Below are 255,953 nucleotides of genomic sequence, written 5' to 3' on the forward strand. Positions count from 1 at the left end.
AGAAGTAGAGGCCAGAATACTAGTGGAGTACAAAATGGGATGGGAGGCAGAAACGGGGTGGGAGGCCGGAGGGAAGTAGAGGCCAGAATACTAGTGGAGTACAAAATGGGATGGGAGGCAGAAACGGGGTGGGAGGCCGGAGGGAAGTAGAGGCCAGAGAAAAGTGGAGGCCAAAATGGGGTGGGAGGATGAAACAGGGTGGGAGGCTGGAGGGAAGTAGAGGCCAGAAAAAAGTGGAGGCCAAAATGGGGTGCGAGGCTGAAATGGGATGGGAGGCTGGAGGGAAGTACAGGCCAGAAAAAAGTGGACGCTGAAATGGGGTGGGAGGCTGAAACGGGGTGGGAGGCCGGAGGCAAGTAGAGGCCAGAAGAAAGTGGAGTCCATAATGGGGTGGGAGGCTGAAACGGGGAGGGCGGCCGGAGGGAAGTAGAGGCCAGAAGAAAGTGGAAGCCAAAATGGGGTGGGAGGCTGAAACAGGGTGAGAGGATGGAGGGAAGTAGAGGCCCGAAAAAAGTGGAGGCCAAAATGGGCTGGGAGGATTGAGGGAAGTAGAGGCTGGAGAAAAAAGTGGAGGCCGAAATGGGGTGGGAGGCTGAAACGGGGTGGGAGGCCAGAGGGACGTAGAGGTCATAAGAAAGTGGAGGCCATAATGAGGCGGGAGGATCACAAGGGGTGAGAGTCTGGAGGGAAGTAGAGGCCAGAAAAAAGTGGAGGCCGAAAAGGGACGGAAAGCTGAAATGGGGTGAGAGGCCGGAGGGAAGTAGAGACCAGAGAAAAGTGGAGTTCGAAAAGAGGTGCCAAGCTGAAACAGGGTGGCAGGCCGGAGGGAACTAGAGGCCAGAAAAGAGTGGACGGCAAAATTGGGGGGGAGGCTGAAACAGGGTGGGAGGCTGGAGGGAAATAGAGGCCAAAAAAAAGTGGCGGCCAAAACGGGGTGGGAGGCTGAAATGGGGTGGGAGGCCGGAGGGAAGTAGAGGCCAGAGAAAAGTGGAGGCCAAAATTCTGTGGGAGGATCACAAGGGGTGACAGTCTGTAGGGAAGAAGAGGCCAGAAAAAAGTGGAGGCCGAAAAGGGGTGGGAAGCCGAAAGGGGGTGGGAGGCTGAAACGGGGTGGGAGGCCAGAGGGAAGTAGAGGCCAGAAAAAAGTGGAGGCCAAAAGGGGGTGGGAGTATCACAAGGGGTGAGAGGCTGGAGGGAATTAGAGGCCAGAATACAGTGAAGGCCGAAATGGGGTGGGAGGCTGGAGGGAAGTAGAGGCGGGAGAAAAAAGTGGAGGACAAAATGGGGTGGGAGGCTGGAGGGAAGTAGAGGCAATAAAAAAGTAAAGGCCAAAACGGCATGGAAGGCTAAAACGGGGTGGGAGGCTGGAGGGAATTAGAGGCCAGAAAAAAGTGGAGGCTGAAATGGGGTGGGAGGATCACAAGAGGTGAGAGGCTGTAGGGAAGAAGAGGCCAGAAAAAAGTGGACGCCGAAAAGGGGTGGGAGGCCGAAAGGGGGTGGGGGGCTTGAGAGAAATAGAGGCCAGATAAAAGTGGAGGCTAAAATTGGGTGGGAGGCTGAAACGGGGTGGGATGACGGAGGGAAGTAGAGGCCAGAAAAAAGTGTAGGCCAAAATGGCATGGGAGGGTCACAAGGGGTGGGAGGCTGGAGAGAAGGAGAGGCCAGGAAAAAAGTGGAGTCTGAAATGCGGTGGGAGGCTGAAACAGGGTGGGAGGCTGGAGGGAAGTAGAGGCCAGAAAAAAGTGTAGGCCGAAATGGGGTGGGAGGCTGAAATGGGGTGGGAGGCCGGAGGGAAGTAGAGGCCAGAGAAAAGTGGAGGCCAAAATGGGGTGGGAGGCTGAAACGGGGTGGGAACGGGAGGGAAGTAGAGGCGGGAGAAAAAAGTGGAGGCCATAACGGGGTGGGAGGCTGAAACGGGGTGGGAGGCCAGAGGGAAGTAGAGGCCAGAAGAAAATGGAGGACAAAATGGGGTGGGAGGCTGAAACGGGGTGAGAGGCCAGAGGGAAGTAGAGGCTGGAGAAAAAAGTGGAGGCCGAAACGGGGTGGGAGGGCAGAGGGAAGTAGAGGCCAGAAAAAAGTGGAGGGCAAAAGGGGGTGGGAGTATCACAAGGGGTGAGAGGCTGGAGGGAAGTAGAGGCCAGAGAAAAGTGGAGGCCAAAATGGGGTGGGAGGCTGAAACGGGGTGAGAGGCCAGAGGAAAGTAGAGGCTGGAGAAAAAAGTGGAGGCTGAAACGGGGTGGGAGGCCACAGGGAAGTAGAGGCCAAAAAAAAGTGGCAGCCAAAATGGGGTGGGAGGCTGAAACGGGGCGGGATGACGGAGGGAAGTAGAGGCCAGAAAAAAGTGGAGGTCAAAATGGGATGGGAGGATCACAAGGGATGGGAGGCTGGAGAGAAGGAGAGGCCAGGAAAACAGTGGAGTCTGAAATGCGGTGGGAGGCTGAAACAGGGTGGGAGGCTGGAGGGAATTAGAGATGGGAGAAAAAAGTGGAGGCCGAAATGGGGTGGGAGGATGAAATGGGGTGGGAGGCTGGAGGGAAGTAGAGGCAATAAAAAAGTGAAGACCGAAATGGGGTGGGAGGCTGAAACGAGGTGGGAGGCCGGAGGGAAGTAGAGGCCAGAAGAAAGTGGAGGCCAAAATGGGGTGGGAGGATGAAACAGGGTGGGACGCCGGAGGGAAGCAGAGGCCAGAAAAAAGTGGCGGCCAAAATGGGGTGGGAGGCTGAAACGGGGTGGGAGACCTGAGGGAAGTAGAGGGCAAAAAAAAGTGGAGGTCAAAATGGGATGGGAGGATCACAAGGGATGGGAGGCTGGAGAGAAGCAGAGGCCAGGAAAAAAGTGGAGTCTGAAATGCGGTGGGAGGCTGAAACGGGGTGGGAGGCTGGAGGGAAGTAGAGGCCAGAAAAAAATTGTAGGCCAAAATGGGGTGGGAGGCTGAAACGGGGTGAGAGGCAGGAGGGAAGTAGAGGCTGGAGAGAAAAGTGGAGGCCGAAATGGGATGGGAGGCTGAAACGGGGTGGGAGGCCAGAGGGAAGTAGAGGCCAGAAAAAAGTGGAGGCCAAAAGGGGGTGGGAGTATCACAAGGGGTGAGAGGCTGGAGGGAAGTAGAGGCCAGAATACAGTGAAGGCCGACATGGGGTGGGAGGCTGGAGGGAAGTAGAGGCCAGAAAAAAGTGTAGGCCAAAATGGGGTGGGAGGCTGAAACGGGGTGGGAGGCCGGAGGGAAGTAGAGGCCAGAAGAAAATGGAGGACAAAATGGGGTGGGAGGCTGAAACGGGGTGAGAGGCCAGAGGGAAGTAGAGGCTGGAGAAAAAAGTGGAGGCCGAAATGGGGTGGGAGGCTGAAACGGGGTGGGAGGCCAGAGGGAAGTAGAGGCCAGAAAAAAGTGGAGGCCAAAAGGGGGTGGGAGTATCGCAAGGGGTGAGAGGCTGGAGGGAAATAGAGGCCAGAATACAGTGAAGGCCGAAACGGGGTGGGAGGCCACAGGGAAGTAGAGGCGGGAGAAAAAAGTGGAGGCCAAAATGGGGTGGGAGGCTAAAATGGGGTGGGATGCCGGAGGGAAGTAGAGGCCAGAAGTAGAGGACAAAATGGGGTGGGAGGATCACAAGAGGTGAGAGGCTGTAGGGAAGAAGAGGCCAGAAAAAAGTGAAGACCAAAATGGGGTGGGAGGCTGAAACGAGGTGGGAGGCCGGAGGGAAGTAGAGGTGGGAGAAAAAAGTGGAGGCCAAAATGGGGTGGGAGGCTGGAGGGAAGTAGAGGCAATAAAAAAGTAAAGGCCAAAACGGCATGGGAGGCTAAAACGGGGTGGGATGCCGGAGGGAAGTAGAGGCCAGAAGAAGTGGAGGACAAAATGGGGTGGGAGGATCACAAGAGGTGAGAGGCTGTAGGGAAGAAAAGGCCAGAAAAAAGTGAAGACCGAAATGGGGTGGGAGGCTGAAACGAGGTGGGAGGCCGGAGGGAAGTAGAGGCCAGAAGAAAGTGGAGGCCAAAATGGGGTGGGAGGATGAAACGGGGTGGGAGCCCTGAGGGAAATAGAGGGCAAAAAAAAGTGGAGGTCAAAATGGGATGGGAGGATCACAAGGGATGGGAGGCTGGAGAGAAGCAGAGGCCAGGAAAAAAGTGGAGTCTGAAATGCGGTGGGAGGCTGAAACGGGGTGGGAGGCTGGAGGGAAGTAGAGGCCAGAAAAAAATTGTAGGCCAAAATGGGGTGGGAGGCTGAAACGGGGTGAGAGGCAGGAGGGAAGTAGAGGCTGGAGAAAAAAGTGGAGGCCGAAATGGGATGGGAGGCTGAAACGGGGTGGGAGGCCAGAGGGAAGTAGAGGCCAGAAAAAAGTGGAGGCCAAAAGGGGGTGGGAGTATCACAAGGGGTGAGAGGCTGGAGGGAAGAAGAGGCCAGAATACAGTGAAGGCCGAAATGGGGTGGGAGGCTGGAGGGAAGTAGAGGTGGGAGAAAAAAGTGGAGGCCAAAATGGGGTGGGAGGCTGGAGGGAAGTAGAGGCAATAAAAAAGTAAAGGCCAAAACGGCATGGGAGGCTAAAACGGGGTGGGATGCCGGAGGGAAGTAGAGGCCAGAAGAAGTGGAGGACAAAATGGGGTGGGAGGATCACAAGAGGTGAGAGGCTGTAGGGAAGAAGAGGCCAGAAAAAAGTGAAGACCGAAATGGGGTGGGAGGCTGAAACGAGGTGGGAGGCCGGAGGGAAGTAGAGGCCAGAAGAAAGTGGAGGCCAAAATGGGGTGGGAGGATGAAACAGGGTGGGACGCCGGAAGGAAGCAGAGGCCAGAAAAAAGTGGCGGCCAAAATGGGGTGGGAGGCTGAAACGGGGTGGGAGCCCTGAGGGAAATAGAGGGCAAAAAAAAGTGGAGGTCAAAATGGGATGGGAGGATCACAAGGGATGGGAGGCTGGAGAGAAGCAGAGGCCAGGAAAAAAGTGGAGTCTGAAATGCGGTGGGAGGCTGAAACGGGGTGGGAGGCTGGAGGGAAGTAGAGGCCAGAAAAAAGTGGAGGCCAAAATGGGCTGGGAGGCTGAAACGGGGTGAGAGGCAGGAGGGAAGTAGAGGCTGGAGAGAAAAGTGGAGGCCGAAATGGGATGGGAGGCTGAAACGGGGTGGGAGGCCAGAGGGAAGTAGAGGCCAGAAGAAAATGGAGGACAAAATGGGGTGGGAGGCTGAAACGGGGTGAGAGGCCAGAGGGAAGTAGAGGCTAGAGAAAAAAGTGGAAGCCGAAATGGGGTGGGAGGCTGAAACGGGGTGGGAGGCCAGAGGGAAGTAGAGGCCAGAAAAAAGTGTAGGCCAAAAGGGGGTGGGAGTATCACAAGGGGTGAGAGGCTGGAGGGAATTAGAGGCCAGAATACAGTGAAGGCCGAAATGGGGTGGGAGGCCGGAGGGAAGTAGAGGCCAGAAGAAAGTGGAGGCCAAAATGGGGTGGGAGGATGAAACAGGGTGGGACGCCGGACGGAAGCAGAGGCCAGAAAAAAGTGGAGGCTGAAACGGGGTGGGAGGCTGAAACGGGGTGGGAGCCCTGAGGGAAATAGAGGGCAAAAAAAAGTGGAGGTCAAAATGGGATGGGAGGATCACAAGGGATGGGAGGCTGGAGAGAAGCAGAGGCCAGGAAAAAAGTGGAGTCTGAAATGCGGTGGGAGGCTGAAACGGGGTGGGAGGCTGGAGGGAAGTAGAGGCCAGAAAAAAGTGGAGGCCAAAATGGGGTGGGAGGCTGAAACGGGGTGAGAGGCAGGAGGGAAGTAGAGGCTGGAGAAAAAAGTGGAAGCCGAAATGGAGTGGGAGGCTGAAACGGGGTGGGAGGCCAGAAGAAAATGGAGGACAAAATGGGGTGGGAGGCTGAAACGGGGTGAGAGGCCAGAGGGAAGTAGAGGCTGGAGAAAAAAGTGGAAGCCGAAATGGAGTGGGAGGCTGAAACGGGGTGGGAGGCCAGAGGGAAGTAGAGGCCAGAAAAAAGTGGAGGCCAAAAGGGGGTGGGAGTATCACAAGGGGTGGGAGGCTGGAGGGAATTAGAGGCCAGAATACAGTGAAGGCCGAAATGGGGTGGGAGGCCGGAGGGAAGTAGAGGCGGGAGAAAAAAGTGGAGGCCAAAATGGGGTGGGAGGCTGGAGGGAAGTAGAGGCAATAAAAAAGTAAAGGCCAAAACGGCATGGAAGGCTAAAACGGGGTGGGAGGCTGGAGGGAATTAGAGGCCAGAAAAAAGTGGAGGCTGAAATGGGGTGGGAGGATCACAAGAGGTGAGAGGCTGTAGGGAAGAAGAGGCCAGAAAAAAGTGGACGCCGAAAAGGGGTGGGAGGCCGAAAGGGGGTGGGGGGCTTGAGAGAAATAGAGGCCAGATAAAAGTGGAGGCTAAAATTGGGTGGGAGGCTGAAACGGGGTGGGAGGCCACAGGGAAGTAGAGACCAAAAAAAAGTGGCGGCCAAAACAGGGTGGGAGGCTGAAACGGGGCGGGATGACGGAGGGAAGTAGAGGCCAGAAAAAAGTGTAGGCCAAAATGGGATGGGAGGATCACAAGGGGTGGGAGGCTGGAGAGAAGGAGAGGCCAGGAAAAAAGTGGAGTCTGAAATGCGGTGGGAGGCTGAAACAGGGTGGGAGGCTGGAGGGAAGTAGAGGCCAGAAAAAAGTGTAGGCCGAAATGGGGTGGGAGGCTGAAATGGGGTGGGAGGCCGGAGGGAAGTAGAGGCCAGAGAAAAGTGGAGGCCAAAATGGGGTGGGAGGCTGAAACGGGGTGGGAACGGGAGGGAAGTAGAGGCGGGAGAAAAAAGTGGAGGCCATAACGGGGTGGGAGGCTGAAACGGGGTGGGAGGCCAGAGGGAAGTAGAGGCCAGAAGAAAATGGAGGACAAAATGGGGTGGGAGGCTGAAACGGGGTGAGAGGCAGGAGGGAAGTAGAGGCTGGAGAAAAAAGTGGAGGCCGAAATGGGGTGGGAGGCTGAAACGGGGTGGGAGGGCAGAGGGAAGTAGAGGCCAGAAAAAAGTGGAGGCCAAAAGGGGGTGGGAGTATCACAAGGGGTGAGAGGCTGGAGGGAAGTAGAGGCCAGAATACAGTGAAGGCCGAAATGGGGTGGGAGGCCGGAGGGAAGTAGAGGCGGGAGAGAAAAGTGTAGGCCAAAATGGGGTGGGAGGCTGGAGGGAAGTAGAGGCAATAAAAAAGTAAAGGCCAAAACGGCATGGAAGGCTAAAACGGGGTGGGAGGCTGGAGGGAATTAGAGGCCAGAAAAAAGTGGAGGCTGAAACGGGGTGGGAGGCCGGAGGGAAGTAGAGGCCAAAAAAAAGTGGCGGCCAAAACGGGGTGGGAGGCTGAAACGGGGCGGGATGACGGAGGGAAGTAGAGGCCAGAAAAAAGTGGAGGTCAAAATGGGATGGGAAGATCACAAGGGGTGGGAGGCTGGAGAGAAGGAGAAGCCAGGAAAAAAGTGGAGTCTGAAATGCGGTGGGAGGCTGAAACAGGGTGGGAGGCTGGAGGGAAGTAGAGGCAAGTAAAGGCCAAAACGGCATGGGAGGCTAAAACGGGGTGGGATGCCGGAGGGAAGTAGAGGCCAGAAGAAGTGGAGGACAAAATGGGGTGGGAGGATCACAAGAGGTGAGAGGCTGTAGGGAAGAAAAGGCCAGAAAAAAGTGAAGACCGAAATGGGGTGGGAGGCTGAAACGAGGTGGGAGGCCGGAGGGAAGTAGAGGCCAGAAGAAAGTGGAGGCCAAAATGGGGTGGGAGGATGAAACAGGGTGGGACGCCGGAGGGAAGCAGAGGCCAGAAAAAAGTGGCGGCTAAAATTGGGTGGGAGGCTGAAACGGGGTGGGAGCCCTGAGGGAAATAGAGGGCAAAAAAAAGTGGAGGTCAAAATGGGATGGGAGGATCACAAGGGATGGGAGGCTGGAGAGAAGCAGAGGCCAGGAAAAAAGTGGAGTCTGAAATGCGGTGGGAGGCTGAAACGGGGTGGGAGGCTGGAGGGAAGTAGAGGCCAGAAAAAAGTGGAGGCCAAAATGGGCTGGGAGGCTGAAACGGGGTGAGAGGCAGGAGGGAAGTAGAGGCTGGAGAAAAAAGTGGAGGCCGAAATGGGATGGGAGGCTGAAACGGGGTGGGAGGCCAGAGGGAAGTAGAGGCCAGAAGAAAATGGAGGACAAAATGGGGTGGGAGGCTGAAACGGGGTGAGAGGCCAGAGGGAAGTAGAGGCTGGAGAAAAAAGTGGAAGCCGAAATGGGGTGGGAGGCTGAAACGGGGTGGGAGGCCAGAGGGAAGTAGAGGCCAGAAAAAAGTGGAGGCCAAAAGGGGGTGGGAGTATCACAAGGGGTGGGAGGCTGGAGGGAATTAGAGGCCAGAATACAGTGAAGGCCGAAATGGGGTGGGAGGCCAGAGGGAAGTAGAGGCGGGAGAAAAAAGTGGAGGCCAAAATGGGGTGGGAGGCTGGAGGGAAGTAGAGGCAATAAAAAAGTAAAGGCCAAAACGGCATGGAAGGCTAAAACGGGGTGGGAGGCTGGAGGGAATTAGAGGCCAGAAAAAAGTGGAGGCTGAAATGGGGTGGGAGGATCACAAGAGGTGAGAGGCTGTAGGGAAGAAGAGGCCAGAAAAAAGTGGACGCCGAAAAGGGGTGGGAGGCCGAAAGGGGGTGGGGGGCTTGAGAGAAATAGAGGCCAGATAAAAGTGGAGGCTAAAATTGGGTGGGAGGCTGAAACGGGGTGGGAGGCCACAGGGAAGTAGAGACCAAAAAAAAGTGGCGGCCAAAACAGGGTGGGAGGCTGAAACGGGGCGGGATGACGGAGGGAAGTAGAGGCCAGAAAAAAGTGTAGGCCAAAATGGGATGGGAGGATCACAAGGGGTGGGAGGCTGGAGAGAAGGAGAGGCCAGGAAAAAAGTGGAGTCTGAAATGCGGTGGGAGGCTGAAACAGGGTGGGAGGCTGGAGGGAAGTAGAGGCCAGAAAAAAGTGTAGGCCGAAATGGGGTGGGAGGCTGAAATGGGGTGGGAGGCCGGAGGGAAGTAGAGGCCAGAGAAAAGTGGAGGCCAAAATGGGGTGGGAGGCTGAAACGGGGTGGGAACGGGAGGGAAGTAGAGGCGGGAGAAAAAAGTGGAGGCCATAACGGGGTGGGAGGCTGAAACGGGGTGGGAGGCCAGAGGGAAGTAGAGGCCAGAAGAAAATGGAGGACAAAATGGGGTGGGAGGCTGAAACGGGGTGAGAGGCAGGAGGGAAGTAGAGGCTGGAGAAAAAAGTGGAGGCCGAAATGGGGTGGGAGGCTGAAACGGGGTGGGAGGGCAGAGGGAAGTAGAGGCCAGAAAAAAGTGGAGGCCAAAAGGGGGTGGGAGTATCACAAGGGGTGAGAGGCTGGAGGGAAGTAGAGGCCAGAATACAGTGAAGGCCGAAATGGGGTGGGAGGCCGGAGGGAAGTAGAGGCGGGAGAGAAAAGTGTAGGCCAAAATGGGGTGGGAGGCTGGAGGGAAGTAGAGGCAATAAAAAAGTAAAGGCCAAAACGGCATGGAAGGCTAAAACGGGGTGGGAGGCTGGAGGGAATTAGAGGCCAGAAAAAAGTGGAGGCTGAAACGGGGTGGGAGGCCGGAGGGAAGTAGAGGCCAAAAAAAAGTGGCGGCCAAAACGGGGTGGGAGGCTGAAACGGGGCGGGATGACGGAGGGAAGTAGAGGCCAGAAAAAAGTGGAGGTCAAAATGGGATGGGAAGATCACAAGGGGTGGGAGGCTGGAGAGAAGGAGAGGCCAGGAAAAAAGTGGAGTCTGAAATGCGGTGGGAGGCTGAAACAGGGTGGGAGGCTGGAGGGAAGTAGAGGCAAGTAAAGGCCAAAACGGCATGGGAGGCTAAAACGGGGTGGGATGCCGGAGGGAAGTAGAGGCCAGAAGAAGTGGAGGACAAAATGGGGTGGGAGGATCACAAGAGGTGAGAGGCTGTAGGGAAGAAAAGGCCAGAAAAAAGTGAAGACCGAAATGGGGTGGGAGGCTGAAACGAGGTGGGAGGCCGGAGGGAAGTAGAGGCCAGAAGAAAGTGGAGGCCAAAATGGGGTGGGAGGATGAAACAGGGTGGGACGCCGGAGGGAAGCAGAGGCCAGAAAAAAGTGGCGGCTAAAATTGGGTGGGAGGCTGAAACGGGGTGGGAGCCCTGAGGGAAATAGAGGGCAAAAAAAAGTGGAGGTCAAAATGGGATGGGAGGATCACAAGGGATGGGAGGCTGGAGAGAAGCAGAGGCCAGGAAAAAAGTGGAGTCTGAAATGCGGTGGGAGGCTGAAACGGGGTGGGAGGCTGGAGGGAAGTAGAGGCCAGAAAAAAGTGGAGGCCAAAATGGGCTGGGAGGCTGAAACGGGGTGAGAGGCAGGAGGGAAGTAGAGGCTGGAGAAAAAAGTGGAGGCCGAAATGGGATGGGAGGCTGAAACGGGGTGGGAGGCCAGAGGGAAGTAGAGGCCAGAAGAAAATGGAGGACAAAATGGGGTGGGAGGCTGAAACGGGGTGAGAGGCCAGAGGGAAGTAGAGGCTGGAGAAAAAAGTGGAAGCCGAAATGGGGTGGGAGGCTGAAACGGGGTGGGAGGCCAGAGGGAAGTAGAGGCCAGAAAAAAGTGGAGGCCAAAAGGGGGTGGGAGTATCACAAGGGGTGGGAGGCTGGAGGGAATTAGAGGCCAGAATACAGTGAAGGCCGAAATGGGGTGGGAGGCCAGAGGGAAGTAGAGGCGGGAGAAAAAAGTGGAGGCCAAAATGGGGTGGGAGGCTGGAGGGAAGTAGAGGCAATAAAAAAGTAAAGGCCAAAACGGCATGGAAGGCTAAAACGGGGTGGGAGGCTGGAGGGAATTAGAGGCCAGAAAAAAGTGGAGGCTGAAATGGGGTGGGAGGATCACAAGAGGTGAGAGGCTGTAGGGAAGAAGAGGCCAGAAAAAAGTGGACGCCGAAAAGGGGTGGGAGGCCGAAAGGGGGTGGGGGGCTTGAGAGAAATAGAGGCCAGATAAAAGTGGAGGCTAAAATTGGGTGGGAGGCTGAAACGGGGTGGGAGGCCACAGGGAAGTAGAGACCAAAAAAAAGTGGCGGCCAAAACAGGGTGGGAGGCTGAAACGGGGCGGGATGACGGAGGGAAGTAGAGGCCAGAAAAAAGTGTAGGCCAAAATGGGATGGGAGGATCACAAGGGGTGGGAGGCTGGAGAGAAGGAGAGGCCAGGAAAAAAGTGGAGTCTGAAATGCGGTGGGAGGCTGAAACAGGGTGGGAGGCTGGAGGGAAGTAGAGGCCAGAAAAAAGTGTAGGCCGAAATGGGGTGGGAGGCTGAAATGGGGTGGGAGGCCGGAGGGAAGTAGAGGCCAGAGAAAAGTGGAGGCCAAAATGGGGTGGGAGGCTGAAACGGGGTGGGAACGGGAGGGAAGTAGAGGCGGGAGAAAAAAGTGGAGGCCATAACGGGGTGGGAGGCTGAAACGGGGTGGGAGGCCAGAGGGAAGTAGAGGCCAGAAGAAAATGGAGGACAAAATGGGGTGGGAGGCTGAAACGGGGTGAGAGGCCAGAGGGAAGTAGAGGCTGGAGAAAAAAGTGGAGGCCGAAATGGGGTGGGAGGCTGAAACGGGGTGGGAGGGCAGAGGGAAGTAGAGGCCAGAAAAAAGTGGAGGCCAAAAGGGGGTGGGAGTATCACAAGGGGTGAGAGGCTGGAGGGAAGTAGAGGCCAGAATACAGTGAAGGCCGAAATGGGGTGGGAGGCCGGAGGGAAGTAGAGGTGGGAGAGAAAAGTGTAGGCCAAAATGGGGTCGGAGGCTGGAGGGAAGTAGAGGCAATAAAAAAGTAAAGGCCAAAACGGCATGGAAGGCTAAAACGGGGTGGGAGGCTGGAGGGAATTAGAGGCCAGAAAAAAGTGGAGGCTGAAACGGGGTGGGAGGCCGGAGGGAAGTAGAGGCCAAAAAAAAGTGGCGGCCAAAACGGGGTGGGAGGCTGAAACGGGGCGGGATGACGGAGGGAAGTAGAGGCCAGAAAAAAGTGGAGGTCAAAATGGGATGGGAGGATCACAAGGGGTGGGAGGCTGGAGAGAAGGAGAGGCCAGGAAAAAAGTGGAGTCTGAAATGCGGTGGGAGGCTGAAACAGGGTGGGAGGCTGGAGGGAAGTAGAGGCCAGAAAAAAGTGTAGGCCAAAATGGGGTGGGAGGCTGAAACGGGGTGGGAGGCCGGAGGGAAGTAGAGGCCAGAAGAAAATGGAGGACAAAATGGGGTGGGAGGCTGAAACGGGGTGAGAGGCCAGAGGGAAGTAGAGGCTGGAGAAAAAAGTGGAGGCCGAAATGGGGTGGGAGGCTGAAACGGGGTGAGAGGCAGGAGGGAAGTAGAGGCCAGAAAAAAGTGGAGGCCAAAAGGGGGTGGGAGTATCACAAGGGGTGAGAGGCTGGAGGGAAGTAGAGGCCAGAAGAAAATGGAGGACAAAATGGGGTGGGAGGCCACAGGGAAGTAGAGGCGGGAGAAAAAAGTGTAGGCCAAAATGGGGTGGGAGGCTGAAACGAGGTGGGAGGCCGGAGGGAAGTAGAGGTGGGAGAAAAAAGTGGAGGCCAAAATGGGGTGGGAGGCTGGAGGGAAGTAGAGGCAATAAAAAAGTAAAGGCCAAAACGGCATGGAAGGCTAAAACGGGGTGGGATGCCGGAGGGAAGTAGAGGCCAGAAGAAGTGGAGGACAAAATGGGGTGGGAGGATCACAAGAGGTGAGAGGCTGTAGGGAAGAAAAGGCCAGAAAAAAGTGAAGACCGAAATGGGGTGGGAGGCTGAAACGAGGTGGGAGGCCGGAGGGAAGTAGAGGCCAGAAGAAAGTGGAGGCCAAAATGGGGTGGGAGGATGAAACAGGGTGGGACGCCGGAGGGAAGCAGAGGCCAGAAAAAAGTGGCGGCTAAAATTGGGTGGGAGGCTGAAACGGGGTGGGAGCCCTGAGGGAAATAGAGGGCAAAAAAAAGTGGAGGTCAAAATGGGATGGGAGGATCACAAGGGATGGGAGGCTGGAGAGAAGCAGAGGCCAGGAAAAAAGTGGAGTCTGAAATGCGGTGGGAGGCTGAAACGGGGTGGGAGGCTGGAGGGAAGTAGAGGCCAGAAAAAAGTGGAGGCCAAAATGGGGTGGGAGGCTGAAACGGGGTGAGAGGCAGGAGGGAATTAGAGGCTGGAGAAAAAAGTGGAGGCCAAAATGGGATGGGAGGCTGAAACGGGGTGGGAGGCCAGAGGGAAGTAGAGGCCAGAAAAAAGTGGAGGCCAAAAGGGGGTGGGAGTATCACAAGGGGTGAGAGGCTGGAGGGAAGTAGAGGCCAGAATACAGTGAAGGCCGAAATGGGGTGGGAGGCTGGAGGGAAGTAGAGGCCAGAAAAAAGTGTAGGCCAAAATGGGGTGGGACGCTGAAACGGGGTGGGAGGCCGGAGGGAAGTAGAGGCCAGAAGAAAATGGAGGACAAAATGGGGTGGGAGGCTGAAACAGGGTGAGAGGCGAGAGGGAAGTAGAGGCTGGAGAAAAAAGTGGAGGCCGAAATGGGGTGGGAGGATCACAAGGGATGGGAGGCTGGAGAGAAGGAGAGGCCAGGAAAAAAGTGGAGTCTGAAATGCGGTGGGAGGCTGAAACGGGGTGGGAGGCTGGAGGGAAGTAGAGGCCAGAAGAAGTGGAGGCCAAAATGGGGTGGGAGGCTGAAACGGGGTGGGAACGGGAGGGAAGTAGAGGCGGGAGAAAAAAGTGGAGGCCATAACGGGGTGGGAGGCTGAAACGGGGTGAGAGGCCGGAGGGAAGTAGAGGCCAGAGGAAAGTGGAGGCCAAAATGGGGTGGGAGGATCACAAGGGGTGGGGGGCCGGAGGGAAGTAGAGGCCAGAAAAAAGTGAAGGCCGAAATGGGATGGGAGGCTGAAACGAGGTGGGAGGCTGGAGGGAAGTAGAGGGCAGAATAAAGTCGAGGCCAAAATGGGGTGGGAGGCTGAAATGGGTGGGAAGCCAGAGGGAAGTAGAGGTGGGAGAAAAAAGTGGAGGCTGAAATGGGGTGGGAGGCTGAAACGGGGTGAGAGGCCGGAAGGAAGAAGAGGCCAGAGAAAAGTGGAGGCCAAAATGGGGTGGGAGGATCACAAGGGGTGGGAGGCTGGAGGGAAGTAGAGGCCAGAAAAAAGTGGAGGCTGAAATGGGGTGGGAGGATCACAAGAGGTGAGAGGCTGTAGGGAAGAAGAGGCCAGAAAAAAGTGGAGCCCGAAAAGGGGTGGGAGGCCGGAGAGAAATAGAGGCCAGATAAAAGTGGAGGCTAAAATTGGGTGGGAGGCTGAAACGGGGTGGGAGGCCACAGGGAAGTAGAGGCCAAAAAAATGTGGCGGCCAAAACGGGGTGGGAGGCTGAAACGGGGCGGGATGACGGAGGGAAGTAGAGGCCAGAAAAAAGTGGAGGTCAAAATGGGATGGGAGGATCACAAGGGGTGGGAGGCTGGAGAGAAGGAGAGGCCAGGAAAAAAGTGGAGTCTGAAATGCGGTGGGAGGCTGAAACAGGGTGGGAGGCTGGAGGGAAGTAGAGGCCAGAAAAAAGTGGACGCCGAAATGGGGTGGGAGGCTGAAATGGGGTGGGAGGCCGGAGGGAAGTAGAGGCCAGAGAAAAGTGGAGGCCAAAATGGGGTGGGAGGCTGAAACGGGGTGGGAACGGGAGGGAAGTAGAGGCGGGAGAAAAAAGTGGAGGCCATAACGGGGTGGGAGGCTGAAACGGGGTGAGAGGCCGGAGGGAAGTAGAGGCCAGAGGAAAGTGGAGGCCAAAATGGGGTGGGAGGATCACAAGGGGTGGGGGGCCGGATTGAAGTAGAGGCCAGAAAATAGTGGAGGCCAAAATGGGGTGGGAGGCTGGAGGTAATTAGAGGCCAGAAAAAAGTGAATTCCGAAACAGTGTGCAAGGCGTAGAAGTGGTGGGCAAAAGTCCGGCAAATACCCAAAGACCCGAGCCCTGCTTACAGGGAGGTCACCTGGCACAACGCCGGCCAGGGCACCAAAGGTCCTGGCGACACCCTTGCGTGACCGCAGCCCCGGTGACAGGGAGGTCCCGTTGCCCAGAGTGCCCTTCTCTTGCCTCCACTTGTTGCCCAGACTTCCTCCGCTCCTACCCCCACTCTTACCTTTGCAGGTCCTTTCGCACGTGGTGTTTGTCTCTTCCTTTTTCTCCACCACCAGCTGCTGCAAGGCCAGGACGCCACCATTGGGTCTGAGAGGGACGCCGGCCCCCGGACAGAGCTCGCCACAGCACCACCCGAATCCTGGCTGCCCTCCCACCCGCAACCCCCTATACCCTAACACCCCCCAACCCCCTCCCAGCAAAAAATCTCACAGATCTGCTTTTCTCATCCAGTTGGTGCTCCGGGGCTGCCACACGTGCAGTCCCAGCCGGCACTGGAGCTGGGCTCAGAGTCAGGCACTCTGGACAAATGGGAGCTGGGCACACAAAGCGGCAGCCAAAGAAGCTGCACCCCTGCTTACAGGGGGCTCGAGCCGCTGCTGGCACTGCAGAGTGCCCTGGCCTGCAGGTCACTGGCCAGCCCCAGACCTACAGGGCAGCCCCAGACTTATAGGGTAGCCCCTGCTGGCTGCCTACAGCAGCCTGCCCAGCCCTGATTACAGGGCAGCCCAGCTTCTCCTGGGGACAGAGGGCTCCACGGCTCGTGGCACTCGCCCCGAGTACAGGGCGGGCATGCTGGCAGGTCACCAGCAGGACAGGCGGCCACCCAGGCAGAGACCCGGGCCCTGACTACAGGCGGGTCGCACGTTGGCCATGCTACGGCCACGCGGCTTCGCTCTGTCCTTGGAAAGGAGGGGCAAGCCAGGACTCACCCTCCGCTCGCGGGCTCAGAGGGGACCGACCCCCTGTTGCTGCACAGAGTCCTTCTTTCCCTCCTGGGAAGTTTAAGCTAAGTACGCTGCAGTGATTTCAACAGGGGCCTAAACGAGAAGCTCATTCACTCGCTCACTTGCACCGACGCAGACACAGGCAGGCACACACACACAGACACACACAGGGACAAACAAAACTTCCCAGAAGAGAGAGCGAGCTCTGTGCAGCCAGTGTCTGGGGAGCCATCCCTTCCCACAAGCAGGAGAGCAGAGCCCCAGACCTGCCCCCCAGGATGCACGGAGGCCACAGGGACTCAACGTGCCGCGGGCCTTCACGGCTGGCCAAGGGACAAATGCCGTGACACGCCCCGACTCCAGGGGGTCACGCTGGCCAGGCCGCCAGCAGCCAGAAAGCCGCCAGGGCTGGGTAAACAGCCCTCCCCTGCTTACAGGGTGGGCGTGGGGTCTGGAGAGCCCCATTTCCCTCTCAGCACGGAGACAGCGCCGCTCACTCTCCTGACAGGGACGCCCTTCTCTCCGGGCAGCCAAACCGTGGGGCAAGGTGGCAAAAGGCCAGAGACCCGAGCCCTGCTTACAGGGAGGTCACCCAGTGCAGTGCCGGCCAGGGCACCAAAGGTGCCAGCAATGGTCTTGTGTGACCACAGCCCCGGTAGCGGGGAAGTCCCTTTGCCCAGAGCTCCCTTCTCTTGCCCCGCTCCTCCCTTCAGCCCGCCACTCCTCATGATGCCTCGTCTTTCTTCTCCAGGAGCTGCTGCTCAGAAGGAGGGTGCAGTCAGGCAGCAGCTCCCCCACCCAGAGCACAGAAGGAAGCCGGCCCCTGGAGGGAGGTCCCCACAGCACTCCGTGCCCCCCCCCATACCCCCCCCCCCGCCCCAGCCGAAAAAACCTCACAGATCAGCTTTTCTCACCTAGTTCGTGCTTCAGTGCTTCCTGCAGGGACGACTGTGATGGGCACTCGTCTGCTCCGGGCTCCTGGCTGCGTCCAGCGGGGCCTTGGACCCTCCTCAGCCCCTGAGGCGATGGCGCTCCCCCCCCAGGCAGCTCCAGTCCACCCCCACCCTGCCTCACGGTGACGGCGCTCCCCCCCGCCCGCAGGCGGCGACGGTGCTCCCCTTCCCCTCAGGTGGCCGCTCCGCCCCTCACAGTGCTGCTTTGCCCAGAGCACCCTTCTCTTTCCTCCACTTGTTGCCTAGACTTCCTCCACTCTTCCTGCCACTCTCTCTTGCCTTGCGGGTCCTTCCGCACGCCATGTTTGTCTCTTCTTTCTTCTCCACCACCAGCTGTTGCAAGGGCAGAAGGACGCCATTGGGTCTGAGAGGGACGCCGTTGGGTCTGAGAAGGACGCCGGCCCGTGGACAGAGCTCACCACAGCACCACCCAAATCCCGGCCGCGCTGCCCACCCCCCCACCCCCCCCCCCGAAAAAACCTCACAGATCAGCTTTTCCCACCCAGTTGGTGCTCCAGTGCTTCCCGCAGGGACGACTGCAACGGGCATTCATCTGCTTTGGGCTCCTGGCTGCATCTGGCAGGGCTGGACCCGTCCCCTTCCCCTCAGGCAGCCGCTCCGCCCCTCACAGCGACTTTCCCGCCCTTCGCCCTTCCCACAGGCAGGTCCCGCCCCCTTCCCCTCAGGTGGCTGCTCTGCCCCTCACAGCGACTTTCCCGCCCTTCGCCCTTCCCACAGGCAGGTCCCGCCCCCTTCCCCTCAGGCGGCCGCTCCGCCCCTCACAGCGACTTTCCCGCCCTTCGCCCTTCCCACAGGCAAGTCCCGCCCCCTTCCCCTCAGGCGGCCGCTCCGCCCCTCATCGTGACTTTCCCGCCCTTTGCCCTTCCCACAGGCAGGTCCCCCCCCCTTCCCCTCAGGCGGCCGCTCCGCCCCTCACTGCGACTTTCCCGCCCTTCCCTCTTCCCACAGGCAGGTCCCGCCCCCTTCCCCTCAGGCGGCCGCTCCGCCCCTCACAGCGACTTTCCCGCCCTTCGCCCTTCCCACAAGCAGGTCCCGCCCCCTTCCCCTCAGGCGGCCGCTCCGCCCCTCACAGCGACTTTCCTGCCCTTCCCTCTTCCCACAAGCAGGTCCCGCCCCCTTCCCCTCAGGCGGCTGCTCCGCCCCCCACAGCCACTTTCCCGCCCTCACAATCTATTACCTGGGTTACAGTACTTCATTTCTTGTGGCTCTTCTGAGATGTAAGCAGTATGTGTCAGGCATCTTTTTAGAGCCAAGGCACCTTCACACACACCAATAGCGAGCAAAACTCCAGGAGATGAGAAATTTAGAGCAATGCAGGTTAAGGAGATAAGAGAGAACATTATTACATAGCCGCGACTGTTGCGAGTGCAGTGGAAATCATATGTCAAAGAGTGAGCCAAAGTCAGACAAGTAGCATAATGACAGCTGGGAAAAGCCCTGCAAAAGACACCGAGGACGAGATGATTGCTTTATCTCCACAGATCGGTGTATAGCTCGGGGGAATGTGGGTGGAATCACACCTAGCACCAAGAAGCCCAACAAGGAGGAGCGGGGAGGGGTAAGAATTGCACCACCACAATCCACCCCGTGACTAAAGTCAATTTATCTTGTCCATAGACTGGCAGTGTGGTTGCCTCTTGCCTCTATGCCTATAAACAGATGATGCCATAATCCAATTATAATTGAAGGGAATTTTGTGTTTTATTAGCTTCTATTAAAAAAAAATATTTTAGGGAAGTATACACACAGGGATACTTTTGTAACTGAGTGATCTGTTTAACCATCCTCCAAACCTTAATATACAATACTATTAGAAGTACTAAACATATTAAAGTTGGAATTAGGAAAATCAGACCGAGTGAAACATGGAATTAAACAGTCCTGTTGGTGGTGGTGACCATCCAAATAAGCTTTCCCACCATCGATGTTCTTCAAGGAAAGAAAAGAAAACTGTTTTGGGGGGGGGGGGCGGGGGGGGGGGGGAAGACTTATTTACTTGTAGAAAACTGCTTAGCAACTTATTTCCTTACTTCTAGCAAGTTATAGTATTACTTATAGTATTTTTTAATATTGCTAAGAATCCTGCTTGCCCGGACTGTTCTGTGGAATTTTACCAAGGACTGCTGTGTTCATCAAAACAAAGCAGTTTACTGTCAAAATCTACCAAGAACTGCAGTGTTCAGCAAAACATCATGGCTTTGTCCTTGAGGATCAGGTGTGCTCTAACTAGTTCGGCCTCAGTAATGAGTAAAGATAGCCATATACGGATGGCAGAAGTTTCATTGCTTCCCTTAAATAAGATAGCATGAGTAAACCAGCTGAAAAACATTTCTGTTGTTCAAGAAATTGGCTAAGAGAATCTGCGCATGCTTCGGGGAAAACACAAGGTGAGAAAGACTACGAGCCTTCCTCCCAAAGACCCCGAAGACGCCCCCCAGGAGGCAATGCGCAGGTGCAAAGATAACATAAACTGCTGGCACCAGCCTCTAGAACTAACCCAGCCTTACTCATGCATATGCATGTTTGTGTTATGTAATCCAGTGAATATGTATATCCACACTCTGTAAGTTTTTGGTAAAATGTGCTGGTGGTGTGCAAGCTTTGTGGAGAAATCCCCTTGCACCCCGGCTGGAGTAAAACATACCTGCTTTATAACTCCATTTCGAGTTGTAGAGTCTTTTTCCGTGAATCAAAGGCCACTGCAGATCCATTGCAAGCAGCAGGGAAAACGACAGTACAGTGAGGCCTGTGCTGGTCATTATCAGCATCCCGTGGTGCTGACGGCTGCAGTCTCTGTTGTGGCATAACTTCGTCAGCCAGAGCTTTCTGGGGGGAGGCAGAGTAAAGTCCACGACCCCCACGGCTCCCGCAATGCCGACACAGCAGCTGAGGTACTGGCACCCACGGGCACACCGCCCCCCAGCCCGGGGCAGTCCCTTGCCAGCTCTAACCCGCCGCTTTCCTGCCTCCCTCCACCCTGCAAGGGCATTTCAGACACCTTCTCAGACTGTCCCTTCAAACCACCCAACCACGCAACCCACTGAGCACGACCACTGAGCCCTAAAAGCCCTGACCACTGCAAAATTATCTTCTCCTCTTCTTCAGGAGCGCTGCGGCCGGAGTAAAGCAGCAGGCGCTCGGGATGGCCTTGAAGCCTGGGGCAACTTTCTCACACCTGTGGTAGCTCACGGCCCTGGATGTGACAGTTGTGACTCCCGAACTGCAGAACGGTTTGAGGTGGGAAGGGAACTCTTGCAGGTCATCTGGTCCAACCATGCCCTGGAACTAAAAAGTAGCCACAGCGAACAAAAGAGGGGACGATTTAAAAAGACAGAGAGGGCATTAAGGAAAGAGAATAACTCATTAAAAAGACACTGAAGGGAAAAAGAACATTTTAAAAGCAACAGGCATTGGTGAAATCAAGGAAAAAATGATCACACATGGACACCGAACTAGAACAGAGGTAGAAAAAAGAAAATTTAAAAAGTGACGGCCCTAAGGAAACACGAAATAGCAACAGCAAACTAAAAGACGTAGAATGAAAACTTAAAAAGTGACGGCACTAAGCGCAGAGACAGAAGATGAAAAAAAGGAGGGAGAGGCAGGACAAAAGCGCAGAGAGAAATGAGAAAAGGGAGCAGTAGGACAAGAGAGAGAAAGTGAGAAAGGAAGGACGGAGGAGCAGGACAGAAGAATAAAGGAGAGGTATAGGAAAGGGGTGGGGGGGGGGCAGAAATAACAGCAGCATGGAAAAGAGAGAGGTGCAGGAGAGGGGCAGGAAGGGACCGGGACGCACAAGACGGGTGACAGGGCCCCGAAGGCCCAGGACTCACCGCAGCTCTCGCTCTCGGCACTGCCGGGAGAATTTGACGGGTCAGATACTTCTTTCTCCTTCCTTCCTCCTGCCCCTCTTCTTCTTCTGAAAATCCAGTCGCCTGGCTGTCCTCCCCCTCAAAGAATACGCGGGTGTCTCTCACCTCTTACAAGACCAGGCTTCCGACACACACAGCCTCACTCGCTCCCACACTACGCGGCCGTACTGCGCTTGGGGTGACGCACGCAGACCCTGGGTGCACGCTGGCGGCCTGGCCTGCTGCGGACTGTGAAGAGGGCTCCTTCCTCACCCACAGAGGCAAGCTCTCTCTTCCTGCACTGGGAGGCGGGTGCTGCCCACATAGCCTTGATTTTCTCCTTCTTTCCCTTTCTCTGGCCTCTCCAGCTTCAGCAGCTCCTGGCCACGGTCCACAGCCGGGAAGGGCTCCGCCTGTCCCTTTTTGCCCCCATGCTTGAGAAGCACAAGGCCAGGCAGAGACACCCCACACAAGCCCGAGGTGGGTGCAGTGAACAGCATCCCCAGGACGGGAACAGACCAGCGCGGCCTCAGCACGGTCTCTGGAAGAGGGAAAGAAGCAGCACTGACCATTACTACCTTAGATCGCCCCCGGCCGGAGCCCCACCTTCCACAGGGGCTTCTGCAGACGCACCGAGGGCCAGCCTGCTGCCCTCACCACAGGGCTTGGCAGTGGCCTGGGGCTACGGGACAGGCTTCAGGGCAGGTGCTGGAGCTCGAGGCAGCTGCACTGGGTGAGCGGGGCCAGAGCCGGCTCAGGGGGAGCTCTGGCGAGTTGCGGAGGCGCCCGGCAACTGCCCCTCTTCTCCTCTACCAGCTCTCGGGGAACTGCCCGGGGCTGCCCCGGCCCGCCTCACCTCCAGCGGAACGGGACCCTGCCGCAGCGGCGGAGTGAAGCTTCCCGTCCCGCCCCCGCCAGGCGGCCGGCGGGCAGCAGACACCCCCGCCCCACCACTCCCCTCGGCCCTCACCCGCCGCCAGCAATCTCGCCCCTCCAGCCGCCATATTGCAGCGGCAGCGCCGGGGCACCACTGCGCATGCGCACTGCTGGCGCACGGGCACACCGGTCCTCGGGGAGCCGCGGGGAGCCGCGGGCAGCCCGCGGGAAACCGCACGAACCCGCCACAAAACCGCCCCTCGCGCTGCGCCGCGGGGCCGCGCCGGTAGCGAGGACTGTGCCGTGTCGCGCGCGCCCGGCAGCGACGCAGCTGCCGGGCAGCAGAGTGCGCGAAAACTACAGCTCCCGCCGTGCCCCGGGGAGACAACATGGCCGACCGGAAGCCCCGATCACGTGACTACAGCACCCACCCCACCCCCGCCACAGGCGGCCGTCCCGCCTTTCTGACCCTGCGGGGACACCGTCCTTCCCACCCCCCCCCCCCCCCACCCCCCCCCCCCATCGCCCACGCACCCAGAAGCCCGGCCGAGCGCGGCCCCCGTGCGGCTCCGGGAAGCGCCGCTGCCGCCCAGCCCCGACCCGGAGCGGCTTCTGCCGCCGGTCCCGCCGCACCGCGCGGCCCCCCCGTCGCGGCTTTCCCCAGCAGCCGCCAGGCGAACGACCGCGCGGCTCCGCTCACCTTCTCTCTGCTGCTCCCTCGGCTCGCACCGGCTCCTCCTCCAGCACCGCCCCGGACAGGGAGGGGCCACTGCCCGCAGCCTCACTGCCCTCCCCGGGGGCTCCTCCAGCCCGGCCCACGCTCCCCCCCCCTCCCTCCCCCCCCACGGTAACTATAGCGACCAGCACCGGGATTAACCGCGGCAGCTGGCAAGTGCAAAGCGCTTGGTAGCAATTCCCCCCCGAGAGGCTTACCCTGTTGTAAACAACGCAAGGCTCACACCGTTCTTTTCTAGGTTTTTTGTCTCCAAAGCGCCATACGCTGAATTAAGCAACAAGTTCCAATCATCAAGAACTGACGCTCAATACCATCTAACGGAAGCGCTCATAAACTTCCGAAGACTTCAATCTCCAACTCTGATGTCCATCCTTAGCACAGGTTAAATTCTCTGTACAAACAGGTTAATACGGCTATTCTCCCCACACTTGTAAGGATACAAACCAGAGATATTCCTTGTGTACAACCTAGATGAACCAATGTTTCAGCAGCATTGCAGGTGCGATTCGTTAACTGCATCTTAAAGTTAATTTCCAAGGTCCCTTAGGTACAGACGCCCCAGCCCAGGAGGTGTTTCCTTTACCCTCGTGTCATGGACCCAGGGTTCCGCTCGTCCCAGCTTCACAGCAGCGCTCGCGGTTAGCAACACTCGATAGGGTCCCTTCCGCTGTTCATCAAGGGGATCGTCCTTCCACGTCCGTAGGCAGACCTGATCTCTGGCACAGAAAGAGTGTGCCAGGAAATCAAGGGGTACAGGTGCTCTTAAAAGGACACATTTGTGGATGGACCTCAATAACGTATTCGGTTCATACCTTTTCCCCTACGAGATGCAAGCGTTGGGGCCTCCCTGTCAGACTGACGTTAGAAGGTTTGCCGTATAGACTTTCACATGGGCTTATCCTTCCTCTAGTTCTAGGAGTCACTCTAATCCTCAGCAGGGCAAGGGGCAAAGCTTCAACCCATTTTCCTTGGACTTCCTGGCATAATTTAGCAATTTGTCAGTTTCGTGTTTGATTCATTCTTTCTACCTGTCCACTGGATTGGGGCCCCCAGGGGGTGTGTCGGTTCCACTCCATCCCTAGTATTTTGCTCATACTCTTGACAACCTCAGCTATAAAATGTGGACCTCTGTCAGAGGACATTCGTAAAGGAACCCCAAACCTTGGAATAATTTCTTTTAGTAAATCCTTTGTTACCTTGCTGGTTTGACATGGGAAAGCTTCAGGCCAACTGGAGAAGGCATCCACCAGTACCAATAAACATCAGTACTGGTTACACCTTGGCAATTCTGAAAAATCTATTTGCCAATACTCACCAGGACTTATGCCTTTTCTTACCTCTCCCGGAGGGCGTCAGGCTTGTATCTTTGGATCGTTCCTAAAACAAATTTCACAGGGGTTACTCACACTTTTGGCAGTGAGCAACATTTTGACCCCGACTGCATAACGTCTTCCTGATCCGACCGCTGCTTCTGCTCCCACATGCGTTTCTTCACGGGTTTTAGTCGTTAACCTTTTCATGTTTTCAGGAGTCACTACACATTGCCCGTGTGGGGTAATCTACCACCCTCCACCGTGCTTTTGTGCTTTAGTAACTCAGCCAATTTATTTTCTTTCTCTTTAGACCTCGGGGATTCTACTTGCATTTCCCTTGATGGAATTAGAACACAAGGAGCACTGAGCGTCACTGGTTTTGCAGCTTCATCTGCCCTCCGATTTCCTTGGATTACATCCGCATTTCCTCTCTGATGTGCTTTACAATGTATCACGGTGACTCCGGCTTCTGTACTGCTTCCAGCAAGTTTAAAATCTCTGCTCTGTGCTTTATAGGTGTGCCACTGACAGATCAAAGTCGTCATTCTTTCCAAATAGCGCCATGGGCATGAACAACCCCAAAAGCATATTTAGAGTCTGTATAGATACTGACTCTTTTTCCTTTGGCTAATACCAAAGGCCTGGTTGAGGCAATTATTTCAGCCTTTTGTGCAGAGGTATTTGGAGACAATGCTTTAGCTTCCCAATCCTCAGTTAGTGTCACCACAGCACAACCAGCCTTTCTTATTCCTTTCAAAACGCAACTGCTTCCGTCAGTATATACAGTTCCTCAGTTAGAGTTTGGAGGGGAGCATCTCTCGGGTCTGGTCTGCTGGCATACGCCTGTTCAATCACTTGTAAACAATCAAGGTTAGAGTCATTTTTCTTCTCTGTCAGCATTAAAGATGCAGGATTTAGTACCGTACTTTTTTCTAAGGTGATGTTGTCTTGCTCCAATAACAGGGCTTGATACTGTAACAAACGACTCAGCGCAAGCCAGTAACGTCCTTTGTGTTCCAGTGCAGTAAGTACAGCATGAGGGACGTGCATTGTTATCTTCTGCACCATAGTTAATTTTCTGGCTTCTTGCATAATGAGAACAGCAGCTGGGACTGCCCACAGACAGCCCGGCCATCCTGAACTCACCTGATCTAATCAGCTCCACATACAACACACCCTGGCAAGGCCAGAGCAATTTCAACTCCTCAAATCACCAGCAAGGCCAATCGATACGATCCCGAGCACATTCTGCCCATAAAAGCAAACGCTCTTGGTGGTGTTGGAATGTCTCATCCCGTCCTTACAGCAGGGCTGCAGGGAGGGAACCCTGCGAGGCTGCAGGATGAGGTCGTACCGTCATCACAACCTACAGCTGACGGATCCGCCGCGACAGCCGCAGCCCTTGCGCTGCTGCTGCTGCACATCCTGCTTGCTGGGTCAATAAAATCAGAAGTGAAGTGTAAAACTTTAAAGAGCAAAACAAACAATAAAGCTCAGTCCTTCACTCTTTAGTATAAAGGTGGGCATACGCTTATAGAAGTGTTTTTATTAGATGTGTAAGTATTTGATTTTCGTTTTGCATTCCCTGAACTCGCCCAGCTGTGAGCTGATACCATTAGACTGTCTATCTCCAAAATACACCAGTACAACTTGACGAGGGGGGGGGGGGTGTTTGGTGTGTTCGATAATTAGCAGGGATGTCGGGCCAGCTGCACCGCCCAAGAGTACTACTGCCAAATACATCATCTCTGAAGATCCACTCTGATGGAGAGTTCATAAAATGAAACTTCCTTGAGAAAGGTTTCCATTTTGTAAAGTCTCTTTCTAACTGAAGTCAAGATTAGACACTGTAGGGCAGCGGTCCCTCATCCCTCAACTCAGCTTTCAGAGGGCTGGGGGTCTGAATCCATCCTCAACAAAAACCACATCAGCTAACCGGGACATTCCTGCAGCTGCCAGGTTCCTCTTCATCATCTGCAAAAAAAACCAGTGCCAGCAGTCAGCATCACGTCAGCTGACACACCTCTGCCACAACACCCTCCACCTCAACAGCCACGGGGCTTTCCGCTCAGCTGCTCTGCGCAGAGTCCAGTGTTGGACGCTGCGGCCAGCGTGGCCCGTGGCACCTACGATACCAAAAGACACAGAGCTACCACTGTGCTTGCGAGAAATCACCAGCCCCGTGCTCCTGCTCTCTAACACCCAGCTCACCTCAAACGCTCATCCGATTCCAAAGGCAGCCTGCCCAGCTCCTGCAAAACCAAAGAGAAATGCTTCATTGAGCTGCCACATGATTCTCTGCACAAAAACCCTGACCCAGCCGACAACCGCCTCATTGTCCTGGACTGCTCAGCGGCACGCGGCTTCGCCCCTCCCAGCCTACATGTGGCACCTGCAAAAACCAAAGCGAGAGGCACAAGCTGAACCTGCAGCCTGCCCACACCGACTGCCATCTCCTGCCCCGTTACCTTGGCCACTCACCCACCCTGCCTCTGACATTTACCGGTCGCCACGTCGAGGCCTGGGTACCACCTGTAAGACACAGACAACAGGAGATGCTTCTAGCTTCACCAACAGTACGACACATGAAAAATAACTGAAAAATAACTCAGCTCACTCATCTCACCTTGCCCGAGTCACCTCTGGTGCCGATATCCTGCTTTGCACCTTCAAAACAAAAAAACCCCCAAACCGATAAGCCAGTCATGTAGCAACCAGTCATGTCTTCTCCTCCGACACCACACGCTGACCCACCTTCTTACAGTGCCCTGCTCGCTGCCTCTGTCACTCCTTGGTGCATATATTGTCCCTCTGGATCTGAAAAAAACTTTTAAGCAAGTCACCTGGATGCTGAGTGACAGCTTAACAATTCCAGAGTTCTTGACTCCATGTAGGAACACCGTCTAGGGTGTCATTACAGCCTGCCATTAAAAAAAACCATAAAAATAAAACAGCATTAAGCCCTACACACAAGGAGCCTTAACACCTTTGAGATTCCATCTGTTCAACTACCACTCCCGCAGCCTCTCCCAGATAGCTCCGGTCATCCCCGTGACATCCTTGCCTGCTGCTGAGGGCTGCTTGCTGCGAGGGGGCTGTACGGGCTGTACCTAAACAGTCCAGGCAAATCAACATTAACTACAGACTCTTAGTGCTATTCTTCCCCTGACTGACATCGCTGTGCCCCCAGGCAGGGCAGTTCCAACCCACATACGTGTGCAGGCTGACACGCCAGAGAGTAAGAGAAGAGTGCTCTGAACAGCGCCAAAAAACAAAATCCAAAGGGAGCTGAAGTGCCACAAGAGCGCGGTGGAGTACGCAAAAGGACTCGGAAGACACTGTTATACAGAGTAGAGGAGTTAGGAGGAAGCACGGTAAGAAAAGAAGCCTTGCAGACACAGCGAGGGCCCTGGAGTCTCAGGAGGGCATCTGGGCAAACTACAGATGACTGAGAGAACAACCAAACGGAGACACCCTCGATGGCAGAGAGAAAGAAAAAGGAGCGCTGCACAGCAAAGAAAGGAGGGAGGCTCTGACAGAACGAGAGAGAGAGAAAAGGAGATCGAGTGCCTCAAGGGGTTGCAGAGATCGAGGGAGGTCTCAGCAGGCACTGCGACTGTGAGGAGAGGGATCGTGGGGGCGGGGCTGATGGATAAACGAAGGCTGAGGGAGAACCAGGAGGAACTCAGGTGATCACCTGAGCAGAGTACAGATGGTCTTGGGTAGCTGGGAACTAAACATGGGAATCCTGGCTAGCACAGAGGAACAAATGAGTTCGTGTGCGGCTCAAAGACGGCCCCACCTAAAGTGCTACAGGATGGAACCGGACCACAAGGAAGGTCTTGGGAGGCATCGTGACTGGGAGGAGAACTGTCCCGAGGGAGCCAGAGAGACAGAAAAAGGACTGGGGACATGACGATTAAATCCCGAGGGGATCTGAACCAAGTAAATACGTCATCAGAGGGCCAGGGAACGAACAGAGGCACGGCTAGAGGGAAGGGAGGACAGACTGACTGGGCTGGGTCACAGATAGCAGGAACACTCGGGAAGCCCTCTGAGGGAATGAGATGGCTGCGAGGTCTGCTACAAAGCTAGAAGTCTGCTAGGGGCATCCTTGAAGGCATCGATAGGCATCATGACACCCTTAGAGAGGTCCTGATTGGGCCAAAGACGCCAAAGAAGGCTCAGGGACATGAGAAAGGAAGTCTGGAGGGGATTTGAACAGTACAGATGTCGTCGGGAGGCCGGGACCAAATGGAGACACCCTAGATGGCACAGAGGATGATTAAGAGTGCTCTGAGGTACAAACACACCTGACGATGGGTTTCTGAGGGCATGAGAGAGAATCCAAGCCCGCTACAGAGCTAAAACAGGGCTGTGGTACACAAAGAAGGTCTCAGGAGGCATCCTAGGTGGCATAAAGAAGAAAAAGAATGCTCTTTTTTGGGAACAGAGATCTTAGGAGAAGTGCTATTGCGACAAAACAAGTCCAAAGGAGACTTACAGGGCTAAAAGTGTGCTGCAGGGATCATCTAAGACCTCGGGAGGCATCGTGACAGCAGCAGAGGAGGACACCCAAAAGAATGCTCAAGGACATGACGAAGAAGTCCGGAGGGGATTTGAAGAAACTGCAGGTGTCCTCAGGGGACCAGGTAGGTATCCTAGCTAGCACAGACGACAACGTGAGCGTTCTGCAGATGAAAGGTGGCATCAGGAAAGGGTCTCAGGGAGGAAGGAGGGTGCAGAGTGCGCCACGGTGCCAAAAGAGGGCTGCGGGGCACGAGGTTGGCCTCAGTAGGCATGGTGACAGCAGGAGCAGGGCGCTGAGACTGAAAGAGAGACAGAAGGCGGCTCTGGGACACGGTGCAAAAGTCAAGGCGTTCCAGCAATGTACAGATGTCCCCAGGGGATAAGCGACTGAATGGAGACATCCAAGACAGCAGTGAAGACTGTGAGAGAGCTCAGGGGCACAGAGAAAGCCTGAGGAAGGGTTCTGTCTGAGTAAGAGAGACACCGAACCCCCAGCTGGGCTTCTTTTTAAACACAATTTTAAAAAAACATTTACTATCTCAACATTAAATATAACCTGAAATGAAAAAACCTTCACACGCACAAGGTTAGACACATTCAGAAACTGACGCTCATTCAACAGCCACTCGATCCACCCCTCACTCCAAACATCCGTTCCACTGCCCACCTGCCACAGTGGCAGATCACCCCCATTCTAAACCCACCCCTGGAACTGTCTCACCATGCGCCTCGGCAGCGTCACTGCTCCACACGCCCCCACGGTGTCAGCCTTCCTAACCGGGAGCCAAGGAAGATGTTTCGCAACGGGCCCCGCTCCCACTCCTCCTTCGCTTGCGTTTGTACGCTCTGGCAAACCTCGCTCGAGGATTTGCTCTGGGGATCCAGATGGCCCTGTGTCACCTGCAGAACACAAAGCCCTGCAAAGCAAGGCGTAGTCAAAACCGACAGCGAGTGCTGCAGTGCAATAGACAACCAGAACAACCGACGTGGGAGGAGCCGAGCTTTAAGGCCGAGGACCACAAGGACACGGCGGGTGAAGTGCTGTAGGGGAGGGACCTCTATGGAAACAGAACTCTGAAGAGCAGAGCTGTCATTCTGGCCCAGATCTCCTCCACAAAGGCAACCCTCCACAAACACCTGTGATGCAAAAGACGCCGTAAGCTCCACTCACGAGACGGGGAGTGCTCAACGGGCTCTTTTCCAAAGCAGCAAGGCATCCGAGACCCTATGGACGCCTACCAAGGTGCATGCCCCGTGCAGAGAGCCCACGGGGTACCACAGAAACGTGGGGAAGGCACCGCATACAAGACAGAACACAGACACCACAAATGACACGAGGACACAGACACAGGCCAGAACATGCACATCCTGCGGGACAGACCCTGCTCTCTTCCCCCAGACTTAAGGAAGCCTAAATAGCCCTCTCCACAGCCCTGATGGTAGAGCCTCTGCTGGCCCCACCCTACCCACGGCTTTTGCCCCTTGACTTACCTTTCAGAGAGCACGCTCCAGAATCCATCCTCATCAGGAGCACATCATCTCACTGGGATGCTCCCGCATTCACCAGGTTCCTCTCCATCACCTGCAAGACAGAGCGCCCCCAGTCACTGACATGCCAGCCAGCACTGACCTCTACCGCAACAGCACCCTCCTGGGAAGTGCTGTGCTGCCCCCAAAAAGCAGGTGTTGCAGCCATCATCTCCCATGGAAGCCAGAAAACCAGAGAGGTAAAGCATCCGTTGTACTCAGAAGCAATCACTTGCTCTGTGGCTCCTGCCCGACTGCTCCTCTCTCTCCCACCAACTCACCTCAAATCCTGCGCTCTTTGAGGAGCCTCCGCCGTCGAGCCAAGGGGTGCTGCAGCCAGTCGACAGTCCGGCTGCAGCTCCTGCTCCTCAGAGCTGCAGAGAATCGTGGCTCTGGCTAATGCCGGCTCCAGACAGCGGACACCCTGTCTCATTCCAGCTCCTGCTGGCTACAGGTCTGGCTCGGTGACGCTTCAACTCTGCACTGAAACTCCGCTTCATTTCAGCTCTTTCTCCTCACAGGCTCCAGCTACCGGCAACAGCCTGGGCTTTTGACAAGGCTGTAAATCAATCACTGTCAGAGCTTGAGTATTAGGAGTAAACATCCACCTTGTACGTTCTCTAAGCATTCATTACTTTGTATTATTAATCAGGTCATAATTATTCTAAGCAGCGTACAAATAATTGCTGAACTCAAAGAGGGCACGTAGGGTCTGAAAAGCGCGTTTCCCCCCCGAGACCACCTCAGACATGGAGCTTGGCCTGGTGCACGCCGGCCTCCCAAGCTTCGGGGTCCCATGCCACCCCAAACCCCACCCCCTCCTTTCCCCCGCAGCCCCCAGGGCCCTCCCACACCCCTCCACCTCTCACCTGCCTGCAAAACCAGCCAAACTGCATTCTGCTTTTGACCACCAAACCAGCTGCCTTAGTGCCTCTTTCTGAGCCCAAAAACCTGCCTGCTGAGCCACTTCTCAAGTCCCAAAAATTCACGACTTGACCTTTGTTTCTGAGCCAAAAGCCACACAACTCCGTCTGTTTCTGAGCCCCTCAATCAGCCACACGCGTCTGTTCTCAAGTCCCAGGAAGGCAAAACGTTGCCTCCATTTCTGGCCCACAGCACAGCTCACCCCGTCTGCTCTCTGACCCCCTCCGCAGTCCCCACGGGCGATGCCGAGGGTTGGGGGGGTGGGGTGAATGCAGCCACCCCACAGCCCTGCACTCCCAGAGCCCCAAGGGCAGGTTTGGGGAGCGCTTGGGGATTGCAGCACTTCCGGGGGCCGCCACCGCGCATGCGCACTGCCGGGGCACGGGCACACCGGTCCTGGGAGAGCCGCGGGCAGCCCGCGGGAAACCGCACGAACCCGCCACAAAACCGCCCCTCGCGCTACACCACGGGGCCGCGCCGGTAGCGAGGACTGTGCCGTGTCGCGCGCGCCCCCGGGAGCGACGCAGCTGCCGGGCAGCCGAGTGCACAAAAACTACAGCTCCCGGCGTGCCCCGGGGAGCAAACATGGCCGACCGGAAGACCCGCTCACGTGACTACAGCACCTCCCACACCGCCACAGCCGGCCGCCCCGCCTTTCTGACCCTACGGGGACACCATTCTTCCCCCCCCCACCCCGTCGCCCATGCACCCAGAAGCCCGGCCGAACGCAGCGCCGCGCGGCTCCGGGAAGCGCCGCTGCCGCCCGGCCCCGACCCGGAGCGGCTTCTGCCGCCGGTCCCGCCGCAACGCGCGGCCCCCCCCCGTTGCGGCTTTCCCCGGCAGCCGCCAGGCGACCGACCGCGCGGCCCCGCTCACCTTATCTCTGCTGCTCCCTCGGCTCGTACCGGCTCCTCCTCCAGCACCACCCCGGACAGGGAGGGGCCACTGCCCGCAGCCTCACTGCCCGTCCCGGGGGCTCCTCCAGCCCGGCCCACGCTTCCCCCCCCCCCCCCCCCCCCCGGTAACTATAGCGACCAGCACCGGGATTAAGGCTGTTATAGACTATCTTGCCAAAATTATGCAAGTTAGGACAAATTAAATTTCAATTATTTATTTTAGCAAGCGGCAATAAGCAAAACAGCGCTGGGCGGCCGGGGAGTCCCTGCTCCACCAACGGCGCGCACTCACTTCCCGAGGGTCCGTCTTTTTTATATCCTCCGCCTTCCGGTATCGGGTCTCTCTGAGAGGTGTATCCTGCGTCTGCGCACTTTGCAGCTAGGGGGTCGCTCCATCCGGGTCTTCCTCACGTCACCAGCTTCTCGTATTTCCTACTTTCCTTAGAGTGGCTCACAAAGCCTTTGTTTATATCTTACAGAATGTAGACACTACCCCCTTTTTTTTCTTCTTCTTCTCCCCTTTGTCTTTCTCCCCTTTGTCCTTCTTCCCTTTCTCCCTCTTTTCAGTCTTTTGCCTAGTAGGAGTCCTTGCTTCAGCATTTCAACTTAGATAAGCACTTACAGTCAGTCGTTACACAGTGTAATAGTTAAGATTAAGCTTAGGCCTACATAGTTTATGGAATAACATGTCACGAGCTCCCAGTATCTTCAATGGAATTTGATGAACAGTTTACTGTCTATCACAAAGGCCAGGCAGCGTGTCCTCAGTGCAGCCTCTGGAAGAGGGCAAGAGGCAGAAGCACTGACCGTTATTTCCGTAGATCGGCACCGGCGCTGCCGTTCCGCGCTTTGCGCCCCGAGCACCCGCCGACAGCGCGCACGGCGAGGGGGGGGGGGGGGGGCGGCACTTCCCGAGCATGACCATCGGCACGGCCGTGCGCGGGGAAGGTGCAATCCCGAATAGGGTCCGGGCGGGAACAGTGACCCGCGGCAAGGTGCAACCCCGAATAGGGTCCGGGCGGGAACAGTGCCCCGCGGCAAGGTGCAACCCCGAATAGGGTCCGGGCGGGAACAGTGACCCGCGGCAAGGTGCAACCCCGAATAGGGTCCGGGCGGGAACAGGGACCCGCGGCAAGGTGCAACCCCGAATAGGGTCCGGGCGGGAACAGGGACCCGCGGCAAGGTGCAACCCCGAATAGGGTCCCGGCGGAAACAGGGACCCGCGGCAAGGTGCAACCCCGAATAGGGTCCCGGCGGAAACAGGGACCCGCGGCAAGGTGCAACCCCGAATAGGGTCCCGGCGGAAACAGGGACCCGCGGCAAGGTGCAACCCCGAATAGGGTCCGGGCGGGAACAGTGCCCCGCGGCAAGGTGCAACCCCGAATAGGGTCCGGGCGGGAACAGTGACCCGCGGCAAGGTGCAACCCCGAATAGGGTCCGGGCGGGAACAGGGACCCGCGGCAAGGTGCAACCCCGAATAGGGTCCGGGCGGGAACAGGGACCCGCGGCAAGGTGCAACCCCGAATAGGGTCCCGGCGGAAACAGGGACCCGCGGCAAGGTGCAACCCCGAATAGGGTCCCGGCGGAAACAGGGACCCGCGGCAAGGTGCAACCCCGAATAGGGTCCCGGCGGAAACAGGGACCCGCGGCAAGGTGCAACCCCGAATAGGGTCCGGGCGGAAACAGGGACTTGGGGGAGATAGTGTGGGAGGGGTGGGCATAACTGCTGTGGTGGAGTCGTGCTTGGGCTGTGAGTTTTCAGCTGTGAAGGGAGGTGAAGTTTTGTAGAGGGGGTGTGTTTGGGGGTGGTTCAGTGTGTAGTGGTGCAAGAGTTGTGTATGGAAAAGAATCAAAAATAGTAAGTCCAGAGCCATGGCCAAAAGGCCTAGGACTAATCAGTTTTATTTTTTAAAACCAAAATTTTATTTATTTCATTACTCCCAGGCAACAACCATGTTCCAGTGCTGCTAATTCCCTCTTAACTAAATAGACTGAGACAGACAGAGAGGGACTGAGGGAGGCAGACAGACAGAGAGGGACTGAGGGAGGCAGACAGACAGAGAGGGACTGAGGGTCAAAGCGAGACAGAGATACAAATACAGACAAACACACTGACTCTCTGCCTTAGCCTTTGTCTAAGTCAGAGAGACTCTAAGACAAGAGTCAGACCTAGACAGAGAGAGAGTCAAACTCAGGCAAAGAGGGGCAAAGTCAGACAAGGAGAAAGACAGAGGAGCAGAGTCAGACACAGGTAGAGAGAGAGACCAAGTCACACATCCAAAAAAACCACACTGGAGCCAACCCCACCAACTACACCTTTTTTAAAGCTACATTACAAAACAGCTTTTACTTCTTTCTTAGAGTTCGAACCAAGAGCACATACACTTTCATTGAGCTTACATTGCTCAAAACCCTTTATTTACTTTGGAAACCTTACAAGCACTGCAAGCACCTTTGCTACATGCACATTACAAACCACCTTTTACATACTTATTGAACCTTGGAACCAACAGCAAATACACCTTTATTGAACCTACCTTACACAAAAACTTACGGACTTCAAAACCCCTACAACCATGATGAGTGCTTTACCTACCACTATTACCTCTCACAGCATTTATGGTCATTTCACACATGACCATTAGCATCATGTCTTTACTCACGAGATTCATAACTATTTAGAGACTACTATGACATACGTGACTCCAGGAACACCATTCTCAAGGACCACAGAAAAATCACCCTGCCTGCAAAAACGCCATCCCTAGACTGCTCCATGTCAAAACATGGGCAACAACTGTCACCTCGCTGAGTGGCTAGGACCCGGGTGAAAAATAAAATCCCCCAGTTAGGGTATTTTACTTTTTTCCTTAACTACTCAAAAAAACACCACCTGCAACAAAAAAACCCACATTACATTACGCAGTCATGCACAGGCAAACACATTCTAAACACACCATGCATTCAGCTACCCCACTAACCCCCCCCTGCTCTCAGCAAACCCATCCCCCTCCCTGACCGCCACAACACGCCCTCACCCCGTGGCTCCATGGCTCCTCAGGAATGCCGTTTCCAGGGGCCTCCAAAACCGCCCTGCCTGCAAAAACCCCATCCCTACACCGCTCTGCATCCAAACATTGGCGACGATCGTCACCTTGCAGAGTGGCCAGGACCGGGGAAAAAAAACCCAGCCAGGGGAAAAAAAAAAAATCCCCCAGCTGGGGTTTTTTTATTCTGTTTTTTTGTTTTCTACCTACTCAAAAAACAACATCTGCAACAAAAAAACCCCCAGTTACATTAAACAGTCATGCACAGGCAGACACATTCTAAACACACCATGCATTCAGCTACCCCACTAACCACCCCCTGCTCTCAACAAACCCACCCAGCCATCTGACCCCCACAACACTTCCCTGCCCCATTGCTGCGGCACTCCTCAGAACTTGCTTCCTGAAGGCCTCCAAAATCACCCTGCCTGTGAACACCACGGCCTGAGCCTAACCTCCACCCAAACACTGGCCATGAACATCACCTGACAGAGCAGCCAGGACTAAGTGACAATAAACCAGGTCAGGGAGATAAAGAAGTCCCCCTGCTCAACAGTTTCTTCACTGTTTTTAAAAGACACATTAACTCTCACTACATTCAATATACCCTGAAATGAAAAACATCCTCACATACAAGGATAGACACCTTCTGAAACTAACACTCATTTAACATCTACTTTATCTAACCATCACCTGTCAGTGGGGCAGATCACCCCAATACCATAACCATGCCTGGAACTGCACCATCATACACCTCAAGCCATCACGACCACTTCATGTGATTCCACACCACAGGCCCTCATAGTTGGAAGAAGAGGAATATGTTTCCCTCTGTGTACCCCTCCCGGTCCTTCTTTGCTTTATTTTGTACACTGCGGCAAACTTCATGGAAGGATTTGCTTCTGGAATCCCAGTGGCCCTATTGTACCTGCAAAAGACAAAAGAGGGAACTCTAGAGCCTGCTTACTGATAACTACTGGCTATCTCCAAAACCAACCTACACCACCTCCACCCCAACAGGCCACATTCACCAGCACATTATCATCCCCTTCTGGGACCTTTCCACCCCATCGAGAATGGCTACAAACACACAAATCAGCACCACCTCAAACACACACATCTACATGCTCACAAACATGGCCTAAGGATGCAACAGTATCACACAGGGTAGACTTAATGCCAGTCCAAAAGACACAGCCTGACACAACGATGCCAAGGTGACGTGACACAGACACCCCCGTGTGGCCTGCCGTGTGAGAATGCCAGAACACTGAATGATATATGGGCGATAACCCCCCAATGAGCAGTTGAGACAAAATGCTGTGAAACACTAAAGACTACAAAGACACAGGGAAGATTCCCTTGGAAGACCTCACAAGAAAGAGTCACAGAGATGAGACCTGGTGGTTTAGTCTGAGACTAAGTTACATGAAAGACCAACCAAATACATCTACAATGCTGAACTGGATCATTAACATTGAGCTTCTATATCACACTGACTACCAAGACAGAATGGGCACTGTGCCAATAACTCAAGGCTGCAAAATGCAATGGATGGTGACTGCACGCAGAGTAAGATGTGAGTATGCCAGAGGGTCCTCAACAGCGAAGGTCAAGACAAACATTGACACATCACATAACTAAGGCACACTAGGCATACTACACAACTCTACCAACTCATCTCAGAGCTGCTTTGCCAGTATCACTCACCATTTCTAGTTTCTTGCCACAAGGTGCCTGCAAGAAAAATATGAAAGCTATTGCTGATGTACAGGCTTCCCTCGTGCTACCTCACAATTCAGTTGAGATCTTCTCAGCTCCCACTCACATGAACACTGGCTTGACAAGGTCACACAATACAGATATAGAGCTACGCAAAGCTCTTGCCACTTTAATGCCATACAGCGTAACACTCACATCAGACAAAACCAAACAGAACGCCCAGAGACGCACGCACTGCCATACACAGGCCCCAGGCCCACTATCTGCCCCCAATTTAACAAAACCTCAAGAGCCCTCCCACTGACCCTGATGTCATACCCCCTCTTCTCGCCCCACCCCACCCACTGAAAGGTAAGTCAAGGGACCAAAGCAGAGAGCACAGTCCATAATTCATCCTCATCGGGAGCACATTATCTAACTGGGGTTTCCCAGCATTCACCAGGTTCATCACCTGCAAGACAGAGCACCACGCGTCACCAACACGCTGACCTGTATCAACCTCTACCGCAATGACACCCTCCTCAGAAGAGCCACACCGCTCCCAATAACTGTATGCTGCACCCCCCCCATCTCTCATGGAAGCCACAGAACTGGAGAAATGCTGCCACCATCCTACTCAGAAGCAATTGCCCACTCAGCATCTCCGAGCCTGCTGCTCCTCTCTTCCACCAACTCACCTCAAATCCTCTGCTGTTTGAGCAGATGCATGTGTCGCGGATGAAAGTATTGACACGGTAATATTTAGTAAGAAATCTAGGTTTATTAATAACTAACAGCAATTTATTATTATAAAATAATTCAGAGATACTAAGAGAAAGAAAAGCGACTTATTCAGATTCTAAAATGACAAGATTCACACTAACTTACTTAACGGTACCTATATATACATATATACACATGCATGCACATAACAAAATGGACAAACATACAGAAACAAAGGTGTTTGGATTCAGTAGAATGGACACAGAACAGACATACACACACAGAAACAAGGGTACGTACCCACACACACACACAGAGTAAAGAGAAGCTAGCTCAAAGAAAATTTCCCTCTTGAGTTTAGAGCAAATACTCACAATGCCTTGGCATTCCTCAACGGGCGATAATTGAGACTCAAGCGGGGGACTTCGCCCTGGCCTTCCGTCTGGAGCAGACGACACCTTAAGGGTTTGGTACCTGAGAGGCGTCCCAGCTCAGGGGAGATGCTGGTCACAGGCCCACTGCGATCCAGGAGAGCTCAAAGGGTCTCCCTGGTGGTCGCCATTTATAGGGTCCAAGATAATTGACTTTTGTCAAATGCCTTCTGGTGCCTTCCAGCAGTTACAAAAGAATTTGATTAATGTGCGACTCTGTTATTGTTCCCATTTGACCACATCCCAGGCACAGGTGTGCCAGGCCCTTAGGAGTTGATGGGCCATTTTAACCATTTCCGAGCAATTGGGAGGGGCAGGAGCCAGGCTCGTTAACATTGTCAGTCCTTATCTCCACAGACTGGTGTATAGCTCGGGGGATGTGGGTGGAATCGCACCTAGCACCAAGCAGCCCAACAAAGAGGGGCGGGGGGGGTAAGGATTGCACCACCACAGCATGCAAAAGCAAAGAAATGGTCATTCCAATTGCCACGTGATCCTCAGCAATTCAGGTCTGATCAGACCGATTAACAACTCTCTCACCTTTTCTGAAACTGCCCTTGACTCTGCAACGTCAACGCTCTGGGAACGAGAGTGGCACCTGCAAAATAAACAGACGAAAAAGCATGGAGTGAGATGCGGCCCGAATCCTCAGCTGGCTCACGGTGCTTCCTCTCCCCTGCTCATTTACCTCAGCCGCTCAGAGATGGATTCTTCCATCTGCTGTGCCAAGGCCTGATCACCATCGAAAGAACTAAAACAGGATATGATTTTAGCTACAACAATATTATGACACCTCAAAGAACTGCTGCATCAGCACACAGGTCATCACTCACCTTGCCGAAGTCCAAGGGTGCAGGTATCCCACTTCGCACATTGATTCACACCTAGAAAATAAAACCAGAGTAAGCCCATCAGAGCCACCGGTCACACAGATGCTCTGATATCTTCCATCACCCTTCAGGAAGCAGCTTCTCGCTTTGCGCCTAAACAACCCAAACGACATAAGGCAAGCCACCTCGTTGTTAACCAAGACTTTTATGAGACCAAAGGTTTGTCCTCCATTTCTGTCTCCCTTCTAACTACTACCAAAATACCCAAAACCCTAAATATTGAGCCCCACATACAAGCTAAGAGTCATTCAATGTTCAACCCACTCAACTACTGCACAAACTGCCACTCCCAGCAAGTCCACCCTCCGGCACCTGCCAAACACAAGGAGATTAACTCTGTGGCAGCTGTCTACAGCTACTTGCCCGGAGATGGACTGTATGATCTTTGCCAAAAGCATCTGGGCAGATCCAGGTTATTACTACACAACTACAAACCTACACTCCCCTCATCTTTACTACAGCTAAACTCCTGGGCAGGACAGCTGCACCCCTGGCACAGACCTACACCACACACAGACACCACAAGTGAAGCGACTGTGAGACACAAGAAGACCACAAGCGAGAAGAACGATGACCGTAGGGAAGATGCTGCCGGCAGAGAAGCCCTACAGCACCACGATGGCACAGACGCATTGAAGCGGCCCCAAAATGAGAGTCGACCGCTGCAGCCTGTGAGACAAAGCTACCATTGAAACCAGAACAACGGATACAGGAGAAGCCGGGCTTCAAGGCCTAAGATATGGGGATGAAATCCCAGAAGACTACCACGTGCCAAAAAACTCTCAAAAACACAGCTGCAGATGCCATCTAGCTCGCCCACGCTAGAGACCACTGCTCAAGAACATCCTCGATGCAACACGCACCTGATGAATCCACGCTTTGAGTTACAATTGCAAGACAAGAAAGGCTCGACGGGCACTAAGCTGATGAGTTGATGCACGTGAGACTCTTGGGAGGGCTATTGAGATGCCAACTGATCATAAAGAGCTACACAGACATCAAGACCTGAGGACTGCATGGTATAAGATACATAATACACAACACAGACACAGGCTGGAACTGCCCTGCCCAGCACACAGTATTCTGGTGCTGAGAATTAACTCGCTCCCTTTGTGGGCACAAAGGGCACTGCTCCTGCACAGTCCTCTCCCCTACGCTAACATGAGAAGGCCTCCCTGCAATTCCCAACCCTGTCCCTTCCACCCAGACCCTTCCCAGCCCTGGACCCTCAACTCAGCTTTCAGAGGACCAGGGGCCAGAGTCGTCTTCCACAATAACCACATGGGCTAACTGGGATGTTCCTGAGCCACCAGGTTCCTCTGCGTCATCTGCAGGACACCCACAAAGAGTGCGACCAGTCAGCGTCGTGCCAGCCGATGGCAACCTCTTTCATACCACCCTCCTCAGGAGCGCCACTCGCCTCCTCATTCCAGAGTCAGACACTGCGGCCATCGTTGCTTGTGGTACCTAAGATACCAAGAGACACAAAATCACCGTTGCACTTCTGACAAGTCACCCGCCCCTGCTCCTCCTTGTTACCGCCCCACCTCACCTCAAATGCTCATCCAACTCCAAAGGCTGCCTGCACAGCACCTGCAAAACCAAAGAGAAACATTTTGCTTAGATGTCGTGGGACGCTTTGCTCTTAAACGCAGACCCGGCCAATGCCGCCTCACCTTCTCAGACCGCTCGTCGAGCATGCGGCTTCACCCTTCCAAGGCTACAAATGTCACCTGCAAAAACCAAAGTAACACTTGGTGGGATACTGCCCAAAACTACAGCCCACCCACACCAATAACTCTCTCCCACTCCTTCACCTTGTGTGCTCACCCACCCCACCTCTGCCCGTCACAGGTTCTCATGTGGAGACTTGGATACCGCCTGTAAGACACAAACAACAGGGGATGCTTCTTACTTCACCAACAATACGATGCCTGAAAAATAACTGATATTTGACCACACTGGTCATACCACACCTCATTCGACTCGCCTCTGGTGCCACTGTCTTTCTTCATACCTTCAAAACAAGACATGCTTATAGCCTACTCACATAGACACTGGTCACGTCGTCCCTCTGACGCCACACGTCGACCTACCTTCTCACAGTGCTCCGCTCACCTCCTCTGTCACCCTTTGTCCCATGGGTCACCCCTCTGCACCTGAAAAAATAGCATTGAACAAGTCACCTGGATGCCGAGTGACGGCTTAACAATTCCAGAGGTCTCCTTTAGGTATGCCATCTAGATTGTCATTGCAGCCTGCCATTAAACACAACCTGGTCATCCCCAGCATCTCTGCATAACACTACAGAGAAAAGTTTTACGCCTGCTGCATATATGGCTACTTGCTCTGAAACAGACTGCACACCTTGGCCTACAAAAATCTAGGCTTATCACCCTATTAACTATAGATTCTTATTGCTATTCTTTTGTTGGCTATCACTGCTGTGCCCCCAGGCAGAGCAGCTCCAACCCAGACATAAACAGGCACAGACCAACACTGCACACATATAAGACAAATGCTGTGACCGACACATTAAAACAAGCTCTCTAAGAATGACCCCTCGGCCACAGACAGTGCCAGATGAGAAGACCTAGGGGGCCAAGAGGAAGAATCCATGGCAGGCTGAGAAGAGCCAAACACTGTGGCCCAAGACAAAAACAGACAGGAGCAACTGGGATGAGTCATATGCAAGACAGCTTACTTCAAGACCTAAGCATAGAAAGATGCAGGGAAGAACATCCAGAAAAGGTCTTTGCAATGATGGACCGCTCGAGATCAAAGATGTTAATGCAGCCTAGAACAATGCTACAAAAGCAGACCGACCTGAAACTTCCGAGACCTATCCATGCTTTAGGCTTGTAACGCAATAAAAGAAGCACCCGACCGGCATTCTGCCAATGACTCCGGGCATTCTAGACCCTAGGGATGGTGCCTGAAGCGCACGCTGCGCTACTTCGGCACAAAGAGCAACAAGGATGTCGTGACCTGAGGAAGCTCTAGGACACATAAAACAGAAAACACAAACTACACAACAACATAGCCATAGGCTAGAACTGCCCTGCCTGGCACATGGCAGTCTTGGGCAGAAAGTTAACCTGCTCCCTTTCCCTGCCCAAAAGGCACTGTTCCTGGACGGTCCTCTCCCCTATGTTAACTTGAAAACCCCTCCCTCCCATTCCCAACCTTGGCTCGCCCCAGAGCCCTCTCCCAAACACCAGTCTCTCAACTTATCTGGGGGCTGGGGGTCTGAAGCCATCTTCAACAGCAACTGCATCCGCTAACCCAGATATTCCTATAGACCCCAGGTTCCTCTTCATCAGCTGCACAAAAACAGCACCAGGAGCCAACATCGTGTCGGCTCACCTGCTCCATGCCAGTTTGGGTGTTGGACACTACGGCCATCATCACTTGTGACACCTATGACACCAAAAGACCAAACAGTGTAGTTGTGTTTCTGTGAAAACGCCTGGCCCTCCTCTCTGCTATCCTGACTCACCTCAAACACTCATCCTATTCCAAAGGCTGCCCAGACAGCACCTGCAAAACAATACGTTGCTCTGTGGACAATCAGGAAAACACTATGAGCCATCCCATATCCTGAAAGACACTGTGCCTTACATCCATGCTACTTTCTTAAGCAATGCTAAAACCCTATATACAGATACATACAAGATGCTCACTCTAACCCTTGCTCCATCACCTCAACATTAGTCCTATTTAGACAGATAATATCAACGACTTCCAATGTATCCAGTAATACTAGGGAAAAAAACAAGATCCCATCTTCATTAAAGACAGAAAAAGCCAGGAAAATGCATTGCCTCTAGAAGGAAAAGAAAAACTATAAGTGTACACTATTAAACCATTTTACCCACCCCACCCAGTCAATACAAAAGTACTTACCTGAAAATAGACCTCTACAGACCAGTGTATTTCATATTATATACATTGCTGAACCTTAACTGATCCTGAAACTCTTACCTGAGGGACATCTCTTTCTGTGATGATCAAAACACACCTACCTAAAGAGCTTCAACACCTCAAGATCTGCCACTAACTTAAGGAACACCAGAGCACTGACCTCAGAGATGCCCAAAAGCAGAATGACCTCGCTGAGTAGAGGCTGTGGCTCATATATGCCAGGCCCCACCCACCACCCTGACCACAATCACCTGGGAAAGGGGAGGGGTGAACCACCAGAAGACATAAAAGCAGCCAGGGGAGCAGCAGCAAGTTTTCTCACCTGCCTTAAGTTTACAACCTGCAAAATACTGATTGAAGAAAGCAACCTTTATTGGAAACAACATCTGCTCTTTCACTACATCTATTGCATCAGTCATGTGACTACAGCGCCCGCCACGCCGTCACAGGCGGCCATCCCACCTTTCTGACCCTGCAGGGACACCATCCTCCACCATCACCCCCCCACACCCCCACACCCCCCCCCCCGTTCAACCCCCACACCCCTCCGCCTCTCACCTGCCTGCAAAACCAGCCAAACTGCATTCTGCTTTTGGCCCCCAAACCAGCCACCTTAGTGCCTCTTTCTGAGCCCAAAAACCTGCCTGCTGAGTCTCTTCTCAAGTCCCAAAAATGCACGACTTGACCTCTGTTTCTGAGCCCAAAGCCACACAACTCCGTCTGTTTCTGAGCCCCTCAATCAGCCACACGCGTCTGTTCTCAAGCCCCAGGAACACAAAACATTGCCTCCATTTCTGGCCCACAGCACAGCTCACCCCGTCTGCTCTCTGACCCCCTCTGCAGTCCCCACGGGCAATGCCCAGGGGTGTGTGTGGGGGAATGCTGCCACCCAACAGCCCTGCACCCCCAGAGACCCACGTGCAGGTTTGGGGAGCGCTTGAGAATTGCAGAGGGCCCAGCCCCACCTCTCTGCGGGGCAGCACCAGCACAGGCACGGCATCACTTCCTTAGTACCGCTTCAGGTTTTCTTTCTCCAGCGCTGTCAGCACCGCACCCCAAACCCCCCAGGCTGAAGGACTCCCGTGGGGAGCCATGCCTGGCCACGTCCCCTCCAAGCACAGCACAGCCCAGCCCCTCTCCACGGCCATTTTCCCAGGGCCACGTTTCCATTTTTCCCACAGGCCGAGTCTCCCCTCGGTGCGCGGTCACCCCCGTTCCCTGCACAGTACAGCCCCCAACATGCAATCCCCCTACTCACGCAGCCTCACTCACTCACTCACTACGCAGCCGCACCGCGCTGGAAGAGGGAAAGAGGCGGCAGCAGCACCGGCCATTGTTGCCGCAGATGGCACGCAACCGGAGCCCCACCGGCCACCTCCCACCGCGCATGCGCACTGCCGGGGCACGGGCACACCGGTCCCGGGAGAGCCGCGGGAAACCGCACGAACCCGCCACAAAACCGCCCCTCGTGCTGCGCCGCGGGGCCGCGCCGGTAGCGAGGTCTGTGCCGTGCCGCGCGCGCCCGGCAGCGACGCACCTGCCGGGCAGCCGAGTGCACGAAAACTACAGCTCCCGCCGTGCCCCGGGGAGCCAACATGGCCGACCGGAAGCCCCGCTCACGTGACTACAGTGCCCGCCCGTCGCCCACGGACCCGGAAGCCCGGCCCCGCGCGGCTCCGGGAAGCGCCGCCGCCCGGCCCCGACCTGGAGCGGCTTCTGCCGCCGGTCCCGCCGCACCGCGCGGCTTTCCCCAGCAGCCACCAGGCGACCGACCGCGCGGCCCTGCTCCCCTTCTCTCTGCTGCTCCCTCGGCTCGCACCGGCTCCTCCTCCAGCACCGCCCCGGACAGGGAGGGGCCGCTGCCCGCAGCCTCACTGCCCACCCCTGGCGCTCCTCCAGCCCGGCCCACGCTCCTCCCCCCCCCCCGTGGTAACTATAGCTACCAGCACCGGGATTAACCGCCTGACATGCCTCTCAGGCCCCCGAATTTGCGCTCTATGAGCTGCCAGTCCTCCAGTCCCGGGACTGCCACCGCGCATGCGCGGGGGGGGGGGGGGGGGGGGGGGGGGGGACGGGGCGGCGACGACGACGGGTGTGTGTGTGGCCAGCCGCAGCAAACAGGCGGAGGCGTGGCCAGCAGCCACGAATGCGCGGTGAGCGGGGACGAGGGTCTCCCCGCCAAGAGTCAGCCAGTCGCTCCGGACACGGCGTTACAGCCGTCCCATCTGGGTCGCCAAAAAACTGTTATCCCAAAACAGGATTCCTGCCCGGCGTGCAATAAACCCATCTAAACACGCTCAGGAGAGATACCATATTTATTCAGGCCTGGCTGCTTGGGGGACTTTTCCACAAATCACGTACACCAACAGCAGGTTTTCATGCTTCTTTTACACACAAAAATCAGATCTTAGTGCTTTTCCAAACACACCTATTAGATATTGATGGCTAGTGATTAACATGCATTTAGAATATGGCTTACGTAATGCTTCTATGACTACACATGCTCAGGGAAAGGGTCTTAACCTGGGCAGAGTTTTCATTCTTATAAGGAAGGTAGTTCACTGTCAGGACGCTCAAAAATTAGTTTCATTGTCAAGTTAATTAATTGATTAGTCCGTTTGCCAGGTTGTCAAATAACTCATCCTCAAAAGTGCAGACAGAAAAAGAAAAGGGAACACCAGGATGAGAGAGAGAAAGTGAGAGAGTAAGGGGGAGCAGGACAGAATAATAGAAAGAAAAGCTATAGAGAAGAAAAAAAAAAAATCACAGAATGGGGAAGAGAGGGGCAGGAAGGGACTGGGACATATAAGGGGGGCGACAGGGTCCCAAGGGCCTGGGACTCACTGCAGCTCTCGCTCTCAGCAGTGCCCGGAGAATTGGACAGGTCAGACGCTTCTTTCTCCTTCCTTCCTCCTGCCCCTCTTCTTCTCTCGAAACTCCAGTCGCCTGGCTGTCCTCCCCCTAAAAGAATAGGCGCACGATAGCAGACAACAGCGTGTGCTGCAGCCCGTTATTGGCGCATGTGCACTGGCGCCGCCGATTTTTGCTCGCTTCTGCCGCCGTCTGGCCAGAAGCCGGTACTGCAGCCCACGATTCGCACAAGCGCCAATCGCGGGCTGCAGTACCGGCTTTTGGCCACTTATCGGCAACAACGACCATGGAAGCGGCGGCGACACTGCACATGCGCCAATAACGGGCTGCAGTACCCGTCTTTGGCCACAGGGCAGCAGCAACGAGCACGAAAGCGACGGCACTAGTGCGCATGGGCCAATAACGGGCTGCAGTACCCGCTTTTAACCACAGGGCGGCAGCAACGATCACGAAAGCGACGGCGCCAGTACGCATGGGCCAATAACGGGCTGCAGTATCCCTCTTTGGCCACAGGGCGGCAGCAACGAGCACGAAAGCGGCGGCGAGACTCCACATGCGCCAATAACGGGCTGCTGTACCTCCTTTTGGCCGCCCTGTGGTCAAAAGCAGGTACTGCAGCCCGTTATTGAGCATGCGCACAGGCGCCGCCGCTTTCGTGCTCGTTGCTGCCGCCCTGTGGCAAGAATCGGGTACTGCAGCCCGTGATTGGCGCATGCGACCTGGCGCCGCCGCATTCGTGCTCGCTGCTGTCGCCCTGTGGCCAGAATCGGGTACTACAGCCCGTGATTGGCGCATGCGCATTGGCGCCGCTGCTTTCTTGCTCGTTGCTGCCGCCCTGTGGCCAGGATCGGGTACTGCAGTCTGTGATTGGCACATGCGCACTGGCGCCACCGCTTTCGTGCTCGTTGCTGCCGCGCTGTGGCCAAAACGGGTACTGCAGCCCATCTTTAGCGCATGCGCACTAACGCAGCCGCTTTCGTGTTCGCTGCTTCCACCCTGTGGCCAGAATCGGGTACTGCAGCCCGTTTCTCGCGCATGCGCAGTAGCGCCGCCGCGTTCATGCTCGTTGCTGCCCCCCAGTGGCCAAAAGCGTGTACTACAAGCCGTCTTTCGCGCATGCGCACTGGCGCTGCCGCTTTCGTGCTCGCTGCTTCCACCCTGTGGCCAGAATCGGGTACTGCAGCCCGTTATTGGCGCATGCGCACTAGCGCCGCCGCTTGCATGCTCGTTGCTGCCGCCCTGTGCCCAGAAGCGGGTACTGCAGCCCGTTATTGGCGCATGCGCACTACCGCCGCCGCTTTCTTGCTCGTTGCTGCCGCCATATGGCCAGAAGCGGGTACTGCAGCCCATCTTTAGCACATGCGCACTAGCGCCGCCGCTCTCGTGCTCGCTGCTTCCACCCTGTGGCCAGAATCTGGTACTGCAGCCCGTTCTTCGCGCATGCGCAGTAGCGCCGCCGCTTTCTTGCTCGTTGCTGCCGCCCTGTGGCCAGAAGCGTGTACTACAACCCGTTTTTCGCGCATGCGCACTGGCGCCGCCGCTTTCTTGCTCGCTTCTGCCGCCGTCAGGCCAGAAGCCGCTAGTGCAGCCCGCGATTCGCACAAGCGCCAATCGCGGGCTGCAGTACCCGCTTTTGGCCACTTATCGGCAGCAACGAGCACGGAAGCTGCGGCGACACTGCACATGCGCCAATAACGGGCTGCAGTACCCGCTTTTAACCACAGGGCGGCAGCAACGAGCACGAAAGCGAAGGCTCCAGTGCACATGCGCCAATAGCGGGCTGCAGTACCTCCCTTTGGCCACAGGGCGGCAGCAGCGAGCACGAAAGCAGCGACGCCAGCGCGCATGGGCCAATAACAGGCTGCAGTACACGCTTCTGGCCACAGGGCGGCAGCAGCGAGCACGAAAGCGGCGGCATTAATGCGCATGAAGCCATAGCGGGCCGCAGTACACGCTTTTGACCACAGGGCGGCAGCAGCAAGGAGCACGAAAGCGGCGGCGAGATTGCACATGCGCCAATAACGAGCTGCTGTACCTGCTTTTGGCCATAAGGCGGCAGCAACGAGCAGGAAAGCGGCGACGCCAGTGCGCATGGGCCAACAACTGGCTGCAGTATCCCTCTTTGGCCACAGGGCGGCAGCAGCGAGCACGAAAGCGGCGACGCCAGTGCGCATGGGCCAATAACGGGCTGCAGTACGCACTTTTAACCACAGGGCGACAGCAGCGAGCACGAAAGCGGCGACGCCAGTGCGCATTGTCCAATAACGGGATGCAGTAGCCGATACTGGCCAAAGGGCAGCAGCAACAAGCACGAAAGCGACGGCGCCAGTGCACATGCGCCAATAACGGGCTGCAGTACCCCTCTTTGGCTACAGGGCGGCAGCAACGAGCACGAAAGCGACGGCACTAGTGCGCATGGGCCAATAACGAGCTGCAGTACCCGCTTTTAACCACAGGGCGGGAGCAACGAGCAAGAAAGCGACGGCGCCAGTGCACATGCGCCAATAGCGGGCTGCAGTACCTCCCTTTGGCCACAGGGCGGCAGCAGCGAGCACGAAAGCGGCAACGCCAGTGCGCATGGGCCAATAACAGGCTGCAGTACACGCTTTTGGCCACAGGGCGGCAGCAGCGAGCACGAAAGCGGCGGCATTAATGCGCATGAAGCCATAGCGGGCCGCAGTACACGCTTTTGACCACAGGGCGGCAGCAGCAAGGAGCACGAAAGCGGCGGCGAGACTGCACATGCGCCAATAACGAGCTGCTGTACCTCCTTTTGGCCACAGGGCGGCAGCAACGAGCACGAAACCGACGGTACTTGTGCGCATGGGCCAATAACGGGCTGCAGTACCAACTTTTAACCACAGGGCGGCAGCAGCGAGCAAGAAAGCGGCGGCGCTACTCCCCATGTGCCAATAACGGGCTGCTGTACATCCTTTTGGCCACAGGGCGGCAGCAGCGAGCACGAAAGCGGCGACGCCAGTGCGCATGGGCCAATAACGGGCTGCAGTACCCGAGACTGGCCACAGGGCTGCACCAACGAGCACGAAAGTGACGGCACGAAAGCGCATGGGCCAATAACAGGCTGCAGTTGCCGCGTCTGGCCAGATAGCAGCAGCAACGAGCACGAAAGCGGCGGCGCCAATGCGCATGGGCCAATAACGGGCTGCAGTACCTGCTTTTGGCCACAGGGCGGCAGTAACGAGCACGAAAGCTGCGGCGCTCCTCCCCATGTGCCAATAACGGGTTGCAGTACCTGCTTTTGGCCGCAGGGCGGCAGCAGCGAGCACGAAAGGGGCGGCGCTAATGCGCATGCACCAATAACTGACTGCAGTACCCCTTTTGGCCACACGGTGGCAGCAACGAGCACGACATTGCCGCCGCCAGTGCGCATGCGACAATAACGGTCTGCAATAAGCCATTTTAACCACTCACCTGGGACAACCCCAACAGATGATCCACTCTGGAGAACTGACCCTCACCGCATAATTCACACCAGAGAACCCCCAGCAATGCCCCTCAAACAGCCACCGTCTACACCCCAGATTTTCCCTAAATTGGGTCTCTCTTTTTTATTTCTGTAATAGAAACTGGAGGTTTTTGCTTTTCCAAAATACTCCACTTCGGTTTTTTTGAGCACTTCTCCACAACATCAAAATTGGTGATTTTTGGTTTTGTGCATGAAAAGGGTGGGTTTTCTGCTCTCCAGCTGCACCACTCCAGGAAGGTTTGGCTTTACCAGGAGCCCCAAATTGAAGTTTTTTTCCCCAAAAATCCTGTATTTTTTCCATCCCATTGCAGACCCTGAATCAGGGTGCTTGGGGTATTTTTGTGCCGTGGCAGCGACACAGGGCTGGCCCCATGGTCAGGGGGTTAACGGCCACCAGGCAAACCTGGCCTGGGGGGACCTGTCGAGCATCAGAAGATGCTGACAACAACACACCTGAAAAACAAAAACCCCAAATCCTATTCCGGCATCTTGAAAAACTAACACAGAAGAAAGTTCCGTCAGAACAAGGGACAGGATAGCAGTGGAGCTCGGGGAGGACTCTGCGTGAACAGGTCAGCTCCACATACAACACACCCTGGCAAGGCCGGAGCGATTTCAACTCCTCAAATCACCAGCAAGGCCGATCGATACGATCCCGAGCACATTCTGCCCATAAAAGCAAACGCTCTTGCTGGTGTCGGAATGTCTCATCCCGTCCTTACAACAGGGCTGCAGGGAGGGAACCCTGCGAGGCTGCAGGACGAGGTCGTACCGTCATCACAACCTACGGCTGACGGATCCGCTGCGGCCCTTGCGCTGCTGCTGCTGCTGCGCATCCTGGTTGCTGGGTCAATAAAATCAGAAGTGAAGTGTAAAACTTTAAAGGGTAAAACAAAGAATAAAGAATAAAGCTCAGTCCTTCACTCTTTAGTATAAAGGTGGGCATACACTTATAGAAGCGTTTTTATTAGATGTGTAAGAATTTGATATTCCTTTTGCATTCCCTGAACTTGCCCAGCTGTGAGCTGATACCATTAGACTATCTCCAAAATACACACAGAAAACTTGACGAGAGGGGCGTTTGGTGTGTTCCATAATTACCAGGGACATCGGGCCAGCTGCACCACCCAAGAGTACTACTGCCAAATACATCATCTCTGAAGATCCACTCTGATGGAGAGTTCATAAAATGAAACTTCCTTGAGAAAGGTTTCCGTTTTGTAAAGTCTCTTTCTAACTGAAGTCAAGATTAGACACCGTAGGGCAGCGGTCCCTCATCCCTCAACTCAGCTTTCAGAGGGCCAGGGGTCTGAATCCATCCTCAACAAAAACCACATCAGCTAACCGGGACATTCCTGCAGCTGCCAGGTTCCTCTTCATCATCTGCAAAAAAAACAACAGTGCCAGCAGTCAGCATCACGTCAGCTGACACACCTCTGCCACAACACCCTCCACCTCAACAGCCACGGGGCTTTCCGCTCAGCTGCTCTGTGCAGAGTCCAGTGTCGGACGCTGTGGCCAGCGTGGCCCGTGGCACCTACGATACCAAAAGACACAGAGCTACCACTGTGCTTGCGAGAAATCACCAGCCCCGTGCTCCTGCTCTCTAACACCCAGCTCACCTCAAACGCTCATCCGATTCCAAAGGCAGCCTGCCCGGCTCCTGCAAAACCAAAGAGAAATGCTTCATCGAGCTGCCACGTGACTCTCTGCACAGAAACCCTGACCCAGCCGACAACCGCCTCGCTGTCCTGGACTGCTCAGCGGCACGCGGCTTCGCCCCTCCCAGCCTACATGTGGCACCTGCAAAAACCAAAGCGAGAGGCACAAGCTGAACCTGCAGCCTGCCCACACCGACTGCCATCTCCTGCCCCGTTACCTTGGCCGCTCACCCACCCTGCCTCTGACATTTACCAGTCGCCACGTCGAGGCCTGGGTACCACCTGTAAGACACAGACAACAGGAGATGCTTCTAGCTTCACCAACAGTACGACACATGAAAAATAACTGCTACTTCAGCCCACTCGTCTCACCTTGCCCGAGTCACCTCTGGTGCCGATATCCTGCTTTGCACCTTCAAAACAAAAAAAACCCCAAACCGATAAGCCAGTCATGTAGCAACCAGTCATGTCTTCTCCTCCGACACCACACGCTGACCCACCTTCTTACAGTGCCCTGCTCGCTGCCTCTGTCACTCCTTGGTGCATATATTGTCCCTCTGGATCTGAAAAAAATTTTTAAGCAAGTCACCTGGATGCTGAGTGACAGCTTAACAATTCCAGAGTTCTTGACTCCATGTAGGAACACTGTCTAGGGTCTCATTACAGCCTGCCATTAAAAAAAACCATAAAACCAAAACAGCATTAAGCCCTACACACACAAGCCTTAACGCCTTTGAGATTCCATCTGTTCAACTACCACTCCCGCAGCCTCTCCCAGATAGCTCCGGTCATCCCCGTGACATCCTTGCCTGCTGCTGAGGGCTGCTTGCTCCAAGGGGGCTGTACGGGCTGTACCTAAACAGTCCAGGCAAATCAACATTAACTACAGACTCTTAGTGCTATTCTTCCCCTGACCGACATCGCTGTGCCCCCAGGCAGGGCATTTCCAACTCACATACGTGTGCAGGCTGACACACCAGAGAGTAAGAGAAGAGTGCTCTGAACAGCGCCAAAAACCAAAATCCAAAGGGAGCTGAAGTGACAGAAGAGTGGGGTGGAGTACGCAAAAGGACTCGAAAGACATCGTTGTAGAGAACAGAGGAGTTAGGAGGGTAAGAAAAGAAGCCTTGCAGACACAGCGAGGGCCCTGGAGTCTCAGGAGGGCATCTGGGCAAACTACAGATGACTGAGAGAACAACCAAGCAGAGACACCCTCGATGGCAGAGAGAAAGAAAAAGGAGCGCTGCACAGCAAAGAAAGGAGGGAGGCTCTGACAGAACGAGAGAGAGAGAAAGGGAGATCGAGTGCCTCAAGGTGCTGTGGAGATCGAGGGAGGTCTCAGCAGGCACTGTGACTGTGAGGAGAGGGATCGTGGGGGCGGGGTTGATGGATAAACGAAGGCTGAGGGACAACCAGGAGGAACTCGGGTGATCACCTGAGCAGAGTACAGATGGTCTTGGGTGGCTGGGAACTAAACACGGGAATCCTGGCTAGCACAGAGGAACAAATGAGTTCGTGTGCGGCTCAAAGACGGACCCACCTAAAGTGCTACAGGATGGAACCGGACCACAAGGAAGGTCTTGGGAGGCATCGTGACTGGGAGGAGAACTGTCCCGAGGGACCCCGAGAGACAGAAAAAGGACTGGGGACATGACGATTAAATCCCGAGGGGATCTGAACCAAGGAAACACGTCATCAGAGGGCCAGGGAACGAACAGAGGCACGGCTAGAGGGAAGGGAGGACAGACTGACTGGGCTGGGTCACAGATAGCAGGAACACTCAGGAAGCCCTCTGAGGGAATGAGATGGCTGCGAGGTCTGCTACAAAGCTAGAAGTCTGCTAGGGGCATCCTTGAAGGCATCGATAGGCATCATGACACCCTTAGAGAGATCCTGATCGGGCCAAAGGCACCAAAGAAGGCTCAGGGACATGAGAAGGAAGTCTGGAGGGGATTTGAACAGTACAGATGTCATCGGGTGGCGGGGACCAAATGGAGACACCCTAGATGGCACAAAGGATGATTAAGAGTGCTCTGAGATACAAACACACCTGACGATGGGTTTCTGAGGGCATGAGAGAGAGTCCAAGTCCGCTACAGAGCTAAAACAGGGCTGTGGTACACAAAGAAGGTCTCAGGAGGCATCCTAGGTGGCATAAAGAAGAAAAAGAATGCTCTTTTTTGGGAACAGAGATCTTAGGAGAAGTGCTATTGCGACAAAACAAGTCCAAAGGAGACTTACAGGGCTAAAAGTGTGCTGCAGGGATCACCCAAGACCTCGGGAGGCATCGTGACAGCAGCAGAGGAGGACAGCCAAAAGAATGCTCAAGGACATGACGAAGTTCAGAGGGGATTTGAAGAAACTGCAGGTGTCCTCAGGGGACCAGGTAGGTATCCTAGCTAGCACAGAGGACAACGCGAGCGTTCTGCAGATGAAAGGTGGCATCAGGAAAGGGTCTCAGGGAGGAAGGAGGGTGCAGAGTGCGCCACGGTGCCAAAAGAGGGCTGCGGGGCACGAGGTTGGCCTCAGTAGGCGTGGTGACAGCAGGAGCAGGGTGCTGAGACTGAAAGAGAGACAGAAGGCGGCTCTAGGACACAATGCAAAAGTCAAGGCGTTCCAGCAATGTACAGATGTCCTCAGGGGATGAGCGACTGAATGGAGACATCCAAGACAGCAGTGAAGACTGTGAGAGAGCTCAGGGGCACAGAGAAAGCCTGAGGAAGGGTTCTGTCTGAGTAAGAGAGACACCGAACCCCCAGCTAGGCTTTTATTTTAAACACAATTTTAAAAAAACATTTACTATCTCAACATTAAATACAACCTGAAATGAAAAAAACTTCACACACACAAGGTTAGACACATTCAGAAACTGACGCTCATTCAACAGCCACTCGATCCACCCCTCACTCCAAACATCCGTTCCAATGCCCACCTGCCACAGTGGCAGATCACCCCCATTCTAAACCCACCCCTGGAACTGCCTCACCGTGCGCCTCGACAGCGTCACTGCTCCACACGCCCCCACGGTGTCAGCCTTCCTAACCGGGAGCCAAGGAAGATGTTTCGCAACGGGCCCCGCTCCCGCTCCTCCTTCGCTTGCGTTTGTACGCTCCGGCAAACCTCGCTCGAGGATTTGCTCTGGGGATCCAGATGGCCCTGTGTCACCTGAACAACCAACGTGGGAGGAGCCGGGCTTTAAGGCCAAGGCCCACAAGCACACGGGGGGTGAAGTGCTGTAGGGGAGGGACCTCTATGGAAACAGAACTCTGAAGAGCAGAGCTGTCATTCTGGCCCAGATCTCCTCCACAAAGGCAACCCTCCACAAACATCTGTGATGCAAAAGACGCCGTAAGCTCCACTCACGAGACGGGGAGTGCTCAACGGGCTCTTTTCCAAAGCAGCAAGGCATCCGAGACCCTATGGACACCTACCAAGGTGCACGCGCCGTGCAGAGAGCCCATGGGGCACCACAGAGACGTGGGGAAGGCACCGCATACAAGACAGAACACAGACACCACAAATGACACGAGGACACAGACACAGGCCAGAACATGCACATCCTGTGGGACAGACCCTGCTCTCTTCCCACAGACTTAAGGAAGCCTAAATAGCCCTCTCCACAGCCCTGATGGTAGAGCCTCTGCTGGCCCCACCCTACCCACGGCTTTTGCCCCTTGACTTACCTTTCAGAGAGCACGCTCCAGAATCCATCCTCATCAGGAGCACATCATCTCACTGGGATGCTCCCGCATTCAACAGGTTCCTCTCCATCACCTGCAAGACAGAGCGCCGCCAGTCACCGCAGACGTGGAGTTTGGCCTGGTGCACGCCGGCCTCCCAAGCTTCACGGTCCCACGCCACCCCGACACCCACCCCCTCCTTTCCCCCGCAGCCCCCAGGGCCCTCCGCCTCTCACCTGCCTGCAAAACCAGCCAAACTGCATTCTGCTTTTGGCCGCCAAACCAGCTGCCTTAGTGCCTCTTTCTGAGCCCAAAAACCAGCCTGCTGAGCCTCTTCTCAAGTCCCAAAAATTCACGACTTGACCTCTGTTTCTGAGCCCAAAGCCACACAACTCCGTCTGTTTCTGAGCCCCTCAATCAGCCACACGCGTCTGTTCTCAAGTCCCAGGAAGGCAAAACGTTGCCTCCATTTCTGGCCCACAGCACAGATCACCCCCTCTGCTCTCTGACCCCCTCCGCAGTCCCCACGGGCGATGCCGAGGGGTGGGGGGGGTGGGGTGAATGCAGCCACCCCACAGCCCTGCACTCCCAGAGCCCCACGGGCAGGTTTGGGGAGCGCTTGGGGATTGCACCACTTCCGGGGGCCGCCACCGCGCATGTGCACCGCCGGGGCACGGGCACACCGGTCCTGGGGGAGCCGCGGGCAGGCCGCGGGAAACCGCACGAACCCGCCACAAAACCGCTCCTCGCGCTGCGCCGCGGGGCCGCGCCGGTAGCAAGGACTGTGCCGTGCCGCGCGCGCCCGGGAGCGAGGCAGCTGCCGGGCAGCCGAATGCGCGAAAACTACAGCTCCCGGCGTGCCCCGGGGAGACAACATGGCCGACAGGAAGCCCCGCTCACGTGACTACAGCGCCTCCCACACTGGCACAGGCGGCCGTCCCGGCTTTCTGACCCTACGGGGACACCGTCCTTTCCCACCCCCCCGTCACCCATGCACCCAGAAGCCCGGCCGAGCGCAGCCCCGCGCGTCTCCGGGAAGCGCCGCTGCCCCGCCCGGCCCCGACCCGGAGCGGCTTCTGCCGCGGGTCCCGGCACACCGCGCGGCACCCCCCGTTGCGGCTTTTCCCGGCAGCCGCCAGGCGACCGTCCGCGCGGCCCCGCTCACCTTCTCTGCTGCTCCCTCGGCTCGCACCGGCTCCTCCTCCAGCACCGTCCCGGACAGGGAGGGGCCACTGCCCGCAGCCTCACTGCCCGCCCCTGCGGCTCCTCCAGCCTGGCCCACGCTCCTCCGCCCCCCCGCGGTAACTCTAGCGACCAGCACCGGGATTAAGGCCAGGCAGCGTGTGCTCAGTGTCCTCAGTGCAGCCTCTGGAAGAGGGCAAGAGGCAGAAGCACTGACCGTTATTGCCGTAGATCGGCACCGGCGCTGCCGTTCCGCGCTATGCGCCCCGAGCACCCGCCGACAGCGCGGGGGGGGGGGGGGGGGAACTTCCCGAGCATGACCATCGGTACGGCCGTGCGCGGGGCAGGTGCAACACCGAATAGGGTCCGGGCGGGAACAGTGACCCGCGGCAAGGTGCAATCCCGAATACGGTCCGGGAGGAAACAGTGACCAGCGGGAACGTGCAACCTGGAATAGCGTCCGGGCGAAAACAGTGACCCGCGGCAAGGTGCAGTCCCGGAATAGGGTCCGGGCGGTGACAGTGACTTGGGGGAGATAATGGGGGGGGGGGGGTGTAAGAGGTGTGTTTGGGTTGTGATTTTTGAGCTGTGATGACAGATGAAGGTCACCTTCACACCACCCCCCCCTCCGTCGCACACGCACCCGGAAGCCCGGCCAAGCACGGCCCGGGGAAGCGACGCCGCCGACCGGCCCCGACCCGGAGCGGCTTCTGCCGTCGGTCCCGCCGCACCGCGCGGCACCCACCCCGTTGCAGCTTTACCCGGCAGCCGCCGGGCGACCGACCACGCGGCCCTGCTCACCTTCTCTCTGCTGCTCCCTCGGCTCGCACCGGCTCCTCCTCCAGCACCTCCCCGGACAGGGAGGGGCCGCTGCCCACAGCCTCACTGCCCGCCCCTGGCGCTCCTCCAGCCCGGCCCACGCTCCCACGCTCCCCCCTGCGGTAACTATAGTGACCAGCACCGGGATTAACCGCCTGAAGTGCCCCTCAGTCCCGCGAACTCGCGATGTAGGAGCTGCCAGTCCCGGGGCCACCGCGGCGCATGCACAGACAGTAAAACTGATTAACTTGACTTTTTTCTTTCCCCAAAAGAGAATGCAATGCAGACATAGTATGAAGATCGTGAGCACTGCCAACTAACGAGGACAGTCCCTGCTCAGGCTGAACTGCCTCCACTGTTGTCAGTAACACGACAAGAAGCCATACGAGCATGTGATTTTGAACCGGGCAAAGACCCCAAAACTAGCGTGTGGCAACCACGAGTGCATGAACCTGAGAAACTACTTAAACAGAAATACAACAAACATGGGGAACCCGAGGGGTTACCTCAGGGATAAAGGACACTGTCGAACGCCTGCAACGGGCAGAGAAAGAAACCAGAGAATACTGAAGAGCGGGTCGGAGCAGTGTAACCTTTACCACGGGAGCGCTAGTAACAGCACGCGCGCCTTTCTGCCTTGGCTCCCCAGCTGTCAAAAGGGTTTAACGACCCTTGTCTGGGTCTCGTGCATGTATGTCTTTAAGGACTTAGCACAGGGATGATCTCTGTAGGTGAGTCCATGTCAAATAGAACGTGGCACTGGTTTCCTCAGCGCTACCGCAATACAAATCGTAATTGGTATTTCTGAAGGGTAACTGAGTCTTCACCTGGGATTTTTAGCTACATACGAGATCTGAAGAAACTCTTGGAGAAAGACTGATCCCGGTGGAAGTGCAAGCTACTTCTCCACTGCATTTGACATCATGAGGTGCTCGGGCGGCGGCCCATCACTCACACCTGCAAGGCTTTCGGGAAAGAAGGAAAAAAGCCAGCCAGGCTCTGCAGCCTTTTAGGGAAAGAAAGCGTTAGCCTGACACGTGATTGTCGTTGGTTCCCGGGCATTCTCTGAGAGTTGCCCCCCGAGGGTGGATACTGCCCCCGGCCACCTCCACTCCCACTTGCCAGCACTCACCTGCCAACACAACTTCTGAGCTGCAGATGAGCACAACGGGGCTCCGTTGCCTCAAGTTCGGGCACAGGCAGGGCAAACCCTTCCTGAACCGCTCAAGTTTTATTACAGAAAGCTCAGGAGAAGGGGAGGGAGTGGAGGAAAACACTCCATGGTTGTGGAGTGGTAGCTGCTGCTGTTGCTTCACTTTCTTCACGGAGCTCGCGGGTGTGCTGCGCTTCTTGGCAACTCGCTCAGGCACGTTCCGGGGTCTGTCTCAACTTTAACGGCATTAAAATAGAAGGTTAAGAAGTGAAGCGGTCGTGCCGATCGTTTACACCTTTACCGGTAGCAGCACCTTGCATTTCTCAAAAGGAACCTTTCCTGCTTTTGCCCCCAACTGGGCAGCAATTTGACCCCAGTCCACTCCGACGAACACCTTCGCTGTGGAAGCGGCACTCAAACTCGCAAGTTCACGGCGGTGACGCTTTCTTTTGACTTTCCTAAGGCGCAGGTTTGCAGCGCTTCTCGGAAGGAGATGGGAACACTGCAGTTACTGACGGCCTCCTCAGCCTCGAGATGCAGAAGGATGGAGGCTGAGACAGTCAGGGAGGGCCGGGGCCTTGTCCGCTCTCAGAAACCCTCCCCACTTTGCTCTGCACACCAGTCCCGTTGCGGAACACGCGCAGCCGTGGCTCTGGCTGGCCCGAAGGCTCGCCCGTCCATGCCCTTGCCAGGAACTAGCGCCCCGCCGGCTACAGCTCAGCCCAAAGACAAACCAACATAAAATCGCTCCTACGGCGACACCGTCCCACCACCAACCTCGTCTCTGGAAACCGCCACCTGATCTCCCCCTGTTTTGCTGATTAGGGGTATCAATTAAACTCAGACACCAGAATGAAAAGCGCAGGCATCTTTTACTAGAAATAACTAAATAATGTAACAGAATAATACAGAAAACATACAGTAAGAAAACACAGAATAGTGCACTCAAGCAAACAGGAAAATACAGGGTAATGCATCAAATCATTACTACCCAAGAGAGAGGGAATAGCGATTAAGAAAGACCCATCACCACTTGCACCCGTTCCCATCATCCAGACCCGCAAGCGCTGGGCAGCCCCGGTTACAGCGAGGATTTGGAGAGCCTTTCCCGGCAAGTGGGAAGTCCTACGTGGTGCGTCCACCCATAGGTGAGGCTTCCAAAGTCGCTGTGAGCGGGTCCAGCCTTATATACCCAAAAATCAGCAAGCCAGAATAGCTGGCACCTTTGATTTGAGCGGAAATATCTGGTTTCAATCTCACATTAGATTCCCCCAGAGCCTGGCCAGGGCTCAGGGGAGAAGCTAAGGGAGTTCCTCGGCTTATCTAATTGCATTAGGCGCAAGGTCTCGCATCAGGCCACAGCGACAGACAACGGTCTCCATGACCCTGTTATTTTATCCACACGCAAAGAAAGATAAATATACATTCAAGATAGCTACGTCTTCCATACGTATCTCGCTAATGATTACATACTGAGTTAGCAGCTTCGGCTCAGGGCCTGCTGCTCAGGCTTCAACACTTCCACTTTTTACATCACAACTGTGCAGGTGCTGAAAGAGAAGCATTCAGAACAGGGGAAACCACCTCCAAATCCCTGCTCCCGACTGCTCTTCCCCCGGCATGCCACACAGCCTCAAAGGACACTTCGGGTGGCTGCAGAGCCCTCCCTCTCCCCACAGCTGGTGCTGCCACATCAAACTAAAAAAAGCAGTTTTCAGACAATTCAAAAAGTTGAGTCAACTTCAGGTGGATTTGGAGCAGTTTCTAAAACTCTGGGGAACTACCAAGAGCCAAGTACCTGCTTGAGAGGCACAGAAAACATCCCCAAAGGGGCAGGGATGCTTGAGGACTGCTTTCTCTCCCTTCTTTGGCAGCCCGCTGCCACTAATCCCCCTGCTCGCTCATACCTTTGCAGGTCCTTCTGCACGCGATTGTCATCTCTTCCTTGTTCTCCACCACCAGCTGCTGCAACGGCAGAAGGACGCCGTCAGGTCTGAGAGGGACACCGGCCCCCGGACAGAGTTCGCCACAGCACCACCGGAATCCCAGCCGCCCTCCCGCCCGCAACACACTATACCCTAACACCCCCCACCCCCAAAAAAACCTCACAGATCAGTTTTTCTCACACAATAGGTGCTCCGTGGTTGCCGCGCATGCAGTCCCGGCTGGCGCTGGAGCTGGGCTCTGAGTCGGGAACTCTGGACAAACGGGAGCTGGCCACACAAAGCAGCGGCCAAAGTGGCTGCGCCCCTGCTTACAGGGGGCTCAAGCCGCTGCCGGCACTGCAGGTCACTGGCCAGCCCCGGACTTACAGGGCAGCCTGCCCAGCCCTGATTACAGGGCAGCCAAGCAGCTCCTGGGGACAGAGGGCTCCACGGCTCGTGGCACTCGCCCCGAGTACAGGGCGGACACGATGGCAGGTCGCCAGCCAGGACAGGCGGCCACCCAGTCAGAGACCCAGGCCCTGAACACAGGCGGGTCGCACGCTGGCCGTGCTATGGCCACGCGGCTTCGCTCTGTCCTTGGAAAGGAGGGGCAAGCCGGGACTCGCCCTCCGCTCGAGGGCTCAGAGGGGACTGACCCCCTGTTGCTACACAGAGCCCTTCTTTCCCTCCCGGGAAGTTTAAGCTAAGTACGCTGCAGTGATTTCAACGGGGGCCTAAAGGAGAAGCTCATTCGCTCGCTCGCTCGCTCGCTCACACCCACAGACACAGACACAGGCAGGCACACACACACACAGGGACAAACAAAACTTCCCGCAAGAGAGAGTGAGCTCTGTGCAGCCAGTGTCTGGGGAGCCATCCCTTCCCACGAGCAGGAGAGCAGAGCCCCAGACCTGCCCCCCAGGACACACGCAGGCCACAGCGACTCAACGTGCCACGGGGCTTCACGGGGTGGCCAAGGGACAAATGCCGTGACACGCCCCGACTCCAGGGGGTCACGCTGGCCAGGCCGCCAGCAGCCAGAAAGTCGCCGGGGCCGGGGACACAGCCCTCCCCTGCTTACAGGGCGGGCGTGGGGTCCGGAGAGCCCCATTTCCCCCTCGGTGCGGAGACAGCGCCGCTCACTCTCCTGACAGGGCCGCCCTTCTCTCCGGGCAGACAAACCGTGGGGCAAGGTGGCAAAAGGCCAGAGACCCGAGCCCTGCTTACAGGGAGGTCACACAGCGCAGCGCCGGCCAGGGCACCAAAGGTGCCGGCAACGGTCTTGTGCGACCGCAGCCCCAGTAACGGGGAGGTCCCCTTTGCCCCGAGCTCCCTTCTCTCGCCCCGCTCCTCACGATGCCTCGTCTTTCTTCTCCAGGAGCTGCTGCTTGGAAGGAGAGTGCAGTCAGGTGCCAGCTCCCCCACAGGGAGGACAGAGGGAAGCCAGCCCCCGGAGGGAGATCCCCACAGCGCTTCCCCCCTCTCCCGCCCGTACCCCAACACCCACTCCCTCCCGCCCATACCCATACACCCCCCACCCTCCCCCATATCCCAACACCTCCCACACACCCAAAAAAACCTCACAGATCAGCTTTTCTCACTCAATCGATGCTCCGGGGTTGCCGCGCGTGCAGTCCCGGCCGGCGCTGGAGCTGGGCTCGGAGTCGGGAACTCTGGACAAACGGGAGCTGGCCACGCAAAGCAGCGGCCAAAGTGGCTGCGCCCCTGCTTACAGGGGGCTCAAGCCGCTGCCGGCACTGCAGAGTGCCCGGCACTGCAGGTCACTGGCCAGCCCCGGACTTACAGGGCAGCCTGCCCAGCCCTGATTACAGGGCGGCCAAGCAGCTCCTGGGGACAGAGGGCTCCACGGCTCGTGGCACTCGCCCCGAGTACAGGGCGGGCACGATGGCAGGTCGCTAGCCAGGACAGGCGGCCACCCAGGCCCTGAACACAGGCGGGTCGCACGCTGGCCGCGCTACGGCCACGCGGCTTCGCTCTGTCCTTGGAAAGGAGGGGCAAGCCGGGACTCGCCCTCCGCTCGCGGGCTCAGAGGGGACCGACCCCCTGTTGCTGCACAGAGCCCTTCTTTCCCTCCCGGGAAGTTTAAGCTAAGTACGCTGCAGTGATTTCAACGGGGGCCTAAAGGAGAAGCTCATTCGCTCGCTCACTCACACCCACTGACACAGACACAGGCAGGCACACACACACAGACAGGGACAAACAAAACTTCCCGGAAGAGAGAGTGAGCTCTGTGCAGCCAGTGTCTGGGGAGCCATCCCTTCCCACGAGCAGGAGAGCAGAGCCCCAGACCTGCCCCCCAGGACACACGCAGGCCACAGCGACTCAACGTGCCACGGGGCTTCACGGGGTGGCCAAGGGACAAATGCCGTGACACGCCCCGACTCCAGGGGGTCACGCTGGCCAGGCCGCCAGCAGCCAGAAAGTCGCCGGGGCCGGGGACACAGCCCTCCCCTGCTTACAGGGCGGGCGTGGGGTCCGGAGAGCCCCATTTCCCCCTCGGTGCGGAGACAGCGCCGCTCACTCTCCTGACAGGGCCGCCCTTCTCTCCGGGCAGACAAACCGTGGGGCAAGGTGGCAAAAGGCCAGAGACCCGAGCCCTGCTTACAGGGAGGTCACCCAGCGCAGCGCCGGCCAGGGCACCAAAGGTGCCGGCAACGGTCTTGTGCGACCGCAGCCCCAGTAATGGGGAGGTCCCCTTTGCCCCGAGCTCCCTTCTCTCGCCCCGCTCCTCACGATGCCTCGTCTTTCTTCTCCAGGAGCTGCTGCTTGGAAGGAGAGTGCAGTCAGGTGCCAGCTCCCCCACAGGGAGGACAGAGGGAAGCCGGCCACCGGAGGGAGATCCCCACAGCGCTTCCCCCCTCTCCCGCCCATACCCATACACCCCCCACCCTCCCCCATATCCCAACACCCCCCACACACCCAAAAAAACCTCACAGATCAGCTTTTCTCACTCAATCGATGCTCTGGGGTTGCCACGTGTGCAGTACCGGCCGGCGCTGGAGCTGGGCTCAGAGTCGGGAACTCTGGACAAATGGGAGCTGGGCACACAAAGCGGCAGCAAAGCTCCCTTCTCTCGCCCCACTCCTCTCTTCAGCCCACCGCGCCTCAAGATGCCTTGTCTTCTCCAGGAACCGCTGCTTGGAAGGAGAGTACGGTCAGGTACCAGCTCCCCCCACCCGGAGAACAGAGGCAATCCGGCCCCATACCCATACACCCCCCTCCCTCCCCCCCGAAAAAACCTCACAGATCAGCTTTTCTCACCCAATCGGCACTCCGGGGTTGCCACGCGTGCAGTCCCAACCGGTGCTGGAGCTGGGCTCGGAGTTGGGAACTCTGGACAAACGGGAGCTGGCCGCGCAAAGCAGCGGCCAAAGTGGCTGCGCCCCTGCTTACAGGGGGCTCAAGCCGCTGCCGGCACTGCAGAGTGCCCGGCACTGCAGAGTGCCCGGCACTGCAGGTCACTGGCCAGCCCCGGACTTACACGCCAGCCTGCCCAGCCCTGATTACAGGGCGGCCGAGCGGCTCCTGGGGACAGAGGGCTCCACGGCTCGTGGCACTCGCCCCGAGTACAGGGCGGGCACGATGGCAGGTCGCCAGCCAGGACAGGCGGCCACACCCAGGCAGAGACCCAGGCCCTGAACACAGGCGGGTCGCACGCTGGCCGCGCTACGGCCACGCGGCTTCGCTCTGTCCTTGGAAAGGAGGGGCAAGCCGGGACTCGCCCTCCGCTCGCGGGCTCAGAGGGGACCGACCCCCTGTTGCTGCACAGAGCCCTTCTTTCCCTCCCGGGAAGTTTAAGCTAAGTACGCTGCAGTGATTTCAACGGGGGCCTAAAGGAGAAGCTCATTCGCTCGCTCACTCACACCCACTGACACAGACACAGGCAGGCACACACACACAGACAGGGACAAACAAAACTTCCCGGAAGAGAGAGTGAGCTCTGTGCAGCCAGTGTCTGGGGAGCCATCCCTTCCCACGAGCAGGAGAGCAGAGCCCCAGACCTGCCCCCCAGGACACACGCAGGCCACAGCGACTCAACGTGCCACGGGGCTTCACGGGGTGGCCAAGGGACAAATGCCGTGACACGCCCCGACTCCAGGGGGTCACGCTGGCCAGGCCGCCAGCAGCCAGAAAGCCGCCGGGGCCGGGGACACAGCCCTCCCCTGCTTACAGGGCGGGCGTGGGGTCCGGAGAGCCCCATTTCCCCCTCGGTGCGGAGACAGCGCCGCTCACTCTCCTGACAGGGCCGCCCTTCTCTCCGGGCAGACAAACCGTGGGGCAAGGTGGCAAAAGGCCAGAGACCCGAGCCCTGCTTACAGGGAGGTCACCCAGCGCAGCGCCGGCCAGGGCACCAAAGGTGCCGGCAACGGTCTTGTGCGACCGCAGCCCCAGTAACGGGGAGGTCCCCTTTGCCCCGAGCTCCCTTCTCTCGCCCCGCTCCTCACGATGCCTCGTCTTTCTTCTCCAGGAGCTGCTGCTTGGAAGGAGAGTGCAGTCAGGTGCCAGCTCCCCCACAGGGAGGACAGAGGGAAGCCAGCCCCCGGAGGGAGATCCCCACAGCGCTTCCCCCCTCTCCCGCCCGTACCCCAACACCCACTCCCTCCCGCCCATACCCATACACCCCCCACCCTCCCCCATATCCCAACACCTCCCACACACCCAAAAAAACCTCACAGATCAGCTTTTCTCACTCAATCGATGCTCCGGGGTTGCCGCGCGTGCAGTCCCGGCCGGCGCTGGAGCTGGGCTCGGAGTAGGGAACTCTGGACAAACGGGAGCTGGCCACGCAAAGCAGCGGCCAAAGTGGCTGCGCCCCTGCTTACAGGGGGCTCAAGCCGCTGCCGGCACTGCAGAGTGCCCGGCACTGCAGGTCACTGGCCAGCCCCGGACTTACAGGGCAGCCTGCCCAGCCCTGATTACAGGGCGGCCAAGCAGCTCCTGGGGACAGAGGGCTCCACGGCTCGTGGCACTCGCCCCGAGTACAGGGCGGGCACGATGGCAGGTCGCTAGCCAGGACAGGCGGCCACCCAGGCCCTGAACACAGGCGGGTCGCACGCTGGCCGCGCTACGGCCACGCGGCTTCGCTCTGTCCTTGGAAAGGAGGGGCAAGCCGGGACTCGCCCTCCGCTCGCGGGCTCAGAGGGGACCGACCCCCTGTTGCTGCACAGAGCCCTTCTTTCCCTCCCGGGAAGTTTAAGCTAAGTACGCTGCAGTGATTTCAACGGGGGCCTAAAGGAGAAGCTCATTCGCTCGCTCGCTCACACCCACAGACACAGACACAGGCAGGCACACACACACACAGGGACAAACAAAACTTCCCGGAAGAGAGAGTGAGCTCTGTGCAGCCAATGTCTGGGGAGCCATCCCTTCCCACGAGCAGGAGAGCAGAGCCCCAGACCTGCCCCCCAGGACACACGCAGGCCACAGCGACTCAACGTGCCACGGGGCTTCACGGGGCGGCCAAGGGACAAATGCCGTGACACGCCCCGACTCCAGGGGGTCACGCTGGCCAGGCCGCCAGCAGCCAGAAAGCCGCCGGGGCCGGGGACACAGCCCTCCCCTGCTTACAGGGCGGGCGTGGGGTCCGGAGAGCCCCATTTCCCCCTCGGCGCGGAGACAGCGCCGCTCACTCTCCTGACAGGGCCGCCCTTCTCTCCGGGCAGACAAACCGTGGGGCAAGGTGGCAAAAGACCAGAGACCCGAGCCCTGCTTACAGGGAGGTCACCCAGCGCAGCGCCGGCCAGGACACCAGAAGCGCCGGCAACGGTCTCGTGCGACCGCAGCCCCGGGAACAGGGAGGTCCCCTTTGTCCAGAGCTCCCTTCTCTCGCCCCGCTCCTCTCTTCAGCCCACCGCTCCTCACGATGCCTCGTCTTTCTTCTCCAAGAGGAACTGCTTGGAAGGAGAGTGCAGTCAGGCGCCAGCTCCCCCACCCGGAGGATGGAGCAGGAGGCCCCAGCCCTGCTTCCAGGGCGCTGGCCCAGCTCAAAGCACTGCCAGGCCTGCCCGGGCCGGACCTGGGCCCGGCTCGCAGGCACCGTTGCCTCCCAGCCTCCTGCCTTCCCCCGTGCCTCTCTTCCTCCCAAGCTGCTCCTGGGGCTGACAGCAGACAGAAAGAGGGCTAGGGCAGGCCACGCCCAGCCCTGCGCGTCTCAGCCCCACGCCTCTGAAAGGCCGGGGCCAGGGACACCGGCCTGCTCACAGGGGAGGGTCCCTCGTCCCTCCCAGCACCTCCCCTTAAGCACAGGGGATGCTCACGGCCTTCCTTACAGGGGGTTCTCCCTTGGCTCGGCACGCTCAACGAGCCCCGTGCAGTTCAAGGCTCCCATCTACGCCCGAGTTATGGGCTGGCCGTCCTGACTGCAGCTCACCACCACGGCGTGCTTTAGGAGCCCAGCTTCCCGCCTCGGCTGCGGAGACGGTGCTGCTCAACCCCCTCAGACGGTTGCCACCTGCCCGGGCAGCCTAACCACGGGGCAACGTGGCAAAAGGCCGGCAAAAACCCAAAGACCCGAGCCCCGCTTACAGGGAGATCACCCAGCACAAAGCCGGCCAGGGCACAATGCCGGCCAGGGCACCAAAGGTCCTGGTGACACCCTTGCGCGACCAGAGCCCAGTGACAGGGTGGTCCTGTTGCCCAGAGCGCCCTTCTTCTGCCTCCGCTTGTTGCCCAGACTTCCTCCGCTCCTCCCCCCGCTCTCTCTTGCCTTTGAAGGTCTTTCCGCATGCGATGTTTGGCTCTTCCTTCTTCTCCACCAGCTCCTGTAATGGCAGAAGGACGCCGTCAGGTCTGAGAGGGACACCGGCCCCCGGACAGAGCTCGCCACAGCACCACCCGAATCCCAGACGCCCTCCCACCCGCAACCCCGTATAACCTAACACCACCACCACCACCACCCGCCCCCGCCCCCCCCCCAAAAAAAAAAACCTCACAGATCGGCTTTTCTCACCCAATCGACGCTCCGGGGCTGCCACGCGTGCAGTGCCGGCCGGCGCTGGAGCTGGGCTCGGAGTTGGGAACTCTGGACAAAGCGGAGCTGGGCACACAAAAGCGGCGCCCAAGGAAGCTGCGCCCCTGCTTACAGGGGGCTCGAACCGCTGCCGGCACTGCAGAGTGCCCGGCACTGCAGGTCACTGGCCAGCCCCGGACTTACACGCCAGCCTCTGCTGGCTGCCTACAGCAGCCCACCCAGCCCTGATTACAGGGCGGCCGAGCGGCTCCTGGGGACGGAGGGCTCCACGGCTCGTGGCACTCGCCCTGAGTACAGGGCGGGCACGCTGGCAGGTCGCCAGCCAGGACAGGCGGCCACACCCAGGCAGAGACCCGGGCCCTGAACACAGGCGGGTCGCACGCTGGCCGCGCTACAGCCACGGGGCTTCGCTCTCTCCTTCGAAAGGAGGGGCAAGGAGGGGCAAGCCGGGACTCGCCCTCCGCTCGCGGGCTCAGAGGGGACCGACCCCCTGTTGCTGCACAGAGCCCTTCTTTCCCTCCCGGGAAGCTTAAGCTAAGTACACTGCAGCGATTTCAACAGGGGCCTAAACGAGAAGCTCATTCGCTCGCTCACTCACACCGACAGACACAGACACAGGCAGGCACACACACACAGACACACACACACACACACAGAGGGACAAACAAAACTTCCCGCAAGAGAGAGCGAGCTCTGTGCAGCCAGTGTCTGGGGAGCCATCCCTTCCCACGAGCAGGAGAGCAGAGCCCCAGACCTGCCCCCCAGGACGCACGCAGGCCACAGGGGGACTCAACGTGCCGCAGGGCTTCACGGGGTGGCCAAGGGACAAATGCCGTGACACGCCCCGACTCCAGGGGGTCACGCTGGCCAGGCCGCCAGCAGCCAGAAAGCCGCCGGGGCCGGGGACACAGCCCTCCCCTGCTTACAGGGCGGGCGTGGGGTCCGGAGAGCCCCATTTCCCCCTCGGCGCGGAGACAGCGCCGCTCACTCTCCTGACAGGGCCGCCCTTCTCTCCGGGCAGACAAACCGTGGGGCAAGGTGGCAAAAGACCAGAGACCCGAGCCCTGCTTACAGGGAGGTCACCCAGCGCAGCGCCGGCCAGGACACCAGAAGCGCCGGCAACGGTCTCGTGCGACCGCAGCCCCGGGAACAGGGAGGTCCCCTTTGTCCAGAGCTCCCTTCTCTCGCCCCGCTCCTCTCTTCAGCCCACCGCTCCTCACGATGCCTCGTCTTTCTTCTCCAAGAGGAACTGCTTGGAAGGAGAGTGCAGTCAGGCGCCAGCTCCCCCACCCGGAGGATGGAGCAGGAGGCCCCAGCCCTGCTTCCAGGGCGCTGGCCCAGCTCAAAGCACTGCCAGGCCTGCCCGGGCCGGACCTGGGCCCGGCTCGCAGGCACCGTTGCCTCCCAGCCTCCTGCCTTCCCCCGTGCCTCTCTTCCTCCCAAGCTGCTCCTGGGGCTGACAGCAGACAGAAAGAGGGCTAGGGCAGGCCACGCCCAGCCCTGCGCGTCTCAGCCCCACGCCTCTGAAAGGCCGGGGCCAGGGACACCGGCCTGCTCACAGGGGAGGGTCCCTCGTCCCTCCCAGCACCTCCCCTTAAGCACAGGGGATGCTCACGGCCTTCCTTACAGGGGGTTCTCCCTTGGCTCGGCACGCTCAACGAGCCCCGTGCAGTTCAAGGCTCCCATCTACGCCCGAGTTATGGGCTGGCCGTCCTGACTGCAGCTCACCACCACGGCGTGCTTTAGGAGCCCAGCTTCCCGCCTCGGCTGCGGAGACGGTGCTGCTCAACCCCCTCAGACGGTTGCCACCTGCCCGGGCAGCCTAACCACGGGGCAACGTGGCAAAAGGCCGGCAAAAACCCAAAGACCCGAGCCCCGCTTACAGGGAGATCACCCAGCACAAAGCCGGCCAGGGCACAATGCCGGCCAGGGCACCAAAGGTCCTGGTGACACCCTTGCGCGACCAGAGCCCAGTGACAGGGTGGTCCTGTTGCCCAGAGCGCCCTTCTTCTGCCTCCGCTTGTTGCCCAGACTTCCTCCGCTCCTCCCCCCGCTCTCTCTTGCCTTTGAAGGTCTTTCCGCATGCGATGTTTGGCTCTTCCTTCTTCTCCACCAGCTCCTGTAATGGCAGAAGGACGCCGTCAGGTCTGAGAGGGACACCGGCCCCCGGACAGAGCTCGCCACAGCACCACCCGAATCCCAGACGCCCTCCCACCCGCAACCCCGTATAACCTAACACCACCACCACCACCACCCGCCCCCGCCCCCCCCCCAAAAAAAAAAACCTCACAGATCGGCTTTTCTCACCCAATCGACGCTCCGGGGCTGCCACGCGTGCAGTGCCGGCCGGCGCTGGAGCTGGGCTCGGAGTTGGGAACTCTGGACAAAGCGGAGCTGGGCACACAAAAGCGGCGCCCAAGGAAGCTGCGCCCCTGCTTACAGGGGGCTCGAACCGCTGCCGGCACTGCAGAGTGCCCGGCACTGCAGGTCACTGGCCAGCCCCGGACTTACACGCCAGCCTCTGCTGGCTGCCTACAGCAGCCCACCCAGCCCTGATTACAGGGCGGCCGAGCGGCTCCTGGGGACGGAGGGCTCCACGGCTCGTGGCACTCGCCCCGAGTACAGGGCGGGCACGCTGGCAGGTCGCCAGCCAGGACAGGCGGCCACACCCAGGCAGAGACCCGGGCCCTGAACACAGGCGGGTCGCACGCTGGCCGCGCTACAGCCACGGGGCTTCGCTCTCTCCTTCGAAAGGAGGGGCAAGGAGGGGCAAGCCGGGACTCGCCCTCCGCTCGCGGGCTCAGAGGGGACCGACCCCCTGTTGCTGCACAGAGCCCTTCTTTCCCTCCCGGGAAGCTTAAGCTAAGTACACTGCAGCGATTTCAACAGGGGCCTAAACGAGAAGCTCATTCGCTCGCTCACTCACACCGACAGACACAGGCAGGCACACACACACAGACACACACACACACACACAGAGGGACAAACAAAACTTCCCGCAAGAGAGAGCGAGCTCTGTGCAGCCAGTGTCTGGGGAGCCATCCCTTCCCACGAGCAGGAGAGCAGAGCCCCAGACCTGCCCCCCAGGACGCACGCAGGCCACAGGGGGACTCAACGTGCCGCAGGGCTTCACGGGGTGGCCAAGGGACAAATGCCGTGACACGCCCCGACTCCAGGGGGTCACGCTGGCCAGGCCGCCAGCAGCCAGAAAGCCGCCGGGGCCGGGGACACAGCCCTCCCCTGCTTACAGGGCGGGCGTGGGGTCCGGAGAGCCCCATTTCCCCCTCGGCGCGGAGACAGCGCCGCTCACTCTCCTGACAGGGCCGCCCTTCTCTCCGGGCAGACAAACCGTGGGGCAAGGTGGCAAAAGACCAGAGACCCGAGCCCTGCTTACAGGGAGGTCACCCAGCGCAGCGCCGGCCAGGACACCAGAAGCGCCGGCAACGGTCTCGTGCGACCGCAGCCCCGGGAACAGGGAGGTCCCCTTTGTCCAGAGCTCCCTTCTCTCGCCCCGCTCCTCTCTTCAGCCCACCGCTCCTCACGATGCCTCGTCTTTCTTCTCCAAGAGGAACTGCTTGGAAGGAGAGTGCAGTCAGGCGCCAGCTCCCCCACCCGGAGGATGGAGCAGGAGGCCCCAGCCCTGCTTCCAGGGCGCTGGCCCAGCTCAAAGCACTGCCAGGCCTGCCCGGGCCGGACCTGGGCCCGGCTCGCAGGCACCGTTGCCTCCCAGCCTCCTGCCTTCCCCCGTGCCTCTCTTCCTCCCAAGCTGCTCCTGGGGCTGACAGCAGACAGAAAGAGGGCTAGGGCAGGCCACGCCCAGCCCTGCGCGTCTCAGCCCCACGCCTCTGAAAGGCCGGGGCCAGGGACACCGGCCTGCTCACAGGGGAGGGTCCCTCGTCCCTCCCAGCACCTCCCCTTAAGCACAGGGGATGCTCACGGCCTTCCTTACAGGGGGTTCTCCCTTGGCTCGGCACGCTCAACGAGCCCCGTGCAGTTCAAGGCTCCCATCTACGCCCGAGTTATGGGCTGGCCGTCCTGACTGCAGCTCACCACCACGGCGTGCTTTAGGAGCCCAGCTTCCCGCCTCGGCTGCGGAGACGGTGCTGCTCAACCCCCTCAGACGGTTGCCACCTGCCCGGGCAGCCTAACCACGGGGCAACGTGGCAAAAGGCCGGCAAAAACCCAAAGACCCGAGCCCCGCTTACAGGGAGATCACCCAGCACAAAGCCGGCCAGGGCACAATGCCGGCCAGGGCACCAAAGGTCCTGGTGACACCCTTGCGCGACCAGAGCCCAGTGACAGGGTGGTCCTGTTGCCCAGAGCGCCCTTCTTCTGCCTCCGCTTGTTGCCCAGACTTCCTCCGCTCCTCCCCCCGCTCTCTCTTGCCTTTGAAGGTCTTTCCGCATGCGATGTTTGGCTCTTCCTTCTTCTCCACCAGCTCCTGTAATGGCAGAAGGACGCCGTCAGGTCTGAGAGGGACACCGGCCCCCGGACAGAGCTCGCCACAGCACCACCCGAATCCCAGACGCCCTCCCACCCGCAACCCCGTATAACCTAACACCACCACCACCACCACCCGCCCCCGCCCCCCCCCCAAAAAAAAAAACCTCACAGATCGGCTTTTCTCACCCAATCGACGCTCCGGGGCTGCCACGCGTGCAGTGCCGGCCGGCGCTGGAGCTGGGCTCGGAGTTGGGAACTCTGGACAAAGCGGAGCTGGGCACACAAAAGCGGCGCCCAAGGAAGCTGCGCCCCTGCTTACAGGGGGCTCGAACCGCTGCCGGCACTGCAGAGTGCCCGGCACTGCAGGTCACTGGCCAGCCCCGGACTTACACGCCAGCCTCTGCTGGCTGCCTACAGCAGCCCACCCAGCCCTGATTACAGGGCGGCCGAGCGGCTCCTGGGGACGGAGGGCTCCACGGCTCGTGGCACTCGCCCCGAGTACAGGGCGGGCACGCTGGCAGGTCGCCAGCCAGGACAGGCGGCCACACCCAGGCAGAGACCCGGGCCCTGAACACAGGCGGGTCGCACGCTGGCCGCGCTACAGCCACGGGGCTTCGCTCTCTCCTTCGAAAGGAGGGGCAAGGAGGGGCAAGCCGGGACTCGCCCTCCGCTCGCGGGCTCAGAGGGGACCGACCCCCTGTTGCTGCACAGAGCCCTTCTTTCCCTCCCGGGAAGCTTAAGCTAAGTACACTGCAGCGATTTCAACAGGGGCCTAAACGAGAAGCTCATTCGCTCGCTCACTCACACCGACAGACACAGACACAGGCAGGCACACACACACAGACACACACACACACACACAGAGGGACAAACAAAACTTCCCGCAAGAGAGAGCGAGCTCTGTGCAGCCAGTGTCTGGGGAGCCATCCCTTCCCACGAGCAGGAGAGCAGAGCCCCAGACCTGCCCCCCAGGACGCACGCAGGCCACAGGGGGACTCAACGTGCCGCAGGGCTTCACGGGGTGGCCAAGGGACAAATGCCGTGACACGCCCCGACTCCAGGGGGTCACGCTGGCCAGGCCGCCAGCAGCCAGAAAGCCGCCGGGGCCGGGGACACAGCCCTCCCCTGCTTACAGGGCGGGCGTGGGGTCCGGAGAGCCCCATTTCCCCCTCGGCGCGGAGACAGCGCCGCTCACTCTCCTGACAGGGCCGCCCTTCTCTCCGGGCAGACAAACCGTGGGGCAAGGTGGCAAAAGACCAGAGACCCGAGCCCTGCTTACAGGGAGGTCACCCAGCGCAGCGCCGGCCAGGACACCAGAAGCGCCGGCAACGGTCTCGTGCGACCGCAGCCCCGGGAACAGGGAGGTCCCCTTTGTCCAGAGCTCCCTTCTCTCGCCCCGCTCCTCTCTTCAGCCCACCGCTCCTCACGATGCCTCGTCTTTCTTCTCCAAGAGGAACTGCTTGGAAGGAGAGTGCAGTCAGGCGCCAGCTCCCCCACCCGGAGGATGGAGCAGGAGGCCCCAGCCCTGCTTCCAGGGCGCTGGCCCAGCTCAAAGCACTGCCAGGCCTGCCCGGGCCGGACCTGGGCCCGGCTCGCAGGCACCGTTGCCTCCCAGCCTCCTGCCTTCCCCCGTGCCTCTCTTCCTCCCAAGCTGCTCCTGGGGCTGACAGCAGACAGAAAGAGGGCTAGGGCAGGCCACGCCCAGCCCTGCGCGTCTCAGCCCCACGCCTCTGAAAGGCCGGGGCCAGGGACACCGGCCTGCTCACAGGGGAGGGTCCCTCGTCCCTCCCAGCACCTCCCCTTAAGCACAGGGGATGCTCACGGCCTTCCTTACAGGGGGTTCTCCCTTGGCTCGGCACGCTCAACGAGCCCCGTGCAGTTCAAGGCTCCCATCTACGCCCGAGTTATGGGCTGGCCGTCCTGACTGCAGCTCACCACCACGGCGTGCTTTAGGAGCCCAGCTTCCCGCCTCGGCTGCGGAGACGGTGCTGCTCAACCCCCTCAGACGGTTGCCACCTGCCCGGGCAGCCTAACCACGGGGCAACGTGGCAAAAGGCCGGCAAAAACCCAAAGACCCGAGCCCCGCTTACAGGGAGATCACCCAGCACAAAGCCGGCCAGGGCACAATGCCGGCCAGGGCACCAAAGGTCCTGGTGACACCCTTGCGCGACCAGAGCCCAGTGACAGGGTGGTCCTGTTGCCCAGAGCGCCCTTCTTCTGCCTCCGCTTGTTGCCCAGACTTCCTCCGCTCCTCCCCCCGCTCTCTCTTGCCTTTGAAGGTCTTTCCGCATGCGATGTTTGGCTCTTCCTTCTTCTCCACCAGCTCCTGTAATGGCAGAAGGACGCCGTCAGGTCTGAGAGGGACACCGGCCCCCGGACAGAGCTCGCCACAGCACCACCCGAATCCCAGACGCCCTCCCACCCGCAACCCCGTATAACCTAACACCACCACCACCACCACCCGCCCCCGCCCCCCCCCCAAAAAAAAAAACCTCACAGATCGGCTTTTCTCACCCAATCGACGCTCCGGGGCTGCCACGCGTGCAGTGCCGGCCGGCGCTGGAGCTGGGCTCGGAGTTGGGAACTCTGGACAAAGCGGAGCTGGGCACACAAAAGCGGCGCCCAAGGAAGCTGCGCCCCTGCTTACAGGGGGCTCGAACCGCTGCCGGCACTGCAGAGTGCCCGGCACTGCAGGTCACTGGCCAGCCCCGGACTTACACGCCAGCCTCTGCTGGCTGCCTACAGCAGCCCACCCAGCCCTGATTACAGGGCGGCCGAGCGGCTCCTGGGGACGGAGGGCTCCACGGCTCGTGGCACTCGCCCCGAGTACAGGGCGGGCACGCTGGCAGGTCGCCAGCCAGGACAGGCGGCCACACCCAGGCAGAGACCCGGGCCCTGAACACAGGCGGGTCGCACGCTGGCCGCGCTACAGCCACGGGGCTTCGCTCTCTCCTTCGAAAGGAGGGGCAAGGAGGGGCAAGCCGGGACTCGCCCTCCGCTCGCGGGCTCAGAGGGGACCGACCCCCTGTTGCTGCACAGAGCCCTTCTTTCCCTCCCGGGAAGCTTAAGCTAAGTACACTGCAGCGATTTCAACAGGGGCCTAAACGAGAAGCTCATTCGCTCGCTCACTCACACCGACAGACACAGACACAGGCAGGCACACACACACAGACACACACACACACACACAGAGGGACAAACAAAACTTCCCGCAAGAGAGAGCGAGCTCTGTGCAGCCAGTGTCTGGGGAGCCATCCCTTCCCACGAGCAGGAGAGCAGAGCCCCAGACCTGCCCCCCAGGACGCACGCAGGCCACAGGGGGACTCAACGTGCCGCAGGGCTTCACGGGGTGGCCAAGGGACAAATGCCGTGACACGCCCCGACTCCAGGGGGTCACGCTGGCCAGGCCGCCAGCAGCCAGAAAGCCGCCGGGGCCGGGGACACAGCCCTCCCCTGCTTACAGGGCGGGCGTGGGGTCCGGAGAGCCCCATTTCCCCCTCGGCGCGGAGACAGCGCCGCTCACTCTCCTGACAGGGCCGCCCTTCTCTCCGGGCAGACAAACCGTGGGGCAAGGTGGCAAAAGACCAGAGACCCGAGCCCTGCTTACAGGGAGGTCACCCAGCGCAGCGCCGGCCAGGACACCAGAAGCGCCGGCAACGGTCTCGTGCGACCGCAGCCCCGGGAACAGGGAGGTCCCCTTTGTCCAGAGCTCCCTTCTCTCGCCCCGCTCCTCTCTTCAGCCCACCGCTCCTCACGATGCCTCGTCTTTCTTCTCCAAGAGGAACTGCTTGGAAGGAGAGTGCAGTCAGGCGCCAGCTCCCCCACCCGGAGGATGGAGCAGGAGGCCCCAGCCCTGCTTCCAGGGCGCTGGCCCAGCTCAAAGCACTGCCAGGCCTGCCCGGGCCGGACCTGGGCCCGGCTCGCAGGCACCGTTGCCTCCCAGCCTCCTGCCTTCCCCCGTGCCTCTCTTCCTCCCAAGCTGCTCCTGGGGCTGACAGCAGACAGAAAGAGGGCTAGGGCAGGCCACGCCCAGCCCTGTGCGTCTCAGCCCCACGCCTCTGAAAGGCCGGGGCCAGGGACACCGGCCTGCTCACAGGGGAGGGTCCCTCGTCCCTCCCAGCACCTCCCCTTAAGCACAGGGGATGCTCACGGCCTTCCTTACAGGGGGTTCTCCCTTGGCTCGGCACGCTCAACGAGCCCCGTGCAGTTCAAGGCTCCCATCTACGCCCGAGTTATGGGCTGGCCGTCCTGACTGCAGCTCACCACCACGGCGTGCTTTAGGAGCCCAGCTTCCCGCCTCGGCTGCGGAGACGGTGCTGCTCAACCCCCTCAGACGGTTGCCACCTGCCCGGGCAGCCTAACCACGGGGCAACGTGGCAAAAGGCCGGCAAAAACCCAAAGACCCGAGCCCCGCTTACAGGGAGATCACCCAGCACAAAGCCGGCCAGGGCACAATGCCGGCCAGGGCACCAAAGGTCCTGGTGACACCCTTGCGCGACCAGAGCCCAGTGACAGGGTGGTCCTGTTGCCCAGAGCGCCCTTCTTCTGCCTCCGCTTGTTGCCCAGACTTCCTCCGCTCCTCCCCCCGCTCTCTCTTGCCTTTGAAGGTCTTTCCGCATGCGATGTTTGGCTCTTCCTTCTTCTCCACCAGCTCCTGTAATGGCAGAAGGACGCCGTCAGGTCTGAGAGGGACACCGGCCCCCGGACAGAGCTCGCCACAGCACCACCCGAATCCCAGACGCCCTCCCACCCGCAACCCCGTATAACCTAACACCACCACCACCACCACCCGCCCCCGCCCCCCCCCCAAAAAAAAAAAACCTCACAGATCGGCTTTTCTCACCCAATCGACGCTCCGGGGCTGCCACGCGTGCAGTGCCGGCCGGCGCTGGAGCTGGGCTCGGAGTTGGGAACTCTGGACAAAGCGGAGCTGGGCACACAAAAGCGGCGCCCAAGGAAGCTGCGCCCCTGCTTACAGGGGGCTCGAACCGCTGCCGGCACTGCAGAGTGCCCGGCACTGCAGGTCACTGGCCAGCCCCGGACTTACACGCCAGCCTCTGCTGGCTGCCTACAGCAGCCCACCCAGCCCTGATTACAGGGCGGCCGAGCGGCTCCTGGGGACGGAGGGCTCCACGGCTCGTGGCACTCGCCCCGAGTACAGGGCGGGCACGCTGGCAGGTCGCCAGCCAGGACAGGCGGCCACACCCAGGCAGAGACCCGGGCCCTGAACACAGGCGGGTCGCACGCTGGCCGCGCTACAGCCACGGGGCTTCGCTCTCTCCTTCGAAAGGAGGGGCAAGGAGGGGCAAGCCGGGACTCGCCCTCCGCTCGCGGGCTCAGAGGGGACCGACCCCCTGTTGCTGCACAGAGCCCTTCTTTCCCTCCCGGGAAGCTTAAGCTAAGTACACTGCAGCGATTTCAACAGGGGCCTAAACGAGAAGCTCATTCGCTCGCTCACTCACACCGACAGACACAGACACAGGCAGGCACACACACACAGACACACACACACACACACAGAGGGACAAACAAAACTTCCCGCAAGAGAGAGCGAGCTCTGTGCAGCCAGTGTCTGGGGAGCCATCCCTTCCCACGAGCAGGAGAGCAGAGCCCCAGACCTGCCCCCCAGGACGCACGCAGGCCACAGGGGGACTCAACGTGCCGCAGGGCTTCACGGGGTGGCCAAGGGACAAATGCCGTGACACGCCCCGACTCCAGGGGGTCACGCTGGCCAGGCCGCCAGCAGCCAGAAAGCCGCCGGGGCCGGGGACACAGCCCTCCCCTGCTTACAGGGCGGGCGTGGGGTCCGGAGAGCCCCATTTCCCCCTCGGCGCGGAGACAGCGCCGCTCACTCTCCTGACAGGGCCGCCCTTCTCTCCGGGCAGACAAACCGTGGGGCAAGGTGGCAAAAGACCAGAGACCCGAGCCCTGCTTACAGGGAGGTCACCCAGCGCAGCGCCGGCCAGGACACCAGAAGCGCCGGCAACGGTCTCGTGCGACCGCAGCCCCGGGAACAGGGAGGTCCCCTTTGTCCAGAGCTCCCTTCTCTCGCCCCGCTCCTCTCTTCAGCCCACCGCTCCTCACGATGCCTCGTCTTTCTTCTCCAAGAGGAACTGCTTGGAAGGAGAGTGCAGTCAGGCGCCAGCTCCCCCACCCGGAGGATGGAGCAGGAGGCCCCAGCCCTGCTTCCAGGGCGCTGGCCCAGCTCAAAGCACTGCCAGGCCTGCCCGGGCCGGACCTGGGCCCGGCTCGCAGGCACCGTTGCCTCCCAGCCTCCTGCCTTCCCCCGTGCCTCTCTTCCTCCCAAGCTGCTCCTGGGGCTGACAGCAGACAGAAAGAGGGCTAGGGCAGGCCACGCCCAGCCCTGCGCGTCTCAGCCCCACGCCTCTGAAAGGCCGGGGCCAGGGACACCGGCCTGCTCACAGGGGAGGGTCCCTCGTCCCTCCCAGCACCTCCCCTTAAGCACAGGGGATGCTCACGGCCTTCCTTACAGGGGGTTCTCCCTTGGCTCGGCACGCTCAACGAGCCCCGTGCAGTTCAAGGCTCCCATCTACGCCCGAGTTATGGGCTGGCCGTCCTGACTGCAGCTCACCACCACGGCGTGCTTTAGGAGCCCAGCTTCCCGCCTCGGCTGCGGAGACGGTGCTGCTCAACCCCCTCAGACGGTTGCCACCTGCCCGGGCAGCCTAACCACGGGGCAACGTGGCAAAAGGCCGGCAAAAACCCAAAGACCCGAGCCCCGCTTACAGGGAGATCACCCAGCACAAAGCCGGCCAGGGCACAATGCCGGCCAGGGCACCAAAGGTCCTGGTGACACCCTTGCGCGACCAGAGCCCAGTGACAGGGTGGTCCTGTTGCCCAGAGCGCCCTTCTTCTGCCTCCGCTTGTTGCCCAGACTTCCTCCGCTCCTCCCCCCGCTCTCTCTTGCCTTTGAAGGTCTTTCCGCATGCGATGTTTGGCTCTTCCTTCTTCTCCACCAGCTCCTGTAATGGCAGAAGGACGCCGTCAGGTCTGAGAGGGACACCGGCCCCCGGACAGAGCTCGCCACAGCACCACCCGAATCCCAGACGCCCTCCCACCCGCAACCCCGTATAACCTAACACCACCACCACCACCACCCGCCCCCGCCCCCCCCCCCAAAAAAAAAAAACTCACAGATCGGCTTTTCTCACCCAATCGACGCTCCGGGGCTGCCACGCGTGCAGTGCCGGCCGGCGCTGGAGCTGGGCTCGGAGTTGGGAACTCTGGACAAAGCGGAGCTGGGCACACAAAAGCGGCGCCCAAGGAAGCTGCGCCCCTGCTTACAGGGGGCTCGAACCGCTGCCGGCACTGCAGAGTGCCCGGCACTGCAGGTCACTGGCCAGCCCCGGACTTACACGCCAGCCTCTGCTGGCTGCCTACAGCAGCCCACCCAGCCCTGATTACAGGGCGGCCGAGCGGCTCCTGGGGACGGAGGGCTCCACGGCTCGTGGCACTCGCCCCGAGTACAGGGCGGGCACGCTGGCAGGTCGCCAGCCAGGACAGGCGGCCACACCCAGGCAGAGACCCGGGCCCTGAACACAGGCGGGTCGCACGCTGGCCGCGCTACAGCCACGGGGCTTCGCTCTCTCCTTCGAAAGGAGGGGCAAGGAGGGGCAAGCCGGGACTCGCCCTCCGCTCGCGGGCTCAGAGGGGACCGACCCCCTGTTGCTGCACAGAGCCCTTCTTTCCCTCCCGGGAAGCTTAAGCTAAGTACACTGCAGCGATTTCAACAGGGGCCTAAACGAGAAGCTCATTCGCTCGCTCACTCACACCGACAGACACAGACACAGGCAGGCACACACACACAGACACACACACACACACACACACACACACAGAGGGACAAACAAAACTTCCCGCAAGAGAGAGCGAGCTCTGTGCAGCCAGTGTCTGGGGAGCCATCCCTTCCCACGAGCAGGAGAGCAGAGCCCCAGACCTGCCCCCCAGGACGCACGCAGGCCACAGGGGGACTCAACGTGCCGCAGGGCTTCACGGGGTGGCCAAGGGACAAATGCCGTGACACGCCCCGACTCCAGGGGGTCACGCTGGCCAGGCCGCCAGCAGCCAGAAAGCCGCCGGGGCCGGGGACACAGCCCTCCCCTGCTTACAGGGCGGGCGTGGGGTCCGGAGAGCCCCATTTCCCCCTCGGCGCGGAGACAGCGCCGCTCACTCTCCTGACAGGGCCGCCCTTCTCTCCGGGCAGACAAACCGTGGGGCAAGGTGGCAAAAGACCAGAGACCCGAGCCCTGCTTACAGGGAGGTCACCCAGCGCAGCGCCGGCCAGGACACCAGAAGCGCCGGCAACGGTCTCGTGCGACCGCAGCCCCGGGAACAGGGAGGTCCCCTTTGTCCAGAGCTCCCTTCTCTCGCCCCGCTCCTCTCTTCAGCCCACCGCTCCTCACGATGCCTCGTCTTTCTTCTCCAAGAGGAACTGCTTGGAAGGAGAGTGCAGTCAGGCGCCAGCTCCCCCACCCGGAGGACATAGGGAAGCCGCCCCCCCCCCCCCCACCCGAGAAAACGTCACAGATCGGCTTTTCTCACCCAGTTGACGCTTCAGTGCTTCCTACAGGGAAGACTGCGACGGCCACTTGTCTGCTCCAGGCTCCTGGCTGCATCCAGCGAGGCCTTAGACCCTCCTCAGCCCCTGAGGCGACGGCGCTCCCCCGACCATGCGGCTCCAGTCCACCCCGCCCGCTCCGCGGCGTTTCCCCCCCTCCCCCAGCGGCGGCTGCGTTCCCGCCCGCCCGCCGCCTCTCCGGCGGCGACGGCGCTTCCCCACCCCCCACCGGCGGCGGCGGCCCCCCCTCGTGGAAACGGCACTTCCCCCCCTTCGCAGGCGGCGACGGCGCCCCCCCCCAGGCGGGTCCCCCTCCCCTTCCCCTCAGGTGACCGCTCCGCCCGTCGCAGCGGGGCTTTGCCGGGAACGCCCTTCTCTTTCCTCCACTTGTTGCCCAGACTTCCCCCGCTCCTCTCCCCGCTCTCTCATGACTTGCGGGTCCTTCTGCACGCGATGTTTGTCTCTTACTTTTCCACCACCAGTTGCTGCAACGGTAGGAGGACGCCATCGCGTCTGAGAGGGACGCCGGCCCCCGGACAGAGCTCGCCACAGCACCACCCGAATCCCGGCCGCCCTCCCCCCTCCCCCCTCCCCCGCCCCGAAAAAAACTCACAGATCGGCTTTACTCACCCAGTTGCTGCTCCAGTGCTTCCCACAGGGACGACTGCGACGGCCACTCGCCTGCTCCGGACTCCTGGCCGCGTCTGGCGGGGCTGGACCCGCCCCCTTCCCCTCAGGCGGCCGCTCCGCCCCTCACAGCGGCGCGCGACTTTCCCGCCCTTCCCCTTCCCACAGGCGGGTCCCGCCCCCTTCCCCGCAGGGGGCCGCTCCGCCCCCACAGCGACTTTCCCGCCCTCACAGTCTATTACCTGGGCTACAGTACTTGATCTTGTCCAGAGAGTGGCAGTGTGGTTGCGTCTTGCCTCTATGCCTATAAACAGATGATGCCATAATCCAATTATAACTGAAGCGAATTTTGTGTTTTATTAGCTGCTATTAAAAAAAAAATATATTTTAGGGAAGTATACACACAGGGATACTTTTGTAACTGAGTGACCTGTTTAACCATCCTCCAAACCTTAATATACAAAACTATTAGAAGTAGCAAACATATTAAAGTTGGAATTAGGAAAATCAGACCGAGTGAAACATGGAATTGAACAGTCCTGTTGGTGGTGGTGACCATCCAGATAAGCTTTCCCACCATCGATGTTCTTCAAGGAAAGAAAAGAGAGCTGTCTCTAGGCGGGGGGGGGGGGGGGGGGGGGGGGAAGGCTGAACAGGTTACCCCTTAGGATGCAGGATAAATCCATCTCGTACTGAGTTTCTTTTACTCCATTGTTGTCACTAGCACCCCATGCTAGAGGTAGGGGGGGTGCATCTAAAATTGGTGAAGGTTTAAATGGGTGCTGTAATGCTCGTGGGTCAAGTATTAATAGGCATTTGTAATTTAGATATGTTTTTAATTCGAGTATCAGAGTTTTAATCGCTTCTTCATGTTCTGAATCCCAGCTCCACCGTTTTCCTTTTTGTAAAAGCGAATACAGTGGGGACAGGCAATGGAGAATCCAGGTACCTGTTTTCTCCAATATCCTAAAGTACCCATTGGCTGTGGTAATTTTTTTTCTAGATTGGGGCATTTCTGATTGTTTCTACCCCCCTCTGGGAGTCTGGTAAAGGTATACTGGATACCCTCCCATGTAAATGCAAATTTTTGTTTTGCCTTCTTCCCCTAAGGGAAAAACCATGTCTTTGACATGTAGCACTGCCAGCCAAGGACGTGCAGGGACTTGCAGCGTAGTCGTTAAGGCTGCATTGTTGGGTTCTGCCGCTGACAATGGGGCTGTACTTAAGCACTTAAATGCCCATAATGGCCTGTTCAACGCCACCTCCCCCTCTGGTTTACTGACTGGCCAAACAGGAAAATTGTAGGGGGGGGGGGAGTTCTGGAAATAATCTGTCGTTTTTCTATATCTGCAATTACTTTTCGTTTTTCTAAATCTGCAACAGAAAGCTGCTTAGCAACTTATTTACTTACTTACAGCAAGTTATAGTACTACTTATAGTATTTTTTAATATTGCTAAGAATCCTGCTTGCCCGGACTGTTCTGTGGAATTTTACCAAGGACTGCTGCGTTCATCAAAACAAAGCAGTTTACTGTCAAAATCTACCAAGAACTGCAGTGTTCAGCAAAATATCATGGCTTTGTCCTCGAGGAACAGGTGTGCTCTAACTAGTTCGGCCTCGGTAATGAGTAAAGATAGCCATATACGGATGGTAGAAGTTTCATTGCTTCCCTTAAATAAGATAGCATGAGTAAACCGGCTGAAAAACATTTCTGTTGTTCAAGATATTGGCTAAGAGAATCTGCGCGTGCTCCGGGGAAAAAACAAGGTGAGAAAGACTACGAGCCTTCCTCCCAAAGACCCCCGAAGACGCCCCCCAGGAGGCAATGCACAGGTGCAAAGATAACATAAACTGCTGACACCAGCCTCTAGAACTAACCCAGCCTTACTCATGCATATGCATGTTTGTGTTATGTAATCCAGTGAATATGTGTTTCCACACTCTGTAACGTTTTGGTAAAATGTGCTGTTGGTGCGCAAGCTTTGTGGAGAAATCCCCTTGCACCCCGGCCAGAGTAAAACATACCTGCTTTATAACTCCATTTCGAGTTGTAGAGTCTTTTTCCGCGAATCAAAGGCCACTGCAGATCCATTGCAAGAAGCAGGGAAAACGACAGTACAGCGAGGCCTGTGCTGGTCATTATCAGCATCCCGTGGTGCTGACGGCTGCAGTCTCTGTTGTGGCATAACTTTGTCAGCCAGAGCTCCTGGCCGCTGTCCACAGCCGGGAAGGGCTCCGCCTGTCCCTTTATGCCCTCGTGCCTTGAGAAGCGCAAGGCCAGGCAGAGACACCCCACACAAGCCCGAGGTGGGCGCAGTGAACATCACCCCAGGGCAGGAACAGACAAGCGCAGCCTCAGCACGCCCTCTGGAAGAGGGAAAGAAGCAGCACTGACCGTTATTGCCGTAGATTGCACACGGCCGGAGCCCCACCTTCCACTTCCCACCACGCAGCAAGGCATCACAGACACTATGGACACCTACCAAAGTGCATGTCCCGTGCAGAGAGCCCACGGGGCACAACAGAGACGGGGGGAAGGCACCGCATACAAGACAAAACACAGACACCACAAATGGCACGAGGACACAGACACAGGCCAGAACATGCACATCCTGTGGGACAGACCCTGCTCTCTTCCCACAGACTTAAGGAAGCCTAAATAGCCCTCTCCACAGCCCTGATGGTAGAGCCTCTGCTGGCCCCACCCTACCCACGGCTTTTGCCCCTTGACTTACCTTTCAGAGAGCACGCTCCAGAATCCATCCTCATCAGGAGCACATCATCTCACTGGGATGCTCCCGCATTCAACAGGTTCCTCTCCATCACCTGCAAGACAGAGCGCCGCCAGTCACCACAAACGTGGAGTTTGGCCTGGTGCACGCCGGCCTCCCAAGCTTCGCGGTCCCATGCCACCCCGACACCCACCCCCTCCTTTCCCCCGCAGCCCCCAGGGCCCTCCCACACCCCTCCACCTCTCACCTGCCTGCAAAACCAGCCAAACTGCATTCTGCTTTTGGCCGCCAAACCAGCCATCTTAGTGCCTCTTTCTGAGCCCAAAAACCAGCCTGCTGAGCCTCTTCTCAAGTCCCCAAAACGGACGACTTGACCTCTGTTTCTGAGCCCAAAGCCACACAACTCCGTCTGTTTCTGAGCCCCTCAATCAGCCACACGCGTCTGTTCTCAAGTCCCAGGAAGGCAAAACGTTGCCTCCATTTCTGGCCCACAGCACAGCTCACCCCGTCTGCTCTTTGACCCCCTCCGCAGTCCCCACGGGCGATGCCGAGGGGTGGGGGGGGGGGGAGGAATGCAGCCACCCCACAGCCCTGCACCCCCAGAGACCCACGGGCAGCTGTTGGAAGCGCTTGGGGACTGCGGCACTTCCGGGGGCCGCTACCGCGCATGCGCACTGCCGGGGCACGGGCACACCGGTCCTGGGGGAGCCGCGGGCAGCCCGCGGGAAACCGCACGAACCCGCCACAAAACCGCCCCTCGCGCTGCGCCGCGGGGCCGCGCCGGTAGCGAGGACTGTGCCGTGCCGCGCGCGCCCGGGAGCGAGGGAGCTGCCGGGCAGCCGAGTGCGCGAAAACTACAGCTCCCGGCGTGCCCGGGGAGCCAACATGGCCGACCGGAAGCCCCGCTCACGTGAATACAGCGCCCGCCCGTCGCTCACGCACCGGGAAGCCCGGCCGAGCGCGGCCCCGCCCGGCCCCGACCCGGAGCGGCTTCTGCCGCCGGTCCCGCCGCACCGCGCGGCCCCCCCTTGCTGTTTTCCCCGGCAGCCGCCAGGCGACCGACGGCGCGGCCCCGCTCACCTTCTCTCTGCTGCTCCCTCGGCTCGCACCGGCTCCTCCTCCAGTACCGCCCCGGACAGGGAGGGGCCGCTGCCCGCAGTCTCACTGCCCGCCCCTGGCGCTCCTCCAGCCCGACCCACGCTCCCCCCCCCCGCGGTAACTCTAGCGACCAGCACCGGGATTAAGGCCAGGCAGCGTGTCCTCAGTGCAGCCTCTGGAAGAGGGCAAGAGGCAGCAGCACTGACCGTTATTGCCGTAGATCGTCCCCGGTACTTGTTCACGGGCGGCACCGGCGCTGCCGTTCCGCGCTTTGCGCCCCGAGCACCCGCCGACAGCGCGCACGGGGGGGGGGGGGGGGGGGGGGGGGGGGCGGCGGCACTTCGCGAGCATGACCCCGGGCATGGCCGTGCGCGGGCGCGGTACCCGGGCTGCAGTACCCGGCTTTAACCGCAGGGTGGCAGCACAGAACACGGCAAACAGCCCTGCTGCTCCGCCAGCCCGGCCCCGCGCTGCAGTACCGACATTTGCCTGCCGGGCGGCGCCATCCCCCCATCCCGCCCCTCGGAGCCGTTCCAGGCAGCAGAAATGACGCCCGCAGCAGCCCCCTTCTACCATCCCAACGCGGCAACTGCTCCCCGGGCGGACAGGGCTCGCGTTCCCCGGCCCCGGCAGGGGCGGCAGCAGACACTGCAGAGAGAGTTTTCACCCCGGCGGCAGCACAGCAGGTGCTGAAGGCAGCAGGGCACAGACGGAAAGCTGCTTTGTGCCGGGGGGCGGCCGCGCTCAGCAGCAAACAGCACGGCCGAGCAGAGCCGGGGACAGCGGCGGAGCTGCACAGCAGCGATGACACGCTGGGGACCCGCGGGCTCTGCAGGGCTGTTTGCACCTTTCCTCACCTCTGGGCTGCCCGTGCTCTGCTCTCCTCCCCCGGCATCCACACGAGGCTCCCTGGGCAGGGCCTGTCCCTTCGAGAAGGGACGCCGCACAAAGTTCCTCCCCAGCCTGCCCTCCAGCGCGCAGCGAGCCGGGCGGCAGGGAAAGCAGAGAGGCCCGTTGGGCTGGGAGATGTCCTCAGCAGGGGACCGCAGAGCCCGGGAGGGTCCGTCTTTGCTCCGGGCAGCCGCGGAGCCTTGTGCTCCTTGCCGCTCCCGCCATCGAGCACTTTGCTGCCTGCAACACGCAATACTTGGTGGGCTGGAGGGGCTGTTCTGCCACTGGGTCAGGTGAGCAGCTCAGTGCCTTCGGCTGCCTAATTCACCTCCTTAAAACACGCACTTCAACCCTCGCTTTCTTTAATTGAGACCCCTCTAGCTATCTCCTGGCCTGCCAGCCATTTTCAGCTAGCAACACAGCTGACATACAGTGCTGGTGGAAATCGAGCGGTCATCTTGCTTTGATGGCAAAAGGCTTTTGTAACTTGGACGTCTGACCTGTCAGCAGGACTGCAAGGCAAGAAATATGCCTTTACTCGAACAAGCAAGACACTGGCCAAATAGCTGTGCACAGCCATATGTGGCTGCCTGGGACCGACACCTTTTTCTGCTAAAACCAGAGCACAGCTCCCTCAGGAAGAGCCATCGGCAGCGCAGAATGTCCCTCCGCTTGCCCTGCGCCGGGTGCTCGGAGCACAGCCTCTTCCTCTGACTGGAGCGGGCAGCAGCCTGTTGCCGTCCCGGCCCCTCGCCCCCGAGAAAGCGGCTGCCTGTAGCAGCGGCAGAACCGCTGCTGCCCAAAGGGGAGAGGAAGGACTTGGGCTAAAGCTCTCCAGGCTGCCTGTGTCCCACGCGCAGTCGATGGCCTCGGCAGCCCAGACACAGGGCAAAGCCGACAGCCTAAGAAGGAACCCCAGGGTGTGTAGCAGCTTCTGCAACAACCGTACTTCCCCAGCCCAGCTGGGCAGAGGAAGGGGCAGGAGAAGGGCCGGCGGTTCCCTTCAGAGGCAGAACGGCTGCAGATTGTGCCGGGGCCGTTTAGCTCTTTCTCTTTGGCAGAGTTACGTCCCAGAGGTCGGCAGATGGGTCTGCGGGCACAGCGTGAGCACTGCTGCTTACAGAGCAACAGGCACTAGAAAGCAGCAGTGAAGAACGAGGACGGCCCATCGGGATGGTGGCAATAACAAGGAGAGCCTAAAGCATCAGCCGGGCAGGGCTGGCAACTCACCTCATGTCATGGTTTGAGCCCAGCTGGACACTGAGCACCACACAACCGCTCACTCACACCCCCCACCAGCGGGACGGGGAGAGAACAGGAAGGGGAAAGTGAGAAAACTCGTGGGCTGAGATACAAATAGTTTATTAATTTAAGAGAAAAAACCACTGGCAGCTTTAGCTTCACTAGAACCCACTTTCCTAGATACACACAGGCGACAGACACAGACATCTACATACACTTTCTCAAGTTTAAGTACAGCCAAGATTTCTTCACCCTGTATGTGCCAAGTCGAATATTTTGTTAAAGAGTACAGCAACACATCTGTCCTTGTGAACTGCCTCAGTGCAAAAAAGGAATGATTTTTTCCTGGCCGTTTCTCCAAATGGTCAAGATCTTTTAAAACCGCAGCTGTGCCACCAAACCTACTTAGGGTCCCTCCCAGCTTTGGACTGTCGTTAGACTTAAGAGGCACATGCTCTATTCCTCCTTTCAACAGCAAAAATACCCAACACTGTCAGACCTGGAGCTCAGCCCTGCAGATGTCCACACACACCTTGCTGTTTTGATGAGGAGCCACCAAGCATCCCTGCAAGCACAGCTGCACACGCCAGATTAGTTTCCCCTACGCTGAGCAGTACTGATTTCAGTGAATATAGTTTCTAAAGCATTAAACTGAAAACCGTGTCTTGACACTTTTCCACAGTATAAATGATCCATAACTAGAAGTCTACAAAAACACAGTAACACATAATGCAAGCCCACAGCAGCAACAGCTTCAGAAATATTTAGACCATGAACAAGGGAGAAAAATAAAACAGCTTCATCTTATGCACAGGAAAGCAGCAGACAGAGAAAAGGGTCAGCATTCACAGCCCTGAAAGAAGACAGGCATTCTCCCAAACCCACCTGTTAAGATCTAGATACCACAATGCTACTATGGCAATATTGAGGGTAGGGAACAACAGCCCTGCAACTGGACATGCTATTTATGTAGCAGGACCCATAGACAGAGGGACATGTTTTTTCATACACAACCCTGAATTTCCTGAATATTTATGTTTATCAAAAATAGCCACTGGGAACATATTGCCAAACAACATCTGGCAATAAATGTTTGATCTGTTTGACACACACAGATTTTTGGTAACTTGCTATTTGCTTCCTGTTGTTGTTGTTGTCCTTCCTTCAGAAATTCTACTTGTAGCCAAGTTATTCACTACTGGTTCAAGCATTTACCTTCCTGGTATTACCAGCGCATTTACACAGGCAAGTAACTAAATTGCTTTTCTGAAATTATCCAAACGAAAATTAGAGCCATGAAAACGAACAAAAGAAAATAAAAGGAGAAATCAGGCAGCAAAAGAGCTCTGCAGGCTGACACCAGTCAACATTGCACTCTTTAAAAGCAAACAAACAACAAACCAAAACCATGATGTGGTATCTTTTTTTTTTTTTTTTTGGAGCTCAACCCTGTCTCAGCATATTGTCTTATCAGAGCACAAAGTGCAGATGATCCGTATGCCGATGACATTTGCATGTGATGAATACACGTTCAGAAATAGTCCAGATCTGCAAGACTGGTGACATTTTTATGTTTTTAATAATCATAACTCAATTTTATTGACTTATACATTTGTAACTAATTAGCTTTCAAATGTAGCCTGTCCTTGGAGAAAAAAATGTGTTAAGAGACTGAAAAAAATTATGATTCAGAGCTCCCAAGCATAAAGGTGCAGTGGGGAAATTAATGAAAGTGAAGACCAACAGCAACAACATTAAGCAAGATTTGGCTATAAATCTGATCATGTACTTAAGCAACTCTCCAAGTCAGTACCTCAATCCTATGAATGACTAGTCCTTTTTTGGACTGAAAATAAAAGGTTATTTCCAACTTGCCCATAAAATTAGTATGAACAAACAGAAGAGAAACTCTCGACCATAAAGAAGATAACTGGCAGCTCTTAATTTATCACAGATGAAAGTTCATTCTTTTACCTGAAAGTTCATTCTTTGACCTAAACCAAAAACATCTGTAACTACCAAGGGACCAATTCAGGAATGGGAAATGCTCTGTCAACAGCAATTTTTCATCAGCTTTTCTGCCCTGGCAGCCAATTTGCCTTTTCTGTGGGTTTGATGTGGAGTATCTATCTGTAGTGCCCCTGAAGTTGCCAATGTTTCTCCCTGCTCCCCCAGCCCCATACATGTGATTACCTGAGCAGCGACTGCAATAAACCATCCAGGCTTTTCTTCACGTGACGCAGGAGATGACACTGGGAAAAAAGGAGGCAAAAAATGAACCTGCTTGTCCCAGCCAGCCAGCGGTGAAAAGACAGGGGAGAATTCTGCCAGAGGAGCCATGCAGGGCTGGGCCGGGCTCCCGGGGAGCTCTGACCCTGGTTTCTCTCCCCTTTGCCAGGTTCCGAGGAGACACCAACACCTTGTGCTGCCGCCTCGCCCATGCCTCTGGAGAGCCGGGGGACCCCCACCTCCCTCCTGCCCTTGGGAACGGGACTGGGAGAGACCCTCCACATGGGTTTAATCCCTGAGGGAAGAGGCCGAGCTCCCCGCTGGCAGCAGGACGACTCTCCTCCCTGCTGCCCGGAGCTCCTTGCTAGGGACAGCCCTGCCTGCGCCTGGCCGCTCCTCAGCCATGCCGGGGGGGCCGTCGAGCCAAGGGGTGCTGCAGCCAGTCGACACGCCGGCTGAGCGCAGGTCCTGCTCCTCACAGCCGCAGAGAATCATGGCTCTGGCTAATGCCGGCTCCAGACAGCGGACACCCTGTCTCGTTCCAGCTCCTGCTGGCTACAGGTCTGGCTCAGTGATGCTTCAGCTCTACACTGAAACTCCGCTTGATTTCAGCTCTTTCTCCTCACAGGCTCCAGCTACCGGCAACAGTCTGGGCTTTTGACAAAGTCACAAATCAACTGTTGTCAAAACTTGAGTATTAAGAGTAAACATCATAGCTGTATGCTGTATAAATATTAGTTTGTGTTATTCATTCCCCCCAGAGACATTGAGTTCAGCCTGGTGCACACTGGCCTCCCAAACTCTGGGGTCCAACATGACCAGAACCCCACCTCTGGGGAGGGTCCACGCACCCTGCCCACCCCCTGCAGCCCCCAGTGCCCACCCACCACGACCTGCCTCTCGCCCACCTGCACAAACAGTCAACCTGCCTTCTGCTTTTGGCCCCCACCTTAGTGCCTGTTTCTGAGCCCAAAAACCTGCCTGCCAAGCCTCAAGTCCCAAAAATGCAAGACTTGACCTCTGTTTCTGAGCCCAAAGCCACACAACTCCGTCTGTTTCTGAGCCCCACAATTAGCCATCTGTTCTCAAGCCCCAGGAAGGCAAAACGTTACCTCCATTTCTGGCCCAAAGCACAGCTCACCCCGTCTGCTCTCTGACCCCCTCCGCAGTCCCCACGGGCGATGCCGAGGGGTGGGGGGGTGGGGGGAATGCAGCCACCCCACAGCCCTGCACCCCCAGAGCCCCACGGGCAGGTCTGGGGAGCTGTCGTGGTTTGAACTCGGCCGGTAGCCAATCACCACGCAGCCAGTCGCTTACCTTCCTCCCGCCCATTAAAGTAGGGGGGGGGGGGGACAAAAAAGGGAGAATGCGTAGGTTGAATAAAAAAAAGTTTAGCGATGGTAACAAAACAACAGTAGCAACGGGAAGTCCAAACGGGAAATACACAATGGGGTTGTTCACCACCCGGCGACCGATACGCTGCGGGCCCAGCAGCGACCCCGGCAGAACGAAAGATCCCGCCGCGCCAACCGGAAGCGGAAATGAGCGAGAACCCGCCCCGTGACACAGTGCGCCCCTGTCACGTGACACGGAGCACTGCAATGGCCAACCCGGGGCCGGCCCTCCCGCTGTGCTCCCTCCCAGCGCAAGGGAAGTTAACTCCATCCTGGCCGAACCAGAACAGACGCGCTGGGCAACCGGGACGATTTATTATTGCTGTTTCAGGCTTTATTTCTCCAGCACCGTCGGCGCCGCACCCCGAATGCCCCAGACCGAAGGACCCCCGCGGGGAGCCGTGCCCAGCCACCCCCCTCCAAGCCCAGCGCATCCCGGTCCCTCTCCAGGAAACCCCGGCGGCAGCAGCAGCACCGGGGCCCTTCCCCGCCCGTGCGGGCACCGGGACCCGCCCGCCGCCGCAGAAGCCCCCCGGGCCGCCGCTGCCCGACCCGCTCCGAGAGCGGCAGAAGCCGCCCGGCCCCGGCGAGGAGCAGCCGAGGATAGGACGAGGCTGCCCCTGCTCCCCCCGCCCGGACACGAGCCCGGCCCCAAAACCCCCCAACGACCCCGGGGCAGAGTTCGCCCCAGCGCCGCTTCCGGCCCCCCAGCCCCGGAGAGCCCAGCCCCGCCCTCAGAGGCTCCGGACGGAGGATCCAAGACCCGCCGCGCCCGCTGCCCCTCACCTGCCCCGACGCGGGTCCCGCTCCCGCACGGCCCGGAGCGGAGCAGAACTCACCGACGGGGCCGCCGCCACCGCTGCTCTGCTGGGGCCCGGGCCCGCCCCCGCCCGTATTTAATACGGCGACGGGGAGCAGGACAGAGGTTCTGAAAGAGAAAAATAAGACAAGGGAGGAGACTTGAGAAGCAGAGAGAGAAAGGCCAAAAGAAAAGGTCAGAGAGGGAGAGAAATCAAGAAGAATAGAAATGAGGAGCCCAGCAGTGAGCTGGAGGAAGAACATAGACAGAGGGTCAAAAAGATGTGGAAAAAATGAGAGGCAGAACAAAGGAGGGACAAGGACAGTAACAGGGCACAGGAGACATAGAGAAAAAGGACAGGGAACAGGACAAAGGGATTGAGAAATAAAGGTACAAAGGGAACAAGAAGGGGGAAAAAAAACCCCACCAATGGGTAAAGACAGAAGAAGAGAAAAAACGGCCAGGGAGGAAGGCAGAACCGGAGAGAAACGGAAAAAGGGAGAGCCAGCTAGACAGGGAGGTACAGGAAGAAATGACTGGACAGCCAGTGGGACAGAGAAATAACGACAGAAAAAATGGGGACAGGAAGCAGGACAGAGGGACAGTGAGAAGAAACAAGGGACAGGGAGCAGGACAGAGGTGGAGAAAGAAGCATTGGGGCAAAAGGACAGAAAGAGAAAAAATAAAGGCAGGAAGAAGGGTGCAGAATGATAGGGAAAAAGAAGGACAAGGAGCAGGACGCAGACTGTCAGAGAAAGACAGGGAGCAAGACAAGGCGATACAGAGGGAGAAAAAGGGACAGGCCGCTGCAGCACGGCCTTTTGTCTGCAGAGCGCAGCCGAGCGCCGCGGGGGGGGGCGCGCCCCGCCCCGCCTGCAGAACCACTTCGAACAAGAGCCTCGGGCTCCCCCGCCGCCACCGGCCCCCGGGCACCGACCTCCCGCCCCGCCAGGGTGACAAGGTTCCGTGGTTTAACCCCAGCCGGCTACTAGGCCCCACACAGCCACTCGCTCACTGCACCCCCCCCCCCCCCCCCGGTGGGGTGGAGGAGAGAATCGGAAGGGTAAAAGTGAGAAAACTCGTGGGTTGAGCTAAAGACAGTTTAACAGGTAAAGCAAAAGCCGCGTGCACAAGCAACGCAGAACAAGGAGTGAATTCACCACTTCCCATCGGCGGGCAGGTGCTCAGTCAGAGCCAGGAAAGCTGGGCTCCATCAGACGTAATGGTGGCTTGGGAAGACAAACGTCCCCCCTTCCTCCTCGTTCCCCCAGCTCTATATGCTGAGCATGACACCATATGGCCAGGAATATCCCTGGGGTCAGCTGGGCCCCCTCCCAGCCCCTTGTGCACCCCCAGCCCCCTCACTGGTGGGGTGGGGTGAGGAGCAGAAAAGGCTTTGGCTCTGGGTAAGCCCGGCTCAGCAGTAACAAAAACATCTGCGTTATCAACACTCTTTCCAGCACAAATCCAAAACACAGCCCCATACTAGCTACTGTGAAGAAAATCAACTCTAAACCAGACAAAATTAACACACTAGGGCGAAGATTAAAAATCAGGAGATAACAAGGGCAAACAGACTCTGGGAGCACAAGGCAAAGAGAGAGCCGTGCTGCACATGGAAAGAAAAACATACGACCCTGAAGCACACCAAAAAGCAGTGATGATGCAGCAGAGTACCCTCAGCAAGTTTGCAGATGACACAAAACTGTGAGGAGTGGCTGATAAGGCAGAGTATCACACTGCCATCCAGAGGGACCTCGAAAGGCTGGAGAAACGGTGTAACTGTCAGTTTGCTTTTTCCTTTGGTAGGACTCAGTTCTGTTAATCGAGGGAAAACCCTGATCTCATGTGTCTGTGCTTCTGCCCTACACTTAGACTAGAGCCCTGCAAGAAACTTCTGACAGCTCTCAACTCGTCCAGCATCTCAGCAGTGGTGGTGTGTCATGCCTGCACGGCATCAAACTGATACTCAGACCTGAGAGTACAGAGGGGAACGCTGGGTGGCACAGGGCAAGGTTACTCTAGTGATCCCAGCCAGAATAACGTACAGTTGAGGAGTTAGTGACTGACATAACAGTTAACCTGAGAAGGCACATGCCCCTGCTGTGCTATGCTGCATGTATAGCTGGGTCTTCAGGCATGTGTTGTGCTGCGCATACACCATGGTCACAGGATAAACTTAGCTGACTAAATGTGACTAAGGAGCCTGCAGGCAGTTCCTACTTGGCACTGGTGATTACACTTATTTGTTTTTATCTTACACTGAAGCAGCAGGTTCCCAAGTGAAAGCTTTCTTGTTTGACAGTAAAAGGATGAATAGAATTATTTTCTTACAAGAAAATCTTGTAAGAGCTCTAGAGACCAAGATGTCAACAGAACCTCCCCACAGACAGGAGCTGCGCAACATGATGTTCCTAGCATCTGAAGGAAGGTAAGATTATACTAAGCTTTTTCCTGCTAGTGTTAGCTTCAATAAATGGAATTCTGAACAATAATTTAGAGAGTCCGAGTGCCTTTCTTAGTGGAATCACAACAAACATTAGCCCTGGCGCATGACGGTTACAAACCCCAGGCTCACAGCCTACTGTTCAGTGTTCAGGGCTTTCAGTTTATTATCTAGGGACTTAGACTTTTTCCATTTCACACCGTAAACCCTAAAGTGATAAACTACATATCTCAGAACCCAAGCAGTCATTGGGGATTTAGAGCTTATGGATGAGATTAGATTTTTACATCCAGTGGCCTGATCAATAAATGAGTAAATAGTAAACCCTGATAAATACAGAGCCCCACAAAAACCAAGTAATAAACCATAACCTCTGGGTGAGAAACCACTGAAACCCACAAACTCTAAACAATAAACCGTAACTCTGAGCACTCAATTTAAAGCAAGAAATGCCAAAGAATGTGTGATCAGGAAAACAGTAAAGAGAAAAGTAAAAAGAAGATGAGAATTTTTGCCTGTAGCTTTACAAGTTTCCCTTCATTTGGAAGGGCAGCAGAATGGGAATACACAAACACCAGAAACACTTTGCAATTGCTGTTTATAGGCTTGGTTTCAGCCACCATTCCTTAGTGACCATATGTAAGAATCAATCCATAACTTGATCTACTGTACTAAGCTGCACTTCCACTGAACCTACCCACAACACAGCAAGCGCTAACTTAATATTTGTGGTCCTCTCAGCTCTGTGGGCCAATATCCAGAGCCAGTGACGCATGTAACCACGAACCAGCCTCTCCTTAACGGAAGTGGTACCTGCTGAAAGAGAGAAGTGTTTGTGACAACTGGTAACACCATTCCTGCAGTCACTAACACCACCCCAAAAGCCTTTTCCTCTGTCCAGTAAATCGCACTCTAAAGACTGACCAGAAAATGCCTCAAAGAGTTGCCAGAACAAGAGTAAAACAGTGCAGCTGCAAAAATACTTTTTATTATGTAAAACAGATGGGGTTTTTTTCACTTATTGAACATTTGTAGTCCAAGGTACCTAACCACTTGGCACATCAAGCAAATTCCCATTGCCAGGCCTGCACATCACTCACCCAATGCCCAAACTTCAGTCTCCGAGACACAACTTCCAGCTCCCTCCACCCAACAGTACCCAGACTGCAACAGTGTGTCTCATCCCCGATTGAGGCACAACCACCTTCCACCCACCCAGGCTCCCTCCTCTACGATGCAGCCCCAGGACTTAGCTGTGCCCATGCTGTCAGTCAGAGCTTGTCCTTTGTGTCTGGCCCCAGATCCCACAGAACTCCAATCTGTGATGCTCCTTCAACTGACAGACTATGCTTCAGCGCCTGCAAAAGGCCAGAACAGTTGTTACCAAGAGGCCAAGCAACTGCACAGCCCTTCCAGAACTATCCCAAATCCAAGGCCCATAATCGCTCCCACAATTACAACTGACCCTCTGTGCTGCTTCAGCCATGTTCTCTGGCTCTGCTTCATCACCAAGATGCCACAGCAGTCCTCCCAGATGGCCCGGTTTGCTCAGGCACCCAGTTAACTCCAGCCTGTGACAGATGGTACTCCTCAGGGCAACTGCAGCACAGACACTGCAATGCTAGAAGCATCTGTCTTACTTGTACACAGGTCAAAGAGAAAGGAGAAATAAGCAGTCTCCACTTATCTAGCCACCCTCTTATTCATCACAGGCAGAATAAGGAAAGCAAAGATTTCAGACTCCAAAGTGACCACCCACCACTGTGCCCGACAGCGGTATACATTCAGTGAGCTGTCACCAGAAAGACTCCTCTCATCTGAGAGCAAGGAAGCCAGCCAGAACCTCCACCTTCCACACACAACCTATGCTTCTTCACTTAGCACAGCCCTAGCCCTTCTCCCACAGAAAACACAGGCACACAACACCAATAGCACCCAATGTTTTAGGTCATCTTCAGACTGCTCAGAAAGCAGCATTCAGCAAAGACAGGGAAAAAAACCCACGGCCTTTAAAAACTCTAAGCACTGGAGAGACTCAGCTAACAGAAAACAGACTAACCAAGAAAGTCACAGAAGCAGAGTTTTGCTTCAATCACACTGCTTAAGAGAGAACACAAGTGGCCCAAATCCAACAGACCTTGCTAGAAAGTCCTAGTGACAGAACAGTGTGCCAGAAAGCAGAGTCAGGTCCAGGTTTCTGCTGCACACAGGCAGAAGAGGAGCAGAAGGAAGACACTGGTTTGCATAAAGACAGATCCATCAAGAAACAGGGCTTGATGCCAGTGTTGCAAACATGATTCAAGCTGCGCTGGGAGGCAACCCTGCCTGAGGAAATAATGCTGTACTGGCAGACTGCACTGCCACAGAGCACAGATGATGATGGCAGCACCAAACTGCCCTACCACAGGCATCTGTCGTAACAGCTGATGAGGCTGCACATCAGAGCGAGGGTTCTATCCCAGAGGGATGCCGAGTGTGTATGGCTGCTGCATGTGGCTTGCTGGTTTCTTCTCGGTGCCTGGGGAGACAGCGGAAGCAACATGTGACCCAGTGGCACGCAGAGGACTGGGGAGTCCCATAGCTTTGGGGTAACTGTATGGGGCAAGCAGGGCTCAGGGAGGCACAGTGGAAATTTTCATTAGTTGGGTAGGTACCCACAGTGTGTGCCTACAAGTGGGGAGGCCTCAAGGTGCCTGGGGGTGCCTTTCTTTCAGTCTATCTTCCTGCTTCCCCCAATTCTCAGGTTACTAACTTGAGGATGCACTCATGCACCTAATGGGTAGGGCTGCCACAGCAGGACCACCCTGCTCCAGGGCCTGCCCACCTCCCCGCAGCTCCCCGCTGACATCACGGGATGGCGGACATGCACCACCTGCTGTGGGGGAGCAATAGGGCCCCCGAAGGGAAGGAAGAATCTTCCCCCCGCTCCCGGCAGGCTTTGCCTCACGCACCCCGCGGCCGACTGTGGCCGGGCCAAGACCCGGAACGCACTGCCTCCGCGAAGCGGCGGCCCCAGCTGGAGGAGGCATCCCCAAGCCCGCAGCCACGGAAGGGTCTCGCTCGCCTCAGAGGCAGGCACTTCGCACCAAGCAGCCCCCACCCTTGAGGCCTGCACGCCGCCGTTACGCTGGTTGCAGGCACCGCACACAGGCACCGGCTGCCAACGCTGTGGGCGGGGGGCGGTACGGCAGAGGCAGCGAGAAGCGCTGACGGCACGGTGCCGCACCGGCCCCGTTCTCTGTCCCCTGCCCCTGCCGTTCACCGTGCGTCCCCTCAGCACGGCTGGCGCGCACACGCGCCCTGGGGCCCGCCGCTGCCCCGCGGAGCGCCAGCGGGCAGCCGTGCTGCTGTACAGGCGCGTGAGCACCGCGGAGCAACTCCGAGACTGACCGCCCGCCCCCACGGCAGCAGGCGGCACCTGCACGCCGACACGGGCCGCTGCCGCCGACAGCGACGGGACACAGCCGGTACTGCGCATGTGCACCGCCGGGCTGCGGGGAACCGAGGGCCGCAGGCAGCGGGCTGGCGATACCGCGCATGCGCGCGCCGCGCCAACCGCAGCACCGGTTTGCGCTCGGCCGGGGGTGGAGCGGCGCGGCGGGCGGCGGCGCTGCGCGTGCTCGTGTTCCTAGGCTGCGCCGAGGCAGGGCGGCAGCGAGCGCGACTGCAGCCGCGGGGCCCGGCTGCGCTCAGCCGGAGGCCGCTGCGAAGACGGCGGGCTGAAGCGCCGCGCGGGGCCCAGCCGAGGGCAGCAGTGAGCACCGCGGCGGTGGGCAGCGGCCGTCGGGCGGGAGGCGGTACTGCTCATGCGTGAGACGGCAGGCTGCGGGACAGCGCCGGGAGCAACCGAGGGCAAGCGCATGTGTGTCCCCCCCCGCCGCTGCGGGACTCGATCGACTCGTGGCAAGAGGGAGCACGATGGCGGCACTGCGCGTGCGTGAGGCGGAGAGCGGGCGGGGGGCGCGAAACGCCTCGGCGGGGCGGGAGGCGCTGCGGGGAAGGGACCGGACAGCCAGCGGGATAGAGCGGCTGGGACGGGAGGGGCAGGGCGGCCAGGAGCCGGGCGGCGTTAGGGGACAGGACGGCCCGGCCGAGAGATAGAAACAGAGGGATGGAGAAAGAACCTGTGCAGCTGCGGAAAGCCTCTCCCGAGTCCAGCCAGGCGAACCGTATGCACCAGCGCCTGGTGCCAGGCACTCCTCGGCGTGTATCGACTCTCCTGCCTTGGTATCCGTTGTGACAGTAATTTGTGATCAGCTCTTGCTGACAGACATAGTAAAAGGCGTCATCCTATAAAAGCATAAAGCAATGCAAAAACTTAAAGCCCTGCGGAAAAGCACAAGAAACCAAATTCAGTATACAAACATAAACACTAATGAATACACACAAACGAGGTAAAGGAGAACACAGAAGCCACAAATACTGCCCCTCCACCCTCATTTTGAAGACTACCACAACATTTGGGTTTGCTGCAAGAAAGGTCAGAGTAAGTAGTCACTGCAGGTTACCTGTGTCCACATTTTTGGGATAACCATGCCACACCCCTCTTTCAATTCGGGCATGCACAAGCAGATCCACTTCAAACAATTGGCTCGTTTACCTCCTGCTTATTGCCTCATCTTAGACCACAGAGCTGAATGCTGGCAGGCACCAGGGGAAAGATGTAACCCCCCCCAACAATGGTTCACAGCCTACTGTTTAGGGTTCAGGGCTCACAATTTATTATCTAAGGATTTGAACCTTTTAATTTAACTGTAAACTCTAAACCCTGAACTTTTAAGTGTTAAACTACGTATCATGGAACCCAAATGATAGCTGGTGCTTTACAGCTTATGGATGAGGTTAGATTTTAAATCCTGTGCCTTGATCAGTAAATAAGTAAACTGTAAGCCCTGATCGATAGATACGGAGTCCCACAGAATAAAGTCATAAACTGTAACCCCTGAGTGAGAAACTAAACAATGAACTCTAAACAATTGACGGAACATGAGTTTTGAGCAATACACGCCACAGCACATAAAGGCAGGAAAACAGTAAAAAGAAGCTGAGGAATTTTTGCCTACAGTTTTTTGGAAGTTTCCACTTCCTTTGGAAGTGTAGCAGAACTGGGAGATACACACCAGGAATGCGTTACAAGTGCTGTTTATAGGTCTGATTTTAGCCACCATATGCAAGAATCAATCCACACGACTGCAGTAAGCTGCACTTCCACTGAACCTACCTGCATCACCGTGAGCACTAACTCATCTGCATTATTGACAACTGACAGTATTTTTGGCCCCCTCAGCTCCATGGTCCAACATCCAGAGGCAGTGCCACTGAAACCCACAGCATTTTAAACCATCTTGCCACTTACCAGCACTCTCAGGCAGGCCTGCCAACAGCAGGACCACCTACCCCCCCATCCCACTCCCGGGCCTGCCTTCTTGCCCCTGGCTCCCTGCTGCCGTGCCCACAGGGCCGACTGCACGCCCTGGCTGGTGCGGGGGAGGAACCGGGGCCTGAAAGTCAGGACAAGGGATGGGAAAGTCAGCTCTGCGCTCTCAGCAGACCCTACCCCGCACGCCCCTGCACCGAGTGGGCCTGGGCCGAGACCCCCTTGCCCACACCCCCGCTTCCAGGCAGCCACAGCCACAGCGGGCAGGAGCCCAAGCCTGCCACTGCCAAAGGTCTCCCTCACCTGACTGGTGTCCCTGACCCTCACCCTGCCACGGGGACAGGGTCTCTGCCCTCTGCCATGCCACTCCCAGGCACCGCACATGCACTGGCCACAAATCAAGAAGAACATGTTCCCAGCACCATGAGGTAAATTGAGACCTCAGTTGTTTTTTTTTTTTCTGTCTCATATGAGATTCCTCGAGCATTAAGGCAGCCTCCTCTGTATTCTGCTTGCTAGTCTGAATATAGCACATGCAACTTAAACAACTGCATTAACTATGAAGAGAAGGCTGAGGAATACGTTACTTTAAGAGTTATATTTTTTTCCCAAATCTATATAGTAGGCAGAGAAAGTCAAGACTGAAAATACGTAACAGCATGTGGTTTTAGCACACTCCCTCTTCTGTGCAGTGATTTGCAAATCTAACATCCTTAAATTGTATCAGATAGTCTAACCAAATCCTTCAAAACAAACAATTTACAGTGGTCAGTATTTAAAAGAAAAGCAAGAACAACTGAATGCTCTTCAAGGCAAAATGAAAATCTTCTGACAAAAACTTCACACAGCAACATAGAAAGAAGGACTCCAAAGGGAATTCATCTTGATTAACAGTGCTTTTCCCATCCATTCTTAAATATAGTTGCACTCAAGTCTTTGCTCATGAAATGAGAAATATTTATGAGGAGAGACTGACTGCACAGGCCCAGCATCAAAATCACACATGGCCTTCAACACAAATGGAGCTTTGACAACACACATCATCTGAACACAGCTAATGAAATCTATCAACATTACACACCAAATCCGGGACACATAGATTAAAGTGGAAGAGAAGAGTCAAATTCTAAATCTCTCAAAGCAGATGTTTCAATTCCTACAAGGAGCAATGGCTGAGGAAGTTCTGGAGTGCTTAAATGTGTTGTCCAGATTAGGATCTCCTCCTTCTCCACACTTATGAACAGGAATTTCCCTTCCATATGGGGTACATTTTATACTGCATGGGTAAATACAGGGTGGCTTGAAAGCACTTCTTTCCTGAAGTCCTACTGTTCTGAAAGCAGCACTGTTTTTGAGACAGGATGGGCTCTCCACCAAAATGAAAAAGGAAAGAGTCAGTCTTCAGGGACTTTAGTAACAGGGCAATTTTAAAAGTGACTATGTCTGTGCATGTCAGTTTTCAAACACATAGGTTGGCTAGGAAAATGAACACTTACAAAAATTTAAGCTGAATTTTCAGATTTTAAAAAAATTACTTAGAGTCAGACAAGACGCATACTTTTTTCTTGCTATTTCAGCCATTAGTAACGAGAAGGGTAATGTTACCTAAATATTGAGGTTTTTAATCATCATACTAAATGCAAGTACAATGTAAGACAATGAAACATACACTGCATGCAGACCCACCAAGAATTGTTCCAGCTAATTCCATTCCTTTATTGGAAAGTGAACAGAGTATTAGCTCTGTTAAGGAAGGATGGAGCAGAAAAGATCTAATTGAAGCAAAGTGGGGTGCAAAGTATCCTGCAGCATTAGTAGCTGTATGCCAGCCTCAGTGAAAGTGCTGACTGTACCTCACTCTTAAGTATCACAGTCCGCTGGTTTCCTAGGGAGGTCTTGCTATAAAGAAGCTTGGCTGTTGCTCCTCTTGTTTTCCACAAGTCTTTCTGGGCAATGGTTTCAAGAGATACTGCCAAATGTCCCTACCTAACAAAGCACTCCATCCTGTCTTCAGACTTCTCTTCCAGGCGATTCTTTAGCTTCCCTTATTCTCTTAGCCTCAGCACTGAAGCCTTTTTAAAATTAATCTCATTTAGTGTCCCAGCGGAAGTCCCTGATTTTGTGTCTCCCCCCTTCACTACATCATTGTCATCTCATGGCCAAGAACCCCAGAAGAAACCTTATTTTTATTCTTAGGGGGTCTCTTCCAGTTCTGAAAACTCCTTAGAGCTGAAATTATTTTTCAGCCTTTCTTCTGTTTCAATTTCACTTATTCTCATTTACCTATGCCCTCTCCAGCCTCTCCTCAGTTTTCATAAATCCTCTCCTTTTCCCAGGCCTACTTCACATTTTTCTTTCTCTCATCCATTTCACTTTCCTTTACAGCTTTTTCTGCATTCCTACTCACAATATAGATGCAGAGAAGTTGGTTTTTACTCCACTGCAAGCCTGGCAACCAAGTGAGTCTCAGGCCCATTCAGTTCAGCTGAGCTCCATCACTGTTTGGCATGGCCACGCCTCTTCCATTCCATAATAAAAGAAGTCAGGGAGCTAGGCCACAGCCTACAGAAACTATTATCTGCTGTACATTCTCTGTCTTTGCTGTAAAAGAACTCTGAGAAACCTAAATAGACAGTTTCAGCTGGCACTGTGAGGGCAAAAGGTAGAGTGAGATTTATGTCTCTATATAATTACAACTGGAGCAATGTTGAAACCAAGAATAAAAAAAATCCTATTGTAATGTCCTAACATCCTGGATCACTCAAAAACTGCAATGTAGCAACATAACAGATGCTGAGAAGGCATAAAATATTCAAACACTTCTGTTTTGATGTTATAAAGGACACATTTATCATTAAGTGTTTGTCACTGAATGTATTCGTAGCAAACTCAGCCATGTGAAATGTATTTTCAAATAACTAGAAGTCTTGCAGTAGAGTTCCCAGTGGAAGTTGGGAAAAGCAGTTAGAGGAAAAACAACACTGGAAATGTGCATGACTTATGCCCTTTAGAGGCTCACCCCAAGGGGATGGTGGGTATAATTTTCTGGTTTGATCTGATACTGAAGGGCTGGCAACAAAGGAGGGCTACAAACAACCTCAGTGGTGGCCCTCACATGAGCATGCACATTTGCTTGTTCAGGTTTATTCATAGTCTACTTGAGAACTGAACTATGGTCACCTAGTAGTGCCAGGAGGTGGTACCAGATGATCTACATAAATACTGATAGCCTGCCTGGTTGCATGGAATAACAGTTTCTTGTACAGGTTTACTCCTATAAATGGTGTGACTGAATAAACAGTACTTAGCTTTAGAAAAGTTGGGATGGTCAATAACCTTGTTGTTGCAAAGGAGAGATAGCAAAGCTGTAGAGGTTGCACTAATTACTCTTGCTATATCCCAGCACATTTCAGAAGACTGCACACCGGAAGGTAACAAATACAAGTTTCTGCCCCACTAAGCTCACCAGAGTACAGCCAAAGATCTAAGTGTCAATGAGTATGCCTAAGGAAACAAGAAAAGGGTGGGAAATGCACTTAAACCAGAAACTGATATCAAGATCTGTCACAAATGTTACATGACTCTGGAAACATTTTTGCCTTCACAATGTTCAGAGTAAGACATACCTATATTAGGGATTGTGAAGATAGCATTTCTGGACTGCTTCCTTATATGGAGACACAGGTAAAATGTAATAGTTCTTAAATGACTAAAACTCCTGTTTCTGCTGTTTTCAGTCTGGTGGGTCCAGTATGTGTTCAAGTTTTTCCTCATTCATTTTCTCATCCCTCAAAAATTAATCATTAGATTTGCATATAGAGGTATTATGCTGCAGGAAACCAGTTGCTATAGCTGTAAAAAAACAGACAAGATTTTGAACACTCAGAGGCCTTCAACAGGTCCAAAATAGATGTGGCAGACCTAAATAAAATTAGCTGAGCTAAATACAACTAGAAAGCAATTGCTCAGAGTTTAGGTAGGTGCCTATCAGATCACCCCTGGAAGACAAGATAGCTGACAGCTTTGAAGTAAAAGAGAAGTTATTAAGGGTATAAGAGAGGAGACAAGGTTAGGGAAGAGAAACAGGCAGTTTGTTGCCTAAGGAACAGAGAGGTTAATGAGGAGGTACATTATGATATGCCAAAAAAACTGTAAGGCTACTGAGTCCATGGTTTTATTTGAGACTAAAGGGCTCATGTTTCCAAAAGCTTGTGTACTGTCTCCTACTAAATCAGCTGATCTAGTAAAAGACCTCTACCTACAAATTCTATTTCTGATGTCCTGCTCTGTGATCATGTTTCACTATCACAGATGTCATATTTAAGTAAGTGGAATTCCACAGCTCACTTCCCATTACACTGCAACCAGCACTAAAACTCTCTTTGTACCAACCACGATTAGCTCTGAAGGTATATTTGGACACGGAGGTCTTTGAAAGATGTGATGCGCAGTTACAAGACAAGCATTATACAGATTTCTCTATCAGAGTTGTTTAATATGAGCAGCTTTTAAAAAGCTAGATTAAAAATTTAAAGAAGCTTACTGTAATGTATAGCCTCTGGTCCTGACCATCCCTCTTTATCATCTTTATAGTTTAATGACCACATTCTCCAGCATGACTCTGCAGTGCGTAAGAGCTCTCCTACTGATTATCTGACATCTCCCAGTCCTTTCTCCTCTCACAGATGCTCCAAATCGCTACTCCTGCTGCTGTCTCACCTCTTGATCTTTTTTCACTTCTTATCTGGACCAATGCAGGGCTTTGATCTGTCTTAACTCTCCAAGTTCAGTTAAGAAGAAATACAAAACTGAACAGAAAAACAGTGTACAAACAGTAATCATTAGGAAAATGCAGCGCGTTCTGTTTCATTTCTATTACTCCAGAACAAAGCTCTGTCCTCTCTAATACAAGTAATCATAAAAGGGTCTCATTAAAGATTTCCATATAATATTTTACCAGTGGCTCTAAATATACCTAAAATGCTAGAAGGAAAAAGGACATTAATTGAAGTGAAGCTATGGACATTAAATCACAGAATCACAGAATTGTCTAGGTTGGAAAAGACCTTGAAGATCATCCAGTCCAACCATCAACCCAACATTAACAGTTCCCAACTACACCAGATCCCTCAGTGCTAAGTCAACCCTACTCTTAAACACCTCCAGGGATGGGGACTCCACCACCTCCCTGGGCAGCCCATTCCAATGCCTAACAACCCATTCTGTAAAGAAATGCTTCCTAATTCTAGTCTAAACCTTCCCTGGTGCAACTTGAGGCCATTCCCTCTTGTTCTATCGCTTATTACTTGGTTAAAGAGACTCATCCCCAGTTCTCTGCAACCTCCTTTCAGGTAGTTGTAGAGGGCGAAGAGGTCTCCCCTCAGCCTCCTCTTCTCCAGACTAAACAACCCCAGTTCCCTCAGCCACTCCTCATACGACATGTGCTCCAGACCCTGCACCAGCTTCGTTGCCCTTCTCTGGACACACTTGAGTAATTCAATGGCCTTTTTGTAGTGAGGGGCCCAAAACTGAACCCACTCATCGAGGTGCAGCCTCACCAGTGCCGAGTACAGGGGTAAGATCCCTTCCCTGTCCCTGCTGGCCACACTATTTCTGATGCAAGCCAGGATACCATTGGCCTTCTTGGCCACCTGGGCACACTGCTGGCTCCTGTTCAGCCAGCTGTCAACCAACCCCCCCAGGTCCCTCTCTGACTGGCAGCTCTCCAGCCACTCCTCCCCAAGCCTGTAGCGCTGCTGGGGGTTGTCGTGGCCGAAGTGCAGCACCCGGCATTTGGCCTTATTGAAACTCCTACAGTTGGCCTTAGCCCATCGCTCCAGCCTGTCCAGATATCTCTGCAGAGCCTCCCTACCCTCGAGCAGATCAACACTCCCACCCAACTTGGTATCATCTGCAAACTTACTGAGGGTGCATTCGATCCCCCTGTCTAGATCATCAATAAAGATGTTAAACAGAAGTGGCCACAAAACCCAGCCCTGGGGGACACCACTCGTGACCGGCCGCCAACCGGATTTAACTCCATTCACCGCCACTCTTTGGGCCCGGCCATCCAGCCAGTTTTTTACCCAGCAAAGCGTGTGCCCATCTAAGCCACGAGCAGCCAGTTTCACCAGGAGAATGCTGTGGGAAACGGTGTCAAAGGCTTTACTAAAGTCAAGGTAGACAACATCCACAGCCTTTCCCTCATCCAATAAGCGGGTCGCCCTGTTGTAGAAGGAGATCAGGTTTGTCAAGCAGGACCTGCCTTTCATAAACCCATGCTGACTGGGCCTGACCATCTGGTTGTCCCGCATGTGTTGTATGATGGTACTCAGGATGAGCTGCTCCATCAGCTTCCCGGGCACTGACGTCAAGCTGACAGGCCTGTAATTTCCCGGATCATCCTTCCGATCCTTCTTATAGATGGGCATCACATTGGCCAGTTTTCAGTCTGTCGGGACCTCCCCGGTCAGCCAGGACTGTTGTGCCAAGGCTGAAGGAGATGCCGGAATCAAGTATTTTCTACTATGCTTTTCATAATTGCTACTGGCTCCATAAAGAGTGGTACTCTTTGCTGTACCTTTTCCTAAATGAAACACATTTCCTCAACATATATTCACATAAGTGATACTGTGCTTTACCCAAATGGGCCTCCTGAACATAAGCTGTATCAATGTTAAGTGCTTAAAAACGCATGCTAAATCCTATGATCTCTCGGCTGAACCATTATACCCATTAAACATTTAAATAAAACAATTTTCAACTTATGTACAAGTGGGGTGGTTTTATTTTTTTTTTAAGCAAGAGTTATGTCACAAATAATTCTGTACTATAGCTTTTATAAAGGGTATAAATTATACATTTAGATGAAAAATAATGGCTGAGAATTCCTACCTACAATATTTTTATGCCTCTTGTAGCAAAGAACACAGCAATAAAATCCAGAAACTTCTCAGCAGTCTGTGTGATCTAAAATATTCAGAACATCCCTTGTAAATAATGATTATTAGAAGAACATGTAGGACCCCTTAAATAACAAAAAATATCCCTTAAACCTTTCCTGAAACAGTTAAACCATCACTTTAAGCAGGGCTTCTCCAGAAGATATTGGGGAACACAGAATGGGAAGGATCTATCGCCTATACTTAACAGTGACAAAATGTTAAAGTTAACCAGTGGAGTTCAATTCATATGATGTTATAGTCAGAAGCATTGCAGGGCTTCTAACTGTTTTACACATTTACGGAAAACAAAAATTCGGCCACAAAAATAGTACTGAAAAACTCTAAGGTTCAAAACCCACTTAAAGCCACCTGCTTCAGATCTTAAGTGCCAGCCACAACAGCTATATCACTGTAAACTGCTATAACAAACTGACCTTTACAGGCAATCAAAATAAAAACAGTCATCAGCAAAAGCATCAGAAAGAAGCAAATGGAGCTTAGGCCTTCTTATTATGTCAACTGTGGCTTTTAAAACAAACAACCAAGTGTCCATCCATCCCCAATTAGTACTAGCTATAATTAAATTTGTCTTCCGATGAACGACTAATGTAAAGAATGCAGGGCATGGGTAACGTGATTGCTGTTGCCCAGCCCAGTGAACAGAACTGCTGCATCTGCATTGTGAACAATCTGGAAGCTGTGGGGAAACATTGATGAAAATCCTGATAAAAGACAATGAAAAAATAACCAGACTGTACAGTGAGAAAAGCATGAGATGTTGTTTCAATGTTTGCACAGGATAAATAATGCTATGGTCTGTGTGAACTATACAGCTAGAAAATCATCATTGAGCCACGCCTGATATGCAGGGACCAATTCATAAGATAAAGCATTGCCAGACTAATTATGCCCAGCTTCCTAATATAGTCCCAAAACATTTTTAAGATGCCCACTACATGCAGCATATACTGCAAGGTAGCTACGTTTGACAGCTATTGTAACTATGATGGAGAGTAAACTTAAGTATCAACCTTTTAACATGGGGATATTTACTTGGAATGATACACCTGAGATAGCAAACGTACCCAGCACAGCCAACATGGATGTTGTAAATATGACACAGGAAGAAGTTGTTTTCTGCAGACTTTCAACCGAAAAACTATCATCCATCTCTTGAGTGGAATTTGTAGCACTACAGTACACCATCAGCGTGAATGAGGAATTTGTAAGGCTGACTCAGTTACTACTCCTTTAACTGTTCACCAGATACATTTCTGTTTATTTCCAGCCTAAGTATTTTTCAGCACTGTGACAAGAGCTCTGTCCTTCAGCATGTATGACACTGATTTTAGCAGAGAGATGTTGTTTAACACCCACAGACCATTTTGCGCTGTGATGGTTCCAATAACAAGGACTTCTGATCAACATCCTGCAACCTTGACTAATGACCTTTCTCATGCTCAAACCTGAACATCCTAAGATAAAACTCCACTTAAAGACCTTACTAATTAGCCCTCGAGCACACTGGCACATTTAAGTCAAGAATCCAGGAACGTGTACCTCTAGACTCACATCATTCTGCTCTGATGAGTACAAGACCTTGGCAGTGAGGTCAGGTGTGGAAGCTGTTACACTACAGATCTGTGTTGCTGATGTTCTGTGCAGTCCTGAGGAAGTGTGTAAGAAAGACCAGTGTTGCCTGACCTGATGGTGTCATGATGAAAAAATCCTTTGAGGTCAATTAAAATGACTGCCCAAACAACACTGCAGTTTCTTTATGCTAGCATAAACTGCAAACTATCTTCCCATTTAATCTAAATGAGCCCGATAATCTTCTTCAGTAAAAATGGATGTGGTAATAGTTAACCACTCAGAGATGTGGGATTAATGCTTGTATAGGTTTTTGACAACTATAATTGCTGAGCATTATTGTTAATGTATCACTTCTCTAGTAATGTTCTAGTCCTAGACAAGGACTCTGGGTTTGTCTGCTTTGGAGAGAAGGGGGCTGAGGGGCAATCTCATGGCTCCCTGCAGCTTCCTGAGGAGGGGACGGGGAGAGGGAGGTGCTGAGCTCTGCTCCCTGGCACCCAGGGACAGGACCCAGGGAAGGGCTCAGAGCTGGGTCTCTCAGGGGGGCTTGGGCTGTACATTATTAGGAAGCATTTCTTTACCGAGAGGGTGGTCAAACCCTGGAACGGGCTTCCTGGAGAGGTGGTCGCTGCCCCAAGCCTGTCGGTGTGTAAGAGGCATTTGGACAATGCCCTTAACAACATGCTCTGACACTGGGTCAGCCCTGAAGTGGCCAGGGAGCTGTACTAGATGTTCACTGTTGGTCCCTTCCAAATGAACTATTCTATTCTATTCTATTCTATTCTATTCTATTCTATTCTATTCTATTCTATTCTATTCTATTCTATTCTATTCTATTCTATTCTATTCCTGATGCTATTATACTTCTTTAGCTATGAAAGGGGTTGAAGCATCTGAACTTAACAATACTAAGGTTTTCCAAAAGGGAGTAATTGAATTCACTTAATATTAATCAGAAATGTCATTCCCAGTATATCATCCTGATTTTTTTTTTTATCTTCACATGAAACTAAAGTTAATTACATGGCCTAAACTGGAGGAAGTACTAGCTTGAAATTCAGCACAACTCTAGCATGGAACTAGAGCATTGTTGTAAATCTGAGTAACTTGGTGGAAGTATTACCACTGCTTCTTCTCAAATCCCTGCTAGAATCTCTACATCTTGAGAACTTTTCATCTCCAGGAATTTTATCATCTGCTAGTTTGTTTGTTTCAAGTATTAAGAGTTTTAGTCCTTCCTGTAGTAAGGAATGAAATGCATGTTAAGATGAGGTACTAGAAGTCTTTTATTTTGGGAGAGTTTAAGATTCTGGTCAGCACATCTGTGCAAGTAAGAAACTAAGATTGATTGTTAGCTACTGAGGCAGTAGCACCTACAGCTTGGATGCATGACTGGGACTCCCCTGTACAAATACAGAGCAAGAGATTGATTTACTGTTTTTAATCAAGTGATAAAGAGAGAAAAAAAGGGAAACAAATACGTAACTGCCTTGCCTGCCCTTGGCATCATGGCAGATGAGGAGTGGAATTGATGACAAACCCCTGCTTTTTGCTCCCAGCCACATGTCCTAATTGGTAGGTCTTGTGGCCTCCCATCCCAGAAGAATCACTAGCAAAGAGGAGCAGACAGAGATGGAGCGAAGGGCAGGTTAGGAGAAAACCACACATACACATGCCTTGTTTAGCCTATTTGCCAAAGGAGAAGAGGTTTTAAAAATCATTTGTATGTGGTTCTGTGTTCACCAATAACATTTAAACCTTTCCATTAAGTTTAAGAAAGTGGAGAGAGATCTCAGCGTTACTAGTTTTTAACTGTTTTGTAAAGACTGATGAGACAAGTAACTATTTCTCCAATGAGAAAAAATGCTCAGAATCAATTTACTTCTTAATAGATGCAGGTTATTCATGCAACCAGGAGAAAAACTTCTATTGTATCTTGCACTATAGACCACTAAGAATCAAACTAAAAGATGATATAAACCAAAAGAAACTGAGACCTACTTGCTTCACTGTTTATAGGGGTGTTTATCATGCTAGCCAGAAGAAATCATAAGAATTCCTTAATTTGCTAAACATGTGCTCACTGCCAGGTGTTAAGTAACACATACCAAGCAAATACAAGATTTACAAGATAGAGCCTAGCTTTTCAGAACGCTATCACATTTATGTAACAGGTGGATTTTTTTGAAGGAAATGAGGCCAAAACTGTAACTGTCTCTGGGACAGGCAAAGAGAATGCCCATTAGGAAAGGAGAATGTGAAAGGTTGAAATAATCTGGAGTGACAGCATAATATTTTGATTATTCAAATAGAAACACCAAAGCCTTTTCAGTCCTATTAGAATAAGGTACATTATATTGAAATCCTAGCACTAGCAAAAATTTGTGCCAAATTTTAAAATTCTATGCAGACTGTTCTAAGTTCTCAAATAATAAATGTCCAGTCTAGCTTCACAGTAAGGTCAAGGTGAGAAGGGCTTCAAAAAGCGGAGGGGATGACCCAGAACAGCTTTTGTCATTAGGGAAGTTTATCACAGGGCAAGACAAGAGATGGCAGGACAAAAATGGAATAAAACCTCTTAATATGGTATTGAATTGGGCTATGTTCTTTTCATATATCCAGCTACGCACTTCACATGGAGGTCTCTTTCCTAACCAGACAGATTACCACTTCAGTTGCAGTGTTGTAAAAACTGAATTCCAGTACTTTAAACTTTGACTGAATGCATGGAGTCGACTGTTTTTCCTTTTTTCTCCAGATTTTGCAGAGGCAGAAATAATGTTTTATTCTGAAACTTTCCCTACAATATTTTATTAATTTAATGGTTGGACTCACCGTGCACATTTGCAGAATTATTATACAGCTCAAGTGTAAATGGCTAATTAAGTGCTTCAGATGTAACACAGTCCACTTACAGGGGTAGCAGTTTCTGTTACTGCTATGTAAATCCTAACGAGCTTTCAAAGCTGCTTCTTATTATTTGGTGTTTTGAAATGTCTTTTTACTGAAGTTATAGACAAGCTCCTACTAAAATAACACTATTAGTCATGAAAAGTAGTAAGTTGTATAATATGCGCTGGTAATTCGACTTCTGTGACATGCATTGTGATGTAATTTTTAAATTGCATGATCATAGGCTCATTTTCCATAGGACTTGCACCTTGTCCAGTGCGCCAGTATTTACCTAATGAGTTGCTGTGCAGCACTTAGTCCATTCTTTCTGAACGCCACCTGTCTCTTTATTGAGCAAAATCTATTCCTTCTTCCTCCTCACCAGATTTTTATCAAGCCCTATGATGTGCTGAGAAGTAACACAGTTTCCCTGGCTAGTCCCCATCCTCATATACCTATCTTTCACCTAGTCTTAAATTTATCCTCTTCCATAAAAATTGAGACCAAGATTTTTTTTTGCTCAGCTTGTCCTACGCTTAGATGCTTTCCCATTTTAGCCCTCATCTCATGAGAGATTGTCCCAAGCACTCCTCTTTTTTTCCCCCAGTTTTTTCCCTTCTATCCTCATGTCACATGATCTTTTCTTCCATTTGATCTGGGTCTCTCAGGTTCTTCCTGTGACTTTTCCCCTCCAGGCTGTGGGGAAAGGAGCATGTCAGTACAGGGGCATGGACGTATGTGCAATCCAGTCACACAAGGGAACCATAGATTTACAGCCTGTTCAACCATGAACATCTGAAAAATCTCAAACAAGCATGTGCAAACAGGTGTGTGCGTAGGGATGGGGGGAGCATTTCTCTGTCACACTGTCAAGCTTAACACTGACATACCTAGGTCTTTTCTTTCGATTGTTTGTTTGTTTGTAACATGGAAACCAGGAGGAGTGATGCTCTTTTGCTCCACTCTAACATAATACAAAGGGGGGGGGGGGGAGGAGAGGGGGAGGGCAATCACCAACAGTGGCTATTCTATTGTTTTCTCTCAAAAACTTGGCAAAGCAACAAGCTAGACGCAGCTGAAATGTGCTGGCTAAAAATTTCTCAAAACTTTCATCTGAGACAGACACAGACCATGCCCAACAGCATCACAGAGAAAGTTTGTCAAAGCCATGGATACCTGAAAAAGGGCCGCATACCAGAAAATGTTAGTAATCCCTACTCACATACAACATTACCAGCCTATAATTATGATTCAAGCATTTTTATGCACATGATGTTTTATAAATTACTGGTATGTTCTAAAAGCTCTTTTTTGTTGTTGGTCAAGGAACACTTCCCTGACTTTGGTATTTTAAAAAGCAAGCAATTTGATTTTAAAAGAGATCGATCTACAAAAATTGTCTCAGCTCAAACAATTTCCCATATTGGGGAAATTTGGAGGTGGAATGTTCTTTGTTCATCAGTTTGCATTTGAGGGTTTGTTTCACTTTCAAATCCTTTCATGACAAAACCATTTGCCATTTCAGGTTAGAAAGGAATTCCCTTCCTAACAGACTTTCCTCTGCTTATTCTGGTGAAAAAGCAGGTGTATGTCATTGTCTTGAGGAAGATAATGGATTGCAGAAAAGGACCTGGGGTCCTGGTGGGCTCTGAGCTGAACATGAGCCAGCAACGTGCCCTTGCTCCAAAGGCCAGTGGTATCGTGGGCTGCATGAGGCGAAGCACGGCCAGCAGCTCAGGGAGGGCATCCTTCTCAGCACTGGTGAGGCCACTGCGCCCAGTGCTGGGCTCCCCAGTACAAGAGACATGGACATACTGGAGAGAGTCCAGCAAAGGGCCACGAGGATGATGAAGGGACAAGCAGCATCTCTTCCACGAGGAACAGCTGAGAGGGCTGGGGCTGTTTCAGGCTGCAGAGGAGAAGGCTCAGGGGATCTCATCAACGAGTACAGACCCTGGCAGGGAGGGTGCATCGGGGACGCAGCCAGGCTCTTCCCAGGGGTGCCCAGGGACGGGACCGGCGGCCGTGGGCACACACCGACACGCAGGAGTGTCCCTCTGAGCACCAGGAAACACTTTGTCACTGTGCGGGTGACCGAGCACCGGCACAGGCTGCCCAGGGAGGTGGTGGAGTCTCCACCCCTGGAGGTGTTCAGAAGCCGTCTGGACATGGTCTTGGGCACGGGGCTCTGGGTGGCCCTGCCTGAGCAGGGGGTTGGACCAGACGACATACAGAGCTCCCCGACAGCCTCAGACAGTCTGTTGCTCTCTGATTCTTTGGACTAACTCATCTCTTCAGTTACTGGTATTGTGTATATCTACATCCTTCACTACTTGTCATCATCTTTAATTGCTTAGCTTTGACTAGTAGATAAAAGAGTTGTGTAACAAAGAACCCGTACTGGAGTCTTTAACACTCGTAAAGCTTGCAAGGGTGACACAGAACACAAGAAAATTATTAGCACCCTCCCTATATTCCTGAAAAGGTACAGCTTAAATTTAAGGACTGAGCTCGAGCCATAAAGAAAATATCTAAGTACGGGCCTACCTCCTCCTCTCACCTGCTGACACAGCCTCCCCAGAGGTGCGCTTCCAACAGCACCCGTCCTGCCGACCTAACAGCGGCGGGACGCTGTAAGCCTCCGAAGGAGCGCACTCGCCTCGCACCTTTTCTGGGGCCCCTCCCGCCACGGCGCAGCCCCCTGCAGCGACCACCGCCCAAGGGCGCTGCCCGCCGCGCCCGGCCCGCGCTGCTCCTCCCGGCAGCGCCGGCCCCAGCTGCCATTTTGCGGCGGCGCCAGGGTCGGACGCCCAGCGCGCGCTTCCCTCGAGCGGCTGTGAGGCCGAGCACGCGCTCCCCACAGCCGGCTCCGGGCCGGGGAGGGGGCGTCCCTCCTTCCCCCCGCGGCAGCCCGAGGAGGGCTCGCAACCCCGGGGCGCTCCGCGGGCCGCGGGAGGCCGTTACAGCGCGGCCCCCCCCGCGGCCGAAGGAGGGATGACGTGCCACCGCCGCGAGAGACCATGGCGGAGACCCCACCCCGCGGCGGCGCGGGATTCCTTGGGGCGGGGCCTGCGCCCGCGGCCAGGGGCGTGCGGCGCGTGGCCCCGCCCCTATATAAGGGCCGGGCGGTGCGCAGCGCCCGGAGCGCGGCCGTTCCGCGGAGCTGGCACCATGGCAGGTCAGTGCGCGCCGACACACCTCCCCAGGACACCGGGCTGCGGCCGCGGAGCCGGTGCACGGTCCCCGCTGGCGGGGCGGGGGGCGGGCCGGGCCGCGCCGCGCCGCGCCTGGTCGGGGGGGGTGGCCCTGCCGGCGGCGGGGCGGGGGGGGGATGCGGCTGGGGCCGCTGTCGATTCGGCGTCGCTGCACGCCGCCCGCCTCGGAGCCCGGCCCAGGGCTCCGTCCCTGACGGGAGGGATGTGGCGGCGGGCAGGAGGGAATCCAGCCCTCTCCTGAAAGGCTGAAGGGCGCGTGTAACTTCGGTGCGTTTTGATACTTCGCAATGAGCAATTCCCTACCCCCTCTTCAAGTATGCCTTGGTTTTTTCTTCTGGATTTTTTTTTCCCCCGATTCTCATTTTACCTGAAGCCGTGGACGGAGTCGGTTCCCCTTTGAGATCTGGAAGGCTGTAGGAAGTCTAGTGCTCTGCCTCCCGATGCACGTCTTGATTAGATGCTCCTGTCTCTTTAAGAATCCTATAGTCAAAAAAAAAAAAAAAAAAAAAGTCGGATGTACTAGTACCTAACTCAGAGAACAGGGAAACACTTGTGAACTCCGGCTCTGCCTAGGAAAATGCGTCCGGGGGCAGTTTTAAAAGTTCTGGGGAAAGCACTCTAGTCCCCTCCTGCACGTGTCAGATGAAAGATTGCGCCTGGCTGAGTATCCCAGGATGCTCTCAGGCGTGCAGGGGCTAGTGCAAAGTGTACAGATACTGCAGCCTGTGAACTCGGCAGCCAAGGATGTCTCTGAAGTAGCTCGGTTTTGCCTGGATAAATCAATTACGAAGCTGTGCAACTGCCTCACGTTCTCTGTGTTGTTGCAGCCGCACTGTTACTAATAGTTCGGTATGTTTTAGGGAGTGACAGTGACTGCTGTGTGAACATGACCTGCTGTGGAGGAAATGTTTACAGAGAAGGGAGAAGGGGGAGAGATGGGAAGGGAGAACCCATGTAACAGCAATACTTGTGGCTTAGGTAGAATGGACCGGTCTCTTGCAGATGTAACTTCTATATTAAGCAGCAACTGGTCTTGCCTATTTTGTGGTATGGACTCATACGTAACATGTCTGCATGTGCTTTAGAGAAGGTATGAAATAGGACGTAGCTTATTCAAAACGTTGGAAAGCTGTACTGACTTGGATGCTCTACAAGTTGCCAGTATCCTCCTCCTGTCAAGCAGTCATAAAATTTCCTACTGCAGTTGGGATGTAATAGGGGGCTGCTTAGCCTTTACTCCATTAAATTGACATTATTTCTCTAAGACCTTTGTGTGCAGATAGTTCCAGTAGGATGAGGAGACGTGGTAGAAGTATGCCTGTTAACAGTTTAATGAAAAAGACTAGTCTTTCAGTGGCAAGGTCACTTTAAGAATTAGTCTTACACTTATGGGGAAAAAAACCCCCCACCAACATGAGCACAAGCCCACTGTGTCAACACTGGATTTTTAGTGAGCTGACTGTCAGCACAGAGTGGCAGACTTCTGTGTATTGAGTAGTTGAGGAGTAACATGCAAATTAAGTAATGAAAAATGCAGCCCTATTAGGAGGATGTTCACACAGCTTAAAATGCTACACACTCGCCATTTGTAAAGCTTCAAAGAAATGCAAAATTGTTCTGTAGATTTGCTGAATTATATGAACTATTTGAAATTGGTAGCTAAAGTGAACTGGGGAAAAAAAAATCTTTATTCCTGGCATTGTAGAAGCTTTTTTGAACTTTGTAATTGACCACTATAATCTAAATCCCTTGGGACTAGTTGGTTTTGCTGCTAAGCAAAATAGAAGGTTTTGTAGCTGTCTGTAGAGCTTGCAAACCAGGTCTGCAGAGCTTATAGACAATTATGGAATATGACTTTCTGTCATCAACTGTTAAAATGGTATTAAGTTAAAATGATCTTGATGATGACTGTCTCGACAATCTCTCTGAAAGTAGTGCAGTCAGTATTTTAATTTTACTACTAGACTTGATAGTTAGCCTTTAAGCGTACAGAACCCTCACTCTCAATCCTGATCTAACCTAGTTAACTTCTGTAAAGAAAAGAAAACACAGTTGCTAAAATAAATTTAAAAGTGCAAATCTACTCTTGAAATTCCTTAGGAAGAAACTATTTTGTTGATGGTGTCAAAAATGGCTTGGTGGAAAAGAGCACACTTTTTATATAAAGCGCTGTAGCTTGGAAAGGAGTACAACATGATTATAGTTAACAGGCCACATGACAATAGTTAACAGTGAACTGAAGAAGTTTAGAAGTTAGTTGTCTGCTTTTGTCAGTCCCACCCTGGCAGTTTAACACAACATGACAACTGAAAGAATGCAAAGCTTATATTATATGGCCTCAATTACCAGTATATGACAAAGCGATCCATCTTAATTTATTTTTAAAATACAGCTGGGGCAGAAGATTATACTGTATAGTAACAATCCAACCTTACCTCTTTTTGCTTGAAGAGCAAAAACTGTTGCTGCAAGTCTTAAATTGCTTATCGTATTACTGGTTACTTCCCATTTAAATCTTGCATTCTTGTGATAGAGCTGCAGCCATGGGTTGCAGAACAACTCATCTGCAAAATCCTGAGCTAGCAAAACTTAATACTGTTGTCCAAGATCTAATTTAATGCTTACTTTAATTTGAAAATGAAACGTAAGTTTTATGCTGCTCTAGCTTCAGGGTTGAGAGCTGAACCTAGAGTAACTCTACAAAACTACTGTTACTAACTTTAGACCAAATGCAAGCTCACTGACTCCCAGTACTTTTAGCTTAAAAATAGTATATTAATTGCCAGAATAAGGCTCTTCAAACCTTTTGGATTGTCTCTAACATTTGGCGTGACTTACTTAACCTGCGGGCAAACTGGAACTGGTTTTCTCTTGCAGCAAGTCTTGATTTTGTGTCTGTTACTGCATTTTGCCATGTGTCAAGTTAATAGCCAGTATAGCTATGCAAGCATAATCTGTTTCATTCAGCCATGTAGGCAGGCCCAATACACAGAGTTAAAGGGCACATCTTAGAGGTCTCACAGCATGATTACCTAACAATACTAGGTTTCTAGTATATTTGTCTCAGAATCAAGTAGTGGATCATGCTAACTTGACCAAGTTCATTTCTTCCAGACCAGTCTTTTGTGACTCTAGCCACAAATGACTCCTATGTGAAAGGAGCACTGGTACTTGGTTCATCCTTGCAACAGTACAGAACAACAAGGAAGCTGACTGCACTCATAACTCCTCAGGTCTCAGATCTTATGAGGTAAGGTCACTTATATACTTCAAACTGCCACAGTTCCTGCTGATGTGAAGGTTGAAAAATGGAAGTTAAATTCCTTAATAGTAACCTTCCAAAACTCTGGAATCCTAACAGCTAAGCTTAGCAGATTTCAACTTATCTAGAATTCTGTAAGTTCTTCAAACATGAAACTGGTTGTTGGGTTTTTTTTTCTTTCTTCCATACAATGAGTTAACAAATACTGTAGTTAGAGCACTAAACTGTGACTTGATATTCAACTGGATCTTTGCTCTTTCATAGTCCTACTTAGAACTGTCCAACAATACAATATTGCCTGTGCGTTCGTTAGTGCTGTGTGTATGCATGTGGAGGTGGGAGTAGGGGATTGGTATTTATTTGTCTTGCAGAAGCATTCCTGATTAAGATAATGTGACACAAGCTCTCTTGAAATCTAGCAGACACTTCAAATCAAATTTTATCATGAGAGAAGAAAATGAGCAGAACTAAAGTAGCACTGAGTATGTCAAATCAGCAGATCAACAGAGGCATCTCATGAGGTCACCATAGTACAACAAATTAACAGGCAACCACTTCCCACAGCCTCTCTAGAATAGTCTCAGTATGGAGTGGACTGGGTGCTCTTTCCACATGTAAGAGGAGGGTAAAAACCCAGTTAACTGAATAGCTGCATGAACTACAGATGGTAGGCCAAGATTCTCTACACAGGGAAGTTCTTCTGAAAAGATCTCTCAATTTATAGACAGTAGAGAAGCAGCTCGATAATAAATGGAGTGACTCTCCCTGGAGTCTCTCGGCAACTAAACAGCCTTATAGATATAAAGACATTACATATAGGAACATCCATTCTGGCCTATTAGGTGAGTGTGCTCTTTTAAGATGAGTCATAAATGTCTTTATATGCTAGTGCAAGCCAGCTAGTACTATGCCCTCAGACCAGTGATACCTACCGACCTAGTGGCGTAACTGGAACTGCCTCACTCTGCGCCCACTAACAAGATATGTCTTAAGTTCAGAAGCGACTGTCCATACCAAACTGTCAGTATAGACAGCCTTGCAAGGCACAGTTCTAAAACTCATTTACAAGCTCTGTGGCTCAAATTGTACTGATAATTAATTGCTGAGCATTCAAGATACACTGTAGAATAGTGAGACTTCACAGATGCTTCATATTTTAAGCAGCATGAACTCCTTAACCTCTCTTGAACTAAGAGAACTGACGGTAAAGTAAAGCTTGGATATCTGCCACAGGATTTCACTACAGTGTCTGAAAGTTTTTCACCCTTAGGTGAACATGATACTGGGTCAAAACACTGCTGTACCCACAGCCATTATTAAGTGAGTCTTTAAAACTTTATAGGATAAAGAAAGCTTTAGCAACTGGGTTTAATCAGATGTCCCTAACAGTCACAAATCCAGAACAGTGTTGTTGTAACTATTGCATAAACTTCTGTTTCAGCTCTTTAGAATTCAGCTGCTATCCTGCTCAAGCTACTCTAACAGCTTCCCATTTTTTTAATTGCCTGCTCAAAGTAGACTGTTAACTTGCCAAAAATCAGAGTGTGGCTGAAAAAAAGCTGTGCGGAAAATTTGTACTATGTAGCCATGACGTACTGGACTTGGTAGCAATGTGAGCTAAAGCCCTGCTTGTGGAAGAAAAAAAAAAAAACCCCAAACTTCTTTGTTTCCCAAAATGTGCCCATTACGAACTAGAAACCTTGAGGCAGGCAGGTGTCCTTGTGCGTGACAACACATGCAGTCAAGATTCTCTACCTGGCACAAGAAACACTGCCAGCTTCCCTGTTATTCCACTTCTTTTTATGGAAACTGTCACATGGTATGGTGCTGGCATAACAATAGAACTACCTCTTGGCAATTGACTCTTTCCCCAGGAGAGTGCTGGAAAAAGTCTTTGATGAAGTCATATTGGTAAACGTCTTGGATAGTGGGGATTCAGCACACTTGGCGTTAATGAAAAGACCTGAGCTGGGTGTCACACTAACAAAGCTTCACTGCTGGGAACTGACACAGTTTTCAAAATGCGTCTTCATGGATGCAGACACAATGGTTAGTGGTCATGTCTCATGGTACCTCTTAATGACCTGGTATGGGGGTTGTTGGATTTTTGTGGGCTGTTTCTGGTTTTGTTGTTTGGGGTTTTTTTTTTTGGAGCGGGGGGAGGAGGAGTGGTATATCTTTTTTTTTTTAAGAGAAGGGGCAATAGAGGCCTTTTTTCTATTTGGATCAGTAACTCTAAAAATGTATGTGCCTCTTTTTACCTAAATTAATTGTAACATAGTCTGTGGGGACTATCTCCATAAAGTATTGTCTTCCATAACACAAGATCATCGATAAGAGAACTTTCTTTCATGTCTCAAGGTGGATGTCAAAATCCATTCAAACACGATACCCCATTTCCTAACCTAAAAACCAGAAAACAATTTTTTTTTTACCCCGTTTACAACTAGGTTTTGTCAAATATCGATGAGCTTTTTGAGAGAGAAGAGCTGTCTGCAGCACCAGATCCAGGCTGGCCTGACTGTTTTAATTCTGGAGTTTTTGTTTACCGACCTTCCATTGAAACATACAATCAGCTGTTACAGTTTGCCACAGAGAAAGGCAGCTTTGATGGTATGTATTAATTTGTATTTCAATATAAGTTAGGCCAAAATGCTAATAGTGGTTGGGATGGCTTACACAACACAAAAGCAACGGCACAAAAACTATATCCTTCTCACCACAGAGGCTATCATTACAATATGTAGTAAACTTACTTTTTTCAGGCTTCATGAAATAAAAAAAACCCTAGGAGTTTGGGCTCAAAACTAGTAGCTGTAAGCATTAGTGATATAGATTCATGTAACAAGAAATCTTAAGATGGAGCAAGCACAGTGCATGCATTAGCACATGAAACAGCAGTACTATGCTTTATGCATTCCTAACACTCAGGACTTGAACGTTTTATGCTAACTCAAGTTGCTGTGGAAGAAGAGTACTGATCAACTTGAGTGCAGCTTCAAGAGAAACAAACATTTGAAGATGCAACTACCTCTTTGTATGCTCTGTGATAGCTTCCTGTCATTACAGGGTGGTGACTGTCTTTTTCCCAATATCAAGTGCACGTAGCCTTGGCTGCTTCCCACTATAGGTCACTTGGGATTGGCCGCTGTGCCAGATTTGAGAAGCCAAGTTCTGCTCTCCTGTACGTCTCCCAAATCTGTTACCACTGCAGTAAATGCACATGTCGCTTGAAGACTGCTATAGTTAAAGGCTTCTGAATGACACTCACTGCCTCCTGTCACTAAATTTCATTATGTAACTACTGTGGTACAAAACAAAGTCTAACTGAAAAAGCTACGGAAAACTACATAAATAAGACCACAAAATGGAACTCTTAATAGAAAGTAATTAGCCATCCTGTTGACTTACCTTTCAGTACTTTGTAAAAAGTAAAAATTCTAGATGTTACTCCTAGTCTGCAGAGTAATTCCTGTTCCTATGTGGCCTCCTAAAGAACATTAGTCGCAGCTGGATTCTTAATGCTACCATATGAATAAATTCTAGTGAAAATGAGTACTGCAGCATAATGAAGGGTCTGTCTGTACCTTGCTACTGACAAGGTAGCAGTCAGTAGCTCTGGGAGTGCTCTCAAATGTTAGGTGTAAATTGATCACCAGCTATGGCAAAAGCTGTAGCACAGTACTCAATTTTTGCATTTTAAAAACCCCAACCAACCAAAAAAAACCCAAACAAACCCACATCTGACTGTTGAGTAGCTCCAGGATCATGCAAGACTTGGTAAGTGTCTCCTCTGAGCTTTGTGCTTGACTGCTAGCAGAGCCATCTTCTAGGTCTAAGGCCCCTGTGCTTTAAAAGGATAGAACTGCTTCCACAATATACTTTCTGACTCAAAAACTCAAGCCACACGATGGTGAAACTTCCTCAGTGTCCTAAACGTGAAGCAATCGTTGCAGGTCTTAACAGCAAAAATGGTGGGTTATTGGTTTAGGTACCAAATTTCTAGAACTGTAATTTGTATTTCAGCTTTAAAATTTATTCTTTTGTTCTTAAATGGTAGCCCTGATGTGAGTAATGAGACCATGCAGACTTGCACTACCTGCATAAGCTGCTGCTCAGTTCATGAACTCGGGGAGAAAGGGGATCTAAACCTAAATCGATCTAGACCATAATAGAGGTTTCCAGGAAACTTTTTGTGAGAGAAACACCTGTGAAGGGTCGCTGCCCTTAATAGGACCCAGGGATGCAAACTCAAGCTCCCAGGGTATGCATAATTGAAGTCAAGCTCTAAACACCCCATCTGCAGTAGTAGTAACTAGGGAATGCAAGACCTTCCAGAGTGTTTAATGTTTATAACAGCAGACAGATGCCTCCTCTGTAATGCTGTTGTCTAGAAATGGTGGAGCACTGGCTACTTATGTAGACAACTGCTTTGTTTACGTGAACGAGGAATATGTCATGCAATAATTCTAGATACTATCAAAAATTAGTGGAGTTGGTTTTAAAAGAAATCTGGTAGTACTTAAGAACATTGCTATTCCTTTGACAATCCTTTGACTCTTTAGCCTGGGATTGGTTGCTTTTACATATAGAGATACAATGCAGCAGGACTGTATCTGTAGATAAGTAGCTAATGTAACTACTGCCTGATTCTTTCACCTTATATCTAAGGTCTCGTTTATACAAGACAACTGTTGAAGTCTGAACTGGGACAGCTGAATGTTGCTTTCAGTGGCTGCTTTGGTTCAAATGCATGCAACCTGAAAAAAGCTGAGTATGTAAAACAATCTGAGTGAGAGGAGGTCCTGTAGAATAAGTTAAACACATTGTTGCTGCCCCTTCAGTTATGAGCTATCTGTGCTGAGAGGGCACCCCAGACTTCCTTCTCTTGTAGATGATCTTACTGTTAACATATGCATTCTTAACACAGCATTAAGTTTAGAAGTGAAGATGAAACACAGCTGAGTAAAGACCAGGGGACTTGTCTGGTTTCTCTGTTCTCTTGTGATGGGCATGACTTCTTCAGAAGTGCTTTCCTGCCTTTATGCATTGGGAGGCAAGTCAGACGTTTGAAATTACTGGACTGAGTCTCTAGGCAATTTCTCACTCTGCAATCTGCATGTATGCTGACAGCTGTAACAGGATACTTAGAATTTATATTTGTCAGTGTGCTGTCTAAGTTTATGCCCAGTGTCTAGATAGTTCAGTTGCAAAAAGAAAATTCAAACAGCAATGAGGGTGTAAACCTTAGTACTGCCCTAAATCTAATCATAGGCCAGTCAAAAAAACCCTTCCCTGAGTCAGCAGAGACTGAGTGCTTTAGAAAATTAAAGATTAAAAAGAACATTTTTTTTTTTCTAGCTAAGCTATGCATTTACCTCCTCTTGAGCAATGCTACTTGTGAATGCAGTTACAGGTGAAGAAAGCAAATGGAAGTTGAGGGACTCCCTTCAATCTCCTCAATAAGAGGAACTATTGGAACTTAAAGACATTGCAGTATATTCACTACAATGAAGAATGTAGTAGTTTTTATTTCTCAGTAGGTGCTTATAAACTAGTCTGCTTTGGGCCAGACACCTTTCTGTAGCTACTCTACTACTGACATATCAAACAACTTCAGACTCACTTGACCTTGTTTCAGCTTCTACTTGCAAACTAAGAGGTGACCTCTCCCAACACAGTAGGTCTGGCCATAACTTATATTGCTATCCTTGCTTAAGGGTTAGTCAGCAACCTTTTAGTACAGAACTAGGAATGCCTATTGCCTGTTAAGGGATTTGATGATGTTTTACTGGAGTTCTCACCAAGACTGAATGTGCTTTCCTTATCAGATCACAGTGCAGGCAGATGGATCCAGGACTGCAGGTCTAACAGACTGCTGATACCCTAACTCTGGCATTGAAATGTTGGCCATACATCTGTAGGCATAAGTAATAAACCTAATCCTTGGCACTTGATCTTTTGAGCTACAGCTTTCCTGAAGCTGAACAGTACTCGGCTGTAAAGTCCTGGTTTTTGCTGCCTTATACAGCTTGAACTTAAGCTGTAAAAGAAACTGAATGGCAGGGTTTGTGAGTAGCTTGCTTTTTTTTGCAAAAAGTAACCCCACATACTATCTTTTTAATTCTCTGTGTTTTGGATTTTCAAAGGCTGCAAGGTTTACAGGGTTGTTCACAAATAGAACTCTAGTGCTCTGTGCCAAACTCCTACCGGACACGACAACTGCATTACCAAATCTTACTTAGTAGAGTGATTGAAAAAGATCCTAAAACAGCTTTCTGATGCTTGTAGCCCATTAATGCTTTTTCTTTCAGGTGCAGATCAGGGGTTATTAAACACCTTCTTCAGCAGCTGGGCAACAACAGACATGAGCAAACATCTACCGTTTATTTATAATTTGAGCAGCACTTCTGTATATTCCTACCTTCCAGCATTTAAAGCGTAAGTTCAAAATTCTAAGATGACTTTCAGAGCTTGTATAAACAATCTTCTTGTAACAGAATAAACAGTCACAATATGAATTTACACAATTTTTCTAAAGGGAGACCATTATTGTCACTAAAAGAAGGTATAATAGTTTCCTCTCAAAAAAAAAAGTTTAATACTAATTAAATGAATCACCTCATGATAAATGCAGGGAGAAAGCTGTATGTGGAGCTTAAAACCACTCGTCCCTGGTGGTAACACTGAAGCTGATTTAGAGTAAGCACATTTGACAGGTCACTTGCAAAAGGAAGAACCACTCCTCCAGTATGGGATACTATTACAGCTCTAACCAAAGGCAGTAACTCTTGAGTCAGCTCTGGAATCAACTTGAGCTGAACTTCAGCATGTCACTGGTGGTATTGTTCCCACCTAGGTAACTTGCCCTTTCCTCACTCAAATTCCTCAGGGTATTTCACAACCATTAGTTACAGTTCATCTAATCAACTAATACTATTGAAATAAACATGGTGAATAAAGACCTTGTATAAAGCTAGAAGTCTCTCCCAACAGTCTTTCTAGGTCTCAGACAGTTCCTTAAGTAGTAGCAAGATGGAACACAGACTGCTGCCAGTCACCACACCATTGCATGTTTCCTGTGTAAGGAAAACTACCCTATCCTCCCTAGCTAGCAGCACTAGATTTGGCATGTGAGTAAACTGTATGTCAGTGGCAGGGTCACTCAAAAGTATTATAACAAGCACAGGAGGAAGGTGGGGAAGCATGGGAAACTGAAATGTTACACAGAAACTGTTAAGAGCTGCATAAGTTGGAGGGGGGCAGGGGAAGTACCAATTGCATAAAAACAGTCTGATCTCTAAATGACATCAGGTTACTAGTGTCCAAAGCAGCAGCTATCATAAGCAGGGCTGTTGCTGGCTTAAGATCAAACTATGTCTTGTGATCAGAATACCATTTGAAATCCTGTCATGCTAAAAGTGGAACACTTATTTAAAGAAATATATGCAAGCCTAAGAATGACTAAGTAGTTGGATAGCGTTTGATAAGCTAACGTCTATTGTAACGTACGTCGTCTTTCCATGGCTGGCTGGTGGTTAGTCACATGACCTTAAATTTACAAATGACCTTGTTGCCACAAAAGACTAATTGGATCTGGGGGCTCCTGACAAAAATTCCATTTAACTGACTGAATCAATGGCCTAACTGAATTCAGCAGACCTTCAGAAGTAGAATGCTGGAAGTGCAGCCCTTTAAGTAGAATACCCTGCTCAATAGGTGGAACAATTTCCCTTGGTTAGATCAGCAGCTACACTCCTGATAATCAGCAGTTGGAATAAAGTGAAATTTAAACCTACTGACATCAATAGCTAAGTTTTTCGCAGCTTTGTACAGCGAGACTAGATTTCACAGCAGTCTCAGTAATCCTTTTTCCAAAGGAAAATGCCAATTCATGACAAATGCTCTCTAACTTCAAAACATTGATGAAGGACTTTTCTGGGAGATGGGGAAAGATGGATTAGTTGCTGAGGCCACTGTGGACATAAAGCTTCCTAACAGTTGAGCTTAAATGTCCAAAGAAAGTTTTGCAGATCTAGAAAGTATCTAGAAAGCAGATACTATAAACATTGTAGAAACTTGGCATCTGCCAACTGTTGTGCAGGTCTTAAGTGGACAGAATATTAGAACACACTTCTCCCTTTGCAGCAATTGTAACATAAAGCTTCTTAGGCATCCTCTAGCTTAAATAGCCTTGATTTTTTTTTTAAACAATGACCAGTGTCCTCAGCAGCAGCAGCCACCTCAGATGAAGAAATCTCAGGCTGTTAAGTAGGGCTGTGACAGCTAATAAAACTAAGGTAGTTCTCTTATGTCAAATCTTGACATATGGAGTTTAAAGTTAAATCCCAGGAACTGACCTCTTGGGCAGATTTTTTTTTCTTGTAATTAGTGCAAATACTTGACCTTGTTTCACACATGCATATATTTTCATTCTGCAGTAAGATCAGTTGTGCTCAAAACACTGAACATAAATATTGAAATACAGTTAAGGATCTTACAATAGTACAAAAATGTCAACCCAAATGCATACTGTCTTGTTTTGAATAATCTAAATTTTTTTGAAACATACCTGCATTGTCTCCATATGTAAAACTCCTTAAATGTCTGAGTCCTGGTCAAAATGACCAGGGTGTGGCTAACAATGTTAGACAAACTGGTTTGGCATTATTATCTATTTTAATAATGTTACTCATGTGTTGAGAAGAAATCCTAATGTGATATGAACTGAACTAGGTGAGACAGTCGCTGTTACTAGAGAGACTGGTATTGCTTGTTCACAAAACTGACTCAAGCTGAACTCCCATTCTATTTTTCTATGGTTCCAGAACTAAGGCTGTCTCTTTTAGTGTTCTTTACTTCAAAAAGGGGTGCATCTCATCTTAGTGGAAAAGAACATACTGGTAACATTTGGGACACAGCTAGAAGTTCATATTGAAAATGGATTTAAAATAATTTTTTAAAAGAAACAGAAAAAAAAACCCACTACCACCAAACCCACCCATGGCTAAACTAAGATTACTTAGGTTGGTTGTCTAGCAAGACCCTGCTGCACCACCATCACAAGTCCTCTGAAATGCGTGGGTTATAGAAAGCTATTATTTTGCAGGGGCACAGCCTTCTTGCAGCAGGGCCTTCCAATGATCCATTTCTATAGGGCTGTAAACCAAAAGGGTAACTCTTAACACTCACCCTTTTCTACATAATGCTTGTAATGCCTAATTATCTGGATCACTGACTTTGGAGTAGAATCTTTTTCACTTTTAAAACCAGTTCCGATTGCAACGGCTGCTTGAGACTGCTCTCTCCTGAGCTTTGGACATCACTCTACCTAAAGACTTGAGTTGGCTGTAAGTACTTAAATAGCCCAGACCATTAGGTTTTGGCTGTATTCTGACTAGTGTAATGTAGAAATTGTTTTGCATTTTTTTCTGTTGTATAGTGATGCTTTTGGTCCCAGTAGGCATTGGCAGTTTGATCATTTAGTGCTTAGCCTCCTAAATACATTAATATTTCTGTTTTCTGGACACTTACAGAAACTGCAGGTTATAAAAAAATGTTTGCCAGTCAAAACTCTTTGTTTTCTAGACACCTGCACAAACGGTGGGTTCTAACTTTTTCTGTCCAACAGGTTTGGTGCAAATACTAAAGTGGTGCATTTCCTCGGAAGCATAAAGCCATGGAACTATACATATGACTCCAGAACAAAAAGCATAAAAGGCAACATGGACGACCCTAAAATAGTTCACCCAGAATTCCTCAACATGTGGTGGGGTGCCTATATAGCTAATGTTTTACCATTACTAGAACAGCATGGAATTGTTGAAGAAGCTACTACAGGTGTAAACATGGTACGTGCTTTAATATTCTTGTACAAACTACTTAAGTATGGATGACAGGTTCTTTACCATTCCACTGATTTCCTTTCCCGCTGCCCAACTCAAAGCATGGGTGTGGTTTAGTTGGTGGGATGCAGGGGTTTTTGGTTTTGTTCTCTTAAGCTTGGAATAAAAAAACACTACAGAAGAGAAGCATGCTATAGGGGTCTTGAACTTAGCTGTCTGCTTGCCCAAAACAAACTATGTGAAGAGCTAATGGTGCACCAGAAATTATGCTGTAGTAACTTCTTTAATATATACAGAGAAGGGCCCTAAGAAACTCTTAATGTGTTGCAGCCAGTAAGGTTCTCAAGCAGAACCACCCCAGCTCAGCATGCAGTGTGTACATACAGACCTTGCATGGTGAGCAGATCTAGGTAAGTCTAGAACTAGAGAGTGAATACAAACATAGGCTGGCAGTGATGAATCCCAGTACTTATCAAGGCCAAAGTAATGCTATGCTTCTAACTCTAGTTCTCCTTCACAGAGTCTAGTAGCTTGCATCTGACTGCAGACTTTAGTCTTAGTATAGTACATGGGCCAGTTTAAGTTCTCAACCTTTCTAAAACCAAAGTTACTGATCCCTTAAGATGTGCTTTCTCTTGTTTATCTTACATTTTTTCTAATGAACTATTTGCAGCTATCAGGCTTGGTCTATACTCTGGCTTTCTCTTGTGGCTTCTGTAGAGAGGTATGAAGAACTTAAACTTTTACTTTTTTTTTCCTCCCTGCTAACTTCTGTAACTCTGCTTTGTTATTTTGCTAGGAAAGCTGCACAATCCCTGCCCATTGGCAATGCTTGCTGCTGCGCATGAGAACGTCTACTTCGTTGTCCCATTTTAAGACCTGTTGCTCGCTTTAGCTATGCAAAGTATTTCTGTATTTTTACTCTGCCTTTCCTTTTAGGCAGAGGTTACAGAGGCAGTGTCCCACATATCAATATCAGCACCATCACCAGTATTACCAACTGTATCTTCAGAAGAACGCAAGGAACGGTGGGAACAGGGCCAAGCTGACTATATGGGAGTGGATTCCTTTGACAACATCAAGAAGAAACTTGACACCTACCTTCAGTAGAAGTGCCTGTCTCAACAGTGGTGATGCAAGGACTTGTTCCAGAACTAACAGCTAGAAAGGTGTAGATGGTGGTCAGTTACACTTGCTAGTAGCTTGATGAAAAACTTCTTGGCTGAAGGCCTCTGCAGTGCTACAGATGAAGACTGAGCAAAAGCTAGGAAGCAGAATTCCTTGGGCCACCTGTAACTGCCCAATTTCCAATTCTACCTACTAGATAAAACCAGGTATTTTCAGCTTAAATTTTCTTCTGTTGTGATCAATTGGCTCAACATATTCCTTGAAACTGGGTTTGTTACCTCACCTCATTAAGGTGATTAGCATTGATTCCTTTGCTTGCTGTTTTAGATGTAAAATCTAATTCATGGGATTGCTCATACACTAGAGTGGTAGCCATTCTGCTTTACCATAAATGTATTAAGGTCACTGGGATACACACAGATGTAACAGTAATAGCACTGCTTTGCTCTTCCAGTCACAATTGCACTGAAGTTTTGACCAGGTTCTTACGCACAGTGCCTACAGCATGGCAGAATGCATTTTTTCAGTTCTGTATACTATGGGACTAGTAAACCGAGTTTTATCTGTTACTTGCAATGTTACACTTGATACAAAAATAAAAAGTTGTCATGCATTTCTGGCTGCCCTAAACTCTTGAGCAATTAAAAAAGAGGGAGCTCTGACAGTCTAACTAAAATATTCAACAGGTATAACCCTTAAGCTTTCCTAATGCTGCTCTAGCTGACAGTAGCAAATGTCCAGGTTTTTTTACCAACAGCTAAAGACTACTTACTGATCATGAAAAGCAAAAATAAACTCCAAACCACCAGAACACTGTGGTTTTTAACCACCTAAGTAACTGAACAGCTTCAAATCAGACAGGACTTTTCTGTTCTCAGATTTGACCTTTATCTGTTTCTGTATACATTAACTGCTTTTGGGGGAGAGACCTTAACTAGCCTGACTAGTTAACTAGTACTGACTCCATTAAGTGTTTATGTGGCTTTGGAACATGGAAACCATCTAGGAAAAAATGATACTAGTAATTGTTTTCGTCGTCATAACTCAGCTACTCTGCAAAATGCCAGCATATTTTAACACAAGTAAGGATGTAGCTTAGCTTGCCACTGAAATTGAAATCCTCATGGAATTTTGACTTAGAAAGAATGAACAAAGCCAACTCATTCATAATCAGGAATTATTTCTTCAGTTTATCTCTAAACATCAGCATCTGAACCACAAAAACCCAAAGGAAGGTTAAATTTTTGACCAGGTGTAGCTCTGTTCTCTTGTTCTGCCAACTTTCCAGTGACCACCAGTTACTAGGGTTCATGCTGTCTTTTGTCATTCATGTCTTTTTAATTCTTTCTCCAACACACCTAAACCACACTTTTCTCCATAGCTAAGATGCTGGCTCCCCAAAAACTCCATCAGCTTGTTAGGTTACATATTCTGAATTCCCTTCTCACTCCTTCCCTTGGCTCCTTGTTTCTCCAAACATCAGACATCTTTCCTTTATTTCTCAGTCCTTTTCCATTTCCTATGTTTGCAATTCATCTTATAATCAGCTGGCTGGTGTTCCAAGATGTAAGAAAAGGTGAAAGGCATTAGAAGCAAATCAGAGTCCATTTCTTTGCTGCCAAATACACTTCCTCAATCTAAACTGAAACAGTAGCCTCTGCCTCCAAATTCAAAGTCTGAGCATTACAGGGAAGGCAGCATAGTGTTCAGAAAACATGTAACAGAAGACCAGAATCAAATGCAAAGAGATAGAAGGAACAGACAAGAATATTCAACTGAGATTCTTCAGTGCTGTTTATTACTTTGCAGTACATGAGGACATAAGTAACCTACCAAATTCTTCCTCTATAATCAAGATGCACACAGATCAGCATTCCATTAAGACATATGTATGGGACTGGAAAAGCACTTAGCAGTGCAAGAAAACTGTTAGAAAGCTGACAGCTATTGAAAAAATTTGTTGTTCATTTTGCTAGGGCTGATTCACTGACAAGCGAGTGGGCCATATTATACTTTGCATATAGCACAGCCATATTGTTCAAAGTGTGTACAGAAGTTATTAGAAAGTGTATTATCAATACAATTATCAAAGCCTATGATTCTAGCTTTTTATCCTTTACAAAAATCAGTGGACTTCTGTTTAAGGGAAGTAAAATATTAATAGAAAGTGTGTTACAAATTTAAGTACTTCATTGTTACTAGCTCCTGGGAAGTAAACAACAGAGGAACTCCCCGCTGCACCTGTGTATTATGCAGAAATAGTAAAAAAAAAAAAACCAAAACTTAAACTTCTGAATTAAACACCATCTTTGAACATAATCTGCAGAAGTAAGAATTCCTTATGAAGCACTCACTGACCACCTATTCTGAAACAAACAATCCAGATGATCTCTTTGGTTATCAGGAAACACTGGGATTGAAACTTGAAGCTAATTCATTTCTTAAGGGTTTTGTCTGAAGGACAAAAGACAGATTATTTACCTTTTCACCTCTAAAAATAGATTAAATTCTTGCAAGTTAGAATGCATTAATATGCATTTCTGTTTTGAGGGATTTTTATGTATTCTTAAGTGTTGTACATAATAAGCAACATTTCGAACAAATGAACACTGGAAAAATTCCAGGAGTGCAAAACAAGTTTGTGCACTTCCACGTTAACATTTAGGAGCAAATTAGTTTTTGTAATCTCTGAAGCATTTATGTTTTTACCACAAAGACAGCAAAACTAAAAGTTAGCATGAAACATGTAACTTGAAGACCAGTATTAATTAAAATACATTATTTACTCAAAATACCAGTTTCGAGCTATAAATCAATTAGAGCCTTAATTTCATTAATTTTGGTTTGTTTTACTTCACTTGCTGAAGGCTTTTTGGTAGCAAAGGCTCCTGCTGCAAGTTCCCTCTTCTTGTTCTGAATTTTCATCATATTTTCTTCTACTGAATCCTTCACAATGAACTGAAATACAAAAGAAGCCCCATTGAAATGAAGGTGGTGTGGGTTTTTTTAATTAAAAGTTTAGGATGAGAAATTTACGTACTTTGGGGAAAAAAAAGTTAAAAAGCTCAGTAGCATAAAGCACAGTTCCATTACTTTGTTACTACTTTGTAAAGAACACAGAAGAGGAAAGCAGTTGGAGGAAAAGCTTTGGCAATTTAATTTCCCCACCCCACCCCCTTTTTTTTTTTTTTTTTTTTAAACACTTCTTGGAAGGGTATCTGTCTCTTCTTTGCTACTTATATTCAAGAGAACCTGTCCAATTTCCCCAAGTAACATTTTTGTAACTGGGTATTAATGAGACAGACCAGCTGCTCTTCCGCAGCTAAACAAGCTGCTATGACAAAGCAAAAACATTCTACATACCTTCAAGACACTAAACTGTAATAGCCAGGCTATGCAACGGCAATACTACCCCAATCTTAGTTGCTCCAAATAGCTCAACAGGAACATCTAATTTCTGTAATTATTATTTCACAGGCAATAGGTTATATTTAATAAAACCTTACAATCCAAAGCCCACACTTCAAAAAAATCACACCACAGTTTTTAAGTTTACTAGTGAGACACAGGATGTCGCAATTCTTTTAAAAATACAGTAAAGCTTTTCGGAACATTATTTATTTATTCCTAACCAGAAAACTGTTCAAAGAGATCAAACAGATCATCTCTCAGCTCACCTTTGTAATAACAACATCATGCTTCTGACCCAGCCTGTGACACCTGTCAAAACATTGGTCTTCTGCAGCAGGATTCCAAGCCTATCAGTAGAAGCAAAGAACAAGTTAAATAACCTCCCTTCAAAATACACAGTACAATGCGCATGGAATCACAAAGAAGTTATTGTACCATCACCACTTGAACAAGCATTGCTTGCAAATTAATTACTCCTAACCCAGTGTCTCACTCCTTAAGTATCCCACTGTAAAGAAAGCTTTGAGAACTTCTGGTTATATATTCATAACCAGTAGGAACTTCAGGTATGATTTAAAAATTAAAGTTTGTCAGGAGTCAAAGAGACATCAATCTCATTATCATTTTAATTCTGAAATAAACACTGCATATACTGTCTCAATACCCTTTTCCTGATAGCAAAATCTAAACCGGCTGAACGCTGACAGTTATTTATCAGTAGACTAAGTCCCTTGACTATTCAGAAATAATCACCAAGTTCAGTAAACAAGAAACTTGCTAAACACAAAATGGTAGTGTAGCTGTTCCTACTTAGGCTTAAGATATAACACTAAATATAAGGATTTGTGAAATGCCAAGTCTGCACTCTGTGTTTTTCCAGCATGTTTCTTCTATCTAAAGGTACAGTGCTACTAGTTCTCACAGAACAGATGCTTAAATCTAACTAAAATGTAATAGTGATAAGCAAGTCTCATGCGGTGTGCTCACCTTGCCATCTCACCCACATACTGAAAGTTATCTAGGAACCCTTCTTAACAACTCCTTTCTGTAGAAGGGGGGAGAAAACAGCACTAGGCTAGCACATTAATTTTAGATTCTAAGAACCTCTGATGCCCAAACACACTTAAGACATCAAGCTGCAAGATAAAAGCCAAAACAGGTCTTGTTTCTCCACTTTAAGGTAGTGAGAAGTGCAACAAATGATGTATCTGTCACTGCAAGATGAACATTCCTGGCAAGCTATGTACAGCAAACCGTTCTAATGTTGACCTCACTGTACAAACAAGATCACGGCTTGAGGAAAGACCCAGCCCAAACATGCACAAGCATGTTCCATTCTGCCTTTGCTGTAGTTTAGGAGGACCAAAGTGTACTACTCTCTTATCAGTCCAAAGAAAACTGAATTGCAATACCTCTATGCCTTTCTGCAACGTCTCATAGAAAGAATACTACATTTCACACGGGAAAATACAGAGAAGCATCTGTATAGTTGTGATACTCTCATGTTAAAGGTTCGTATTTCTTCCTAAAGGTGAGAATTCAGCAGATATGATTGTATTTAAACAAACAATTAAAAAAAGGGAATAGTCTATGGTTGGATAAATGCTCCTCCTCCCTTGCACTGTGGTACAACACCTCTCAGAGAAAGAATGCAGACCTCTAAGCTACAGTTCTACAACAGATCCACAGAGCTTGAGTAGGAAAACTAGTTACTCACTGGCTCCAGAGGTATTTCTGCTTCTTAAATCCTATTATTGCTGCTAATTCACTTCAAGAAATGCTAATGCATGACTAAATCTCATTTGGCACTGAACATTCAAAAGAGAGATCATAAAGGATCACGTGGTCCCACTGTCCCTTCAAACACAAGTAGTCAACCACTGCCACTTGGGATGGTTACCATCATGGGATGGGTACCAGCAGGGTGAGAAGTTGTTTGATGGTGTATAAAAGCTGCAGTTATATTTGGCTCTGGTTTGTGAGTTATAACTATATACTGTAATGTGGTAACTATATACTCGGTGTTAACAGTGCATAGCTTATCTTCTTGTCACAGGACAGTGTATGCGTTATACCTCATTAATTATCTTCACAGAAAATGAGAATTCTCTGGGATGTTCCACAAGTTTTCTTATTCAGAGAATCTTTTTTTTTAAAAAAAAAAAAAAGGCGCAGTTGGACTAGATGGTGTTGTAGGTCACTTCCAACTGAACTATTCAATGCAACACACACAGAAACAATGCTAGCAAAGATGTATCACAATTCATGAAAAATCTTTTTCCAAGGCAACTTCTCCAGACTCTCATATTTAATTCTTCCAGTTTATTAAGTAAATAGCTTTTGTCTTCATGCTGTTATTATCAGTAACCTGATGTCCAAGCTAGTACCTTTTCTTTACTGTTGGTGTTAACAGATGCCCAAGTCCAAAGCAACACTGTAATTTTCATTTGCTTTGGTTTTGTTTTCAAGTGCACAAACTACCAAATTCATCTCAGTTTCCAACTGCCAAAAAACTAGGACATCAGAGTAAAGGAGTAAATAGTGGGGAAGGGAGGAAGTGAACAGAAAAACTTTTGATTTTGTACAATGACACAACAAGACATGAACCAATTCTGTAGAGAATACCAGTTTGCTATCAATTAATGTAATTTACATTTTTATTCCTTACAAATAATTTTGCATTCCCAAGTGCTTTAATGAAAGGAAAAAAAACTTCCTAAATTCAGATCTCACCATCTTTTTCAGTCTCCTACAACCACAAAAAGTAACCTCAGACTAATGTATTTATAAATAAATTCACAAAAATAACAGAAGAGACTAGAGCAGAGAAGCACCACATTATAACACAGGAGAAAATACACTGTTCCTGAAATTCCACTATGGCTTCTGAAGTTATTAAATAGAACAAGCAGAAAACCACATTCAAAAGTATCAGAAAGAAAAAGAAAGAACAGATGTCAAATGCTACACTGTAAGATGTCAAACCACTCTGTTAACAGTACTACTAGCATTCTTTCCATTCACAGTAAATAAATGGACAGCACAAAAACATGCCAGGGAAACAAATTAAGAATAGCCCTATTTTCCCTTTAACAGATACTCATCAGTGTGGTTCGTTCTCAGGCGGGCTTTCCTTCCACCCCTTAGGAAAACATCAAAGGAGCTTCATCTAGATTAAGCCAGATCATTATGAACAACCCATCACTCACAGGATCCATTAAAAACACTCGGGAAGCTGCTGTCAGATTTAATCCAACTCCACCTGCTTTCAGAGACAAAAGCATTACAGTTGGGGATCCTGCTTGGCTGCTTTGGAAACACTGAATTGCTTCTACTCTTTTCTTCTGTGCCATTGATCCATCCAAACGAGTAAAGGCAAACCCCGATTCTCTGAAGAGAAAGTAAAAATGTTTAATTTAACAATCCATTTTCTGTGACAACAGGAAATAAATACATTAAAATCCTGACATCTACTTTGAAATGCATATTTAAAATTCTGCATTTAACAGGAGATACATTAAAAATAACAAGAAAGAGATTCATGGCTTTATTCCTAAGTAATTTGTTCCTCTTCTGAAGTTTTAAAAATCAGAGAGATACTATATTCTTTGAGAGATCTTTCTAAAACACCGTAAAAGCTCATGTTTATTAAACATGACAGTAGTTCTACTTACTTCAAGGGATTTTCTATCAGGGACAGGAAAGTTGTGAACTGAGAAACAACCAGGCATTTAGCATTTGGACTATCCCTCCGTAGTTCTATCAAAGCGTGCATGAGAGCGTTTATCTGAAATCAAATGAAGACTTATGTAGCTTACTCTCACTTGGTTAGATTCTACTCCTACAGACGCTTTGATGCAGTTCACATCACTTGAGAAATCACTGTTCAGTAATACCTTTTAAACAACCTAATCTTACATTCTGTGAGTAAGGTTTCTTTTAGTTTCCAAAGGAAACTAAGGGTTGAGCACTTTTAATGGTCATGGACTACAAGGTGATTGATGGTGCTTTGGGGAAGAAGATTCACAAGCCCCTTTTTCCAGACGTACCTCCTGCTGTCAGGAGTCCCCTACCTCCAGGGTGTATGGAAAAAAGGAAGAGAGTACTGTAACTCTGGAAAGTAAGGCTTAAGCAAGAGACACCCACAAGGCAAGTGGCTCTAGTGTAGCAATACTCAAGAACCAAGAAAGGCTTCCCCCAGGAATATTCAGGCAAATAAGCTAAGCAAGACCCTTGGCGAGGTATGACAGAGGATAAGGAGGCACCAGAAGCACTCTTGGGACCAACATGAGAACAAAAGGAGCAAGAAATTGGATCTGAGGCAGAACCACATTGCCAGTTTTCTCATGTAAGGTTTAGCTATGATGAAGTAAAGAACCACTAACTAGAAAATGCAAGTAACTGCACCAGGTTTTAAAAAAAAAAAAAAAAATAAAAATCAATTTATTCCAGAGCACAAGGTTCTCAATTAGTTCTTAGGTCTCCACAGAAAGATTTTTAGGGAATAAATTTATAACCAACTTTTGAAAGAACAACAACTTAATTACAAATTAAAATTAAAAATGTAATGTTTCAGAAAAGCAATCTCAAAACAAAAAGATCAAAGTACAAGCAGGAAGATTTAATTTCTGGCAGTGAATGCACAGTGAAGGTGAGGTAAAAAATGATGTGGCAGCCCTTGAGAAACAGGTCTGCAAAGTAAAATAAGAATCTCACCAGTTTATCTGACAAGTGTTATATTGAACATATGATGCCCATTTAGTCTTCCCCTCTAGAGCAGAATATATATTCTTTAGACAAGTTTTAAGAAGGATTTATTTATATTTTTAGTTTCCAAAAGTGAATTAAGAGCTGAATAGTTTCAGTGGTTATAGAACTACTCTCTCCTCAGAAACAGAAACAAAAGGCAAAGCAACAGTTCTTTTACCAAAAGTTTTATTATACGCATCTATGTACTGCACAATGACCAGCATCAAATTACAACTGGTGCTCCTTTTGTCTTGTTTCCCTGCTGCAAAATTTGTCATGAGGTTTTATTACACATTTTCTCCTGTGCTGGCTAGATATGCTGTGCAGACTTCTAAATAATAAAGTACGTTATGTGTATGTGAAGTATGTACAGCATATTTACATAAAAATTCTAGAGAGTGCTCTACAAAACCATAATGAAAGCCAAGTAAAACACAATGGAATGTACCTTTGAACTGGACATCCACTCCTGATCAGACTTCTTTCCATTACTGGAGTCTATTTCTTCTTCTAGGGGACATTCCACCAAGTGCTCTACCCGAAGCTCATTCCTACAGAGAGGGCATTTGGCATTTGGCTACAAAAAAGCCCCAATAACATTAGTAGAAACATATTAAACCAAATTATTTATAGTGAGTACAAAGCCCCTTTTATGAAATTATTATATTGGTGTTCATACAAAAAATCCTCAAGGAGCACATTAATTCTTGTGACACATTGCTTTGTAATTTCTCACATAATAATAAAAATATTTTATTTGTGAGAACATTAAGGTGACATAAATGCTACATGTTTTAAAAACAATCAGCCTTCCTTAAAAGTGATCTTCTTTCTAAGCATGTTTGTATTTGAAATAAGCAGCTCAAGATTTAAAAGCAAGCAAATACTTGGGCTATTGGGAGAAGACTATTTAAAATACCAGAAAAATAAACCATCTTTCAAAGACAAGATCTTTCTTAGTTACAAACAAAGAGTGACCTTTTACCCTTTTTCTTCAAAGCCTGCACAGAAATAATAGCAGTCTGATGAAATATGCTTTGTCAGGGCCAGACACAGTGTATCTTCTCTTTTTCCCCCAACAGCCATGAGAAACGAGACATAATTTAACACCAAAAGCTTTTTTCTCTGAAGCATACTCTAGATAATGCAAAGTTTAGAATTTATACAATAGCACTTCCATAGGACTACTCACAAAATTTAACAATAGACTATGTGCACTGTACAAATTCACAACTTTGTGAAGCAAAAATGACAGACATGAAAAACTTCTGCCTAACAGAGCAACCCTTTAAAATTAGCTAACTCAGTTTATACAGCAATCTGGCCACAGAACCAAGGCATCTTTAGACAGGCTGCAAACAGACCTCACAAAGCAGATGAACACTGGGGGCTGCTAATCTGGAGCGAACCTCTAGCAATTAGAGGTTGGCAGTCGTAGTCTGCATACATGAATTTATTGCAGCAATAAAGATATCCTTTCATGAGACAGAATCTTAACACAAACAAATCTGAAATAACAGTCTCCAAATCACAGTTACAAATGAACCATTCCTGATTTGGCAGCAATCCAAAAATCCTCCAATAATGAAACAAAATAAATTAACGCAAATAAATCTGAAAAAGTTTTCTGCAAAAAAATCCGAACAGTGCTCATAAAGACTTTTTTTTTTTTTAATAAAAGGCTCACATCTTTCTGCATCCCTTCTCCAATTTAGTACTGTAATTAAAAACAACAGAAAACCCAAAACACAACTGAACAATGACAACACAAATGAAGACTTGCAGGGAAAGCATATAAAAGTGAAAAAAAGTGTCTCACAATCAACACCTAGAAGAAAAAGAAAGAATGTTTTAATGCATATCTGTCAAGCTTTTACAAGAATGCAGTTAAAACAGACACTAGATTACTGTAGAGATTTTATAGCTTTATTGGGACTTCTGCATAGGATCTTTACTTACTTGCACAACTCTGAAGCTAGCCTCAATAAAAGACAGAAATGAAAGTGTTAACTCTCAAGCTATTAACTACTAAGTTTTTCCAATTTCAGTAAATACATTTAGGTTAACATTAGGAAGATAAAATGGTGTCCAAGTTTGTACTGAATTAAAGGCCAAACTTTTTCACTTAGCAGTTTTGTGTTGGCAGCTTCACATCCCATTCCTCACTGATGGCTTAACTATCTCACATTTGTATTAATAATGGAAGCCACAGGCATCTTGCCTGGAAGAATCCTGTTTGAACCCAAGCTGTTTTGGGGGTGGGGTATGTGTTTGTTGGTTTGCTTTGTTTCTAAGGTGGTAAGTACTTTCCTGAGCTACTTACTAGGAGAGAGTTGCACTGTAACCACTGAGGCACAGGAACTACCCAACCAAGATGCAGGACTAGGACAAACACCTATCCCGTGGAAACACTGAATTCCCCGACTCCAGAATCTGTCAGTTTTTTGGCTGGAATCTGCAAAAACTTACCTGGGAATTGACTTAAATGAGAAATAATTTTGAACATAAGACAGACTTACTCACTGCTTTATAAACTCACAATAGTTCAACTTCAAAAGAGCAGAATCTATACCCACCTCTGTTCAGACTTCACTGCTACGAAATCAATCTATGGAACAACGTGGAATTGGACAAAGGCCCTAGTTCTACAGTTTCCAAGATCTTTTCTAGGCAAAGCATAGTAAATAACCTGTCTGTACAGCCAAGTAATACAGATTCCATCACGTCATAACCCGATTTATTTCTCTGCACACCTGAAGGTTGAGTAGGGACACCGACTCTGCTACAGACACATCAAGAACCTCTGCACTGAAAAAAGGCCTCTGCAAAGTGCACTTTCCTTAGAGAATAATTTCACATCACTAGTCTCCCTCAAAATTATGAGAAACTCTTGACTGGGATATCTGTGTCAGAAGCTTGCATGTCTGGCAATGAAACAAAGTCAATCTACAGGCCAGGTAGACACCACTTCCTACCTTTGTCCTGTTAGGCTGACTGATTATGCACAAGCAGGGACTTCTTTGTCCCCTGCTGGCTCCTACAAAGAACACCACCTAGGTTTAGCCTGGCACTTGCAGCTCTACCGTGGCTGAGTAGGAGGCAGAACAATTCCAGAGAGTGAGTGCAGCAGCACTGGGTTCAGATGGTGAGACTACCACACTATCCGATTGCCCTAGAAAGGAAAGGGCAAACAAGAAGGAAGAGTGTAGCTTAGAAGCACGCAAGAAAAATAAATACTATGTTTTTCCAAAAAAGCAACCAAAAGACATTCATCCAAGCTTATTATAGAGAGAGTCCAGAGAAGGGCTATAAAGATGACCCTCTAGCAGGGCAGCTATCTCACTGTAGAAGGTTATCAGCTTGGAAAAGGAGAGGAGACATTAATTTAGTTTAACAGTCAACTTCCAATACACAGCTTTGGTCTCTTTTAAGCACAATAATACATACACACATCACATCACACACAAGCAGTGAAGAGCCACCCAGCCTTACAGAGGTATACAATGCTGCTCTGGATGCCATCACTTTTACCCTAGAGACAAAGCTAGGTGAGAACTAGGGAAAAGGTCCTTGAAAATACTGATGGGCTCTAATACTGTTCAGTTTGACAGCTACTCTCTCCATAATTTGACTTCAGGCCAATACTTTTTATAACCCAGCTGATAACTAGGTTTACACTGTTCACCATTTATGATTTAAAAGAACAATAGCTAGATGGACTTCTGGTGATACCAGTTCATTGCTTTTGAATAGCTATTACAATTGACTGTAACCACAGAACAACTAACCTGCTCACTTCTGATGACTTCAAAAATACATGGCTTACAAAACACATGCGCACAGCGTGTTATCACAGGAACAGTCAGTGATTCCAAGCAAACTGCACATTCTTCATCTGAACCAGAGCTCAGAACCAACTTCATTTTATTCACTAAAGTCTCATGCAGTTCTTCAGGAGTTTTATTATCTGCAGATACAGAAAGATACTTAAAAAACAGATTTCCATAGAAGAAACACTCTGAACTGGCACTCATCAACACAGTTCCATTGATCAAAATGCAATTAGGACAGTTTATACACAATGAGGATATAGCCTACAATGTGTAAGAACAAGCTGCCAAATACTAGAGAAAATTCCAACCTACTATTTCAAAACACATTAAGAGTAACTCACTTGGAGAAATGGTAACTAGAATTCAAAGAACATCAACTGCATGCTCAGTGATAAGTACACATGTGACACAACGCCTAATAGGAACAAGCAGTTTTCATATGGTAGCTGTTCAAGTAGTAACAATACTATGGAGATGACACTATTTATATTTAAGATTGCTTTATTTTTTTAGGTGAAGAAATTCAAATAATACTTGCTAGTTAATTTCTAAATAATTATTGAACAATTATCCAATCAGTTCTCCATACTGTATTTTTCAGGAAGATAAATGACAATCTTCTAAAAAAGGTTCTAACCATATCTCATTGGCCTTTTGGTTTACTAAAAAAACAAAAAACCAAACAAACAATCAAACCTGTACCAATGGCATCTCAAAATAGGATTTTTCAAAAAAAGTATAGTATTTCAAACAGACTATACTTTCCTCTGAAAGAAATGCATGTAATTTTTAACGCTATGCAGCTGTACAGTTCTGGCTTGTCAAAATAAAATTTCACTCTCAGCCCTCTGTGTTCACCCTTCCTTACAGCTGTAACAAAGTCAACAGTTTCCTATTCTGCTGAAGAGGCAATGGTTCTGCTGACATGGCTACCAATCTACAAGCCATTACCCAAAGCTCCTCTACATCTTCTCTCCTGAGGCAAAGAAAAAAATTTGCTGTAAAAGCACTTCTGTAAATTATTACAACAACAGATACACTGCTTTTTAACAGGCCTTCTGCATTTGGCTCTGCAGAGGTCCTCTTTGGTCATTTCTGTATGGGCTGTCAAAGCTTATTAACTCCTGCTTCTAGTCTTTGTAACTACTCATACTTCATTGTTTTTGTTCATATTTGAGTATGTGCTCGATACGCACTTTAAAACATATCCAAACATGTTACGGTACAAAAAAAAAAATAAAGGTAACAAAGCTAGAAGTAGGTAAAAGCTAAAAACCCAAGCTGAAAAGAAAAGGCTGAAGGTAGAAAGCTTGGAAAACATACGAACATGTTTCTGTTCTTGAATACAAAGTGCAAGTCCTGGTTTTAGAAACACAGGAACCAAAAGCATTCACTCACCAGCTGAAAAACTAGAAGATGTATTTACACAAAGATGAGGATGACAACAAAGCTGCCTCAGTCTGAGCAGGACACCAAGGATGTCAGCATAGTGAGCTAGTACAGTCCCTTCACTGAAAAATCTGCATGAGAGTTTCATCGTTAGTGGGAAATGCTACTGCCTGAAGTAACAGATGACATCAAGTGATCACGTTTAGCTGTTAGAAGTATGTTCTGATTTTTCACTTTCCTGTTTGAATATATTTTTTCAAATCTTCTCCTGAAACAAGTTACAAAACACTACCAATAGTATGTTCTACTAGAAGAAATGCTAACATGGCAACAAAAATTTTAAGGCCATTCTTTACGTATATCGTATCCCTTTCTGTTTCTCGCAAGACAAAACTTCAGAACCGAAGAGATGCTATGCTAATTTGCAATTATTACCTTACAGCATACAAACTGACACACTTGGCTACTAGAGCTAACATAATCAAAATGTCCGAAACACAAGCTTGTGGTATCAAACTTCAGCCTTCAGGATTAAGAAAGCCTTCTACTTACCTGCTAATAGCAGCCTTGCCCTCCTTCTTCACGGACTGATAGACTTGTCTCTCTTCCTCTGTAAGCGTAACATGCTGAATAAGCACTTTACGTTCAGGTAACTCCAAAACAGGTTTTCCTTTAACTTTACTCGTTTTAGTTCTTCTAAGGGTAATACTCCTAACCAGAGACTGTAAACGCCTAAAAATACATATATAGATGACATATTACTCAGCTGGGGTTGGTTTGTTGGGGTTTTCTTTTTCCAGTTTATTGCATAAGTACATGTTCTGTATAAAATCCAAGACCAGTACTACATTACAATTCATTAATCTGAAATATTAAATAACACAAGTTTATTAAATAATTTGAACTAAAAAATTGAAATAAGAACTGATGACACATGCATTTCAATTTTAATCATGAAACACTGATTTGTCACATTGCCCAAGCACTGCCAGTCATAGTCGCTGACAGATCCTTTGGGAACACTTCGTACCCAAGTCCTCCTGCAGTTCCCATTGTGACTGGACGTTGAATTGTTCTGTGCCACCACTCTCGATCAGTAAAAGGTTTCAGTTTTAAGAAGGAAATAAGAGACCACAAATCCTTTACAGAATTCTGAATAGGAGTCCCTAAACAGAAAACAAACAAGCAAAAAGATTGTAAAACCGCAAAGAAACTAAAAACCACTGATTTTTAGTCAAAGTGAAGGTTCTGTGCTTTCTCCAAACCATACACTATGGACAAGGTCTCTCATAACTAGACTGACATGTCATTAAGTATAAGACTTTTTTTTGTTTTTAAATTAAAATTTTACAAAAGACTTAAAATATGTAAGAGAAAACTGCAGCGCTCGGTGCTAGGAAGACTTGGACATTAATCTTTCCATTTCAGCTTCACCAGCAGCGGTTACATCATCATCTTTAAATTACGTTTAAGGATCATATGCTTGCATGGTCCCTGGCAGTTTTTAGGATGACTATTACACTTCAAAAAGCTACTGAGGTTCAGATAAGTATGTCATAGCGTGAGCTTCTAACCAGACATAATGTGCCAGTTCATAAATTTTTTTTTACTTGCACTTCCACCAAACCTGCGTATCAAAACTTATTTTAAAATACAAGCTGAATAAAAACTAAGAAAAAAAAAAAAAAACAAACCACAAACCCAAGCAAACAAAATAAAGAACAACTGAGACACACCTAAATCACTGCTCAAAGACAAGTTTAAAAACATTCCAAATGAATCTGAGGCAGGACATTAACTATACCCCAGAAAAGTGGAAACACTAAGTGGGAAAGACAAGATGGTGTAGTATGAACATGATTTGCACTGCATTTCCTCTGGTGTCAAAATATTTTACCTGTAAGTACCCATCTTCTGTGTCCCTCCAGATTTAAGGCAGCTTTAGTTTGCTGAGCATTTGGATTTCGTATAGTGTGCCCCTCATCCAACACAATTCTCAGCCACTTGACTCTGTGTAAAGGGCTGTCACCTCTCATCTGAAACACAGTATTTTTTTAAATCTTTGACTAAAATTGATAAGTTTTTATGCAATTTGGATTAAGCAAGCCATTAATACACCAATACCACAATTAGTAATGGATAGTATTTATTTGCATCGTGTTTATTTATCAGCACAGAAAAGCAAAAGTAAGCATGAGGCATTCCTTCTTTTAGATTTCATGATTCCTGGAAAATGCTTAAGTATGGTCTTCTCATATTTAAGTATGAGGAATGAGCTACAGTAAAAATAAGATAAGCCTGAAAATAAGAAAGGCTTCAAAGACAGAGAGGTATGGAAAATGGATCAGAGAGAAAATTAAAAGTTTATATTATATTTAAAGATGTAATCTTCAGGCTTTTAAAATGGACAGAATTTCTATGAAAACATCACTTTACAAATTCATCTCATGAAATGAGCTACTTGGTTGTAGCCCATCTACAACAAGAACTATAGAATTATATATTTATATGCCTCATTCTTTGAATTTGATAGGGGAAGGCAGAAGTGGGAGCCTCATGCCACTAAGATTCGGGAAGATTAACATACTTGCCGTTGTTTTCTATCCTTAAAAAGTCTCCTTCTTAAGCTGTCATAATTGCAGCCAAGTAATTTTCTCTACAGGAGCAATCAATAAAAAACTCCCTTTGTTACCACAGCGATCCTGTAATAAAGTATGTAAGGTAAAACTACAGCTCTAACCTTTTGATTGCCTACCAGAATAGCACTTGAATATACCACCATCGTTAGCCCAAACACCAGGAGTCTTGAATAGTAAGGGATCTTCAAAGAACACTTTTTCTCATTTACTTACTCCATAATCAGTAGCTAAGATGTTGTATGTTGTCAGTACAATGTCTTGTTCTGAAAGAACCGATGGGTCTTTGCTACGGTCAGAACCGTAATAAACATAAATATTTACATTAAAATCTTGGTGGATATGTTGTTCAAATTGGTCCTGAAAGAAAAGTTATCAAAGTCATCCAAAAGATACTGTGTTACTACTACATGACTGTTAGAATAATATTCTTGTAAGGTGCTTAACTAAAAACCACTTCCTCTAGCTCTGTGATGTTCTACACCCACTTATATAACAAAAGCAATTTTAGTTTGGGGTTTTTTTTACCTCTCCACCCAGGTGAGAAGAGGGACCAGAAGCAGTCACACCTCAGTCATTAGTAACAGACACTCTATCACATTCTGGTAACTTGAGCTCTACTTCTTGCAGAGTGCTAACTCACATCCTGATGGTATATGCACTTCAAAATCCACTGTTCCTCCCAAACTTTTATGGAAGAGCTTTTATGTTTTTTCACTTTCTATCTTCATCTTCTCTTTGTTTATTCTTTCACTATTCTTTTACAGCTTGTTCCCCTTACTGAGTTAACCACCTAAGTTTTAACATAAATGACGGCATGATGGCACAATTGTCAAAGTATTCATTTTAAAACCAGTGTTTACATTCCCTACATTTGTTCTGTGAAGCACTCAGCATACAGTAATCCCAACAGCCAGTAAAAATCAACTTGGTTTCTGAAGCACCAGACTCACAAGTTTTCTTTTCAAATACTTAATTCAGTTTTGAATTGAGGAAGAGTATTTTTTTTACACTATGTTTCCAAATTATATTATTTTAATGTTTTACCTACAGTCTAAGATTGTTTCCTTTTATTAATGTTCTAAGCACTAACAGCAAAAACTTCCAAATAAAACATAACTTGAAAATTAAAGATATCCCCTTAATATTTGTATTCAAAATGTCATGAAAACAACAAAAATTAACTAATGCAGAGACACAGATAGGAGGGCCCTTCAGTCTGTTCTCTCTAGCAGACCTACTCCCACAAATCACCAGCAGGATCACCAAATTGCTGAACATCTCAAGTAAACAAAATGTCACATGCATTATCAATAAAGTCCAACAGTATTTTATTCTGAGCATGCAAGAAGGAGGACCAGTCTCCTCCACCTTCCTCATCTGGTTTAAGGAGTTAAACCACATGAGTTCCAGAAGTGCCAAAGTGAACCTGCCTAGTCAAAAGCAGGAATGGAAAGTGAGCTCACTCATTTCTGACAGTGGTGAGCTTGCTCCTCATGGAACCACACTCTCATTACACTACTATTGCAGTTTTTTCATTTCTATCAAATAAACCTCCCTTGTGAAAGCAGCTCTGTTTCACAAAAAAGGAAAACCATGACCTTTAACTAGCATGAGAGACTACAGGGAGTACTGTTTCTACAGCATCATAATCAACATATATCACATTTACACATTAAAACAGCTTAGCACTTACAATCCAATTGCTTAGGACAGAGAGCGGACATACAATCAGTGTTGCTCTGGGGCCATCATCAGAATATTTCTTCTCAACTGACTGAATGCTAGTGGTACCTGAGAAAACAGAAGTCATATTTAGTGATGTAACAGTTCACTTTAAAGCAAAGTAGAAGTTCAAGAACCTTATGGTTCCCTGAAGCCCTTCCTAAATTTCTTCACCTGAACAGCATCAAAGCAATTTACAAAGACATAAGCTTCATTTATTAAGTCAAATATGTATGTCAGCTTCAAAACACTCAGAAATTAATATTATCTGTTTATCCCTTCATTACCTTTTCTCTTTCTTTGTCTTTTTAAAGTAGATGACGGCAGAAGAGCAGAAGCAAAGCATGTATCTTCTTGGATAACACAGGAAGTTGCTGCAAAAAGCCACACAAACATGGATTTTTCACATCTTGCAGAGCATATGCATGCATTTATTTTTATGACACGTTTCATAAACGTCAAACCTTTTAACCAAATTACTTCTCCAATACAATAATGTAGAATATCTCAAGATGGAAGGGACCCATAAGGATCATCGAGTTCAACTCCCTGCTCCTTGCAGAGCTACCTAAAACTAAACCGTATGGGTAAGAGCATCATCCAGACGCTCCTTGAACTCTGACCAGCGTGTGTGCAGAAATAAGGTATCTTAATACATCTATTTCAAGTTATGAACCTTCACAGGAATGCGGTTTACCAATCATTTAGAAAAAATAGTTTAGCATATGTTTCATACCAAGTGAACTTTAAACCTAAACTTAACTGCTTACTCCAGAATACCTGTAGCACTTCATTTTTTTTCCATGCCAGATACTTAGTTCAACAAATGACGTGTTCTTGCCTATTCATGATCACATTACAGGTATTTACAACAAAAGATGGATTTAATTTTTTGAATTTGTTTTTCCAACCCTAGTGCCCTGACAAGTCCATGTCACATTCTGAAAGCCTCAGTAATTCCGTTTTTCACCATCTGTTTGGCCCTGCTCATAGCTTGTTACTCTACCACTCGTTCAGCTAAGGACATAAACTACAGCACTCAGGACTAAAACATTGCTTTCCTATTCAGCAATTTCTAAAATTTTCTGCTTAAAGTTTTGGTTGAATAACAAAAAACCCCAAGTAGTTTAATCCCTTTTCCAGTTTATTAGAAATCCTTTTTAGTTTGGTTTCAGAAAGGAAAACACCAGGCATCACAGTAACCAATTAAAAAAAAATTCCCTGCAACTTACTTTCTGTTTGTTGCAGTAGCCATTCTTCAGACTCTCCTAAATCACTTCTTCCTGAATACCTGGGTTTCTTGGCTTTATCGCTAAGATATCACCATCAAGAAAGAAAGAAAAAAAAAAGCAAGTCAAATCCACAACTCTACTACTGCTTGAATTTACATATTAAATCTCAAGAGCATAAAGCAAATGAACTTGATATTGCAAATAAGATACCGCTGTGATTTCAAAGTTTTCTATTTAGAAGGGTTAGAAAAAGGGAAAGCACAGAGCTGCAGGGTCAATCATGCTCATAAAACTTGGTACAGATGATCACTGAAGTTCACACCAGTTATAAGAGGCTAGTGTGGTGGGAAGGTTCAAACACACTAGTAAGCTTCACAACTTCATCAGCCCAAGGCTGTCTCTGTCAGAAGCATGCCTGTGAAGTATTTCTTAACCACTTAAAAATCCCGTTGATACTAGAAGAAAGATTACTTCACAGCCATTTTTTTTAGATGCCACACACTGATGTTATGAGACACCTTCACTACTGCAGACATCCAAGCATGCAGACACACAAGCCACATTGAATGAGTTAATGCTTTTTAAATATATTCCAAAATGCAACACGGACAGAGAACACTCACGATAATAAATGTAAGCTGAAGGATAGCATACTGAAAGATGTGGTTAGAGCAGGAACATGTTTGAGGCTGAGGTTAATCATAATCAAGTACCACTTTATTTTTACTCAAAATCTATGTAGCAAACCAACAACAAAAAAAAAAGATTATTCCAGCTATCTACCTTTTTGGAAGACAACTTGAGTATTTCAATGGAGTAGTTTCAAACTTTTCTGCGTTAGAAACACCAGGCTCCATCACACTGCTAGAGTCTTCATCAGGAAGAAATTGGTATTTATGAAAAACATACATAGTCTTCAGCTTGGTTATCAAACCAACTTTAGCATAACTTGATTAAGAACAAGTACAAACTTCCTTCAAAACAACCTTAGTTCTGCATGGGACAAGATCCTGCGATCACCAATGAAAAATGAGAATACTCTTAAAACAATCTGAAATCTTTACAAAGTCGTAAAACGTGTACTGAGTTTGCAGGTGGTCAAAAACAAACCATCAAGAAAAGAGGAAAAACTAAATGTAAGCATTGTGCTGTTAACAGTAAAGATAAAGTTCTATAAAGAAGTTTTAAATAATGCTAAATAGTAAAGGCTTTTTACAGGTCAAACCTTACTAATTAATGATTTCTACATTGACTGAAACTAAAGGAATAACAGCAACATTAACAGCAAAAAATGTGGTAACATCACAGATGCACATGTGGGGGTTTTTGGGAAGGTCATTTTGTTTTGTTGGGGTGAAGGTCTTCTATCAGGCACTAAACAAAACATCACCTCTGTGCTCTGCCAATAGCATACCAGAAGCAAATGCAAAAAAGAAAACGCATTAGGACAGAGTTCGTAACAAAACTGAAAGCAACAGTGCTTGCAGAAAGAGTTTTGCTATAATTCAGGTAAGTAAATTCATTCTTGAATTCCACATTTAAACTTCAGGGTTGTTTTTTTTTTAATATTAAAAAAGTTTAATACAATCCTGAAATATGACAAAACTTGCAAAGACTCGAGAAACAGGCATCCATCTAATGTACAATAGAATGAGAAATGGGGGTTTGAAAGACATAACCACTTTTTCAGATTAAATAATACTAGAAGCAGGCTCTCCCCTCACTGCTGTAAACAGTATCTTGTTAAAATGCTTAATGCTCTGGAAAAAAAAAAATTAAAAAAATAATCAATAAATATCTTGGATGCTGCTAGACATTTAAGCTTTGGTAAAGGTTCTGATTTTCCAGTGACACTCATACTGACCCCTCGAACGTCTGCATGTTCTCCCTTCCAGAGTACTGATAAAAATAACTTTCACCATAGACAGCTCATACTAATGTGTTCCCTCCTTGTCTTTGCCTTTCATTTCTCTTGTGACATCAGTTAAGCCATCTGTATTAGAATTCCTTGCATGGGAGGACAGTGAGGGAAGGTTATGGAAAGAAAACTTCAAGCTTCGTACATTTCTTTGGTCATTTTCAAGACCATGATGAGTTACAAAACATACTAACAGCAAGTACAATTTTTCATATACATCCATAAATTACCCCAATACAACTTGAAAACTACAAGTGTGATAAAATCCTTTTAAATACTTGTCATTTGCTCATTACTTAAAAATATTTAAAAAGAAAAAAAGTGACTTAACACAGAACCTAATTACAATTTTATTACTAACATTTACTGTTCAAACAAAGAAGGTTCTAACAGATGCAAAAGTGATCCTTTTTTATGCAAAAGGAAGGAAAAATTGAAAGCAAAAGGAACCCAGAATCCATTTCCTAGACATGGTAACTTTCCCAACAGGGTGCAACTTTCTCACAGAGCGCTTAATCTTCTCATGTGTCAACTGAAACATCTCTAAAGCTATGTTTTAAATACTTCTCTGAGATACTTAGCTTGTCAAGAGGTTGTGAAGACTAGCACTGACCACATACTAAGAGTGCCACAGGTAATAAATTATCATGCAAACATTACTGGACTTTTCATAGTTTGATGTCACCTTTACATAGTCTGCGTCCAACGCTGTTCATGTTGTTAGTACCAGCTTCCTATTGAGGAATGGAAACTTTTACTCTTTAATGTAGCAACTGGAAAAAAAGCCAATAACATTATTACACTAATCTGACCAGCAATTAATTACTGCTCTGAAGCATGGAAGACTTGCTCAGTGGCAAATCAGACAGTCACTTAAAGGTGCTGAAAAAGATATTACATTTTATGTTGGGTTTTTTTTGTGTTTTTTTTTTTTTCTTTTAGTAGCCACACACAGAGTTCAAATGAAACTGTAGAGAGGCAGAGAAACTCGAACTCAGTCTACACAGCTGCCTGAGGAAGAAAACACACTAATAACATTTCCCTATTAATATTCTGAGGTCAAACACAAAGCATTATTTTGTTCAATTTAGATGAGTATGGCCAACCAAACCCCCAGCCTTAATGCTGTCAGGGAATATTACATAATAAATCACCTAATCCTAGTCTTTAGTTTATTTCATTGTCTTGAAAATCATGTCATAATGAAAGCAAAAGGCACTTGAACTACACTAAGAAGTCTGCACATCAGTGTTAGTTCACTAACTGTAGTTTCCCCTCCTCTCTTCAAGTGTTTGGCAAAAACATAAACTGAGATTTATTTATGTACTTTAGAGCAAGATTCTCTGCTTGCTATTTTGGTTGTTTCTGGCACTTCCTCCAAACTACACAGGAACTATGCATGTACACCCCCATTAAAAAACGCCACTTCTATTTGTGCAGTCACAACTTGCCTATAGGAGAAATTTGTAAGAAGTTTAAGAATTTGTAAAACTTAACATTGAAAAGTGTTTATGCCTTCATAAATTCTTCCTTGGGAGTATACTCAAGCATACACTCCTAAGATAACACAGTCTACAGCTCCATTACACACTCTGAAGTAATGCAGTCCACCTACCTTCAACTAACCTACCCTATTCTTCCTCTTATTTGCTGTACTTGAATAACTTTTTCTACAAAATGTATACAAAGTTCACCATACAGAAAGATACTAGGCACAGGGTTTTTTACTAACTGCTAAATTAACTCTTGTTAAAACAATCTTTTTCTTTCATCTCACCTCACAAAACTTATCATTTGTGATCCTTTCAACAGGAAGAGGCTTGCCATCTTGAAAATTTGTGAGAATCAATGCAATAGTAGTAAGCGTTTTACCCTGCATAACAGAAAAGAGTATAATATTTTCCACAGATTAAAATGAACCAGATGACGAACCAATAAGAAACATGCACACACGTTCTGTATTAAAAAAAAATTACAGCTTTGTTAAGTATTATTACCAGTCCCATATCATCAGCCAGTATTCCTCCACGAACATTTTCAGGTCGCTTCTCTTCTGCAAAATTTGTAAGTATATTGTAATAGAAGTTACTTCTCTCTTCCCAAAATGGTGGCAAATCATTACTGTTTTCACGTGAAACCATCCAAGCTAATGCCTGCTTCTGATGGGGAAGCAAGAGTGTCCCAACAGTCTGCAAATTAAAGAAATACATTAAGCACTATTCATATGTTAAATTTGTGACATATCATTTTTGGAAGAGATTTTTTTTTTTAATATATAAAGTCCTTTGCATCTACTGAATTTTTTTTCTGATTCGAGCATCTCTTGTGTCCAGGCAAAGCTAAATATGCATCTAGATGTTTAAGTATTTATATTTTTATAGAAAATGGTTTCTAGCTTAAGAAATACCTCTGCTCCTTCCATTTCGCAAGTTTTATCATCTTCCTTGAGATCCTCAAACAATTTGTCAAATTCACTTTTAAGCTGCATAAATGAACACAAAAACTGCAATTAAAATTACTGCAATTAAAAATAACCTTGCTAAATAATCAATGCCTCCATTAAATTACAATTACCTGTCATATGGTAATTAGTACAGATAGGACTAGCCCTTTAGACCTGATTTGCTGGAATATGTTTGTTGTTAGCTACTGCTATATAAAAGCTAAGTTCAATCTTTCCAAGACAAACACATGCCAATACAACCAAGAGCTTGAGAAGGGATGGCTAAATGTATTCACATTCTTGTACAACACTCACTAAAGTAACTACTTCACTCTAATTTGAAAGAACAAATGAAAAGCAAAGCCAAAAACAAATAATCACCCAACCCTTCACGTATCACCCTGGGCCAAATCTGAAAATAAAAGTCTGGAAGTCTGATTTTATTTTAATTTGAGAACTTAACATATTTGTTATCTGGTAAAGTATTAGGACAGAGAAAAGAAAACACACAACAACATAAAAAAATTACTGAACAACCAAAACCTCACAAAATTACATGGGACTCAAGGCTGTCACAGCTAAAACATCTGTTTACACTATAAAAATTAAAAAGTTAAAAAGTTCATGATGACTTCAAAGCAAATCTGTGGTTCAGAAAAGGTGACAGACTTCTACTTCACCACCACTCTTATTAATGAAAAAGTTAAAGGCCCCCACTGTTAAAATTCCAACTTCCAAATGTTTTAAGTATGAAATGCAAACCTGTTCAGTTGTCAACTGCACAGCAGCATGAACCGGAGCACTGTAACTTGGACCAGCTCTCCCAGAAATCCATTTTGATCCAAACCTGCTTTCTGAACCTACTTGCCATTAAAAAGATAGCATTCTGAAACACAACTGTATGATGACTTCCCAATCTCAACCTTCACTGGCTCATTAGTAACAATGCTGACCAGATGGTGGGCTACGAGACAGTGTCTTTCACTATTTGTCTTTTAGCCTCAATTATCCTTTACTTTCAATGGGCCACAAAGGCTTGCCACAAAGCTTTGTAAGACTCACAGGCAATGAGCTATGTGTTGGGATCCTTTGAGATGGCAACTGTGTTACTTAAAAATTGTGTTACATGAAATTTGACTTGGTAACAGTATGATGACTGATAACGCAAAATCCTTTTTCACTCCAAACTCTTTCTCTGTTAACTATGCGCAACAGAACCTGTAAGATAAAAACTGAAATCTTGCTATATATAAAAAAGATCTACCTATCCCTTACCAAACGTTTATTTCTGCACGCATCCTTACTCCCGACTACCACTGCTTCAACAAAGGCTAGTTCCAGGAGCACAGGTGCTTTTTGTGCGAGGCTGGCTCTGCATAGCATCGTGTCTGCTAAGCTTATTTGTTTAGACATCTCTATTTGCTCACACCTCACTAGTCAGATACATGTTCTAGCACTCTGCTAAAAAGCAGGACTGTCCCTGAAACCCTCACACTATGAAGAGGTCTAACCTGTTTCTTAAAAAAATATTTTTCAAGTCTGGAGAAATGGAGGGAATCATTATGAATTTTTAAGGAACTTACGGAATCGGGCCATAGAACCTCAGAAACAGGTTGCTCAAATGCCTCTCCAGCTGTTGGCAAGTAACATAAAAGATAGGATGCAAAAGTATACTTCCTATCAAGTCTAAAATTAATAGCTGTGGGCTCTGCATTAGTCCCCCAACTAAGTTAAAAAAATCATTTTGTGAATGACAAGACTATGACAGGGATTAAGCCCTTAAACATTTCTTCCAACAAGTGGCAAATTCAATCTGAATATTTTAAAAAGGAAAAAAATCCCAAACTTCAAGACTTACCTTTCAGAGGAGGAGCCAATTTAAATCCATGCTTTTTTAGTTGATCTAGTACTGCTTCCCTGTTTTCTTCTCTTCCCCAAAAGCTCATTTGTACAGGCATGGTAAAGACATTTTTTGCTCCATAAGGGACAACCCTGATAAAAAGCAGGAAGAAACCCCACAGCAGTAATCCTTTAATTGTTTAATTTTTTACAACAAACCTTGTTATTTCTTCAGCAAGAGGTACTCCAAAGTCTTTATTTTCATTAAAACACAGAATGTGCCAGATAGGTGTTAATATACCACAGAAACCTTTTATACAAATCACCACATCCAGTTAAATTAAGAGTTTCACAACAGTCTTTAAGGGATTTGGCATCCCTACATTTTATCATATACAGGAAAGAATAAACTGTATGCAAGTAGTTCAACAGAAGAATAGTGTGAAAACATGAAGCTTCATTCATATTATCAGGAGCTGTCATTTCTGTCAAAAGAGAACACTTACAAATAGTTTTCAGAATTTGCTAGTGTAGCAACAAAAAACATTTCCATTATTTATACTCATGGAATCAAAAGCATAATCGTCACACTTACCCTTCAACTACTGCTAGCTTGCTGTCCATAATGCCTGCCAATGCTGCCGCCAGTTCTTTTTTTATATGGCCTACCTGGTCTCCATTCACATTATTTACTCTCACTGCATTTTTATCATAAGGATTATTAGGCTCCCTCTGAAGTGCAACCATTTCATTGTTATTAACCTAACAAACCAAAACAAATGCCAAAACCCATTAATTTAGTTGCAAATTACTTGCAGAAATATCTAATATACATTTACTTAAATACCGTGAAGCTTAAAGATTAACATGGTATATCATTCTGTTCAAATACCTTACTATTTATTCAAAATACCAAAAGCATTACAGAAGAGCTACCTGATAGCTGTCAGAAATTTCAAAAGTATTTCTGAAAGCAAGAACTACCTTCAACTGCTAACACATTTTGTAAGCAAATAAACATCCCTTTTTGTTCATGTAAACAGTTCAAAGACCTATCTAATTTCTTGTTTTGAGTCACTTTCATTTGCCTTATGTGGGTGAGCAGAGCTACCAAATAACTAAACCAGATTTGAAAGCTTGTTATCTTAATTAAATTTTGAATTAAAGTTTTAGATTAAGTACTTCCTATGAAGAACATGGAATACAGCAAGTTAGGGAAAAAATCTATTAAAATTATACTTGGTCAAAAGTTCTAAAGATTTTTGGAATTTAATTAAACATTTTTTTCCCTGAAGCTGACAACAACTTTTTCTTCTGCTTTATAATTTATCATGCACTTACAATCCCTGTGTAGTATCGTAATCCAACAACACTTCCTCGCAAAGTTCCATATAAGATAGCTGACTCTGTATCCTCCTCTGTTCCAGAAATGTCACCTACAGAGGGGAAGTCTTCCAACCCAAGACTGAAGTAAAAGTCAGAAGAGGAAAACCAGGAATAGTTTCTCTCTCCTCTGCAGATGTTATATTGAGAGCGTCCTCTTGCAGGATCTCTGCAGAAAGGCAAAGTGTGAAATATTTGTCAGTAATAATAGAAATATGTTTTCCTTGTAATCTATTTTACCTCGTGATATAAGGCTACCTAAGAACCCGTTTTACAACTTTATTCAGATAGTATTTACCTGGAAACATTCAAAAAAAGTTTCATATCAGGAAAAAACTTTGTCATTTTTTAAATTACAGCAAAGAGCTGACAACTGACTAAACTATGGTATTTACGCATTCCGCCCCACCTTCTCTCACAGATTATCTTTGTCAACAACATTAAGAATTCCCCAGTTACATCTCTTAATTATACCTGTATTTTCCTCACAGCAATTTTTCTCATCTAAGAGGGAGATAAAAAACCCCGTTTGTAACTGATTAACTCTGTATTACTTCATGCCTACATCCACAAAAATTGAAACACTAAAAACAACTGTTCTCAACATATTAAGCTCACCTTCACACCTATTATTAATACTTTCTAATAAACTTCAAAGATAATGAGCTACTCCAGCCTAACCCGGGTAATTACACTACGTGTCTCTAACACAAACTTCTCTCAGCCAGGCTCCCATTTTGGTGAAGATACGCCTGGTAACTCACGTTGGTACATACTTAAGAGATGGAAACACCTCTGGTCACGCATTTAACACGTGTCTGAGTGAAGATCGACATACTAACAGTTGTTTTTAATCAAGTAACACTAAAATCTCAGCATTAGTTGCAACTGATACATAATAATCTTTGTTATATCCCGAAACTATCCTTCTGTGTTATTGGATTAATTTAAGAGTACTGCGAATTAAATAACTACTTTGCATATCCTAGTTATTCAGAGCTAGGCATAGTAAACTTTTGGTTTCTTCCGCAAGTGGTATCTAAGGCTACTGTATAACGGGCATTCCGCTTTCTCCGACAGAAGAAAGGAGCCGTTAAGAGGCGTTGCTCTGGGCGGGCCGCCGGGGAGCCAGCCAGGGGGTAACCAGAGGCCATTTTGCCACTGCCCTGCGCGAGACCTTTCCGGGAGCCCCGCCAGAGCGCAGAGCCACGGGGAACGGCGCCCCCGAGGGCCGGACGGGGCGGCGGAGGCCCACAGCCCTACGCCCGCCGCCTCGCCTCGCCCCGCCGCCCCCTCATCCCCCGCCCCCGGCAGGGCACGGCGCCGAGCGGCCGAGCGCAGGCGGGACCAGCCGCGATGCGGAGCGGCACCGGCACGGCGCCCGCCGCCCCCACCCCCGTCTCACTTGGGCAGCCTCCGCGACATGGCGGCTGCAGGGCGCCCGCGGCCCGCCGAGCCCCACGAGCGCTCCCCCCGCCGCGGCTGCCCGGCCACGAACCCGCACTCCGCTCCCAGCACCGGTACCCGCCAATCCCCAGCAGAGACGCCCTCGCCGCTGGCCAATGGAGGCACGACGGACAGGAAGGCGACGCCCCTTCCCTGCCCCGCCGTCAGCCGCCTTCCGGCGCCAGGGGGCGGACATGTCAGGTGCCCGCTGCTCCGGGACTGCAGGCCCTGCCCGCACACCCTGGGACCTGGCCAGGCCGCTGGGGGCGGGAAAGGAAAATCTGTTAGAAGGAGTGCAGAAAAATTCATAAATTGTATGCTGTTGAGAATCGTTGGAACTCACCAATCACTGCCGTGGTCAGTGATAATTAAAAGCATTCATACCCTTACAGGATAGAGCCTTTTGAAAAATATTTTCCTGTCACTTTAAGTGAAACCGCTCTGAAGTTTCCTACAGCTTCTCCCAAAAATTTTAACCGAATGAGCTGTAATTTAAGTCAATTAGATACCATTCTAGAGTGCTGTTGCATTCCATTAAATAATTGAAATACTTCCACAAATTCACGGAGGCAGCTACTGCTATCCATTGAAATAAGTGTTTTGTCAAAAAGGGATTTATGCAGCAGTCTTCTTGGATAAACCTGGATGCTAGATGAAAGAAAATTATATAGTTTTATCAAAAGATGCAAGTTAATGTAAAAAAAAAACAAAAAAAATACCAGTTTTTCAATTACTTAGTCTTAAAACTTTGCCAACAAACTGTATAAAGACTATCATCAGGGCAAACTGTCCCAGTATTAAAATCTAATGTATCTGATGTCTAAATTTGTTACTCCGATTTCACTACTGTTTTAGCTACTATTTCTGGTAAAAATGAGAAAGAGGTAATCACACTGTTCTTGCTTAACAAAAAGAAAGGAGAAATTCATTGATGATCTTCATTGTAAATATCGTGAATCATTGCAAGGTGGGGTTTTTGTTTGCATTTTTTTGTTTGGAGGTTTTATACTTAACACGAGAAATACTGTTAATTACTGCACAGAGTACCTTGTTTTGTCTGCCATTTACAAAAGGGTAATATAAAGAAAGGTCTAGAAATTAATAAATTAATGTAAACAATGTTAGTAATGTTAATATTTTAATCTATAATTTCCACTGTAAGAGGGAACATTTTTTTAAAAAAGTTAATATTGTACTCTATCTTCTTGATGCAGCTGAGAATAAATGAGAGTAGCAATTTTCTCATAAATTCTACACTGCGAAGGAATTGATAACAAGCATTAGATCTTAAGGGTCATTAATTATTCATTAGTATAGCCTATATGGTAAGAAACTTTGATGAATCAACAAGAGGTACTGATTAATGGAACTCCACAGTACTTACTACCAGATCTACTTGCATTTTATAGCCCAACAAGGAAGATGTGTAACCTCCCCATTGCAAACCAGCATACCCTTCGAAAAAGCTTGCTTTCATAATTGCATTTGTGGCGCCTTCTTCACAAGATGTGCTAGTATATAGTATTTTTATACTGTTTGTAAATTATTTTCTAATATTTACTAGTGAATTATAATTCTTGAAATCTGTCAGTTAAGGCATAATCTATTTGTGAGTAATTCTGTGTTTTTCCAAACAAGACGCTCAGCATCTGAATGATACTAAATAGTAAATATTACTAAATAATAAATAGGCAGCATCTTGCCTAAAATTATGTTAAAATGTATTAGAGATACTGATGAAAAGTTAGGAATTATATACTCAAGTGTTGTCACTAGCTAGTAAGTAACTGGAAATAATGATACCCCAGGAATGACAGTGTGCTAAAAATGTCATTTTTGCCCTCTCCAATTTTAATTTTATTTGAAGTCCCATTTTACTGCAGGAGAGTAAACAATAGGCCTTTATTATTGGCTCCAAATGACTGGCTGATGATTTACACCAATATAGGAATAATTTGCAGATAAAATAGTAAGAAAACAAAAATGTATAGATAGAAGTTTTTAAAAAATGTGAAAGGACTTGCAAGAGGAAATGGACAAGGAGGGGGCAGGGGGAAAAAAAAAAATCTTAGCCAAACCATCTGAAGACCCTCAGTGGGTTTAGAGACCAAATATAATAAGGACATCAAATTTTATTCTAACATCAAGTCTGTCAACCTTTACTACCCTGTGTATTTCAGGATTCAAACACACACACATACAATTCAGATGCAAATGCACAGTGAGCACATCTCTGTCAGATGCAAGTTGCACAAAAAAAAAAAAAGGAACACTGAAGTTAAGGGCACTATCACATTCAGAAACTTATACGTATTGCCTTCGTATTGTCCCTTCAAAGCTGTTTTTCTGTCCTGCGTGCACTGAGGGACTGGTCTAAAAAGGGCCACCTTTGGAGTATTATCTGTCTGTCATTTACACTGAAACCCACCATCATTTAAAGTCACCTCTATAACTTCTTCAGAAAAGCTATTCACAAATATCTGTAAGATGATACTTGATGGTTTTCAAATAATCCAATGCAATTTTATAAAGACATTTTTATATTAATATCTTAAAACATAAAGAAACCTTAATTTTAGTAGGTTGTTCATAAAAAGAAAACCCAAAAGATAAAAAGGATCCACTGTTCACAAGCAAATATGTCCCCTCCATCTTTTTTGATTTCCAGACTAAATACAGGATTGCATTCAGCTCAAGGGTTGTTTCAAGACTTCCCAGCACTGTAGGCAACATATCATTTTTCCCTGTATTCTTTCCAGAAAAAGAGATGAAGCACTGACAAAAAGCAGCAGTAACAAGCCTAGGAGACTCAGGCTAGCTGCTCCAAAGAAAAGATGATTCAAAGGAAAGATGCAAATGCTGGTGGTGCTGAGTGGTGCCACCTTTGTCTCAGAAGAGGATTATGCCCAGCATGTGATTCTTCCCAGTCTGGTATTCCAGCTTTATACAACTGAAGCTAGGACTTTGTGCAAGGAAGTGCCTACACTTACAGCTGGCCCTTCTAGGGTGATGTTTATGGAAAATAATTAAAATAAGGATTTTTTCACTCCCAAGAGAAACGTTACCAACTTTTGTACTTCAAAATGGTTACAGCTCACATAATAAAAAACAATTGTGTGGATGTAAATCAGCATAAAGGTCTGGACACAATAAAGTGTCTGGCACCTTTAAAGTGTTTCTAAAACTCTATCTTAAACAGACTGCCTAGTCACATTGCTAAAGATATGCTTTAGGATAGATGAAGCACCAGCACCACCGATAGAATTATGTTCTCTTTTACCATGGCAATCTGCATTATAGGCCTATGACTTTGAGAATCAAGCCGTACACCTACCTCTTAAAACTCTCCAGTCCTGGGCTTCAAATTAAGGCCAAAGTCAAATTTCAACCATAGACTAGGTCATCCTTAGCACATAATTAATTTGTCTTTGTAAGCATTTTCTATGCAGCAGCCTTGAAAAGCTCCATAATAAAGGAAGTACTTCAGCCTTTGGCATCTCTGACTTTAAATGTAACCTCATCACTGACACCAGCCTCAATTTAGGATATTATATGTGTGTGAGGGTTATCTCATTTGCTCACTGCTAGTTCTCTGTGTATTAAAGAACATAGCAATAAACCAGCCTAATCCACAGTGTAACCAGAGATAGACATACACATATTTAAATTATGTACAAAATACCATGTGTAAATGAAAGCAAGTCATGCTATACATTTCCTTCAGCTCAATATTCCATAGCAGTATTGACCTTACAAAATTAACAGAAATTTTAAATGGTAAAAATCTTATTGTTAAGATTCTTGAGTACAACTGGGAAAAAGCTGTTTAGTAAGAATATGGCCATATTTGCACCAGTTCCTGGGTATAAAATGCTTTTCTAAAGAGGTTTGTTAAAAAAAAAAAAAAATCAAAGAAAGGGAAGGGAGTGGGAGGAAGGAAGGGGGCGGGGAGACACCTGTGGTTTCTGTTACTCCAGAAAGCAATCGAGTGTGCTCACTTCAACTCCGGACATCCAGCTTCCCCTATCCAGCTACCGGCCTTTTTCTGCTAAAAGGGATCTCCAGGCTGTCAGGTCTCCCCTCCCCACCCGCACGCACCGGTGCCGTTCCCGGGACAGGCAGCAGCTGCCCGCGGCCTTCAAACGGCCGCCACGGCATCCCGCCCCGACCCCGCCACCTCCGGCTGCGGGCCCCGCGCAGCGCCCGCCACAGCGCTGCCCTGGCGGCAGCAGAGGGCCCAAGGGCACCTCAGGCTCCTGCCTCTCGCCCGCGCCCTCGCCCTCGCGCAGGTCGAGCCCCACCCGCTGGACTCCCCCGCTTGCGCGCTTCGGGAGAGCATGTGGCAATCATCGCCCCACGTGGGGAGAAGAGCGCCCTCGGCTAATCAGCGGTCTCCGTCCCGCCTCTAGGCCCTGGGTAACAGCCAATGGTAACCAGCGCGCGAGGTCTCGGGCTCGAGCTAGAGGCGGGAGCCGTCGACAGTCGGTGCGGAGGGCAGCGGCGGACGCGGAGCGGCGGCGCCGGAGCGCCTCAGCGCGGCGTCATGGTGGGGAGCGGGGCCCTCGCGGGGGATTTGGGAGCGCTTCTGCCGGGCTGTACGGGGAGCTCGTGGCCGCCCGTGCTGTGGCGGCGGCCCTCGGAGGTGGCCTGTGCGTGAAGCCCCGGTGGGGGCCGTGAGGGGAACGACTGGGAGAGGGAGAGAAACTGGTGTGAGAAGTAACGGCTGGGGGAGGCGCGGCGCGCGGGAAAGCCACGGGGTCTGTTGGCAGCGGGCGCCTCCTGCGCGGAGAGCCCAGGGGCGGGATGGCGTCCGGGGTGGCGGGAAGGAGCGCGGCGACGGCCGCGCCGCCATTTTGGGTGGTCTTGGCGCGCAAAGCTGCGGGGCCTCGCGCGCGGCCAGTCCCAGGGGAGCTGTGTGGCCGGCAGCGTGCGCGAGGCTGGGGCGGGCAAGGGGCGGGGCCGCCGGGAGCCTCCCGCCGGGGCACGCGAAAGGGGCAGCGGTGCGGAGCAGGGACGGGGCTACGGAGGCGAAGATACGGGTTTTGATGGAGCTGTCAAGAAAACAGGAAAGAGACACCCTACTTCTTTCCACCTCAGCTTTTTCCTAGATACACTGTCACAGTAAGCTAGAAAAACGGCTACTCCACCTCGGGTGTAAGACAAAATAGAGGTGTTCAGAGATCAAACATACATAGCACAGTCGCTTAGAGTCAAAGGACCTGGCTAAAAGTGGGTGGGTGGCATTTGATTGGGACTCTCAGATGGTTTCACAGAGGAACTCAAGTGTGTAAGAGTTGCCAGGGGCTAGATATCTCTATGCTTATTATAAAGAAAAATAGTAAGTGGTCCTGTGCAAAGAAGATTCTTGAAACAGCCAGTATGCGATTTGGCACCAAATCAAGGAAATCTGGGGATATTATATAAAGAAATCTTCCAAAACCAAAGGAAGGTGAAAAAGAAACCAGACAGAATATCAAAGATACATGTGCAGCCTGGTAAGGGACGATGGATCTGTATCCACCCTACGTGTTCACAGAGCCTATGTTGTCTTTAAGATCTTCCAGTGTTCTCAAAGTCAGCCCAGGTCAACTAAGGTGAGTAGACTCTTGCCAGCAGCAGTTCGGTCAGTTAAATTGTTACTCGAGCAACCAGGGAATGCTGCAGCAGAGAGAGATTGTAAAAAGATACAACCCACAGCTTAGTTATTGTGAGAATAATGCCTAGAAGACGGGTAGCTCCATATCTCATTATCATTGTTCTGTTTTTGATTTGCAGCGTGAATGCATTTCCATCCACGTTGGTCAGGCTGGTGTTCAGATTGGCAATGCATGTTGGGAGTTGTATTGTCTCGAACATGGGATCCAGCCTGATGGCCAGATGCCTAGCAATAAAACTATTGGAGGCGGAGATGATTCATTTAACACTTTCTTCAGTGAGACGGGAGCTGGTAAACATGTTCCTAGGGCAGTGTTTGTGGACCTAGAGCCAACCGTGGTTGGTATGTACCCAGCATTAAAGATCTTCAGTGCAAAAGTGAAGATTCCCTACGCGTTCCCTACAGTCTTTTTTGTTTGTTCAGAACGCTATAGATTTTAAAAGATGTGTGTCTGGATGCCCTTTTGACATATGGGGTTATTGTTATTTGAAAAACAAAATAATGGTCTACAGGTAACAACATTTGGAAAACAGTAGAACTTTTTTACAGTCTGAGTAATGTTTCTAGACTGCAGCACTGTGTCCAGAGTCTTGTTTAATTGCTATCTGGAATGTTGTCTGTACCTGTAGTGTAGTTTTCTGTGTGACCTCTGTGTTCTCAGGTACAAATACTGCTTTGTGATGCCTGATGTTTTCCTCTAAACAAAGGGGCTGAAGTTGTGCCAGCTTTTTAGGCTAGTCAGCCAAGCTGCGTATAGTCAGGGGTGCTGTCTGCACTCTTTTGACACATGCACGTAGTGTGTAGTCACTAGGCAGTGCACACAGAACTGAACAGATCCAATTTATGTTGTGGTATTTTGGGTTTTTTTGTAGATGAAGTACGTACAGGCACATACAGGCAGTTATTCCATCCTGAGCAGCTCATTACTGGGAAAGAAGATGCAGCCAATAATTATGCCAGAGGCCATTATACCATTGGAAAAGAGATTGTTGATCTAGTGCTAGACCGCATTCGCAAACTGGTAAGAATTTGTGCTGCAAATCAGCATTTAAGATAATGGATACAGCTCTATAGCTATCTGTAATGACGGTTTGCTGTGTTTTTTTCTCTAAGAATGTTGTGCATAGTTGAATGTTTAAAACAAAACCTTTTGTCTCCTTGCTCTGCCCACATCCTGCCCCCCCCCCCCCCCCCCCCCCGCCAATAAAAATCCAGTCAGTAAAACCTAAAATTTTTTAGTCTCTGAAACACCATTATTTGAAAGTACTGTAAGGATATGTCAGAAACATAAAAGTCTTAACCAAGTATAACAAATTGTTGTTATACTTTTTTGTTTGTTTGTTATTTTCAGTTTGAATTGTGCCATTATGTGTCACACAAAATAGTACCCTGAACTTCAGGTTTTGCTTGAATGCTCAGCAATTTTAATTACTTCTCTGGGGTTTTTTGTTTTGACACTGCATTTTGAGAAACTAATGATTCAAAGTAGTGATTGGCAATTTAAAATTACAAAAAAAACCCCAACATCTAGTTGATACTTGCTGAAAGCTAGAATGGGAACATAATCAGATTCTAAAGCTGTAGCCCAGCTGTAATTTGGTAATTTGTCACAGGCTCTTGCTTACAGTACTATTAAAATGGCATCAAAGACAATAAAGCAACTTTTAAATATTAAAACACTCCTATTCAGAAAAAGTTATGCAGAGGCATTGGTACTTTTGAGTAAAAGACATGCAAGAAAAAAAGGAAGACTGCCTTTCAAGAAGGCTGGGTTTTTATTATAACAATCTAAAACTAACAAACTTCAGAAATAAATGCTTTTGAATAATTATTTTAGTACTGCTTTCTCCAAAATCTTCAGTAACTTTTTTTCTTCTCCCACCCCATTATAGGCTGATCTGTGCACAGGGCTGCAAGGTTTCCTTATCTTCCATAGTTTTGGAGGAGGCACTGGCTCAGGGTTTGCATCTCTGCTCATGGAAAGGCTCTCTGTTGACTACGGCAAAAAATCTAAACTAGAATTTGCGATTTATCCAGCACCAGAAGTTTCCACTGCTGTAGTGGAACCCTACAACTCAATTCTAACTACCCACACCACACTAGAGCACTCGGACTGTGCCTTCATGGTGGATAATGAAGCCATTTATGATATATGTCGTCGTAACCTTGACATCGAACGTCCTACTTACACCAACTTAAACCGGTTAATTGGGCAAATTGTTTCATCTATCACAGCCTCACTGCGTTTTGATGGAGCCCTCAACGTAGATCTGACAGAGTTTCAAACCAACCTTGTTCCGTACCCACGAATCCATTTCCCCCTGGTGACATATGCCCCCGTTGTCTCTGCGGAAAAGGCGTACCACGAGCAGCTCTCGGTGGCCGAGATCACCAATGCCTGCTTCGAGCCGGCCAACCAGATGGTGAAGTGTGACCCGCGCCATGGCAAGTACATGGCCTGCTGCATGCTCTACAGGGGCGACGTCGTGCCCAAGGACGTCAATGCCGCCATCGCCACCATCAAGACCAAGCGCACCATCCAGTTTGTGGACTGGTGCCCCACTGGATTCAAGGTACTTGCACAGCTTTAAGCACGTGGTGTTTGGATCGCTGGGGACGCTGTGGCGTTCGGAGTCGTTCCACAGCGGCGTAACGTCCCTGTTAAATACTTTGCTCAAGTGCAAAATGACCGTAAGCTATTTCATGTGTTTGTAACCATTGTGGGTTTTGACTGTTAACAGAAATAAGTCTCTAAGGCTTAGCGCTCACAAGAAAAGTTTCCATTTGTTTTCCTGCAGGTGGGCATTAACTACCAGCCTCCAACGGTGGTGCTGGGCGGTGACCTCGCGAAGGTGCAGCGGGCGGTCTGCATGCTGAGCAATACCACCGCCATCGCTGAAGCCTGGGCTCGGCTCGACCACAAGTTCGACCTCATGTACGCCAAGCGTGCCTTCGTGCACTGGTATGTTGGGGAGGGAATGGAGGAGGGAGAGTTCTCTGAAGCCCGGGAAGATCTGGCTGCCCTTGAGAAAGATTATGAAGAAGTTGGCATAGACTCGGTAGACGCAGAGGCTGAAGAAGGAGATGAGTATTTAGAAAACTGAAGTCTGGAAAAACTTGTTGAAAAAAAAATTGCAGAACACTGTTCACTTGTTTAACTGTTCTCAAAGTTCTAAAGGTTCTACCTTCTATTTTTTTCCTTCTTTACCGTTCAAGTGTATACTCACTGAGGACCATTTGAGGTTGGAGGTGTTGGTAGCATCTAGTCATGTGCAAATTATGGAAGAAATCAGGCAATTGTGTGTGCTTTCTGTGATCCCAGCGTGTTCTGAGACCTACTGTCTTTGAATTTTTGGTTTCTCACAAGCTGGAAACTGCTTCTACTTCAGGCTGTTTCAGTACTAACAAGGCTGTTACTATTCCTAGCCCGTCCACACCACACAGAGGAACCTGATCTTCACTAAAGGTGTTTTCCTGGTAAGGCCAGCTTCACAGAAGGCTTGTTAAAATCTCCAGAGCTGGTTAACTGAGCAATAGTGTACTGGAGAGATTGACCTGACTAGGCAGGGCGGGTGCCGTTACACCTCAACAGAACTAGCGCTTGTCACCGGGTCATTTGCTAACGATGTCAAACTTGGTATTTCAGAAATGGGATGGGTGACATGCAGAGGAAAAGGTAAAATTTTCAGCACTCCCCCCTGCATTTGTTTCCGATAAAAGGAAAATAAAAGCAGATCTGTTACCTGCTTTAACAGAGCATTGTCACTTTTTTACATTCCTCTGTTGGCATAGTAGAAAAAAATTCTGTCTTAACAGTATGTCCAAAGCAATACAGCTTTTCAGGTAGAAACTGCAGACCTGCTATCTTAAACCTTTCTAGTCTTGAATCCTGAAAAGGGTAAAAAACTAGGGTTTTGGTTTGGGGTTTTTGTAGGTTTGGTTTTGATTTTTTTTTTTTTTTTTTTTTTTTCCTTCCCTACACGTTCTGTATAACCCGGAGGGAGAAGGGCTACACCTGCTGAAGATCACCGAAGTGAATTATTTTCAGAGCGCTTCTCACTGGTATCTGTAGAGCATACACTCTCTGCACTGTTTATGGAGTTCCAGAGCCAGAATTGCTGTATTTCATCCCCAAAATGCCTTTGCGTGCGCGTCCCGATCGCAGCAGCCCGGTCGCTGGCCCCGGGGCCGCCGACGGCACCTCCCGGTCCCGCCCCGCGCTCGTGCCCCGCTCTCGCGTCAGCGATCGCTGCCGGCTCGGCGGGAGCCGCCGCGGGGGCGCCCGGAAGTACCGGCGAAGCCGTGACGTTACGCGGAAGGAGCCCGCGGAAGGAGCCCGCGGAAGGAGCCCGCGGAAGGAGCCCGCGGAAGGAGCCCGCGGAAGGAGCCCGCGGAAGGAGCCCGCGGAAGGACGGGCCGTACCGCAGCGGCGGCTGAGGAGGAGGAGAAGGCGGCGGCGGCCTAGCCCGCTCCCCGCAGGCTCGGCGCGGGCCGCCATGGTGCAGCTCTACAACCTGCACCCGTTCGGGTCGCAGAGCGTGGTGCCTTGCCGGCAGGAACCGGCGCGGTTCTGCTGCGGCCGCGACGCGCTGTTCGTTGCCGGCGCAGGCGGCAGCTGCCGGGTGGAGGTGTTCGCGCTGCGCGAGCAGGGCGGCTGCGAGCCCCTGGGCTCCTTCGCCACGCTGGGGCCCGTGCGGCGCATGGCCCACAGCCCCGCAGGTCAGTGCCCGGCGGGGAGGCCCGCGGGCCGGTCCGGGGGAGGCGAGGTGCGGAGCGGGGGCGGGAGGAGGAGGAGGATGGATGAGCAAGGCCTCGCTGCGGCCGCGCTCCGGCGCTTCCCGCTGGGCCGGGCCGGGCAGCGCGGGGCGGGCGTTGGCGGAGGCACCGGCCGGTCCGAGCGGGGCCGCGCGTGCGGGGCCAGCGCGGGGCTTTTTTCTGCCGCCTTCCCCCGCCCCGGGCCGGGCCCGCGCTCTTGCGTGCTGCTGTGCGATTTCGGGGCACGGGGCGGGCCCCGCAGCCCCTCGTCAGTCTGTGACTTTCCCCGTCTTTAGAGAACAAAATGCGGGGGGGGCGGGGGGAGAGGAGACACCTGGTCTGCAATCACAACTCATAAAGTGGATTTAGGAGTTAGACTGGGCCTAGATCTGTACGTAATGGTACGTGAAATGTGTCCAGCAAAGAAACTCACACTTTGGATTTCATTAGAGCAAAACTGGTGAACAAACCGCTTTTGGAATTTTATGCAAGAGTTGAGAATTTACAGTGTTCTCTGTAATGTACTGCAGCAGGTAGAGAGCTCAAAAAGTGTCATCTATTCTTCAATGATATATCAGTACTGCTACTTTCTTTTAAGGAGACTACCTGGTGACGATTGAGGAGAAAAGCAAAGCAACTTTCCTGAGAGTGTATCTGAACTGGAGATGCATGTCTGCAGGGAGTTCTCGTGTTTGTGTTCGGATGGTCGGTCACAAGATGGAAGAGTCATACAGTGAAACCTTAAAAGAACAGATGTCAATTGTGGAAATGCCACTTTCAGATCCTCCCCTGTGCGTTTCATGTTGTCCTGTAAATGGAGATCTTCTTGTGGGCTGCAAAAATAAACTGGTCATGTTCTGTTTGAAGTATCTGGTCATCAACCAGAATTTGACTGTGTTAGACTTCGAACGCTCCTTAATTTTACACATTGATAATCTCATTCCTGCTGAAGTCGCATTTTGTGCCAGACATATAGCTGTAATGACAGAGCTGGAGGTTCTGATCCTGAAACTGGAACTGGTCCAGCAAAGTGCAGACAGGACAGAGCAGTGTGCACACAGAGGTAGTACGCTAGAAAAGCCTGAGGATGGAGGTAAGTGCAGAAGTGATTTTTTTTTTTTTGATTTCCAGGAATCTGCTAACTGGCTCCTGTTATTCTCAAAGTAGGCTCAAACATGGCAATTGCCCTTCAGAAAATACTTCCAGATCAGTTTAGGACTGTCAGCTGAATACTCCAGTGCATGAAAAGTGGTACCATCTGCGGTTAGAGGTAACACTTAAATACACCATCATTCTGCAGATGCTTTCAGGGTAGTGCAACCTCTACAGACATAGAATTAGGTCCTGTTTTGGGGTGCCACCATGGGCCAAAACAAAGTGGTAGGAGTTCAGTGTGCTATGTTCAGAAAAATTACTCTGTCAGCATCACTGCCCAAATAACTGTGTCTCTTCTAAGGGACAAGTGGGAGGCCTAATGGAAGAAGCATCTCATGAACCTCGAGATGGGACCATGCATACTGGCTTACACATTTAAGAATGCTGCTGTGGTGATGCATATGCACTTTTGTAACTGTTAGTAGGCTCAGAGCTTGCATAAACAAGGTGTCAGCAAATTCTCCTTTTTCAGTCCTTTGTCTTTTTCAGGGGCTTCCCTTAGAATCCTAGAAACCCCAGAAATAGATTTACTCAGTGGGTCTCATTCCTGTGTATTGCAAGAAATCAATTCATATGTACTCCATTACCACCTTTCTGGTACTCCATTCCCACCTTTCTGAAAGTATCAGAGGAACACCAACAAACTTGAAACCACCAAATTGAAGAAACTTAAAAAGAGAAAAGGATGGTCTTTTGGAAATGGAAACTGTACCTAGAAAAAATTTAAAGGTAAAAAAGACTTGTCAAGATAGGTAAAATATAAACTGGAATGTTCTTCACTGAGTTGAGATGGATCTTAACTCAGATAATGATATTCCTGGCCCTAGTTGTTTTTATTAATAAAAACTAAATAGGAAAGTTCAGCTTATTTCTGAGTGCTGTTAGGATTTGCTTTCCAGAACTGACGTGAGTTTAAGAGAACCCAACTTTCTATCATAACTGCCTTTTCCTTCTTAAAACCTCTCCAGCCAAATGACAGCTTTTTTTTGACAGCCAGCCGTTTGCAGCACAGGTTGCCTTGGACTGGCCTTACAATGAACAGTTTACCTATTCTTTCAGAAATCTTGACTGTTAGGTATTCAGACTGTTGAGGCTTAAATGAAGGATTGGTCTCATCTTCTAGCGTAGCAGTTTTTTGAAATCTCATGGTTTGAGGAAGCCAGTGCTAGCTAGGTAGCTGTAATTGGAGTATTTAATCGATACTCTGTCATACCACTTTCTTACTGCTAAATGGAATGCTTTGAACAATTAATATAGCATTTTCATTGTTAAGGTGTAAAAGATGAAGGCCCTTCAATGCCTACTTTGCAGCTTGAATTAGATGAGTTCATTGTATGTCAGAAGCCAGTGGAACTGCTTGGGGAAGAAAGTAAGCTATGTGAGATACCCATCACACTGGAATCCACAGAGTTACCTACAGAAGACACAAAGTGCTTCCAAGTGCGGTATCTGCTTTTCAGGTATTGCAAATGTATTTTCCTCTTTATGGGTTAATTTACTACAAGAGATCATAATGAGCTGTGGCTCATGGCTTGTTGAAAGAAAAATCCTGGTATTTTGACTTTGGGGGTTTTTATAAGGGTTGGTGTTTTTTGTTTTTTTTTTTTCCCCACTGAGAAAATAATGTGATATCAAAGAAAGCCCATTTTTGAAGAGAAATTTCATTTGGAAGGGACCAACAATGAACATCTAGTACAGCTCCCTGGCCACTTCAGGGCTGACCCAGTGTCAGAGCATGTTGTTAAGGGCATTGTCCAAATGCCTCTTACACACCGACAGGCTTGGGGCAGCGACCACCTCTCCAGGAAGCCAGTTCCAGGGTTTGACCACCCTCTCAGTAAAGAAGTGCTTCCTAATAACTTCCAGCCCGAACCACCCCGAGCGACCCAGCTCTGAGCCCTTCCCCGGGTCCTGTCCCTGGGTCCCAGGGCTGCTCTCCAGCAATTCCTCTCCCAGTTTATACTTGTGCCTAGCATCAGTCCATCCCAGGTGCAGAATCTGGCACTTGGACTTGTTACATTTCATGCCGTTGATGATTGCCCGATGCTCCATTCTATCTAGATCCCTCTGCAAGGCCTCTTGTCCCTCAAGAGAGTCAACAGCATCTCCTGGTTTGGTATCATCAGCAAACTTGCTAATGGTGCAGTCAACTCCTGCATCCAGATAATTGATCAAAATATTGAACAGCCCTGGCCCCAGGATCGAGCCCTGAGGAACACCGCTGGTGACTGGTCACCAGTCAGATGTAGCCCTGTTCCCTGCAGCCCTTTGAGCTCTGCTGTCCAGCCGGTTCTTCACCCTACGCTGTGAACCTGCTCATCTCATGGCTGGACAACTTCTGGCCTTGAAAATCCTAAGTTTCATTTTATTTGGGGAATGTGACTAGTTGTTACAATCAGAGTAGAATTTTGGTGGTTTTGCAGTTCTAGTGATGTTTAATGTCTGCTTTCATCATACGTCCTTGTGTGCTGTGAAGAGCATGCGTGGCAGCTTCTCTTGTGATGCATCAGAAGGGATGGTCTCTTTCTCAGCTTACAGAATGACAGAATCATTTATGTTGGAAGGGACCTCCTGAGACCGTCTAGTCCAATACCCCACCCCTCCCTTCTCAAGCAGGGTCAGCTAGGACAGGTTTTCCAGGACCCTGTCTGGTCAGGTTTTTAATGTCTCTACAGGTGGAGACTCCACAGCCTTTCTGGGCCACCTCTTGCAGTCTCTGACCACCCACGGTTTTTATACTTTAATGGTGAACTGGTAAAACCGTTTTACACACCTTATTCTGAAGCAGCTTGTGTCAAATTCTGTTATTGTTTAGAGCTCCTTTAAAGGATCACACACAGGCTGATCAGCTGTCCTGTCTCTGTGACCTTAATCACGGTACTGCCTTCTGTTTATTTATTCTGCACCTTTCATTAACTCCAGCTGAAGTGATACTTATTTGAGTACCTCTAAAAAAACATTTTCTCCTTTTCTCCAGCTAGCAAAGGGAGTTTACCAAGTATCTTAAGCACTAAGAAACTACACTTTTTATTTTGTTAGTTATCAAAGCCATTAAACTTCTATCCAACACTGAGGAAGAATTGGTGTCACAGTCCAGCAGTGAATTCCAAAGCAAAGTAGGAAAAAGGATGACACATAATTGGAAAGAAAAGTAGGATTGGAGATAGTGCCGTGTTACATATAGCTCAGTTGAATAAAGAGAGGAAGAAAACCTGTTGAACTGAGGTTCAAATCAATTGCAGCATGTCTTGCAGCGATCCCAGACTTTGACGTGTGTCTTGTAGACAAGCAAAGAGGTTTTTGGTTGCAAGAACTCAAGACAGTTGTCTCTAGCTATGCCACATGCTTCTTGGCATTGCCATGCTAATTACATTAGTAGTAGGAGTGCACATTGTTCTTGAGTATTAAAACATCCACTGTGCCTGTTATAGCTAGTGCTGTCTTGTCCAAAGTAGCTCGTAATGATTTCTCACTGAGGTGCCATGTTGTTGTTTTGGATTTTTATCTCTAGACGTTTTACACCTGACCAGTCACCTTTTGGATTTTGTGAAGAGACAAAGTTGCACTCTGTTCAGCTGCTTCCTGTATACCAGACCGGTATGTGGGTATGTGTGGATGTGTTATGGTCTGTGCCACAGGAGACCTGGGAAAGGAAGGAGCTGCTTTGTTTATTCCGTTTTGTACACTGTTTCTGTATGATTTGTTTTTAAATTAAGGTCTTTCCTCCCTTTTCAATGATTTAAACGGAGCTTTAGTTAAGAAAAAAGTCTTTAAGTTTCTCCAAGCTCTGCATAAACCTTGAACTAAAATATCAGTTCACCACACCAGAAGAGGAAGACTAAATCAGCTTTTATCAGTTCTCCACTGATTAATTTTGCATCACAAGATAGTGATCCTCAGTGTTATAAGATACTAAACTGCCTTTCATGAGTCAGTAGTGGAAATCAGAGTAGTAAACCTTGGTAATCATTAAGATATAGGTTACCCTTCTGCCAGGCTTTAATTAAAACTGCAAGTGTTGGGTGCCGATTTTAGGGGTTCATGAATACACACTAGCTCAAGCCCCAACAAACCATGGAAGAATTTAATGCTGTATGTTACCATCAGCTTTACTGACTGCTCACTCAGTTTGTGGTTGGTTGTCTGCTAAGTAGCAAAGCCTCGTTTAAGTTGCAGCTGACTTGAGAATAAGCTACTTGCCATTTACGTCCAGCTATCTTATGTTCTCTTGTGATTTACAGTCTTTGACAAGAGGATCTGTAAAATCTGAAAACAGCCTTTACCTGCCAAAGTGGCTTTATAAATAAATTCCACCATTCCCAGCCTTTCTTTCCCTTAAGTGAGGACCTGTACTTTGGTGCACTGTAGCTGCAGCTCTGGATGAGCATTCATCCCAGCTCACCAGGAGTTGTCTGAGATCAGGCTGATCATCCAGTCTATGGATGCTTAGTTGTGATGAATCTGCCAGGTCTCTCAGATGCCGTTACATCTATAGGATTCCTTCAATCGGTGGTACGGCCACTCCTTGGTTAAAAATTACTCCAAATGAGAGAACATGACATACAAATCTGTGACCTGTGCACTGATCCGACCTGTACGCTGATCTTCATATAGTTCTTTTTCTCTTCACTAGCTACTAACAAAACCAGTCCACAACCTGGGCAGGTTTGATAGTATCTTTTAGGCATTAGGCTTGCAAAGGAATTGCCAGGTTTTGATTTACAAGGTATATAAAATGCCTTTCTTATTGTTACATCTAGGAAGTTCTGTGACAGACCATGAGGAAATTGAGAACAAGAGAGAACTACTGAGTCTCTTTTGCTTTTTCTCTTTACCTCATGTTGGATATCTCTACTCTGTTGGGAAGTTAGTAGAACTGATTTCTACTTACCAATATTCAGAGAAGTCAGAGCAGGCAGTTCTCACTCCACAGTTCCTGCACGTCATTACAAGGTACTATGTTTATGATTTTGCTGATAGTATCACTATGTTTCTTTATGCTACTGCCATTTAAATTTTTTTTTTTTTCCCTCCCTCTGATACGTCCTTCCTAGCCTCCTGGAACTCTCTGGGTAGGCTCATGTGATAGTGCAGCATGCCCTCCTGCTTAGGCTTCTAGGCACATTTCTATGAAGGAAAAAATACCTGATTCTCTGTAGTTTTGGCTACTGGATTTTTGCAAGTCTTCATTTTTTTTTCCTTCATTGTGGTTTCTTCTTTCCCTCTAGTGAGAACCTGCAGTGTTTCACAGTGCGGTGCAGTGCAGCAGCAGCTCGTGATGAGGATCCATATATTGATACGACTGTGAAGGTGCACCTCTTACTACCTTGCTAAGATAATGGGGGTAGTAGTATGGCACTTAGTTTCCTTATGTTTCCTTCTGAAATCCTGTTACGTTCTATTGGCTGAACCAATAAAATAAGGTCCAAAATTAATATTTTACTTCAATCTATGGCATATTGTATTTTAATGGTCTACAAATGCCTCAATGAAACAATCTATTATTGCTGTTTGAGATTCTAGATGATTAGTGGTATGTTTTCAAAACCATGAAAAGCTATAAAATCACTTACATTTTAAACTAAATTCCATGCTTTTCCTGCATTAATCTGAATGAATGGTGCAGAGTTTTCCCTTATTGCAGCTGATGATGCTTCTCTCTCTCAGGTGTCCTTGAAAAATCAGTTTTTGTAAAAGGAGTGTAAACACTTGAACAAGTCTGCTACCAGATACTTTGTGCATGTTTTTTAGGAGGAGGGCTTTTGATCCTTGGAGGTCTAGACTTTTCCTGTTCCTTAAATTGCTTATCAGTAAAAATCTATTGAATTGTAAAGATTGGGATGTACATCAATAAAAATACCAGGAAAGAAAGACTGAATTAGGCCTGTACAAACCTCATGAAGTTCAACGAGGCCAAGTGCAAGGTCCTGCCCATGGGTTGGGACAATCCCAAGCACAAATCCAGGCTGGGTGAGGAGGGGATTGAGAGCAGCCCCAAGGAGAAGGACTTGGGGGTGTTAGTAGAAAACTGACTGTGAGCCAGCAATGTGTACTCGCAGCCCAGAAAGCCACCTGTGTGCTTGGCTGCACCCAGAGCAGTGTGGGCAGCAGGGCGAGGGGCTTCCCCTCTGCTCCGCTCTCGAGAGACCCCCCTGCCGTGCTGGGTCCAGCTCTGGGGGCACCAACATCAGAAGGACACGGACCTGCTTGAGCGGGGCCAGAGGAGGCCATGAGGATGCTTGGGGGGCTGGAGCACCTCCCCTGTGAGGACAGGCTGAGAGAGTTGGGGGGGTTCAGCTGGAGAAGAGAAGGCTCTGGGGAGACCTTAGAGCGGCCTCCCAGGACTGAAAGGGGCTACAGGAAAGGGAGAAGGGAAGGGACTCTTGATTAGGGGGTGTGGGGATAGGATAAGGGGGAGCGGTTTTAAACTGACAGAGGGGAGATTTAGATGAGATCTAAGGAAGAAATTCTTCCCTGTGAGGGGGGTGAGGCCCTGGCACAGGTTGCCCAGAGAAGCTGTGGCTGCCCCCTCCCTGGAAGGGTTCAAGGCCAGGTTGAACGGGGCTTTGGGCAACCTGGGCTAGTGGAAGGTGGCCCTGCTGAGGGCAGGGGCTGGGACTGGATGGGCTTTGAGGTCATTTCCCACCCAAACCACTCTGTGATTCTGTGATTCCTTTTGAGCATGTAGACAGCGGACAAAGAAACCATAGGACAGTAGAAGTATTATAAAATTCTCAAGAGCTAAACATGAGAGCTCTGCTCCTCATAAAGGTACTGAGATAAAGAATATAAACACATGACACAATCTGTCCCTTCTCCAGTCTCACCTTTCTGTGTTTTCACTGTGGCTTGCATTCAGTCCATTACGGTTCCTGCAGTCATGCACCAGGCTGCCTCCTGTCTCAGCAGGAGGTTTGAGGAGATGTGCATGTCATGGTGGTCTGCAGACTGCAGTCCCTCGTGGTGTCCCTGCTGCAGCTTGTGCTCCACAGGCTTCAGACTCAGTCTGGCGTGGGCCCTGCAGGGGCCACGTCCCCTCAGGGTGTTTCTGCTGCAGTGTGGAGTTGGAAGTGTGGTGATGGCAATGGTGGTTATTATTTATTTTTCCTGCTGTTTTTTTACATCAGTGTCAGAGCTGGCTGGTTCTGGTTCTGACTAGCCCAGGGCAGTTTAGAGCCTTCTGGTCACCACTGCAGCCTCCTGCCTCTTTACAAGAAATGTTAAGGTTTCTTCAGAAAACGGGGTACACATATGGTGCTGTGTTGCTATGTTAATTTGTAAATATGGTATTTTATCTTCTTAAAGCTGTAAATGTGGAATATTTCTGGGCAAATGAAGTTGCATTTTTCCATTTTTAGTCCAGTATAGATTATATGGTAAGGTTTAACTGAAAGCTGCATATTGAACAAATCAGGAACATAATACTGGGTATGTAATGTAACAATAGGCAAGGAAATATAATACTTTTCTCTATAATTGCTTTTCATAAGCAAATTAAATCAATACTTTTATAACCATGTCAGGCAATCTTTTACAACTTGGCCAAATTCAAACTATTTGGGATTAAGTTTTCCATGTTAGGCATCTCCCTCAGGCTCACTTATTTTGAGACACACAGCTAAAACTGTGTAGTTGCTTTGAAGAGTGAAATGATTATTTTTTTTTTACCCATTGTTAAATGATTTATGTCATAGTTTAGAGTATTTTTATTCTTGCTTAAGTGAAGAACTCAAAAGTTAGGAAAGCCAGTGAATGTTTTTAGTGTCAGATAATTGAACAGAGGTTAAATTTCTTTTTTTTTTTTTTTGTTTAAAGTCTCAAAGTACATACTAACAGAAATTACAAAGCAATTACTATCCTTTATAGGCTTGTCCACCTGTTGCACTGGATGTCTGCACGTTAAGAATGCAGCTTTTTATAGGACCAAGAGCTATCTGTCATTTCAAAAACCATATAATTCTTTTGACTAAGGCAGACACGGAAGATATTACTGAAAGAAGAAAGCCTACAAGAAGGATGCTGTAAGGATTTCTGTCTTTTGGGGAGATGGTATTTATAGCTCTGTGTACAGTGCTGAATTTGTGGATGTTGGAGTTGAAGAGAGGTTCCTCTGGAAAACTGTTTGGAAAGAATTCCCTGATTAGTGCATGGGAACAAAAATCAAGCATTTATTTTTTTCAATTCTACTGTATTAACTGACATAGAAGAAAATAAGGTAGGGTCACAAATGCTTGAAATCAACGAAGTAAGTTACTCAAGATTGTAAAAAACTTATGTAAGTAATGTTAAAATAATATTACTAAGAACGTATGTGCTTCTGAGAAGAAAAAATATGTATCTTGAGATACAAAAATATGTAGGAGTACTGAAGCTACAGGCTAACAAATTGTAACACAAAATGAAAATGTCTTACATTTGGCTAAGGGTTCTTCCCAAGAAAAGTTATGAACATCACTGTAGTAATCCATGACAAAAGAAGGATCAGACTTTGGCCCAAGATACACTTCTAGCATGTATGTAGCCAGAGGCTCTTGTGACTTTTTATCTATTTCCATGAGAACTGCTATTCCCATTCTTTTTTGAGGGCTTTTCATAAAATTACTAAACAGCTATTCTAAACCAGCTATTTGGAAATTACATTAAAGTCAGTTCAAGTTCATTAACCAAAGCGGGACAACTGTAGTTGATTGAAGAGTTATTTGAACCAGTATTTCTTAAAGCCTAGAGCAGACATTATTCAGGAGAAGATGAGGATAAGATGAGAATGATAATTCAAAATACTGTATTTTTCTTTGTATAAAGCACAGTTTCTTCTGCCAGTAGTGCTGTTTCAGAGATTATAGTTGGCATTTGAGGAAGATACACTTTTTCCCTTCAGTAAAGAAAGTTGAACAAATATTAGTCTACTTAATACCATCACTTGAAAATAAAGATAAAAATATCCCAGAAGAGTTAAAAACCAAAAAGCCATAACAAAAAGAGTCTGTGTTTTCCTACAGTGTTTTAGCCTTAGGGCGTTACAGACCTAGCCAATGTGTTAGAGTAAAAGCATTCAAATATTTTTTTGCCATGTCTTGGCAAACACTTTAATAGAGCTGCAGGGGCAAATGTGCAGTAAGTCCTTACAGAAAGTAAGCAAACATCTTAGCTAATTTGAGTTACTTAACTTCATGTAAGTATCTGATACTACCTGTTGTTAAGCCTGGAGAAGATGTAGATAGCTTTGATGGTATTCCTGGTGTGTGAACATGCCTATCCCTGTTTTGTTATTAGCCATTATGACTTAAATTCACAGCTTAACTCTTAAGCATTTACAAGCCTGCAAACATACCTATTTGTGCATTGAAATTATCAAGTGAGTGAGATTTTTTTTGGCTGCATAGTGTTTATTTGGACACTGACAACTCTTTTCCTTCTCTCTAGTTCCAGAAAGGCTGACAGCATCAAATCCAGAACAAATTCTGAGTCAGAGCCTGGTTGGAATTTATATATTATAAACACTGTTTCAACTATTCAGCTTTACAGAGAAATGGTATTGCCCAACTCCTGCTTTTGTTGTTTGGTGACTAAAATTAAGTACTGCTAATTAATCTCTGATGCATGTCATTGCTAAATATAACGTAATATATTTGTCATGAATAGCCCATAATACTTTTTCAAATGGCTGCTGCCCTCATTACAATTGTTCCTGTATATTCTTAATTTTTGCCAGCAGCCTAAGTATATCCTGTGTCTGTTCTAGGTAGATTATAGTAGAATTTACGAAAATGTAAAAACGGAGAGTTGCATCCATCTTTTAAGTGAGGCTCACTTATTGGTCAGAGCAGCTGTAATGGACCCTCATTTCCTTAAATCAGATGAGAAAGAAGAACTTCTAAAAGCATTCAGAGAAAGTTGTGCCTTCTTAGGAGACTGCTATAGCAGGTACGTTTTAGATAAGTGAGTTTTTTTTCCCAACAATGTAACTGTAAAATGAAAATTCATCATTCTTTGATGTTTTACATTAGTATTACATATATAATACAAGTCTTTATGTTCTACAAAACCAGCTTAATCTAGTCATCTCTGCAGTATCTGCTTGTCTTTATTGTTATTGAACACAGAATATAATATTACGCTGAGTATGAGCTATGTATTCGCAGATACTGGTGTGTCTGCAACTTTGTTTGATGTATTATTTTAGTTCTTACAAACAGTGATGGTAAAGTGTTGCCCTTAATTGTTTTGTTCTTTTCTTCTTTCCTCTCTTGCCTTCAGGTTTGACACAAAGGATTACCACCTTGCTTTGCCATACTACAGAATGTCAGGTTTATCAGTGACTGAAGTTTTAAAGAGACTAGTTTCAGAAGGTGATGAAATACAGACATATGAGAGAGGATTTATATTTTACTTAACTCATTCTCTTAATGAAGACTTAAATGAAGAATTAAGTAAGGTAGAAACAACAGGGGTTTTTTCTTAATCTGTTGATCTAGTTCTGATTTTAAGAACTGTGTATCAAATTTTAATTAAATGCCCTTTGAAAATGCTGAGTTGCTTATTTAGTTTTACAGTTGTTCTTTTTCACATCGTTTTTATTTTCCCATTTTTGTTGACAAAGTAGCAAGCAGCACCTGTGATGCTTTGGGCTGCTTTCAAGCAACATTATGGGTTTGACTATCATGATGCATGTTGCTAATGTTCTGGTTCCCACTGGCACACAAAGACTTCCATTTTAGCAAAGCTCTGCTGCAAATTTCTTTTCATTTCTCTTTCTATAACAAAACAAACTCTTTCTTTGAACATTGCCAAATTGTACAGGTTGGTAAAACCAATTCACTGTGGTGATGGATGTTCTCCTAGCACCCCAGAATATGGGTTGCATCACTGCTGATTAGAGATCCTTTACTTTTACCAGTGGGGAGGAGAGTCAGGAAAGGCACTGTGATTTGATAGCTAAGCTGCACTTGTCTGTTTTATTAAAAAACACCAAAGAAAGCAAAATAAAACTGCAGTACTTTTATATTCACATACATATCTGGAAAGGTCTAATCTGTCAAATGGCTTTTATTTCAATAGGAATCAGCAAATAAAGTTCTCCAGATATTCTGTCTTGCTGACCCTGTGCAGCTGCCTCATATCCTCTGCAGCCCCTGCATGAGAAATGTATGTCCTCTGACAGCTGTGAAGTATCTTCAGAAAGTAGAAAAGATCATGCCATCAGTGGTCGTGACACTTACTAAGGCTTTCATGGCTCTGAAAATGGGAGACCTGACAATGTGTGAACATGAGATGGGCTCCTATAAGGAGGTAAAGTATGCTGAAAGCATAAGCTATTCATGCTTTGCAAAGGCAGAGTCAGTAGGTTTGGCATGTAGTTGTATTTTACTGTAGAAGCAACTGTTGGTCACTCCTCTTCCTCCTGCTGGGCTGCACAGGCTCCACTGAGTGCAGTAACAGTGGAATCGAGGGCTGGCATACACACTGGGACTGTACTGTTTCCTCTGCAGGTCGGGTAGTCTTATCTTGGCAGAGCTTTACCAAATAAGTGAAAGTTTTGAAGCTGTTAAGTTCTTGTTAAAGTAAATGCTGTTTACCGGAGTATAACAAGCTCTACAGAGCCATTGCTCTTCAGCAGTACAGCAGGGTTGTATAGCAGCATTTTTACACCCCTCCACCTGTAATATGTGTTATGCCCATGAAAACCCATCTGTATGCAAAGAGCTGTTGTAAAATTGCTCTTGAAGCAGAATGTCCATGATGCACACAAACTAAAGTTTCTGTATACAATTTTCCATCTTTCTTATGTGGAATCAAAGCACTTAAGCCTTAGTAAGATCAGATCAGAACTTACTTCAGTGCTATCAAAGGAAGGATTCCACACCAATGGGGGGAAAAATGTTAGTGAAGCAGTCTGTGCCACAGATGTTCACTTGTGGTTTTAGATTGAGACCTGTCTGTAAATTACTTGTAAAGGTTGCTCTGGACTGGTGAATATTCAGAGGTGACAGAGCTTGAAATACAGACTCTTTCTGAGAGTGAGATATTGGAGGTATAAAAATTTTTAAAATAGCTGTTTCAAAGTTAGATATCATGCTTTGGTAGGAGAAGTCCTGGAGAGCTTTCAAAGTTAGCAGTTTTTGAATTGTAGGGTGGGAATTGTGGAGAGTTGTTTCAACAATGATGCCCAGCACCACCTTCATTCTAACCATTTACAGCACAATCAAGTGAAATTGCCGGGTTGTGAGCAAACATACACACATTCCACTGCAGGGGTGTTGGGGTTTTTTTTTTGTTTTTCTTTTTAATCTGGCCTATTAAAAAAATGTTCTGTTGCACCTCACCTTTAAAAAGCATTTTTTGCAAAGCAGAAAGAGTAACGCTTTCACAAAGTTAGAGAAAGGAAGGATAGTTTGTATGCATGGTGGGGTGAAATCTGAAACTGCCTTCTAGGTCTGCCTTATATTTCCTGTGTAATTCATTTAATCTGCTTAGGCATCATTTCCCCACTGTCTTTAGAGTGGAAATAATATCTTGTCATTCTTACCTTCAAAAGCACCCAGATATCCAGAAACAACTTGTGCAGCATATTTTGATCATTGTTTCATGGGTATTTTCAAAATAAAATGCATACTTTAGCAAAGTAGTCTATTGAAATTTCAGCTGGTGATTTTTCAAAACACCGTGTGTATTGAATGTCTTGGATTTCATAGTGCAATCTATCTTTCTTACATGCACAGTAACTCCAGCTTCCAACAGTGTGTTACTTTCAGTGTTCAGGCAATGGCCTGTTGTTCAGGAGTCACTGCTCTGGCACAGTTTGGATCTCAGTCTCTGGAGAGCTATTCTATAAATTGTAGAAAGGATTTATTTCCTTCTTCTGACCTTCCTTCATTTCATCTGTCTAAACTTCACTGCCTGAGGAAATACTGAGTTTTCTGAGTTGAATCAAATGTGGATTGAATTCTTTACCTGATTTGTATCTGACTGTATTTGTAGACAGCACTGGCTTCTGGCTTCACTGGGCAACCAAAACTCTTGAGACAGCGTAAGGAAGGAATTGTCGTGCCAACTGAGTTTGCTGTTCACCTGAAGGAGATGCAGCCTGGTTTACTGGTGGCTGCCACTGTGGCTTTACATGAGAACAGTAAAATTGAACTGGAAGAAGCAGATACCTTTTTCAAGGTTGGCGTGTAATCATTTTTTGCTTCTATTTTTCTCATAGTGATGTTGTGATGGGTAGGCAAAGCAGGCTTAGTTGCTCCTTCACTCAATTTCAGCATTTCTTCAGAAGGAGGGAGATGAGGGTTGGATATATTCCAGTTATGATAGATGACTACAGAGTCAGAAACGGGACTATCTGGAAAGAAATACTGGTTAAATCAAGAAAAAAAAGCCTCATTAAGTAAGTTCTTTGATTTGACCCTGTCATTTGAATGGAGAATACCCTGATCTCAGAGATCTTTCAATGGCTTCCTAGTAATTGGACTTCCTAAGGCTACTGAAATTTAACAGAATTTAGAGAAGTCACTTCCATAAGCTCCTTTGGAAGAAATCATTAGGATTGAAACATACTTGTAAAGAATTAGACTTAAATAGGAAGGTATATAATATTTGATGTTCTGTGTAAATTTCTGAAAGAAGAGTGGGTCTCTGCAGTTTATGAGGAGAAAGACAAATAGAATAGTTTCTGGTGTCACTGAAGTATTCTTTATTTAGATTGGGAATAGACAAACCTTTTTTCTTTTCTCTACAATGAATAACATTGTTTGGATTAAAGCCATGTATTCTTCAGTGTAGGTATGTTGCAGTCTTGTGTCTGTTACTGTGAAAGACCTGTATCAGAAATACCAAGTCATGAAACTTGAATCAGAACAAGTGTTGCTGTTTAAAGCGAATTGGAGACCAAAAATCCATTTCACTGGCACACCAGACCTTAAAAGCATCTGCCTTGTGGGTCCTACCATTATACCCAGCTGAGCTACACAGCAACTCTTACGGCCTTTAGATTCTTCTTGCTAAGATACCTGCTTGGCTTATTGGTATATGTAAAATCCTCCAAACTAGCAGTCTGTAACTACTTGCTGACAGTGTGCTGACATTTCTGGCAGTGGAGTAAATCTTGAAGAATAAATCAAATCTATTGTTCAGAATTGATTACTTTAAAATCATTCCATGAACTTGTTCCTTTGCCTAGCACTGTATTATGTAGAATCACATCCATTACAAATACATCAAGACAAGAAAGGAACCAAAGTTGTGCTTCTAGTAAAAGTGAAAAACTGTTCCTCCTGTCTCTTCTAAATTCTGCTACTAATAATTACCACAATCTGTGCTAACTTGATGTCTTCCAATGTTTCTGTTCTTAGATGTTGTGTGGTAACAGTGAAAACACTATTCCTCAGCTCTTGGTGGATTTCTGGGAAGCTCTTCTTGTAGTGTGCTCTCAGGAAGAAATACTTCAGGAGCTTTTACTGAGGGTTACTTCTCAGTACGTTTGGAGAATATCAAAGAAGCAACTTCCTGAGACTAAGCCATTGAAAACAACAGAGGATTTGGTAAGTCTACCACTCGCAGGAAGTTTGATGGCTGCATTGTCCCTCCAAAATCGATCCAAATACTATCCTTAGTATTTCAATTCTGGACAGTTTATTTCTTAAAAGAAGCAAGACTGAAAGCAAATAAGGTAGCGTGCAGTTACCAAATAGGTATTGCTGGCTCTGGGGAGCCCTGTTCTTTGGGGACATTTGCATATATACTTCCAACAGGAATCTCAGCTCTGGATAGAAATAAGGGCTAAAATGAAACAATCAGAGTTTGTCAGGTGGAGTGTTTGCAGTTTTACAAAGCTGGCTAAATGAGAAAAGTGTGTGAATGATGAATTTTAAGGGATTCTGAATGGGAAATCTGAAATACAGAATTATATAGGAGTTTCCAGTTTATTTGTTACTAAATTGTATGAAGCAGAAGAAAGAGTAGCTGCTATTCTAAGTTATGCTATTTGAGAGTAAAGTTTTCTTCACTTGTGGGTTTGACATGGAACTGTCACTAACAGAAATATTTCTTGTATTGCCACTTGATTCTTTCTTGTATAGATAAACTCCTGTAACCATTTTGGGTTGATTTTCCCATGGGTAACTTCCATAATGTCAATGGGATCTCCATCTGATGAGGATTACCATGAAGATATCTCAAAACTACAGGTATGAAACCCCTTAAATCTTACTGTTCACAGCTTAGATCCATTCTGCAAATGTTCATGTATGTATGAACAACTTCCTCCTTCCCCCCCAGGTTATACAGGTTAAACTAAAAGGCCCACTGAAATGATGAAAGGAAAAAATATGTAGAGATGCGTCAATAACAATGATATTTACATTTGCGGTCCACTCTAAACTTGCTTTCTCAGTTTTCAATAACATTTATTAAAGGAAGTATTATTTCAAAATTATTCCGATAAGTAAGGGCTTGTGTTCTAAGGTTATGGTTAGCATTTTTTTGCAAAGTTTGTCTTACATCCAAACAATACTTTTTCTTCTTGTCTTCAGTCTCTTTTGTGTAGTCAGTCAATCAATATAGCTCCAGCTCTGCCTGTCTTGGAGCCTCTGACAGAGGCTGGCAACGTTGGCCTCACCATCCACGTTCTCTGCAGTACCCGTCTAGGCCGGTACGAGGAAGCCCTTGACCAGCTCCTCAGAAGGTGTCCTGATGCAGCTGTATTATATGCTCAGCACGAGCTGAAAGGTGACAATCGGGTGAGCTACTTTCGTTACAGTATTTTTTTGCTTTGTTTTTTTCTGTTTTCTAACTATAAATGATGTGTGTACAGATGGACTCTGAATGGATCAAGTAGTGCAACTTTCAGACAAAGTAAACTGCTTAACTTGCTTTGAACCTCTGGCTTGGCATTTAAATTCCGTAACTCAGTCCCCACTAATTTTAATGGAATATTTTTTTTTTCCCCAGTTTCTTCTGTGACTTTTTGTATTCATTCTAGCAAATTGAAAGCATAGTCTTTTCAGATGGCAAAGTGCCTCAGAAAAGGCAGAGTAATACATTCTTTTTCCACTGTAAACGAAAAACTAGCTAGTTTCTCACTAATCAGTGTTCTAACTTGTTTGACAGTGTTGTATAACATGAAATTTAGTGATAAGCTACCTGATAAGAACACATGGTCCTTCAGATAAAATCACACTTAAATATATTCTTCCTGTGTTCTAGTGACATCTTCTGGCCTTCTAACACCAGAATGGTACTGGTGCACTAGGGGAAAGATTATGTTCTTTATGTCCCATTTTCCCTTAAGCCTCTGTACAGTTTTAATTTTGGAACCGATTTTATTCAAGTGTTCCAGGAGTACAGGAGTTTACTTCTATTGCCCATCAGAGTTACTCAATTAATTGTGCACCATTTTGCTGGCCAGGGTCAGCAAAGGTGATCCTCTACCAGATGGACATACTAGAACTCTGTTCAAAACCAGATTTGTGCTCTTTATTCAGATCTGAAAATAGTTTCTTTGATTGTTTCCACATAGTTAGAGTTGAATGTGAGGTTGCAGTACTGAATCTGAACACGGGTGGAGGAAAAGAGTTGCCATATTGAAAAAAGAAGGAAAGAAATTCCTTCTCTCCATTCTTATTAACAAAATTATAAACATAATTCACTACTACTGCTGTTGGAAATAGACAGATTAGGTCAGGAGACAGAGCAGAATTCTTGTAGTAATGCTGTTCACCACTTTGCATGGAGCTGTTTGGAGGGAAAACCCCTCCTTTTCTGACTGCATCAGTCTCACTAATTATGTGACTTTTCTCTTATAAACTTTTCTCTATAGAGGCACTAGGGGGCACTATGTAAAATTTTTCGAGTAGAAAAAGATCACACTGAAAATTGAAAAACACATCATATGCAAAAAAGCCTGCATTTCAGAGCATTATATAAATTATTGAGTTCATCGCAACCTACCTGCATTTGTACATATCTGAGCTTAGTTAGTGTGTTTTTAGCAGATCTTTCATACTCTTAATTGCAGTCCTTGTTAATTTACACTTTTGCTGTTGGTTTTTGTGGATTAGGCTGTGTGGTGGAACAAGCTGCTTCCTGAACTTTGCAAGACAACCAGACTTACTGGCAATGACTGCCCTGTTCTAATTTCATCACTGAAAGGTAAATGAATTTATTGCAACTCCAGCAGCCTTTGCACATCATCTGACATTGTAAATACTGTTCAGGCTAAGGACTACTGATGTGATAATTTGGAAGAAAATGGGCACCTTTGTCTACAGTTAAAGCTAACACAGCTCATCAGGCTTTCTAGTTGTTAGCACAGGATTCTGCAACGTACAGTGTGTTGCCTCATATAAAAATGGCATTAATTTTGTAGTGAAAACAAACAGTTTGTTGGAATGTCCAAAATGTTGGAATCATATCTACTCTGCTCTCGGGAGACCCCCCTGCAGTGCCGGGTCCAGCTCTGGGGGCACCAACAGTAGAAGGACACGGACCTGCTCGAGCAGGGCCAGAGGAGGCCACGAGGATGCTCAGGGGGCTGGAGCACCCCCCTGTGAGGACAGGCTGAGAGAGTTGGGGGGGTTCAGCTGGAGAAGAGAAGGCTCTGGGGAGACCTTAGAGCGGCCTCCCAGGACTGAAAGGGGCTACAGGAAAGGGGGGAGGGACTCTTGATCAGGAGGTGTGGGGATAGGATGAGGGGGAACAGGTTTAAACTGACAGAGGGGAGATTTAGATGAGATCTAAGGAAGAAATTCTTCCCTGTGAGGGGGGTGAGGCCCTGGCACAGGTTGCCCAGAGAAGCTGTGGCTGCCCCCTCCCTGGAAGGGTTCAAAGCCAGGCTGGACGGGGCTTTGGGCAACCTGGGCTAGTGGAAGGTGGCCCTGCCGAGGGCAGGGGGTAGGACTGGATGGGCTTTGAGGTCCCTTCCCACCCAAACCATTCCATGATTCTGTGATAGTGTTTCTATATAGGTCAAGAATGGACACTATTAAAAAAACTTACTACATAAAACTAATAGACAGTAATTGTTTCTTCTCCTTGGCCCAGTGCCTGTATGGTTCTAAGCAATGACAGGCTACTTTTGATAACCCAGCAGGTGTTTAAGTGTGTATTGATGATTAGGTCACAGACTGAAAAAACCACAACGTGTTACTACTAGAAGTAGAGAAACCAACCCTGGTAGTCTAGTTGTCACGTGTTTGTGGGAAGTCAGTAATGTTGTGTATAGCTGAGGGGCCAGTGTGTTTGTTCTGACCGAATAAGAGTGAATAAAGCACCTGTGTTTTTTACAACTGACAGTGTAATGCGTGGGGGCAGGAAAACAGCATCACGGGGTTGCATTGTGCAGCACAGGTTGCCATGCTCTATCATAAAGTTCTAGTTGCTAGTGCTAATAGTTTTTCTTTTGAAATACTGTTTTCATGGAGTAACTCTGCTGTAATCACTTAAGAACATGAACAGCTTGGTCTGAGAAGCTGCTTTCAGAACATCTCATTTTAGAGGTTGTGCTGAGTTAGGGTGCTGCTTCCAGGGCTTCCCTGGCCTTTGATACAAAATATGTGAAGTACTAGATCAGACTTCCATAAGCATTAGTGCCGCATGTAGACCTGATGAGATCAAGGTATGGGTTTAATCTAACACATAATTTCAGTTTACTTTTGAGACTTCCTATAGTTGCATTTCCTCCTAAATGGGCGTGTCTCAAATTTCATTCCCATTGCAATACTTACATAATTTGATGACTTCAATTAGTGATTACATTGTTAATGTTTTTTCATTTCTTTGTTCTAAAACCAAAATACCTAAACAAGATTTTCTCCCCTGTTCAGAAACTTTATCAGTTGTTGCAATGGAACTGGAACTAAGGGATTTCCTCAGTCTTCTACCAGAGGATGGAACTGCAGCATTTTTCCTGCCACATCTTCTTCACTGCAGCCAGAGGAGGCTGCTGACCTAAAACAATGGAAGTCTACTATGCACTGAAATTCAGAGAATGTGCTGGAATACAGAAGTAAATAAACAGTAGAACTACATATAAAGTACTGTGGGACTCCCCTGACATAAATCACCTTATTTCTCAGTTGAAACCTCGTGACAGCTATTAAATGACAGCTATTGTCTGAGGGAGAGCATCTCTTTTGAAGCCAGTACTATTGCACTCTGATGAAGGTCAACAAACCAGAACTCCTGCCAGGTAGAAATGAATGGTGGTGGGACTGGTGAAAACACAGCTATGAGCTGTTAGGCAGCATCACCTACCTTCTCAGTGGGGGTGAACTTACAGTCCAAGCAGCTAGAAAATACAGACTGTGTGGTACAATTGGACGTACAGTGTTCACTGGAAGTAAAGCAGGGAGTCAGTCTTAATTCTATGTTAGTGAGTTGGATCACTGACCTGGGGAGGAGTTTAAGCTCAGGCATGTGTCTAACTGGGCAGAAGTAAGTGCCTTACCCTCCCAAGTGGAATTGGGCCCCACTTAACTTCATTTTACAACACAGACATTCCCTTGAATTCCAGCTGGCAAAGCCAGTCAGCTGCTCTGTCATCTCAGCTGCATACCCATGCAAGTGTTAAATGTTTTCATTTAGCAATTCCCTAAAAAAGGCCATAAATCAAAAAGAAACAGACGTGTTCCCAAGGGGAGTGGAAGATACGGACTACTGCTTGCTTGCTCTTTTTTTTTTTTTTTCTTTCTTCTGTTTGTTATACTCAGTCAGTAGAGAAGGATTTGAAATATCTTCTTGGTTTTCTGGTAAGCATCTCAGGTACTTGTGCATAGATGTACTGATGTTTGCCTTTCTTTTGGGCAGAAAACATCCTTTTGTTCCTTCAGCTGGAATTCAATCATAATAAACTGTCACGATGTTTATGGCTTTCTTATGAATGCAGTTTGGTTTTTTGAGAATCTGCCACAAATAAATCAATGAGTCCATGATCCCATAACCATCTAAAGGCCTAATTAGCTGACATTGACTCTATCAAATCCATTTTCCCTGAAGCTGTAGTATTACTTAAACCTGTAGAAGTAAGTCAGAAGAGGTCATCTACATTGCAAATAAAATATATTTTGAAGCTATTTTCTTTTTTAACTTGGCTGTAGCAGGAATGCTACACAGATAAAATCAATGAGCTGATTTACTAGGAGGGATTATGCTGGTTTCAGTAGAATCTTTCTACCTTAAGAAAGGCCAGAGTAATTTAGTCTTGTGACAGAGAAGCAATTTCCTTTGTTCTGGCAGCTGTAAAGCTCAAGTGTTCTGCTTTGCCTGCCTGTCCCGTACATCCTTCCCTCGTGTTTGACAGAGGTCCAGCGTACATGGAGTGGGGTTATGAAAACACGATGGCACGTGGATGGCACCTGCTCTTACCGCTTTCATTTTTGGCCAGCATTAGTCATGCACTAATACTGCTGCTTCCATCTGTCAAGAAATGCTTAATTTCTTCATTAGTCTTAATGCTAGGTCTTCACTATACAACTAACATCAAAATGATTCTACTGCAGGAGTTGTTTAAGATTCATGAGAGCAAAGCTTCTTCTTAGGTAGTCACCAAATTTTGCCCTTTACTGTCTGAATTTCATCAGGCTTATTTCAGCATAACTTTGTCTGTCTTGTAATTATTTTCATAACAGAAAACCAAAAATGTCTTGTGCAACCATGATCCCTCAGCCATTGCATCTTTTAAATTCACTATCTTGAAAGATGTTACTGGATAAAATTACAAAATAATTGCAACAGAAATAATAGAACTATTTTGTTAGCTGTTCAGTTATGACTTTATATATATTTTAAGTATGAACCTATGTAAAAAGTGATAACCAAATTCCTGTTTTCCAAGCAATAACTAGTAAAACGTGATAGCAGATACCTAAAACAAATTTTGCTGTTACACAGGGTTATTTACAAACTTTTAAAAAAAAGTACATTTGTCTCTTCCATGTTCCTCAGCAATTAAATAACATGCATTAGGCATCACCTAGAATATGTTTAGCTTGCAAGATACTATTTTTATTTAGAGAAAAAGGTATTCATAAGTTGTTATATCCATTCAGCTGTCTTAGTCAACGCCCTCTTGTTAGCCGTGGACCACCAAGTGAAATCTTCCAGAACACAGGTGGAGATGAATTGTCCAGGAAATAGTATTTCTCAAGAAATGCTTCACTGAAGGTAGACCTTGGAGAATCACTGTGGTAAAATGTTTTCATCATTCCAGTGTGCCTGCTGTACCTTTACACTTGAACTGATTGAATAATCTTGGAAACAAGGAGACCGTTTTGTCTGTAAGGGGGAAAACAGCTTTTGTTACATGCGTTTCATTGAAAGAAGTCTGTGTGTGGACAACAGAGTCCAGAATGAGAGCAGTGGATCCCAGTACCTTCTAGACATTGTGAGTTAGATTTAAAAACAGCTTTAAAATGAACTGAAGGGTATATCTTAATGCACTTGAGATGGCTGATGATGAAAAATCCAACATACTGCTTCTACAAGCTAAAGTCTACATCTTTTTCTGTGTACGCTTAAGTCAACCATTTTATTATCTGTGCAAGTTTGGCACAACGTATTGTGTGAATCAGAATGGTTTATGAAACAGAACTAGATTGTGTTTAACATTCCAGTCTGGTTTTAGTGTAGAAACACATCTACATTATATAGTTACATGTCTGTATATACATACAGCCATTTTGAAATGTTCCTACTTTTCTCTTTCTGTCAATTAACTATAATGCCTACCTCTGTGTTTTGAGTACAGGAAGGTGTTACTTTTAAAATTGTATTAACTTTGAAGAAACAAGAACTTTCAAAATTCTTCAAGATTCACGTTTTTTCACAGGTAATATTGCTGAAGCAAGCTAGTAGTGTCTGTAAAGCTAAAACACGTCCTTTAGAAAGAACACACTATTTTAGTTTTTCAGTACTTTAACTGTTAGGGATGATGACTTCAGCTTTATTTACCAACTGTTCTTCCTGTTTTAAATGAAGATTTGAGAGGGAGTCTGGCACTACTGGCACTTCTTGGGTACAGAAGTACTCTGTTTCATGAAGAATTCTTTTTAAATAAAAAAATCTGCCATGTTAATTTCATTGATGGGAAGCTGAAGCAATAGTCAGTAAACATCCAGGCCTCTGGCTACTTCTGTTTCCTGAGCAGCAGCGCTGAGGCCAGTATGACTTGGTGGCTTGCAACATCAATATTAAGCCATGAAATATTGCTGGAAGCCTGATCTAGTCCTGAGTACGTGGGGCTGCCCGTGAGCCCCATTCTGCATCTTCAAACACAGTGAACATCACTGAGGCAGATAAGCTCCTACCTTCCTTCGGGAGCACTGTGTAGGTTGCTTCCATGCCTGCGTGGATGTGGTCAGTAACATGACAGTGCAATAGCCACGTTCCAGGGTTCTGCGGGGTCATTTCCACAGTTTGAAATGTCCCAGGGAACAAATCAAAGACGTCTGCCCGGTAAACCCCTGTTTGCTTCAGGACAAAAAGAAACAGTGGTTAAACAGCGTAGCATTGCCAGGCACAGTAGTTCAAGCTGCCTTATTCCCACCAAACTTTTTAATCACAGTTGAGTGAAAAGACATCTACTGTACATAATTTCTACAGAAGCATCACTTTGTACATGAATTTCATGATTAAAGATTAATAAAATTGCAACTTAGTGGAAATGAAGGAAAAGTACGGCTGTTGTGTTACCACAGCCATGAAAATTCACAGCTACCTTGTCGAAGCAACTTGTGAGGTTACCAGTCAGAAAATGCTGCTGGCAGATATGCTGAGCAAATACAGGTTTGGTCCATAAAAAACTTACAGTCAGATTACAAGTTCTGCTTAATACTGTCACATCTGATTTTTCACCAGAGAGTCCAGTCCTTGGTATTTGAGCTGCCTCTCATTCTTAACACAACAACGAATGAGCAGAGAGGAGCTGTTACCTTGTACTCAAAGCTGTGGCCATGGAAATGGGCTGTGTGAATGTCTATTTCGTTGCCCATTCCCACCAAATACCAGCTGACATGATCTCCCACATGCATAGTCAGACCATGTAGATTTCCAAACACCTTTCCATTAATGGCTAAAAGAGGGAAAGAGCAAGAGGAAAACAAAGGATTTTGTGCATTGTTATTCTCCAAACTTTTAATAGAATACAAGATTTGAAAGCCAATGCCAGGCAAAAGTAACAGCTTTTGAACAGTATATAAAACCAAAACAATCGGACAGCATATGATGAATGGTCTGATTATATTCCATATTTAACTAGAAAGTAAGATGTAGTTAAAAGAAAAAGTTCTTTGCTGTACACCATTACTAACAGTTCTTAAAAGACCTGCATTTCTTGCAGCTCTTTGTCAAGGGTAGACTTTGCCAGGACACACTTTCAGGATGCATATTGCCTTTCATCCAGAACAGTTGTTTCCTGACACCAAATCAGAAATTTAAAACTTAATTTTTACTCTTCCCTCAAGATTTCAACATGGGGCTCTTTTTTCATAGGTTTAAAAAAAAAAAAAATCATTCAGTGGCATTAACAGTGTTTTTAAATAGTTAGAGTGAAATTTTTCAGGCCTTCTGCCCTGGAACTGAAAATTCAGGGGGGATGAAAAAGTCCAATTTATATGCAGTACTTTCAAATACATAATTTTTACAGTTTCCAGAGTTACATGAACTAAATTGGGAAACATACCGTGCATTTTATTACTTTCAAGGAATTCCTCATCCTCTTTGTCAACAAGGTGTGGGTTGGTAGAATAGATTTTTATGTTTTCATCCAAATACCATGACTCATTTTCATCAAAAACCATAAAAAGAAGAGCAAACTGAACTTTTTTTTCAGTATGAAATGATGGCAAATAACGTTTATGACACACAACAAGTGTGCCTATTAATCCACTGTAAGTGTCCTGAAATTACAAATGAAAGATCATACAATTACAAGATGTGACCAAGCAGAGGCAGTTTTAACACCAGACATGAATCCTCTTACTATTTTTACAGCTGTCAGTATCTGGAAATAAAGGTAGCCAGTGTCAGACAAACAAGGTTATTTCTTCACCGTTACATGCTATCCATGGATGAAGTTCGGTGCACTATGAAGAGTAACGGCCTCTTTTTCATCTCTTGCTAGAAATAAACATTTATTTCATTTTAATTTATTGCTCATCTTTTTTTTCCCCCCTTTTTAGATTTTAGGATTTTGAGCTTGGTTTCCATTCAAAATCTACTGACATTTTTGTGTGTTTGCTGAGACATGAAGGAAAGAACACATTAATTTTCATTTAAAATTATTAGTCACGTTAACTTAATGGGTGCTTGTACAAAAACGGCAGATTTACGTTCCACAGTTGCACGTTAGTTTTCCCACACACGACTGATGTTGTGCAAGCTATGTTGTTGCATATTGAGCAAGCTATAAAGTGTTAGCTTTAAGAATGAAATCTGAGTGAGATGATCTATACCAGCAGCAGAAGAAACAGGGAACAAGAACAAGAAGGGCCATGACTCTCAAATTCTGCCCTGACTTTCGACATTTAAATTCAACAATATGGTAATGACAGGAACGACTCGACAGAGAAAGCAGAAAGAGCTTCAAACTCATTTCCCTTTTGCTGTAAGTACATTCGTGTTGAAGTCATGAACAAACCCCTTTAGGTTGGTATTAATAACATACCTTAATGATGTCCACCGTTGAGTGGTATGCCCATGCAATACACTGTGGATCTCCTCTCTCAGAACTAGATCTCTCTGGGATTTTCCAGACGTACATTTTTGTTTCACCTGAATGAAATAAATATTGATGGATTTTAGAAGTTCTGAAACAGAGGTTATCTCCATTTACAGCTTATATTTGTCTTGATCTTCCTCTTTGCAATTACTGCACTGGCTAGCCCTTCTGCAGATCCCTGACTCTTTGTGCCAGTGGTTTTTTTGTGTGGCTGCACTGTCCAGTTTACCATACTTAATAAAAACAATTGTACCTTTTGTAAAGATCACAGAGGAACTCCTGAAGTAATAGCTAGCATAAGCTGTGCTCTCCCTATGTAGCCAGATCTGTTTGCTTTCATGAAAGGTGCAACCACGCTGCATCAAAAAATTACTGACCTGTCAAGGGCTAGGATACATAGCAATAGTTAACAGGGCCATTTTAATTGTAGAAATACTTGTCATAATCAAAAATTTAAGAACCTGAGGTAAAAGCAAAAAGTCTTTCCTGCTATCTTAAAATTACAGCTTGCTAAACCTTACTAGAAGGCTTGATGTTACCTGCTAGAAATAAACAAGGATGCTTTGATACCTGGGTTAGTTACAGCGACAACTGAACTGTCTGTTTTCACTCCATGGGCGTGTATAGAATAAGGTCTTGATGCCAAGTTCTTAAAAACTATTGTAATTTTATCTCCCATATTTGACATAAGCAGTGGCCCTGTTGGATTGAAAAGAAAGATTAGCTTGGTTTTACAAAAGATCAGAGCAGAGAGTTTGTTTTGTTCAAATACAGTGACAACAACATTGGCTTATAATTCAACTAAAACTATGCATGGATAGTGTCATTCGCTACGATACGCCAACTGAGCAGCTGAAGTTGGGCATTAAGTAGAGGCCTAAGTCTCAAGAGCCCCAGGCACATACTGTGTATTTGAAGTCAGTTTGGATGTTGCTTCCCAGTTTTATGCTGAATTTGCAACTACTGACCTGTGGTCAGGTAGCAAACCAGGAGGTTTTCATTCTTGTAAAGCAAGCAATGTAATCTTGCAAGGAAAGCACCATAATAAAAGTAGCAATTCCGTGTAGGTTTAGGCACTTTGTGTGGGTAGAACTATACTCAGCATTATTCAAACAGTTGTTTTGCTTCACTGCATTTTTCCCAGTTTCAAAACTGAACTTTGATGACTATACCTTGAATTTCCAGGTGCTGCTGCTCCTCTGCCCTGTTTTTGGGAGTACTGAATGTCTGATCAGTGTACTCACGATATACTACCTTTTTGTATTTTGAGCCAATGAATTTGTCTTCTTTATTTAAAAATGGATTGCCAGGGCTGGAAAAAAAAAATAGTGATAAGAATACGTTGTACATTTCTGCATATATTTTAAAACATCTTTTGCAGGTATGTCAATTAACCATCAAACAAAAATCCAGCTGAGTGAAACAGCAATCTCATAGAGCACTGGTATCTTCAATGTGAAAACATTCTGGTTAAGATGGGAGGCTTCTCTTAACCTGGATGGTTAAAAACCCGCTATAAATAGACCAAGTCTATGTAGTATTTGAGAGAATGCTGAGTGCTTGGCCTGGCAGATATTTCAGATTGCAAGAAGTCATCCAGCAACTTGCATACTGAAAAATAGAGCTCTCGGTGACTTCTGTAGGTCTGAAGTGAAACCTGAAACTTGTGAAGCTTCAGTGCCTTGCTGAAATGAAACGTGAGGGACTGATTCTCTGCTGAGATCATGGGGGCTGGAGACAGTGGGGAAAAAAAGTCTGATAACAGCATAGTCCATATTACTTGTTCTTAGAACTGTAACAGAGTCCACTGTGGTATGCAGGACCAGGAAATGTGCTATCGAGCTGAGGAAAAAGAAGAAAATGAAAGTCAATAAAAAAAAAATAGGCAGTCCATTCCCTCTCATTGAGATTAAAATACTGGGAATAAAACTCCAAGGCGTCAAGCTTCATAGTGAATGGATTCGGTCATGGATCTACCTTGTCTAAGCTGATGAAACAGAGGAGTGAAAAAGAACCTTAGAGTACAGATAAATATGAGACAAAGACATGTTACAAATTTTAAGTAATCAAATATCAGGACAAAGCAGTCATCATATCTAGAACTTCATGAACATTTCAAGCATTCCACATCAAGGACGGTACTGATATCAGTGAATAAATGCACATGCAGTATCCAGGATTCATGAAAATCTGCAGCTGCCCCGCAGGAGATTTATGCTGGACCATTTCACGAACATCATGCTGTCTGGCTCACGGTTACATGGCAATATTACTGGAGAAGGACCACAAATTCAAGTGAGCCCTAAAAATACATATGCAAAGAAAGCATGTTTAGAAATGCCTGATGGAGGAAAATGTTCAGAGAAGCGAGTTGTTCTTTTGCATTTTTTTTTTTTCCCCTTATGTACATTGCAAAGTACCTTTCCTTGTGGTGTTGATGCCGCTCAAATTCCCATGTCCTGTTAGGAGAATAGTCCCATTCGACTTCCACTGCAGCAATATAGTAAGTCTTTTCGTGCAAATACATAGATAGATCCACATTCCACCAATGGCACTGTTTCACTTTGTAGTTCTGTTTCATGCCCCCTGTGTAGTGATCTGTTGTCAGGCACGACACTTCAAAAACTCCTAGAGGTCACACAAGAAACAAAGATTTGAGGACAAAAATCTCTTACTAGTAGATCCTGAGATTGTATTACCTATGTTGTTTTAGTGTTTAGAGACTGAGATATAGGCTATTGCTCATATAAGATCCAAATTCTTTGTGTAGTATGGCTACTTGCAGTAATAAAATTCAGCATACATAGAAGCTAGAAAAAGCAAGGCTTTAGCATTAAGAGCTTCCATCCTATGAACACAAGTTTGCTGCCCTTCAAACACAGCTGTACACAGTTTTAGCACCCAAAGGATCGAAGTACCAGCTATTTAAAGCTTGTCTGTAGGCATAAAATGTTCATAGGTAAACATTTTCTAAACTAGTAACAGAATTTTTAAACAAGACCTTTACCTTCAGAATCAGGCTTCATAATAGCTGTAAGAAATGTATGTGGAAACAAATTTGCTGTATCCCTTCTCGTTCCTTTAGTTACGAACGTGTTTTCTGAAAAGTATATCCCATGGACATCGACTTCTGACCCCAAGCCCATCAAATGCCAGGAAACAACACTTCCTTTACACATCTCAAGACCAGGCTGATTTCCGTACATATAACCATTAATGGCTGTAGATTTGAGGAAGCAAAACCCACCTTGATTAACACATTACTTAATTCTGCAATACAGATTAAATAATACACACTGCAGATGTAATATGATGCCTTAGAGTGACAGAAATGTCAATAATAAAACACTTTATCACATCAGCAAAACTAGAGAATCAATTCGAGCAAAACAACTTTTAAACCCCAGTGTTTAAAAACAATTTCTAACTAACAGTTCTCCTTTCCAATGTCTAAAGCACTGGTAGCTGACTTTACCAACTGAACTTCCACTGCTTTATGCCTGTCAAGTATGCAGGATGCATAAAGCATCCTACTTCATACCCTGCAAGACCCTCCTGCCACACAGCAGAGACAATCCATCTGAAGTGTTTTTTAGTCTGAGTTACTAATCTTTTCTAGCTATTCCTGTGCAAAACTTTCAAAGCCTAGGTCTGGTACCACTGAATGCTCAGTATCATGGCTCTGTTAATAGCAGGCATGCCCCTAAGGGCAAAATTTAAGAAAGAACACAAGAAAATATGTTTAAAGATTAGGATTTATTTGCAGGACTAGGTACTGAAGATAAAAATGTTCTTTCACATGAAACTTGAAAGGCGTTCCTACAGTACCAAAAAACGATCAGCATGAAACTCAGCTCTGCCTATTAAAAAAGCAAAGATTTTCATTCTAAGGGGCCACATTACCAGCAAACTAATCCAGGCTCAGCCACAGACACAAAATGAGCCAGCAATGTGCCCTTGCCACGGAGAAGGTAATGGTGTCTTGGGCTGTGTTAGGGGGGGCGTTGCCAGCAGGTCACATGCTGAAGGTCAGATTGCAGCTGCTGGTGTAGAAATGCTGCAGGCAAATCAAGCCAGAAAGCAGCTTGGCAGAAAAGGACCTGGGGTCCTGGTGGGCTCTGAGCTGAACATGAGCCAGCAACGTGCCCTTGCTCCAAAGGCCAGTGGTATCGTGGGCTGCATGAGGTGAAGCACGGCCAGCAGCTCAGGGAGGGCATCCTTCCCCTCAGCACTGGTGAGGCCACTGCGCCCAGTACAAGAGACATGGACATACTGGAGAGAGTCCAGCAAAGGGCCACGAGGATGATGAAGGGACAAGCAGCATCTCTTCCACGAGGAACAGCTGAGAGGGCTGGGGCTGTTTCAGGCTGCAGAGGAGAAGGCTCAGGGGATCTCATCAACGAGTACAGACCCTGGCAGGGAGGGTGCATCGGGGACGCAGCCAGGCTCTTCCCAGGGGTGCCCAGGGACGGGACCGGCGGCCGTGGGCACACACCGACACGCAGGAGTGTCCCTCTGAGCACCAGGAAACACTTTGTCACTGTGCGGGTGACCGAGCACCGGCACAGGCTGCCCAGGGAGGTGGTGGAGTCTCCACCCCTGGAGGTGTTCAGAAGCCGTCTGGACATGGTCCTGGGCACGGGGCTCTGGGTGGCCCTGCCTGAGCAGGGGGTTGGACCAGACGACATACAGAGCTCCCTGACAGCCTCAGACAGTCTGTTGGTCTGTGGAAATCCTCCTTTCAGCTACATCATCTGTAGGGCAGAGGTCAGTTTTGTCTTGCTGCCTGGTTGCACTCATAGGAGTTGCACATGGGCCACAGACCTAATACCTCCACCTGCTTGAAGTGGTACACAACAGTGCTAAACAGTGCTCAACTGCCATGCAAGGCACTGAACAGCTGGCATTATACTCTGAACTACCACATTTAGCTGAAATGGGATTGCATTCAAACATAGTTTTGTTTCCAATGGAAAGGAATGAAATGTCTCTGCTACTATACAGTTTCCCAGTCTCCAACATGAGAGCACAAAAGTAAAAACCTTATTGTAGAAATGAATATTTGGCTAATAATTTTCTTACAGTGCATTTTGTTGGATTCCTGGAAGTCCTCATCATCTTTGTCGATTTTATTAGGATTTAGAGTAAACATCAAAATATTGTCATCCAAGTACCAGCTCAGATTCTCATCAAATACTGTGGCAAGTAAAAAAAACTCAATGTTCACATTTTTCTGTGAGAAAAAATAGCAGAAAGAAAAACAGAAATGAGTGAACAGAAAATGTCAGGAAAAAAATTCTATGCACATAATAATTCATGAGTATAATTCATGAAGTAGGATAGATGCATACATTGATACTTCATTCTGATAATCTCAACACTCTCCAGTTGCTGTATCTGGTGAGTACGTATCTGCTGCTAATGCTCCTTCTACAAGCAGGAACCACCTCCAGAAATGAATGTGCGTTTTGGCCTTTAAAGTCTCTACGTTTTCTAGTCATTCTCATCCTAGCTGGGACTTGAATGCCAGTGGTTGCTCACTGTGATGGTGGTTTCACAATACAGTGTCTGTCTATCTATAGCCAGACCAGTGTTGCCTTTTTTTTTTTTTTTTAAAGAAAAAACCTGTCTTCATTTTATGTATTTCCCCTCAGCACATGGGTGAGACTGTGATGTGGAGACGAGGTGGTACTGAGTGGTCATTAATGTGGCAGGCCCTGAGGACACAATTCAGAAGAAAGTAGATTCAGCTACAATGACATTTTTCTTCTTTGACCGACCTGTTTCCCAGAAGGAAGTAGCGCTCCTTTTCTGCACACCAGGAGAGGACCCACAAGGCCAGAACTGGTGTCTCTGACGGCATCCACGGCTGAGTAATAAAGCCATGTCAAACAGTCTGGATCTTGGTCTGTGGGGCCCACATCTTCTGGCACATTCCACTCATACATAAACGTAGCACCAGGACTCACATGAGAGGCTGGAGATTCTGTACCTATTACGAAAACCAACATCAGGTATTATGCCTAATGGCCGCTGTTTGTTTTACCACCTGTAAGACATCAGCACGTACGAGAGCTCGCTCTCTGGTGCCGGCAGGCTCCTGCCTGCGGGCGCACCTCTGGAGGCAGCACCGTACAACGCCCCCTCGTTGCTCTTGCGGTAACTCATGCCGTGGGGCTGAATGCTAAATGGGCGGCTGGCATTGTTTCGGAAGGTCACTCTGATGCTCTCGCCCACTTCAGCCTTGATAACAGGTCCTAGAAAAGAGCACGTGGTCTAATTACAAGGTGTTTCCGTCAAGTGATGCACAGGTCACTACGAGCTTAGAGCCGTCGATGGCTGGCTGCATCTCCCCTTGAGGGGAGCTGCCCCTGGGCCACTGTGGTCCCTGGCACATGGCCTGAATCCCGTGGCAGCCCAGCAGCAACTGGGCCGCTCCACTCCCAGTTCCTCATGGAGGCCCAGGGACAGGCAGGACAGCTCCTCTCTTTGGGAAGGGACCTGCAGATATGAGCACCACCCTCAAGTCTCAGTCCAGAGCCATGCCAGGAGCAGCAGGTTATAAACAGGGCTAGGCTTGCCTAGCCTGGCCTTGTAATTCAGAGCCTTGCCTTTGGAGACGACGGCATACTGCCACAGGCAAGCTGGGGACCACCACAGCACAACCTTCAAGAGCTTCCTTGCACCCTGGGGTGTCTCTTGGAGGAAGCCACAGGCACCAGCATCCACAGGTGGCAGGGAGAGCCGAGGGCCCCTCCCTTGGAGGCGGAGGGGCACTGCTGGCTAGCCAGTGGAACTGAGTTTTCTCTCATAAATCTTTGCCATGAAATAATTTCAGATATCTTACCTAAGAGTCCAAGATGTGCTTCCTCTGTGAGTCTTTTTTTATGTTCAGTGAAAGAATCATCAGTGTATTCTTTGTAAATGGCTTTTTTATAAGAGCCACCAATTCTTGTCTCACTTTGTTCAAAAAAGATGTGAGATTCACTGTGTAAAAGAAAATGCAATAGATGCAAACAGTTCAAGTCACAACAGTCAGCTTTACAAAGTCAGTCAGGATGTCAACCCCATTTTCTGAGGTATGATGTTCTGAGTTTGTCTTTTGGGTCTCCTTTCAGTGATGTGGCTGCACACTTATATGCAGTTCCATATAAGGATGTGCAGGAATCCATTATCCTTCACTAACGTATCTTTAAGAAAAAGACACTGTGCTCTGTTGCCCTCATAAAGCCAGCATGCTTAGAGACTCATCAACAGTGACTTCTAGTCAGCATTTTGTAACCTGAAGTTTACTCTTCTTTTTAATAAAAGTTATAAATAATTCAACAACAGCAGATACAAACACCAAGAATATGTAACACCTAAATACAAAGTGAGAAGATTTAGTCTACGCTTTTTAGTCTGCACTTTTACTCTTCAAAAAAAGGACCTTTCAGTGTTTTAAAAGCACTATTCAGACAATGAACTGTGACTTGTCCCTTGTGGAGCAGGTAGGTGTTCTTTAACTCATAGATTAAAAATCTGAGGAATCAATGTATTCAGTGAATTGATCCAGCTCTTAAACATGCAAACACAGGGCAAAGGGCAAAGCTACCTCGAGCGAGTTGTTTGCTAATTGAGATGCTGTTGGCATGATCTTCATCAGGTAAAGAGATGATCATGAATTCCTAGCTTTGCTCTCTAACTCAGAATAATCAACCATCTTGAATCATCAGAGGTCACTGCCTACATATGACATTACAATTCACCTTCATCCCAGTGAAATTACTAACATTACAGCAAAATTTATAGTAAGATTACAAAGAAAACAATAGACCTATTTTGGTCTGATATTTATCCTAGCATTAATATTTAAACAGAGGTGAGGACAATGAGAAATTCTGCTTAAAAGTCAGTTCTACCATATGGCTTACCTTATTTACCATGTTTATCCATTCTGCTTGAAAAGTAAAACTTCTTTAATTAGAAGCATTTACCTGTCAGCGATTAATTCTTGTCCTGTAAAATGGTTCATTGCAGATGGGCCATAATTCCAGATGATCTCTTCAGCAGCAATGAAGTACTGTCTTATCTTTGTACTCTCATTGTGATCTGTTGTGGATTTCCTACAATCTTTTACTTTAAAAAGGGCCTGCATACCACCTGAAAAAAATGAGGAGGTAGAGAAAACTAGGGAGAAGGAACTGCACTTTGTTTTCTCTTTCCCTGCTCCCAACAGCACTTCTCTTCCCTGAAGAAGTCCCATACCATTGATAGAGATGCAAATCACAAACGAAAAGGAAGATGAATCATATAAAAGCATGCACAACCATGGTATTTACAGTAGGCAGAGAGGTGTGGTAAAGTGCATTCGTCTTGTAAAGTTGCACCTGACATGGTAGTTACAGATAAGATTAGGGTGGAGTGGAAGCAGTGCTGTCAGTTAGCACTTCAGGCAAGGCCAGGTGCTACCAGACTGACCATCTTCCCTCTAAATCTAATCAACAGCTTACTCGGGAAACGCCTAACTCTCTGCACCCTAGCAGAAAGGTATGTTAGAAAATCTGCTTGTTGACGATACAATATAATAAAGAGAACCCTTTTACAGCTATGGATTAGGCCAATTTGTAGGATTTAATCTTGCCCAGGATGCTTCAACCACACCAGCATGCTGCTTGATGTGAAAGCTATTTCAAAACGTATAACCTCTGAGTAGTTGAATCTGTAGGTTAAACATACTCCTTTTTATATCAGAATTTTGAAATTTTGGAGCATGATTTTGAGTTCTGTGTTCCTTCCCACTTCCGTGACAAATTCTCTAGCTCACTTACAGAGATACAGATCACGGGAAAGTGTGGAATTAGCTTTTAAGTATTTCATATAGTTATCAAACACTGGAAATACAGGAAGATACAGGGAAGAGAAATGCAGGTCATCTCTGCTTATTAGTCAATGCCTTTTCCAGAACACGTCTTTGCCAGCAGACAAGTTAGCCTGCCTGTCCTGTGCCCCTTGCCCAAACGTGGAATGAGCCCAAACTTTGTTGGCAAACAGAAAATTGTGATTAACTACCTTCAGTAGGAGGCAAACGTCATCCTATGGTTTATCTACAGTTGAGACTTGCAAAAGTGCAGCTGTGCCAGTTGCTGCCAACTGCTAACAATTTCCATTACAGACAAGAATTTCCTTGATTTCCGTGGCTACATGCTCAGGCCCACCTAACACACCTCTAGGCATTTCAATTACCATAAGAATTCTGGTACCTAGAGGAGAACATCATCTGGTATATAACCGGGTCAGGAGTACTGCTAAAGTGACTCAGTAAACTGTTAGCTCAAGTAAAAATATTCTCATCACTGGAACTTATTCTGTACCTTCGATATGGTCGTTCACTTGGCAGCTGAGCAGCCATTCCCCAGAATGCCTTGGTACCATGACAGCATCAATAAACGTGGCTGGGAAGAGGTTGATGGTGTCCACTCGATGATGCCTTTCTATTAAGGTCTGTCCATGAAAGTAGGCGGAATGGATATCAGCTTCATTACCCATGCCAAAAAGATGCCATTTTACCTTATCTTCCACACACATTGTGAGGTTTGGGAGGTACCCATACATGTACCCGTTGATTGCTAGAAGAAATGTTATTTATTACAGTTACATTCACAGACCTTAGGATCTTTTCTTCAAAAGCAGATATCATACAACCATTGCTCTATTCTTCAAAATAGAAAGCGGCTCAAAAGAAAACTGCACCTTTGAAAGTGAGCCAATGTCAGACACACACTTCATCTGCACAACTACCTGCATGACCAGCAGTTCCTGCTATGATTCTGAAATCCTTGTCAGAGCCAAAGGTATCTTCTTTGTTGACACTAACAGTAAAAACTGTTTTTCTAAACTGTGATGTTATAGTACAGAGTTCAGGACTAAAAACCAGAACAAAGTAACACAACTCTGTTTAGAGCACCTGGGAAACTATACTTGCAAAGAAGTTCTTGACCCCTAAGAATTTTATATCACAACTCCAAAGGTTTGATTGTACAATACTTGCCATGACTTTTTAATATTTTTTTGTTTAAAAAGATCTTTCTCAATCCTCCAAGAAAAAGCCCTGCTTAGGAAAAAAAGAAATTCTCTACAGCTCATCTTTAAAAGAGACAACATATGAAAATATTACTTCACCATACCAATGACAAGCAACATTAATATAACGTTCTCTCACAGTGCATTTTATTGCTTTCCTGGAAGTCCTCGTTGTCTTTATCAACTTTGGAAGGCTCAGAACAATATGTCCTGATATTATCCTCTAGATACCAACTGAGATTTTCATCCATCACAGAAAACATAAGGATAAATTCAGCAAAGTGTTCATCACTGCCCTTATTCATTGTATCTGAAAAAGAAAGCAGTATATTCAAATCTTTGGCAGCTGACATTTTTTCATCAGTTTGAAGTGTAGTATCAGTAGGGCTGGTCACTTTCTACTTCCCATTTTGCCAATTTTCTTGAGTATGAGCGTACACATAAACTTACAGACACACTCAGAAAACAAAAATCGGTTTTGATAGATACTATAAAATAACTTTACTAACAATAAATATTGCATGTGATAAGATTACAGTAAATCTGTTTCTCATATCAGTATTTACCCATCCTTCTGCATTACTAGCATGAACACATCTCACCCATATGGATTTGTGGACAAAATATTCTGCAGACTATATTTGCTGTCACACACAAAATCAAACTACTTTCTATACTACTGAAAGGCCGCTAATTGAGAAGACAAAAAGCTGCTATTTCAAAATTAACTGTAATATTCTCCTTTTCCAGTAAATTATTTCATGGATATTTATCAATAACCATTACCAATCACCTTGCATGTGTATTTATTTACTTATTTATTTATGGTTTACCTTTCCTGCAAATTATTAAAGGCCCAACAAGCCCTGAAGCAACATCTCTTGGAGCATCTATGTGGGAGTGGTAAACCCTGGTTATGCAGTCTGCATCTCCCTCAGCTGGACCTTGATCTTCCGTCACGTCCCACGTATAAGTGTACTGGCCTCCAGGTTCCACAGCATCATCTCTCTTTTGCAAATCTTTGGTGTTGTCAGGATAAAAAGCACCTGAAGAACGCGATGCAGCCACCATTAACACAACACATTCACAATATGGTGTCAGGATAGCACCGGCCATGCTTTAGTTGACTACATGCTGCAGTAACATGGACTGAACATCTGAATACAGGTTAAAAAAAAATTCAGGTGAGTGGATCTTTTCCTTCTCTTTTCGAGTCTCTTCATTTACTTTTGAACTCCATGGAACACTTCGATTAATGGCATGTTAAATTTAGTCCTTAATTTATTAGGAGGGAACTATGTACTTCTGCTAAAAAGATAACAATTCAAATATTTATAAAACATTTGTTAAACATTAATCCTGGAAACTGTTCTAAAATATTGCATATGTCCTCAAGGAATACAGGTGTCACTGGAATGAGAATAACAGAAAAAAAAATTTAAACATTCTTCCAAAAAGTGCATGTACTGCTACATAACACACTGTTCTGCTCCCACAGAATGTGCCTATATCAAGCCACATGTTAGTTGTAATGAAAATCTTCATGAAATATTAGGTTAGGCTGATACTTCATAAATTCTTCTAATGAAAAACTTTCAAAGACTGCTTTTGAGACAACATCATATTCTCAACAATTCACATACTGTTTTTAAGGCCCACTAATAAAACTTCCAATAGCCATATTCTGGTGGTGTCTGGTGCAGAAAATCCCCCATCACCTGAGTGTAGCAAGACCAGCTCTTGCAAGGGTGAATCACCACTAATCCCAATAGCACCCCTACAATGCATCTTAAAGGCTGTCAGATTTTTATCTCATTAATTTATTACTAAGCAGTAGTTGTTTCTCCATTTTAAGAAATTTTTGTGTATCTTATATACAGTATATACAAATTAAGCGTTAAGAATTTAGAATTGTAAGTTAACAATATCTTCTTCACAACAGCATCAATTTTTCCTTTAGATATCCTCCATACCTGCATCTCCTATATACCTTTATACCCTTATTCCAGGTGAAACATAAATACTCTTATTTCAGATGAAATGTTGATCTAAAAATCACCTTCTTTATGAATTCTACTTTTGGCTTTGTATTTCACTCTTGAAAAAATCATCAAACTTTAGCTCCTATTTTAAATTGGTTGCTTCCTGTTTAAATCTTTATTCACTTGACCAGTCTTCTCTTTGATGAGAGAATATCACTTACGCTCAGGGGAATTATATACTTTTGATAAATTCTGGCACAGAACGGACTCAAGCTTACCTTCATTTTCCTTTGTGTATCTTACACCATGTGGATGCAGTGTGTAGCTTCTGGAAGCGAAGTTTTTCAAGTGAATAATAATAGAATCTCCAACTTCTCCCTTAATGATAGGGCCTAAGAAACCCAGCCAGGAAGGTTTGTCAACTATTACATCATATAAATGATCGGTGTACTGAGTGTAGACAGCCTTCTTGTAAGTGCTTCCTATCCTATGTGGTCCGCTTTTGAGAAAGACTCCAGCCTGCCTGTAAAGGAAATACACAAACACTTCTGTAGTGTTTGATACTCATTGTATATTTGAACGGCATTAATTAGTAGGGTCTCAAATAAAGACCAGGCCTCTGTAGCGCTGCACACCACTGTATCTGTGTGTAGGAGCAAACAGGTCTCTTATCATGAAGAATTAGGCATTCATATGGAGATTAAATATTATGCACCAACCTGAATTTTTTTCTACCTGTTTGATAGACTGAATATAAGGGTATTTGATACAATTTTGGGCAAATTTGAGACCATGTGGACAAGGTAGATAATAGTTCTTATTGCTCAAAACTTTTGTACTCGCATGCTTAAATTGCTGTATAATTTTCCATAGCCTGTTAAAAATAGTATTTTCCATTAGCACGCTATCATGTTGGCTGCATAATACTTGCTCCATTGTAATAAGGAGCAGACTTTTCAGCTGTAAAATACATTTAAGATATCTGGATATGAGCAAAACTACAAGGTGTTGCTAATGTCCACAGTGTGTGGGGCAGGGGGGGGATGCAGAGTGCTGAAAGGAGTGAGACCAAGCCCTCAGCTTCCTCACCCGTCATAGATGAAGAACCACCACAGCCTCAGAGCTTGATATAGATTTACCCTAAGAAAAATCTAATTTTTACAGATTCAGCCCAAGAGTATACAAAGAGGTTACATGAGAGCAGGGAATTATCAATAACCTCCTCAATCACTAAGTGCCATAACTGCTGGACTACTGCTCCTCTCAATTAATGAAACACTTATATTGAAAATGAGAGCTTGGTTAGCAAGGAAACAGCCTAACCCATGAGCTAAGATGAGCCTGGTGGAGATGGTGTTTCCTACACATGACATCAACACCTCTGAACCGTGTAGCTGTGGTGGACACGCTGCCCAAATACCACCAGCCGCAGGCGAGGGGTCACCAGGTGTCTGTCAGCTACCAGCTGGGAACAGCCTTGGAGCCAAACTTTGCCTGTGCTGAGGGTCAAGTACCTTCCATTAAAGATTTTAGTCTCTGAGTTATTTTTATGGAAAAAGTGCTTATATTTGCTAACTCCAACGGTGAGAGCAATTTCAAGCACTGGCTGTTCAAACCAGTAGTGCTCCTGTTGGCTACTGCTGTTAACCCAAACTCTAGAGTCTCTTTAACAACAAATACTGCTGCATGTTTCCCTGCCCATTTCAGGAAGACTAGCCGTGGAAGTAAAGCTATCCTGGAAGGAGGCAATCCTGGGAGATTGGGCAACGGTGCCTGAAGTTAGGCAGCCCCCTGATTTCTACATGATGAGAAATCAAGCCAACTTGGTTTCCTACTCCCAGCAGGCAATACTGTGAAGCCAGTTAATAATGCCCCAAAATGCAACGTATTTTCCACAAGGCTGAGCACTGTCTGAGAATGTGGGGAAGGAATTGTTTGTACCTTGGCAAGTACAGATCTGAAGTGTAAGTAGAATGCCAGTTCAGAGCTCCATGAAATTTGGAGAGCATAAACTTAGTTGCAAAGGCTCAGTTACTGAAAGTCTGAGTGCATGAAGCGTTTCAGCCACAAATTAAATTGAACAAATATGTTACAGGGTCTTCCTGGACTATTTAAACAGCTACCATTTAATTGTAGAATATTCCTTCTAGCAGGTACACGCTCTCCTCCTTCTCCTGCTCTTCCCTGTCTCTATAAATATCAACCTCTGTACAAGCACAGCCTCATGGTTGAAGGGTTCAGGAGGAGAAGAAGAATCAGAGAAGCTGAAAATGAAAAGTAAGATAAAGGGGACTAGCTCCACTGCGAGTATACAACCACTGAAAAACTGGAATTAATTTAACATGCTGCAGGTTGTCACAGAGCAGAAAAAAGCAGTAAAAGTGCAGTGAATGGTAGTCACTTGCATTACAATGCTGCTCTGCAATTTTCAGACAAGATGCCCTTCTTCCACCATTTATCAGAATTACCAGCCTGCTGAATCACTTGCAGTATCTTACACATCACTCAGTTTATGAGTAAAAAAAATTAAAAATTGACTGCTTCGTCTCATGCCTGATGAAGTGGCAGACTGTGGCTGAGATATTGTTGGCTCTCACTAGAGAAAGCAAACCACAGGAAATCTAATCCCTCATCTACAGACTAAATGAGAACTATATTTCTGAGATTTTTCCAATTTCTGATTCATCTCTTAATTGTTTTTATTTTAGTATAGTTCTATTTCATTTTAAAGGCACTGAAAAAAACAGAGGAAGGAACATTTTTTCTCTCTCAAATACTTCTCTGATGCCTTTTATATCTGAGTTTTCTTTATTGATTACTCACATCTTCAGGGCGCTCCCCTTCTCCTCACCATACTTATCCTCATCCTACTTACCACTCTCATGCTGTACAGGACTCTCCTTGCATTGTAACAAGCAACCCAGCTCGTCCACTGGATGGAAGGACCCAGCTGAGCTGCTGCACAAGTGAAAATGACCAGTGCCAACAACATCTAAAAAGGAAACCTGTGCCCAATAGGAAAGTTTTAAATTTGTCAAACTTCTGTGTTTAAAAACATAACGGCAAAAGTCTTCTCTTCAGAACTAGCACCTTAGCCATTCAGAATTAAACATCATTAGACATTCAAGGGTCTTTTTCTAGTCTCTACTTAGTAAACATTTCATTGCAACAAATTCACAAAAAAACTACATATTCCAATACTTTTAATTAGCAGACCATCAGAACTCAATTCTCAAGCAGGGCAGGAAAAAATCAAAATTCCCATGTATGTCTGACAGAAAATCCACTGACACCAACATCATTCATTTCACTACCTTCACAAGGTTTTCAATCTGGCCCTAATGTCTAAAGCAGACAACGTGGTAAAATCAAACCCAACCAGTGGAAACTGTTTTACTTACTCTTCTTCTGCAAAAAGGTTTCCAGAGATGATGTTGGTGTTGCCAGGTGCATAGTTCCACACTGTCTCTCTAATGCCGATGTAGTACTCCCTGTTCACTGCCCCAACTTGGCAACAGCAAGAGACCAGCAAGCAACTTAGGAAGAAAAGATTCATTTTGGATTCCTGAACCTTGCAGAAAATGTGAAATAAAAACACAGGACACGCACATGCAATTTCCCTTTATATGTTCTTGTCTCCCCACCCCCCGCCTTACCCCTCCCCTCCCCTTCTCGACTCCTGTTTGCTTTGGTGAACACAATAAAATGTTGCACAATGTCTCTGTGTGTCGAGAGTAAACAAATGATTCTGGTAACCTCCTCAGTTCAGATAATCTTCAAAGAAATTTTTTCAATTTCTGCCAACCTACTATCACACAAATCACCATTTGGGCTGTTATTGGATTGTAAATCTTGTAGCTGAAAATGCTGTAGATTTAAATGGATTTACAGACTTAAGCGTAATTACGTTCTTATCTTTATCACTCTATAGCTTGTACACTACTGAGAAAATAATTCCTGTGACTTGTGGTACAAGAACACCGCTTTTTAAGTGGGCGGTGAAAAGCTCCGAACGACACCCGGTGTACCCGGTGCTGTGCTGAGGTAACAGGGCACTGGGTAGGCCCGCGGGTGCCCGTCTCCCTTCCCCGCTCTGCACCCCCAGCCCGCAGCTCCTTCCCCGCCACACAGCGATGGCCCAACGGACGAGGAGGGCCGAGGCCGCGGCTGTCAGGGCAGAGCTGAGGCACTGAGCTCTGTGGGGATGAGCCCTGATAACCCACCACGGATCCCCTGGAAACATCGCTCTAGCACCAAGGGTGACATCCCTAGCTGGAGATGAAAAGGTCAGGGGTGGGGGGTGTCTGCATCTCATTTCCAAGTAGTTTCAGAATTGCCCAAAAGGAAATGAGGCTCAGAAATTCCACAAAATGAACTCCCTGTGTTTTATCTTCCTTCACGTCTATCACCAGACAGGATAAGCCACATTCTTCAATGATTAAAAGCACAGTAGCTGTACAAAGTTCCAGATAAGCTTAACTGTTACCATTATCTAAATGTACTACCCAGTGCAGAAGCCTATACTTTTTCTTTATTCAAGTTCTGTAAGCATTTTGTATCTTTTAGTCTCATTGAAAAATAAGAACAAAATTGGACCTTAAACATGGTATGTTTAAAAACCACCTAACTAAAGTTTGCAACTGCATTTTTTTCAAGCATAGGTCTGTTACATCATGATTGTGCCTGAAGCTTTAGACATACAAAGCCACCTGTAAACTCGTGAATTGTAAAGACTTCTATTAAAAAATACGTATCATCAGTCACTTGGGAATTCTTAAAATTCTAAATTCTAAAACCTCTTCTGCACTCTGAGCACTGACACAGTCACACTCGGTCTAAATGACATTTTTGGTTGTATGGTAACTTAAAAATATCTGTAATAACCACAAGCATGCTTGAAGCTGTTTTCTTAATGGTCAGAAAATTTATTATTATTTTGGATAGAAGACTAAGATTCAGGACATACCTAAAGTACAACAGGTTTCCTTTAATGACATGCAATTCTAAACCTTATTTACTAGGACTGTGGTGTACAGATGAATTACCAATTTTAATCACTACTCAAAAAATTTCAGGCACTGTCAGAATGTTGAAGTTCATAATCCTATCTTTAGAGTCTTCTACACATGTGCATTAAATGGAGGATTCTGCTGCTGTCTAAGTGACTGTGGCCAAAGCCAAGTTTTCGAAATCCGACCAAATCTATGATGAAATTCTGGAGTTTCCCAGGTTGGCATCACATGCTCAAAATAATTTCTGTAGGGATTTTTTTTTTTTCTTTGCCATGGATGAAGGCCAGTGATTCAGTAAAAAGATCAGCTTGTACAAGTTGCACATACCCCATCTGTAAATTAACTGAGGTAAAAATGAGAAAACATTTACCTCCTCTTATACTACTTAAATTCAAAGTCATTCCTTAATACTTAGCTTTTGTTCATGTATATATGGCCTATTTGGTTTATTTTTGTTCAAATTTCCATTGGACTGAGGAAGAGAAAAAAACCACACAAGCAGTATCCCTGAAATCCCCACATTTATTTGAGGATAAAAACGTGAGCATTTCTTTGCCTTAGTCCCTTGACTCCTCTAAATTGCTCTTTCTTGATTTGCAAAAAAACTAAATGTTGTTTTTATTTAAAGATAAAACAGAAACTTCTGATAGGCAAGATTTTCCATTACCTCTTTTAATCATGTCTCACCCAAACTAAGATACTCCTCTGCCTGAGCACACTCCTATTATCATTCTCTTAAGGAACTCAAAAAAACTGATAGAGGTAACTGAGCTTCCCAAGACTGTATTATCTTCAGAAGGTGTTTGAAGAGCGGGAACCTTTCTCCTCTGGTAGACAGGGCCTAAAAAGACTGAGCACTTAATTGGTTAAATTATGAGTCTACAGTTTGGCATCATGAATATCCCCTATTGTTTGAAACCACAACACCTCATTTCTCATGCTGAGGATGCCAAAATGCTATAACTGTTCTGAAAGTCCTCAAAATTGCATTGAAAATATAAAGTTGATCTTTTACTTCAAAAATTTTCCTTGAGGGAAAAAAAATACAAAAATGGAATAGTCTGACAAAAAAAAAGTCTCTCTCAACAAAAGCTCCCAGCGAGATTGAATTAAAACTCCACAATTTCATAATTCCCTAATCTGAGTGATGTGTTTATAGACTGCTGCCCATGCTGCTGTTCTGACAGCTGTCTCTACAGCTATTTCCCCTTGCATGGCTTTAAATGAATGAGGTTCCTGCTCCAGACACAGCATTGTAATACTCAGGCAAAAGGCACTGGCTGGGAGGAACAAATAATGCTGGAACTCTTCTAGATTTCAGCATTAACTCCTCACTTACAGAAGTTATAAACTCAAATCTGCAGCTTGCTTTCAGGTGTGCCCAGGGTATTTGATGTGTGGATTTCAGCACATGCACTTCATGTTCAGGAACACTTCTTCAAAAAAGGGTTTCTCGTATGTCAGCAGTGAGAGCTTTGTCCTGGCTCTGCAGCCCACTCCTCCCTGCTGTTGTTGAGGTGAAGTCTGTGTCCTGCAAATGGAGAGCCAGAGGGTCACGTACCTCAAACACCACCACCAGAGTCGCCCCTTACGTCTAGATTTCAAGTCAGTTCATGTTCCTTACAGGAATCTTGGTTTCGCACAGTTCATGGTATCTCTTGTTAGAGATACCATATTTAGGATTGAATCAGGACTCATATTGATTAGATCAAGTTTAATTTTGCCTTACATCAAAAGCCCAATGTGAAGCAACTTGTTAAATTTGTAAATGCAACCCACTGTTAGCCTTTAGTATTCCTACCACCAATTTCAAATTAATAAACTGCTCGTTTAAAGGCTGAGCAGTCAAGTCATATCTGGATTATGGATGAAGAGGGTTGCAGAATCAGTAAGTCCAACAAGAACTAAACTCATTCTTTGATTTAAACTGCTGAAATGGGAGATATCAACCTGTGTTAGAGCAGAAATGTAAATTCACAAGACACAATCACCAAAAAAAATTAAAGACAGCAAAGCCTTGCCAATGGTTAGGTACAGCCACTAATACTACTACTATGGAAAAACCAGATATTGTTCTCTGTGTCTCCTGTCTACCAAGCTCAAGACTTTCCATGATCAGAGACAGAAGTTACTGAAAAGTGGAAAGGACACATACAGGAGCAAGATAAAGGGTTAAGGGTTTCCAGGTGTAACTTTAAGGTATTTAATTGCTCTCATCCAGTATAGCAAAATCTATCTCAATAGACCCTGTTTACCTAAAGATAAGCCTGTATTTTCCCCATGGCTGAGCTGGAGTCTGAATAGAATACCCCGTTTGCTTGCATTCCTCAGTGAAATGGCACCATTCACTTTAGGAATATTTAGCAATTCTAGGGGGTTTCTGCTTTGAATGTCTACCCCACACAGACTATTTTTCATCCAAATACTGAAAAACCTTTTTTCAAATATTTCTAACGTTTTCAAACTAAACAGCTCCATGGTTTGCAGGCATGAAATCAGCAAGATTCTCCAAGATCTTTGGTAGCAGTACAGGTTGATTGTTAAGTTTTCTTTCTTTTCCTTCTGTCCGTAAACAATATCCACAAATCCATAAGAATGTGGGATTATCATTTATTTAGATACACAATATGATGTATATTTAAGCCTAAGGAAAAACAGAAGTGCAGTTGCAAACAGTCCCCATTGTATAGTCATGCCTTTTTGTCATGCACCTCTGAACACCCATGACACCTTGAACTGTCTGCCAAAAGACTAGCCCTATTCTTAAACATAATTAATTTCTTTATTACTTCTAACTTAATAGAAACTAAGGTATTAAAGCTTTACATGCATTCTTCAAATCCTACAGGAAAAATATGCTTTTCAAAACAATCTGGTAATGGAATATCAAGGCAAAATCTCAATATTGTCTTGAAACAGAATTAAATGACTGGTATACTCTATTTTTCTAAATATCTTACCTGCAGCTACCACTTATTGTATGGTTTGCCGTTCTAACACTGTTTAATATTAGATGTTCATATAGCTGAATCCTGCTAGTTCTGATGTAATAGGGATATGTGCATTACTGCAAGTCTGAAGTACGTATTTCGCTTTCCTCTGGGTGTTCATTCTCTCAAAACCAGAGTGCTGGATACAGCCAGAGGTTGCCCATGCAGCTGCAAATGAGCCATATGTCCACTCCATTGTGAATCCCTGAATTTCCACTGGGAATGAAATAATAATTCTTTGTGAAATTAAAAAGATTTTTTAGCTGCTTATTTAAAACAGATTATTCTTTTTCATCTGATTCTTATCATCAAGAACATTAGCCTTCCACTGCAGCAAGGTCAGGGTATTTAGAAGAGTATTAAGCTAGCACTGGGTGCTCACAAGGTTCCCTCATGTATTCCTTCCAGTCATATAATAGTCCATTTAAAAAAAAAAGTTTGCCTCTGAGTATAAAATAAAAAGAAACCCAGTGCAGCTATTAACATGTACTAATTAGCACGGCTAACTTCAGAGCTGTGTATCTAATCTTTCAATCAGGCTTGGATGCCTTTCTAAAAGCCTTACCTGCAGGGAGGCTTGATAGACTTTTTTTCAGTAATTCCTTTGTGCAATTAAGAACTTTCAAGACAGAATGAGCAGGACAGGCTGCTGCCTTTTGTGAGCATCACAGTCTACCTGTAACTAAAATCTATTCATTTAGAAATATGACTTCACCCGGTGCACTAATTCTCCAGGGAACAACCCCTCCCGACATACTGCAATGTGATTCAGAACACTCCTGTGTTCTAAACAAAGAGAGGGGAGTATAAAAGCTCTATAGCAGTTTTCTAGCAGTTTATTTTTTTTTTTTAAAAAAAAAGGTGATTTCCATACAAATGCAGTTTCATGGTATTCAAACTTCCCTGTTGTCAGAACAAGTGGGAGGGTGAAAAAAGGAGGAGTCACTGTCAGGGACAACTGAACAGGTTAGAAAACAAGTAAAACAATGTAGATGTCAAACAGTTCAATAACTTCATCCAAAATAGAGAGGCTTGAGAGACATAGATTTAAGACAAGGGCTTAATTTGTCTGCAGCACCCAAATCTACCATCATAGATGTTGGAGAAGCCATTTCTCTCTTTTTCTGGGTGTGAGGGAGAAGCAGTGAAGATTTCCTCGTCATTTTCAGAGAATCCCGGCCTGCAAATAAAAAAGGAAGGAAGTAGTTGCCCTCTTTTTTCCAAGTCAAATCAATATGGATGTTTGACTGTTCAAATGGACATCCAGTCTAAATCCAACACACACCTGGAGCTCAGAGCTGACCCTGCCCTGTGCCCAGGGACAAGCCCACAGTCTCGCTTTTGCCTTCAGTGGCGGCTGATCTGGGTCCCAGGCTGGTGAGGCTCTTTCACTGGCAAGAGGAGTGTTTTGAGATAAATTGCCACAAGCCTTGACCTCATCCTGGGCTGCTGTCACAGTCAGCTCCTACAAGAAGCACTTCCTTGCCTGCCTGCCCACGGCCAGCGTGGCACCGCAGCTCACTGACGGGCACTGCCCAGGAGGTTTCAGCTGCAGAGGCTGCTCTGCCCACCCAGCGCTCCCCGTTACGGGGCAGAAACAACCCCGCGCTGTCTGTGTGTGTGACTGCACGCAGATACATGTGTGTATGGACGTGCAGGCACGCTCTTGGGGATGGCAGCTTTTCCTAATTAGAAACCTCTCTCAAACGTGCTGTCATCACTGAGATTGTTGGTGACAAAACCCCGAGGGCTCCTCGATCCCAGTGCAGACAGGCAGGGAAGGGTAAGCATGTCTAATGTCACCTTCCCTCCAATGCTGAGGAAACCAAGTGCCACGCTGAACCACACCACTTCCCACCAGCATGCAGGTTGGCAGCATCAGCCACCTGAGCTCCGGGGTTCCACCTCATTCCTCTGCCCAAAGCAGAGCCCTCTCAGTTATTACTGTCAGGGTTCAAACCTGCCTGGCAGCCAAATACCACGCAGCCGCTCACTCCCCATTCCAGGGGACGGGGGCTGTTGGAGGGGTAAAAGGGAGGCTCATAGGTTGAGATAAAAACAATTTAGTAATTGAAATAAAGTAAAACAATAACAGAAAGTACAAACGGGTAAAGAACAATGCAACTGCTCACCACCTGCTGACTGATACCGAGCCCATTCCTGGCTGGCGATCCTGAAGGAAACTAAGCTCCCGTAATCGCAATCCCGGAAGCAAAAGAGAACCCCCAGTTCCCAGCTGACCCTCCTTTACATACTGAGCGTGACGTTACACGATATGGAATATTTCATTGGCCAGTTTGGGTACAGTGCTCTGGCCGTGCCCCCCCCGCCCCCAGCTTCTTATACATATGCGCCAGACAGGACATGGGGAGCTGGAGTGTCCTTGATTTCTCAGCAACAGCTGAGAACATCAGTGTGTTATCAACATTGTTCTCATACCAAATCCCATACTGAATCCAAAACACAGCGCTACTCTAGCTACTAAGAAGAAAAATTAACTCTACCCCATCCAAAACTAGGAGGTCTACTGAAAACATAGTAAAAACCAATGCCTAGATCACGACTGCTACATATCACCTCCTGCATCTTCAGTTTGCTGTGAAACCCACACATTGATAAAAATGACTTCAAATTAAATGCTAGAAGAAAGGTACTCAGAAACCTCTGCTGACATAGGAGTAATGGACTCGGCATTGGTGCTGAATCCCCAGCCACATTTTTTTCTTCTCAGTCTTAGCCCTAAAGGTCAGCGTAAGCAGTCACCAACACCCGTATACCATAAGGTATCAGTAAATGAATGAAACACAATAGAGTTGTTATCAGTACATATCCTCTGGTAATAAAAATGCAGTAGCATAGAGAATACATAAACCAAAAGGGTAGGTCCTCAACTGAGAGAAATTGCTGAACCTAAACTGACTTGGAGATGCTGAAGAAATTACCTCAGATATTTTGTTACCTGGACAAAAACAGAATAGGTCCCGCAGAGTGTCCGTTTCAACTCAGCAACTACTTTGAGAGAACAGATGATCAGCTGCAGTCCACTAAGAGCTATCAGAATAGAGAGTAAAATGGTGTTCCACTCCACTATGTTAGGGGGTTCGGTGCACCGAGACCAAGCAAGGTAATCTGTGAGGTACCTATTGGAGAAACAGCAATGTGAAGTAAATTAAATGTGGTGGGTGCAATTCAATTTAAATACACATTATTTTTCCTATAATATATAGAAAACAAAAATATTGGTCTTTATATGCTTCAAGTTTAGGAGCCAGACTCTAGTCTTCCATTACACCAGCATAACTCCTGCATGGGTTTGACAAACTCATCTGAGTGATAAGACTTATATTCCTCAAATACATCTGCTTCATTAGTTTCCCTTTTACACACCCGAGTGTTAGACAGACACCGCTATTTTTTCAAATGGCAAAAGCCAAGTTTAAAACAGGAATTCTCATTTTATTGATTTAATTTCAGCTTTAGGTTAAGTCCAGCTGACACTAGTCCTGTGCAGAGAGCAGGAACACCCCACACCGTCAGTCTAACCAATCCACGCAGCCTAAAGGGCAGAGCCGAGGTGAGTGTCACCATGTGCCACTTCCAGTTGTTCCAGAGCCATGATCTGCATCCTTGGGGATCATAATGTGCACAGCTGACATGGGCCCTTTTCACTGAGACATGCCATAGCCTGGAGGGTAATTGCAAGAACCTTTGTTAGACTCACTTGTTCAGTGTCAGTTGTCTTTTTTTTTTTTTAAACATTCATAGCTGAAATGCTTTGAGCCAAATCTGGAGTACATTATTCAGCATGTGGCATGGCCCTTTACACTGAACTCAGACTCTCATTTTTGTATTTACAAATGGGATGATAATGCTGGTGATATATAGCATAGATTGCAGGATGCACTTCAGTGTTTTAAAATAAAGCTGGCTGTAGTCAGAGAAGGCCATAGCTTAGGAACTACTGTTGGATGCTGAAGAAACTTGTTTGTGATCCTCTGACAAATTTAATTCTCGGTGCATTCAGGTGCAGCTGGAAGAGCCTGGCATTACATGACTGGAAATATTCAAGTCTTATAAAGCCTTGATCTTTTAAAGGGAGAATGTAAAATCTTGCAAAAGCAGCCTCAGGTTACAGATCTGAATCAAACCTTTCACACCTTGAGGAGGCTGGGACACGGACAACACCTTGTCTACCTTGATTAGGTGTTTTATGAGATACAGCAGCTGTATGAAAAAATGACCAGTGATCAAACCACAGATGTCACTGAGCTTTAGGACCTGAAGAGAAACCTACTGAATTATTAAATATAAAAATGCCATCTATACTCTTTGACCCAAAACCTTGAGGAATTTGAGAGAATATTCTGCAAAAGTATCCATCTATGCTCACTCTGATCTTACACTCTTTGCTATACGTTCTTTATCTGGTGGTAGGCACAATCACATTTATCTAGATGGACCACCAGGTCTGATCAGTATGAAGATTCCTACATTTAATCTTTCTTTAAACAAGGAGGAAAATGCTTTTCTTTGAGGATTCAGGTGCTCATTCAAGAAGCTGAAAAACTTCACTCACCAATATAGGTCTTGCGTTCAAGAGACTACGCCATTTTGTGTAAAACAGAATTTGTCTGACTCCTGTTTTGATGAACAGTTTCTTCCAGAAGAGTTACACTGATGTTTCTTACCCTCCAGCAGTGTCTTTGAAGATATAATCCCATCCATGTGATGAATTGCAGAAGGGGCCCTGGATCAACCCCAAGGTAAAAATGATGCAACTGTATCCAGAGAAAGCAACTCCGAGCAGGGCTAGCACAATCGAAATAAAACTCTGCAGTAAAGAAAGAAAAATATTACTGTGTGGACACAGTATCCACAGCAAATACAGTCATTCAGCCTGCCTAGCTACTTCCTTGGGGTTGAATTTCACATCTGATAGTCCCAATCTTCAAAATTCAAGAAGAAAAATACCAGGTACAGAATAGCAAGCACACACGCACAAAATAAAGATTAAAGACAGTTTCACAACTCTCAGTTAAATATTGTTTGGGGATATTAATTTTTTTTTTTTTAAAAAACTTGCATTTTTGCAAAACCGTTTCCCAAAATGCTAGAGGAACACAACCACACATTAAACATGTTCGCATCCCAGATAGTGTAAAATAACTTCCAAATAATACAAGCAAGGGGGTGAAGCTATTTAGTTGGGGTACTTCAATGAAACTCTCAGGCCTTCTACATTTTTATTTTACAAGGATTTTTTGTGTCATTTTTTGTTTGCTTAATTCTTTCGTCCTGACTGTGCTTCAGAAGGAAGGTGCTACACTTTCTGTGACCTCTCAACCCAGCTTAGAATCCTCTTCTGTGAAAGGAAGCGGAAACAGAGCAGTAGAGAGAGCAGAAGGATGTGCTGGAAACACAGGAGCAGGAAGTCACTCAGAGCAAATGCTAAAGAGATGCCCAAGAATAAAACACGGACTCACCCTGTAGGTTTTGTTACAGCTCTCACTCCGGCAGCACCGATAGAACACGTTACACTCCAGTGTTATTAGAATTACTGCCAACAGAAGGATCTATAAGAGGACATTATAAGGTCAGTGAAATGACTGCAGATAGGAAGCCAAAGCCTCGTCACCTGTGGGAGGGGGGGACTGCATCGGCTGTGTGCTGCTGAGACTGTAACGCTGCTCAGTAGCGGAGCACAATTGCTTGAGGTGCACCACAGAACCATTTTATCAGGCTGTTACTGTACTTGTTTCGTGTACTTGAAAGACAAGAGTACAGTGTCTCCTATCACAGCAAAGTGTTACCAGCACAGACACAGCTGTATCACTGAAGCTGAAAGAATAAACCCAAGCTCACAAGTAAAAGAATCAATACCAATGAAGGGAAAGGTATTTTATTGACACAACCACATCAGTTCAACAGCTTCTTGCCGATACCCTGATCCATGGAAGTGTATCACCCTTGTCACCAACAGTCATATTAGAAAAAGGCAGTTGTACAAGCTTTTCATTGAATTCATCTGGACTTGTTTGCTTTCTCTGTCAAGTATCCATACTCTTTTTCTCAGACTATTGAATTATTTAAACCTGATACTAGAATCATTTCAGTAAATAAGACTGGGACTCCAGAACCATGAACTGCCACTCAGAGGCACTGGTTTGAAAGGGAAAATATGGAAAGGGAATATTTCTGAACTACAGCACTATTCTCTCACAAGCTGCAGGATAATATATATGTTTTTAATAAACTGGTAATAATCCTAAGGCTAAAAATGCTTCAAAAGATGAATATCACTGTGTAGGTAACTTTTTCCCAAATTTTCAACTATGTTTTTCTGTTCAAATTCTCTACCTGATAGTTTTTTACTCCACTGGAAAAGATAAGGTTTTTCTTCTGCTTTAGGAAGAACACGCAATTTGAAAAGAATGTCTCATGTTTTAATAATTCTCCCAGTTTAGCACCTTCATAAAAACACCTTACTTATGCAGAGGAGACCTGTTTTAAGTACTGACTGTGCACACACACTTTTATTACATTACTGCCTTCTGTCCCTGAGGCTACGGTTCTTTATGAACACAGAGAACAGTGTGAGCAGTGGGCAACTCTGCGTTCGCTTACTACTGCGGATGAGCACGTTACAAATGTAATGGAGAAAATCCTACTATGCCAATCCGTGAGACAATCTGCTGTATTTAGCCTAACAACAGTGGCACCTGGTGCACTGTGAACTGTGTCCAGTCCTCTAAATACTGGGCTGCACACAGCTCTTACAAACATCTAACAGATATGAGAAGCTTTTTCAGTTTTTGTTCCATTTTGTTTTGGTAAAAGAGCTCTAATTCAACCTCCATAGAGGATTAAATCAACATAGTGCCTGCTTCCATAATACAAGCATAAATCACACAAAAAAAGCCAGCAGGAAAAAAAAAGTCAACCCTGCAAAATCACTTACATGAAATTAAATAGTATACACAGCATGTAATTCAGTATATTTACATTTTTTTTCAGTTTGATCAAGTTGTCTGCCTGCAGTGTTTTTACCAAAGTAATCCATGTTCTCTTTAAAAGCACAATTATGTTGCTGCACAGTAACCCAATATTATTTGCAGCGGATTGCAATTCATTAAAAATCCATAGAATCAACACTTACCATCACACCTGAGAAACAGATGCCTTCAAAATACCACACGTAGTTGGGAAGCTGGTAACTGGCAGCATGTGAAGCTTTCCCATTAGGGAAGTATAATAGGATATTAACAACAATACTCCAAAGTGCAAGAGGTATCAGCAGACAACTCAAACAGCTTCCACATGTCTCTAAAGCCATCTCTCAAGAACTTTAGAAGTTTTGCTCTAAGCTAACAAAAGATTACAAGGTTTTAGATAAGAAAAGTGTTTGGACCTCCTCAGCTGGACTCAGTCATTTGATGTTCACCGGAACCAGGTGACTGGGGTGTGATTCCAGAGACACAGACGTGTTTAAGGGTTCGCAGAACAATGGATGAGTATCGCTGTCTAAACTCATTGTCCTTTCTAAGCACATATCTTTAAATAGCAGTTTCCCTTCTAAAAGATCCTCCTTTGTGATCTTCCAAATGAAATATGTCTAGGAGTCAGACTCAGGAAGGAACTTCAAAAATCTCATTTCCTAGTGATTGCTTAGAAACAGACTCCTCCCGAGAACACAGACCAGGATGTGGATATTCTGTGACACTCAGCCTTACTGCAGCTCAAAATTTTTTCTACCCTACATGGGGAAGGGAGCTGTCAAATGATAAATATGTGCAGTCTTTCTACAGAGGGGCACACACTGCCTCACACCACAGAGAATTAATACCAGAGCTTGTCAGACATGGCCCTAAGGGCCAACCAACACTTGCTGCTCACTTGGGGCAGCCTCACAAACACACCAAGTTGAGTTTTGGCTACCTTGCAGGTAGTCCAGAAGCCCAAGAAACTGCCAGGCAGACTTATTGTCACACTTTAATTACTCACTCTTTTCTGCATAATTATGCGGCTCAACTGTTTTACGAATTAAATCCTGCTATTTCTCCAGTTGCTCTATTCTGTGTTTACAGCTGAGTATGTACAGCTATGGATCTGACCTAAGGACATGTGACTTCTTGTACAGGACAAAAGGTCTGGCTGTTTTTTGAAATGCCTGCCGTTTTGCACTGCACAAAGCCAAAGCCAGACAGTTTCCCCATTTTCATGTGTCATCATTCCCTGAGCAACTAAACATTCACCACAGTAACACAGAACCAGAGCTGTCTGAATGCTCACAACGGGAAAGTCATAGTCAGAGAACAAAAAAAATTGGGGCTTTATCAAAAGCAAGACTGCTGATTTTAGAAGCAATGATGTCATGGCCTATTTTCCTTCTGTTTCCTCAGGAGCTGTTTTAGGCTCTGCACACAGGAGGCTCCTCTCATGATCTCATAAAAGCTGGGTTGCATGTTGTAACCAATTCCTTCTGACTGCTTTGAATGAGATCACCCAAGGAAATGGGCATGGTGGCACTCATGCAATTACACGATTTTTCTACCTGTTCTCTGCTGTGACTCTCTTGTTTCCCTCTCCTCTCCTTTTTCTAGGTGGTTTCATTTTGAAGTCCTCAGACTTTACTTTGAGGATCTTTCCATATTTTCTGTTTTACTCCCTAATCACTATGGACAGTTTTTTCAGGCCTCCCTCTAATTGAAATTAGCAGCAAACCTCCCTTTGCAGGGTCACAAGCACAGACAGAACACTGTCATCAACGCTGTGCCTTACAGATCAGAGGAAATAGCAGAATTAAAAGCAGGCCCATGACTGATTTTTTTTTTTTTTAATTACAAAACTCAGAGATCACGTAATAGGCTGAAATCTTTCTTTCTAAAAGCAAAGGCCAAAATTACTAGTGAGCATCTTAGTTTATAATCAAATTTGCTGCTACTTCTCATAGTAATCTGTTCTGATTAGAAGAAACTTAGTTGGAAAATGACACCTGAAACAGCAGTCATTCTGCAGTACAGCGGTCTGCATCAGGATTTCTTTTGTATCTGAACCGAGCTCTGCAAATACCAAATCAAGGTGTGTTTTTTTGCTGGCACATGGTACTGCTAGAACAGGAAGCAACCATATTATAACAAGTATTAAGCAAACCCAGCAAACAGTTTCTCAAATATCTTACCAAGTGTTGCAAGAACTGCTTTCCCGTTGCTGCCAATATCCATGAGTCGATGCCGAGCCCGTTACCGAAAAGTCATGTTTACTCTGGATGAGTGACTGCTCTGCTAACTGAAACGAATAACCTGAAACTACCACTTTTCCATGATGTAACTGATAAAACTCCCGAAACACTGTCTGATGCATCAGGCAACAAAGGGATTCAGCTGGCCTTTTTTTAAACGACAAGATAAACAGTGAGCAGTAACGCTGTGTATTAGTGCTACATGGATCTGAGCTGAAGTTTTAATTCTAAACTCTAGCCTAATCATTCTGTCCACTGGAATCTCTAAAATTGTTTCAGTTCTTTAATTAGTTGTGTGTATCAGAAATACAAGTAACAATTATGCAAGCACAAAGGCAAAATTCTGTAAATTGCGTGGGAATTATACCCTACTCCATCAAGACTCTCTTTTCCTTCTCCTCCCACTACACACAATTTAAATTTGCAAATCCTTTTTCAAACAGTGCTGCTTCATATACAAAGACACCGTACTGCGCAGTTGCAAGGAATTGTGTGTGTGTATACACACCTGCACATGCATATTCTCCTCTCTCCCATAGCGGGGCAAGGCAGGCATAAACACAACAAGCAGAAACAGTATGAAAGACTGCCCTCAACTACCTCTACATATTTATGTATGAATAAGTGGTATTTGTCCTGAGATTCTAAACACACACACTTCCCATCTGTGAGTTTTTGCTGCTGCGGATGTGCATGCACAATTTTGTTTTCACAGTTAATTTCTTTTTTTCAGATATGTATTTGTACTGGGCAGACTTGAGTGTGAGAACAGCCTGAGATAGACCTCAAGTTTCTGGGTGCCTTTGAAAGACCTCCCTCCTAGTTACAGTAGTACTAAGTATGCACTGACATCCACAGGAAATTCTTTTTCTCCCATAAACAGAAACTTACCTGTTTTCAAAGACGACATTAAATGCTACATTCCAAAACTCAGCAATAATGGCAATCAGTCTCATTTCTTTGAAATGAATGGCACGTCACATTTTGGTTATCACTTGAAAAATGCCATTGCCTGTAGCACACTGACCTTGCCAGAGCTGCTGACAGCATATCATTCAGATTTACTTTATCTTGTGACAAAACATTCACTGTAATACGCTACAAACTACACTTTGGAGGTTCTTGCACAGGACCTTAGAATACTGTCTCCAGGCTGCTTATTGGTGAAGTCAGCTATTTCAGGTTAACGTGCCACTGCTGACCTGAATTTGCACTATATTGTCTGAACCCTGCCAGGCCTGGGGGTCTGCTGAAGTACCGAACAGGCCCCAGACTCACAGGGTGTCTTGTCTCAAGACTCTGAGCAGTCAGGAGGTGAGGCCCCTTGGGAGAGCAGCAGAAGGGACACAGAGTGGCAGCTCAACTCCTGTATCCATCAGAACTGCCACTGAACTGTCAGACCCCGGTGATGCCACTGAACTATCAATCATACTCCTGCTGATGCGCAATCGCCTGGCTCGGCTAAATGATCCAAACCAAACAGTGGAGCAGCTCCCACTCTGACAGAACCTGCTGGAGAGGAAAAGGAGGTTATAACATGACTGCTTTATATTCACATTCTCATGCCCCCACCGTCCCTTACTCTAAGGCCAGGGAAGCAGTGTTTCCACATGGGCAGGGAAAGAATCACTGACACCTGCTGGGCATTTTTAATACAAATCTTTATTTGTGAAATACAGCAGATGTTCCGAAAAAATCCTGAAAAGGTGAAGTGCATGTGTCTGCCCTCGATCATCCACATTTTACTGATACTTTGCTTTTGTTCCGGCTGAGTATTCATTTATATCCAAGCCAGACTAGATTGGGTTTGTGTTCATTCCAACACCAGAATGAAAATGCAACTTTATTGGGAAGACAGTATAAAGTACAGAGCTGTTGTGTCAGTAGAAAGAAAAAAAAAAAGGCATCCTTAGTTGACATGTTCAGGCCGTTCCCATACTAAGATGAAATGAACCAAAGAAATTCAGAATATATTTTGCCCTTAGATACAGGCTGGTTAGTGGAAAACCTGCATATGACTCCAACAACAAAGGCTGGCCCCAAGTCAGTGAAATTGATGGCAATAGCACAGTCTGACAACAAACAATGTGCATTTTAGTATGCATGGAATATAAAAAAACCCCACACACATGCCCCGATGTCAATGCATTGTCAGGTTTCTAGCAAACGTATGTCTGTGGGGGGAACAAAAAGAAAGAAACACATATTAAGGGGAAGAATGCTAACGTTGTATCCAACTGTAAGAGCTAAAATTAACCGACCACATTTAGACAACCATAGCACAGCTCTTTATACTGCAGCTACAGCATGGAGGACAGGAACGAGAAGCCAGTAATAGCTTTGAAAGAGCCCCAACATTCAAGTATGCCAATTAAAAACTGAAACATTCTTAGCCATAACATGTGTGTGATATAAATCGTATCTGGTTCATACCTTAAACCACTGCAATTCCAACACTACCACTACGATACTGATTGTAACAACATACTCAAACTGTTTAACAAGACTCCAAAGAAATTTGGATGAAATTCCCCTTCCTCATTCAAAAAAACCCCCCAGATCTTTCTGCAGGTTCTGTTAGCTGTGTGCAGTTTAATTCCTTATCTTACTTTTACTAAGTAAGGCCAGGATGCTGCAGTTTTCATGACATACGACATTCTCAGTAGTCTGTGAGCAAAATACAAGGCTAAAGCGATACAGTCAGAACAAGCAGCTCACCACAAAACTGCACCCCACTGTGCAGCAATGTCAGAGACCATCACCATCAGCAGATTTGTATTTCATTATATCGCCTATATAGTGCTAATGACCACATGTGCCACAGGAAGGAAAAAAAAGCCTTCCAGTTCCTATGCAGACTAACCTCACTGTGACAGCTGAGGAATCAGCTGAAAGCATGTGGTCAAATACTACATGAAAATGTTTAACACAACAGGGCTATAAAAAAAGTTGTACACTGAATTGTTGCTTAAGAATACCTAAAAAAAAATAGCTGCTAAGTAAGACTCCATAGTAGCATCAGTAACAACAGTGTTTCACGCTCATCTGAGAAGCATGGTTATAACTTACCTCCTCACGGCTGCAGCACAGCCCACACACTCCTCCGAGAATGCCGTTGATTATCTGTACGAAGCACAGAATGAACTCTATTCCTCCCAAGACAAGGAGGATGGAAAAGAGGGTGACATTCCACTGCACGATGTTGTGAGGTTCCTGACAGGCAGACCACTTGTTATACTCAAACAAGTACCTGTACACAGCAATTAAAAGCATATTAACACTGTGAGGGAGTGGGATGCTTACCGTACACTGGAACCAAATTACATCTAGTCTGTAACTGCACTGAGGATAATCACTCTAAGTGGGAATAGGAAATGCAATAGTTTATTCTGTGCAGTTTGCTCTGTTTAAGAACATGTTGAACCATCAACCATACATTTTCAATAAGTTTTAAATTTCTTTTTAAAAAAATAGCTAAGCTATAAAGGCAGAATCTTCTATGACTAATTAAAGTGAGACACAAGCTCAAGAAAGCTGAAAGAACAAAGCTGTTTCTCAAAGCACCCACAGAACTTTTCAGGACTGGGCCTTTATTCTAAAAACAGCAATTACTGTTCTGAAGCAAATGGGTCACTTCCTCCCCTGTGCTGCTGTCTTTGGGCTCTCACACACCTACTCTGGAAGAGCCAAACACAACACAAATTCAGAGGGCTACTGCAGTATTCCAGCTGTTACTCCTCACCCACATCTTCAGAACATCAGCACCACTGAGCCTCAGCACGGACCTAACTCAGTTCTTTATGTTCAGTCATAGAACTGAACATAGGAGGGGGGTGGGGGGAGGAGGAATGCCCCCTCTTGGGGGAGATGCAACTGGAATGCAGAATTCAAACTCTCTGCTGCAAAGGAGCTTTATGTGGCTTAGTACTCAAGCTGCCTCTAGTCCAGCATCAGCCATAAACTGTTACTAGAAACAGCCTCCAGGTGCCAACCATACAGACACTGTCAAAGCACATCATGATCCAAACCAAATCCTCCTCCAGTCCACAGGATTTGTGGGGATTAATGGGGAATAGCATACAAAGCTACACAGGCTTGGTTTGCTGGAGAACCCTAATTAGGGATAATTAAGACCTTCTGGCCCTCCTCACCCTGCAGCATGTAAAGATTCTTATAGACCTCTCCTATTTCCATTTACAAAGGTTCTATGCTATTGTCACTAATGAAGGCATTCTGCCAGTTTACACTGATGCAAAGCAGCTTCAGAAGCAAGCCTCACAAAACAGATTCTTACACAAATATGCAAATTTCATAACGACCACTATTCATAGTTTGTAAATCCCTCAAAGTCCTAAAACTTTACACTTTATGTTAGAGGTTTCATGGGCATGAACAGTATATGGTATATAGGTATTATTACCTCTCTCTATAAATGCACAGATCCCTTTTTGTAGAACAGAGGATTTATACTGCTTTGGTTTTAAACTGTAGCAGTGTGGGTAACTGATGCCATCTGTTTAGTTCTTAGTGAGAAGCATAAACTTACGAATGGACCTTGGTATATGGTTACTGGACATTGCTGAACGGTACTGGAATAAAGCCCATGTGTATGTGGGGAAAGATCTAACACCCCCAGGAACAGACAACTTACCCTCCAGAGGATTCAGTGAAAGGATACATCCAGTTTCTCTCTAGGCGAGTAAAGCAATACGGTCCATGAGACAAGCCCAGTGCTGAAATGATTATACAGTATCCAGAACCAAGGATCCCAATAAAGGCTGCCAGAACTGAGGACAGCATCTGCACAGCAAACAGACACAAACGTTCAACACAGCCATCATTTGTCTTCGGGATTATCTAGGACTGGAGCACAGAGACCCACTTACCGCGCAGCTCTTCCCATAGTCCTCATGGCCAAAGCACCCACAGCAGTCGTCGTTGTGAAGCCCAATGAACACTGCAGCTGGGATGAGCACCTAGGAACAGAGCAAACAAACCACACTGTTCTGGTTGTCGCACAGACAGGGCAGGTGAAACACAATCCTCACACTGCGTTCACTTATATAGCTTCTTGGCAGGGGGCTGGGGGGGCAGCCTGTAGAGATTATTCAGTTTTACTCCTATTTAACACAGTAGGCCTCTCACTACTGATATCAGTAGCACCAACACCAGGGTAGGTACATTTCTATTTCTGCTTTGGGTATACACAGCACTTAAGTGCATAAAGACCTTGTCGATAAAGAGCCTGCTGTGGTATTGCTGCAATTTAAAGTACTTCAACTTTAAAAAGTTTTTGTTCACATTAAAGGCTGCATCCTGCTAGTAAAATGCTTTGCAAAAAAAAAAAAAGCATTCACTTCCTGCCAAATGGGGACTACAGGACAAGTCTTTCAATTATTTGTTTAAAAAAAAACCAAACAACTACCAACATATAGCCACTGAAGAGTAGTCATCACTGCCTGTGTGATGACAAAGCAGTCTGACTGGAGTAGAAAGTCTAGGAATATTTTGCACAATTCAGGCAAACCTCTCATTACAGACAGAAATGCAAAGTAACAAAGCAGAAGCTATCTGTAAGAAACATGAATACTCCAGAGTTTTTAGCAGAAAAATCAAGAAGGAGCAGAGTTCATTGAACAGATCATCCTCCCCACCAGCACTAACAGGACTTAATAATAGTTTGCACTTATAAAGACTCTACACCCAGGAGTACCTTGGAAAGCCATAAAGAACAAAGTATTATCTGCAAACTGCACAGATTTACTTAGCAAGATACTACAATAAAAACTATCCAGTTGAACAGTCACATACTTGTCAGCCCTTACTCAAGCCTATTGCTGAGCCCCAGTGCTGCAGGTCCAGGAGAGGCTGTACAAGTGTGTTCCAGGAGCAGTTGTGTTGATTTCACTCGTATTATTCTGTGTGTAACGCCCAGTCTTTGCAAATGCCAGTCTAGGCTCCAGCGGGGCTGTATCACAGCTGTAAACCCCCCTCACGAGATGGAGGGCCTTACCACGCAATCGTTTTTTGCAGACACCTTTCGATCTGTAGCCTATCTCTTAAGAGGACTTTTAAAAGCAAATGAAAAAGGAAGCCTGGAGTCAGGGAACTTAAATATGCTACAGTGTGGTCCACAAAATTGAAAAGGTAGAAAATAAGAGCTTCTGATTAACTATGTCCTATAATGAACATCCGCAATTCTTTATCCTTTGCTGTTACTCGAATGTAAAGCTTTGACAACTGACTTTGATAGAGGCAGAGAAATAACTGTTAACATCTCAGATAACAGAAATTAAAGAATTGTAACTAAATGCTAGTTATCTAGGGACATTTAAAAGGAGACTAGTTCAATAATATAACAAAAAATTAAGATTTAACCTTTTCTGCAAACTGTGACCCACTCAGAGGTTTGATTCCAGTTTTGCCTTTGAATTCTGCGACATAGACCCTATAATTTTCTCAGCTTTGAAGTGACATAATGTTCCTGATAAGGTAACCAATAGTAACTAATAATACCTATGGGGTAATATAGCTAAATTCTTTTGATACAAGTCCAGAGATTCCTGCTGTTAACATACTTGATCAATAAATTTATATAACTGGTAAAACAGTAATACCAAGTAGCTCCAAAATAAACATAAAAGAAACCACTAGCTCATTACTTACCAAAAAGCCTCCACCTAGAATGCCATGAAGGCACTCCACGTATTTGCCAAGATGATGCTCTGAAGCAAATCTTGTTTCACCATTGGGAAAATAAAGTAAAATGTTGGCCACGATGCTGAGCAAGGCAAGGACAAGCAACTTATAGCCAATACATCTAGCACACCTTCCAAAACACATGTTCTCAGCTTTACGAATCCTTCTTTCACTAGTCCAATCCAACCTCTCTCATACCTGTCCACACCTAAAAGAAGATCAGCCTTTATTCTCAGCTCCTTAAATACTCAGGGTTACCTAGCTACCTGGATGACGTTTGCACCTCTTCATGACTGCCTTTCCCAATTGCAGAGAGAGGAACAGGGATGGCAGAACGCCACCACCCTTCTTAAATGCAGTAATTGTGGACAAACCAAATGCAATCAAGGAAATATTGAACACTAGGTAATTTCACTCTAATATATGATGCTTGGAATGATCACCAGTGAACATGATTAGACATGAACAACAGACTTAAACCACAACACAAGTTCTGCTAGGAACTGAAGGAAAAAGGTTTTGTTTTCTTTGTTAGAAGCAGCTTTGACTTTTAGGTTTATAGAATGATTCAGAACAACCTGAAGCCAGGGAAAGACTCATCTGACTTCAACAATACTGAGTCAGAGTTTTGTGTATAAATAAAATAAGGTCTACAGCAATGAGGAGTATGTAGAGCAACCTCTCGCTTTGCAAGCCTGTTGATGGAATAAGAGCAAACATCAGGAGATTGGAAAACAAATAAAATGGACAGGTAGGCTTCTAAGGAGTGTCCTTGTTCTTGCCATTATAAGACAAGCTGACTTTAGATTGACAGGCATTTGTTAAAGCTAAACCGAGCAAACTCTGGTAAAAAAAGAATACTGTGTCAAAAAGAGGATTATAAAATACAGTCCTTGCACTGAAATTTCAGCAATTTAGAAACACAAAAATAGAATAACCCCAGAGAGAAATATACTGTATCAGGGGTTTCCAAACTGTGTTACATGTACTAGTAACATTCATTTGCATAGTAAATGGAGATATAAAGTGACCTGGAAAAATTAAGATCCAGTCTTCTCTCTTACCCCTCATGCAAATTTTGCTAAAATAGCCAAAAGCTTTCTTCTTCACATACATGCAGCTCAGCAGAGGCATGAGCTGCCATGCCCACTACTATCCCACGATAACTAAGAAACACACAGGCCCAGACGAGATTCAGGAGGTGCTGCTGCTGCCATCATCATACAGCGCAGTTCTCATTGAAAAAAACCAGTAGCTAGACAAACTGAGTTCAGGAATGTACAGGATATCAGAAGACTATAGTGAGACTTTTTCAATTGTTTAGGGAGAAAGATACTAATTCCTTTTTTTGGGTTGGAGGTGTATTTTTTTTTAACAGCTAAATGACACTGTAAACAGAAGTCCAAATCAAATCCGTTCTTGCAAGTGACATGAGCAACACTTAAGCTGAGAGAGCGAGTGTGTGCAAAAAGAAGAGGCGTGGGGGAAAGAGAGCAGCCTTGTGCAGATGTGGGCTTATGATGTAACTTCTCCGGCTATTGTAGCTGTTGACCTTGGAGACTTCCTTCATAATGAAAAATATTCTCCAATTGTAGAAACACAGGCTTACCATTACTGTGCCCTTCACCTCTGATGACCGAAACAAACATAAACATCATCCTGCAAGTTTCCTCTGCAGGAAGAGATGGCTGCTCAACTGAAAACTCCCTTTATTGTGTTATGCTAAAAAAAACCCAAACCACTCCCCACAAAACCCACCACCCACCACCCTCTTCCCCCAGCTCAACCACCACACCATACATATGGTCACTGGGAATTAGATCTAAAATCCGTTCTATTTGTAATCTGTATAATTGTTTTCTAAACACTTGATCTGAAATAAAGTTTCACATAATCAGGAACTTCCTATATTTAAAATAAATTCTGTACATTACCAAGCATGAAGGACACTGCATGGGCATTGCAGTCTGCAGTGACTACCAACCCCTGCCCCTCCCAAACAATGCAATAGCAGTTGTCTATATAATCATATATGTTACAAAAAGTCTTGAACCTGTTTACTTCTCATGCCTGTTTGCTTCATAAATCCTGACTTTACTGCTTGCCAAAGTGAGCAGGGGTGGATTTCTGGAATGTGGTGGATTTTTGGGCACGTTGAGTTTTACATGATGAAACCAACCCCCTCACAAGCAGTAGCCAAACACAAGTTTCTCATCAACCTGAGGAACAGCAGGGCCCAAACTGCAGCTTAAGACATGCTCCAGCACCATGAGATGGCAGAGCTTGCACTAGCATAAACAAAACCAGAACTAAGTTTTGAGTCTTTTATACAAGAACCACAGTGTTTGCACTTAAAGAGGTAAGATAATTGTGTTCTCACTCACAGGTGCTTCCCCATGGCCCATGGGAAGCTCTACGATTTCTCTCTCACAAAACTGTTCCTGTAGCTCTGATGCCTGTTCTCGATAAAGAACACATATTAAATGGCATTCAATCACCCGGTGTTATTAGAGACAATACAAGTCTAATTCTAAGCTGAAGCCTAACTGTAGGCTGTAGGTCTAGTCCTCAGCTCCACCTGCTGAAGTGTGGAACAGGAAGGACAAGACAATCAAAGGGGCAGTGAAGCACTTTTGATACACGCCCTAAGGTCCAGCGGATAGGACCACTGTGAAAGACTCTCCTGGCAGAAGGGAGATGGTTTATAAACAATTACAGCAACTGGCTGGTACCCCCAAATCATTAGTTCTGCAGGATAAAGTTTGTCAGCAGTGCTACATGGGGCAGGACACTGACCCTCCATGACAGAGAAGTGGCTAAAATTAGGTGCCTTGTCCAATTAGTGAGGTATCCAGTACCAGGACTAATTTCACATGGGGTCCAAAGATCCAGCAGCCCCTCTCTAAAACAAAGAAACCCCACCTCGATAGTCATTGTTGCTTTGGCCCTTCTACGGCAGCAGCGCGACAGAAGCCTGCTTCTTCCACAAAATAAAGAGGTTAGAAAGAGACTAGTGTTTCCCGATGCCAAAAAGTGAGAGATCTCAAACAGCAGAAGAGCTCTCTACATTCAAGCTCTGAAAAGCTGAACATTCTCTAGCTTTCTGTACCTGCTTCTCAACCAGCACGACAGGAGTAACAGAAATTACTTTCTCCAGCTCAACAATGTATTGGAAACCCTTGCTATACTTTTGGACAAGTCCTAAGTTTACCTACTGTACAGAGGAGCAGTTTATCAAAGATTGTCAAAGTTACCACAACTTGCAAAGTTACTACATACTTGCAGAGACGGAAAAAAACCTCCAAAAACCACAAAACCACAGAATTTTATCATGAAAAAGAAAGCTGTGAAGTATCCCATTTCTCCTACAAAAGAAAATTACTTCAAGTACAACCACATCTAGCATCTCTGCCCTAAGCCAGATTCCCAAAGTGATTCATCATAATCAACAGAAGAAACTGAGTTGCAACAGCAAAGAAAAGTGCCACACAACAAAGGAGATCTCTGGATTCCACGAATATATTTTAAAGCCCACAGTAATCCTGGAAACACCCCCACCACTCTACTAAAGAGGAAATCGGGGGGGGCAGGGGGTAAGGATATCTGCAAAATAACTACAGAAGTGGTCAGACAGACCCAGACCCATCACATCAGAGTCAGCTTGGGGTCAAGAACAGGATCATGCAGCCCAGGCTCCATTTCCCTGACAGGACACTGGGCACTCTACCATACTTGAACTCGATGCACATGCGTGCTGTAAGGTGCTGGTGCTCTGAGGATGCTGGAGAGCCTTCTTCCTTGAGCTCCCTGGCAGACAACCGGGGCAGTCTGGCTGCTATTGCCTTCATGAGATTTTTATAGCTCAGCTATCCCAGGTTCCCAGTATTAATCTTGCTAATCCTCCCTAAAATGAATATTGCTTTTCTTTCTCTTTTTCAACTATTTTAGCACCTAAAGAGGTTCTCATTCCTTATAACCAAAGGATAAAACATTTGCAATAAATGTTTCTATCAGTGTTTTCTGAGCAAATATAAACAATCTCCTGATTTAAATTAAAGATGACAGAAAGATGGAAAGAAAGATGTCCCTCTACTGAAAACCATAATGTGTTTCTTCCCAATAGTTTTCTAATGCCCCAAATGGTCAGTCCTACTGCTTTACACTGCCTTACAGTCACCCCAGACACGGTTTGGTAAGAGACACAATAGTGATCAATAGACACAGCTCAAACACACATGACAAATGTCTTCCAATTACCTTGAAAACAACCTAAAAAAAACCAAACAAAAATCCTTAAAGCAAATAAAATTTTTTTACATTATGAAAACTGGTCAGATGTGAATCAAGAGGGCTTTACTAATATTATTGCCATGTGGACACCCTACGTCACAACTTCTACTAGAGAGCTTCTCATTATAACTTTTCTTGCAAAACTTCTGGTCCCACCCAGCACTGGCAAAGGTTAATGGGAGGGAAGTACCTCTTGCAGAAGCAATGGCAGGGCGCGGTAACTGCACGACATCTGTAGATGAGGCAGTCTGGGAAATAATAGCACAGGCTGCACAGGTTCATTTGGAAAGACTGGGCAACACAACACGTGTATTGGCATGGGTTATGAATGCCACTTGTATTCCCTTATAAGCTATTCTCATTTGTTCTTCTCTTACTGTTTAGTAGGGTACTGCTCACAGAGGCAAATACTAGCTCAGATAACTGCTGGGAACGCACGATGAATATGCAGTCACCTGACAGCTGAACTAAGGGAAGCCTCTTGTCCAGCTGTTGAGAGCTCCCAGCAACCTTAGGAACACCCACTACTTCCCTTTGAGCAGGTGGAGAAACACCCATCCGTGCCACCATCCATTTCTCAATGTTCAAGTGAGGCACTGCTCATGTTTTCCAGCCATTGTCCACACAAACACTGTGCTGTAGCTATGACTGTCTTCAGGCACGTCACCTCGCCAGCACACATCAACCGGCAAGCTCCACCCGGACAGTCAGACTGCTCCCCTCTGGTCCTCGGGGTCTGTGGTCTCCTGGCCACAGCCAGAAGAAAGTTTCCAGATTACCTTTATTAATTACATGACAGCTCCTTAGATGAACTAATGAGCTACTTCTGAAGTGGAGCAACCACCTGTTGCCATACGACATCTCACGGGACATAAAAGCAGTAACTCCTTACATGCTATAACGCACACGCATATGCTTGCCTGCTCTTTGCCCTCACTTTGAGGCAGAAAGCTGAAAAAAACAAACCAGAAAAATCTGAACTGTAGAAGTCTGATTGATGTGAGCACTCAGACTTTTATGCAACAACACACATTGACACATATAGAGAAAATTTAATTTATTAGTAATAATGCTGACCTAAGGAGGGAGTCAGCAATGATGCAACAAAAGTAGTTTTGACACAACCAACCAGCTTGGAGATTTAAAAGCTTACAATCAGGGCAGAGCTACCACTAAATGAGTGCACAGAAATGCCTCTAAAGAGCCCATAAACCTTACTTAAGAACAAGTATTACTGACCCTGGACTTGCAATGCTACTGTAACATCATTCCACAGTCATATCAACCACTTCAAAAAAACTGTTTTCTGGTGACATATAAAAACCATGATGTAGCCTGTGTTCATTACTTCTTGCAACAATGTTATTATGATAAAAGTAGGACATAAGACAATTCTATTTCTGTCAGAGCCTCAGGGTGAAACCTGGGGTATGCAAAATGGCCAATAAAAGTTTCCCTTGGACTGTAGTATTTACACACAGGTTTGCATTCTGTATTTCTAATCTATCCCCAAAATGATGACATTCTTGCAAAAGTTAAACAAGCATGAAGCACTATCATCACTGCACTACAAGCATACTCTGTTCCATACTGTGTGTACGTAACGGCTGTATGAACCAGAAAACTGGGATTAGCTTCGCACACGTATCCGTGTCACACAGCATGATGAACAGACTGTCTTCCAGGCTTGAAGTGTGCTGCTTTTGTGACTCCCCTCCCCTATAGCAGTATGCATAAACCAGACATCCAGGAAGTCATCCAATTCTGACACTTCAGAGAACACGGAACAAAAAATATCACAATTATGTCTTTGGCTCTTGTGGTGCAACAGTCAATCATTAAGCATCTTTGTGTTTCTCATGTAGTGATCCTGTGAGTAGTTTTCTACTTACCTCTAATCTAGCAAAAAAGATTACCTCTGTCATATCATATATTTTAGATCTGTAGGCTCATAAAAAGGAAAGAAAAAAAAAAAGCAAAGCCACAAATTTCATTGCCCATTTTGTTTCATTAGCATATGCTTCACACACTGTCCATGCAGTCTTGTCTCTGGAATTAGCCATTAGTAGGTTCATGCCAGCTAAAAACTTTAAAAATTATTCTTGCTGAATAAGACTGCTTGGCTAGGAACAGCCTATGTATTGATTCTATAGCAGTAAAATGTGAAATCTGGTGTTTAAAATTAATGTCTTTCATGTTATCATGACTGATACTGCAGCATGCTGTATTTACTTGCAAATCTTTCAGCATCAGTAGTAACTGGATCACATACATCACAATCAGACATAACCACAAGACTCTTGAAAGATGATTTCCTAAACCGCACTCCCACTCTGCCATTAACCTTCGTCATCATTTAAATTGCTGATCTTAAGTTCATTTAACAATATACACTCAGTGCACTGAATTTTTGCTACCAGCCAGTCCTTAAAACAGCTGTCAAACATAGTCAACTATTTCATGGTCACATTCCTCCACTGGGCACATCAAGACCTCAAAAAGGCTATACAAATGTAGCACACATTTTTAATAACAGAATGTTAGTTACAAAAACAATTAAAAACTACACTTAAAGAATAAATCAGACCACAGAAGATCCCTTTTAATCTGAGCAACATTTAATGGGGAAAAGCAGAAGAAAATAGCATTTAATACTGATTATGTTTTAATTATTTCTTAGTCTTTTTTAAAGGAAAGATACTGGAACAATATGTGGAAGACTATATTCTGCGTAGATGTACAAGATACCTGCCTGCCATTCAGTGCCTGCACTACGTACAACACCCTACTGTGGCTGCTCCTTTTTCAAGGTCCTTCTTGCTCATACACGTGGTGCCATTCTAATGAACTGCAATTTGGTTTGGAGGGTGAGGAAAGACTGAGTTCCTGAAGTAGGAGTTTTATATTTCTTTGAACTATAATTACAGCTAAAAGTACTCATGTCACCAGTGCACCTAAAATGGAAGTTAACAGTGCAGAATGACACACATGTTCACTCCACGGTAGTGCTCCAGTGCACAGCCGTCTCCTTGGGGGTCAGATCCTGCCCACAGGTCTTTCTGCGGGTGCTTGGAAGACAGAGCCCCAGGATCTCCACCAGCTCTCTCTAGTGACAATCAGGCTGTGACCAGACAGGCCCTGCTGTGCCCACCATGGGCCACTGGTGCCAGTGACCTCCAGCTCTTAAGTCTCCTACAAGAGCTCATGAAATACCATCTCCAAGTGAGAGATGCCACCTGCCTTCTGCGCAAGGAGGCGACGCTCCGTGACAGCCGCCGGCGCACAGGAGCCAAGCACAACACTCTGCATCGAGGGGAAATGAATGAGTCCTCGAACCCATCGAGCCAGTCCCGGCAGCTGCAGCGGGGCTGGATTTGGTTCAGGCGCTGGTTCCAAGAGAGAGCTCTTCCAGAAAGAGCACTACTATATGGTAAGTTAAAAAAGGAAGTAAACCAACTTCTTTCTTTTACAGATCTTCACAGCAGACAAGTAGTCCTGCTCTTTGCTCTTCACAAGCACAACAACAAAGGAAACAAAACAAAAATACAGGAAGTTTCCCCTAAAGGTGAAGGCAAAAAAAAAAAAAGATTCCAAAACTTACAGCCCTTCCCTAGTATCTGAGCTGAATCAGGTGACACTTCCCTCCAAAAAGGCAGGCACTGTCTTTGAGGAAACTGCAGCCACCCCAACAGTAGCACTTGCCTGTCAGGCAAAACACTTCAGGGGTTTTTTTGTTACTCTCCACCAACTCTCAAGATTTTCATCAGTTACACTCTGCCCTAAGTTGAAGGCACAGGGCTTATAACTGAGCCACTATTCAGGGGCACACAAAAGGCTGAAGGAAAATTAAGATGTGTCCTGTGGAACCATTACAATTGTAAAGCCATTACACAGTTCTTCATATGCAGACTTTGTAAGGGAGTTGCTGATTAATCCAGCCTATGATTAATGCACAATAAATATAAAAAGACTATCACAACAGGAATGAGTTTCCACACCACCTCATAGCACCTTTTTTATCTCAAATTATGCACTAAGCAAGCAAAATACTCCTTTACCAACAGGCCTGAGAAGAGCCAGGAAGGATGACATCAGAGCACCACCACTTCTCTGCTACACACAGATAACGTGAGAACTGCTGGTTACATGGTCCTCAGACGCTTCTGCTGCGGTGTCTGTGCTATGGCTGGAAACTCCTGGCCTAACTGTTTCTTTTTCAAGCATTAAATTAGATCATACCTCTCCCGGAACAGTTCAAGCAAAGCCAGGCTGCAGCTAAGGTTTGATGAGGTTTCATCTCCGAACTCCAATATATTTAGTAGCACCTTTAAAAAGATTAAGCAAAATGCTACAGTGAGGTAAAGCGTATATAATGCAACAAATCTCACAGAACATTTTCTGACACTTCATAGGAAGAGTGCTGCTTTGCCCACCACAAGTTGCCTTGTGGAAATTCTTTTAAATTCGACTTCAGAGGCTTGATTATTTTTTCTTGCAGAAGTTTAATGCAGACACCTTGATGCTAGCAAAGTCAAGGGCTTGTCAGTAACTGGAAACGGAGGCTGAAGAAGCAGAAGTTTGCTTGCGTGTCCTATACTGTCCTACTCTGTCTCTGGGCTCGAGTGAAGAGACCTATCTAGACTCTGCAGGAAAGGCATGTGCTCATGTATGACACAACAAGAGCTGTAGAAGAAAAATGGTGTTCCTGCAGCCCTTCAGAGCATCCAAAATGGAATGAAACAGGAAGAGCATTATGGTAGTGAATAAAGCAGGTATATGAAAAGCAGACTGAGCTTAATATAGCTCTTCACCATATCTGCTTTGGCTACGTATTTTTTTTTTTAAACTGTTTGCAAGCCTGTGTTAACTCATCTTCCATTAGGCGGGACTACCAACAGGCATACTAAATTGGAAAAGATGTGCAGCATCTAAGGAAAGCACAAGAACAGTGACAGAGGTGGTTATAGACTCCATCTGGCAGTCCAGCCGAGGAAGGAACACAGTTCTTCAGACAGCTTTGGCTCATCATCCTCTTATCCCTCTCACTTACACTTTTTATTTATCACTATCACATTCCACAGCAGTAACCAAACAGAGTAAAAACATGCACAGACCACTAGAAAGGACTTTCCTCCTCAAGTTTCCCTTTGGGAGAGCATAGCCCGTAGAGCTCTAGATGTGAAATCTGCTTTCACAGGTATTTTGCAACTTTTTTGTTGTATTTACCAATTAGGAGATTTAGAGGCTCTTTTTTAACACCAGAAAAATAAATAAATACACCTGCAAACACAGGTCAGTGGGCTAAGTGATAACAGACAGAGATTGAGGTAGGAGGGCTTGGTGCGACTGTGGGTTTCTACATCCTGCCTGAAGAGTTCACATGCCCTCCAGAGCAAAGAGCAGTGAAATCTCCCATCTGTCAGTATACTGGCAAAGAGCAAGAGTTACCTGCACCAGTCCTTGTGCTTGTATGAGTTCTGACAGAGCACAGAAGTTCCTCACTGTCCACAGCAGCCACTGCAGTGGCACTGACAGCGTGACACGGATGTTTCCCCAGCGCCTGCTGGAGGGGGAGTGGTTACCTCCCCTACTCTGAAAAAGCATAAACATAATATACCTTATATAACCAAACTGATGAGACAGGTTATACTTGACAATGCTGTTGCAAGAGCCACCAACTGACAGTAATCAGGCGTGACAGTCAGCCAGGCTGAGCTGATCCGTGACTGGCGCACAGCGACCCGGCTGTGCTGGGCAGCGGGACCGGCCACAGCCTGCGAGCCACTCCTGGGGGATGCTCACACACTGACCAGCAGGTGCCAATGATTAACTGTGGCCACCTGCACCTCTGAAGGAGTCCATTTTCAGCTGCATGTCTCTGCTAAAATCAGGAGGAAAAGGAAATCCTGAAGCCACAGTCACATGTATTTATAGTCGGATGGAGTGCACAGTATTGATAGATGCTTTCTACAGAGCAACATGCAGAGCAAACACCTACATAAATACAGATGTGGCCAAAATAAACTAACTGATGTTAAAACATCTTAACTTCACATCATATGCTGTCACTTTTGCCCTCGTAATGGTAACATACATGTTCAGCTGAAGATGGAAGAGGAAAACAATGAAAAGCAAATGGTGGCCCCACCAAGGGATTTCTGTAAGATACATATTGCCATTTTAACACCTGCAAAATATCTGGGAGTGGAGCAGCCAGCCCACCTGCTCAGCACAGCCAGCTTCACAAGTATACCAGCTGCCCTTCAATGTATCTGCATGCTGCTGTTCTAAGCCTGCTGCTTGCAGCCAGCTGTGGCATTACTGAAGAGTGTACTCAGGAGTTTATTTCTCCCAGCTGCTTCCGGAGCTCAGACATACAGATGGAGAAATACCTTGTCAGTATGACAAGCGCTGCATGCATATTTTCTCTAAAATAAAATGAAGATCTAGGATTTACAAGCACATCTTGCAAAGAATACATAAAGAATTTTCTTAGCATTGTAACTTAGTTTACAAAGAGCAAAAAGAAGTTACCACCACTGGTTACACACAAGAGTTCTACACCTATGAGTTACCGGGTACACAGCTGTCAGGGCAATATAACCTTGCACTGATAAATGAGTCACTTTTAAGTATCTTAGAAGTCATGGAAGACATTTCTATCTTCCCTTGGTTTAAAGAAAAAAAGGCTCAGCTATAGCCACAGCACGCCAAATGCAACTTCACCAACACCGTATTGGCATAGTTCTGCACCGACATGTGAAGGCGTGTGACAGCCTCGCCTCCTGCACTCAGGCACCACACGCCTCAGTCAGTTTCCTGGGATCTCACATCTGCTAGGCAGAACGAGAACACAGGCAGAAGAGGCTGGAACTCCACCCCTCTTTTCCTGCTGCACAAAGGAGGCTTTGTGTAAAACAAAAATGAATTCCTTTAGTCAGACAGAGCTTAACAAGAACAGGAAATACATATTTTAAAAATCTGAAAATTAACCAACTAGCCTATCCTGTAAGAATAGTATAGTTTGGACTCTCTGATGATCATCTCAGAGTCTTCACACATACTAGAATGTGTTATATTGGGAAATATTTTCTCACTTGCAGTGTAAATCCTCAGCCATCTGGAACTAGTCCTGTGTCAAAGTCCATGCAGTTGCGCTTGATGAAAGAGCAGGCATTGCCTTGAGGATCCACCACAGTGAAGTAAACTGCCTCAGTGCTAACAGCAAGATGTTTTCAGAACTAAATTTCTTACTGCTCTGAAATGCAGAAAATAAAGTTTGGCACACATAAAAATTCTGGCTCAGTTAAAAATAAACCACTGCATACTTACAAGACATAACTCACCACGTCTTGTGAACTGTCCTACTAGAACCAGAGGATATATTCATTTAGGTAAATGACAAAAATACAATTCTAAACTGTACTTGCTTTATCAAAGCAAAGGGCTGGATTAGTCTAGACTCCTCACACTAGTACAGAACTGGAGAAAATTTAAGGAAAGGAACTCCGAATTGGTAGTATAAATCATAATCTGAAACAAACATGGCACACCAAGTTTCAGATGGACACTGAAATGACAGATGTTATCATATGAAAGACAAAGTAGTGGATGGAGCCAAAGTCCTCTTACAACCACGTAGTGCCTGTATCAATAAGGTATTTCAAATTTATAACTAGTATTTGGTTAAGTTCAAACACAATCCTGCCAATAAATTAAAGTAAACACATCTATCTAAAGTACACAGAACCAGACTAACACAGCCTGGTACGTACGCACATGGGAATTTCTACCTGTGCATGAGTAATCACTGTGCTCGTAGGACCTTCTTAACTTTCCTTCAGCAAGGCTGGCATTGTACAGAACAATACGATGACTTTCAGCTACAAGATCTTGCTAAGCATGGACTGTACTGAATTTGACCAGACTGCAAACCCCATTGGCCTCCAATATTTCATTTCTGCCCTTCAAACACACTAACGAAACCCCGTCTATACCCAGAAGGAACAGTGCGAAGGATGGCTGGTCGGAAGCAGAGCCACGTGGAGCATGTTTGCAGAGCTTTACCACAGGGTCACCCGCCCCTTCCTGCGCCGCACGCGTGGATGCAGTTCCTGCCACGCTGAGCTCTCGGGCCCCGAATTCCTGCCCCTGACTGAATGTTGCCCACAGAAAGCAGCAGAGCTCTTGGAAGAGCTGCAGTCATCCTGGACCGAAGGTAGGTCCTCTCCTCTGCCCAGGGGAGAGATGCTGCTGGCACTGCGTGATGGACATCGGTACTGGAGGAACCAGCTGCCAAGAGGCACAGGCTCCTACAGACAAATCTGGGCTGTATCACACCGTCCGTATGGTTCTCTAATCACGATGACCAAGATTTCGTTTCAGCCAATTTTTTCTCATTTTTTTCTGTTCCCTGACTGTCCAAGCAAAATTTTTAGTGTTATTCTTAGGCAAGAGGAAAATATAATGTAGTCATCATGGAGTAATTTTTGAAATTGAACATCTTAAAGCATTTTGTTTAAAATTAGATTAAGACATCAGTGCACCTCTTCCATTTCTATACTTTTTAGTTTATTTAAAAGTTGAAGACTAATTGTTTCTAGTAAGTCTTTACTGCAATTTATCAATTGTTATTTGCTCTTTTTCTACTGCCTTTCATTTTTAAAGTAGTCAAATTATTTAACAGGGACAGACATGTTTCAAACTAAATAATTGTGAGGGAAGTCTTATGACCACCATATGTACAGAAGCAGATTAAAATCTCCAGTAACAAGAGTTCCTCCTCATACTACAGAGCGTAGTTGCATGCCTAATCCGTAACGCAAGGAAAGAGAAAATACTTAAGTTAATTAGTTGAGAACGCTCCTTAGAATCAGATCTGAACAGGCTGTTTTTGCAGGTACCAGAACTTTGTTGGGGTCAGTGCAGATGGAGAATGCGTCAGTGAAGCTGGGTTTCATGGCCTCTGTCAGCACATGTGCAGAGTCAGCTGTATTCGACCCGTGTCTGAAAGTGGCAACAACAAAAGCACAATTGCATTAGAATCACTACACATTTTAAAATGTTCAGTGTTAAAGCATAACGAAGAGCACTGCGTAACCAGACTTTATTCACATAACTTAAGGTATTAATTTAATCGTACTGTTCACGGCATTGCACAGTAGTTAGCAGTGAAAAATTCTGAAATGGTATAAAGTTGTTTATAAAAATCAGTTAAATCATACTGGAGATTTTCTTTGAAGCTTATATTGTAGCTTGCAAAACAATATTTTCAACACAAAAATGAAACCAGTTTCATTTTAAGAACTTCTCTTCTATAAAATCACATTTTATTTAGTAGTAAAAGAACTAATCATTGTACATTTTACTTGAATTTAGGTCATGCCTTCTGACTGGGCTTCAGTGAAGACCTTCCTGAACTGAAATGGCTGAAAATTTTTACAGATTAATTCTTCTGTGTCTGAATCATACTTTCATAGTTGGCCAGACTTGAAAAACAAACACATGCCTCAAATATCTCACTGGATATAAAATCCATACCTTTAACATTAGAATTCTCCAAAATGTTTAGAATCAAAGCTGTGATTCCTTCTCCACTTCGAGGTATTTCCCAAACACTCACATACTACAGGGAGGAAAAAAAAAAAAAGCTTTTCCCCCCCCTGCTTTAAACAACAACAAAAATAGCATTATTAGAAGTTTATTTTAAAACCAGCATAGAGTGAAGGTATTTCTTCATAACATAAACATACAAACTCCCAATGGCAAGGTAGTGGCTTTCCCCCTTTCTTCAACTCAACCTTTTAGAATAAGATATAAGCATTATAAATTAGCACTGTTCTGCAGTAGTAACCCAATCCGCTGTCCAAGCCAGTGTAAGAAAGTGCTAGTATTATCATTATTGCTACATGGGGAGAAATCTTGAGCCTTCACACAGAATAGTTTTCAACTGCAGATTAGTTACAGATAAGCTTTTTTCATAATGCACTTGAAGGTTACTTAATACTTGGTGCATTCAGGGTCAGACTGTGGCCTTTGTTTTTGTCTAGTTACCCAGAGCTGAAAAAGCTCAGTCAAAAGGTTTGTGAGAAGCACATAAAACCATGAAAAGCCATCTTTTCCCTGCAGCACAGGATCTGTAAAGTACCTGTCAAAGAACAAAAGCCTAGACCACAAGTCCGCTTGCCCGTGAGAGGACATCAGTAGAAGTAAGATGCCCTGTACATCCTGCCCAATAGGCATGTACCTAAATTTCTGCTTTGTCGGACAACCACTATGGTATCTCCCATCCTGACCACCTCCAGGATACTGGGTGAGCCACCTTGCGTCTCTCAACCCCTTTTACTATAGAGGTTGCACATCGGACAAGGCAGCGGCTCTCCCAACAAGGCCAGCTCACTGATAAGGGGTTTCACGTGGAGTAAGAGATGTGGTTTAAAATGTCCTCAGGCTGTGGAAGGCCTGTGACTTTCCTCATGCTGGGGAGGCATTTTAATGGTCTGATGTTAAGAACTGGGCACCCCAGCTTCTTCTACAGCTGTGCTCCCAACGCAGTGATGTTTACTCCACTTTCAAATGTGTCTCTGCACACCGATTTGTCACAACCTCCAGAATTCCTTCTTCCCTTTGACAGGGTCAAGGCACGACCCGCTCCTCCTCCCAGCCAATATGTTCCAGCCACTGAGAAATCCCTTGTCGCGCCGCAGGGCAGCCAGGCTTCCGCATCCCAGCACCGCTGGAAGCTGATGCGGGCTCTGAGGCGCCTTGGCAGGCCTGGCCACAGACCACGTCCAGACAAATCAGGACTTCCTACTCCTCCTCCCGCACACATCATCCCAGCAAGCCACACTCTGGCTCCGCAGAGCGCACATACAGACATATCCAATATTTCAGGTGCCACAAACACACCTGTGGACATGAAAGCAAACACCTCCTTTAACACTGAGCTAACCCAAATTATCTTGCTATGTGTACAAAAATCCTGTAAAGTTTTATGTCTGCTTCCAAAGTTGTTATGTATCTGGATGCTTTGGTTTCAGTATTACTCAGCACATTGATTTTCCTGCTTTGAAAATAGGAAATTCATTAGCCCAACAGGTAGCCCATTAATCCTAAGAGTCTGTCCTCTGTTGCTCAACCTGGACACAACTCCTATTGATGTAATTAAAAAGTTTCCTCAAGAAAAGGCTATGGGCACGGGTGTGCATGTAGCCAGGTATTTCAAAATAGTCTGTGAGCCACGCTGTGGACGTCTGCTTCTTTCTAAAAATATTTCTCAATAGGCAATGGGTGTGCCACTGAATGAATGACTAATAACTTTTTCCTGTAAGCCCTGCATTAGAAGGGATGCTTGCTCTTGGGAGTAAGAAGCACTGTGGCATTACAGGATACTGCATCTCACAGGTGGGTGTGCAGGGCATGCTGACCTACCTGCTGAGACAATGCAAGTAGTAACTTCTTCTATGGCAAGAATACAAACCTTCCCTTTTTCCCACACATTTTTCAACAATTTTTATTATGTAGCCTCAGTATAAAACAGAGCTACACAAGTTTTCAGAAGCATGAGGAATATTGGGAAGTATAACTCAGCAAAAATCAAATACCTAATCAGCAAGAAATTAAAAATGCAACTTTTTCTATGCATAATACTTATGAGGTATACCTATACATATCATATCTGTACCTTTTGAGCAGAAGCACTCCAACTGAAAAATAAAACTTAGGAGCAAACACTTTGTATCATGTGCCCTAGAACATGATGTAGAACTAAACATATTGTCTTGTCTTTTTTCCATTATTGTTACTACATTGTAATAACTGCTGTATGCGTTACAGAAATACATGTTGTCATACATGTTGACTGGGACAGTCAAGAAAATAGAGATCACTTCTTAAAAAGTCTTCATCTTAAATCTTCCATATTTCTAACTTTTTAAAGACAACAACAGTTCTGAAAACATCTGTCTCCACATCGCTAAAGGTATCACCAAAAGGTACCACCACTAAGGAAGTATCGTTTCTACGGTCTATCGGCAGAATTAAAAAGGACTCTTGTTTTCAAGCAGAATAGGGGGAAAACGACCTCCAAGTACAGATCATCAAGGCTGGCAGCAGATTTCTCATCATTTGAATCTATAAACCAAACGCCAGTGCATTCCTGGTGACTGCTTCAGCATAACATGACTGAACAAGCATGGAAACCCCTCGGTGAGTTCTGTGGCCTCCACAGTGCAAGAGTCAGAGCAGATACGGCATGTCACCTGGCAAGTTAAAGCTTCAGACAGAAAGTCATCACCTGAGCTTGTCCTGAGGAGCAGTAGGCTCCCTCAGATGAGCTGCATTAACTTCTTCCTTAACTTTGAGGAAGGCAGCTCTTTACCATCAGGTGGAATCAGCAGTGTTTGCAAAGGAAACAGAATGCTCCTGCATGAAGAGCACAGCACAGTGACTGCGCAGCAGCGAAGGAATGCTGAGCCAGCCCCAGTACCAAGTAGTTACTAACAACAACAACTGCAGAGGTAGTGGGGACAAGAGAGATCTCTACATGAGGGCTTCTCCTTGAAAAACATGTAACTACTCCAACTGCTGTTTGTACTGAAAGTTGGTTGCAGTTCACATACCAAACCCCAAAGACTTCAATTGGCATATTGGGATATTCAGCACTTTGAAATTTAGGTCACTTACTCTGTTGCCTAAATAGAAATTATAGGTAACTAATGTTAGAAATCTAAGTTTGACAGCATAGTCTTTAAATTTTACCTGGTTATACAGAAGGAATGCAGCCTGTATCATAGACAGGTGGGGAGATTTAATGTTTACACTAGTTTGTGATGCTTTCATAAACTTCATTCTACGAAGCAGAATGGCTTATTAAAAAACTAAGGAAAAAAATCATGCACATCAGTGACTTCCATCTAAAGACAGATAAAAAACTAAGAAAAGCATACTATTAAAAACCAGGAGCTTTGACAGCATCAAAGTGCAGATGTGCTGTGCCTGGGAGCACCCAGTTCTACCTGTGAGCAGAAGTTGTAGCTCTGGGCACGTGAGTGAAAGATGAAACAGGTATGGTATGCCACCAGAGCTCCTCCTGCTCCTGAATTCTGGAAATAACAATTTTATCCCATATAGATGCACATATAAAATGGCTTAGCATATTTCAACACTGTTGTCAAATTTACAGGGTGAGCTCTACACTCAGAGACTGGTAAGTCAGTAAAAATAGCAGAATACAGAGATGAAGCTGGGTATAAAGACCTCATTGTATTAAGATGACACTTCATGTAGCAGGTTGGGTAGCTTTGAGTTATTATAATTGTATTGCAGGAGTATACAATACTTTTACTCAAAAAGGCAAGGGTGTGACAGCAGCTGAAGCACTTGCACAAGGGCATGCAGTAATGATAGTCAGAGGAGCTGAGGAGAATTCCATGTCAGGTCAATTAATCGCAACCTGGCGTGGTATTATGACACATATGGGTGATGATCTAAAAGAACCTACTTTGCTACAGCCAAGTTATAAGGTTTACTGAGGTTTTGAAATATATTCACCATTAAAAAAATATTTTAATCACCCCCAAAGAAGACACCTGGTTATATTTGAAAACAGTTATTCCCAGCTGCTCTAAATGATGTAGTGATCAGCTACCAACAAGTTAACAAACATACAGCAATAAAATCAATTCACACACACTGAACTTGAAACTGTTAAAAAGAAACTCTTAGTACCACATATGTAAGCCCATTCTTGGTTCCTAAAATCACCCCAGACTGCTAGTAGTCCAAAAGGGAAAACACAGAGAGATACCTCAAGAAGAATTAAACCAAAAAGACACCTCTATATTAGGCAAACCAAGGCAGGAGACCCCACTGCAGTAAGTTTTTGCAATTTTCCAAAGCAGCATCCTGCTGCCAACCCACATCTTGCACAAATTTTGTTAAATCCTACGCTTGATACATATTTTACCCATGAGGAAATCCACCTATGGAACCTGAGCTGAGGTACAACCCACCTGAACTGGGGCTTGAGGATGCAGGGACCATCAGGCAGGGGCAGGGAACATCAGGCAGCATTTTGAGGAAACCCTCTTCCAGGGCAGCCAGTTAGCACACCATACACCCACTGCCGTTCCTTCGGCAAGAGCAAAGGAAAAAGCCTGCCCTGGCCTTACTGGCTCAGTGACTGCTGCCAGCTGAGCAGGGGGGAGAGCAGGCACAAGGGCCTGCTCGTGGATTTTCACCCGGGCACACCGCACAGGGCCACCCAGAACTACAGAGGAATAGAAAGAGAACACCACAGCTTACATATTTCCACCATCAGCACAAACGCTGGGCTTTACTCCCACCTTCCAGACTAGCAGCAGGAACAACTTGCACCAAACGTGTCCAGAGATTTCCTCTCATAAGCAAGAGCTGGGAGCACCTCAGGGCAGCCCCCAACAATAAGCTCCCTGCACCCACCCAGCTCTCACTCACGTTCATTTAAAGGAGCTGAATTCCACCAAGGTCAGCAACGTCCTCCTGACGAAGTATCTTGTTAATTAGGCTAGATTCAGACCTCCTGTGCAGAACCAGCTGCAGCCAGTATTGCCTTGTTTTATCTTAAGCTCACAGAGACTAAGTGAATATGACTGGAAAAAGTTATCTTGATGAAAATAGCTGTCCATGAAACTTTAATGTAACTGACTACTGACTACCGTTACTGCATGGAGAGGCCCAATACCACAACAGTTAGCTTCACAGTCTCAAGGTGCAATTTAACAGTTGACTTAAACTGATCCAACTGCAAATTGTTGCTGGAAATTCTCTACTTGCAGCTATATATATATATATATATATATTCCTGCTTCTTCCCTAATATTGCTCCTGGCATTCCTGTGACCTTGCTTGGACCGGACCAGAGAACTAATGTGGATGAAAACCAGCCCAGTGGAGGAAATTAAAAGACAGTGACCAACCAACCAGTTTTGAGGCAGGTGAGTCCCCCGATCCCCTCACAGGCAGACGAGCGTTGCTGCCAACAGCCAGTGCCATGCCTCCTGCCCTCACCGGTGGAAACCCCGGCGGACACAAGCCCGGGCCAAGCTGCCTTCCCGGTCACAGCGAGGAGGCTTGGCCCGGCCGCCCAGGCCACAGAAATACTGGCCCTGGGGCTGTGGGAATGCGTTTTCTGTCCTCTTGTTCAAGTATTAAAAATGTAACAGAGGGAGATGGGAGAGAAGTGGAAGATGCTTAGCTAACTGCCAAAGAGGATAAGAGTCTCTATTGTGTTTTTCAAATCCCTGTTTCTGCAGCACAGAGGTGCCTTCTTAAGTATTTCTCTTCTCAGTGTCTCTCACTCGCAGACAGATTATGGTGTGTTGAGCAGGCACGGGCTCTGGTGATGGCCAGGGAAGCGGCAGGTGAGGCAGAGCAGTGACCAGGGTGGGGAAGCAGCAGCAGAAAGCAGCGCATCTCAGAGGCACGGCTGGTGCCAGGAGGAGATGTAGGGAAAAGACAGCCTAAAGGACAGACATGAAAAAAGTGGAATATGAAATCTAAGGGCTGCTACAGTCCCTTGACCTCAGGACAGCTTCAAAAGGGTCAGCATATTTTTCACAATGAGTTACAGGTAACTAACTAGAATGATTTCTAATTTCTTTCTTTTTTTTTTTTTTCCTGATCTAATTTACCTCTCACTTTCTTCTGTTAAGATCCATCACAGCCTTTACACAAAGATGAATGCAACAGAAGCACCAGGCCTTTAAGACCATATAGCACGCTCTCTCCCAGATACCTGGTATTAAGGCAGGAGACGCATTATCTCTGAAAACAAAATGGGAGTGTTCTGAAAGTAACAGGGTACAGCCTGGTACCACACCATTAAATATTAACACAAGCGATAACTAATCTACTCAAGGTGAGTCAACTCCAACCACAGTTTTAACCATTTACAAAAAAAGACATTTAAAAAATCAAATCTAAGCACATAAATTATTGTAAGACATGCTACATTATAGTTTTAAAAGGAAAGGCATATGTGAAAAAAATCAGAATTTTATTTTGCTGTTTGGGAAAAAGAAAAAAGTTTTGTAACCAACCCTGAGCTTGCAGTTCTTACAGTTTTATGGAACAACACAATCTTTTGCATTCAAACAGGATTACTTCCATGCCTTCCGAAAAACGAAACTAAACCCGAAACCTATACATGATATATCTCTGAAATAAATGGTGTCCTGGTAAACCTCTCTCTGGGCCTGCTAATTGCATGGTGGCTGACTTCAAATTTGAAGCAGAAAGAGGAGCAAAAGGGTTTTTTTATAGAATAGATTAACAGTTACCTAGCTCTAGTCACACTAGTAAACACAACAAAATTTCACAGCAGAAATAAAGAAAACAAAAAAGCCATTCATTATGTTTCCTAAGCTGAGATCCTGTATGTGCTCTTAGCATGGATGAACTAGCACTATCAATAGGCTCTCACTCTCAATTACCTCTTTATTTTTGCTGACATTTGGTTCTCAGCAACCTGTAACATTACATTCCCCACACAACAAGGTTAAGTGCCTATATTTATCTGTTCATGATACGGAAGTTTATTGTAGTTGCTCACTTATTACTACACAGAAAGGCCTATCTTCCACTCACTTCAGTCTCACATTTACTGAAACGAAGTTATCCAGGAAGCAGAAAGAGTTGCCATGGGAATAAAACCAATTTAACAGAGGCTGCTGCAAAACCTCCATTAATTTACCTATTTATGGTAAAACCATTTCTCCTCTCATTAAATGTAGTTGGTATCATTTCAATGACACAAGAAAAATACAGCTGCTCTTCACTTGTATATTCCACACTTTATTAGGAAATGCATCAGCACACAGTCTTGCACCATTTTCTTATGCTTCATGCTAGAGTTTAAAATGGTGAAAAGGAATTCACAATTTGTGTCAACTTTGAGCACACAAGTGAAGGTCTATCTATAAAACTGAATATAACTTGTTCTTAAAAAGCAATAAAGATTTGTCTTGCTTGTTTTGAAACAAAAAGATCTGATTTAGAATATAAGTTTAAAATTTGTTTTCACTTCTGAAATCCAGACTGTCAAATTCTTTCAGAAAAATGTATTGTGAATGTTTTCAATGAAATGGTCCATGTCAAATCTCAGGAAATAGAAGAAACTTTAAAGTAGGGAGTATAAGAAAAGACAAATATGTAAAATAGTTAACATACTCCAACTCTGAAAACCATATGGGCTTTCAATGAAGGAGTAACAGCTAATTCAGTTTCAAGCTGGGACAAACTTTGCCTGCAAAAAAAATGAAGGTGTAACTAAATGAATTAACAACTAGAATATCCTCTTGTTTAGTAACAATTCAGCAACAGAGCCCTGTCTAAACAGATACTGGATAGTGACAACGACAAGAACTAAGCTCTAAGGAGGGACAGAGCATACCCAGAGGCAAGATTTTCAGTGCCAAGGATCATTTGAAGTTTAATGTGGATGCTGTTACCAGCAGTATAATTCTACTCCTAGCCTGGCAAAGTTGATAACAACAAATCGATAATTACCAGCCACAAACTGTATGTAATATGGAACAGCTCGTCTGTGCAGAGAACCAGTTTGTTGCTGTACCTAAAGCAAATTTCATGACTGCAAGGTGATTTGGTGGAGGGTGAGGGAGAAATATGAAAAATGCACCACCCCTCATGTGAACAGGCACAGGGCAAGTGTCTCAAAGCTGCAACAACAAAGAAAGAACTGAAGGGGTAAAGAAGTTGGGAGAAGGTGTAGGGGGTGTCCTGTCCTCCCTCCAAAACGCTAGCCAAGAAATCCAAGCAAAAAACCAAAGTAGTAAAAGTCTGATAACAGCAATAGCATGTCACATCCTTGCCTCCATGGGCTTTTCTTTGGATACCATGGGGCTGTTCAACAAACAGCATACAATTCACAAAACACCCAAGATTTTATACATTTTCAACTCTTTCATAAAAAGAATACAAACTTTCACAGAACTGGAGATCACCGCATGATCTGTCTCATTTTAAAATTTATTTGTTAACTGAGAAATCGATGAACAACTACAACTGTGCAAAGGCAAACTGCTCAGATTCTGCTCTCGGCTGCAGCAGTGACTAGGGAATAACTCCACCGCAGGCGAGGTCGTTGACATGTAGACAGCATGTTGCCCATAGGGACAAGTGCTCCAAGAGTCTGTGGAGCCTAATGCTGACAACAGGAAGCACAGGGGCTGCAAGGTCAAGCCACCAGCAATTTGAGATATGTTGGGCAAAATAATGCACTATCTTAATTGTGGATGAAGAAAGACTTTGGTAAGACAACTCAATTCTGCATTTCTTCTCCAACAAGGCTTCCCACAGAAGTCAGAGGGAACCATGGACACATACAGGGTATGTAACTAGATCCTTAATGTATAACTAAAAATTAAACGTTTTATTTACTCTGGAAAAACAAAGAAAAAAGTAATAATTGCAGGTTCTAGGCATCCCAAAACTAAAAACCCAACAGGTTGCTTCCTTTAGAACTTCTTGATTTGTGCTGCCAGAGGAGCTCAGCATCGAAGAAAATACATTTCAGTCATGAAAATCTCTCTTCTGAACAGAATACAAGCAGAGAATAGTTAAACAAACAACTGAAGAGGAAATGAAGTGTAAACACGGACTCTGACCCCATTCTTAACAAATGTCCCCAGTGAAATCAGCATGGGAGATGTACTAGCCAGCTGGAAGCATGTTTGTAGTTATGAGTAAGATAAATATGAGGTATTAAGCATCCCGGTCTCACACCAAATGTATTAAAATGAATGCAGTACATAATAGCATTCTTACTGTCAATCAAGAGCTGTACAGAATCGTATCTAAGTACATGAGATATACAGCTTCGAAGATATGAGCCATGGCAGTTCTTAAATCTGAACAAATTAAAAACCTAACAGTCTTTCAGATTTGATGCAAAATGGAAATAGGAATTACCCACTTCCACAGAAAAGACATCCTTCCTGTCTCTCTTCAGCCTGCCTCCCCACACAATCAGCAATTTATGATCCGTAATGAGAAGTGCTCTCATTTCAGACAGGTGATCTGGAAGTAAAACTGAACCGTCTAGTTATTCCAAGTATCAACATCATAAGATTAACATTTAATAAAAGATTAACATCTTTTACACCACAGGAATTCTTTCCTGCAAACAGGGTCCACTGTCTTCCTCTGTGACACATGAACCATTTCCACATAAGGGATTTCAGAGCAGAGATGTCTTTAAGGCAGACACATCCCTTGCAGAAAGATGGGTGGGAGAAGCAAAAGAGCCACTGGATCACAATCGTGTCATCTCTGTGGGGCACATGAACAATTCACCTGACAACACAAATGGAGGGTACGAAGCCAAGCAGCAGGGATGCAACTGGGGAGAGATACTCGGTTCGACTGACGTGCAGTCACAGCACCTCGCCACCACAGGAGCCCACACAGTGCTGGAGAGCTAGTGTACCAGGAATGTTGTCAGCCACACAAACGAGCAGGAGAAATTTAGGGCTAGTTCTCCTTTGCTCCCATCTCCTCCAAGTCTAGAAAGAAAGACGAGAGACAAGTATTCTCTTCCAGGGTAAAAGCAAAGCAACTCCATGTAAATTTGCAGCATTATTCCGGCTTTACATTTGGGGCCACTTAGGCCAGTTTGCTCCCAGGTGAGGTGAGTTAATGAATTCACAGGAGGATTTTCCTCTCAATTGCACTGGTAAAAGAATGCCCAGGCTTTATCTCTGTACCTACCTTCCCTTAAGACCATGCATGCCCTTGATGTTTGTGTCACAGTGAAGACAGAAGCAATCTCCACCTATGCCAGGACTGGTGACAGGGAGGGCAGCAGCCATGGCAGCATTGCCACTGCTCTCCAGGTGCCTGCACCAGAGAGGCCGATCAGACTCTGGGAAAGGCCCCTTGAAAGGAGAGTGGGAGAGGAAGAGTCCAGGAAAATTGTCCAGCCACCACATGTCCAGATAGTAAGGTTCTGAGCGCTTACAGATGCAAAGAAGGAAATGCCAGGTTCAGAGACAAGATGTGAAAATTCTTAGTTTAAAGATGTTTGTTGCAGAAGACACAGAAGTACGATGATTTTAAAAGACACATAAAGAACCTGTCAGAAACAACAATACATGGATTAAAACCTGGCCTCACTGAACCTGGTGAGAACTATGTACTTCAAGTTGTAGCCAAGATTTCACTCATGCAACAGTGATTTCAATTTCTAATGTTTTCAAAGCTTTACAGAACTTGTACAAATGTTACTTCAGTTACAACTGAAATTTTCTTGTGAAACATCAGGTGCACTAACTGCTAGAAAAAGAAATTAGAAGCAGACCAAAGCATGAAAACCACTGCTTTTCACAGGGATAATACACTGGAAGCACACTGTATATTGCTGCATTCTTCAGAAAGGATGAACAGTACCAGGCTCTGAAGACATATGATAAGTGAGTGACAAATGGTCACTCTGAGAAAGAAGTTACAGAAAACCAAGAGAGGTAATAGCATCCATTGACGCTTTCCCTGCAAGGCAGGGGAACCAGTTCATCCACTGGAAGAACAAAAGCATCTGGTAAAAACAAGAGGCAGATTCATCTGTTTCTCAAATTTGAAGAAACTGACATGGTTTCCCAGGCATCTCCTGCCTGTTTGCCTACTTCTGCAAGGTAAAGATGAAGAAGAAAAAAGAAGAAAAGGTTAATTATGCTCAACAAGAGAATGATGGTGCCTGATAGACAGTTGTGCACTTCAGCACCCATGGTAACAGGAAGAATATGCAACTGTAAACTCTGCATAACCTCTGCAAATAATTCTGATCTTTTTAATTTGTGGGACAAAAAAATCATAGAAAAACTATAAACTACATACACCCCACCCCCCCAAAATAATTAACAGGTAACCCTAAAGGATACAGTTCCTTTGTTCTCCCATTTTGGAAAATACCTCAGGTAGAATTTTAGTTCTCAGTATTATTACAAGTATTTCAGTGGTGCTTAGATGACCTGCAGCAGTATTGAAGTTCCTTTGTTTTCTGCTACAGGCATTGTGGTTTACAAAATAGCAATTTTGATTAATACATAACAAAACACCTTTTCTGCAAAGGAACAAAAATAAAAGTCACAAGACTCAACAAATACAACAGTAGTAAAGAGAGGCATTACATATACAGTTACATAATTTTTGCTTACTTAAAAGTAATATAAATCAGACAAGCTTCAGAGATTGCTTAGGGGCCACACACCTCTTTGCTACTGGTTGACAGCTACTTTTGGCCCCAGGGTTAGAGTATGCCTTGATGAGAATGAAGGAATGGGATTATTTAAACCTTAACAGAAGATGTTAGAAAAGGGCATTTGTGGGAAAGTTGGTGAATGGGCAGTGGGGGCAGGTAAAGTGGAAAGTAACAAAACAATTTGTGTAATTTCACTTCAAATGAAAATCTCAGTAACTTAAAACATATGTCTGACACCAATGGAAATTGAAACTTTCCAAATATTTTTCTCTAATAAGAAAGGACTAGGCTATCATATATCAGAGTGGTGTCATGGAATAAAAACTACTTAGAATAGGACATTAATATTCAGGCTTCTTCATCTGACCTATTTCCATTCTCAAGAGAGGCAGAGGACTCTCCCACTCCAAGATGGCAATTATCTACCTATAGTAGATACTCAGTCTAGGACCTAATTATTTTGATCTGTCTTGGAAGCTGAAATCATATCTAAATCCTGACTATTGAAAGCAGAACTGTCCACACAGGACAATCCAGGCTTGTTTTAGTCCTAACATGCCTTCCAGCCCACTTCTCTTAAACACTCTTCATTAACATACTTTGCCTTTCTGTATCCACAGTGGTGTCAATGTGCAACTTAAAATACCACCTAGGGCAAGCTACATCTGTCACAAGCTCTTATCTGAACAGAAATGTCAGGAAGACAACAAAGGCCAAACAAGGTACTCGGGAACCTGTGCATGTTACCAGTCTGTCCTCTGAGCCCAGGGGGAAGCCCGGCAGCTGGGGCTGGGACAAGAAAACACGGTCACAGGGGAGCCCACCATACCTCGCTTTCTCTTAGACATGCTTAGACTGCTTCCACATGCCTCACCACACAGCGAGCCCCCAGGTCCGACAGAGAAGTCTGTCAACAGAAAAGGGAATGGATTTCTCCTGTGTTGAGGCTGTGGATAAAGGTGTGATGATGGCTTTTATTCTGCAGATGCACAGCCCCACTCCTGCAGCCCCGCTCCTCTAGCATCTCACCGACACATGTTCCACATCCACGCGTTTCAGAAAGGAGAGGCCTGTCTGAACCGGGGGCAAAGAGGAGCGGGGCCTGTCCCCTCCCTATGTCTGCTTGGGTTCATTACACCGGTACCAGGGCTGGGGGGCTTTTCTGAGTTCTCCAAAGGAGACCTTGTGCTAACAGGATCCTTCACTGCAATGAAGACTGGCGTAATGTGAAGGGAGCCATTTTCCAGCTCATTCTTCTTTGTTCTCTCTTCAAACAAAAGGAACTTGGTCCACAGTTTACCAGCCTCTCTCTGGTCCTCAATGGAACGGCACAACACGCAAGGAAATACAACACTGTGTTAAGTGTGTTCAGAGTGGTTTTATGCAGGAACTCCCTTCTGTACTTCTTGCTTGAGATGAGCGTGTCACTATATATGATATATATAAACACACACACAAATGTACTTGCAGCAGCAGAGGCTTGAACAGACCTGGTTTCAGCTATGCTACTGTAAATCCAATCCTACTCATAAATGTGTAGCAAAATCCTCCCTGGCTTAATTGGAGGCAGGATCACTACTTCTCACAGAAGCTTATGAAGTTCCAGATATTCAAACTACAGTTAGAATATGGCAGCAGATACACAAATCATAAAAGCAAGAACTCATGACCTTGGGTCGTAAGTAATAAGTTCAGTCATTGACACAAGAACTGATCAAGACATGCCTGTCTACAATTAAAAATGAATAGATACATCAAAATACATGTTAAGCCATATTCATCTATCTGAATAAAATCAAAACCTGATTATCAAGATTAGCAAGAAATCCATGGCCACAGAAAAATGGAACTTCTTGTGATAAATAGTACTGGTGGTATCTCAGGGGGCTAGCCCAGGTACCGAGAAAAGGATGGTTAACTAGTGTATGCTGCATCCAGGATAATTTACTCCTCAGGTTACTGTCTATGCTACATCTGGTTCTGTTTCGGGATCACTGCTTCTGATTACTGAACTTTCTCATTTACAGCTACCAGCTACCATGCACTCTGCAGGTTTATATATAGCCACAGGGCATGTAGCTGTATTTATATTTATCCTTTATATCTATCAAATTATCTGTTCCTGTCATTTCTCAGTCTCCATGTAGTTTGCAGATCATTGCCTGTCTGTGTTTTAAGAAACCAGACGAAGAACTGATAAGGTATCATCACTGCTTACCTCCTCCTGAAACTACCAAATCTGAGTGGCCTTCCCTTCCCATTATTTTTTTCCACAGGAAAACATGTCATTTCACCTTTCTCTGCACAGCATGGACTCTGTATGACTTAGGAGGTGAGGAGAGGAGGAAACACCCTCTCATAGCACGCCAGAAAGGAGTGCCTTCCACCGTGACTCCACAGCTGCTAGGAAAATGCTGCTGAACAGGACAGGATGACACAATATTCCAGGACCAGCTCCACCCCAGTTACCAGCCCTCAGAGTATCCACAATGGAGTATTTATTCCAGGACAAGCAGTTGTGGCCAATGCTTGACAATGGGCTCACTGGTCCTCCTCCCAGAGAGATGGCCAGTTAGAAAATGTGGGCTAGGACGGAAGGGAAGAACCCATTTGAGAGGAACTGAGTGTGCAAGTCAGTTTTTCCCTGGAAAAAGACTTGAGTCAATCTGAGTTTTGTTTTCCAGCTCAGGCTGGATGCCACCTTCCCTTAAACTATCCCTGCTGACAAGTAGGTGTAACTTAAACCCTCACATAAAGGTTGGCAGTAGTTTAAAAAGGCCATGCATAAATAAGAATATAGTTGAACAGAGGAGTCTGGCCAGCCTTCTGTGGTGCTGACAATGTCGGTGAGTGGACCAAGAGGGAAAGAGCAGGATTGTTGTGAAGCTCAGCTTGAGAGCCTGGCAGGAGCATCTGCCCTTGAGCCACTTGCAGTAAATCAGGATGGCAGGGTGCTGGATGCAAAACAATTTAAACCTTCTCCCCTTACTGCAAGCCAGGATTCACAACTGCAAAAAAGCCACATTCTATTCTGATAGAGAAGGGTAAAAAAAGCCAAGTAAGATTTATGTTCCAGCTACAGCAAATATTTTCCCTATGCCTGTTACTGAGTCACTATGCTGTAACTGGGAACCAAATTACAGACGCAGTCTACCCACTGGGAATGTCATGAAAGTCTATTTAACATATCAAGTGAAGTATGGTGAGTTTTCAAGTTCAGAATCTTTGCCACAGAAGCAGTAGCAGGCTGTAGAAAGCCATGAAAACTGTTTACATTGGCCTCACTCTGACATCCTACTGAATACCACATGTGGACTGTGCTGTCAGTCAGGGCTTCTTCATTTGTTTCTCTGCTTTTGTGTTGCATAATAGCTGTCTTTCTTGGAATGAAATGTTAAATTTATGAGCATGAACCTTTCAAAATGCTCTCCTCAGTGGTCATGAACACACTGCTTTTATGCCCGTGGGACCAGATGCTCCTCTCTCCCTTCAGGGCCCAGCTAACCACCAGCCTCCAATGGGTCTGCGCCACGAGGAGGA

At 47.3% G+C, this 255,953-nt stretch overlaps 7 protein-coding genes and 2 long non-coding RNA genes across 21 annotated transcripts; 4 read left to right on the plus strand and 5 right to left on the minus strand.

The window, feature by feature from the left end:
- Positions 1 to 22,424: 22,424 nt before the first annotated feature.
- Positions 22,425 to 31,474, minus strand: LOC141947318 (uncharacterized). 6 transcript variants are annotated; one of them, XR_012630076.1, is made up of 10 exons: positions 30,437 to 31,165; positions 29,849 to 30,126; positions 29,532 to 29,622; positions 28,762 to 28,957; positions 26,265 to 26,431; positions 26,137 to 26,177; positions 26,014 to 26,042; positions 25,722 to 25,762; positions 23,535 to 25,484; positions 22,425 to 22,913 (listed from the first exon to the last, which is right to left on the minus strand). It is a non-coding gene; the product is annotated as an uncharacterized LOC141947318 (long non-coding RNA). The 6 variants fall into 6 exon arrangements; XR_012630074.1 differs by having other exon boundaries at positions 22,425 to 23,174; XR_012630075.1 differs by lacking the exons at positions 22,425 to 22,913; positions 30,437 to 31,165 and adding an exon at positions 31,368 to 31,474 and having other exon boundaries at positions 25,018 to 25,484; positions 29,849 to 30,140.
- Positions 31,475 to 44,400: 12,926 nt separating this feature from the next.
- LOC141947257 (uncharacterized) lies at positions 44,401 to 57,637 on the minus strand. The gene is made up of 7 exons (XM_074878216.1): positions 57,576 to 57,637; positions 57,258 to 57,435; positions 57,014 to 57,164; positions 55,786 to 55,998; positions 54,968 to 55,170; positions 53,806 to 53,896; positions 44,401 to 45,064 (listed from the first exon to the last, which is right to left on the minus strand). Exons 1-6 carry the CDS (start codon positions 57,635 to 57,637, stop codon positions 53,855 to 53,857), a joined length of 849 nt encoding a protein of 282 aa, XP_074734317.1. The 3' UTR covers positions 44,401 to 45,064; positions 53,806 to 53,854.
- A 54,622-nt stretch (positions 57,638 to 112,259) lies between these two features.
- GYG1 (glycogenin 1) lies at positions 112,260 to 127,221 on the plus strand. Of its 2 annotated transcripts, XM_074878294.1 has the most exons (8): positions 112,260 to 112,336; positions 115,488 to 115,623; positions 117,510 to 117,684; positions 118,086 to 118,248; positions 121,950 to 122,076; positions 125,267 to 125,486; positions 126,154 to 126,204; positions 126,420 to 127,221. In XM_074878294.1, exons 1-8 carry the CDS (start codon positions 112,330 to 112,332, stop codon positions 126,588 to 126,590), a joined length of 1,050 nt encoding a protein of 349 aa, XP_074734395.1. In that variant the 5' UTR covers positions 112,260 to 112,329; the 3' UTR covers positions 126,591 to 127,221. The 2 variants fall into 2 exon arrangements, with proteins under 2 accessions (XP_074734395.1, XP_074734394.1); XM_074878293.1 differs by lacking the exon at positions 126,154 to 126,204.
- A 1,163-nt stretch (positions 127,222 to 128,384) lies between these two features.
- On the minus strand, positions 128,385 to 154,677 carry HLTF (helicase like transcription factor). Of its 3 annotated transcripts, none has more exons than XM_074878291.1 (24): positions 154,572 to 154,677; positions 153,125 to 153,335; positions 152,379 to 152,545; positions 151,803 to 151,936; positions 150,707 to 150,804; positions 149,909 to 149,983; positions 149,499 to 149,690; positions 149,279 to 149,374; positions 148,187 to 148,235; positions 146,367 to 146,454; positions 145,584 to 145,663; positions 144,639 to 144,725; positions 144,323 to 144,420; positions 142,843 to 142,986; positions 141,888 to 142,026; positions 141,021 to 141,156; positions 140,543 to 140,722; positions 140,000 to 140,121; positions 138,557 to 138,735; positions 135,217 to 135,345; positions 133,694 to 133,806; positions 133,229 to 133,409; positions 130,286 to 130,366; positions 128,385 to 129,566 (listed from the first exon to the last, which is right to left on the minus strand). In XM_074878291.1, exons 1-24 carry the CDS (start codon positions 154,589 to 154,591, stop codon positions 129,414 to 129,416), a joined length of 2,952 nt encoding a protein of 983 aa, XP_074734392.1. In that variant the 5' UTR covers positions 154,592 to 154,677; the 3' UTR covers positions 128,385 to 129,413. The 3 variants fall into 3 exon arrangements, with proteins under 3 accessions (XP_074734392.1, XP_074734391.1, XP_074734393.1); XM_074878290.1 differs by having other exon boundaries at positions 150,707 to 150,807; XM_074878292.1 differs by lacking the exon at positions 154,572 to 154,677 and adding an exon at positions 153,785 to 153,799 and having other exon boundaries at positions 150,707 to 150,807.
- A 4,384-nt stretch (positions 154,678 to 159,061) lies between these two features.
- On the plus strand, positions 159,062 to 164,016 carry LOC141947323 (tubulin alpha-3 chain). 2 transcript variants are annotated; one of them, XM_074878300.1, is made up of 5 exons: positions 159,062 to 159,158; positions 160,388 to 160,610; positions 161,141 to 161,289; positions 162,161 to 162,841; positions 163,067 to 164,016. In XM_074878300.1, the coding sequence occupies exons 1-5, from the start codon at positions 159,156 to 159,158 to the stop codon at positions 163,370 to 163,372; spliced, it is 1,362 nt and encodes a 453-aa protein (XP_074734401.1). In that variant the 5' UTR covers positions 159,062 to 159,155; the 3' UTR covers positions 163,373 to 164,016. The 2 variants fall into 2 exon arrangements, with proteins under 2 accessions (XP_074734401.1, XP_074734402.1); XM_074878301.1 differs by lacking the exon at positions 159,062 to 159,158 and adding an exon at positions 160,147 to 160,206.
- A 359-nt stretch (positions 164,017 to 164,375) lies between these two features.
- On the plus strand, positions 164,376 to 186,048 carry HPS3 (HPS3 biogenesis of lysosomal organelles complex 2 subunit 1). Of its 2 annotated transcripts, XM_074878296.1 has the most exons (17): positions 164,378 to 164,987; positions 165,622 to 166,116; positions 167,452 to 167,638; positions 169,690 to 169,775; positions 170,939 to 171,131; positions 171,407 to 171,488; positions 174,045 to 174,199; positions 175,602 to 175,710; positions 175,921 to 176,102; positions 176,436 to 176,613; positions 177,237 to 177,467; positions 179,157 to 179,342; positions 180,527 to 180,715; positions 181,253 to 181,360; positions 181,706 to 181,912; positions 183,233 to 183,323; positions 184,997 to 186,048. In XM_074878296.1, the coding sequence occupies exons 1-17, from the start codon at positions 164,405 to 164,407 to the stop codon at positions 185,122 to 185,124; spliced, it is 3,390 nt and encodes a 1,129-aa protein (XP_074734397.1). In that variant the 5' UTR covers positions 164,378 to 164,404; the 3' UTR covers positions 185,125 to 186,048. The 2 variants fall into 2 exon arrangements, with proteins under 2 accessions (XP_074734398.1, XP_074734397.1); XM_074878297.1 differs by lacking the exon at positions 179,157 to 179,342 and having other exon boundaries at positions 164,376 to 164,987.
- Positions 186,049 to 187,153: 1,105 nt separating this feature from the next.
- Positions 187,154 to 212,091, minus strand: CP (ceruloplasmin). Of its 2 annotated transcripts, none has more exons than XM_074878298.1 (19): positions 206,333 to 206,502; positions 203,210 to 203,454; positions 201,783 to 201,995; positions 201,089 to 201,259; positions 200,241 to 200,495; positions 198,864 to 199,029; positions 197,735 to 197,874; positions 197,004 to 197,144; positions 196,668 to 196,879; positions 195,970 to 196,120; positions 193,895 to 194,107; positions 193,308 to 193,515; positions 192,060 to 192,199; positions 191,458 to 191,586; positions 190,834 to 190,940; positions 189,850 to 190,066; positions 189,101 to 189,240; positions 188,477 to 188,639; positions 187,154 to 187,445 (listed from the first exon to the last, which is right to left on the minus strand). In XM_074878298.1, the coding sequence occupies exons 1-19, from the start codon at positions 206,485 to 206,487 to the stop codon at positions 187,372 to 187,374; spliced, it is 3,240 nt and encodes a 1,079-aa protein (XP_074734399.1). In that variant the 5' UTR covers positions 206,488 to 206,502; the 3' UTR covers positions 187,154 to 187,371. The 2 variants fall into 2 exon arrangements, with proteins under 2 accessions (XP_074734399.1, XP_074734400.1); XM_074878299.1 differs by lacking the exons at positions 187,154 to 187,445; positions 189,101 to 189,240 and adding exons at positions 209,283 to 209,474; positions 212,022 to 212,091.
- On the minus strand, positions 210,534 to 227,029 carry LOC141947325 (transmembrane 4 L6 family member 18-like). Of its 2 annotated transcripts, XM_074878304.1 has the most exons (8): positions 226,838 to 227,029; positions 225,058 to 225,147; positions 224,823 to 224,971; positions 223,241 to 223,421; positions 216,417 to 216,506; positions 215,622 to 215,764; positions 213,893 to 214,073; positions 210,534 to 212,113 (listed from the first exon to the last, which is right to left on the minus strand). In XM_074878304.1, exons 1-8 carry the CDS (start codon positions 227,012 to 227,014, stop codon positions 212,099 to 212,101), a joined length of 1,026 nt encoding a protein of 341 aa, XP_074734405.1. In that variant the 5' UTR covers positions 227,015 to 227,029; the 3' UTR covers positions 210,534 to 212,098. The 2 variants fall into 2 exon arrangements, with proteins under 2 accessions (XP_074734405.1, XP_074734404.1); XM_074878303.1 differs by lacking the exons at positions 223,241 to 223,421; positions 224,823 to 224,971; positions 225,058 to 225,147; positions 226,838 to 227,029 and adding an exon at positions 218,090 to 220,083.
- Positions 227,030 to 239,080: 12,051 nt separating this feature from the next.
- Positions 239,081 to 240,609, plus strand: LOC141947328 (uncharacterized). The gene is made up of 2 exons (XR_012630081.1): positions 239,081 to 239,378; positions 240,539 to 240,609. It is a non-coding gene; the product is annotated as an uncharacterized LOC141947328 (long non-coding RNA).
- Positions 240,610 to 255,953: the final 15,344 nt, after the last annotated feature.

Source organism: Strix uralensis, chromosome 9 (genome assembly GCF_047716275.1).
Source record: "Strix uralensis isolate ZFMK-TIS-50842 chromosome 9, bStrUra1, whole genome shotgun sequence".
Lineage (NCBI taxonomy): Eukaryota > Metazoa > Chordata > Aves > Strigiformes > Strigidae > Strix > Strix uralensis.

Bases quoted from the DNA above. Each gene is read 5' to 3' on its own strand.
- LOC141947257 (XM_074878216.1), bottom strand. From the start codon at position 57,637: ATGGACGGGCGAGCCTTCGGGCCAGCCAGAGCCACGGCTGCGCGTGTT. The intron at 55,171-55,785 runs GTGAGCAGGGCC...GCCCTCTTCCAG, and splicing joins GAGGGAGCAGCAGAGAGAAG to AGGCTGCACTGAGGACACTG. The intron at 53,897-54,967 runs GTGAGCGGGGCC...TCTGTCTTGCAG, and splicing joins CCGAGGGAGCAGCAGAGAAG to GTGATGGAGAGGAACCTGTT.
- GYG1 (XM_074878294.1), top strand. The intron at 115,624-117,509 runs GTAAGGTCACTT...CTCTTTCCCCAG, and splicing joins CAGGTCTCAGATCTTATGAG to GAGAGTGCTGGAAAAAGTCT. The intron at 122,077-125,266 runs GTAAGTTCAAAA...TCTGTCCAACAG, and splicing joins TACCTTCCAGCATTTAAAGC to GTTTGGTGCAAATACTAAAG.
- HLTF (XM_074878290.1), bottom strand. From the start codon at position 154,591: ATGTCGCGGAGGCTGCCCAA. The intron at 149,984-150,706 runs GTTTGCATTTCA...TCATTTATGCAG, and splicing joins TGCAGTTGACAACTGAACAG to CTTAAAAGTGAATTTGACAA. The intron at 129,567-130,285 runs GTGAGCTGAGAG...TTTGTATTTCAG, and splicing joins ATGATGTTGTTATTACAAAG to TTCATTGTGAAGGATTCAGT.
- LOC141947323 (XM_074878300.1), top strand. The intron at 160,611-161,140 runs GTATGTACCCAG...GTTTTTTTGTAG, and splicing joins CCTAGAGCCAACCGTGGTTG to ATGAAGTACGTACAGGCACA. The intron at 161,290-162,160 runs GTAAGAATTTGT...ACCCCATTATAG, and splicing joins TAGACCGCATTCGCAAACTG to GCTGATCTGTGCACAGGGCT.
- HPS3 (XM_074878296.1), top strand. From the start codon at position 164,405: ATGCCTTTGCGTGCGCGTCCCGATCGCAGCAGCCCGGTCGCTGGCCCC. The intron at 169,776-170,938 runs GTATGTGGGTAT...TGTTACATCTAG, and splicing joins GCTTCCTGTATACCAGACCG to GAAGTTCTGTGACAGACCAT. The intron at 179,343-180,526 runs GTTGGCGTGTAA...TTCTGTTCTTAG, and splicing joins AAGCAGATACCTTTTTCAAG to ATGTTGTGTGGTAACAGTGA.
- CP (XM_074878298.1), bottom strand. From the start codon at position 206,487: ATGAATCTTTTCTTCCTAAGTTGCTTGCTGGTCTCTTGCTGTTGCCAA. The intron at 192,200-193,307 runs GTACTTTGCAAT...TTTTTTTTCCAG, and splicing joins CATCAACACCACAAGGAAAG to CCCTGGCAATCCATTTTTAA. The intron at 190,067-190,833 runs GTATGTTATTAA...TTGTAATTTCAG, and splicing joins CAACGGTGGACATCATTAAG to GACACTTACAGTGGATTAAT.
- LOC141947325 (XM_074878304.1), bottom strand. From the start codon at position 227,014: ATGTGTTTTGGAAGGTGTGCTAGATGTATTGGCTATAAGTTGCTTGTC. The intron at 223,422-224,822 runs GTAAGTTGTCTG...TGCTGTGTACAG, and splicing joins TTCACTGAATCCTCTGGAGG to GTACTTGTTTGAGTATAACA. The intron at 216,507-223,240 runs GTAAGTTATAAC...GTCCTCTTATAG, and splicing joins TGTGCTGCAGCCGTGAGGAG to ATCCTTCTGTTGGCAGTAAT.